The 245757-nt window shown below is 36.5% G+C and overlaps 2 protein-coding genes across 9 annotated transcripts; one reads left to right on the top strand and one right to left on the bottom strand.

Annotated features, from left to right (window-relative positions):
• Positions 1 to 68: 68 nt before the first annotated feature.
• Positions 69 to 806, bottom strand: LOC131078394 (uncharacterized). Its single transcript, XM_058016069.1, has one exon. It carries the CDS (start codon positions 804 to 806, stop codon positions 69 to 71), a length of 738 nt encoding a protein of 245 aa, XP_057872052.1.
• Positions 807 to 5733: 4927 nt separating this feature from the next.
• On the top strand, positions 5734 to 148329 carry LOC131078410 (ubiquitin-like domain-containing protein CIP73). 8 transcript variants are annotated; one of them, XR_009113781.2, is made up of 19 exons: positions 5735 to 5917; positions 20835 to 20986; positions 43360 to 43477; positions 51621 to 51728; positions 54088 to 54188; positions 54378 to 54464; positions 54553 to 54717; positions 54913 to 54982; positions 55112 to 55281; positions 90815 to 90979; positions 91073 to 91144; positions 91242 to 91365; positions 91454 to 91975; positions 112145 to 112806; positions 112979 to 113095; positions 113250 to 113484; positions 144548 to 144587; positions 144725 to 144830; positions 147839 to 147975. XR_009113781.2 is itself a non-coding variant. In XM_058016100.2 (16 exons), exons 2-16 carry the CDS (start codon positions 20858 to 20860, stop codon positions 147905 to 147907), a joined length of 2679 nt encoding a protein of 892 aa, XP_057872083.2. In that variant the 5' UTR covers positions 5734 to 5917; positions 20838 to 20857; the 3' UTR covers positions 147908 to 148329. The 8 variants fall into 8 exon arrangements, 6 of the variants coding, with proteins under 6 accessions (XP_057872083.2, XP_057872086.2, XP_057872085.2 ...); XR_009113783.2 differs by lacking the exons at positions 144548 to 144587; positions 144725 to 144830 and adding an exon at positions 118503 to 118537; XM_058016100.2 differs by lacking the exons at positions 113250 to 113484; positions 144548 to 144587; positions 144725 to 144830 and having other exon boundaries at positions 5734 to 5917; positions 20838 to 20986; positions 147839 to 148329.
• The last annotated feature ends 97428 nt before the right edge of the window (positions 148330 to 245757 follow it).

Genomic DNA, 245757 nt, shown 5'->3' with positions numbered 1-245757 from the left:
ACTAGTTTCACGCCTTGAAGGTGACTACTGCTTTGTTTCAACTTCCATATTTGCTCCATCTCCATATCTCATTTAGAGTAATATTTAAATCTACTTCCGTAGATCTTACCATTAATAGTTTCTTCTACTGCCACTTGGATTTTATTAATAAGAAGAGTGACCACCATCTCTTCCTCCATGAATATCCTTTTGTTTCTCTCTTTCCACATGTGCCAAACGACCATAGATGGGCTAGTGATCCACAGACTTCCCCATTTTGAGAACTTGCCCCCTGTCGGCCAAGCAAAGATAAAATCTTTGAACGTACTGTTGTACACCATATAATTTTGAAGCTTCAGCTGTAACCAATCCCAAAACTGCCTTGAATAAGAGCAACTGTACAATAAATGTTCTGCGGATTCTTCCTCTTTTTTGCAAAAGCAACATCTACTGGGCCCCGCTATACTTATTGATTTCAGTCTGTCACTTGTAATAATCCTTTCATGCAATGCAATCCAAAGGAAGGCACCAGCTTTAGGTAACACCCATTTGTCCCAACATAGAACGACAGGCCATTTGCAATCCTTCTGCCTCTTTCTTTGCAGTTCATATCCCAAACCAACCTTGTAGTTACCTGATTTAGCAGCATTCCAGATAAGGGAGTCATTTTCAGACAAAATATAGATTTTCCTGCTGTTGAGAATGTTAGCCACCTTCACACCGTTGTCGCTCTTCCTTTCTCCAACCCTTTTCCACATAATTGGAGAATTTGGACAACAATCCTCTTGAACATAATCTGCCACAAAAGCTCCCATAGCTGCCTCCATTTCATTAATCCAGTCTTTATCCTCAATCTCATCTACCAACGCTTTTTCTCCATTCCAAGAGTCCCTCTAGAACTTTGCTTTGTGCCCATCACCTATATTCCATGTGAGGTGATCTGTTATGATCTTCCTACTTTCCCAAATGAACTTCCATATCAGTGAACCTCCAGTCAAGTTGGCCATTGTAAATATTCTGTCTAGCTCATTCGAGTCCAAGTATTTAAAAGCCATAAACTTGCACCATCCTTTTTGGGAAAAATTATACATCTTCCAAGCAAGTTTCGCACCAAGAGCCAAGTTCTAAAAATTAATTTTCCTGAGGCCTGCCCCACCTTCCTCCTTGAGCATGCAGGCAGTTTCCCAATTGATCAATGGGATCTTGTTTTCCTCTTTCGAGCCTTCCCAAATGAACTTTTTGAGCATACCATCTAGTGTTGACGAAGCCTTGATAGACACTCTGTAACATTACATGTAGTAGATAGGAACTGCAGACAAAACATATTTTATCATCTGAATCCGCCCCGCCTGCGAAAGCCATTTGTTCTTCCATAAAGATGATTTGGCTTTGCACTTATCAACCACTTCTTCCCACATTCTGTTGTCCAGTTTTCTTGTGAACAAAGGAACCCCAAGGTATTTAATAGGAAAACTTCCTTGCCCGAATTGCAACAATCCCTCTATCTTCGTATGAGTTCTCTTGTTTGTATTGAGGAAGTATATCCTTGATTTTTGCTTATTCATGCACTGCCCCGAATCCTTTTCGTAATCTTGTAACACACTCTTGATAACATGAGCTTCTCTTTCCGTTGTTGTGCCGAAGAGAATAGTGTCGTCTGCAAATTGTGAATGGGAGATCGAATTCAATCTTTCATGAATTGAGAATCCTTTCCATAGACCTCACCCGACCTTGCTTTTTATCTGCCTACCGAGCACTTCTACCATAAGATCAAACATAAAGGGTGACAAAGGGTCTCCTTGCCGAATCCCATTAGTAGCTTGGAAGAAGCCACACACAGATCCATTAACTATGGTCGAAAAGTTTACAGATGAAATATAGTGCTCAATACATTTCAACCATCTTTTATCAAATCCAAATTTCCTAAGAACCTCAGATAGGAAGCTCCACATGACTCGATCGTAAGCCTTTGACACATCTAATTTAATGATCATACCTTGGAATTTGGAGGAATGCATTGAATGAATAGTTTCCGCTGCCATAATTATGCTGTCCATGATTTCGCGACTCGGGGTGAATCCATGTTGTTCCAGTGAAATGATCTTCATCAGAATCGGTTTACGACTGTGTCACCATGGCCTTGGAAAGAATTTTATGTAAAGAATTACATAAGGAGATGGGTCTGAAATCCACAATGGAAGAACAATCCTACTTTTTAGGGATCAAAGCAATGTTGGTACAATTTATCTCCTTAACAAACTTCCCCTGTTTTCTAAAATCTTCCAAAATTATGAGAATGTCATTCCCCATAAACCCCCAACATTTTTGAAAAAATTCCACTGTGAACCCATCTGGGCCTGGAGCTTTGTTTGGATGCAGGTCAAAGACAACCTTTTTAGCTTCCTCTAAAGTGAATGGACAACATAGCGATTTGTTGTCCTCCTCCGAGATCTCATTTAGAATAATATCCGTCATCGAATGGGGTTGAGATGGTTTGTGCCTGTTAACATCACCAAGCAGGTCCTTGAAAAAGTTCACCGCTTCCTCCTCAATGGCTTCAGGAGAAGAATGCTGCTTGCCTTCCTGATATGTGATTGAGACAATTCTGTTCTTGTTCCTGTTAGTTTTTACCGAAGCGTGGAAAAATTTGGTATTCGCGTCACCCTCTTTAATCCAAAGCTCTTTGGATTTATCGCGCCAAAAAATTTCTTCTCTAAGAAGAATCTCTGCCAATTCCTTCTTGAGAGATAATTCTTTGTGATATGCATCATTAGACATCTCGAAGGTTATAGTGACAGAATTTAATCGAGATAGTTCCTCCTCAACTCTATTTCTTTCAGCAAAAATATTTTTGAAAGAATCTTTATTCCATACTTTAATCTTATCCTTTAAGAATTTTAGTCTTTTCACAAAGCTATAACTCGGGGTTCCCCTGTAAATATTACTTTCTTTCCACCATTGCTCGAGATGTGTAATGAGCTCACCATCTCTCCACCACATACTCAAAAAATTGAAGTTGTTGCTTCCTTTAATTGGAGCCTCGCTCAATTTAAGCTCCACAGGAAAATGATCCGAGAGAGAAATTGGGAGAATGGATGCCTCTACCTGAAAGGACGACTCCAACCAGGATTCTCCAATGAGATGTTTGTCCAATCTTTTCGAGATGTGTGCGAAATTTTCCCTTCGGTTAGTCCACGTGAAGAGCTCGTTTTTGGGACAACATCCATCAAATGATTCTATACGACAAATTCACGGAAGTCTTCCATGACCTTGTTTGACATTCTCAAACCTCCCTTCTTCTCATCTAAATCAAGCAAGGCATTAAAATCGCCAACAACTACTATCCTATCATTCCTCATATCATAGATTTTGTTTGAAAGGACATACCAAACCTGAGACTTCTCTTGAGTTTTTGTAGGTCCATAAACATTTTTTAAAGGGAATTCCATATTCTCCTTCAAGCTGTAAATGGTGCATAACATCCAACGTTTGGATTTCTCTATTAGTGTCACTTTGACCAAGGAAGGATTCCATATAACGCCCAAATCGCCAGCGACTCCATTGGCTTCTTGAAATACACCCTCCCATACTTTGCAAGACTTAATAAAACTATTCACATTCTTTGTACTAAGCTTTGTTTCCTAGATGGCAATTATGTCACAACTACATCTACAAAACGCTCGTTTAACCAAGCGTCTTTTGTCAGGAGTTGATAGACCCCTGACATTCCATGTAATGATCTTCATCTCTTGCCAAGAGAGAGCCCTTCTCCCTTAGCTTTCCTCATGAAATCAAATACACTAACAATGCCCTTCTCTTTTGCGCTGTCTTCCCTCTTTTGACGGTTGCTCCTCCTGCCTCTGAATCCTTTAGCTTTACCAAGAAGGATGTTAGCCGACTGATTGATACATCTCGAGTCAACATTCTCCAAAGCATCCTCTTGAAATAATTCCTCCTCAAAGTCCTTATCCAGTTCAAATTCCGTCTCAGATAACCCTTTGCAAAAGTTGTTAATTCTGGGAGAAGACGGGTCTACATCTCCCTCCTTGGTTCCAAAGACTTCCTGTTTGGAGGACTCCCCTCCCTCAACTGGACAACTGTGAACGACTACATTCTTGTTCTCCGACTTTCATCGATGATAAAGATCCTTTCTTTTGTTGTTGCGGATGAGATCTAGTTTCTTGATTCTTTGCAACTGAATCCGAAATCGTTTTCTCCAACTTTCGCCTCCATATTTGCGCTGATCTCCTGAAAGGATTCCTAGCCTTTCTAACAAACATTCTGCATTCCTCTACTCCATGAAACTTGCTACCGCATCTGGGACAATGACAGATCTCTTTTTCAACTTCTATCTGCTACCTCCATGCACCGTTCGACGAATGTAATGTGATGTACTCCAGGATACGCCTGATTGCCGCTATCCTTAATCTAGCATACTTACACAGATTGTCCTCATCATCAATGTCTATCTCCAGCACCGTCCCAAGCATTATGCCGATCTTCTCCAGAAAGACCTCACCCTAGTATTCAATCGACAAATTATAAAGGCTTACCCATTTCGGGCATGAATAGACTGCCAGAGGAATGGGATCAAAATTCGGTGTCCAAGGTTGCAAATACACCGCATGCTTATCTGCAGACTAATTCTCCTGATTAAGGATACGATCTCTTTCCGATTGATTTTCAAAAAGCACCACAAAAAAGCCTTTCAGAGTAAATTTGATTACGATCCGTTCACCCCACTTCTCTTCTACCCATAGTCTGATATTTTTCCTTGACTAGTTAAGGTCGGTAATCCTTGCGATCACCGCTTGTTCTTCCTAGAACTGTCTATCTTCCTCCATCTCCTCCATGAGATCCACCACCATCTCATCTTCTTCTACGAAAAGCCTCCCTTTCGGATTCCCTGCAAAACCCTATGCTCCGCCATTAACATCCAACGGTTTTTGCAGAGCCGGTCTCCCCATTTTTCATATACACACATACACACACATATACATATACACACATATATTCCAAGTAATCAATTGATACGTTTTTCCCTACAAGCTTTCAAGTCTGAAAAGATGAGAAAGATTGCCTCACATCAAAAAAGTATTGAGTTATTGAAATTGTCTCTTTATTTAAAAAAACATTCTTTTTAGTACAACAAATCAATAACACATGTTCATATTCATTGACTCACTACACTTCTTAATGTTGAAAGTGCAAGTTATATAATATTAAATTATTATCATGGTTAATGAAATATCAAAATATAAATTATCGTAGAATACTTTGATCTCAATATTTAAAAAATTAATTAAATAAATAATATAATTTCTATAAAAAAATTTCTTATTTCAAATTTGAGATCTTTAGTCTTCTAGTGAAGTTTAATGGGTTTGAATGAGTCCACTAGAAATTATAATCACATAAAAGAGATGAGATTGAGATCATGCCTTAAGCGACTTTAACAATATGAATACTCCTAAATCCTTGGCTCTCAATCAAAACTGTTTTAACCTAAGGCTTATGCACCCATATTAGATAGCTAAACCCTCCAAAATAAAAAAAAAACTGAAAACCACATAATCCCTTATAAGATTATAATACGCTATTTAAAAGCAAGATAGATCTATATAATCCAACTATTTAGAATTAAAAAACATAAAAAAATAAAAATTAGCCTTGTCATGTGACTAACAGTGTGATCTACCTTGAAAGAAATAACCAAAGGGTTCCTCGAATTAGCATTTAATTCGAAGACCGAATTGGTAATCATAAAAGTAAAAAGGAGAACTCGAGACGGACTCCAAAACAAGTCTCATCCGCGTTTATATTTGGGATTGTTCGGTACAAATCCACAGGCTGCTCCTGTGAACCATCTTCTTTCTCTCTGTCTCTCACTTCCTATTTAGCTGCGGATCGATTTATACAGTTCCATCTTCTTCCGCAGGTGGGTCTCACTAAGCCTTTTGCCATATTTGATGTTCAATTTCGAAGATCATTTTTTAATTTATAGACGAAAAGGTTAATGATTTTTCTCAGGAAATACTGTTTAAAATTTCGACAGGGTTATTTCATCCTTAGAAGGGTTTTTTGGTAAGGTTTTAAAGCTCGTCTTTAATTAATCATCAATTTCCTTAGTAATTATGAATCAAAGGAAACTACTTTTCTCTTTTTTTCGTTTCTTCACAGGCTTACATTTAATAGGTTGCATAGCCCATTCGTGGCAAGTCAGGGTTGTGGCGAAGCCCCATTACCTATTTTTGAGTTAGATGTGTCGTAGTGTTTTCTCATATTCAAGTACACTCAAGCAGCATTGCATACATGGAAACGACAGTCATCTACAATCACCATAGTTTATATCTAATTGAATTTCATTTATATGGGTCAGTTAAAAATCTTCTGCCTACTTTTTCTGAACTTTACTGGTTACCAATTACTGTTGATTTTGAGAGGAAAACATTACAAGCTCAATGAATTTTCATTGTGAAGGACGAAAAATAAGGATAATGATATAAAGTCTTTTGGTCACCGAGTTCACGAGCCTCTGGTTGTTCCACAGTGGGGGCCTCTATTATTTCATTAGTGCCTATGCTGAGTACGTTTAGGAGTATCTAGCAAAGTGGTTCGATGCGGGCTAAGTTTTCCCTTACACTACATATTTTTAAAAGAATTCATCTGAAATGATTGGTAAATGTTTTGGTAGAATATAATAGGATAACCTCAACAAACTTAGGATGCTCCTAGCAATAAACCTCTTAAGTGCCATTATATGATTTTAGCTCTACTTCTCCAGCACCCAGCGAAAATATCCCTTAAACAGTTATGGATCAGAAGTATCACATTTCATTGACGGCGAGGGTATTTACTTGAATTGTAACATTCTCCATGGGACTCCACTTAGATTTTATGTAGTATCTACCCTACTAAAACAGTACTTGTGTTCAATGAATGTATAAGAAGGTGATGAATTTCGTTCTGGCATTTTTGCCTGACCTTTGTTTTGATGCATATTGAATAAGCTGTGATGGTTATATCTGTTGGATTATGGTCGATTACAGATTGCACGCTTATGACTCCTACTCTCAGAGTCATACTCTGAGCAGGCTGTTTGAGACAAGTAACTCTTGATTTAGTTGTCTTTGTAAAGAGAATTGTGGTTGTACGGAGGTTTGTAGTTGCAGTAGAGGTATCCTCTTGTGATTTTGAATGTATTGTTATGTTGAGGAAAATTCAGAGTTTTCTGTATAAACAATAGTTTCTCCATTCCTACTCTCATCCCAATTTAGTGCCAATTTTTTTATTAAGAAGTGGTTTAATTTGGAGTAGAGTGTGTTTCTTTACAATTTGGTGCATCTGTTTTATTAAGACATAATTATCATCCCGAAGCCCTGCTATAGTTAGTTGTTCACTAATAGGTAATTCTATATTGCATTCGTAATTACTTCGAATATGTGTAGAACCTAAAAACCAAACAAAGGTCATCAACTAGGGCTATCTAAGAGGATCAGAGTATCCAAGAAAGAGTCAGAAAGTTTCATCAAAATCCATTATGATGATAGCAAGTAAGGCAGGGGTTCCATGAGGGCGGTTTAAGCTCTATTTTTAAGGAAGAGGTGGTCCCATGAATAATAAAAATTTGTGCTACGGGATGAATAATACAAATTTTAGCAATCAGATTAGCAGTAATTAACAGAAAATAAGAATGCAAAGTAAAGTAAGCACATAACACGATGATACCCTGGGAAAACCTCCCTCTTGGAGGAAAAACCCATCAACTAAGATCTCAGATCTGATTGTATTAGGAGCAGAAAATAACCAGTTACAAGTTCACCCAGCTAGGGCAGAATAGGAGCAGACTTATCTGAGACTTAAATTTTGATCTGAACTTAATGGATTTCCAGAATGATAAAGAGCAGACCCCTAGTTTATGTTCACAGTCTGCAGGAGCAGATTTAGGCAAATATCTTCTACTCAAACATGTTTGCCCAGCATGAGGAGAGATTCGATAGGCTTGAGGGTGATTCACTTGCCTAGAAACCCAATAGGTCACATGAAATCAGGTTCGCCATGCATGATAATGACTTTGCTGTCCTCTAGGAAGAATTCGCTGTCTTCTAGGGTGATTTCGTTGACTTCTGAAGTGCAGATCGGAATTCGCATATAGCAGAAGATGATTGCATGAATGCATATCTTTGTGACCTCAAGTCACTCCCCTTTTATATGCCTTCAAACACTTGAAGATCTAGGTCGGCCTTGGAGAGATTGGCGCCAAGTTACATAATTTAAATTACATAGGTCTTGCCCCAAGTTACAAGTTACACATTCAATAGGTCCTGACCTATTGAATTACAAGTTATATTAACCGATATGCCCAATTAGGGACACACGTTACATGAAGTCCTTTACATGTTACAATTATAGGAATTTACTTTACCCGTTCAAATAGGGCCCAATACAAAGGCGAATTGCTAAGGCTGAAGGCCCATTAGTAATTCAGCTGACTAGGTCGGCCCACCCAAGGGATCCGACCTAGCTATACATCAACCAAGCTTAGGGATGTTATCTGCCACTTGTCAAACATCTAAGTTAAATTTCTATCAAAAAATAGTTTTGAAGGAATGAATTATTTTTACTTGTTTTTATTATGGACATACAAAGATATCGTATTCATCAGACCACCAGCTTCCTTAAATTTTGGAGCTTAAAATTTCATGCTGAACTACACTAAAAAATTCATGGGACCACCAGCTTCAAACTTTTCTTAAAAAATCTCAGCAACTCCAGTTCTATTTTTTAGGAAGCCCCCCTCCATGAGAGCCCAACCTAAGCTCAGAAAATGCCATTTTTATTAGAGCACTAACATTTAAAGTGCTACTTGTTGGTGGCAATATGAAACCTATGTTTTACATTACTTTGTGCTAGTTGCTGATTAAAATCAAGATCAGGCATACCATTGTTCTTAAATGTGTTTTGCAGAATTGCTTAAACTTGTAACTTTTTGGATATGTATATAATGATTATGACTATCTACAACAAACATGAAACTTGATGGTTTTTTTTTGTTAATCTAGACTTTACGATGGAGCAGTCACACACTTGTTGTATAGCTAGGTATCGTGCCAACAAATTTGAAGATAATGGGAGTGTTTTTACTTTTTCATACCTATTGCTTTGAAATTAAGTTTGAATTGTTTGCAATCACATACTTCTGATTGGATAGATGGCATACCAACAAGTATGAAGCCTATCGTAATGTTTTCATGTCTATTTCTTCAACATTTTTTGTATTTATGTTTTTGAGAGATTTTTGTAGCCCTCATAACCAAAATTTGCAGTTTTTATTTCAAGTAGTGTCATAAAAAAATTGTGTCAATATTCATCTGTTTGAAATAGAGAGTACTCAATCTAATGCATGTTACAACACAAATAATCACTTGTTATCTTGAAACATTGATTCTATTACAACATAAGACCTATTTTGTCTTCTGCACTTATTCTGAAATCTTGAATTGCCTACTTATATTTATCAAATCAAGAATCTAAAACATTCTCTTATATTCATATGATTATTACGTAAATGTGTCTCTAGTGCAACAATGTATTGGCAATAGATTACAAAACACAAGTAATGGATTTTTGCCTTGCAAGCACAAGGAATGTGTAATTTCTTTACATTTGCCATAAAGTAGTAGACACTTTTAACGATTTCTGCTGTAAGATATATGATATTATAAAAAAGCTAATTTATTTGTTTGGTTGCACTAGTACAATTTTTTTGGTGGGGTCAGGTTCTTTTGGTACATACATACAGGAATTTGTTTACAAATATACACGTTTGCAGCTTGAAAACATGACTTAAGTTCAAAAGACCACATAATATGCATATAATAAACAAAACTAACATAACGATTAAAATTGCTACATTGATGCCAATTCATCAAACTCGAGCGGTACGTGAAAAATAAATTGAATGAATGATTCAATAATCGGATGATTATATTGAACGATATACACACGTATATATAGAGGTTACAAGGCGATGTTCTATAATTAGAACATAACGTTAAAGTAAAAGATTAAAGAGCTAAAAGCTAAATTAAGCTTAAAAGCTAATTAACTAAAAAGAAAAAGCTAAATGCTAAATAAAGCTTAAAAGCTAATTAATTAAAAAGAAAAAGCTAAATGCTAAATAAAGCTTAAAAGCTAATTAACTAAAAAGCTAAATGACCATTAAACAAGGAACTAAATATAGGTGACTAAAATATAATTAAATATTCTAATACCTTCCCTTAATGGTCATGCTATCTATCACACCAAGCTGCCCTCTAAATTTGAGAAACTTTGCCGGAGAAACTTTGCCGGGCTCAAGGACTTGGTGAGGATATCTGCAGTTTGATCTTCTGTAGGAATGTACTGCAGTATCACTGATCCATCTTCAACATGCTGGTGGATGAAATGACAATGAAGCTCCACATGCTTTGTCCACTCATGGAAGACTAGATTTTTGGCTAATTTTAGAACCCCTTGATTATCACAAAACAAGGGAGTAGGTCCTGGTTGAGACATTTGCATGTCTGCAAGCATCCTACGTAGCCAAATTGCCTCACATGCTGCCTTAACAGTTCCCCGATACTCTGCTTCGGTCGAGGAAAGAGCTATTGCCTGTTGCTTCTTGCTGGTCCATGTGACTGCACCTGTACCCAAGCTGAAAACATACCCAGAAGTTGACCTTTCTGTCATCAACACAACCTGCCCAATCTGAGTCTGTAAAACCAACCAGCCTAGGATCTTTGCTTTTGCTGTACAGAATGGCAAAATCAGGAGTGCCCTTCACATATCTAAGCACACGCTTCGCTGCAATCCAATGTTCAACTTTTGGGGCTGACATAAAGCGAGAAATATAGCTCACAGCATAACTGATGTCAGGTCTAGTGGCGGTGAGATAGATGAGGCTGCCCACTAGTTGCCTGAATGAAGACTCACCCACTACAGGTGAATCTGATTTGGCTGATAATTTGAGCCCTATCTCCATAGGTGTAGATGCAAGTTTACAATCTTGCATTCGAACCTTATCTAGTAGGCTCTTGGCATACTTTGACTGAGAAATGAATATGTGGCTATCAGTTTGCCAAACCTCTACACCGAGACAATAATGGAGAAGTCCCAAATCTGTCATATCAAAATGCTGACACAAATTCTGTTTGACCTGCATGATCAGATGTGCTGCATTGCCAGTAATGATGAGATCATCAACATAGACTACTATAAATAGAATATCATCACTAGTATGTTTGACATACAAATTGGGATCTGAAGGAATCCTCTGAAAGCCTTGATCAATCAAGTACTTATCAATTTTGATGTACCATGCACGAGGAGCCTGTTTGAGGCCATAGAGTGCTTTGACTAGTCTACATACCTGGTGTTCCTTACCGGCAAACGTGAAACCTGGAGGCTGCGTCATGTAGACTTCTTCTTGCAAATCACCATTGAGAAAGGCACTCTTGACGTCCATTTGATGGACTTTCCATCCAAATTGAGTTGAGAGAGCGAGGACAAGCCTAATGGTACTCATCTTGGCTGTGGGAGCAAATGTCTCTTCATAGTCGATGCCCTCCTTCTGTGAAAACCCTTTTGCCACCAATCGAGCCTCATACTTATCAAGACTTCCATCAGCTTTATACTTGACTTTAAACACCCATGTGCAGCCAATGGGCTTCTTTCTTGGAGGAAGATCAGACAATACCCAAGTGTTGTTTTTCAGAAGACTATGTTGCTCTGCTGCCATAGCCTTTTCCCATTCAGGTACACCTTTAGCCTCTGTATATGTTTGAGGCTCATAAATACTGTGAATGTTGGCCATAAGAGCAAAATTAATTGTGTTGTTGGCTCTTACCTCTAACGGATCTACCCTCAATGAGCTCATCATCATGAAGATCACCAATGGTCTTGGCCCACCACTTAGGCTGGAGAGTAGAAGTACCAACATCTGCTACAGGATGAAGAGTGCCTGGAATATCTAGAGCAAGCTCCTCTTGATGTGGATCGAGAAGATCTTGAGGAAAGTCAGGGGGTGCAATGTCATGCCTAGGAGACCCCACAACTTCAGAGTCAACTAAATCCCTCCCATCAAGTGGAGCTAAGGGAAGACGAACACCCATACTTACAGCCTTTGGAGGGTGATCCTCAGTGCTCAAATCAGGAGAGGAAGGCTGAAAAGGCCCTCTTTCTTCATCAAATACTACATCTCGACTGAATATGAGGTGATTAGTGTCTATATCAACCAGCCGATATGCCTTGTGGTTGTCACTGTAGCCGATGAACATCAATTTCTGACTCTTTGGATCCAGTTTGGTGCGCGTGGCATCTGGAATCCAAACATAAGCTGTAGAGCCAAAAACTTTCAAATGACTGATTTTGGGCTTCCTGCCAGACCAAGCTTCCTCTAGAGTCATCTTCTTAACGACCTTTGTGGGAGACCGGTTCAGAAGGTAGACTGCAGTGAAGACCGCTTCCGCCCAAAAGTGTTTTGGAACATTTCTATGCTCCAACATAAACTAAGCCATCTCAGTGACTGTACGGTTCCTGCGCTCAACAACACCGTTTTGCTGTGGGGTGTAAGGTGTGGTAAGTTGATGCTTAATGCCATGTGATGCACAAAAGTTGGTGAACTCTGTAGAACAACATTCCCCTCCATTGTTGGACCGAAGAGTGACTATCTGACAGCTAGACTCTTTTTCCACTAAGGCCTTAAACGTTTGAAACATGGTGAACACCTCTGCTTTCTGCTTAAGAAAATAAACCCACATGCGTCTGCTGAAATCATCAACAAATAATAGAAAATACCTGCATCCAGTGACTAATGGAGTGTTCATGGGACCACAAATGTTTGCATGAACGAGTTGCAAGACCTTGGATGCTCTCCAAGCGTCTCCATCTGAAAACGGAGTCCTTCGCTGTTTTCCAGCTTGACACGCTCCGCAAACTCCATGATTCTGAGTTTGAATCTCAGATAATCCTATGACTAGATCCTCTCGAATCAACTGAGAGAGATAGTGGACATTGAGATGCCCATATTGTTGATGCCAAAGAGTGCTGATGGAAGTACTCCTAGCTGCCATGGCGAGCTCCTGAGAACCAGTAGAATCAACAAGTCTATAAAGACCATGATCCTCAATACCAACTGCAATTGTAGTTCGAGTCTCCCTGTCAACAATGCGGCACTTGTGTAACCCGAAGACGACATCCAGCTGTGGTGAATGCTGCATAATCTGACTGACTGACAGTAGATTGAGCTTCATACCAGTTACAAAGTATACATTGAGGAATATTAAATCCCTCCCACCAGATGAAATCTGAACGTTGCCCTTGCCGACAACAGTATACTCTTTACCTCCACCAAAGATCACTGAATTAGTGAAAGGCATGTACTCTGTAAACCAATCCCGACGATGTGTGAAATGTCGAGAGGCTCCAGAGTCAATGTACCAGGCTGATGATTGAACATCATCAGAGGAGGTTTGGGCCATGAACGCATAGAAGGCAGATACCTTCTGATCAGGATGCGTGGCAGAATTGGCTTTTTGCTTGGACCCTCCCTGTTTGGAGTGCTGGGATGCTATCAATTTCCGACAATCTTTCACCAAATGGCCATATATATGACAGTAGGAACATTGTAAGCTCTTCTTTTTGGAAGACTGGTGAGGTTGACCTTGACCTTGTCCTTTCTGCTGGAAGGACGAAGCTTTACCCTTGTACTTATGCGACGCTGAGGCCGTGAAAGCCTGTTTAGTGGATGAACTAGCGCTGCTTCCAAATTGCTGCTTCCATTGATCTTGTTGTAGCAGCTTGTTGCAAAGATCAGGAAACTTCAAATCAACACTAGTAGAGGAGATATTGAGCGTATCAATGAAATGCTTGGAGGATCTGGGAAGGCTTTTCAGCATGATCACTACCATATCCTCTTCCACCATGGTTTGGCCTATAGTTTCTAACTGATCACGGATGTCCTTGATCTTCGTAAGATGTGCCTGGATAGATGACTTCTCATCCATCATGATAGAAAACAACATATTCTTTAGAAAGAAAGTTCGGCTCTTGTCGGACGTTTCATGAAGATCCTTCAAAAGATCCCAGATCTCTTTTGCTGTTTTACTTGAAGGCACTTGTGGGAGTTGATCATCTGTGACGGAGAGTTTGATAAGCATGACAACCTCTCGATTCTTCACATCATGTTTGTCTTGATCATCACCTACTGTTTTAGGACGAGATTCCTTGCCCAAAACAAGTTGATCAAGGCAACGATACTCAAAGATGGTAAGCATACGCTGTTTCCAGGTGTTGTAGTTGCGGCCGTTGAACTTCTGACTGTGTTCCAACATGATGTTGGTTAATGATGCCATTGCGGAAATCGAGGTTGATCGAGGTCAACTAAGTGAAAGCAAGAGACAGAAGAATCTGATTTAAAAAAAAAATCAGAATAGAAACAGTTGCTGAAAAAACTGAAACCCTATAGGAGAATTCTGGCATGAATTCCAAGGCACAAATTTCGAGGTTTGGAAGAAACCCAAAAATTAAAATTTTCTGCACACTTAAAACAGCATAATGGTGCCAAAAAAAAAAGCAAAAATCCCAATGTCCACAGAAATAGCAGAAATTGTGAACTGTTTTTAAATTCCAGGGCAAATTTGTTGGCACAAAAAACGAGGCACCCAAAAAAATCTGAGACCAACTTAGAAAAGCTCTCGAAAAACCCATCAAGAATTTGAAAACAGAATGCAGATTTGACGGCTGAAAAATTGAGGCACGGAAAACGATGCACCCAGAAAAATCTGACGACGACCCAGTTGAGCTCTCGAAAAACCCACCAAGAATCTGCAACCAAAATAAAATTTCGACTTGAACAGAAGGGTCAAAACCCTAGTCGAAAATTGCAGAAACCCTAGGAAAATTTTCAACCTGCAAAAAAAAAACTGCCCAGAAAGAGAAAAAAATCTGCTTTTAAAAAAAAACAGTTTTAAAAAAAAATCTCTTCAATAAAAACTTCAAAAAATTTTAATAACAAATTTTTTCCGAAATTTTTAATTTCCATGCCCTGATACCATGAAAAATAAATTGAATGAATGATTCAATAATCGGATGATTACATTGAACGATATACACACGTATATATAGAGGTTACAAGACGATGTTCTATAATTAGAACATAACGTTAAAGTAAAAGATTAAAGAGCTAAAAGCTAAATTAAGCCTAAAAGCTAATTAACTAAAAAGAAAAAGCTAAATGCTAAATAAAGCTTAAAAGCTAATTAATTAAAAAGAAAAAGCTAAATGCTAAATAAAGCTTAAAAGCTAATTAACTAAAAAGCTAAATGACCATTAAACAAGGAACTAAATATAGGTGACTAAAATATAATTAAATATTCTCGAGTACGATATTCATTTTTCAATATTAAAGTAATAAAATTAGCAATATGTGGGTCTTCATAAAGAGCATCATCATCATTGACATTAGATTATGTAGGTAGATTAGAAGAACACAAGGAGTGCCATTGGCTCTTGCATTCAAATTATGTTGGATATTTGGTTCCTTAAAAAAGAAGATTGTTGGGCAATATAAGCATTCAAGTCAGCTTGTTTTGGCTCTACATCCCAGAATTTTTTTACCCCTTGTAGTCATTGTGCTTGTGCAAAAGAAGGCACAAGTTGGAATGCATGTAAACTAATTCTTTGACCTTTTTTGATGCCAATTGGTTGTGCTTTGCTGAGTGGATTGAAGGAGTATGTACTCCAATTTCACTCAAATGGAGATGGTTTGACAACGCAATGATCCAGATTCTGAGAGTTGGAGTTGTTAAATATTAAATGGAACTTCAAACTTGAAAAATATATTTCAAAAATGAAAAGAAATTCAAATTTTGAGAGAGTTTCAGATAAAAAAAGAAAAACATATAATAAATCTTTGATTGCAAGGGGTTGTAGGGAGTGGAATGTTTGGCCATGGAGGTACCAACAGTTTCGAGCATCTTTCTTATACTTGTCACAAAGAGTGGAAATACTTTGACTAGTGGAATGTACAAAATCAACAAACTCGTTGGAACTACATTCTCTAAATCAAGAGAAGGGAAGAATCTAGCAAACACTAGGTTGCACCTTTTGTTGAGTTCCACATCTTTGTACAAAGAAATGATTTTGGTATTGTAGTATTGTGGACTCAATGCAAAGGCAAGAAGATGGAATGGGGTGGTCATTTTTCCATCACTCAACAAGAATTATAGCACCTTTTGAAGAAAGTTTCATCAGGGTCTTCTTGTTCTCATTTATGAATGATGGTTTTCAGCTTTTAAATGTTGAGTTGATGCAATTGTATTCCCCTCCCAACTATAGCTTATCCATGTTAGAATTAGGGATCATATTCAAGATGTCAAACTAAAAAGATATTCCACACGATATCACCGATTGTCGTTTAGGATCATTTGCTCAATATTCTTTGTCCTTGCAGTGTTGGATTGCCTTAATACAAACCAAAATTGGGAGATGACTATGCTAGAAAGTGCCTCTCTCACCTTCACAAATTGTCCTAAGATAATTGTTTTGGATTGCCTCAATATAGACCAAAGTTAGTAGATGATTGTGCAAGAAAGTGCCTCTCGCACCTTTATAAATTGTCTCGAGACAATTGTGTTGGAGGCAAATTGATTCTTAGGAGCCTATTGAAAAAAAAAAAATTTAAACAAAGAAGAAAACATACTTAAATTTAAAAAAATAAATTACTAAAGTGAAATATAAAATTGTATTGTTTCATTTACTTGTAGCACAAATTTGAGTGATTGAATATAGTCTATGACATGTGGTGGTTAGTGATGAATGTTTGGATCTATTTGGCCTTGGAGTACACTTATATGATCCAACAATCAATTTTGTTGCCCATATAGCATAAAGTTGACTGAGTGAACAACACAAAATGTTGAAAAGATTTGTGAATAATGTGCCTCAACCAACAAACTAGTTGCTTTGCCATCTTTTATGCTGTTAGCTATGACTTGGATGTTATTAGGTCCCACTTTCTCAATGGCCCATGTGAGGATGCTAGCAATGAATTGTCCATCCTTCACTTGTTCCTCACAAACCACAACTTTCAAACAAATTACCCTTTTAGAGGACAATGCAGTCACATTGATGGAGGGTCATTTTTTGGCATTCTCCCAATTGTTGAAAATGATGAAGATCTCTTTTTCTTTTCACAGATTGCTAATGAGCCTCAATGAATTTTCTGTAAGCTTCACCTCCTTTGTCAATTAGGTGTTGCACACCATCACAAAACCCAGGCCCTTGCCCCTATTTGAGTTTTGCTAATTTTCTGCACCATGTCTTGCCAGTGTGGCCACCTAACAATGTTGAAAGGCAAACTATTTGCATGGATGCATTTGAATGTGTTGACTAACCTCTTTGGATTCATTTTGAAGTGCCTTTTCCAATGGCCCTTTTTTTTTCTTAGTTGTGGTAGACTATTCTACATGTATGACCACAAATGGGTGGGTCTCTACACCACACCTATGTCTCTTTTTGCAAATTCTTGATGGGCTTAAATAATTTTCTACAAGTTTCATCTGATGTGTTAGTAAGGTGTTGCACAGCTTCTCTAAACCCAAGCCCTTGTACATATCTTTTTGGAGTCTCATTAATATTTATCACCTTTTCTTGTCAATATGTTGATCAAGCAATGGATAAGCTATTTGCATAAATGCATCTGGCAATGTGTTGACCAATGATTTCTTTGGATTCATTGAAATGCCTTTTTGAATGGCCCCTTCATTTTACAGGTGTGGCCAAAAATAGGTGGTACTCTACCACAACTTTAGGAACACTAGGAGATGGAGAACATGGGGCCTCCTTGATTGAGATCCTCTCGTTGCCAAAGGATGGCTTGTTTTAAGGTCAACTACTGCTCTTGCTTGCTCCTACTCTAATACATTCCAACAATGTAGATGTTGGCATAGGTGCAGCCTTCTTGCTTGGGAAACGTTTGATGCTCATTCTAGGCATACCAGACATATAGTCTTTCACTTGATTGTACAAGCTTGTATATTGAACACCACACACATTCCGAATCCAAGCATATATGCCACCACTTGGATTCAGTTGTAACAAGTCAACATATTTCTACAACGGTGAATTTGGGTCTGTTTTGAAGCGAGGTTGGTCTATGAAGCTAGAATTGACTGCCATTGTAATAATTATGGAAAAAGTTTGGAAAACAATACATTTCAAACAAATGAAAACACAAAAAAATTGTATATCCTAACTCATTTAAATGCAGAAGAATAGAAAACGAAACAAAAATGATACTTTGTAGAAGAAAAAAACCAAAATGACTTGTTCTCCAGTCCTAGAATCTTACTTCATGATTGCTTGGGAAATGAGTTGTGTAGGAATAGCAATCAAACATCTTCGGAATTTTCATGATCAATTTTCAGCTTTTTATGTGCAATGAATGTGCAATGGCAAGCAAGAATGAAAATGAGGAAAAGTATTTGGTTTGTGTGTTTTGCGTTCATGTCTATAAAATGAGGAAAATGTTTTTTTTTGTTGAAAGTTGTTTTGGGGGCAAATGTTATGTTTAGGGCTGTTTTTTTATGTTGACATGTCAATGTGGGAGGTCAAAAAGGAAAAATAAAAGAATAGTAAAAAAAATTGATTTGGTCCACATTTTTGCCTCGGAATGCTCTGCTGAACTTGGATGTGCTTGGGAGGAACCTGTCATAAACTACAGAGGACTAGTACCAGAATCTGGACTTGTATGAAGAGGACCCAGGTCCGTGCATGAATCTAAGTGAATTTGTAACATGGTAGAAAATCAATTTTCCATATAAAGTCCAAAATTCAATAGGTCACTATATCTATTTAGGGAATATCACCAATATTTCTTTTCACGTCCTTTTTACTGTATAGTCATTTAACTTGTTTAAATTTTATAGCAGTAATGCTTCAACATCGCACATGTGTCTCTAATGATTTCACCTTCCAATTAAACTTGTAAGCTTATAAAACTAGTGAAGTCAGTATAGTCTTTATAGACATCAATGCACATTAGAAAATCATAATAAGGTGATTTATTCAGAAGCTTTCGTTTCTTGGCCATTTGACAGTGGTACAGTCATAAGTTGGAGTTCTCTCCTCATGCTGATCCAGGTTGCAAATCATGTGGGGATGCTCCATGTGATCTTGCAGAAGTGTAAATGCAATATATAACAAATAGTTAAGTACCATCTCCAGGCTATTTATAAAAAGTATGACTGGTCTTTTGGTTGGAAAGTAAAGTTTGCCCGCTATCACCAATACTTACATTACCTTTTGAGGTCTTACAAATTACACTGGCTAATTCTCATTTTGATGCATCTGTATAAGGTGTAATATGAAATAATCTCGTCTTTTGTTAAATCAGTCATAATGAGCCTTATTTAATGAACAAATTCTGATTTTAATTGTTGATAATTTTCAAATCTTCATTTTCTTACAGAATATGATCCTATTTAATAATCTTAGGTTTCTGATCCTGACATTGGTATAGGCAAAGCTTGTAATAATCTAATCTAAATGCATTTAGAAAACAACACAGAAATACTACAGCGATAAATATTGTTGTATTTTTAATATTTTTTCAAACGCATTCATACAATTTGAATCTACCCATCAATAGAACTAGCAAAGCTCTGCATACCAGTCTGATACATATGCCTGATTCTTGTTATGCTCCTTGAGTGTTTCCGTCCCCATAATGATCTGATATATGCTCCTTGAGAATCTTTACAAAGTTCTGCAGTCTGCAATGTTGATGTTCTGATAATCCTGTCGATATTTTCCACGTTCCTCCTTAAGTACTTTACCTTGAACTGCCCAGACGGTATCCATCCCCAAGGAACTAACTGAATGTTGTGCAGATTTCCACAGCAAGATTTTAGAACTGCTGAAAGCAACATTGCTTTACTCTCAGAGAAATGAAGTTTTGGGTTTTCAATTTCAAAAAGATGGGTTCTCTCAGCACTTGCTATAGTCTCCATATCATGTGATACTAAATCAGTGGCAATCACTCCTAAACTAGTGGTAGTTAACAGATAAATAATGCCCTTCATTGGCTGTTCCAAACAGTTAACTAACCACACATCCCCGTCCACTACAATCCTAACTAACTGACCACACATCCTCCTCATTCCACTTTTAGCTAACTGAAAGTAACTACAGTTCCAACTATGCTATTCCTAACCTGACAGGCCAATTGTTAAACTGCTGCAGTTAAAAAAGGAACATTACTCAGATGCCTTATACAGCTATTCAGACCTACCTGACTGCTGACAGAACATTCCTTTCGTATCAAGCTATTAATATCTATCCATGTGTACATTGACAAAAAATCTATGGAAAAATGTTGGAAGGTCTCCTTTAATAGTGACTTCAGTCTCAAACGCCTGATAAATGCTGAGTACAACTTCTCTATAGGATTGTGTGTGCAATGTTTTAAGAGCCTGCAGTGCAAAGAAGTCTTATATATTTTCTAATACTTGATGAACTGTAATTTCCAAATGCATTTTAAGCTTGAGTGGGGTAAAGACGGTTTTTTTCTCAAGGATATCTTTTGTCATTCAGTATGATTTGTGGTTATATTTTTTTCTTTCAGGCATTTTCAATGCTACCCATCATTTTTTGTCAATGCTTTTAAATGTTTTGTAGTCAATCGAGCCACTTTGAACTGATAGTTATTGGTATGGTACTAACCCAGATTTCTTGATTGTATCCTCATTTTATAGGAGAATTTTGAGTTTGTAGAACATTTTGGATTTCCTCTGATATTTTGCTGCGATGTTCAGTAGACAGGAGGCAACACAAAAGGATGGCTGACTGCAAGGGTAATGAAATCACTATTTCAGAAAGAGATCAGGGCGAATGTTCTGATCCAACTGTTGAGATAAAGATTAAAACATTGGATTCTCAGACATATACAATTCGAGTCAACAAATTTGTAAATATTCTATTTCCTATTAATCATCCTTTATATTTTCTGTCAGACTGAAATATTGGTATGATCACAGCAATTTAAAAGTTGCAAAATCTCTGAAGATTTGTTGTATTATCATAGAATGCTTGTGTTTTTTCCAGTCAATTTCCTTTTGAATAAGGGATTGAGATAGATAAATACTATCCTAAATGTTGTTCTATTTGGAGTTTTTACAACAGTAAAGATTGTTTTAAGGATCTGCAGTAATCAAGCATTTGTATTCAACTTTAAAGGGTCTAGGCCCAGTAAATTTCTGTAAACAACCTTAAGTTAAAGTAAATATTGAGAGATAAATCTGTAGGCAATGAAATGTCCTTTTTTTTATTGGGTAAATGAGGGTAGAAGGGAACCTTGGCTGTTGGAGCACCAATAGGGGCCCACTTTGGCAGGGCATCGAATGCTCACTTTACACTCTCTGGATTAAGAGTTTGAAGCTTGCTTATAAGTAGGTAAGCAAAAGTTATTCCAAGCGAAAGGGGAAATGTATGTGGCTCGTTGGTTCCATGCCAAAGAAGGGGCACAGAATTCATCCAATAATCTTAGGAGCCTAAAGAATAGAAAACTAGTAGGAAAGGAATTGATTGAAGACTATATATTAGATTCTAGAAGGATAAAACTACTTGTAGGAGAAAAAAGATAATGGCTCTTCCAACTTGCTAGATTGTTCTTAATGCTTTCAATAGTATTTTGTTACAAATTATTCTGTGTCTTGGATTTGAAGAGATGAGGATTTCTAATTAGTTTTATGTAATTTAGAGGTCTTCTCAGGGCCCAATGTCCTTGTGAAGAAATCTTGTACACTTGTGTGATCATTAAAAACTGAAAATTTATGTTTCACTTTTGACAATCTGCCTAGAGGCAGTCTCTAGTTCCTTAAAAATATCTTTAATGAATCTACCTTCTTGAGTAGAAAGGACTAATGACAAGTGGACTGCCATTATTGAATACTTTTAATCCCATCAATTTCAGTTTCTTGTTATTCTCTTTTAATGTTCAGCAAAAAGCTTCAACCATAATAATATACAAGGATGATGACAATGGGGTCATGATTAAAATTTTGTATAGTTTAAATAAACCATAAAAGGACTGAATTAACCAAAACAAATAACCTAAGAGTTTGCACGCATTCATACAACTGTTTTGAGAGTCCAATTACATTAAGGCTTTCTCATGGAAAGTACACCTAACTCTATCCAATATGTTTGAGAGGGACAAATTTAAAAGTTCAGCTCTCTCTAATCCACAGCATATGTTACAACCTGCACTAGATGCACTCACTCGCTTCCTCATTTAGAACTATATCTGCCCTTCTATTGCTGAGATTCCTTATTTTGACCAATTTTCTTAAAGCGCTGAAAATATCTTACTGGATGCTTGCGTGAGGAGAATAATCTTTTTTGACAAGATATGCTCATTTATATAATATTATAAAATTATGTGTTTAAATTTACATTTATATATTATATAGAATATGTAAATATATTATAATATTATATATATATATATATCTTTAATATTATATTGAAGAGTCCAAGCAATATACAAATATATTTATTATCTTTTGATAAGCTAGATGACTTTGGGGGTTGTACGGTGTACACCACATGTATTAAAATATGGTAAAAATTTACAAAATGATAGCTCCAAAGGAGGGCCAGATTGCACCTCTTATCTTTATCTTACTATCATATACAAATTGCTGCAAAGCAGCTACATCGGCTAACCATTATCATTTTTACATTCAGCTTAGAAAACATATTGAATCGAAGATTCAATTTTCACTTTGTTACCCTCGTGAGTATCTCAACTAGGCTCTGAGCTCTCTATGAATGCAAAGGACTAGACACTGTGATCCAGGTTGGCAACATTGGTGATGGCTTTTAGGAAGTCCACATTGTCTCCTACTGCCTTGCTGAGGAAAGGAACCCACAATCCTATCGACCAGGAAGACACCATTGGCTAGATACCAACATTCCTTGGGATGCTAGGTCTCAACATTTTTCATTGTCATTCCGAAACCTCGTTTAAACCCCCACACAACTTGGAATGAATTAAGGCTTTCGCTAACATTGCTACAAATTGTGAAGAGACTACCATATTTACCTTAAACCTTGTCATGTCCAACATAAAGACATGCTCCAAAACCATTTTATTGCTTCCAACACAATTGGTGACTTAATTTTGAAAATCTTATTGAGACAAGTTCTATAATGATGCCATTAAAGGCCATTTGCCTCACCCTTGACTGCAAACACATTGTTGGCTTCATCTCACCAGCCAAAAAGTACAATGAACAATGACTAGAGGCAGCCCCATAAAAATCTTCCAATGCATTAATTGCAATGATTTCATTGCACTTTGCCAAGCATACTTAATGAATCATCTGCTATGAAATGTACTACACAATCCTTTGACCTTAAAAAAGATTATTAATCCTTTTGCCAAACTAATGATTGCTGCCAATTGGTTGCTAGTGCCACTACGCATTCGCGACACTTGCTATGTTAGCAGCTTTATTTGCCAGCTCATTGGACTCCTTATTGACTTCCTTGTATACGTGCCCCACCTTGAACTCATCAAAATCTTTCAGTAGTCCAAGTTAATCTATCAAGATGTTGTTGAGCTTCTAATTGCAATTCTTCCTCGCTCTCAACGCATTGATTGTGATATGAGAATCACCTTCCACATTTTGCTTTTAATTCCAATACTTAGACCTTCATTAAGCCCATCCCAAATAGCTTTCAGTTTCACTCTTTGTTGGTGCCAACTAGTAGTGGGATGATCAAATTAGTAATCACCACCTTGTCATGGTTTTTGAAAGTACACCCAGCCCTAGATAGCCTTGGGTCACCCCACAAAGCCCCATCAAAGATCATTTTGATCCATCCCAACTCTTGTCGAGACCAGGATGCCTTCAATCTTGCCAAGGTAGTGGGCTTAACCCCACCACCTCGACGAATAGCCTTGGGTCACCCCACAAAGCCCCATCAAAGATCATTTTGATCCATCCCAACTCTTGTCGAGACCAGGATGCCTTCAATCTTGCCAAGGTAGTGGGCTTAACCCCACCACCTCGACGAACAAGGTGGATAATATATAAATCTATATATTATATTTATAGTTTGTGTAAAATTTAAGTATATTATAATATATAATAAACATAGCATAATATATAATATAGGATAATTTATGAAGAAATAATATAAAATACTATATTATATCAAACACATGTGATTTTAATATTAATAAGAAATAATGGGATGGAGTTGCTCTCAAACAAACTCCCAACAGAGTCCAACGATTTCAATATCCCTAATTTCATAGCCCCTAATCTGTTGTGGAGGCCTTTAATGGTGACAAAATCTATAAGCTATCAAATCGAAATTGGAATCGGAATTGAGTATGTGCGTATGGTCCACCTGTACTGAAAAAATTTGGGGTATTGAGTACGTTTGGGTATGTTTGTACAAAAATCGTAAAGATATATATATATAAATTTATATTCAAAATTAATATATTTAATTTTTATATGCATTAAAAATTAAATATATTGATTATGCTAAAAATTAAATATATACATTATAAAAATTATATTAGTTTTAATTTATGATTTTATTATATAATGTTTTTTGATAGGTAAATCTTATATTTTTATTAATTTCCTCAAAAACAGCTACATCGATTCACACTATCTGTAACTTAACACCCACAGAGTCAAAATTATACAAAATTTAACCACCATATCCTACTCCATTTATCCAACACCTACATACCATGAGCAATTACAAAGTCTTATGCAAATTATCAACTATTAATAGTCTAAAATATCCACTATGCAAGGAAAACTAAACTATCTATGTAAGTTTAATTTATTGGCTTCTTACGGGTTAGCTAGTAGTCCTCCTTGAATTCGCTTTTCTTCTTTGACTTACTTGGCTCATTTGGCCCCAACACGTTCGCCATCTGTTTCCTGTTTCACAGGTAGGCCTTGATGTAGTCCTAACCCACCTGTGCCTTCTCCCCCCATGCTTCTTGGTCCATGTCCGCTCCCCAAGTCATAAAGGGTCTCACGGGCGGCACAAACTCTGCTGAGTGTATCCATTCTCCGTTTATGGCTACAAATCCTACCCATGGCCTCACCATTGTTTTGAAGGACTCCATTTTAAACTTCCATTCCTCCTTTACGCTTTCCCTCATGACCCACATTATGTTGTCCTTCGTTCCTAATTCAAGCCCCCATGCAAAAAACATCTAAACCAGATTTGTATTTGTTTTGTACCTAAATTCGAATTCCATAAATTCTCCTCCCACCAGGGTGTCCACCATCTAGAAGAACTTCGGGTCGTCTATCTTGAAGACATTACGCATTCTATCTTTTGAAATCGTCCTAATAAACACCAAACGCTATTTTGTTGTGACAAGGGAGAAATTTGCTTCCATTATCACCATTGTGCCACCAAGCTTCCACTGCTACCTCCTTCTAGTCGCACACAAAATTAAAATATCCTTACCATCGACTCTATTTAACCCCTATGCAACGCTTTTTGAGAATTAAACATCCTTACCATACTCATGAAAACCTTTCAAATCGAAAGCTGTGGTATGTGTGCCACCACCTTTCCTTGCCATTAATACCCACACATACCAATCCTGCTTGAAGTGCTTGAATCCCACCACGCAGCATGTGAAAGGGAGATTTGGTGATGTACTCCTTGTCCTTCCATTATCATCACTGTTTGATGTGACATTCTCTCATAAATTCTTGCCAATTTTATGAGGATAACAATTGTTCGCCACCTCACGTGGCTCTTTCACCTCATCAAGTGACATCACCTTCCAACGGGCTTACTAACCCTTGCTCTTCCCGTGAGTCATCCCACCATCTCACCTCCTGCTCATTGAGCTCACACCCCCAATTGGATAAATAATCTGCCTCCTTGTTTCCCTCTCTGAACATGCAAAATTTTAAAATCTCGAAACTTACTAAGTTTTTGCACTATTATAGAAATGATTTTATTTATTTTCCAACACTGTGCTTTTCTTAGCTATGGCATCGGTTGCAATTTTCGAGTCTCCTTCCAGATGGAGTCTAGATACTGAAAATCTATTTGCCAGAGAAACAACAAGGAGCGTTGCTTGAGCCTCCGCTTCATTATTGGTGCGATCATTCAATATTTGTGCACCCCTTTCTAGCACTTCACGTTTTACATTTCTCGCAATGTATTCAACTTTTGATGCACTTGGATTACCTTTGGACACACCGTTGAAATTTATTTTGATCCATCCCACATCCGGCTTCGTCCAAATTTCACTACCCTTGTCACACTGAGGAGGATTAACCCTAACCAGCCCATTAACCCTAATATTCGGTCTTGTTCTTTCACTCAACAAAGTGTTTGTTATTCTCATTCGTGTACGAATCCCTGGATTGCTCCTCCCCCTCCTTTGCTTGAAACAAACTAAGGTTCCTGTCATAGTTTTCGTTTGAAACAAACTAAGGTTCTTATTCATAATGCAAATTGAAATGTTTAGGTTTTAATTTTTTCAAGGGTTTTTTAGAGGTTGAAAAGTCGGCAAAACTAAACAAACCTTCCATTTTTATCTCGATTCTATGTTGACTCCAATTTTGAGATGTTTCATACCTAGAATTGGCCTTATTTTTTGGCAATTTGGTAACTCAAGACAAAATGAATTAACTCCATGAAATTGTCAATGTCCCGGTGGCCTTGAATCTATTAGAATAATATTAGCATATTTGCTTATTAATGGTCAATAATGTAATCTTAGTTTAGTTTAGTTAGTTTCTAATTTTGGTCTTCAGTTAATGATTGTTGCATTAAGAAACATCGTCCTTGTAATCTCTTTAAATAGAGCTTTCATAACTAATGTTAATCATCCAATTACCATATTATGGTATCAAAGCAGGAATACAATTTTTTTGTGAATTTTTTTTTCGAAGTTTTTTGTGAAGATTTTTTCGAGCTTGTTGAAGGAGTTTTTCGAAGATTTTTTTTTCGTGGTGTTCGTGGCCTACACGAGGGTTTTGTGTTCGTGTTTTCTCTTTGGTTTCGCGTTTTTGCTTGTGTTATTTTTGTTAGAGTGAAAGGTATTATTAGTTTACTTAATTAATTAAATCATATTGATTTAATAATTAAGTCACCTTTTCTCTATTTCACTTAAGCTAAATTTAGGAAGCTAAACTTAGGAATATTAATAATTAATTCATTATTAAAAATTAATTGCTTTTTAGGGTTTATGTTTTTAGGTTTTGATCTCCTTTTATAAGGATTGATCCCTTTGTAATTCTTACCAATCTGATTATTATTATTGCATTCTTTTACTCTAGGTTTTCAAAGCAATCTTTGTGTTTTGTGAATCTTCCATTGTTGTGACAGGGTCTTTACATACAGGTGTTCACTGGGTTTTGTGAGGTTTTGTGAGGCTTTCCTTGTTCTTCAGATAGGGAGATTCTACCTATAGCAGGTTTTATGTGCAATTTGGGTTGATTTGGACCTCACCATTGAATCCGACATGTGTCAAATAGTCAAGATTGACTTTTTGTTTGTCAATTTTTGATTCACGAGGCCAGATCTATGAGGGTTTGAAGATTAAGCTTTTTTTTTCTGATCTAGGGGGCACCTGATTTTCGGAGCAATTTGGGCACAAAAGGACCTTCCAGTTGCCTTTAGGAGGCCGATTCCACGAATTTTGATACATAATTCGACTACTTTGGGCATTGTTGACCTCTGAGGCAGATTTTTTTTGCTTGTACGACTGTATCGCTTGCACGCACTTCGAAATTTTTATTTTGGTATTTTTTATTCTGCCCTTTTTGGTTTTTAAAAATTTTTTTCCTTGGAAAATTATTAAAAAAAAGCATTGTAAAAAAATATATCAAAAACTTTATTTCTAATTTTTTTTTTAATTTTTTTTTTTTAACCATAAAGGGGGGGTCGGTGGGCCCTTGTAGGATCGTACGGACTACAAGGACTGCAGCCGTGGACCCGGTTGACGGAATTCCCGTCCCCACCTCTCGCCGCTGGGTTTCCTTTTTGCGGCCCCTTTAGTCTTTTCCAGTGCCGCCCCCATCAAACCTCTCTGACACCTGTTGTTTACCGGCCACTTGCGCCTTTTTTCGGTGCCGCCCGTTTTTTTTCAGCCCATTTTTGGCGTCCGCCGTCGCCTTTTTTTCCAGTCGGGTTTTTCTTCTTGATATTTCGGCATGGGAATTTTTTTTTCTGGCATGATCTTTTCAGGGGAGATTTTTTTTTTTCAGCCAGATGGGAAAATTCCTGGAATATTTTGCTGATGTCAGAAGTACACACAACTTGCATGGCCCTTGTGACCCTCTTTGTGTCTTAAAAGAGGGGTTTTTTTCTTTTGGCCATAACTTGGGCATATGATATCGTTTTTTGGCAAACGAGATTTCGTCGGAAAGCTGGTTTCATCTACTTTCCAGATATGTGGGTTTCATCACTTGTTTTTGCTGTTGGTACATTCTACAGTTGTTTGAATTTGAAGTCAGAGATGTTGTTTTCAGTCCCGAGCTCATAACCTTTCGCCAATTTCTCCGTTTTTCACGATTCCAGCGACGCTGAGACGGTGTTTCAGAGCTCTTCACAACCATGCATGCACTTTTCCTAGATTTTACTTCAGGTACATTTTATTTAGTTTTTTGTGTTTTCACACTCTGGTGAATTACTTGGACATATGACATCATGGAAACTTCTCGTTTGCGTGGGATGACTTGTTTTTGGTTGTTCTTCATGTATTTCCAGCCTTATGTCTTTTTTTGACATTCTGAGCTTTCATTGTAAGCACTTATGATTTTGTAAACGCACTGAGATAAAGTGCCTTTGTATTGCATTGTATTATGGGATCTTGCACATCAGTTTTGTGTTTTATTGTACTCACACTATGATGTAAAGTGCCATGGGGGTTGATGTTTGTCTTTGTTTGCCTTCATACCTTTCTCATGCGTGTGTGCCTTGGTTTGCACACCCTTTGTATTTGCTTGTACTTTCATGTCTGCACGGTCAGATGTTCTTGGTTCTTCTTCATGCACTACATTATGGCTTTCATATTCAGTGTACCTGTCATACCTCTCCCTTGTCAGTATTATGGGGGGGTTTCTACTGTTGGTGCTAATGCTTCCTTGGTTTCGCGTTGGAGTGAGCTATGTATTCAGTATTTGTTCCTATGTACTAGGCAGATGCAGCGGCTGGTTACCCATGCATTTCGGTGAGATGGAATACTTACCATATGGACACTCTTGCATTCCTATTTCTGGAGGCGACCTTCCTTTTTTTCATTTGATCAATTCTTTAGACTATTGGTACTTGTGCCATCTGTATCTTCGGGTTCCAGATGTTTTGCCTGTGTTTGCCATCTAATTTAGATTCGAGTAGTGTCATTGAGGGCACTCATGTAGATTCATGTCTTCTTGATCCTGATCATTTTTTGTTTTAGAGGAGGTTTCTATTATAGCATCTTAGCAGTTAGTCTACGACAAAGTTTGCAGCTTCTTCATGCTTCAGTGATTCTTCATGCTCTTCTTTTGTTCCTATCTTTTGGAACATTCTTGTTTGGAGGCTTCTTAGTCCTTCACTTGAGCTTTCATCTCTTCTTGGAGAGGAGTTTTGTTCCCACAAGGTTTTCTCCTTTTTCTCCACTTTACAAAGATTTCATTGTACTTGGGTACCTCATCAAGCCTTGTTGTCGGGACCCATTTTAGTTTTCTAGCAGCTAGTCCTTAGTTTTTTTAGCTTATCCCTAACTTCATCCTAAGGGGGGGTGTTAGAGTAAAAGGTATTAGTTTACTTAATTGATTAAATCATATTGATTTAATAATTAAGTCACCTTTTCTCTATTTCACTTAAGCTAAATTTAGGAAGCTAAACTTAGGAATATTAATAATTAATTCGTTATTAATTATTAATTGCTTTTTAGGGTTTATGTTTTTTAAGTTTTGATCTCCTTTTATAAGGATTGATCCCTTTGTAATCCTTACCAATCTGATTATTATTATTGCATTCTTTTGCTCTAAGTTTTCAAAGCAATCTTTGTGTTTTGTGAATCTTCCATCGTTGTGACAGGTTATTTGCATACAAGTGTTCACTGGGTTTTGTGAGGTTGTATTTCACAACTTTAACAATTTTCTCGCACACCCTATTTTTTCTTTTGCGACCTGCATCAGATTTCATTTGCGATTCAAAGTTCTTTTTCACACGAAATCCTTGCCGTTTTTTGCGTCTACTCTTGATGCCTTTTTTCTGTTCAAGTGCATGCGATGAGGGTTCTTTGTTTAAGCCATGCGACGTATTTTCTCCGCGACACTTCAAGTTTTGTTCTCTATGCTTGCGCCTTTCCCTTGCCGTATGTTTTTTTGCTTGTGATTTCCACAATCGTGGTTTGCAAGTTTGTGATAGCTCTATGTATACTCACAACGGGTGTTGCTTGCACAAAATCTTTTGTTCAGAATTATTTCGTCTCGTGTTCTACAACCCGTGTTCTACTCGCTCTCAGAATTTTCTCTATGTATGCTGGCTAGGGTTTTCAAATCCGTGGTTTTTTTTTTTTGCATTTAGTTCTTTTTCTGCGATCTGGGTCTTGGACTTGGGGTTTCAAAAATTTCTAGTCCACTTTTTGCAATATGGGTACTTGTGGTGTTTTTTTTTTCTAGACTCAACTACCTCAAATTTCGTTGTTGCGGCTATTTCTGCTTTGATTTTTTAATTAGATTCCTTTGCCTTGTTTTTTGAGCCTTCAAAAGGTTGACCTAGTTTGACCTTGATATTTGTGATTGTGTTTTGACCAACAGTATGTTGGAAAGTAGTCAGAAGTTCAATAACTGCAACTACAACACCTGGAAACAACAGATGCTCACCATCTTCTAGTACTGGTGCCTGGACGAAGTCGTGCTAGGTACTACATCTCTCCCTATCACCATCGGTAAAGATCAAGACAAGTATGATGAGCGCAACAATGAAGTTGTCATGCTCCTCAAATTGTCTGTCACTGTTGATTAGCTGCCACAAGTCCCTTCCAAGAAGACAACTGCAGAGATCTTGACCCACTTGAAGGATGTCTACGAAATTTCAGACAAGAGCAGAGTGTTCTTTCTCAAGAACATGCTCTTTTCAATCATGATGGATGAGAAGATGTCTCTCTAGGAGCAATTGACAGAAATCAAAGATAGTCGTGACTAGTTGGAGGCTATCGGTTGAAAAATGAAGGAAGAAGATATGGTGATGATCACTTTGAAAAGTCTACCTCGGTCCTATGAGCATTTCATTGAGACGCTCAATATCACATCCACCAATGTTGATCTCAAGTTTCTTGACCTCTGCAACAAGCTTCTATAGCATGATAGATGGAAGCAGCGGTTTGGGACCAACACCAATACTTCCTCTTCTGAATCAACTTTCATAGCAAAAGCCTCTGATAAGGAGGAGGGAAAAGGCAAGTCCTTTTAGCAGATTGGTCAAACTAAGCCTCTGGAGAATCCTAAGAAGAACATTTAGTGTAACTATTGTCTTAAGTATGGCCACATGAAGAAAGATTGCAAGAAACAATTGGCATTTGAGCAATCTAGACAAGGAGGGTCTCAGCAGAAGGCCCATGCTACTACGCATTTTGAACAGGAGTCTTCCTTCTATGTGTTCATGGCCAAACGACCATTTGATCATGTGAAATCATTTGCCTAGTTATTGACTTTGGTGCCTCTTAGCATTTCACATATCACTGGGTTTGGTTTACAGAGTACATGTCTTTCACTGATTTAGTAATCTTTGGAGGAGGCGAAGAGTATACTGTTGTCAGAAGGGCAACGTGCATATTTAAAAAAAAAAAAATGCCTGGTAAACTTTTTAACGTGACCGGCAATGCTGGCATGACACGCCCTCTGGCTCCACGTGAAATGCTCTTGAACCGGAGCTATGAATCGGTGAGGCCACAACCGGGGGACCTCATCCCCACACTTCACTTGTTCAAACCCACAAGCACAACGGCCCAACGAAGACACAAGGCCTACGAGCACAATGGCCCAGCAAGGGTTTGAACCTTGGTGGCCGCTTCACCAACAAAGTGTTTTAACCGCGACACTACATGTCCGAAGACATAACGTGCATATTCAATCTAGAGGGAGAAATTTAATATTTCTTAGTGTATACTTTGTACTTGGCATGAATCTAAATTTACTGTTAGTTAGTTAGATTATGTGACAGTCTCCTACGTTGGATTTTTTTATTGAGTTCTCAGAAATGCAATATTGTTGACAAGGAGACTCGCACTACAGTTGCTATGGGTCTTGAGAATCATGGTCTTTATAGACTTGTTGACATTGGTGATTCACAGGAGCACACCATGGCAGCCAAAAGTACTTCCATCAGCAACTTTTGGCATCAGTGGTATGGGCACCTGAATGTGCACTATCTCTCTCAACTTGTTCGAGAGGGTCTTGTTGTTGGTTTACTTGAGTTTCAGACTTAGAATCATGGAGTTTGCGGAGCTTAGCAGCATTGAACTCTGTTTTCAAATGGTGTTCTAGGAGAGCCTTCAAGGTATTGCATTTGGTTCATGCAAATGTGTATGGACTGATCAACACTCCCTCAGTCATTGGATCCAGGTATTTTCTATTATTTGTCGATGATTTTAGTAGAAGAATATGGGTGTACTTTCTTGAAAACAAATCAGAGGTGTTTAGCATGTTTAAAAAATTTAAGGCCTTAGTAGAAAATGAGTCCTACTGCCAAATAGTCATTGTTAGGTCAGACAATGGGGGGGGATTTTGATTTTCTGATTTCTCCAACTTCTGTGCAACTCATGGTATTAAGCGTGAGCTTAGCACACTTTACACCCCTCAGTAGAATGTTGTTGTTGAGCGGCGAAACCACACAATCATTGAAATGGCCCGATCAATGTTGGAGCATGGGGATGCTCCAAAGAAATTTCTGGCTGAAGCAGTTTACACTGTAGTCTACCTCCTGAACCAGTCTCCTACATAGGCCGTTAAGAAGATGACTCCAGAAGAGGCATGGTTTGGACGAAAACCTAAAATCAACCACTTGAAAGTCTTTGGCTCCACTGCTTATGTTTGGATTCTAGATGCCAATCGCACAAAATATGATTCCAAGAGCCAAAAACTCATGTTCACGAGTTACAATGGTAACCACAAAGCTTATCGGTTGATTGATGTCGACACTGATTGTCTCATATTCAGTCGTGATGTTGTTTTTGATGAAGAATGAGGGCCCTTTCAGCTCTCTTCCCCTGTTTTAAGCCCCGAGGACCAGCCTTTGAAGGCTAAGGATTTGGGTGTTCGTCTTCCCTTAGGTCCACCAGATGGGAGGGATTCTGATGACTCTGACTCTGAAGCTGTGGAGTCCCCTAGGCATGATATTGCACCACCTGACTTTCCTCAGGAGAATTTGGTTCAGCATCCAGATGAATTTGTTCTAGGTACCCTAGGTGATGTTGATCCCCCTAAATTGGATGTTGGTACTTCTACTCTCCAGCCTAAGTTGTGGGCCAAGACCATTGGTGATCTTCATGATGATGAGCTTATTGAGGGTAGATCAACTAGAAGGAAGTGCAAGCAGAAGAATACAGTTAACTTTGCGCTCATGGCTAACTTTCACATTGTCTATGAGCCTCAGACATATTCAGAGGCTAAAGGAATACATGAGTTGGAATAGGCTATGGAAGCTGAGCACCATAGTCTCGTGAAGAACAACACGGGTCTTGTCTGATCTTCCACTTGGGCAGAAACCCATTGGCTGCAAATGGGTGTATAAAATCAAGTATAAGGCTGATGGAACCCTTGATAATTATAAAGCTCGTTTGGTAGCCAAAGGGTTTTCTCAAAAAGAGGGCATTGACTATGAGGAAACATTTGCTTCCACAGCCAAAATGAGCACCATTCAGCTTGTCCTCGCTATTTCAGCCCATTTTGGATGGAAAGTCCATCAAATGGACATCAAGAGTGCATTGCTCAATGGTGATTTAGAGGAAGAGGCATACATGACACAACCTCTTGGTTTCAAGGTTGTCGGTAAAGAACACTACGTATGCCAATTGGTGAAAGCACTCTATGGTCTCAAACAGGCTCCTCGGGCATGGTACATGAAAATTGATAAGTACCTAGTTTATCATGGTTTTTTAGAGGCGTCCTTCTGATTCTAATTTGTATGTCAAACAATTTGGTGATGATCTTTTTCTTGTTGCCTATGTTGATCACTTGATCAATAGTGGGAGCTCAGCACATTTGATTGAAGAAATCAAACATAATTTGTCACTCCTTTGACATGATAGATTTGGGACCTCTGCATTATTGTCTTGGTGTAGATGTTTGGCAGATGGATGGTCACATTTTTGTTTCTTAGTTGAAGTATGCCAAGAGTCTATTGGATAAGTTCCAGATGAATGATTGCAAACTTGCATATACACCTATGGAGAAAGGGTTGAAACTATCAACCAAATCAAATTCACTTGTGGTGAATGAATCAACGTTCATGCAACTAGTGGGCAGCCTCATCTATCTCACTACAACTAGACGACCTCAGTTATGCTGTTAGCTACATCTCTTGCTTCATGAGAGCTCCTAAAGTTGAACATTGGGTTGTAGCGAAGCGTGTGCTGAGATATGTTTGGCATTCTATACAGCGGAATCAAAGATCCCAGGCTCATTGGTTTTACATACCCGGATTGGGCAGGTTTTGTTGATGACAAGAAGTCGACCTCTGGGTATGTTTTCAGTTTGGGCACATGCATGGACCAGCAAGAAGTAGTAGGCAGTAGCTCTTTCCTCGACCAAAGCAAAATGTCAGGGAATTGTAAAGGCAGCTTGTGAGGTAGTTTAGCTTCAAAGGATGCTTTCTGACATGCAAATGTCTCAAGTAGGTCCTTCACCCTTGTATTGTGACAATCAAGGCGTGCTGAAACTTACCAAAATCTAGTTTTCCATGAACGGACCAAGCATTTTGAGCTTCATTGTCTTTTCATCCACAAGCCTGTAGAAAATGGATCAATTCTATTGCAGTATGTATGTTCTAATTGAGTATCAGACTGCAAACATCCTCATTAAGTCTCTAAGCCCCAACAAGTTCGTCAAATTTAGGAGGCAACTTGGTGTAGTTGATCTATTGACCATTAAGGGAGGGTATTAGAATAATATTAGCATATTTGCTTATTAATGGTAACTAATGTAATCTTTGTTTAGTTTAGATAGTTTCTACGTTGTCTTCAGTTAATGATTCTTTCCTTAAGAAACATCGTCCTTAAAATCTCTTTAAGTAAAGCTTTCATATCTAATGTTAATCATCCAATTACCATAATAGAATCTTGCTAGGTGTTCTTGGTTTTTTGTAGCTCCTTTGTTTGGTAATTTTGCAAATTTTCAACCCTTAGGTGCTTACTTGGATGTTGTGATTGTTCCCATTGTTTCCATTGGAAATGGGACAGCTTCTTCTTCCCTTCCATTAAGTATTTGGTGGAAGGGTAGTTGCTTAGTCAAGGACAAGCCTAGGGCCGACAAACATTCCAAGGCAACCTTGACTGTGTCTTCTTGTGCCAAAAGAGTTTTCTCTGCCCCTTTCTTCAACCACGTTGATATATATGTATGTATGTTTGTATATCAGTGGCTCCAACTCTTACTCCATGGCATTTTCAGGTCCCACAGGGCTTTTGGGACGACAAGGTTGTTCCTTGGGGAGGATATTCATGTCAGACCCGTGACCACACTTATACCCAAACATGTCCTATTTGGTAGACAACAATGTGCAAAATAAAAGAACCCGGTAGCATAGCTCAGATCAGATCAAAAGTACAAATCTTAAACCAAAACTAAAACCATGTATAAAGCATTAAGGGTAACAAAACAAAGAACATAGCTCCTATAGAGCAGAATCCATGAAAGTTGCATTAACAATGTCATTAGTATTGTCATCAATCACCCAACAAAGCATGGATTATTGATTGAATGATCAATCAAATTCACTTTCAGGCAGTATGGTTTAAGCCTCATTATCCTAAAAGTTGTCAATTAGCTTGCTCTCCAAGCCCCAAGGTATGCGTCACCATTAGTAACCTAATCCAAGGCAATAGATAAAATATAATCTGAGTCAATATTATCAACCTCCTTTGCAAAACTAACAAGTCATGTTCATACCAGTGACAGAAGAAATATTATCACAGACAACCTTCTATCTAGTATCGGGAAAAATCAAACTTGGTGCAATTTTAGAGGGATAATTAAAGCGCTCAACTAATCGTTGTAAGTTTTAATGGAGCCTCAAGCAAGAAAGTTATTGAATTCTTCTTTAGGAACTTTTAGTATTAAAGATATTTGCGAGGCAGCCTTGAAATATCTCATTGTTTCTTGCCTTCTCTAACAACCTCAAGAACTTAGTAGAAATAACCAACCACAACTTCCTATAAAACAAATTTAACTTCTTAAAATAAGAAATACAGCCAAATGAAAAAAAAATCAAATCAGGAGATACACTGCTTGTTTGTGCACAAGGCAAACCTATCGAAAAAAATGTTCGACACAACTTTGGCAAACTTGCAATTAAAAAACATGAAAACAAGTCTCATCCACATTATATAGCTTACAAGGATCCCGCAAAAATTGGAAAGAGGAAAGGGAGTATCCCTATGTTCCACCAAGTTTCTGGTATAGGGGGAAGGGAGGACGTGTTTTGGGGATGATAGGGGATGGCAAAGGGGATGACTATATATATATATACACACACAGAAATTTCAGATATTCATATGATAGCATTGATAAAGGTGCAAATGTAATCATATTGACATATACATTATAGAATCAAAATTAAAACACAACAATAGAGTTCACATGAGAGTTGAACAAATTAATAATTTATTAGTAATAATTAATTGCCTCCATAATGTTGATGTATAGCTTCGGTCGGATCCTATAGGGCCGACTTAGCCATCAAATATGTGAATGGCCTATCGGCCTTACACATTTATTATAGTTCAATTCCTTCATTACCGTCCTTCATAATGAAACGACTTGTTAATAAAACATAACTAATAATGATCCGTCACCTTGGAAGTCGTGATCCTTGTCATGAAACGTGTTATTGGAAAAGGCATGTTGATTAATATTATAGCCGACTTATGGATAAGTCGTGTTGCTTGATCAAGACGTGTTTGGGTATATAGATCGGTTCACTCCATCCACCTTGGCAATTGATTTAATCATCAATCAGATCATATTCTTCTTTGGCAGCATAGTGATATCCTTCAGCAGTTCGTGTTGTTCTTCAGCAATACGACTTCATTCTTCAGTTGTATGTGCTCTCATCTTCAAGACAACACAATTGATATAGAAGTCAGATTGTGTTGAACTGTTCATCTTACAGCAGTCTAGGGTGGATATATATAGCTTCAAGTGTGAAGCAAAATCATTGTAAAGTCTCTTGACACAATTAAGATAATAAAGGCATATTCATTGCTGGGGTTTTCACCTTCAAGAGGAAGGTTTTCCCAGGATAATATCTGTGCATTTGTGTGAATTATTGTTTTACCTAATCTGATCCGAAAATTTAACACATAATTCATTTCAATGTGCATATGATATAAAATTGAAAAATATTAATACTGCATACGTTGAAATGCCCAAAGGCTACAAGTTTGCACTACAAACGTCAAAATGTAAAAAACCATAGCAATGGCTGCCTCTAGTTGGCATCTGCCAACATTACTTCAAAATCAGAGTCAGTCACTACCACTATGAGTATTTGGGGCTGGCTCATCTAATGGAACTTCAACCAATCCCTTTTTTCTATCCTCCTCATCAATTTGGGTGGTGTCTTTTGGATCAACATCCCATTGTAAAGTTGGAGTCTGTTGATAATCTAGAGACTGACGATCATGGAGTCACAAAGCATTGTGCATGGCCACCAAGTTCTCTGCATGTCTAGAGCTCAGCTTATTCCTCTTGATAAAGTGAATAAAGCTGTATTTGCAACTTGATTTGTCTGATCACTAGAAGTACTAGTAGTCTTCCTTTTCGCTCTTGTGGAAACATGAATATCGCTGCTAGTGCTACCACTAGGACTACCAAACATAGGGGGCATATGCTTAGTTGATTGTGTTGATTGTATTTGCATTGGCAGCCCCATAGACTTTGATTTTGCCTCCATGTGCAATCTATAACACTCTGCCCTTTCATTGTCTTTTATCTCATTACAAACCTTGACCCCCTTGGCCTGTAAAAACCCAATAGATGAGAATACACTCTTGTGTAGCTCCCATTTAATTTTTCTCTACAAAAGTGACACAGCCGTAATATACTAACCCCCCCAAATATGTCTTTTTCTCTTTGTCTAGGGCTGTCACCATTTGAAGAAGAGGTTTTTTAGGATTAAAGGGACCTTTTCATTGTGTTTTAAAGCTTCAGAAGGGCAATCAAATGGATTTTTTGAGGCTGCCCCCCTTCAACCGATTGGCTTTCATTTTGTTCTTCCCTTTCAACATGCCCACTACTTTCACTACTGATGCTCATGTTGTTTTGCTTTAGTTTTTGCAAATTGCAAATTAAAAACCACAAAAAATAATGCTTTTCTTCATTTAAAATTAGAAAAAATTGGAAAAGAAAAGGGCAAATGGAAGAATAACACACGTCTTTCACTTCTCTTGTTGGTTGCTGCCTCAATCCTCTCCTTTTTTGCTAATCAATGCTGGTTTTTGTTTTCCAACAGCACCTTCAAACCCTCTTTGTTATTTTAACTTGCTACTTGGCAGCAATTTTTTTTGACATGTTATAATGAAGTCCAATGCCTAAGATAGAGAGTTTTAAGTTTACATTTTAGGGTTAGAGGGGCGTTTAATAATTTAAAAAAAAAAACAAAAAACTTTTGAGTGTTTTTTGCTTTTAAAAAATCATTGCCATTATAGTCGAGGGACATCTAAATGTCCCCTTCGCATCTTGGGGACGTCTGAGCATCCCCATAGCATTTTTGAGATGTCTATGCTCATCGGGGGCATTTTGCTTGCAATTTTTTTTGGGGATGGCTTGGAAATGTCTCCAAGCTGACCCTTGACCTCGCGACATTCTTGGAGCAAGGATAGGGGCTAAAACTCCTGGGACATGTCCTTGTGTACCTCTGGAGTATACCACAAGAAGTTTGTGGGGGAACAATAACCATATAGAACAGAGTTTTGGGCTTAATAGTAGAAGATTGGATAGAAGGGGAGCTCATTTGGATCTCATTTTTGATTAAAAGAATCAAGTACCTCACATGGTAGATAAAGCTTGTGATATAGAGTACATTAGAAGTTTCAAGAAAGGGAGGCTCCTCATCACACTTCATGTTGTCCCAAATTTTAGTATTATAGAAGAGTTCTATAGGTTGAGCAAACCTATGAAGGGACATGGAAACCAAAGTATAAGTTCTTCTGTAAGAGTCACTCTCTCTTCAATTCCTTTCAAGATAAGTTACCGATTCGGGTACGGATTTGACAATTTTTTTTTCTTGGGTACGGTACAGGTACGTCCGTACACACACACATATATATTATATATATGTTCAAACATCAAAATTATATATATGTTTTGATGCATTTCATGCATCATAAGGGGTGAAATTAGGGTTTAGATGTTAAAAAAATATTAAAAAAGGTGTTTTTAATTGTTTTTGTGTTTTTATGACCCGTGGGCCCTGTTTTTGGGAACCCACGGGCCTTGGTTCTCCCGGGTCTGTGGCAGGACCCACAGAGAACCCAGCCACTTGGGCAGGACCCGGGTGGAACCTAGGGAGAACTTGGGGAGAACCAGGACTGGGCAAGAACCAGGACCCGGACCCAGCCCATTTTGCCAAGAACCGGTATCTTAGCTTTCAAGAAAATGGTGGTCCCAGACTAAAGGCATCATCAAAAGATTGAAAACCTTTAGAGGAGTGTAATGTCCCCTACTTGGAAGCAGTCATGTTTTCAACAATTATCATACATTGCTGAATGAATTATTAAGTTATTATGCTTTTTACAATTAATTCCACATTTTATAATTCATAGTCGTCTATATTATGATCTAACCTTGTTACTACCTAACCCTAAGGGAGAAAGGTGCAATTATGTTACCAGGGTGCTGAGAAACCAAATCACAACAGGCTCCCTCAAGGTTTACAAATGCAGGCCCTTACCCCATCTCGGGACTACTCCCTCAAGGTTTATAGGACACTGATCCTTACCCCATCTCGGGACCACCTAATTGATTGGAATTAGACCGCCTTTCCCTTTCCACAAATCATTCTCATCCTCCATAGGCATTAGCAGAAGACAAAGGATTGCGATATATATTTATATATGAACATCATTAGGCTTCATATATTAAGCGTACATATTCGGCACATCCCCATGCATACCACCAAGAACAAAGACGTTACTGCCTGTAACTCAATAACAGATCTGATCTGATCTGATCGGTGGTGATGTCACTGGATGCTTTGATTCCTTTCCTTTATATCTCTCAATGTGAGGGAGAGGTCACACCTCTTCATAATGTATGCCCTTTGGCAAGAGACACACCCTTTCACCATTAGCACCCTTTGAAAGAGTGCAACTCTTAATTATTTCTGCCCTTTGAAAGGGACACAACGTTTCACAATCAGATCTGCACTTCTTATTTAAATTAGATGCGCACTTCTGATTCCCAGATTATCCCCCTTTAAATGAGATTCTCTTCTCCCTTATATATCTCATGTTTGAGGGAGTCACAACTTTTCATTCCATGTCTTTTGACCATTCATTAACTTAATCAAATTTTAATTATATTTAATTATATTCTTTTATATTTTAATTTTAACTTTATTTTTATTCTTTTGAATTTTAATTTTATCATTATTATTTACCATTAAGTTCTATTTCAAAGTGGGGACATTACAAGGAGCACCATTTATCATAGCATCCTCTAATCAAAGCTAGATTCTCATTGTTGTAATATAAATTTCATCTATTAGATTTAAACCTTTGGTAAATGCTAGCCCTCCGAAGAAAGCCTCATGCCTAGTCAAGAGTTGTCTAATTGACTCCCAAGCTTCCCAGATACTTCCAAAGACTAAAGATTTATGTTGACTGAAAAAGACCCAAAGAACAAATCAAGATGGTGGAGCCCTTTCTTATTGCTCTTCTTATGGGAAACTCATTGAAGTAATTGTATTTCTCACCAACATTTTCTAGGGCTCACCACCCACACAATTTCATAAGAATCAATTTAACAACCAAAAGAGTACCATGTAGCTTCATGTTATAAGCTCCATGCTACAAAATCTGCAAGGAGGATAAAACCATTTCCTAGCAACATGTCCTTTCTTATTGCCTCTCCAATCAAACCACACAAAATATTTGTCTGACTTATGCAAATTTTTAATATGATAATTACAAAACAACCAAACAAAAGCAGAATAGATGTTATAAGAAGAAGTCATTTTTGAAACACTTGAGTAGGTGTCCTTACAATATAGAGACCTTTTTAGCAATCATAGGAAACACTGGCTTCCACATCATTGAGGAAGAAAGAGTAAAAGAAAACCCGAACACTTGACCATTTTATCAGGACTACCCCAGTCCCATCCAATCTCACCAAACCAATCAGGGGGAGTCTCAGCTCAGCTCAAGACCAGTGACTTGCGATAAGAAATCTTTGATCTTGAGGAAGTGTAGCGCACTCCAAGCCTATAAGAAAGGCAGGAAGGGTTCTCCTTATCAAGGTCAGGAAAATAAAGGTGTCATTAGCAAATCGAAGATCTGACAAATTCCTTTGATAATGGGGGCCAATAGAAGAGTATCTTTACAAGTAATGTAGGGTATCTGCTGAAAGCACCAACAAGGAGTGGGCCAAAGGATAACCTTTTTGAATGGATTGTTGAAGACCAACAGGATTATATGTAACATTAACTTAGGTTAAAGCATCTCTGAACAATACCCCCACTATTTTACAAAACTTATATTGAAGTCCAAGTGTCCTCAAAATCAACACAATGAAAGGCCAGCCAATTTTATTATGGGTCTTTTCAAAATTTAGCAGAACCATACAAATATTCTGTCTTGAATCTTGGGCCTATGTCATCCTTTGTCAACTGGAAATCACTTTATTCAAGATAAGCCACAAATCCACTTCAAGTACTGGAAACAATCTAGTGCAGAATATCTTGGAGTCCAACAGCAAAAGCTTGGCTATAATTTTATAAGACACATTCAGCTGAGGCTTATCACCATCCTTGGCGATAAGCTTGATTATCCCCTTATTGAGGTTCTTGCCAAGTTTCCATCATTCAAGGCTTTCTTAAATACAGCAAAATGATCTCTGGAAATCCACTCTTTGACTCTCCTAAGATCATATTTTTCTGAAGTAGGGCATCCGTGGAACATCCTTGGGGGTGCCCTACCAAAAGGAAAAAATGAGAATGTCTCTTACTTTTTGGGGCATCTAGTTATGCCCTGCGAATGTGAGGATGTCCCTTGACTGGATGTATTGTCCTGTCTTGTTTCCTTTGCTATCGGTAAATTGTATTTCACTGAACCCAGCCTTTGTATTCTTCAGGACGAGGATTTATGGCTTGCTTAAAGTTGCTTAATTCCACTTTGCAAGTTTGGTCTGTTGCTTCAACTCCATTTTTCTGCCTAAGATTTCTTTGGCTAAAGCATCCCTTATAATCAATTTGTAAGTTTCATACCCTTTGGCTCTGTCAAAATTGGCCTTCTTGCCTGAATGATTTATTGTTCTGTCTTTGAATATGTTTGGCCACTGTTAGCTTCCTTACTTTCATTAGCATCATTATTACAAAAGCCAACAGTATCATATTACATTGACTTGCTTTTTTTAACCTAAATGATTTCACATTCCTTCATTCTATTAATTCTTACATTTATCACAGACAGCTGGATTTCATTGCATCCTGCACAACTTTCTTCTGCCTTATTTTTGATCATTTCCTAGTTCATTAGACTTTGTATGAAGTAACCTTCTATATATTGCTTGACACCCTAATTCCACCCTAATTCCTGGCCACTCCTAAGATAACAAGTGAGAATATAAAACTCTACAGCTTTGTTTTTGTGTGACTTGTTTCTATAATGTAAGGCCCAATGATATTTTTTTATAGTCTTGAATAATAACTTCACTGCTGTGTTCATGGGTTAGGAACATAACTTTATTTTCAGCTATTTAAGATGTGTAGATTGACACAAAAGAAACATCTGTGTTTACTGGTAAACATTTTCAATGCATATAGTATATTGAGGGGCAATATACTTCAGGCTTTATATCTATCTTTGCGATGACCTTTTTTAGCTTCCAAAATATCATGCAGTTGCCTGTACCTGCACTAAAGGAGCAGATTGCAACCGTTACTGGAGTTCTTTCAGAACAGCAGCGACTCATTTGTCGGGGAAAGGTTTTGAAGGATGACCAGCTTTTATCAGCTTATCGTATCCTTATCGTACTTTCATTTTCTATTCAACTTCCCTCACTTAATTGTTTCTATTTTTTAATAATAATGATTATTCTAAACTATACAAATGGTTTAACCTATATTGAATATGTGCTTTGCTATTGATTCTGAATATATCAGTTCTTTAGTCTGTATTGAAGTGTCTGAATTATTGAAGGGGTATACTGCTTTGTCAGCTGAAAGCTTGATCTTTTGCTATATTTATAGTTAGATTTATGTGAAAGGACTAGGGGCATTTTGTGTTTTACTACTGTTGGGATCGGGATACAGCAATGCTGAATGTATTTTCTGAGCTTTGACACTTATCTTCTTTGGATGGATGAATAGGGGCTATCATTGGGTTCCCTCCGTAAGAAGAAATCACATGCTTAAAAAATTTAACAGCTTATTAACAATCAAAAGCTCGTCCTGTTCTATGAAGATATCCTAATGGTTTCTGTCACCCATGGCTATGTTTAAGGTGTCTCTCTTCAAGGCCCAACCCTTACCTCTCTATATATGTATGCGAGAAGGGGCTTTTATTTGCTTTTGAAGTGATTTTTCATAAGAAAAGTGTCATGATTTTATTGGTTTGGTTCCAAATGTTACTGGGTCCACAAGGGCAAAGAAATAGCTAGATCGTTAATGCCTGAAGCACAAAATTAATGAAGTTGGAGTCTATCTTCTAAGCTTAGAGATTCGCCCATCCAAGAGGCCAACTTTGATGGAAATGGTAATCTCATTCGCATTAAAATACTTTGTTGCATCTGGCTAAGAATGGGAGAATGCCAAAATATCTGAGGTGCAAATACCCTTTTTCAGTTTCACGATTCCTTCCTTTTTTTGATAATATAGTGAGGGATTTATAGGGGCCCTCTCCTCAGAATCATCAATAAAAACAAATACATGACAGATGGTCAAACTGATCAACAGACAAAATAGCCACACAACTAAAGGTGCAAAAGCCTACGAGACAAGCAAAACACTAGACAGCTCCAAAAACAAACGTAAGAGAAACAAATAGCTGTAGGATTCTATGGAAGAGAGGTGAGGACACTTGCTTTAAAGACACCCCTACACCCAACTGCCACCAGGTCACCTTTCTTGCTATTCGCATCTAAGACCATCTCTTGGGTAGTACCACTTACTCCATTTAGGTTCTGCCCTCTCCATCAACATCTGGCACTAGAAATCATAAATCATATAAGTTGCTGGTTCTGGTTCTGATCCTGGTTTGGTTCATGGATTTGGATTGTGCCAAGAAGATGGCACTCAAGAGCATACCAAAATATTGATTACCTGCCCTTAAAGAAGAGCTGCCACCTCAAGCAACAGATTGAAATAAAGGAAGAAGCATGTAGGAGATGGGAAACTAATTTCCCTTTCAAGAGTCCTATTGCCACAGGACGGGAAAAAATATCGTACAGATCACCTGAGGTGGACAAGAATCAAAAATAAAATTTTCAATTGCTGTCCATGGCTGAAAAAATTGCTATAAAGAACCAAAAAAATGCTCGGTTGATGCCCATGCTGGCTAAGAATCCAGCACTGAGTTCTGCCTACGATAGTAATGAGTAAACCAAATGCCAACAAAATTTTTACACAAAACAAGGACCTCATCAAGATATGCTTCCAGCTAGGGCAGTGCATCTCACTCATCCGTTGAATCACCACTGGAGAAAATCCGCTTCCACCGCAAAATGCTTACAACCCAGCAAAGAAGCTAAAGCTATCTCAGCCACAACTGCTTCCCATTCAAATTCATTGTTAGATCTACTACTGATAAAAACTGAGGCACCTTTCAGCAAAAGGCCTTCCTCATCTCTATGATTAGTTCCAGCTTCAGTCTACCAAATATTTCCCCCAAAGGCACTGTTGAAATTGAGCCTGTGAAAACCTATCCAATAATCCTCATTTCAAACAGACTGCTTAACAATTACCCCATTAATATGGGAGATTACTGCTAATTGTTGTTGTTTACCTTTACTGATATTAAGGGAAAATACTTTTGACTTATCTGTGTTAATTTTATGGTCTGAGGCCACTTCTTACTCATCCAAAGTTTGTTTGATAGAACATCTGCTTTGACAAAATGAATTGTTTCATCAAAAAATTGTAGAGCTGCTGGATGCCCCCCTCCCTTGCTTGGATACATTCCCTCATGTATTGAATACTAGATATGATTATGATATTCCTAGGTACCATATCAAGACATATTGATATGCAAATCTATATTTGGGCTGCATCTGATATGTCTAGATATGGCACTGCACAGTTTGGTGCCATATTCAGTTTAGGGTTTATGAAAAAGCATTCTAAAACGTAAAAAAATTGTTCAGACACACACACACACCACTCCCAACATGAACGCATTACTATTATAACAGAATAAATATTATAAACTAATATGAAGAAATATATTTAGAGAGATAAGATGTTCAGTCCATGCTAAATTCATATATGCTTCTGGATTCAGCTGTGTAGAACTTCGTTGCATCAACGTTTCGAATCACACTCTGTGATTCGTCATCTTTTCTCCTACAGCTCTATCATCTTGGTGATGAATCATGGAGTGTGATTCGAAACGTTGATGCAAAAAAGTTCTACACAGCTGAATCCAGAGGCATATATGAAGAAATTTAATGTTCTATACCCTTAGATGTTAACAATTCACTATGTATTTTTTATTATTTTTGTAATTGCTGTAAGTGTAAATAGCTGCATCAGTTTTAGGGAATCTTGAAATTTTTCCATGTCCACATCTGACAGTGTATCTGTTTCCATGCAATGCTGACAGCGTATTTGATTTTGAGCAGTGATGGCTGTTAAAACTTTACAGTTATGATAAAGAGGTGAGGGAAGAAAGTGTTTCTTTGCTTTATTCCTCGTCTTATTTAGGCCATTTCTTATATGTGTGGTTATGGCATTACATGCTGCCATTTTCAATTTAGGATTTATGAATTTAAAAAAAAGAAAATGCAAATAAAAAAGCTTTAAAAAATTGTACACACCTACACTCATATCCCACACATCACTAATTTAAAATAATTTCATGAACTTTAATAAAAATATACATAAATTATGTTATTTATCCTTTAGATGTATTACAATTAAATATATGCATATTTTTATAATTGATGTATCTAGCCATATTGGTATTAAATTTGCCATATGCATATTTGATACTGTATCCGTTTCCATGCAATCCTGACAATTGTTGATGATTTACCCTGAAATGACTCATGTCTGACAAATTTATTTTAAGCAGTTGTGGCTGCTAAAGCTCTACCATATTGATAAGATGTGAGGGAAGAGGGGGTTCCCCTGCCTTATTCCTCGTCTTAAATAGTCAGCTGTGCTGCCATTGATGATGACTAAGATATCAGGGGAGGGGATATCAGTGTACTCCCAATCTCTAAAGTTTTTGTTGAAACCAAAATTTTCAAGGATTTTGGAGAATGAAGTTTTATACAACCTGAAAATTATATCTTCTACGTTCCTTGTTTTGACTGAGATATGAAAAATAAATTGAATGAATGATTCAATAATCGGATGATTACATTGAATGATATACATGTATATATAGAGGTTACAAGAGGATGTTCTAATCTATAATTAGAACATAACGTTAAAGTAAAAGATTAAAGAGCTAAACGCCAATTAAGCGTGAAAGCTAAATTAAGCTTAAAAGCTAAATAAAGCTTAAAAGCTAATTAACTAAAAAGCTAAATGCTAAATAAAGCTTAAAAGCTAATTACATAATAAAAAGCTAACTTAACAAGCTAAATAAGATGACCACTAAAAATAGAAGATGACCACTAAAAATAGAAGATGACCATTATAGAAGATATTAATATTATTTTAACACCCTCCCTAATGGTCATCGTACTCAATACCCTACAGAAAACACTGCAGGTGTTATGATCACAGATGCAAAGAACACTCTGTTGCTACGGAGACCCTCCCAGGATCTGCAGAATTTAAATGACCAAGAGTACGAAAAGCCATCCAAGCGAATGTAGCCTTCACACGCGAATTAGAGATCTGGCACACACGAATTACTGAAGCCTGAAACAATGATTTTGAGGAAAAAATCAGCAAACCCTTTTGCAGAAGAGTACCAACTCCAAAACTGACTGCAAGATACCACGGTTGCAGATGTACACCCTAGCAGGTGCGACCCAAACTGACTGCGACAAAGCTTGATTTCTGAGGAGAAAAATCGAGCAAAACCAGAGAATTTCGCGAATCACAAATCCCACGCGAACTTTGCATATTACAGATGATTTTTGAGGAAAAAATCGTAAAAACCAGCAAACAATTTTTGAAGAAAAAATCATGAAAACCTAGAAATCCCACACAAGCTTTGCGGATGACAGATAATACTGCGAACAGTTTTTGAGGAAAAAAATGTGAAAACCAAGAAATCTGAGGTTACAAATCATCTTTTTTGTGGAAAAAAAGGGTAAAACCCAGATAAATAAAATCTTACGCGAATATTGCGGATTACAGATGAGATAATTTTTAAGGGAAAATTATAAATCCTGCGAACAATTTTTGAGGAAAAAATCTTGAAACCCCTCCCATGATTTTTTGTGGAAAAATTCAGAAAATTGACAGACAATTTTTCAGGAAAAAATCGTGAAAACCTTGGGACCTGTAAGATATTAATATTATTTTAACAAGATAGTTGATTCATGGACCATTAAAGCTATCTCTTTCCAAATTTTTATAGCTGGAGAAGGCGACCAGGAATTTTGTGATCAGGTTGCATACCATGTTGCATAAGCACCTTTAAAGGTCTGGAATCTCCAAATGTTTGAGGGGTCCCTGTGTTTGGGATGTGATAAGCATCACAAAGGCCCTGGATTTCCATGATAATTTTATTGCTGTTACTACATCTTTTTCAACTTTACCTTGCAGGCTTGGAAGAATATAGGAGAAAAATTATATGGGCCAAGTTCCTTATCCTTTTGATTTGGAACAGAGATTTCTTCACTTTCTTCTGAGAAAGTTGAAGCCGTTAGCCTTTTGTTGTAATGATTCTTGGGATGTATGTCTGCTGAAACTTTAAATTCCTATTATTACAAATGACAAAGTCGGCTGAAGAAAATCTGTTGCTTCTGTTCAAATTTCAACTGAAGTAGTCATTTGGAAGTGCAACCCATCTTGTGAGAATGTCGAAGAAATCCAATTTGCATGCTTCTTGACTTGTTGAACCTTGTTGGAAAAGCTAGTATTATAGTTTGCTTCCTCTATCTATCCAAGTTTCTTTAGGCATTTGTCTCCAAGAGGCATTGAGTTTTTGCATGCATCTCTTCCATCTTTCATAGGATATTCTTCTGTTCATCCAACAGTTGGTGCATGATGGTGAGAACATACGATTACCACAAGCCATTAACCCCCTCTTGTTCTATTAATCTTTTCTTCTAAAGAAATGTTTCTGAATGCCAGTTTGTTCCGTTCTTGAAGCAACTATCAATGAAGACAGCTTGTTTTCAAGCTTGAGCATTCTTTATCATGCTACCTTTGATCAATTTGACCACCAGTTATTTATATGCATGTAGGTGTACCAATTCTTCAGCAACTTTATCACAAACTTGAACAGACCTGTCTAAGGAGCTGTGTCAGTCTTGGTGGTGTTTTTGATTGATGAATGATCTGAGACTGTTGCTTTAACAATAGCAGATACATTGGTAAGTCCTTTTCTAGTCATCCATTTCCAGAATGCAGTCAATCCTTTTTGTTATCGCTGCAAGCCTCCTTTGTCTATTGCACCATGTGAACCTCCTGCTCATAGGCTTAACATTGCAAAGAGAGCACTTTGAAACAAATTTGGAGGGGACCTGTGTGATTGGTTGGCTGATTAGGCCTCCTGATTTGTGGTCTGGACTTTGGATTGGATTGAATTCCCCACCTGGGACTCTTGATCCTCTAAGTGGCCATGAAAGCTTTGATATGGTCCCAGCATCCTCTTCTTTAGGATGGGTGAATTATGAGCATGCACATTTTTAAACAGATCTTTGATCTTTTCTTTGAAGATTTTAATTGAACAGTTTAACCAATTTTTGTGTGCAAGCATCGGGACACAAATGATAGAGCTAGGACTGTAAAGAGTAATTAATCCTCCAGACTGAGCCCCTGCTTCTTGAATGTACAGTATCAATTTTTCCACTGTTTTTAGCTGTTCTTGAACCTCTTCCACAAGAGTAGGTTTTTCATCCAAAACCAAGTCAGGTCTTTTGAGTTGCAAGTGTCCTTTCCTGAAATGCTACTTCCTAGGGGGCATTAAGGCTCCAACATTTCATGAAAGGCATTTTGTTTTCTTGTTGGAGGGGCTTCTACCCTTCTATTCCTTGGCAAATTTTGTAACTGTAGATCTCTTAGTGTGATTGACTCTGGCCCCTGGGGCTTCTGTTTCCAGTCTTTCTACTTCCGTAGATCAATGTGTTTTCTTCATTGCCTGGTTACTGTCGGTTTTGTTCTTATTTTATGGTTGAGTTTATTGAGACTGCCTTTCTGATATTTTTTAGAGATTGTAGGGGTTCCCGTAGTGTGATTGATTCTTGTGCTTCTTGAAGTTCTTTTCACAGTCTTTTTGCTTCCATGGATCACTATACTTTCTTTAGAACCTTGTCAACATCAGTTGGTTTATTTTTTATTTTATGATATTATTCAATATAACTCCTATCTGTTCTAGTGTTTCCCCTCCTGTTTCTGTTGATTGCAGCCTAGTTTCCTTTTCCTATGTTATTTCAGTCTCCCACCTATCCCATTCCTATTTCTTCTTTCCTGGGTCCTCACTTCTATGGTTGGTTGTTTTTGCAGTAGGTGTTCTGTTCCTGCATCCTTTGCTTCTCCCTCAATATATTATTGATCTGATTGTGATCATTGAGGTCAAAATTTTGTCTCCCTCAATGATCATGAGTCTGTCGTGGTACCTCGATTTCATTACTTTATTTTGTAGATCTGGTTGCACTTCTGGTTTAGTAATTTTAGGTTTAATATAACTGGTCCTTATATGGAGTAGCCGCTGTGGATTTCTAATGATGTGTCCTGCAAGTGACAGCAAAGTGGTAGACACTGTAGTTCTGAAACATTCATTTTTATACACATATTTGTGTGGGATGAATGGGAATTGTCTCTAATGATGATTCCGAGTAAGAAGAACTCCCCTATGGTGTTTCCAATCTTTTTTGTATATCCTTCTTGCATGTCTGAGTCAGCAAGCAAGACATTGTAAGCCACCCGAGTCTTTACTACCAACTTTGCGTTTGCATCAAATTGGGGAGTCATGATAAGTGATTGAAGTTGAGAGTTTTTTAAGAAATGATGGGCCTCTTTCAGAATCTTTTCTTTTCTGTGCTATGATCGAGGACTGCCAAGAAGAAATTACAGGCTAAGGGCCCTATCTTTTCGATTGATCCCCACTTCCTTTCAATATACTGTTTAAAGATGTCAATCCCGGACCTTATGTCTGTGAAATTCGCTAAGACATATTTTTCTGATAGTTGATGTATTTCTGAAATTAGAAATTCCTTCTTATAAGATAAATGCTTTTTTATTCCACAAGTCCGATTGTGGATGGAGCCTGATTATTTGTTGGTATGTTCTTTCTTTGTGTGAGTTGATGTTTTTTGGATTACTGTTGTCCTATGCATCTGTCTAATCTTTGTGCTTATCCCTCTTCAATGTGGGTCTCATGTTTCCTAGTCTTCAGCCTTGGCTATGCACTGCATTTTAATCTTGATTTTTTAGGTAAGTTCCTCTTTTTATATCTGGTGAAATATAGTAAACATTTTATTCTCTCGGTAGATCTGGAGGAGGACAGTAAGTATTTTAAGTTTTTAAGCAATACCATTCCCATTAGCTTGACTTGGATCTCTTGTTGATTATACCTGGATTATATATCTCATGTTAATACCCTGTATTATTTTGTTAGGTTCTTATTAAAATTTAATATGAAAATTTGACATTCTATGCCATCAAAATATGGTTTTGTGAGTTCCTTTATTATATTGATAACTACTGTGATAACATTGATATTGCTGTATATTTGCATCTGTTGTCTGTACTTCCTACGTCATTACTTGTTACATAATTATTATAATAGTAGATCCAATTTTCCTTATCATAACTAGATGTTGAGGATGGGCATACGCTCCATTTGGTGGTTCGGCAACCCCTTCAGCAACCTCCTTTGTCTACGATAGGAACTGGTGGAAGTGATGGCTATGCTGAACAGCAAGGTATTCCTATGTTGCCCTTGCTCAAAGAGCTTCTTTTGATTGGTTTTCATCTTATGTTTTTATTTTTTAAGCCTTTTGAGCTAAAATGGGCTTAATGGTTTTTGTTGAACTTAGTATTTTGAAGGATAGTGAGGTCTTCAGTGCTGTAAATATGATTTGTAAGGGTAGTGGTGATTTTCTAAGGTCTTGGCCTAGCTAGCATGTGGACATGGAAAGGAGATTTCCTTTGGTCACGAGAAAACATGTAATTTATCTCTGTATAATTGAAGTTGAGGCTATTGTATATTTGATTGTCATAGTTCTGATTTGCCCATTTCAATGCTAGATGTCTGCTGAATGTTTTGTTGATCACAGTGTTATATGTTTGTGTGGGTATGAATGGAAAAATTCAATATCATGTGAGAATTGTGTAATGGTTTGATTTTAGAAGCTAGGAATCAGATGTTTTTTTTAGGGATACACTGGGATGTATCCCTGGAGGTTCTCTGGCTGCATTCGTACTCATCATGTTATGGGGACACAGGAATGCCTGGGAAACATATTGAAAAAGCCATTCAGCTGTCCAGCAGCAGCGCCAGTCATAGTAAAAACAATTTCAGTCAAATGTTCTGAATGGATATGTGATCAATTTAGGGATACTATACAGTGTACCAGAATTCAATTTCTCTATAAAAGAATAGAACAATTAAATGCTGACTGCCCTTGTTAAAGGTATGCCAATACACCACTACCTGGCTTAAACTGTTCTCACTGTCATTGGCATTGGAATACTAATATTGGCTTTGAATATGATGTCATTGTGGCCGGAATTTGACACCAAAAGGTTCTTCAATGTGGGGGAAAATGTTCCATAAACCCAGTTATAAATTTAGAATGTTTTCCTCTGTATTATATACCAGATTTTTTTCAGTTCATTCATATACTGCTGCAATTTGTGTTGTTAAAGTGGATTGTATGGATCCGAGCAACATCTGCTGCAGTGATATGCATGATCAGTGATGGAGTACTGCAGGGATTTTAATGCAAATGATATTTAATTACCTAATTAAAGTAAATGGTTGTCGGTTGTCTAAGCATTAAAAAATAAAAACCTTTCAAACAAAATCTAAAAATGCTTTAGAGAGAGAAGTAAAGGTGTGGTTATGGACTTAATAAAATGCCCAATTGAGAATTGTGCCGAGTTATGGAATATATTGTTTTTCAGATTTTTTAACATTTTGTCAATATGTGCATGGTTCAAGTGGATCCGTGTGGATGAGAATTGACCTCTGCTGCAGTGCTTTGCCTCACCAGTAATGGATTAATACAGGGATTTCAATGTCAATGATATTGTAATACTGAATTACAGTAATACCATTGTTGTCAGCTGACTAAGCATTAAAAGCCTCTCTAAATCTGAAAGTGATTTTGAGAGTGAGAGAGGCATGGTTACCAACTTGATAAAATGCTCAATCAAGAAATGTGCCCTGAATTATGGAATATATTGTTTTCAGATTTTTCTATATTTATTATTTTGTCATTTTATAATTTACAGTTGTAGCCTTTCATCTTTTGTTCTATATGCACTTTGACAAAGAAAACTCAAATCAAAACAATGAAATTTGGTTAATTTTATATGTGGATTCTTGTGAATTTTCAATTCAGCTCTATTTTATGTAACAATATAATATGGTTAGAATCGTTAGATAATGAATGTGGTAAATGCTTTGTTGTATGGATAACTGAAATTTTCTATTTCTTATAAAATTTTCCTATTTTTTTAATTGCCATCTACTAAAAAAGGCCATCAGTCACCTGTCATCCCTTAAACGCATCCCTGTGTTTTTTGTTGTCTTTGCATTTCTTAACCCTCTATTCAATAAAATTTAACTTTTAAATGCCTTTGAGGCTATACTGTTTTTGTTTTTCTTTTATCTGGTGTGCGTGTATTATTGCCAGATGCTGTAAGTTATACTACGTCTGATATGTGCTGAAGGTTCCAAACTGTGTATATATTCAAACTTTTAAGCTGCATCAGTGAAAATTAGCTGATCCCAAAGGCTAACAATGACATTAGCTGATTGATACAAACCTTTCAAACAAGTTCAAGGGCAAGATGTAGAAGATGAAAATTTGTGGCTAGCTACTGGTGATTAACACCTAGTCTCCACATTTCTGGTAGCGTAATATGTTAAGGCAGTCTGGGCTACTACATTTTGGATGGCTAATGATGTCCATGCAATCTTGCTTGTATTGGTCTTCTTGTATTAAATGATGATTGTAGTTAAATCTTCTCGAATAAAGTAATTTCTAACAGAGAACATGTTCTAAATAGAGAATTCTGAATCTATCATTATACGTGGTTTGGTTTTATATTTAGGGTCCACTCGGAATAGAAGTGGACAAGTTTCCCACAGTGTGGTGCTTGGGACCTTTAATATTACAGATCAAGCTGATGGGGCTATTCCAGATGTCAATCGTGTAAGTTCATCGTGGATCTAGGAAACTAAAATGTGTGTTCTAAGATACTGAGTGAGTGTACACTACTGTGGGGACTCATCATATCAGTCATTTGAGTTACCTGCATTTTATGCAAGTCTTCTTGAGAAAAATGGTTTGAGCTTTAGTGACAAAGATTTGATGGTATTGTATTTGATTTTTATTTTACAGTTTGTTTCTGCTGTGTTAAATTCTATCGGGATTGGTAATGTATTGCCCATAAGTCCTGGCGTAGGCAATGGGTCAAATGTGATACTTGTGAGTGCCACTATTCAATCCTCTCAGTGTTGTTTTTGGATTGGAAAAGGTTTTCTCTCTTATATTAATGCATTAATCTATTTGGCAGCAAGGAACTGGTTTTGAATCACAGCAAAGAACAACAAATGCTACTGGCAGAGTAGATGTAAATCCAACACAATCTGATCATGCATCAGATATTCAGTCGGATCCTATTCATGGTTCATTTCGTTTGTCACCAACTTCGTTACTAAGGCCTCTTAATCAAGCTACGGTGGGGTTTGATATGGTTGTTGAAAATTATTATTATATTAAGAGGATTTGGAATTTGTTTTGTTAATAAATCTTCATTTTGAGGAGTTTAATTGTATATCTGTTATGCCCTCTTCCCTTGGTTTTTCTGGTTATCTGTTTAATCAATCTATGTATTGAGTGCAATTTTAATGTCTGTATATGGCTGGTTTTACAGGTTATCTCTGATTCGTTGACAACGTTGTCCTTGTATTTGAACCGAATGAGACATGAATTTTCATTGATCAGTGAGTCCATCTGTTGTTTTTGTTAGGAGTTGTCTAATTTTTAGAATATCATAATGTAAATATCGGATCAAAAGTAAGGTTTTTAATGTGGGGAGATCAGATAGATTATAATGTTTTCTACATTTTCAGGTCCTGAGAATCAATCCCAAGCTACTTCTCAAAGTAGTGAAGCAGAGGCTTTACGAAGTGCATCTGTTTCACCTTTAATCCCTGGAGGGTTGCCAACACCAGCAGCCTTGGGAGCAGTTATCAGGCACACACAACAATTTTTGAATGACCAGGCTGGATCTTCACTTTCAGTAAGTACCTCAACATTGTTGTTCTATATCATAAAACATCAATTAACATCCTATAGTGGTTTACAACTTTAATTGTCCTGGGTGGCCCTAGAGAACAGTGGACGAATCCTAACTGCAACATTTTTCACACTTGTACCTTATTTTCTCGTTTAATGTGAAATGAGCACTTATTGTATGAGGTGCAAGGCTATGTGGCCATACAACATTATTGAAGCAATCTCATTGATGAACAGACATGTGCAATCTTTTATGCAGGATTTAGACTGTTCGTTTGATGGCATATTACTTTTTATTAATATTAGTAACCTTATGCTGGGAGCATCTTTATATTGTAGAAGAACTTGATTTTAGTATAAATTAAAAACAATTTTAAATTTGAGAAATTTAATTCTAAAATACCAGTCATTGAAAGGTAAAAGAGGACAAAGAAAGATAACTATATTAATGTCCATGAATGATCAAGAATTGGGCAAGGGTTTGTATTGCACATCAGGTACAAGTGCAAACAACTAGGGCAAAAGGTAGGGATAAAAGGCCCTAAACTTGACAAATACAATGAAGCAAGAAAAGCAGGAAAAATAAAGAAATAGACACAAGATTTCTTGCTTTTTTCCTAGCATAGTACACTATGTAACTAGCCACATTCTGAAATTTTAAAATTTGAATGTGGTGGCTTAGGGCCAGGCTTTTTGTGGTATGTCACATTCCATGGATGTTCCCTCCAACAATAACCCTATAATAGCATACACTTCCTCCAATGTAGTGGCCACCTCTATAGTATGACCATTTGCTATCATCAGAATGTGTCCGTCCAGATCTTCATATGGATTGCTGACAAGTTCGTGCCCAACAGTACATGACGCATCTCTATGATCTTGTTGTACTTAAGTATCACCAATTTGATCCTACAATCATCTAATATTTTGCCTGTAGCTTGAGCAGGCAGGATTTGGCTTTATCTAACAGAATTGTAGAAGAGTACTCACTGTTAGATGAACCTGCTCAGAGTGCTTCTACCTGTTCTATTTTATCTTGCTTATCTATATTTAAAATATACATTTTGCATACACTTTATTATTGAAAATAGAAATTCTAAATATTTTGCTATTTTACTTAATGCAACAATATTTTCCAACACGCAACACTCTCACTTAGCCAAATGTTCTTCAGTTAAACTGCCACACTTTGAATACTTACTTCCAAAACTCAGACTTATGGCTAGCAAAACTCTTAATTTATATAATCATATATATGTTCTTATATAGGTAGTCTATCTGGTTGGGTGGCATCCAAGGCATAAATATTGTAAATATAGAAGTTAAGATAATAGTAGTTTATCTTAATAATGGGAATTCTAATTTTCTTGAAGAATTTTGGAGGTTAACCTCTTTCGAGTGGCTTTTTATTAGCAAGAGAGTGATTGAAGGAGATGGTTTTTGTGATGTCCCCAAACTGAACCTCATCAAATATTGTTGATTTTAAGAAACCTCCTTGTATTATCTTTATAAATGATAAAGCCATTACAAGACATGGCCGACTAAAAACAATAAGACAAAAGTCTTATTTATAATGTGGACAAAGATGATTAGAAATGCAGTTAAATAAAAGAAATCAAATATAATTGTCATACACCTATTACAAATACAGGGAAAGCAATGATTAAAGAAAAGAAATAGTAATTAATGAATGACATATCACTCCTAATACAACGATTCTCTCTAAGACATTGTGCAAGTGATTACATAAGAAACAATAAGTAATCACAAGGAGTCTAGAAGCGATTCCTTGAAGCAACGATAAGACAGCAAATTAGACTGGACATTTACGAGGAACAGATATATTTCAAGACGACGATTCCTTACTAATAGGGAAATAATTCCAGGAGTGATAGTATGTAAGGCAGCATTCAATTGGTGGGGGAAAAACAACGATTAAGGGAGACGTAAAGCAGCTAATTACAAAATGAGGAAATAGTTAATTAGTGGTCAGAATATAATTTAATTGCTGAGAATATTATTCTATATTTATCGGGCGCAACAGATGGTTCAAACTGTTAATTGTTATGGTAAAAGCATAAGCACTTGAAGAATTCCACAGCACTCATAAGATCCAACATCCGCTCATGACTTGGTAATAGTAATCACCAACGAGACTATAGAGTGTTGTTAATAGTTGGGATATCGGAGGTTAAACATGCCACGATACAGTAACAAATGCTGATATAAGATATTGATTTTGAAAGGTCTGAATTACATCTTGTGTCACGGGAGTTGGTTGGGTCATCACATACACATCTCATGAATAAAGACAGCGGTTTCAAATAGTTAATGTTGAACGTGCTTATGATAAACAAACTAAATGCTATGGAAAATTAGGAAGAGACACATCCCTTCGATAGCCAAGCAATGCAACCATTCCATCGTGCTAGTTATATAAAGAGGCAGGATTAATAATCACGGTGGAGGAATAGGAGAAGGGAGAGATAATAAGAGAGAGATTTAGAACATAGAATAATCAAGAGATGTCGCCCTTCAAAGATATATATATAGAGTGAACAATACATCCATTCCAGGAATATTACAAGCGGGGAGGATTACTATTCATCGTTATGGATCAGAATAAATAGATAGTAATAGACGTATGAACAGAGACTATCGTTTTTATATATAAATGGGGACCATCGGTAGTAGATGTATATATATTAATTTTATTTACTTCATCGTTACTTTACTAAAGGAAAAGGCAGCGACATCATGGTCTAGATTGACCAATGTAGAAATACGTGAAGATAAGGGACAGCGATGGGAATTTTGAAGCGTGTTTTCATGAACGAGCAACATCAGCTTAGAAAAGAATGCGAGATTGTAAAAGATGATAAGAGAACAAACAGCCACTATTACGCTAAGTAATTGGTAAAATTAGATTGTATTTACAAATCAGAAAGATCATTAAATAGAATACAACAGATCGACGTTTCTAAAAGAAACAATCGATGAAGAATGAAAAAATAGAAAGTTCTAATATATACAAAATTACATCATATTGACCATTAAATAAATAAAGAATTTTTTTCTAATACCCTCCCTTAATAGTCAATCTGTCAATAACACCAAGATGCCCCCTGAATTTAGCAAACTTATCTGGACTGAGAGACTTGGTGAGCATATCTCCAGTCTGATCTGCAGTTGGAACATACTGCAATTGAACGGAGCTGTCTTCAACAAGCTTTCAGATGAAGTGACAACGAGTTTCCACATGCTTGGTTCTTTCATGGAAGACGGGATTCTTGGCAAGTTTGAGCACTCCCTGATTATCACAGAATAAGGGAGTCGGACCTGCTTGAGATATCTGCATATCCGCAAGCATCCGGTGAAGCCAAACTGCCTCACATGTTGCCTTAACTGCTCCCCGATACTCTGCTTTTGTTGAGGAGAGAGCCACTGCTTGCTGCTTTTTACTAGTCCAAGTGACTGCACCAAATCCCAAACTAAACACATATCCAAATGTGATTTCTTGTCATCAACCGAACCTGCCCAATTTGAATCTGTGAACCCATTGAGTCTAGGATCGTGACTCCTAGTGTAAAGAAGTCCATAATCAGGGGTTCCCTTCACATAACACAACACACGCTTCGCTGCTACCCAATGATCAGCCTTGGGGGCTGTCATGAAGCGTGAAATGTAGCTCACTGCAAAATTGAGATAAGGTCTAGTGGAAGTGAGATAGATGAGACTACCCACTAGTTGCCTGAATTGTGTTTCATCTACAGGATCAGACTTGGTTGACAACTTCAATCTTGTCTCCATAGGTGTGGAAGTAGGTTTGCAATTCAAAACTTGTCAAGCAAGTTCTCGGCATACTTAGACTAAGAAATAAAAATGCTACCATCAGTCTGCCAAACCTCAACACCTAAACAATAATGGAGAAGCCCTAAATCTGTCATATCAAAATCCTTGCATAGGTCCTGTTTGATTTTTTCTATCAAATGTGCTGAACTGCCAATAATGATCAAGTCATCCACATAGACAATAAGAAAGAGAACATCATCACCAGAGTGTTTGATATACAGATTACTGTCAGAAGGGCAATGCTGAAAACCATGAGCAACCAAGTACTGATCAATCTTGATATACCATGCTCGAGGAGCTTGTTTGAGTCCATAGAGTGCTTTAACGAGTCTACATACTTGATGTTCTTTGCCAACAACCTTGAAACCAGGAGGCTGCTTCATGTAGACTTCTTCCTGCAGCTCACCATTGGGGAAGGCACTCTTAACATCCATCTGATGGACTTTTCATCCAAACTGAGCTGCAATAGCAAGAAGATGATGAATTGTACTCATCTTGGCAGTAGGAGCAAAAGTCTCCTCATAGTCAATGCCCTCCTGTTGTGTGAATCCTCGAGCAACTAATCTGGCCTTGTATTTATCCAAGGTACCATCTACATGATACTTGACCTCATATACCCATTTGCAGCTAATGGGCTTCTTCCCTGGAGGAAGATCAGAGAGAACCCAGGTGTTGTTCTTCAGAAGGCTCTGGCATTTTGCGTCCATTGCCTGTTCTCACTCTGGAATCCCTTTTGCCTCTGTATAAGCCCGAGGCTCATAAATACTATGAATGTTGCCCATGAGAGCAAAGTTAACTATATTTTTCTGCTTGTCCTTATTTTTGGAAGATCTACCCTCAATGAGCTCATTAGGACAAAGATCACTGATGGTCTTAGCCCACCATTTAGGCCAGAGAGTAGAGGTGCCAACATCAAATGCAAGAGGAATAATTGGAATTGGAGGTGGAACAAGTATAGGTGGAAGATTAGCATCATCCGAAGGAAATTCAGGTAGTGCATCAACAAATTTAGAATCTGTATCATCCCTCCCATTAGGTGAATCAAATGGAAGACGAACACCTAAATCAGAAGCCTTTGAAGGCTGATCCACAAAATGCTGCTCGGACGAGGAAAGCTGAAATGGTCCTCGTTCTTCATCGAAGACAACATAACGACTGAAGATAAGACGATCAGTGTCTACATCAATCAGTCGATAAGCCTTATGGTTGTCATTGTACCTTGTAAACATAAGCTTTTGACTCTTGGAATCCAACTTGGAGCGCTTGGCATCTGGAATCCATACATATGCGAGAGAGCCAAAAACTTTCAAATGATTGATCCTGCGTTTGCGACTAGTCAAGTGCTTCCTCAAGAGTCTTCCCCTTAATAACATCAGTGGGAGACCTATTAAGGAGATAGACTGCATTAAACACTGCTTCCGCCTAATACTTCCTACGAACATTTCTGTGTTCCAACATAGACCTAGCCATTTCTATAATGGTGCGGCTACGACGTTCTACAATGCCGTTTTGCTGAGGGGTGTATGGTGTGGTTAATTGACGTTTTATGCCATGTGTATCATAGGAAGTGGAGAAAGCAGTAGAACAAAATCCTCCCCCATTATCATAACTAAGAGTAATAATAGAACAACAAGACTCTTATTCTACTAATAAGGTCTTAAAATTTTGAAATACAAGAAATACCTCTGATTTCTATCTAAGTACACCCACATTTTACGATTGAAATCATCAACAAAAGGCAAGAAATACTTGCACCCAGTAACAGAAGGAGTATTCATTGGACCACATACATCATCATTGACCAACTGTAGTACCTTAGATGCCCTCCATGAGTCACCATCCTTGAACGGTGTCCTGTGTTACTTCCCAACCTGACAAGCTTCACAAACTCGCTGATTTTGAGTTTGTATTTCGGGGTAGGCCATGTACTAAATCTTCCCGAACAAGTTGAGCAAGATAGTGAATGTTTAGGTGACCATATCGTTGATGCCATAGACTGGTGATAGAGGAGGATTTTGCTGGAAGGCATGCTCAAGAGAATCACCTGTATCCACAAGTCGGTAAAGACCATAATCCTCAATGTTGACAACTACAGTAGTGCGTGTCGCACGATCAATAATCAAACACTTATGTGCACTAAAGATGACATCAAGCTGAGGAGAATGCGGCATAATGATTCACAGAGAGAAGGTTCAGTTCCATGCCAGGAACACAGCATACATTGAGGAAAACGAGATTCCTCCCACCAGATTGTATATGAACGTTGCCCTTGCCGACAATAGTATACTCTTCACCTCCTCCAGATATGATTGAATTAGTATAGGGAGAGAATTCTGTAATCCAATCACGCCTGTGAGTGAAATGTCGAGAAGCACCAGAATCTATATACCAGGCAGAAGATTTCACGTGGTCTACAGGTCTTTTAGCCATGAAGGTGTAAAAGGCAGACTCTTTCTGCTCTGTGTGCTCAGCGACATTGGCTTTAGGCTGAGACCCCCCCCTGCTTCCGCTATTCAGATTCTATCCGATTGCGACAATCCTTGATCATATGGCCATATTTATGACAATAGTTGCACTAAACCTTCTTCTTCGAACCATCCTGAGACCGATTAGAGCCCTTCTGTTGAGATGACTGAGCTTTGCCTTTATCCTTGTGAAAGGATTTCTTTGCAAATGCTTGTTCTGAGGAGGATGAAGTGGCACCGCAACCAAACTATTGTTTCCAATGATCCTGTTGCAAAAGTTTGGTGCGTAACTTAGGAAATTTCAGATCAACATTCGTAGAGGTAATGTTGAGAGTCTCCATGAAGTGCTCGTAGGATTTTGGTAGACTCTTCAGGGTTATTACTACCATATCCTCTTCCTCCATTTTCCGACCAATAGCTTTGAGCTGATCTAAAATGTCCTTAATCATTGTGAGATGCTCCTGTAAGGACATGCGTTCATCCATCATGATGGAGAATAACTGGCTCTTCAGGAAGAACGCTCGGCTTTTGTTGAATGTCTCATGCAACTCCTTTAGATGATTCCAAATTTTTGATGCCGATTTGCCAGAAGGAATCTAAGGTAACTGGTCGTTTGTGACAAAGAGCTTAAGAACCATGACAACTTCTCGATTGCGATCATCAAACTTGTCCTGATCCTGCTCCGGCTGTGGAAGGACGAGATTCTTTTCCCAAAACCAAATCATCAAGGCAACGATATTCGAAAATAGTCAGCATGCGCTGCTTCTAGGTGTTATAATTTTTGCCATTAAATCGCTGATTGCCTTCCAACATTAAGCTGGTTAATGACGCCATCTTGCACATTTCCCAAAGCATGGAAAACAAGAAAATTTGATAAGCCGTAAATCTGAAACAGAGGTAGAAGCAAATAAAGACTTCAAAAAATTTGAAGTACAATTGGCACGGATTTTGAGAAAAAAATTCCGGCTGACCCGGAAAAATCCAATGAAGATCCAGTAGAGTCAAAACAAAATAAATTTTTGACTTGAACTGAAGGGTCAAAACCCTAGCCAATGTTGCAAAAACCCTAGGTCGTTGAAAAAATTGCATAATTTTTTTGAGAAAATAATTTGCAGAGACGAAATTTTTTTTCCGTTGCCTATAAAAAATTACACCAAAAAGAATTTGCACTTGCTATGGAACTAGTGGTTTGGGTTTCAGGTTCATCCTCATGGTTGCCCCTTTCAGTCTCAAGTGTATAGTCAGATTTAGTACCTTCACTATGCACCTCAACCTCATCCTCACTCATGCCATGAGAACTCATTGTGAACCTACATTAAACAATATGAATTTAAAAATTATAAGTTTGTAATGAAATGATAATTGAATGTTTTATTAAACAAAGTAGAGGAAAACTCCTTATATAGAAAATTACAGGAGGATGTTTCCATAATGGAAACGATTGAAAACAAGAAAGGAAACATTATAAAAAGAAACTAAACGACTAAGATGACCATTATAGAAATATGTCACTATTACTTTAATAGCCTCCCTTAATGTTCCATTATAGAAATATGTCACTATTACTTTATTAGCCTCCCTTAATGTTCATTCTACTAACTACCTTCCAGAAAACTTGACATTATCTGCAGGTCATTTGGCCATATGAATGCATAAAAGGCTGCCCCCTTATGCTTTGAATGCTCTGCAACATGAGCCTTCTTGTAAGACCCTCCCTGGTTGGATTGTTGATTAGCTAATTGCTTTTTGAATTTTTTTTTCATATTACCAAGTTTACCAAAATTTGTTTACCTTTGAGTGCGTTCCAACATGATGTTGGGTAATGAAGCTGTAGATACCCATTTCTCCATTTCCTTAGCATCAGGAGCCATTCCTCCTATATGTGGAAACATGGAAACCAAGATCATCTTCTGAAATAGCTTTGATTTTTTATTCATAAAAAATTGGCAAAAAAATTGAAACCTACGATTTTGTCCAAAAATCGTCAAAAAAGTTGCTGTAAGACAGCACCACGATTTTGTGGAAATATTGTCAAACTTTTGTTGCGACACTGAAATCACACACGATTTTGTGAAGAAATCGGTAAAAACCTCCGTTTTGTGGAAAAAATAGTAAAATTTCACGAACTTAGAAATCTGGAGAGAAAAAACCCATGATTATTGTATGAAAAAATCACAAAAAAAACGAAAAACCCACGATCTTGAAAATCTAGTTGCTCAGATAACTTCAGAAATCATACTACAGCTAAAGAAGACCACGGTTTTTAGGAAAAATCATGAAAAAAATTGCCATGATATTTTTTGAAACAAAATAGAAAGCCCACCATGATCTTTTTTGGGAAAGAAAAGTAGAAAACCCACCATTATTAATTTTTTTGGAAAAAAGTAAAAAACACGCCATGATTTTTTTGTAAAAAAATTAGAAAAGTCACCATGATTTTTTTTTTCTGGGAAAAAAATCATGGTCTTTTCAAAGAAATCATTTAATGATATCAAGCTTCCACAATCCATACCAAATTAATGCAGCTATTTTTGGATTCAATTGCGTAAAGAATTTTTTTTTGCATCAACGTTTTGGATCACACTTCGTGGTTCGTCATGAGGATGAAAAAAGAGAGCTCAAGGATATGAAAATGTAAGATGCAGATCCAAGATTAGCTTGAATAGGAGAGAGGAGGAGAGAAAAGGGGGGAGGAATACTCCTTATATAGAAAATTACAAGAGGATCTTTCCATAACGGAAACAATCGAAAACAAAAACAAGAAAGGAAACATTCTAAAAGGAAACTAAACTACTAAGATGAGCATTATATAAAATTACAATATTACTATAATATATAATTCTAAAAGTTTAGACTTTTAGCCTAATTTCAACTCTTCAATCACACACAAAAACTCTTTCACTCACTCTCTTGCTCATCTTCAACCTAGCTGTTCCATTAGGGTTTGGCCCTAGGCTTTGGGATTGTTGAGGGACACTTGGTCGTCCTCCATTGCGTTTTCGGTAGATTTGGCGGTTCAGCGGAGGGACGTTTCCTTCTCGTCCCCCTGTCTTGGAGACGTCCTCATCCCTGAAAGGATGGGAATTTTGGGGGACGTGTCCTTGTGGATCATTGCAAATCAAGTGAAATTGGGACATAAAATAGCTATTGAAAATAAATATTGTTTGAGCGAGAATATTATTTTGAAATAAGTTTAAAGAATAATCTTAGAATATAAATTAGGAATATATATGAGAAATCTTATTGCAACTACTTGTAAATAAATATATGGCATTTCCTTTAATAATATTTTATTAGCATATAATACCAAATTCCTTGAGCAGTCTATTTTGAATTCATTAGAAATGCGTTGCAAATAGGAAGGATGGCCAACCTTCCGAGTTTAGGAGAGCTGAAATACTGGCTATTTTTCATCAAGAATGCTACCCCGAGATGGATGGATTGGAAGTCTTACTATGGTTGTTGGCCAAGAGGCTGAATGGACTAGAAATCCATTTCATGTTCTTGGGCTTGCTTGAAGAGGGTAGTCTTCATGCATTTTATTGTGCATGCCACACTGAGATGGATGGATTGGAGGTCCTGCCATGCTCTTGGATCGAGAGGTTGAATGGTCTAGAAATCCTTTTTGTGCTCTTGGGCTTGGTTGAGGAGGACAACCAGCTTCCAAGGTGGATTGAGGGATGGAGCAGATCGAAATCATTCCATGCTTTCGCAATATAGAGATGACCATCTTTGAGATTGCAGTTCGCAAGCATTTCTAACTAATTCCTAATATGGTTGATTGTAGGAATATGGCTTGGTTTAAATATTAATAATATTTTGGTATTTTGATTTAAATATTATGATGCTTTTGTGGATTTAAATGTTATCATGGATTCTTGATATTTAATTTGAATACTTTGTGGATTTAGATGTTATCATGAATTCTTAATACTTTATGATTTTCAATGTCAATTTCAATTAATTTATATTGTTTGTAGGACCTAAACCATGATTATCTTATATAGTGCATTACAAATGGTGATATTATTATAAGGTTATATTTGTCGATGAATTGGATTCTTCAACTTAAGTTGGAATTGTTGTTTTAGGGCAAAAACGAGAATACCCCAAGAAGGGACATTACATCGTTGTGGACCACCAATCATCATTTTTTGTTTCACACTTCTTCCTTTGGTGTGCTTGCCTCTGACCATATTGATTGTAAAGCCTCTTGGACCTCAAGCATCCTCTCTAACAAATGAAATATTTAGCATATCTAGTGCCCACGGGCTTGAGGAATTCCTTCCTTGAAAATGCTTTGTTCAAAGCAAGTGAAGTGTGAGGGTTGCAAATGAACATCTAGATATCTCTAGCCTTGGACACCACTGCGTTTACCTAATCTCATTCTAATGTCCTTCAAGGTGTTGTTCAATTCATGAAGACCAATTGGGGTCCAAAAAATTTGCTTATAACAACCCTCCACCATCAAGTGGCTAACTTACACATGTTGATGGGTGTTTATGAGCACACGAACACAAAACAAAGTTTCAAACTGTCACTCCATCCTTTATTGATAAAAATCCCATGTATGCTAAGATTGTAGGAAGATCATATAGTGATTCCAAGGTTCCAGCCGCATACTTGCGACTTTATGATGGATATAGGCTCGTTTGGTTTGATGTTGCTAGTAATCCAAGGGGACTTACGTACAGTGAAGAAGACTTGAACAAATTTGAAACTTCAAGGAGACTTTGCGAATGATTTGGCAATTGATATCTCTTTTTTGGGACTTTACTCGATGAATACTGCAGAAAGTAAATAGGAGAGGGTTTAGGAAGGCTATAATCTAATCTAGGAATTCAAGAGACAACAAAGACTTAGGCGAGACCGACCACACTTTGCTTCGTCACTTTCAATTAACTACACAAAGGTGGTACAATCTTCAAAGGTTTTGCTTGTAAGATTTTGAATCATCTATGAACACCATCAGAGAACAATGCTCATTTGATAATCCAAGTTAAAACACACATGTAAAAGCTCAACCCAACCTTACACTACAGATAGAAATCATCTATTAGCAAAAGGTATGAGCACGTGATCTCACCATAAAGCGATGCAATCTATTTCATTCATCTGATTACTTGAAGCAAATCTAATCTAAGTGAGGAAGATGAAACCATGCAAGTTTTAAAATAACACAAGTGAACACCAAAGGCCAATGTATCACTATTATTATGTTAGAAACATATAGCAACAGTCTCATACAATTCTCCCTCCCTTTACAAATGAAGCGGTGAACCCCTTTTATAGGCCACCAAAAGGAAATGGATGGCCTAGATTACATTCAAATCAATGGCTAAGATTCACCATGCAAAACCCTAATCAGGGTTTGACCAAAGATTCCCAAAAATATGACGTCAAGTAGTGGGGATAGCCATTAATGAAGAATCTCACCCACTACATATTAATTGCCCTTTGTTTTAAAAAGGACGTCCATGATGCATTAAATGCCCATTACATTTCAAATCGCCCACCATGCATTAATGACCCATTGACTCCTCAACATGGCAACAGTCATGCATTGAATGAACCGCCACTTTGTCAAAAACGTCCACCAACAATTGATGACCCACCAAGCCGTCATGCATTCAATAGATTCTTGTCCAAATTTGGACGACCATTATCTCTTTCATTGATGGCGAATGTGACGAATCTATTCACAATGGCTTCCAACTCTCATGTGGATACACTTGGTTTAGTCTCCAGTTTGAATTCCAGCATTGAAGTGTCCTCTTCACACTTGGAGAAAAGCTTCTCCCATCTTGATGCTGCTTCTTGAGTCCTGTGCATTGTGTTGGAGAACAAGGAAACATTTTCCAAATGTTCCTTTGAGAAGGATTCCACAAAGAAGAATTCATGTGGCTTGTCCTTCAGTTGGTCCACTGTCAGCTCTTCATCAGTCAACCTTCTTGCAAACAATGCCTCTACTGTATTGAGTATTTCTTCTTGAACCCCCTTTGACAGATTCCCTCAATAATGCCAATTCCTTACTAAACCTCTCAAAGAAGTCCTTCCCAGTGCAAACTGTATAAAACCATTGAGGGAAGTCATATAACTCATTTTCCTTGATGACCTTACCATCAATCAATGTTTGCTTGGGAATCCCGTTTAGTGCTTTCAAGCGTAGAATTGTTGTCCTGATAGATATGCGCATCTTCCCTTGAATTGTCCACTGTCTCTAGCTTGTTCAGGATAACTAGGATTTTTCAGTAGAAATGAGCCAAGTCTTCAATAAATTTACCAGCTGAAGTGAAGATGTTCTCTACCCATTCCTTAGAGCACTGAGCCCTTCTTATTTCTTCAATCCCATCAGTGGATTCCTTTGGAAGAGAAGAGGGAGGAACAAAGGACCGATCTTCCGCTCTAAATGGACGCCTCAAGCGACGCACATATTCACACAAGGCTTTGTTCTCGCTCTTCAACTTCCTATTTTTCTCTTCTGCTCTTTTCATCTGCTCTTTCAGTGCTAAGTAAGGCTCATCAAAATCTTCCACTACTTGTGCCTTGGAGGCACGCCCTAAGTCGACTGCTATAATCTCATATTCATCAGGAGTAATCTTATTCCTATCTTTGTCAACTCTGGGCACAACTAGGTGTAATGTCCTAGATTGACTCATCCCTTGTAACCTTGGAGAATCTCCTTGCTGCCTTCTTCTTTGCTGGCCTATCTATCCTGTTCTTCAAGTTCTTCAAGTTTGAGCATAGGATCCATCTCTTCCTCCGGTTATTTCCTCATTCTTTCCTTCAGCCAATTTGGAGCAGCTGCTTGCTGATCTTGTACTTCCAGCTGTATCTATTCTTGTGAAACTTCATCAAAAGTTCCTAAGTCAGCAATGTTAGTTTCCATAAAACAACCGTGGCCCTGCTATTCTAGAATCAGATGAAGTTCCTGCTTTTGGCCCCTGAGCTGAACAGGCCTATGGGAGGTGCTAACACTAAGAATATCTTGTGCTTGCGAAATATCATGATCATCCTCTTGCGGCTGATTTACTGCAACTTTCTCTGTGAACATTTCAACTTTGTGCACGCTAGAAGAGCTAGCAGGTGACTGTACTTCTATCCTTGGCCTCTTCTGCTGCGACTCTTCCTACTGAACTCCCTCTTCTTTGCTTGTGAATTTCTATGAATGCTTTTCTCCTTCCTACGTTCTACTCTTTCCTATGGAATTTCCTCTAACCTAGCCTGGGCTCCTGATGACCCCTCATAGACTAGTATGTAGGAATTATTAGTCTCCCCAATCGCTTTAGGTGTAAGGTTGGCCAAGAGTTTGTCATCAGTTGCTTGAATCACCCTTCTTTCTGTGTTGTAATGCTTTGCACATTCCATAATCAGCTCCGGGCACTGGATAGCAAGAGGGAAGTTGGCGGCTGCTACAATCCCACTTTTGACTATCTTTGTGGCAATGGTTGATGGAGGACGTCCAGTTGTTCCATATACTCTTTTCCTGAATTCTCCCAGCCTGAAGGTTCCCAGGTTGGTGTCGTTGACTTCTCTCCACTTTGAAATGATCTTTGACTCCGAGAGAAATCCTCTTTGTTCATTCTTGATTTGTGCCCGCCGGGAGGTATTTGCTACCTTGTTGGATTCTGCCATTCCTGCAAAATAAAATAATTAATATTAACTTCGTCACAAAAGAATCTATAAATCCATTGGGAAAGGAATTCCAGGCTGATTATTCTAGACTTGGAATAAATAAAAACCTCCAAAGATGAGAACTTCTAGAAAATAATAAAAACTTCTTGCTGACTTTCTTCACTTTTCTCTAGCTTCCAATTTCTCCAAAAATCGTTGTGAAGAATGAATTCCAAATTGTTTTTATAATTGAAGTCACCCAGTAAGTTGCTAAGTTGGTGAGGGGATAAAATTAGCAGTTGCCTTACACAACTTGCAATGCAAGTGGACCCCTCCATCATCTTGAGTTCAAAAAATGGAAACTTCTATTATTTTTCAAGTTGTGTCATAAATACGAAATATTCTCTTTGCATGTTGCCAACTCATTTCTTACGAAAGTCCTATCCTAGGTGCACAAAAGATATTTTTAAAGATTTTCCTGCTTTGGAAGAATTTTAACAATATTTTGCATTTCTGAAGGATTATTGAACGCCTAGAAATTTTGTAGAGAGAAAATTCTCTCTAGAGAGATTTTTGTCCTGGAGGAGATTTTTTGATCTTGTATACGTTGTCTTGAAGGAAGATTTTTTTGACAATAACCATTTTTTCCATGTCCAAGGAATTTTACCTTGTTCAGAGTCTTGGAGAGAGAAATCTTTCACACTTAGCCAAATTTCTTGTCTTTGAAATATCACACCTAGGCGGCAATTTAGTCCTTCCTAAGGAAGGAATTGTTTGTTGAGGATGAAAAATCCTCCTTGCCCTTGTTCTGGCACCCTCCTCTTGTCCTTGGGTGCAGATTTGTCGTGGAGGAGGAATTTGTGAAAATTGGAAATTCCTCCCTTGATGGATTTTGGCACTCTCCCTCTGTTCTGGAGCGAATTTCTGGTGTAGTGGAGGAATTTCCTTCAGGAGGAAAATTCCTCAGCATGATTTTGGCACCCAATTTTGTCTCGGAGCACTTTTCATAAGAGGTGGAGGAATTTGAAAATTGCTCTTGTGTTTTGTGCCCATCCCCTGTCTTGGAGCGCATTTTGCCTATAGTGGAGAAATTTCCTTGGAGAGGAAAATTCTTCCACTTGATTTTGGCACCCATTCTCATCTTCGAGTGTATTTTAGCTAGGATAAAGGAATTTCGACAAGTTTGGAAATTCCTCCTAGACAATGATTTTGCACCCTCCACTTGACTTGGAGCGCATTTGGAAGGTGATGGAGGATTTTGACAGTGGGAGGAAATTCCTCCTTGACATAATTCTAGCACTCAACCTCCTATCTAGAGCACATTTGACTAGAGGTGAAGGAATTTTGGGGATTTTGGAAAATCCTCTATGCCTTCTGAAGTGTGCTTGCCTCCTAGTCCTTAGTGCCATTTTGGGATAGAGGAAGATTTCTCAGTGAAGGAGAATTCTTTCATGCCTTAGAATAGATTTTCATGCTTTTGGCATTTTAGGAAAGAATTGCAGACTAGGCAAAATTTCTGATCATCTGCTTGCTTTTTTGACTTTTTCGGATTTAGAACTTTGACTTTCAAGAATGCTCTGCCGTTAGTATCCTGCCAATTGCCAAAGATAGACCTGCCAAAAACAGACTTACTAAAAATAGTAAGTTCTTCCAAACATCAAATTAGGGCAAACCGAGGCATAGAGACACTTTCTAAAAATAGACTTACTAAAACTAGACATTGCCCAAAATAGTAAGTTTGTTTAAATGCAAAATTAGGCCAATCCGGGATGCAGTAAAACTTACTAAAAGTAGTAAGTTCTTAAAATTCGCTCAAATTTCACTGGTAGCTTTCTTGAAGGGTTCTTAGTTCATTGCTTCGTTCAGATTTCTCAAAGCCCTAAGCTACAAACCTCAATTCTAAGTCTGAAGGGTAAAAACCCTAAAATAGACAAAACAAGCTCCAGACTTGATAAAAATTTGTCAAAACATTAGGGGACTTGAGGAGATTGAAAAAACTGTTGTCAAACAACCCAAAAACTACAACCAAAAGTCCAAGTGGACCAAAAATGTAGGGGTCCCCATTTGGAATGGGGTGATGTGTGACTAGGTCACAACAGCGCACAAGCTGAATTGGTCACTATTGGTGGTGTTTTTATGCAATATGCAACATAGAGTAAAATACTAAGTACTCTATCCTCTCTTGAACAAAATCCTTCCAAATGCTAAGCTGTGCGTAATCAAATGGGATGACTCCAAGGTTTTCGAATGTCAGGTCTTGATGTGCTCTTGGATAGAGTCAGTTGTATATGATGTGATATTGCTGGGCACTATTAGGCTCAGCAGCATCCTTACTGACACACTCAGCAAGGTCATTCAAAGCCATCATTACACTGATCTTCCATGATGTGAAGTTGGCAGCACCTTCCAACTTATCTTCAGCTTTAAGGTAGGACTTCATGCTGATTGAAATAGCGAGATAAGTTGAGAGTGAATATGCCTGTTAAATCTGATCAGAAGTATTACGAACCAAGCTCTGATACCATGTTAATTTTGTTAAAATTTTAGTGATCAGAATTAACAAAACTCAGAAATAGACAAATGTAGACACGTACGAACACAAGGTTACCTTGGGAAAACCTCCCTCTTGGAGGAAAAAAGCCAGCAACAAAGATCCAGATCAAAATAACTATAATCAGCAGTGTTACATGTACAATTCAGCTCGCTTAGAGCATCGAAAATAAACTTATCTGATCTGGAACTTTTAGGCGATCAATATAGGGGCAGACTTATTCAATATCCAGGCTCAGCACATATGTAATCCACAATACAATGACCCAACCAGAGCTGAAGTATATGCTGATCAAATAATGACAAGTAACAATTCGGCAATCTACAATGATGTTCGCTGAAGTGCAAGGTATATTCGCCAGTGATTGCTGATGTTAAGTTGCGGATAACAAGTTCGTTATGTTCACCAATCAATGTTACAAATTCGTTGATGGCAGATCGCATATATGCAGAGATCATTCGCTGATTGTGATTATGTTGTAAGGCATCAATATGCCTTTGTTATATACAAGACACAAGTCTTCTTAACTCCCAAGTTGGCCTTGTATCTTGCCGCCAAAAACAATACTTATGAATATTCAAATACATGTGTTTTGCCGCCCAAATTGGGCCTACCCCATTTACAAGTTACATGAGTTTGGGCCCAGCGCAATTACATAATTGATCGCTCTAATTATCACAATATATTTTAAATTTTAATTGCCAAAGGCAACATTAAAATTTAATCAGGTTAGAATCCGATTCTAGCTATAGTTTTCAACACATCATGGCTACTCCCATGTATGGAAATGCAAATGAACACAAGTGCTCATCATGGAGTCACTCAACGTGATGGCGTTCACCATGGCTACTCCCAGATGGTGAATAAGCACAAGTGCTAAGTCACGGAGTCTCTCACATGATCCACCATGGCTACTCCCAAAGGGTGGATCCACCATACCTACTCGCAGAGGGTGGAACGAGGGCTTTCACCTCAAACTTCTCTCACAGAGAAGAATGCATTAACAAGGGCTTGCACCTCAAACTTCTCTCACACAGAAGAATGCATTAACATACATCTCACAAAGTCACTGATGCTGACACTCCCTCTCAGCAAGGGCTTCCTTCTCCACAACTCCAAGCTTGTCTCGAAAATGCACAAACTTCACTTTGGCAAGAGGCTTGGTAAGAATGGCAGCTGTCTGCTCCTCAGTACAAATGTATCTCAATTGAATAACATTCCTCTGTACCATATCTCTGATGTAGTGGTACTGGATCTCAGCATGCTTTGTTCTGTCATGGAACACTGGATTAACTGATAGCTTCACACAGCTTTGGTTATCACAATGAATAGTAGTAAGCTCCAACGATTGTCCAAACAATCCTGCAAGGAGCTTCCGAAGCCACACTGCTTCGCGAGTTGGCAAATATGCTGCGATGTATTTTGTCTCTGCAGTGCTCAGTGCCATTGAAGATTGCTTCCTACTACACCAAGAAGTCATAGCAGAGCCCAAACTGAAGCAACAACCAGAGGTGCTCTTTCGATCGGTAACACTCCCTGCCCAATCAGAATCAGAATAGCCTTCTAAATTCAGGTCCACACTGAAAGAATATTTCAAGCTATATCCAACTATGTCACGCAAGTATCTCAAGATATGCTTGGCTGCAACTAGATGTATCTGTCTTGGTTCACACATGAACTGACTAAGTGCACTCACTGCATAGCAAATATCCGGTCTAGTGTTAACTAGTTACATCAAGGATCCACTCAACTGCCTGTACATAGTAGGATCCACACGATCTGAACTAGTTGCAACTTCCCTCAATTTCTTCAAGTTAGTTTCCATCGGTGTGGACATAGACTTACAATCTAACATTCCAAATCTCTTCAAGATGTCAATGGTGTATTTTCCTTAACTTAGGATAATCTCATTAGGCCTCTGCCATACTTCCAAACCTAGAAAGAAATGCATGAGTCCTAAGTGCTTCATCTCAAATTCTGAAGTCAACTCCTTGCATCCAAGGATAAGATGATCTTCCCCGGTAACAAATAGGTCATCAACATATAGTACCAAGATCAACATTTCACCATTGAATACCTTGAAGTAGAGATTCGGATCAGCATCATTCTTGCAGAAACCCAAACCCACTAAGTATCTGTCAATTCTTTTATACCAAGCACGAGGAGCTTGCTTAAGACCATATAGGGCTTTCTTCGATTTGCATACATGAGACTTTCCCATGAATCACAAAACCCTCAAGTTTCTCAACGTAGACCTCTTCCTTAATCACACCATTGAGAAAAGCTGTCTTCACATCCATCTGATGTAACTTCCATGCCTTAGCTGTTGCAATGGCAATGATGGTCCTGATGGAAGTATAGCGAGCAACAGGAGCAAAAGTTTCTTTATAGTCTATTCCCTCTTTCTGAGAGAAACCACGAGCCACAAATCTAGCCTTGTATTTCTCAATGCTTCCATCAGCTGCATGCTTAATCTTGTACAGCCACTCGAAAGATACAACAGACTTCCCCTCAGGTCTAGGAGCAATATCCCACACATTTTTCTTGATAATGGTTTGATATTCTTCATCCATTGCATCTTTCCATACTTTCTGTTTTGAGGCTTCCTCAACACGGGAAGGTTCAGTCTCAATAAGATTACACATCAATGCAACATAGCTAGAGAATCTCTGTGGTCTTTTACTTTCTCTAAATGTGTCTCTAGGAGCTGCAAACTGTTCTACCTCCGACATAGCGTTTCTTGCCCAAAGAGGTCTCTTTCAACTCACAATAATATCTCTAGGCCCATCAATAGGATCCAAAGGTTCAATTGGATCATCATCTGCTACAGGTTCAGTAGACTCCCTCTGAATCTCAGGAGTATGATCAATGTCCATGTCTTGAGGAGTCTCATGATTTTCATCATCTATCTCCATGCAAGACCCCTTTGATTTTCTGAATGCAACATCTTCGTCAAACGTGACATCTCTGCTCACTTCTATTTGCTTCTGACCAGGAATGTAAATTCGGTAGGCTTTGGAAGTTTCACTATAGCCCACAAATATTCCTCTCTTGCCAGAAGGTTCCAATTTGGTCCTCTTGTCCTTGGGAATATGGACATACACTGGACAGCCAAAGATTCTCAGGTGGCTTACATCATGCTTAATCCTTGAAAAGGCTTTTTCGGGAGTCATATTCTGCAATATCTGGTGAGGACATCTGTTCTGAACATACTCTGCTGTTCTAGAAGCTTCTTCCCAGAGAAATGTTTGAAGGTCTTGGTTATGAATCATGGCTTTTGCAGTTTCAACAATGGATCTCTTCTTTCTTTTTGCAACCCCATTTTGTTGAGGGTTGTAAGGAACACAAAACTCCCTCTTGATCCCTGCCTCAATACAAAAATCACGAAAGCTACCCGAGGTGTACTCACCTCGATAATTAGACCTTAAAACCTTAATTCCCTTTCCAGAAATTTTCTACTAGAGCCTTAAACTCTTTAAATCTACCTAGGACTTCATCAGACTCTTTAGACCTTAAGAAATAAATTCAAGTCTTCCTAGAGTAGTCATCTATGAAAGTTACATAATACAAAAATCCACTTAGGGATGGAATTGACATTGGACCACATAAAAATCTAAATGTACAAGATCTTGAGTTTCTTTAGACCTACTTTCACTCCTATCAAATGGACTCGTAATGTTTTTACCCATAGCACAACCTTTACAAGTACCATCATGTACACGATTAAGTTTAGGAATACCTTTGACCATCTTCTCCAGTGAAGGAAGAGTCCTGAAATGTAGATGCCCAAGTCTTCTATGCCATAGTTCGTTGGAACTGGAAGAGTCATGAAGAAGAGCTTGAACAGTAAGAGTGGAGAGCTTATACAAACTCTTATGTCAATTCCCGATCACACGAGCAGTCTTGATGCTGGAGTTATTTGGCCATGCAAGAACTCTCCCCTTTGAAAATGCAATTTGATAGCCCTTATCCTCCAAGGCTTAAATGGACACAAGATTTCTCTTGATTCTCGACATGAATAAAACATCACTTAGATGAAGAGAGACTCCAGATTCTAGGTTGAGTGATGTAGCACCAAACCCTCTTACTGAATAGCGTGCATCGTCTCCAACAATCACTTGGAGATTTGACTCCTCTGTCAAATTTGAAAGATGCTCCCGATAGTCGGTGATGTGTCTAGAGGATCCACTGTCAATTAGTTAGGTATCACTATTTGTAGGAACATTGCTTGATAAAGCTAATATGAAGAGGAATCCATTAGAGTTATCTTCAGCTTCCTTTTGAGTTGAGACTTCATTAATGTTCGCCCCTTGTTGCTTAGGCCTTGTTAAACAATCCCTTGCATAGTGACCAAACTTGTCACACCTAAAGCATTGAATGCAAGAGAGATCTTTCTTCTTCTTCTTTGAATTAGGTGCGGAATTTGATCTTTGATCTCTATTCCTTTTGAAGTTACCCTTCTTCCAATTTCTTCCTTTCTTGGTAGATTGGGTGGCAAGAACATGAGTGTCTTCATTTTGAGGAACTTTGACAATTCCCCTAGCTGCCAATCTTAATTCTTCTTGAATGCAATCCGCACGAAGACGATCGAATTTACGCAGTTTGAATTTCCCGCTTATACTTTGAATAAATGGCTCCCATAAATGAAGAAGACCATTCAATGCCAACATAACAAGGTCTTTATCAATCACTTGGTCTCCAATAGCGCTTAGTTGATCCCTTAGTTCTGAAATCTTCATGTTGTTAATCTCATATAGACCTTCCAAGGTCTTGAACATGTCTCTCGCAGATGTCATCTTGGAGACGAGAGGCACTAAGTAATCCCTCAGGGAGTCGATTAGTATCTTCTTCGCTTTTATGGCATTCTTTTTGTATTGAAGCTTCTCCTCATGATCTTCAGGCTTGGTTAAATCCTTTTCCTCCACAAACTGAAGATCATTTTCTTCAAGTACAATAAGCACTCTAAACTTCCATGAGGTGAAGTTTGATGCGCCTTCAAGCCTATCATCGACTTTAAGACCATTCACCATTTTCGAGGCTTTAAAATTTCCTCTTGAGAGTGAGAGGGGGGAGAAAACTTCTCAGTTGTAGGAAATCTGATCACAATCTTTATTTACCATGGCTTTGATACCATGTTTAATTTGGTGATAAGATTAGATAGACAAAAATTCACACAAAGATGCACAGATTTACCCTGGGAAAACCTTCCTCCAGAAGGCGAAAAACCCAGCAATTAATCTCTAGAATTGTATTGGCAAAATGTCTTTACAAATGCTTCACACTTGAAGCTATAATAAGGAGATTCACTCTAGAATCAATACAACATAGGTTTTGATTCGCTTTTTATGGAGATCGCAGTAAACAATCTGCTGAAGATTAACTTCAATATGCTGAAGGAACTTTCGAACTGCTGAAGATAATCTTGATATAGGTATACACAATATGAATCGCTGAAGGAGAAGTGCAAATCTGCTAATGCTTATGGAGAGAACATGATCTGCTTGATGGTTGATTCGAATTGCTGAAGGTGATGGAGAGAATGACACTATATACGAAACACGTCTTGCCAACCAACACGACTTATCTCAAAAGTCAGCTTCTTCATTAATAAACACGTCCTTTTGTTGTGGATTACTTTCATCATAATAAACACGTCTTTATTAGAACTGATTCGATCCCAAGAGACATTGCTTAATCAACAGTTAATTATCATTTGTTAACAAAATCGATTCAATGTAAAGTCAGCAAGGCATATAAATCGATCAGGTTAAATGTGTAAGGCCGATAGGCCAATTACACGTTTGCATTTGCTATGTCGGCCCTGAAGGAGTCCGACCATAGCTATCATCATCAACACATTGCTCTTTATGAGCCAGTTTATGAAGTGTCTGGTCAATATTTGATTAGTTTTGATTAAACTTCTTATAGAAGTTCATAGTACTAAAACTTTTCTAAAATCTGAAAGGTTGGATGGAATCAGCCACTAAGGACGATGACTTTATTTGGATCTATATACATGCTCAATGAGCAATGCTTAATACTTGACTGGAGTTTGCCTAGAAGAGGACTATATCATGTTGGTATTGAGCTATTGTTTATGAAGAAGATCTAACACTATTTGCGCATCGTTTTTATCCAAGTATTTCTATGCATCAAGATGGGGCTTGGAAACATCACTGCTGAAACCATCAATGTGGTGGTCACATTGCTGAGGCTAAAGGTCACGACCAACTATATGTAGAGCTGGCACCTTGTCTTAAAAGGTTGTTTATTGGACATCATGATGCTGCATCCTTATCTGTTGATATCTAGAAGTGAAGTTGAGATTTTGTCGAGAGACCGATTATATCATTAATGCCTCTCATTCTGCTCTTTTTTTTTTCACTACAAGTGCAAAAGATACTCAAAGAGAACTGCTGAGCTGAAAGTTATTTGGTTTGGTGTTCTATATCAACAGTCTCAATGGATTTAGTTGATAGGGTGGTCAATTGGTGAATTGAGGTTTTGGCACAAACTCAATTGAATGTTGGAATAACCTTAAAGGACAAGGCTCTCCAGGATCCTCAAAAACATCAAAGTAGATGTCAATGTGAGATTGCAGGAATACTAGAAAGTAAATGACATAACAGAAGAAGTAAGATACTGTACAGGTCGCATGAAATCCATCGAAGATAGCCTTATGTTCATATATATGCAATGCTCAAGTATTGATATTGCAACAATGGAATGGAGTGACAATACAACCAATTGTGTTTTGAAAAGGTTCAATGCAAAATTTCATAGAACATTAGCAATTGACAATGGTCAATTATTAAGTGCCTCTAATTCTATAACCATACCAACTACTATGGGCATGGTTGCACTGTAGTTGGTGTTCATCCACTAAATTTTGTGATATGAAGTTCTTTTGACTGGCATGATCATGTATCATCTTCACTAATTTGTCTGTGATTTGGAAGTTGACAGTAATTAAAGCTTTCTGAATGCTGTTAGAATAATTGAAAAAAATAAATAAGGAAAGATTGTATGTAATTATTGTGCTCTATTGTTTCTTTATCATGCTTGTGAAAGAGAGAAATTATATTAATGTCCACATATGAACAAAAGTAGCTCAATTGGACACAAGATTATGTCAATTTACACTATAAAGTTTTAGGAAGAAAAATTGAGAAAAGGCCCCACAAAGTGGAAGAACAAAAATGAAACAAAGAAATACAAACAAATAGGGGGCCACCAGTGCAAGTGGTTGAGAAACTAGTACAAATAAACTGGAGATAGGCAAGTATCATTGTCTGGGCCATAATGGTGAAGTCATGAGTGTTGTGAATTGATCACTGTGAAGGGATCAATACAAAATCTTATAATTCTCATTGGGGAGCGTCCAATGTTGTGAGGGTCTAGAAAAAGTTATTAATATAATATTATATTTATAATTTTTCCCTTAAAAATTTATTCTATGTTTTAAATTTTTTTTTCCTAAAAAATTGTGTCTGGGTTTTGATCGATATTTTTCCTCAAAAATCATGTTTCATCTGTAATTTGCGAAGTTACTTGTTCGTGTGGATTTTGTTATTCTTGGGTTTATAATTTTCATAATTTTTTCCTCAAAAAATCATGATGGCTGTTCCTATTCTAGGGTTTTTTACTGTTTTTCCACAAAAAAACAATGATTTGTAACTTCAGTTTTCAAGGTTTGATGATTTTTTCCACAAAAATCGTGGTTTCTTGCAGTTTGTTTTGGGTCGCACCTGGAGTTGCTAGGGTGAACATCTACAATTTTTTTTTGCAGTTTTTTGACAAAATCATGTTTGTTGCTCTTTGCAGGGTTTCTTGATTTTTCCTCAAAATCGCGGTTTCAGGTTTTTGTCGGTTTCAGTTTTGTTGCCCAACATCAGGTTGGGCAGCTTTTGGTACTCTTGGTCATTAACATTCTGCTGATCTAGGGAGGGTCTTGTTGTGACCATTTCACACATCGCCCCATTAGAATGGGGACCCCCTCTTTTTGCTTTTGTTTTGCTTGTTCTTCTCTCCGCTTTTAGGGTTTTGAGTGAGTGAGTGGTCTGTCTGGGCTAGGGCTAAACCTTAAGGGCTCCTTTTGACGTCATTCAAGCTAAGTCCAGTCAAATTTTGGAAAATTGTTAAGTATCCTCCTGAAGAATTGAGATTATTGAAATAAGGTAAGCCTTCCAGAGGAGTCAAATAGGTCTTAGGTTAGGTCTAATAAGGGTTTTTAGGGTAAAGTCCAATTTCGACTAAGTGTTAGCATTTTTGAAGGAGAAATTGTGTGTTCTTGCCTGGATAAGTTTTGATCAATTTTTGGAAAGTAAGATGATGCCTGAAATAGAGAATTCGCTCCTGACCCTTGCTGAGGGTCCAGGGCGAACTTTATCCTAAGCACAATTTCTTGTTTTTTGATGGACTTGCTAATTGATTCCTGACCTTGAAAATGACCTAACTTTGCCTTGTGAAGTGATTGGAGACTTAAATTTTTAACAGTTTAGCTAGAAAGGGTAATTTCGCTCCTGACCCTTGCTGAGGGTCCAGGGCGAAAATGTTATTTAAGGCATATTTGTCACTGACTTTTCTAATTTGATTTGTGCAGGGTCTCCAGGAACGATGATTGGACGTGACTTGATGCTTTTAAAGATTTGAAGGCATGAAAAATGATGAATTTTGGAAGCTAAGGGAAAAATCGCTCCTGACCCTTGCTGAGGGCCCAGGGCGAAATTTTGATTTCCCTCATCTTGTAGTGAAAAAAGACCAAGTGTTGGACATGAATGGAAAATGAATGACTTTCTCCACCCGCTTGAAGGAGTTTTAACTTGAAATGATGAAGGATCTTGTTGGAATCATCAAAATCGCTCCTGACCCTTGCTGAGGGTCCAGGGCGAAAAAACTTATTGGAGTCATTCCTGACCTTGTTTGGTCAAATTGAGATATCAAAGGCATGGTGGAGGATGAAATGAGCGTGATAAAGTATCCAGATTTGATTGAAGATGATGGAATTGAAGGAGTTTTGCCCAAGAAGAGTAATTTCGCTCCTGACCCTCTCTGAGGGTCCAGAGCGAAATTCTTTATATGCACATTTTTGGACCTTTCTTGGACATGAATTTTTATTCATAGCGTGAAACAAGATGACATCTTCCTTGGCAAAGAAGTTTTGAGATGAAAAGTGAAGCATTTTGGTCCAGATAGCAAAAATCGCTCCTAACCCTCTTTGAAGGCCTAGAGCGAAATTTTCAAATGCACATTTTTCTTGCAAGGTCGAAGTGATTTTATGATTGGAATGGATGAAAGGAAGTGTGTTTTACCCATTGAGTATAACTTGGACAATCAATGAGGAAGCAATCAAGCCAGGTTTGAAAAATCGCTCCTGACCCTTGCTGAGGGCCCAGGGCGAAAAACCTAATGTTGGACATTTTTCTCCAAGTTTGAACGAATCTAAGCCTAGACACGAGCTTGAAATGATGTTTTGAAGTGAAAAGGGATCGTTGAAAGTGAGGATTTTGAAGGCAATTGCAAAAATCGCTCCTGACCCTCTTTGAAGGCCCAGAGCGAATTTCCAAAGTACCCTCCTTGTTGTGTGGAATTAAGACAAAATCTTGCTTGGGCAGAAGGAAGACGTAATGTGTTATGCCTTAGAGGTGATTTGGGGACTTAGAGATGAAGGAATATGCCTAATTTGCAAAAGTCGCTCCTGACCCTTGCTGAGGGTCTAGGGCGAAAATCATAAAACCAATATATTTCCTTCAAAATTGTGCTAAGGCAAGATTGTGCTAAGGTAGAAAAGCCCTTCAAAAACATGATGAATGATGATTTGCCTAGAGAAGTTGATGATGTGAAGCCAGGAAGCAAAAATCGCTCCTGACCCTCTCTCAGGGTCCAGGGCGAAAATTTTGAAAACTCCCATTTTACCTTGCAACAACAAAGCCAATTTGGGTGAGATGGATAAAGCAAGGACATTGCTAGGTGATGAATAAAATTTCAATGAAAAATGATGGAGAATTAAGCCCAATTTGCAAAAATCGCTCCTGACCCTTGCTGAGGGTCCAGGGCGAAAGACACCAAAATTGCACTTTTTCTCCCAAGTTGGATAGAGCAAAGTCTGGAGGTCAGTGAGAAAACCTATTTGAAATGTCTTGAAGAGATTTTGAATGTTGAAAAATGCTAATTTTGAGCAAAAATGGAAAATTGCTCTTGACCCTTGCTGAGGGTCCAGGGCGAAATTTCCTCTAAAGACATCATTTCCTCCAAAATTGTTGATGAATTAACTCCATAGTGCAAGGAAATGGACTTTGAGAGTGGCCTAGAGGGTTCGAGGATCAAATTTAGGTGGATTTTAGCTAAAAAATGAAAAATCGTTCCTGACCCTTGGAGAGGGTCCAGGGCGAAATCTACATTTCCACCTATTTTCCTCATGCAAAATGTCAAAATTTTGGAGGACAACACCTTAACCGGATATCAATTTACCTTCCAGGAGATTTTGGAGTCAAGATGCAAAGTATTCAAGGCTAAAAACAAAAAATCGCTCCTGACCCTCTCTCAGGGTCCAGGGCGAAATCATCATGAAATTTCATTAAGCCTTGTTTTAAAAATTGATATTCTCCAATTTGCATTTGATCGCCAAAATTGCTAATTTTGAGGCATTTGGAAATTAAATTCACATTAAATTAAAAGCATTTTGGCATTTAATAATTAATTTTAGGCCTTGAGAAAATTGAAATTTTACTTTGGAGGCCTTTAAAATTAATTTTTTTTTATTAAATTAAAATTGATTGGTGAGCGCTCAAGGCATTATTTTGTTTTTATTTGCCAAGTCGGCCCCCCTTTTTTGAGATTTTATATTTTTTTACCTCCTTTTTGCCAAGTCGGCCTAGAGGAAGCAAGGGGTAAGCGCTCTATATAATAGGGATGCTTTGATCAAGTTTAATCATTCATTCAATCATCCTTTTAAGTGCGAAATTGGAGAGCTGATTGGAGGTGCGAAATAGAGCTTATTTGGAGCGAATTTCTTCTAAGTGTTGAAGGCTAACTAAGGTGGAATCTATTCTTTTGAAGGCTAAAGGAGGCGCAATTCATCCAAGAGAGGGCTTTGATCTACACTTTGCCTAGCGAAATCCATTTTTCTTGCATCATTTTTCAAAAGTCTTAGAGTTTAGTACTCAAGAGGAGGTATGGCGAGATCATCTTAACATCCCTTGTTCAAGATTTGATTTTTAGACTTTTTTTTAGAAAAGTCTAAGTATTGCATAGTTAATTAGGAAATGATAACTCTAGATTTATCATGAAGTTTCCTAATTAAAATCTTAAATCTTCCTTTTAAGTCTAGATTCCTACACTTCAAGATATAATACTTGAGAACTAATTTTGAAATGTTGTGTAGGTGTCAAGATGGCGACTCCAAAGGCAGGAGCATCTACTAGTCGCCCGACTCTCATCAAAGAAGATCAGAAGAACGACGAATTGGAGACCAAGATCGTGTCCAAATGGAGTAATATCGGAGACACCAACTTGGGAAACTTCAATGTGAAGAAGTTTCGAGAGGTCCCCTACATTGGCAAGCCATCACCTGTTGCGAAGAGGATAATTGAAAGTGGCATCATCAAGGCGGCAGGTTTGCCTCCAGCAGTCAAGTGTCATGAGCTGATGATCGAGTGTGCTCGCCACTATGACTCACAATCAAGGTCGATCGTATCCAAGGAAGGGAACACCTTAGCTTACCTTTCAAAGGAGGCTATAAGTGAAGCTCTTCATCTTCCAGAACATAAAGATATGATTTACAAAAGCCTAGAAGGAGCTAGATCAATGTATGAAGATGATCCCGACACTTGCTTGAATCTCATCAATAAGAATTGGTTGCTCAAAAGTCGTCCTTGCCTGAACAAGATTCCCAACACACCGCATAGGATTGACTTCCAGGAGGAGTACAGAGATTTGATAACTTTGCTCAATCGAGTTACAGGGGCTCCTCAAGTCTTCTACTTCGAAAAGTGGATGTTCTTCTTCATTCAAGTGATAGTCCAAGGAAAAGGAATGCTTCATTGGGCTAGAATTATTAGCAATAGTCTGGATGTGCAGTTGAGAAGACTAAGGCCTACCAAATCATTCCATATGAGCTCATATGTCATATACGCCTTGATCAGGAGTTTCGAGTACGCAGGGCTACCTCACAGAGGAGTGATTCGAAGAGGACCCGGAGAGGTGAGAGTTTGTGACTCTTATGTTCATTTGCATCATCCGCCTAGAAGTGACTACAAGTTAGTCAATGATACCTTCACGATGAACATCACTAGGATATTGCAAGGTGGGATTCATAATCGACTATCTTTGGATGCACAAGAACTTGTGAAGAAGTATGGTGCATGGTTCATCTAGTTTCAAAAGTTTACATACATCAGAGTTCATGGGTGCCCTTCACCTCCCTATATGTTGCCGAGGTATCCGACAGATAGGATAGTGCTACTTGAGGTGACCAGACAGTTGGCAGCTTATGCGAAGGCATCCAGACACAAGCATGGAAATGGAGTTCCCGTGCCCATCATATTGGGGAATTCAGTTGAGGTATGTCCTAATACTCAAGCCTCGGAAGATGCAGAGAAGGAATTAGCTTTATATTCATTCACATTCTTTGCCTCGAGGGAGAATTTTGACCCTCACGGTTATATGGAGGAGACAGTTGGTAAGAAGTACAAACACGAATTTCAGCTAGAGGACTTTTGGATGAATCTCTCAAGTGATTTAGAGGTTAAAAGAAAGATGCATTCCAGGCTACCCTTAGATCTCATCAGGAAATGCAAAGTTTATAGAGTAGCTGATCAAGCATAGGATAGTGGTAGACATCTCCAGTCATCTTATGACAAAGAAGACAAAGCAGTGAAGATAGATTGGAATGAACTTGAGGTTTTGGATTTGAGAGCCTTGATGGCTCCTGTTTTATCATGTACTCGCAGATGGGTGGATGTACAACATCAGAAATTGAGAGAGCAGAACGTACCAATGACTTTCACTTTGGAGGCAAGACCTGAGGAAGGAGAAACAAGCGTGAGTGAGAACACTTCTTATCCTAGAGGTGCAAAGAGGAAAGAAAGACCCGAGAAAAGGGAATCTTCCAAGAAGAAGCAAGAGGCTAATCGAGATCACCCATCAAGCACATCTTCTCGCCATGAAAAGAAGGCAAGCCAAGGAGAAGGTCAAGGGAAGATGGTACCTGAAGTTGATGAGTCTATGGAGTCCATGGTACATAATGATAAGCCTGAAAAGGGACAGACACCTCAGCATTCATCAAGTCAATCTCCCCAAGTTGATGAGCTACAGGGAGATCAGAAGAATGATGATGAAGCGACATCTCCTCTCTGAGAAGATGAACCACTGCCTAAAGAAATACAAGTTAGAGAAACAAGATCCGCCATCCTGGATTGGTTAAAAGAGAGACTGACAAGGGTGATTGTGATTGAAGAGGAAGAAGATGTAATTGATTTAGAAAGCCTTATAGGGAATTCTCAGGAGGTAATGGAAAAGAAGAAGGCCACCAAGATGTCCAAGGAAATAAGAGATGAGATTGGATCCAGGAAATTGCAAATAGCTACACCAGTAGTGGACAAGTATGAGGGTGAGATTCTTGCAGATGAGTATGATTTAGAAACATTTGAGCTTGGTCCACTCACTACTGAGCAAGCAATGGAAGAAGCAACTGATTCATTTGAAGCACTTTAAGACAAACTTAAGGAAGAAATGGAAAAGAATAGGAAGCTTGAGAGAGAGGTCGGTGCTTGGAGAGGCTATTTTAGTCATCTCAATCAGCCCTTGAGACGTCAGGATCCAGCAGTATCTCCTTTGCAGGCACTTCCTCTCGAATTAGTTGGCGAAGCAGAAAGGGTCAAAAGCTTGGTTCAGCTTATGAGCTCTTGGATTGATAAATCCCACACGGTAGCTGTTGAATTTGCAACAAGAATGATGAAGACAATCCATCAAGCTATCCAAGTCCTTGAGATTATCCACAATCTAATGATAACTGTAGCCGCTTTCGCTCACACTAGAGATGTTATCATTCCGGTCCTGCAAGTAATCAGGCAAACACTAAGGAGGATCTTGGCACAAGAAAAGATAATGGATGGAGGAACTCACAACCTACTACAGTGGTCAACTCTACCCCAGATGAAAGAGGTTCTTTTCGAAGACATCAACACCAAATGCAGTCAAATTGAATGTGTCATCCATCCAATTCAGGATAAGGTGTTTGAGGTGTTGTGTACCATTCTTGGCAGGCGGATCGAGATTGAGACAGATGTGGACCTCCAAGAGTTGGAAGAGAGAGTCAAGGTCATCTTTTGCAAAGATGAGAATGTCATCACAGATGAGCAACGAGACCTGATGTTCACTACCATGCTCCTGATTGAGAAGATCAAAGAACTGGAACCTGGATGGGAAACGGCTCTTCTCACGGCTTTTGATCAAGTCATTCACTTGGAGGAACAAATGAAGAATCTTCCTGAGATTCCTATTGCTGAGATTGAAGGAATTGTGTCCAGATTCGTTGGATATGCTAAGGAGCATAGGAAAGGGAACAAAGTTCTAGAAGAAAGGTTGTTATAGGATGATGTGGCATCTTAATTATCATTGGTCTATGTTTCCTCGACTTTTGTGCCAATTAAGTATTTGGCTATGCATTTAATAATGTTCATCTAAAAGGGGAACTTTTTGTAACAAACCCTAATTAGGGTTTAGGTGTCAAAATCTCAGCCATTGATCTTCTTTCGATCTGGGCCGTTCGTTGTAATTGATGATGCTATATATACCCTCACTCATTTTCATTTCGTCATTAGATGATTAGATACTAGAGAGAGAGATTAGAAGAGCTTAGAGAGAAAGTTATTGTGTAGCAAGATTGAGTAGTGAAGAAAGAATTTTGAACAATTGTTGTCCATTTGGCTTTGAGATCAATAAAATATTGAAGTTATGGTGTTTTATTGCAATACTTGTGGCTATCTTCATGGTTGTTTATCTTCTTGAATCATTCTCAGTCGAAGTAGTATTTAAGTTTGAAGGACTAAGTGTTGTGCTTGATCTTTGGTGAGATTCATATCCAAACCACTAGCTTCTTACTGATTGTAAGGACACATTGTGTGGTCAACTGGAGATATTGAGATTGCTTGAACATTCAATCATTATTGAAATATTGATATGTATCTTTATGGTAGTATCTATAATTCTTGATGATTTGAAAACCACTAATCACCTTAGAAGATCGCATCAATTCCAGTAGAGTTGTAATTCTTTGGCAATACTGAAATTGGTAGAATCTTACCAAGTCTAGCCTACATCGAGTCATTCTTAGGATTAGATTAAAGTTCATCTCTTGAAACCCCTATATTTTGATCTTTTTTGAGAATTTGTTAGTGTTAGGAAAATCCTGTTCCTGCAGTCGAGTGAGAGCAACATGGACCAGCTTTCTCAGAAAGTGCGTAAGACCCCTTGAAGAAACAGCATTTACAACGACCATTGGTGCTTATCCACACGTAGAGATCCTACAGCGAAGAACCTTGAAGTCACCCTGATTGATCCTTTTTGCGATATCTTCAGCATTCAGAGGCTTTATTCAAGAGAGGATAAGGTACCATTTGAGTATTTTATTTTGTGTTTGATAGTGTACAAAATACACGTCAACAGGTCTCAGCAACAACAAAGTGTTCTGAAGAGAAGGGGCAGCCTTCTTTGTGTTTGTGATTAAAAACCCTGCAATGTCTTCTATAGGGTAGTTAGTACGATGACCATTAAGGGATGGTATTAATATAATATTATATTATTTCTATAATGGTCATCTTAAGTTATTTTTAGAGTCTTTATCTTTAGCTTCTTTTTTAGCTTCAGTTAATTGATAGTTTCTTTTTAGAAACATTGTCTTGTAATCTCTATTTAAGGAGCCTTCGTCTCCTTTGTTTAATATCGAATTATTTGAGCAAAAGTAACCCCTCCCTAACAGGATCACATCTATAATCCAGGCTGAAGTAATCATTGTGAGAACTAATAAGCAAAAATGTGCAATTATTGCTAGTTATATTGGGTGGAGGCTTGTCTTTTCCAAACTTAGTTGCGTTTGTTGTTAGATGTAGCAAGTTCTAACAAAAAATCGTTTGAGAACATCAAATGTTGATTTGAAGGAACAATTTTTGAGGGATGTTTGAAGGAATAATTTTTAAGGGTTATTTGAAGGAACAATTTTATGTATAAGTCAGATTGTTTGGACCGTAGTTGTAAAACTCAGACTCGGCAAGGCCAAATTTAAAAAAAAACTCGGGACTCGCAAAAACTTAGGGAAAAACTCCGCATCTTTATCGAACATTTGAAAATATATATTCTTCAAAAACATACATTTACACCAAATTTATAGAACATACACTGATTTCCATGATATATAAATCAAAGGTTGATTTTCATCGATGGTTTAAAGTGTGTGATTTGTCTAAAAAAGAGCATAATATTATTTCTTTTACCTATTATAATGTTTTTTGTTGGATTTTTTTTGTAATCCAGCAAGGTGTAGTCAGTCACACATGAAATGTCGAAAGAACTTGTTTACTTAAATAGGTACATTACATAATCAGTCAAATCTCTTTTAGATCCTAGGACGTTTTTAACCCTAGTTGTTTCTATTTTGATTGCATGTAATTTTGAATCACATTGACCTATTTTGTTTGTTTGTGGACATTAATAACTTCTCTTTCCTTTTGATGAATATTGGGAAATATTTATTAAAGACTTTTCATCAAGTTAATGTGTGCAAAATCAAATATAGATTGCAATTAATTTATTCTTATGGTTATTAAACACCTAATACGGAGGTCTTAGTGTCATTAAACAAATATATTCTGGGATGCAAACTGGGGAGAACTGTCAAATAACTTAATGTTATTGTGGTTGCTTTGATTAATATACGCTTCAATTTTGTTGGAACAAATCCATTAATTTGGATGCCTTTTGTAAAGCATTTGAGGGCGCTATATATCTTAGTTGAGTGGGGAAAATAACATGTTAATAGCCTTTAATGGTGATTCAAAGGTCATGGCCTCTGTAACTCTAGTACAGCAAAGGATAAGGATGGCCTCCCAAGCCTGTTCCTTTTATTAAGCAACTTCTTTCAAACAAAGCCATTGTCTAGAGGCAAGATGAGAGATGTTTTTAATGTTTGTTGGAGGTTAATGAATATAGATTCCAAATATAGTGGTTTTCTTTAAGCCAATAAATCTTCCAGAATAGAATGCCAATAAATCTACCAGAATAGACTGCCAGATAACTTTTCTAAATGCAGACTAGAGTGGTTTCTTGTAAACCAAGATTGAATCATAAGGGATTTCTGAATGACTTATATTGGTCCAATGCCCTTGACTTGCGAGGGTAAAATATGTCTTTAGTTGGAGATGGCTTTCTTAATACAAAGTGCACTTGAGTTACCGATATGGCTGGCATTTGAATATTCTACTTGTCTAGTTGTGAATCTCATATTTTCCTTTCACCTGTAATTATCATATCATAAAGAAATTTCATTATGTGCTAGCAATATCTAGTAAAAAAGCAATTGAGTCTTTCAAGCAAAGCCATTGTCTAGAGGCAAGATGAGAGATGTTCTAATGAATATAGATTCCAAATCTAGTGGTTTCCTCTAAGCCAAGATAGAATGCCAATAAATCTACCAGACTAGAATGCCAGAAACCTTTTCTAAATGCAGAATAGAGTGGTTTCCTGTAAACCAAGATAGAATCACATTAGGAGGAAATCTCTTTATGTGCTAGCAATGTCTAGTAATAAAGCAAATATGAGTCGTTGAAATGCAAATAGAAGTCTTATATAAATTAAATGCCTTGCATTGTATCAGATCATCAATGGTTCACGAGTGAAACTTAAGTCATGAACTAAATAATATAAAGCTTTTTTGGTTTATTCATTCAATTATTTCCTCTGTATATGATTGACTACATATAAAAGGTAGTTTTCCAATTAATTATAAAGACGATTATCCTAATTGTTGCTATAGAGTAATTGGTTGGGAAGGCAAAAAGAGAGGAGTTGAATTTATTTGGTTGTTGAGAGAATTTGATTAACAGTGGAGAAATGGATATCATAATTAGATACTAGTTTTAAAGGTTAGTAGTCCTCTAATTATTGTTATCTAGAGTGATTGGCTGGCCAAGCAGAAAGAGGTGAATTAAGTTAGCTTATTGAGAGAATTTGAGTAAGAATATATAATGGATATGATCATTAGAGGCCGTATTTTAATGCTAGAACTGCATTTAGATTGTTGATGTGAATCAAGGCATGTAGATGCGAGATAATACAATTACTGACATGTAAAGTCAGTGCAAATCATGAGTGATAACTCATCAATTGCTCAACGTTTCCTAGGAAATTGTATTGGATTGTTACCTACAGTTTAAAACTAGATTGTTACAAATACTTTACTGTAAAATTGGCCTAATGTGAGGCAAGTGCAAATTTTTATCAAGTTCAAATATATAACAAAAGAGAAATAGTGAAGAAATGTATATTTGAAATGCCTTTACTTTTTGTAATGGGCAAGGAAACTTGGGAGGCCAAATGCCTTTAATGGTTTACTTGAAAATTCACCTTATTAAATTTCTCAAGAACAAATTCTCTATGAAAGCTGGGGTTAAGAGTTTTTGAATGAAAGGATACTGTTCTATGTATAAATACAATTATGTAATTAGATATTTGCTCAAAAGCATTTGGAAGTATAAATTATTAAAGTGGTTAGTTGTTTTAGGTTGGTAGGTGTGGAACTAGAATCTATTCTTGTATTTTTTAGTTCATTTCAATTGTAACTGTCAACCATGCTCTGTCATGAAAATATTTTATGGGAGATGACTATGAGAAATCCTTATTTTCTAGCAGGAATTAGAATTTTTGGGTGGAAGAATGAGTAGTGCTTCAAAAATAAAAAACTTATATGGTGCTTATTACTTATGCTTAAAATTTGATATGGTGGACAACTAAATATAAGATTTATATGCTAATGTATCTTTTTATCTTTTGAATTGTAACAGCAACTTGCCAGGCAGCTGGAAGGAGAATCAAGTGTAATTGATCCAATGGTACGTGACGAGATCCAGTCTTCTGCTATGCGAAATGGAATTATCATGCAGAACTTGGGTGCATTGTTGCTAGAGCTTGGTCGTACCACCATGACATTGCGTATGGGACAGTCTCCTGTATGTTTGATTTCTTTTGCTTAATTTATTCTGATCGTGCTTGAGTACACAATGTTATGAATGCATTGTTTATTTCATAATTTGTATTTGCAGGCTGAATCCGTAGTGAATGCTGGTCCAGCAGTCTTTGTTTCCACAACTGGCCCTAACCCTCTGATGGTTCAGGTTATAGTTATTTTGTCTTGCAATCAGATTGCTATAGTTTATGATATTTTTATTTGAATAATTGTGTTTTGTTTTCTTTTGACTTTATGGTCTGCAGGCCCTTCCTTTTCAGCCTGGCTCCAGTTTTGGTAGCATTCCAATTGGAGCTACTCATCCAGGGACAGCGGGGCTGGCCACTACAGGAGATTCATTAAGAAACATTGAAATGCATATACACACAGGTATCTTCAATGGTATATAAGTGACATAATTACTAAGTGATTGTATTAAGATCTTCTAACTCATATTACTTAGCGACATGGTCATCAGTGGCTCCTGGTGCAGGTCTTGAGCAAAGAGAACGTGGTAGTGTGCAACAAGTGGAAGGGCAGGGAAATCAAATTGCAAGTCCTCAGGGAGGAGTCTTGGGTAGAGAAGGTGTTTCATCTTTTAACTCAGAAAGTGGTGCTGTAAGGGTTGTTCCAGTTAGAATTGCTGCTGTACCTGCAGCTATTACTGGTGAGGCTCGAAGTGAGTCCTCCAGTAGTTCACATGGTTTCTTTTATCCACTACTTGCAAGATTTCAGCAGCTAAATCCTTTACAATTAAGTCAAGTGAGAAATCCCCCCCCAACTCTTTCTCCTGGAAACCTTACAAGTGGCACTGATGCTGCCCAACAACATTCCCTGCTATCCATTCCTTTATCTGCTATTAGAACTCAAGTGCAGGTGCAAACTTCACCACCAACGGATAGAAACCAGGAAGACGTGGAACATGCAAATTCTTCAGTCCATGCAACTTTGGTGGGTGAGACTCAACCTTCAGTGCATGGGGTGCTGCAGAGCCAAGCTGGTGCGTAATGTCAAAGTATTTACATTCAACATTCATAATCTAAAATCAACTGGGCAATAGTACACCAAACATCTGAGGTTTTCTTCAAGGTCACAGAAAAAAGTCTGGAATTCCTGATTTTTAGTTTTAAATATTTTTGTGTTATGAAGACAAAATATATGGCTAATTATCCCCGAAGTACAGAATTATTTTTTATTGAGATGTTTTCTTTTAACTTATAGTTGAATCTTCTGTATTTATTTTTGTGTACATAATTATTTATGAATAGAATTTACAAATTTTTAGTAAGCTACACATACACAAACTCTTAAACCAAGCTATGCATACAAAAATTAAATAGTATGGAACGGAATTAAGCTACACTGTACATTATAGTGACCAAAAGTTCATGATGCGGTGTATCAAAAAATTATGTTGTCAGGAGTTAGTGGTTGCATTGTCCTTTGTTGGGAATAGAACTCTCAAAATACTTCTGATGAATGGAGTACAAGATGGAAAAAATTGTGAGAATCTTTTTGTTGGTATAAATGTGAGAAATTGGTTTGTGTATTTTCATTATAAGTTTTTGGGTAATTATGCTTTATTTTAGATGTCCAAAGATTTAGAAAACATTTTGTTTCATTGACATTTTTTCATCCTATATATTTCTTGACCAAAACGTTTTTCCTCTAAAGGTAAGGAAAAGATCATAAGTGGCAAACTGAAGTCTTCATTAATACGTCTTAGAGGAATGGAACAGGAATGCTTAATATAATTGATCAAACAAGTGAAATTTAAATAAGTACTATTTATGTTACTATCTAGGGGAGAGACTTAGCTGCCATTAGTTCTAACTTTGTACCCCTGAAAACTCTTATATGTTAAGTCATATGACCCTGAAATTTTTACATCACCTTGGCAAGTGAATTGGTTAAAAATATTGTTTGGAGTTCAGTTCACCAAAGACAGTGCCACATCAGCAATTTTATTTTGGACTGTTATAAAATGTTAAAAAACTGGTTAGTCCAAAACTCGTGCATTAAGTCATACCTATGTGTCTTCACATATTTGGTTTTTTCTAATGTGACTTGTGTGAAGAGGTACTTTTTGTCTGTATACTCAGTATAAAACTTACATCTATTAATCATTAACTTCAAGTAACAGGTAGAAAGGAAAAAAAGTAGTGATCCTTTGATTCGCAACACACTCACAGTCATTGTACCTTGCTGAGCTATAGGTCATTTAGCTAGGTCCTTGTTATATATGATCTCCTTTTATACAAGTGGGATAACAGACAACCTGCATTGTATTGATCGTAATGTGATGTCCCCTCTTTCGTAGTTGATCACCCAGGTGTTGAGATTTGCCAATTATCTATCTCTGTAGGCAAATCCAGTGGATAGGAGATGTTACCCCAAGCAAGGAAGGACTTACACGCTACAGTTTGGCAGTTGGTTATCTGCATCCTTGAGCAAATAATGTTATTTATGGCTAAGTCACCTTTTTGCTAGAAATAGAAAGCTATCCATGGCTAAAATGGTTAATTTATATTATGGTGGCTATTTATAGAAATAATTAAAGCCATAATAAAGTAACTTTATAATCTTATGTTATAAAGTTAAAAATAAAATATCGTTGAGAGACCCCATGTCACACCTCCATAGGTGTTATAAGGTATTAATGATGAATTTGACCCTCAAGCTGATCGAACCACATAAGGGAGATATAAGTTGCAAAATAATTTCATTAAAATAAAGAAGAAAGCCCGAAAAGTTCGATTAGGGTTGGGAAGCAATAAAGTAACGTGAGGGGGTCTCATTTGGGCATTCATTGATTCATTTTTACATCAGCAATTGCAGAATTGAGCTCTGAGGATGAATTTCAGCAGCCTTTCAGACTTCTGGGAACGAAAACGCCCTAGAGATTTGTGAGTTGGTCGGAAGCCCAGTTCACAGTTGTGGGAAATTTATACAGGATTTCCATTGTGCTTAACTGGAGTGTTTTACAGGCAGATTTATAGGTTAATATCCAGGAAATAAGCATGCAAGCAGATTAGCAAAATTCAATAAAAGCAATTGTTGCTAGGAGAACAATTTTACCAAAAATCAGTGAAATTGCTTGAAGAAATAATAGGAAAATTGTTTGCAGCAGAAATAAGGTGAATCATGGCAGATTTGGAGATTCCCCAATCCAGCCGTACTTTCTCCTAAGCCAGCCGTACCTTTCCTAAGCCAGCCGTACCATTCAGCTGACACCAGATTGCACTTCATGACCGTACCAGCTAAGAGAGGGATTGGATTTCATGCAAGCTTAATTGTCAGTATCTTCCAGCAGTTATTTGGTGATCTCCATAGGCAATAGGAGTTGATTTTGATTCAGATTGTTGTTTTTGTTAGTAAATTGAATAATCCTGCCTAAGAGCCAAGCGTGGGACTCAACAATTCCCAGTATTTGTTTTGGTAATTATTGTAGAAGCAAATAAAGCCATTTGGAGCAATCTTCGATTGTTGGGAGCTCATAGATTGTGTTATCTCGAAATTCATCAATAAAATTCCTTCCTGGTTGAGTGCTGGACTCCTAGTATGCAAATAGTGGCTGTGGTGATTTATTTCCTTAATTTTGAATTTTATTATCTTACTGTTCCAAAAATCAGAATTCTGAATTTATTTACGACTCATTAATATTTCTGCATTTTGAGTTCAAAAGTATTGTTTCATTGTCAAACATTCATGATAAACCCTTTTGCAATAATTGGAAACAAAACCCAAGCAAAAACTGCAGAAAAACTATCCTAAAATTTTCAACCAGCAGCGTCAAAATAAAAACAAATTCAGTATATAGACTGGTTGGGGATCTTTTAGTGGTATTAAAGCAATGATCTTGCCAGTTTGAGGGTCCTCTGATTATTTATTTGCATCTGGGAAGGATTGGGCCTTATAGATACTATACACACAGAAGAGCACAAGGACACTTGGATTTTGATATGGGTGACATACCTGAGGGTAATAGGAGTCCTTGCCATGAGGAGAGACAAAACCGTCCTGATCTCGATGAGTTATTGAGAACTCTGGCTAATTCATAGCCAAGGATTGTGTAGGCATTAGACAGGTTTCAGGATACTTTGGATAGATTGGATTTGAATCGCCACAGGGATAGGCGTGGTAGACATGACAGGCTTGTTTCGGTTGCGAACAGTTGTGGGAGTAATAGAGCCCCTCCATCGATCAATAGTGCTTTTGTTTCTCCTAGGTGTGATAGGACTCATACACGGACAACTGACAGGCTGATGCAACCTCATTTCACTCCTATAGATGAGCTGCCACCAATAGACCCACAGGAGGGCGTTGAGTTCTTGGATATGGTTATGGCAGCTAGTGAGGAGTGGACACGTCTACTAGAGCACGTTAGAGATGCCTTCCGTTTACATCAGTACTGCATGCAATCATTGGAAACAAAACCCAAACAAAAACAGAAGAAAACTATCCTAAAATTTTCAACCAGCAGCGTCAAAATAAAAACAAATTCAGTATATAGACTAGTTGGGGATCTTTCAATGGTATTAAAGCAATGATCTTGCCAGTTTGAGGGTCCTCTGATTATTTATTTGCATCTGGGAAGGACTGGGCCTTACAGATACTATACACGCAGAAGAGCACAAGGACACTTGGATTTTGATGTGGGTGACAAACTTGAGGGTAATAGGAGTCCTTGGCATGAGGAGAGACAAAACCATCTTGATCTTGATGAGTTACTGAGAACTCTGGTTAATTCACAGCCGAGGATTGTGTAGGCATTAGACAAGTTTCAGGATACTTTGGACAGATTGGACTTGAATCGCCACAGGGATAGGCGTGGCAAACATGACAGGCTTGTTTCAGTTGCAAACAGTAGTGGGAGTAATAGAGCCCCTCCATTGATCAATAGTGCTTTTGGTTCTCCTAGGTGTGATAGGACTCATACATGGATAACTGATAGGCTGATGCAGCCTCATTTCACTCCTATAGATGAGCTGCCACCAGTAGACCCACAGGAGGGCGTTGAGTTCTTGGATATGGTTATGGCAGCTAGTGAGGAGTGGACACGTCTCCCAGAGCACGTTAGAGATGCCTTCCATTTACATTAGTATTGTATGCAGTGTAGAGAGAGTATGAGGATCCGTAATGATGGATGGCCTAGACAACAACAAAATAGTGATCTCAAACGAGCTACTAGTAAGCTCACTTTATCTTCTTTCAATGGCAGTGGGAAGATCAGTGCACGAGCTTGGGTGCACAAACTTGACATCTACCTTTCACTTAAACCGATGTTTGAGGATGAGGCTATTTAGTTTGCAATGTTACATTTAGAGGGCATGGCTTATGATTGGTGGCACCATGGTTTGGTCACCCAAAACCATGGACTCATACATTCTTACACTGAGTTTATTGAGTGGTTGATTGCTAGATTTGATTGTAAGAATGTTGAGCTGTATTACAGAGATCTTGCATTGTTGCGACATACTGGAAATGTTGAAACTTACATTAATGAGTTTCAACGTATTGCTGTTATGGTTCCTGAGATGCCGGATAGATGTGTGGTGATGCTATTTATTGAGGGTTTACATGACGGGTTATGGCGATTGGTCAAGTCTCTTAAGCCTAGGACCCTACATTAGACTACCCCGGACCTTGAGACTACACCACCACCTTCTTTTCAGTTGCATAAGAAGTTTTCCAAAGGCTCTAAACCTTTTCAAAGGTCTTCTACACAACACAAGAGTGCACCACCTCCTCCTAGGATGGATCGGGAGACACGTAATGAGTTGAGGAGAAAGAAGCTATGCTTCTCGTGTAAGGAGCCTTGGGAGCCTGAACATAGATGTCTTGGGAAAGGCAAGGTGCATCTCATTGAGGTCTATTCAGATGTGGATGATGAGCACATGTAGGATATAGTATTTGAGGGTAGCAATGGTGAGGCTGAGTAGGAGATTCCACAGGTAGAGCTTGGGGAGGATGAGATTTTGGGTACATACAAAGTCACTATTAGTACTCTTTCTGGAGTCCCTAGGATCTAACCCTTCAAGTTGGTATTTGAGTTGCTTTATATTTCAGGAGTGGTCCCTATGCATTCTCTAGCATTGTGCCTGTCTATGCCTGCAAGGTGGTATTTGAGGCGGTTAATGCTTGCATGAAGTATTTTTTCACACTTTATGCGAATAATTGTCCTAGGATCTGGTCCCTCATAGGCGTACCTCCAAGCCCTATCTCTAGCACCTTTAGGATGGGTGCCTATATATCCAGATGGGCATGGTTCTTGTGGCCAATCAAAACTTGCCATAATTAATGCTTAGTTAACCTACACATACAAAGTGAAAAAAAAAAGTTAACATTTTAGTTAAACAATTTAGTAAACTATCTAAATTAGTTGAAAAAAATTTAGACATTATTCAAAGTTTAAAAAGAAAAAAAAAACTATTAGGGTTTGATTTTTTTTGGAAAACTAGATATTCTTAAAAAAAATAGTGAAAAAATCAACAAAACTTGTCAAAACTAGTGTTAAATCTTGTTCAAATAACTTAAAAAGATTTTAGACTACTTAGGAATGATTTCTAACTCATCTAGATTCAACCTGAGAATCTGATTTTTTTTGAAAAACCACCTCAAATCCCCTTCAAATCCACTTGGAATTCGCAAGAATCGCTCGAAATCACCTTGCAAGAGTGTTGGAGTCACTCTTCTCCCTTCTCCGCAAAAAACCCAAGGTAAAATGATGAATAAAATCCTGTTTTTGATGTTTTTCGGTTTTCTGCTGTAGAAGCAAATAAAGCCATTTGAAGTCATCTTCGATTGTTGGGAGCTCATAGATTGTGTTATCTTGAAATTCATCAATAAAATTCCTTCCTGGTTGAGCATTGGATTCCTGGTATGCAAATAATGGATGTGGTGAATTATTTCCTTAATTCTGAAATTTATTATCTTGCTGTTCCAAAAATCAGAATTCTGAATTTATTTATCAGTCATTAATATTTCTGCATTTCGAGTTGAAAAGTATTGTTTCATTGTCAAACATTCATGATAAACCTTTATGCAATCATTGCAAACAAAACACAAGCAAAAACCTCAGAAAAACTCTCCTAAAACTTTCAACTAGCAACATCAAAATCAGAAAAAATTTAGTATAGACTGGCCGGGGATCTTTCACATAAGTATATGCATCATAAAAACTAACTGTGTAGCTATTATGGTATAAACAGGGCAAAAGTATTGTAACTACTGTATCTAGTGATCATAGTTAATCACATTTGGTGAATTGTTGTATAGGTACCTGTTGTGACCTTTTCATGCATCGCCCCATTGCAAACGGGGACCCCCTCTTTCTCGCTTTTTGCTTCGTGTTAGTTTAGGGTTTTGGCAGACAAGCGACAATTCTAAGCTTTTCAGTGTCCGAGTCTCAAGTTTTGATATGATCATGCTTAAGTGCTATTGGGGTTTTCGAATTTTGAATACGATCAAGTGTGTGTAAAATGTTAAAAGTCTAGGTGATCCTAATTTTGTCAAGTCTAGATTTTTTTTAGCGTAGTTGAGTTTTAATGATTTTAAGTTTGTGATATTTCATGCCTAAGCGTCAAGAGGTCCTTTAGGGGTTATTTTCTTGCTCCTAGGAGGTGATTCTAGTCAAAATTGCACTTTATCTTGATGAAATCCCCATTTTCTCGCTCAAATTTTGATAAATTTGGCTAAGTCCCGATGCTTAATGATAAGATTTGACATGTCCAACTATTTTTGAGTGTTGAAATCATCAAATTCTTGATGGAAATCCATTAAATTGAAGTCTAAGGGTCAAAAATCTTGATGAGGGGCGTTTTTCCCCTAGTTTTTAAGCAAATTTGTGATGGACCTTGATTTTCGTCCACTCAAAATCTTGATGGAGAGCATTTTTCCTCAACTGTCTTGACATTTGTCCCGATGGACCACGTTTTTCCATCGAGCAGCCCAAATTTTGTTTAAGTGTTGGAAATTATCCTTATGACTCATGTTTTTTCCTGTGGAATGAAGTATGAACTTTAATGTGGATGAAATTGCCTATCTAGATGAAGGTTGATTTTCCCCATGTCAATTGATGACCAAATTTGATGAAATTAAGTACGGATAATTATCTTGATGTGTGGCGAATTTCCCAAAAGTGTGCTTATGATGATTTTGATCTGGATAATCATCTAGATGGGGATTGATTTTCCCCAAAAGGTGCATGTTGGACTTAATGAGCAAAATGAATAGATTTTTGATATGGATTTTTATCCAGATGGGGATCGATTTTCGCCAAGAGGCAATTAAGATGATTTGTGATGTTTTTTTGTGTGGATTTTTGTCTAGACATGGGGCAATTTTCCCTCAATTGGCTCAAATTTGATGAAAGAATTAAATTTTATGCAAATGTGGTTGAATTTAATAGTTTTTGCTTTCTAAACAATTATTTAAGGATCAACAACAATTATTTAATGATTTGCAATGATCATTGTAATAACCCACCATATTTAACCCAACAAAATTTGACCATTCTTTTTTTTTGTTAAATTTAATCATTTGTGTTTGATTCAATCGCATACTCTAGGCATCCATCCATTCGGATTAGGCATTCATCTATCCGGGATGAGCATCTAACCATACGGGTTAGGCACTTGTCCATACGGGACATAAGATTTCATCTATCCAATACGGGATAGGCATCTACCCATACGGGGTAGGCATCTATCCAAATCGGGATAGGCATCTACCCATGCGGGGTAGGCATCTATCCAATCGGGGTAGGAGGTGCTCTGGCCAGAGACTTAGACTCATCGGGACCATTCGGGTCCTGAGCCACTCACTAAGTACTACACTCTTCTAACAGAAGTGCACTGAGGTCGCCGTCCTTGGGAGTAATTAATAACATAATACAAGCTTGAATTCGGCCTTGGAATTTGGCTTAAAGCCTCGGAAAGTCAAGCGAATCCATACAGGATTCTTTCCGAGTATGCATTGAATTAGTTTTTCCAAATTAATTATCTTATCTTTCAAAATAGGATTCTTACTCAACCTTTCTTTACCAAGCCTAGACCCCACCCACGAACGCCTGAGTACGAGGGACAACTCCGTCCCAAGACTGCCTACATACCCGCTTCGGCACGGGATCAAGGCGTAAAGTATGTAGTTCTATTTTCTATTCTATGGTTTGATGTAAACTGATTAGTGGGTACGCAACCCTTTCTAGGGTCAATGTCCCAGACAGTTTCTCTGCGGTTGCTACCCACGATGGTAGCGCTTAAGCAAAGGCTCAAGATGGCCTATTTCTTGTGGCCTAAAACAACTAGATCCTAATTCTTATCATGAGCGTCACCCTTGACCAATTGCCAATCGACAATAATTCTTCGAGATTAAATCAGTTTTATAAAAGCATTTCACTCATCATCCCTATAGGGGTTTACTATAGTTTAACTCAGCGAATGAAAGATCGTGTAGAATTATCTTATTAAATTATCGATCCAAGGGGGATTACCCGCCCCTTGGATTTTAACTTCCAAGTGTCCCTTATTACTCCCCGGCGATTTATAGGGACGATGCCACAGACGTCATTGATGTAGCTTTATTAGGCATTAAGTGCAGTAGTTCAACATGACGGCATTACCCGTAAGCGTGACCCAGAGGCACCGTATATACCGAACGCTACTAGGTTTTGGTTTTCCAACTTCCTTTATTTAATTTTGTAACTTATGATAACATCATGCTTGAAAAATAATTATGAATTTAGACATTGCAAGGCTCAATTAATTGAGATAACTACTTGATGAATTACATGGAATAAAAGCCATAACTAACATTGTTTATTATTCAAAACTTGAAATATAACTTTGCATAATAATAACGATTGGGAAACTTGCATAATAATAACGATTAGGAACTTGCATAATAATATTTAAACGTATAATTTGCATGAAGAAGGGATCACCAATAATTGAAATCAATGTACAGACATTTGCATGAAGCGAAGGTAGGGTAAGTTGCATGCGAGAATATCGCTTATAAAACCATTAATCCCAACATAGAATTTAGCTTCAAGTCATTTAATTGTTAAGTGGATCTTAAGAGGATCTAAGTATCATTTAATATAAATTTGTTAAAACTAGTTATAAATCTAAAATTTACCTAAGTTTAAAAATTTTATTAACTAAAATTTATATTTATATAAAAAAAAAGGAATTTAAATAACTAACATTTTAAAACATATCTCAAAAAAAGAATTAACTTGGCCCTTCGATTTAGTTGAATTGGCATTAACAAGGGTAAAGGGGAGTGGGACCCCACGGGTTCCCTCCACTACCCTGCGGCCATTGCCGCAGTAGTGACCGCAGGCTAGTGGGGGGTACCGTTACGGTACCACTCCCTGCGGAGTATTAACTCCGTCCTTCACCTGCGAGCCGGTACGCACAGACACTTTATCGTGCAATACAAACATCAATCACTTCGCATAAATTTTATTAATACATAATGCATAAAAATATATATATATATATATATATATATATATATATATATATATATATATATATTATAGTTCATTTCAGGATATTGAATTGTATATATATAAAAAAAGAATACACAAACAGGTATGAATACATAAGAAGATATTAATGTAAGAGGGAATATCATATTAATCCCAGGGACGAAATATAATAGAGAAATAAAAATAACCAGAGAAGTAATTTGCTCCAGCGATGCACAGATTATTACAGAGGGATTATATTCTATTCCTCAACCAAAGTCCAGAGAGGGGGATAGAGAGTTGTTTACAGGAGATTATTTATTCTCAGATTTCACAGGGAGATAGTTTGTTCGACTGATATTCACAGAGGTTCAGCTAATATTCACAGAGAAATTTTATTCGACTCATTTAACTAATATTCACAGAGAAATTTTATTTATTCATTCACAAAGAGGGGGATTTATTTATTTTTACATTCAATATCATCTATAAGAGAAAACAGAAAAGCAAAAATCTGATTTTCTACCTTTTAAAATAGATAAGATATGCAAGAGAGATCTGCATTTGCATAAAAAAAGAGAAGAAACTATATCACTGCATTTCTTCAAGAAACAAAAATAGATTTATTTATTTCTTCCTATCTAGAAATTGAGAGATGATTTCTTCAGAATACTATATTCAACCAAAGAATCTAAAAACTATACAAATTCCTCATATGATAAAAGGAGAGAACCTGGTTTTACTGAAGCTCGAAGTTGAATCCTCTAGCTATTCTTTGATCCTTCCTTGCAACTTTGAGAGAAACCCTTCAACAACAACTCAAAAATTCCTGCAACCAAAATGAGACTAACAAAGAGAATCCTACTTCTAAACTTGGGAAATTTTTCTTCAAAACATAATCAACTCCCCTCTTTGAAACTTGCATATAATTTTATAAGAGAATTCCCTCCTTTCCACTATCTGAAAATTTAATTAAAAAAAAGAGATTCTTTCCCCAATTTTGGACTTCATGCAAATTGATTAGACTTAGTGGGAGGAGTTACATGCAAGGTGGTGGAGAATCCTCTAGAAGCTTCTTATTCTTCCTACAACATGTGCCATAATTGGATGTGGAAAATAAATAAATAAAAATAATGTATATTTTCCATGTGTGTGTATTATTATTTTATCCTTTTATAATATTCATTCAATCATTTAAATAGCTTATCCAAAAATATAATAGAGTTTGTATTTTAAATCCAAAAGTGATAAAGGAGGGTTGTGACAATCATTTAATGATTAAAATATTTTCCTTAAGGCAAATCGATTTTCCCAGGCAAGTTTAAAGGCAAAGTTTTATCCCACATTGCTTGTGTGGTGAATTGACAAGGTAAAAACAAGTTTAAAAGAGCCCAACCAGCAATATAATATTATTATATTTGCTGATGTGATTGATTGAAGGCATTTTAGTGGCTGGTTGAAGAGTTCTCAGCTAGGTGATTTTGCCTAAGTGTCCATTGGACAACGTTTTGGAGAGTTAGAGTTGCAGATTGTAAGGCGATTTTGCCCAATTTCACCTTGGCACCCCATTGAAGGAAGTGGTTGCAGCGATTTTGGTGGCTGATTAGGTCACACTTGGCGATTTTTGGAGATGGCGCCATGATTGGGAGGCTACAATTTTGTTAGCAAGGCAGATTGCCCTTCATTTTGGGTGGTTTTTGTGATTGTCTTGAGCTCCATTGTTGCTGGGAGGCTGCCATATCATTTAGACCTGAGTTTAATGCCATTGCTGGAAGTTATGTTGACCCCATGATTGGCTGAAGTGCGCATTTCCAGATTTAACTTTTCACTTCTATCCATCACACACTTGGGCGATTTCATTGGGAGGCCATTTTGGAGTGGTTTGAAAGCATTTTCTAAGGTACACCATTGCTGGTGTAGGTTTGAAACACTTGTTGCAGGTTGTCTTTAGACTGATTTTCATTTCCAGCTGTCTACATACTTGGGCGAAGTCACTTGTGCACCAAATTTAGTGAGGTCAAGGGGTATGTGGTGAAGGTTCCATTGCTGGTGTAAGTTTAAAACACCATTTCCAGACTTGTCTTCAGACATTCATTTTTACTAGCCACTTGTCTTTGCCCATATTTGGCCATTTTTCACCTTGGGAAGGTAAGATTCGTCAAATGTGAACATTTTACATGGCTGCAACCCCTTGAAATGACCGATTTATAAAAGTTGCAGGTTGTCTTCAGACTTTGGGCAGCCATTGTTGACCTTGGAAGGGTGTCTTCAGACATTTAAGATTGAAAATCAGACCTTTCCACACCTTTTTCCAAGCATTTCCAGATTTGTGGTATACTTCCGGACGCTAATTTTGACATTTTTCTAAGTGTATCACATTTGTCTTCAGACTTTGTTTTGAAAACAGACCTTATATACGTCTGAAACTAAGGGTTTTATGAGGGTTTTAGACCTTACCTACTCTTGTCACATTTTCATTCTATTTTCAGATTTCATAAAGAACAATGCTAGAATTTCTGTTTTACATCCTTAAATTCGTCTAAATCATAAGAAATCAGAACTTAAAAAATTTTGAAAATGGTATTATTCGAATAATTTTCCATGATATTGACTTCGAGTTTCATATAGGTACCATGTCTAAATCCGGAATCGGTGCGAGGAAGGATTAGTTGGAGATTGTTCAAGAGTAATTCTATCTGGATTTCTAGTTGTCCTCCTGATGGAAGGGAATCACTGATATGAACATGGAATTCCTGAATATGGAGCGGATGCGGTAGAGAATGTTTGGAGTAAAGAATCAGCTTCCTTCTCCCCTTTCCGCCAATAACATGAAGAGTGGCATATATCATGCCGCTGGGTTTCCTCAATCCATACAATGCAACGAGCTCGTTTTGGAGTGTGCAAGGCATTATGATCCAATTTTTAGGATGATCCGATCTCCTAAAGGGGTAACTCTTGCCTACCTCGCTGAAGATGCAATTGCGGAACTATTTGGAATTTCCCAGAGTGCAGATATGAAAGAAAGAACAAAGGATGAGTATGAAGCTAAATACAAAATTAACGCCGATGCGTGTAAGACAATTGTGAACAAGGAATGGATGATTGAACCAAGGCCTCATCATTCCAAGGCACCTAAAAGACTTGTGTACAGATTTCAAGGATGAATACAATGACTTGATATTCCTGCTCAAACGAGTAATGGGGATGCTGCAAGGTGCTTTGTTCGAAGGATGGATGTTTTATTTTATCGAAGATTGTATAAGAGGAACATGGGTCAATTGGGCCAAGATTATAGGTGACAATTTGGATTTTCAGTTGAGGAATGTGGAAAAGACTAAATCATTCGAGACGACTTCCTACCTTGTATACCTACTTGCAAGATTTGTTACATACAAGGGATTGATATGCAAAGGCGAAGTCGGGAATGGACCAAGACAATTCAGAAGTTATGAATGTTATCCACAACTTCATATGCATAAAATTGAAGACTACAGGAGGGTGGACGATGCTTTCACCATGTATATTACAAGGATGTTGCAGGTTGGGATCCACAATAGGTTGTCCAAGGCGGCAATGGAGCCAATAGAGAAATATGGATTGTGGTACATACAGTTTCCCACCTTCACATACCTATGGATTCGGGGATTCAAATCCGCACCTTACAAACTTCTTAGGTATCCTACAGACAGAATGATCCTACTTGAGGTGGTGAGACAACTTCTAGAATTTGATTTCATCTAGAAGGAGAAGCACAAAACATAGATAACTTTCCCTATTGCAATAGGAAAGACTTTAGAGGTATGCCACACTGCCGCTACAGTTGGTTCGGTGATTGATGAGATTGCATTTTATCGCCTTGGAACTTACAAGAGAAGAGATAGATTTGTTCCGCATAAGAGTGTTGAAAGAATCAAGGGAGAAAGATTCATACATAAGGGTGACATTGAGGACTATTGGGCTAATCTCATGGATGAACAAGCAGTAAGGAAGAGGATGTGGTCCAAAATGTCAGTTGATTTCATGAGGATATGTGAACTTTTCTTCATTCCAGATCAAATAGTTGATGATAGTGATCATACTCATCTGCAATATGAAAATGAAGTAAAGAAACCTATCCTTTTGCCTAGTTGGTCGCAGCCAGAGGTGGTGGATTTGAATGTGCTTATGAGAGAAGTTATTGATTTCTCCAAGGAATGGGTAGACAAGTATATGAACAAGTTGATAGATATGGGTGTTACCTTCACCTATGAGAAAATGAGACAAGAGGAGTCCTCTCTTGAAGATGATCAAATAACAATCGGTGATGCAAGGATACATGCAGATGAGGAGAGTCATGCTCCTACACTAAGGAAGGGTATGCCTGGAGAATCCTAGGAGAATCCAAAATGAAGGGGAAGGAGACAGTTAGTCAGTCATCGAAGAAGGAACATAAACCTAGCACTGCTTATCTCCCCTTAGTTCCTCATTAGTGAAGGAGATAGTTGTGCCAGAGAGGAGCAAAGAGTTTGAACAATGCTCCAATACGGTGATTTTGCTGGAAAATATTCAAGAGTTACATGCTATAGCAACATCGACACCATGGCATGAAGATGAAGAATAGCTAGGATCTCCCACTGTCTAGTTGGAGGATAGTTTGGGCAATAATGTTTATGATTTGACGAAGGACGAGGAGGAAGATGATGATGTTATCTCAGCATTGAGAGGACTTGATCAGGAGATGTGTCTTGATGATGGGATGGAGATTTCCACCATTCTCGATTGGTTTATTGGGGAGCATGAAAAAAAGGAAGAAGATGGTAGGGACATAGCCCATTGATGACATTGATGACTATTTTGCCAGGAATGATAAGGAGAAAGAACCAAAGAAAGCTAAGATATTTTCAAATATATCTAGAGATGAAACTGGTGTGCGAATTGCACAAGTGGCTATCTCGATGGGTGATGTGACTAAGGATGTGGCTACTCCCATGGATTATCAGATTACTTTGATCACCCTTGGATGGATTGCAAAGATGCAGGAGTTCCAGGAACTTGATGATACAGTCTGAGCAATCAATGCGAGGTTGGATAGGGAGATTGAGAAGAAAAATATGTATCAGGAAGAGAACATGAAACTTGAGGAATATATTATAGGGATGAGGCGTGAGGATCCCACCTTTGTCTCACCTATCGCGGTTGATCGTGGATTTCACTTTGATCATAAGGCAGTGAGGAATAGACATGTAGAGTTTGGTAAGGGGATTGAAGATGTGACAAAGCAAGCGGATGATTTCCTAACTCCGTTTATCTAGGCATTTGGCAGGACATCATTGCTCGCATTCAAGATGCAATATTGGGAAGGAGTTTGGGATGATTTCCAGCCAATATAGGAGAAGATTATTCCCTGCTTCAGTGTGTTGAAGAGAATTCCGATGCCCACGTTGATCCACGAGGGAGTTGTGCATGAGAGAGATATCTATGATTTGCAGGGTTGGTATTGTTCATTGGCCATGCGGAAATCTACTTATGAGTATGCACAAAGAGATTGTGCAGAGAGGGAAGGATCAATTTAGGAAATTCAATCTAAAATCCTTACATCCATTGAAGAATGGTTAGGCGTAGATGTTAGTGCTTTTAGCAGTCTACACTTAGAAGAGTTGAGAGAAAAGATGAAGCTCATGTACTTCAACTAGTTGGATTCTTTGAAGAAGAATCAAATTGATGATTTGGTTTCCTTGCTGATTTATGTCCATAGTTCGCAGAAGCTTATGCTAGATTGGGAGAGTGTTTTGGATGCTTGTTTGGATGTGCTGGATGTGATTGATGCTCACTAGGAGGCTTTGTCTAGCATTACCATGGAGGAGCTAGATTGATTTTTGACCAAGTTCTTGGAATATGCTGCTAGAGGGGAATGCAGGCCGAAATCTTCTAGAAGATTTCCTGTTTGATGACTAGGCATCATTCCATTGAATCACATGTTGGTGATTCCTTTTTTGATGTAAACCCTAATTAGGGCAACTTTAGGGCCGTGTTGGCATGATCGTGGTCCTTGATTCTAAATGATTCTTGGTTATTCATTTCTTTTGAGGCTCCATATATACCCCATTTTTCTCATTTGTAAGGGAGAGATTTTTGAGAATTGTCGTCTACATGCTGCAGATTTGAATACAATCATCGAAGTTTGGTGATTTTGTTTAAGTGTTGTATGCATTTGTGGTTCTCATTCTCTCCAACTTAGATTAGAATTTGTTTTCAAGCATTTTAGATTGAAAGAAAGAGTTGTTGAATGCATTTGTGTGGAATCCATTTAATCCATACCACTAACTTCTTGTTGATTGTAAGTTTTGTGTGGTCAATTGGAATTTAAAATTGAACTTAACTTCAATTGTTGCATGTCCATTGGTATGCATTGCCTTGATGGTATCAATGTTTGATAGAAATCATTACTATGAAATCTACCTTAGATGATTGCACTAAGTTGGTGTCAAATTGTTCTTTGATAGTGAGACCTTGCCTTGTAGGATTACATTGAATCATTTGTTATTTCTTGCATTCTAGGTTTTAGAATAGAATTCCTAAACCCTATTCCTTTTGTCCTTTTAAAAAAATAAATCTTTGTTAGAATAGATCAAAATCAAAGTGCAAAATCTTAAGTCATCTGCATAACCTATTCCAATTCTAGATCCATGAAAACATCTCTAGGTTTGAACAATTACGTAAGTGCCCAAGTGAAAACAGCATATCACATCAAGCCATTGAGTTACCCACATGTCAATAACTGACCGTAGAAACCTTGGAATCTTCTTAATTGATTAGATATTTAGCATCTGAGGTGATTTTGTTCAAGAGAGGGTAAAATACTTTGGTATTTTATTCTGTGTTTTTATGTGCATAAAATGCACATCAACAGTACCTATACAAATTAGTTCAGTGGTGCATAGAGGTTTGTTATGTTTGATTAGTATAATACTAAGCAGCTGATTTTGCTAGGTGCAGGCCTTGGATTTGGGTCTGGTTTGAACTCAGTTTGGGATTGGGGTTGATCTGGTCGGGACTTGGACAGGGGTCGTGTTTTTGACTGTGGATTTGTCCCACTTGAACCTGGGGAACCCAAATGAATTTTGGAGAATCTGTTAGAAGCCAAAATGATGTCTTTTTAATGTTTTTTTTTTCACTATCTGTTTGCCCATGACCGAATGTTCACTCACTGCCATTAATTTGCTGTTGCTTGGTAGGGCATCCTCAGCTGAGCATGTCAGTCATACAAAGGAGATCGCCTTCTGTTTATCATTCATTGTCCACTGTTTGTTCAATATTCCTAGTTTTATTTGCCACATAGTCTTGGTGATAAGTAATTTTCTTTATGCCTGGTTGTTTTGTAATACTAATGTGTTTTCAGATTCTTGGTTTAATTTTAATTTTTTTCTCGGGTTTCATTTTGTTTACTTCTTCCCTTATGCCTTAGATAACATTTTGGCTTGGATCTCTGGTTTTATTGCAATGATTTTAGAACTGCTTCAGGTCCATTTCTTTCTTGGTGTTGGTTTCCCATTTCTGGATCCAGTGTACTCTAAACCTGATTTAGTGGAATATGAGAATAATAAAAGGCTATTAATTGATCTTTCTTTTGATCTTCCTGTTCATAATAGAAGTGTATCTGATATCATGGAAATGGGGACAAGGCAACAACAAAGTTCAATGTTAATAAGTTAGTTTCAACCATAAAAACAAAACAAAGAACTAAAAACCATTCCAAACATATCAAAAGAGATTTCAAAAAGCATGAAAGAAGTTTAACAAAATAAAAGAAAGGAGAAGAGCCTCCCTAAGATGCTTCCATGATGCCTTTTGATGCTTCTCCCTTGTTTCTCCCCTCTCCAAGTCCCAAATGAGTGTAGCTCTCAACTTTTAGCACTAGCCATGGATGCCATATGGAGATTCAAGATGGTTGAATATGATAAGCAAATGCTATGCAAGTGTAGATAGTGATGCTATGAAAAAGCTCTATGCTAATACCAGTATAACAACAATACTCTAATGCTTCCTTCTTTGCTTGAGGAGAAGGGTTCTATTTATAGAAGAAATGGGGAAATGAAGGGTTAAGATTGAGCAAACTTAACAAGGGTTAGGATTGAAAGATATTCAATCCATGTGACACTTTCAACCCAATCCCATGTTGACAAGTGTCACCATGAGGAGGCTTGAGAGGAGAGATAAGGAGCATTAAATGTTTGAGGGGACATGATGGTTACCCTAGTCAAAGAAATAAATGCTTTGGAAGAGACCCATGAGTCAAAAGGATGGTTAAGTTAGAGGAAAGTCTCTAACCAAAGGTAAAAGGTGAGTTAACCATAAATGGTTATGTAAGAGCCTTTAATGGTTTGGAAGACTTTAGAGGTTAACCATTTGAAGACTTAAAGCCTTAAATGCCTTTCAAAGACTTTGAGGGCTTTGAGAAGTGACTCCAAGTTGCTTAGGAATGTGACAATATTTAGGGGATGGGTTAGGCTAATTAGGAAGGGGTTAAAAGAATCTAGAAGGGGGTTAGGATTGCAAGTGAGTTTTGTAGGAGAATGCAAGTGGGAGGAATTTTGGGATTTTCAATTAAAATAAAATCATTTATTTCAATTAAATGGTGTAATTTGCATTTGGGTAAATATTCAAATAAATATTAATTTATTTAAATGAGAAAAAGGAAGATAAAGCATTAAATGCTTGAAGACTTTAAGGGAAACCATTAAAGGTTTGAGAAGACTCTAGAAGGAAGCCATTAAATTTGAAGACTTTAAGGGAAACCATTAAAGTCTTAAGAAGACTTTAAGGGAAACCATTAAAGGCTTAAGAAGACTATAGAAGGGAGCTATTGAGTTTGAAGACTTTAAGGAAAACCATTAAAGGCTTGAGAAGACTCTAGAAAGAAGCCATTAAGTTTGAATACTTTAAGGGAAACCATTAAAGGTTTCAAGTGGGTGAGGATAAATAAGATTTTTAAATAAATAATTTATTTAAAATAGTTGTGCAACTTGCATTTGTAGGAAAATACAAGTGGGTGGAGGATAAAGGTGATTTAAATAAATGATTTATTTAAAATAGTTGTGCAACTTGCATTTGTAGGAAAATACAAGTGGGTGGAGGATAAAGGTGATTTAAATAAATAATTTATTTATTTAAATGTGAGAGATGGGATTTTGGGGGAATTTAAATAAATACTAATTTATTTAAATGTGAGAGAAGATTTAATTAAATAAATATGATTTATTTATTTAATTAATGGTCTGAATTTGGTTAAATGAATTAAATCAAATAAATTGAATAATTTATTTAATTAATAGGAGAAGAGGGTTAAGATGAATTAATTAAATATATTAATTTAATTAATTATTGATCGATGGTTAAATAATCAAATAAATACTAAATATTCATTTAATTAAGTGGACAAATTTATGTAACTACAGTATCATTTAGTAAACTGTTAAATGTTAAGGTTTAAATTAAAAGGATTCTATTATTAAATTGTGAAGGGTTTATTTTCTATGGATAAGTGTGTAATATGTACACATTCAATTTGTGTCCGAATGAGCCCAAAAGAAACCCAACCCCACATTTTTTTTTCTGAATCTGCAAACCCAAACCTGAACCAGCTAAGTAGGTATAATCGTTTTTGTTTGTTATGTCTTCGTCATGGGTTGTATGGGCTATTGAGTCTCACTACATTTATTCACTATTGTAATTATTCTATCGATAGTATTATGTTTATCATCTAACATTTTCCAGATATGTCTTTATTTTTCTACCACCTTCACTTTTATCTTTCAATTGTTGACACCTCATTAAAAGACTAAAATCCTAAAGCTACAAATTTCAATATGTTGTTGCCGTGCAATTTGAGTAACATTTTATCTTTTTTTTAATTGTAGTATCTTTTATACATAATTATTATATATTGATTTTTCTAATTTATTTATTTACAATTAAAAAATTGGTAATGATATTCTTAGAAATTCATTGAGTCTGTTTGTACTAAATCATTCATCCCATTAGGGATTTAGGCATGACAGTGTTAATGGTTGTACAGAGTGCATATTTAGTAGGACTAGCAAGTAAAGGTGTGGTTATATTCCTTGGCAGATGAACATTAGAAATTCTCCCACAACTTCTGACAACCTTCCTCCTAGTTGAGCGTATTTAATCTTCTATTGGATGCTGTACTGTCTGTGCAACAAGAGGTTCGAGTTAATCATGTTCTTTACTGTCATATGTTGTGTATAACTATAGTTGATGAAGAAAATAAAAGGTACAATAATTGATATGCTTATAGAGTATTCTTTACGTTGCATGAAGCATTTATTTCATTCTTATGCACAAATTGGTAGCTTCACTGATTTTTTCTAGAAATCTTGGTAATCCTCTAAGTTGGTCATATCTAGTATTTATAGGATTCTTTACTGTCTGTATTAGCAGTATGAATGATTTTGATTTTGATATAGCAATATTGTTTGAGGCCTTCAAATTATGACATCAATGTAAGTTTAATGACTGTTTACTTGCATCTCTTCAATCCTTAAAGGAAAACACTGTCCAAGATAGTTACAAATGTTCTTGATTTGTTTTTCTGCCTGCCTTCTCTTTATATGAAGAAACAGATTTTTAGCTGCAGAGATTCCGACTTTTACACTCTATATGAAGTGTGATCTTGTTGTCCTGATGGTGCAGGTTTAATAACAGAGCAAGGTCTGTCCCAACAGAGACCATCAAGTGTACATGTTTATAGCATACACCTTGGTCCTCATAACATGCAAGGAGATTATGAGCAGAGCAATGGTGGTATATCTGATAGTGAAGGTAGCACTTTGGCACAACTGCCTCCTGGAGTTGGTCAGATATTTTCTGGTATGATGTCTGAAGGACAAGCAGGCAGTGGAACGGGTAATAGTGTCGACTTAATGTCTCATATCCATCATAACTCCACAACTACCAATATTTCAAGGCCAGCTGCAGACCAGACTCGAGCACCTATTGCAATATCTGATGTGGTTTTGCAGGCTTTGCAAAATCCATTTCCAAGCAGTCAGCTACAAATGAGTGAACAGATAGGAGAGAGAAGTCAAAATCGGTCAGAGTTGTACTCAGGTTTACATGGGGACAATGCCACAGTAGATTATCTGGGACTACTGCAACGTTTGATGCCTAATTTACCACATGTAGTTGGGAGGGAATCTGAAGCATCAGCTTCTCATCATGAGGTTGAGGGACATCCTAAGGCCTCAAGTTCTGAGGGTCCATCATCAAGTTATAGTGGGGAGGCACAACCTGGAACATCAACTGATATGCAATGTTCATCTGCTAGGAATGGAGCAGAAATTCCAAGGAACCAGGTTTAGTTTTCACCTAATCACTCTTTGTACTTGTTGCAAAGTATCATAATGTCCATGAAACGTGTTCTGTTAAAAGTTTGTACTAGTAGATGTGCTTTTAGCTGTTTGTATTCCTGTCAATGATATTAAATGCTACTTGTACTGCTGTTGCATGTTCGGATTTGTCATACAGAATGATACAGATAATAGCACTGGTAATGAAAACCTCCAATCTGATACTGAAAGGCAGCATTCAGATCGATCTCATGATGCTTACTCTGGAGGTTCTCCTGCTTCCAAGCGTCGTAAGGTGTTTCTCTACATTCAATTTTGAGATTGACAATGTGATTTTATCTTTCAAAATCTATTTGCTTTGAGCGGTGGAGTTTCCACTTATCAGAACTGTAGTTGTGTTATGCTTACTTTATTGTTAATGAATTCTGCATACGTTTTGTTTTGACCAGACACAGTAACTTTTGTTGACTTAACAATGGGTCAGTTGAAGGGAATATACTTAGCTGTTTTTGGATCAAATTGGTCTAGCGATAACCAAGGAATTTGTTTGCCATAGCATACTTGAGGGCATATTTATAATGATGGGTGAGATTGCTTTAAGTGCTCTTTGGTGCAAATGGTTGATAACCTGATGGAGTTGAGACTTCGGTGCTTTCCATCAGGTGTCACTGACAGCTATTTTTTGTAAGTTAAATTCTTTCTTTGATTCTTGTGATCTTTCTTGCATCAAATGTACAAGACCTTTTATTTTACGGCTCTTTTATTTTCAGATTTCATAAGATAGTCAGATCTCAATCTAATAACTCTGCTTTTGTCTTTTACATATTATAGTTTACTGTGATTTAAGATCCTGTTGTAAATTGATCATGATATTTTTGTTACTACTGAAATCATGTGAACAGAGGTCTGTTGAAATGCCAAACAGTATTTCGATAACTTCCATTTTGTAACGCCCCGCCAGGAAACCACGAAGGGATTAAACTAAACACTAGAAAAGTGTGTAAATAATTTTTTTAAAAAACTTTAATAAACAGAATGATGCATTAAGATAACATTACTTATAATTTGCGCAACGAAAGACTTAACTTAAACTCCTAAAGGGTTTCCCAACATGGTTTACATAATTAAACTAAACATTTCTTAATGTTAATTAATCCACTTAAGATGATTTAATGATAAAGACTCAATTTACACTATACAATGATTGTTTCATACAATTGCATGTGATAACATTAACATGTCTATATTTCATTCATGATTATTCTTTCCATTACATTACAACAGTGATTCGAATAAAAGATACATGATATTTACTGTGATTTAATCTAATAACTCTGCTTTTGTCTTTTACATGTTATAGTTTACTGTGATTTAACATCCTGTTGTAAATTGATCATGATATTTTTGTTACTACTGAAATCATCTGAACAGAGGTTTGTTGAAATGCCAAACAGTATTTCGATAACTTCCATTTTGTAACGCCCCGTCAGGAAACCACGAAGGGATTAAACTAAACACTAGAAAAGCGTGTAAATAATTTTTTTTAAAAACTTTAATAAACAGAATGATGCATTAAGATAACATTACTTATAATTTGCACAACGGAAGACTTAACTTAAACTCCTAAAGAGTTTCCCAACAAGGTTTACATAATTAAACTAAACATTTCTTAACGTTAATTAATCCACTTAAGATGATTTAATGATAAAGACTCAATTTACACTATACAATGATTGTTTCATACAATTGCATGTGATAACATTAACATGTCTATATTTCATTCATGATTATTCTTTCCATTACATTACAACAGTGATTTGAATAAAAGATACACATTTAACCATCTAACACTCATCAATACATCTCCTTTACATTTCAAGGTTTAATTAATATTACATTGCACATATTCACTAAGTTTCATAAGAACACACAATGTTTACATTAAAAATTACATCTCGCCATGAAGGCATACATAACCAAAAGATACATTTGACCACATGAGGTCCAAGAGATACAAGAATGATTCAAGAAGAACAAAAGAGGATCCATTGGTACAATGAGATGAGCAAATCCCATAAAAGACAACTAGAGCACCTGAAAAGCTAATCCTTTGCAAGAAAGGAACGAACAAAATTCCGATGGAAAGTGGCACTACCACCCAACCATGTGGCCCCAAAAAGGAACCACCCCTCCGTGCTAGGAGATAGAAATAAGGCCCTCAAGCAAACCACTATAAAGCATCACATGGTCTAACATGCACATCGGATACTTACATAAGGTAAAAACATATCGATATGACTCCCACAAGAGTGCTCCAAATAAAAATCATCACAAGACTACACACTAGTGAACATAAGGGAAGAGTGTCACCGCATAGCTGGTATGGGTTATCCTGGCAACCCTCCATAGGCCTCGACCCCCATCCTAGGTTATCCCAATAGCCTCTCCCAAACCCCCGACCCCCATCCATGACTCATGCGGACCCAACAAACCTTTCGTGAAGACAAGGTAGTTGGTTTGCCATTCTAGGCCTTCCCATTGCATCTTGAGCCTACTAGCACTCAACCATGAACAAGGCACAATTAATTTTGTTTAATGTTATTATGTTATCACTTAATTAACCAACTTTTGAGGGGTTATCCTGGCAACCACTTTGGGTCCCGGCCCCCACTTAGAAGACACTCTCCCATATGACACTACACAACCTCCAAAGAACTCCAAGGCAACACAAAGGCCAAGTAACAACATGCAGAGTTCAAGCACAACTGAACGAACAATAAAGTTACATGATTCCTCTACCAAGGTGTAACCAAATTGGAGGTATTACAACACAATTCGGTCACTCCTATGACGTGACCACATGAAGGGACAAGCAAGAAAAACCACCATAAATAACTTGCACAAATAACTTGCATTCAACCATATTCCAACACAAACACAAGGATAATTTCCCTATCATAAAAACACCAGAATACTCTAATGGAGTAAAAGAATATCCCATCAAGTTCACTTGCCTTAAAAATAACAATTCAAGATACGATCACACAGAGGGAACAACAAGGGAATAAAAGTCAACATTCAACCAATTGTCTTGTGAATGAAGAAAACAACTTGAATTCGAAACATACTCAAATACATATGATAATTTTCCTTTTTCACAAAAATTGGACCAATAAGTCACCAAACCCAAACATGACTAAAAACGGTACATTGCAATTAAAATTTCTAATTAAGTCCAAACAAATACATCAACCATATAATTGAAAACAAAATCATAATATAATGCAGATATGGATCTTTTTCAATTAAAACCAATTGAACTAAATTTTAGCCCATGTTTACTATAAAACTCCATTTACAAAGTATCCAATCAATATTCATATTTAAATCAACTTCTCTAATTTCAATATATATATATATACATATATATTTGTCTATCTTTATATAAAATTTGAGAAACGTTTCCATCATAAAATTTCCCTAATCATTATCTTTTTTTCTAATCATTTAAAATTACCAAAATTGAATACATTAAGGTTACCTCCATGTGTATATATATATATATATATATATTTTTTTTTTTTTCAAATACCAATTTGACTGGCAAACTGGCTGGGATTGGGTCTTTTTGCCCACTGCCAGCAATGTTATATATTTTTTTTAAACAGGTGAATATATCTATTTTGTTTTTTGTGGCAAAGGAGGGGGTTTATGTGGGATACTGCCGCCCTACGTAGTGGGTCTGCAGCCCACTATGTGGTCTGTAGCCCCACTATGTGGCCTGCAGCCCACGTATGTGGGTGTGTGGGGTTGAGCCTACGTCTCCCCCACACACTCAAGTTTATATTTTTTTTTAAAACAAACAAAAATCAAGTTTTAATTGATAAAATAAATTTCAACAGCAAGCAAACTCTGCCCAGGTAAGATTTTTGCCCAAAAACAGGGTAAATTCCTTTGCCCAAAAACAAGTTAAACAAATTAATCGATTTTTTTTCCACTCATCCATTTTCTCAGACAATCTATTGTTCCTAAGATTGGGAAAATTTTGAAAACCCTCCCTTGCCCAAATTCACAAATTGAAAGAAAATAAGCTGAATGAATTTTCTTGAAACTTAAATTGCTACATTTAAAACCCAGCTGAAAGGAATTTTTCACAAACAACAATCTTTCAACCAGACAAGGAAGAAAACATTCACACAATCTCAGAAAATAAAAAATGAACAACACAAAAGATTCAAGAATCCAACCTTCAAAAGCTTTCCTGGGAGGAGTTTGAGGAAGAGCAAACTGATTCCTTCCAAAAGCCAGAATTCTTCAACAGAGAATGAAAAACAAATTTTTGAATCGAAGAATCTCTCTCTTCATTCTCGTGAAAGACCCAGCATAAATAGAATTATTTTACCAAATATCTATTCTAGGTTAAAATTCTCTTCCTCCAATCATAATATTTTTCCTAAAAGCAATTTTGAAAATCTTTTCTCCCAATATGAGTATTTTCCAATTTAAATAAATCTAAATTCCTCCCATTTAAAAAGTCAATGAAAAAAGATATTTTATTTTCAAAAAGTTTATTTTTCTTTTTCTAAAATGCATGACACATATTTAATTCCACCATATGGTATTAAACAAATATTCTAATTTGCTAGCTTGATAGAATTGATTTATCAATTTATAATAAAAAATGGTCTTATTTTATTTTTATCCCTTATATAAATATGCAAAATAATACACATTAACTATTAATTCCCTTAAGGTATAATAATTAATTTCACATAAAATACACTAAAGGATAATATAACAATCACAAAACGCATAACGGGCAAACTCAAATAAACCAAATAAGAACATGACCCGCATACTAACATAGGAAGGCTGACAGACGGCTGACAACGCTCACTATTGAGCATGGCTAGGGGTAATATTTAGGGCCTTAAGACTATCTCCTCCACTTCCATCGGGTCAGTTAGGTACGCTCAAACCTGTGAAGCCAGGTGGAGTCGGTACATTGTACCTGCACGGTACTTGCACTTGCAATTCCTGCATCACCGAACCACATATATATATATATATATATATATATATATATATATATATATTCAAACACGGTAGACACACTGGTGAAGAAGAATTGTGACGTTCCGTGTCTCACTGAAGTGAGTGACGGAAAATCATCTCCTCGCACCCCATATAGATTTCATACACATACATGAAGACATATTCACAGTGCAACTCATAAAGTAAATGTGTTAGTCCATGGCCAGTAACACGTAATTTAAAATTAATATTTCATCATCTACAATGATATACTGCATAAGAAAAATTAACATCTAATCATCTATAAGGAGATAATGCATAATCCACATTCACTTAGCCACACATCAAAACATAATCCATCATCGCATAATATCTGAATAAAAACATCACTACATAGTGTATCCACCATCCACAAAACCACTGAAAAAGTCAACCAAGGTTAAACTAGGTTAAAAAGAGTCTGATCAGGGGAGGGGTATTACACATTTGCACTAGCCTAGTAAAAGAGATGTTGGTTATTTGAAATATCCATGAATTGACAAAGCCCTTTGTTAATTAGTAATTACTTTTGTAGTTAGTAGCAGTTTAAATTTACTAATGCTGCTTCTCTTATACTTTATTATTATAAATATCTGTTTTCAAACAACAGTTGGATATTTTGGGTGCAGGGATTGAAATAGTTGGATATCACTGAAAGTTTTTGGTAAGCCTTATAAGAGTCAATTATTTTATATGCTGAAATACAACCAAAATATACAACGCAAGATGTATGGTGGGCTGATAAATTATATTCAGTAATCTTGATGTAGGGTGCATCGTACAATTTTTTTTAATGAGGGCTTCAATTTGATGGTGTGGTTAAGTGTTTTTGTTTACAAACATTAACCACTCAGCTGGTTGCTATACAAACTAAATATGAATAAATTCAAATATAGAACAGGATATTCTTTGTTGATTTCTCTGAAAGTCAATACACCAAATATTTGCTCGAAATATGAAAGCACGTCCCTGTCCTCTACACTATTGTTAAACTAAAATTACAACACAAAATCTACCACTATCTAGACTTATCAACTTTCAGTTAACCTCTCTTGTAAGCTGTGCTCGTGAATACACTTACTGCTTGGTTTACCATATTTTACCAGCTGTTCTCATAGTTATTGTTTGTTACTGAAGGGAAGAGTAATCAATGGTGAATGTGGAATCATTCACCTTCGAGCTGTTACAAAATTGTGGGCATTGAGCTGAAATCCAAGTTATATAGTCATAGATGATGAGATGACCCACATGTCTAGTTTGATGCATTAATATGTGTAAAAGGATTAACATGAGACTTTTTACAGTCCTATCTTGTTCAGGTGCTTGACATAGTGTTGCATCAAGAGAAAACAAATTTAATTTAAACATGATGTTGTGGGAAATAAGCGACAACTCATATATTTGGTTGTAGCATTTTTTTCTTGTTGTAAAAGTCTCTGATTTGAAATTAAAAGGCACTCTATTTTGAGAGTATATGGTAAAGCTATGATCTTTACAAGATTTTGTGTACAAGAGACCCTGAAATTGGTTTCCACAACCCCTGTATTTTGAATATACTATAGAGCTTGTGTTGAAAAAATATATGGTTTGAAAACCAGGCACTCAATGTTGTGTCTATATGAGAATTTTTTTTTAATCTCTACAAAATGCCATCGGCACATGATGTCATGGCTAAGATAATACAAACCAAGTAGAAAACAATCACCCCATTGTATTAGTATTAAAAAAATACACTTTTAAACAAATGGCACTTAGTTTTGAATTCATATTAGAAGGTCATGGATTTGCCAAAGACTTTTCAGTCTGTTTGTTTGGGATGTTGTATTGCCGATGTTTTGGATCTCATTGTTGGAGTCATCATCAAAGTAAAGAGCTTCCAATTCAATGCTTATTAACAAATGAATTTTTTATTTTAGCTCGATAGGTATATTTGTAGTGGGAATAAAAAGAATTAAAAAAGTAAAAGAGTAGTCAGCAAAAAGTTGTTGGCAAGAGAGATAAAAAGGTTTGGAACTAAAAACACATGAAACCTGAAATGTCATCAATTAAACACCACACAGGCAACTCCAAAAGGAATTAGCAACACTATTTATTTGTGAACAAACCACTCTAAAGTGCAAAGACAATAATTTACATCCTTTCTGAGATGTTATGGGTCAGAGACATTGAAATCAGATTCTGCTTGGCATTGAGTCCTAGAGGACAATCCATGAAGAGTATGGTGATACTATTTGATTTATTTAAAAAAAATAAAAATTATGCAATTGCAAACAAACAATGCTCAATTTCAAGTCCATATGAGATAGTTATGATGACCTCCACAAGTTGTGAGTCTGTAACAAGATCTTGCTAGCATGAGGCTTTTAGATGATCTCCGAGATGTTCAGCTGTCAGTTAATCTCCAGGATGTTCATCACAAGAAGGTTTCAAATATAGTTAATTTCTCCAAACATAGTGTGATGCCCATGTGACCACTGAATGGTTTCAAGCAGAGTAGCCAGAAACTCCCATGTCCCTCCTTGGGTGCACGTATCCCCATATCGGAAGTGGCTATGTATCCCATACAGCCTGGATACACGTCGGATACTGTATCCACCCATGCCCAGAAAACCTTGATTTCCAATCGTGCCAAATACTCTGTGATTTGATTTTTTCAAAATTTGATGTAAATCTTCTTAAATTTAATTTAAAATACTTTCATTCATGCAATTTTTTTATATAAAAAGCGGCATAAATAAAACCTACACCAAATGACAAAGACAATCGAAATGTTTTTCTATTTCAGCAACCCATTTCTTTTGGTTATCTTCGAATGCAACTGTACTATTTGCATATTGTAAATTTTTAAATCAACTTATAATTATTTATGTAGCAAAGAAATGAAAATATCCTAAGTTACCGGGTTCGCTGGCTGGGCAGACGGATACCTGTCCGGTTCGCATGGGGTTCGTGGTACTGGTCCGGTTCGCACACCGGTCCGTAGATCTGCTATGTCATCCGCAAAAAACAATGGCAGTCATCTGTCACTGCAACTAAACGACAACTATTTGTAGCCCGAGAAATAGAAGTTCCGGCAGAATATAGGCAGCGTGGGAAATTTTTAATTGCTTAAATCAATTTTCACCCCACGGAAACAATCATTCATCCGTTTATATAGGTTGGCTATCATATTTTAAATGTACGAATGTACCATGGTCATTGAATTAAATTAAATTATATTATATAATATAAAAATAATGTTGCATATTAATATATATAATATTATTAATTTATTATATAATATTAATATAATATATTATATTATATAATAAATTTTTTTTTTTTTTTGGTAAAAGGCCGAGGCCAAGAATTTATTAATCATTTTGAATTATACACTACACTCATGCGGGCGCCGGTAGGAAAGAGTGGAGGCGAGAAAACCTCTGGCCTTGCCCGGGACCATAGTCCAACAAAACATTTATACTAGTTTTAGATTTAATACATCTTCACCCCGGGCTAGGGTGATCAGGTGGGGTGTATTTTATTTTCCTCCCCTTACAAGCCCAAAAGTATAATTTTTAATAATTAGTTAATCATTCCTTCAGCTTCTGTCGGTTTGGCTTAGAGGTTGTTCTTTGATTGTTTATACTCTCTCCTTAATTATCCCAGATAACCTGTTTGACCTGCATTGTTATATCTCAAACACTTGACAGATCTGTTAGTGTTATCCAATCATTTATATCATATGAAAATTCATCTGTAAAGTTAGACTCTGCCTATCATGCAATTTCCTGTGAAAACGAATCTTTTCAGATCATACAATAAAGAATTTTAACAAAAACAGAATAGAGATTCTGATTGCGATTAGGCTGGAGCAAGATTGACCATTGTCCTAACCAACCAAATAATCTTTAGGCTACCAACTCTTGTTTATGCTCTTGGATTTTGTCCTTCGTAAAGGATCAGACCCAGGCTACAAAAATCAAGAGTAGGTGCAGGATATTCAGGCATACCGACCCTCCCAGCCTAGTAAATTTATTAGTAGCATCATAAGCCAAATTTCATAATGTAAAACTGTTGATTTATTCTTCAAGCAGTTATTGTAGCCCTGTATAGCTCTTATTTTGATATCCCATTGTTCTGATTATACCAAGATAAGAGACTATCCAGGCTACAATAAATGAAGTTAAGTCATGTCTTACAATCCGGAGTTCTTACCGGCCACTTCCGGACTGGGCTTTTTGAATATAAGGATGTAGGAAAACAATTCAAAATCTTACCATGTTTGCAGTGTCCCAATTTACCTGGTTGACGAAGCCTTAATGCTACCAACGTTGCATTTGCCTCTTCTAAGTTCTTAGCCTTCAATCCTGAACCTAATGTTCCAACTACCATTTCCAAGGGCCATTACAGCCGTGGAAATCTCAAAAGGAGTGTTAGCCGATCAAAAAAGGAAAGTAAGCAGATACTAAAAATGTCATTCGTAAACCCTTGCTCATCTTACCATGCCATTTAGGACAGCTCATAAGCAGTATGTAAACCATCCTTATGTTACTATATGTATATGTCTATATACATGAAGATATAGGTATGCGTTCGATCAAAAAATTCAACCACATAGTCTAGTAAAGTCGAAAGAGTGTATTAAGAGCATAGCCTATTCTAATTTTAAGTCTTAACTTAGGACTATATTTGCATACCTATTCACATATTAAGTCGTCTTGTAGATATATTAGAGAGTGCTTGCCTAAATACAGCCTTAACCCATATTAACAGGAACCACTGGTTCCGCGTATACAGTGATATTTTTTGCTGCCAGATAATCCTCAAACCAATCCTCCTTTGTTGGAGGCTTCACATGCATTAACCAGCATAGAAAATCCATGCTTCGCCTGATCTCTTCCTGTCGAGATCTGAAATTGTCTTCCTCCCCTAGCTTTAAGATGGGGAACCTCGGTGGTGGTCTGTTATTTCTTATGAGAATGTCATAATGTCTAGGCCGAGGGATTGTGAGATTGTCATCTATATTGAAAAGAACCCTGTCTAGTTCTCCTAGAATGGATGGAATAAAGATGTTTCTGCATAAATTCCTTATATTATCTCTGTTGTTGTCGAAATGCATGGCTACTGCGAGGAACATTGCAGCAATGTCACTGTTTGCCCTGGTTCTATCGTCATTCTGAAGGAAATCCTTTCCTAGCACCTTCTTTACTGCATAAATGACAACTTCATGCGGAAGTATGATAATCTCATTTAGGCGTTTTTTGGAAATTTCCCCACAAAAGGCCATTTGTCTCTTGTCACTCTTGAGTCTGATGATTGTATCCATTTTTCCAGTTTGAGTTTGAGAGATATGAGGTCTATGTTTTAATATAAACACGAGCCAGACTAAATATCAGGTTATAATCATTATTCGAAATGGCAACATGTGCTTTCGTGCCATTTCAGTTATTGATAGTCCAAGTTAACTTTTTGTTAATTGTGAAGATCTAGATCGTATCTAAAAATCTCTTGATGTCGTATTCCCCTTTAATGACTAGCAGATGTTCCGTAGATTGAGATCATGCTTAATTTATCATTAATTGATTCATTTGAGACGACATGCTTCGGAGGTCATATCTGTCCTATCCTTCACATGTTTCAAAAATAATTTTGGATATCAATATCATCGAAACTAATGCATAATCTTCATTCTTAATTATGCTATTAAGTCTGTATAGAGGATCGAGCCTCTTGGAGAGCATCCGTGTCAATCTCCATAAATTCGGCCAGTCTGGATCAATGCTTTTATATTGCTCAGCTGTAATAAATTCTACTAGAGAGTGAGCTAGGTTATAAAGGTATAAGACCGAATATATATAAATGCATTTATATGAATATACGAATATATAACAGTATATGTATACCCAAATGTTTATGAAAATATATATCTATCTGTATATATATTTGTATGTATATAGGTATATACAAATATATATATATCTAGATATATATGATTAAATATATATCAAGATATACAAGTAAACAAAGATATATATATATATATATATATATATATATATACACATGTATATATTTGGAATATATAAGTACATATGAATATATATCCATATATAAACATTATGTATATATATTTATACAATTGTATATATATATAAGTGCATATGTAAATATATATCAATACTTGTCCAATCTATATAAGAATATATTCAAATATATATGCATTTATATATATATATATCCGTGGGTATCTCTGTATGTGTATAGTTTGACTGAGTCTGAGCAAATATGTAGAACATTTTGTCTATGCCTTATCTATAAGCGTATAGATATATAAAATTTATTTATCCAACTTGTTCCTTTACAGTAGAGTCTGATATATTAATCGTTGTCTTAGTTATCCCATCTGCCCCTAAATTGGCTAGAGCATCAGCAGCCAAGTTTGCCTCTCTGTATGTGTGGTTGATAGTGAAATCTGTGAAATAATTGAGTAATTCCAATGCTTTATCAAGCATACCTTTGAGTTTCCAATTCGACATTCCTTTAGTCCTAATTGCATTGATTATTAATGCTGAGTCACCTTCAATTTCTAATTTACTTATCCTTAGTTCTCTGCACATCTTTAATCCTTCTATGAGGCTTAGGAATTCAGCGGTATTGATGGTGGTTTGTCCTAAATGAATGGATTTAGATCCGATACTCTTCCCTTTATCTGAATGTATTATACATCTTGCCCCTGCAGTACCAGGGTTTCCTCTGGATGCTCCATCAAAATTTAATTTGAACCATCCGTGCTTTGGAGGTTGCCACTTGCATGATTTCCTTATTTCTTCTTTGTTTGTTCCCGTTTTCCCAGTAAAAGGAGGGATTTTTATTCCACTCCATTGTTTTCTAATAAAGTTGTCCCATTTTGTGAATGACTTTCCATGTAATGGAGTGTTCATATTCCTATTATTGGAGGTTTCGGTTATAGCCACTTCTATTTTAATTATGAGTTTTTCTACTTGCATTTCCTTTTCTTGAAATATTCTTCTATTTCTTTCTTTCCAGATCTCCCATATTACTATGGATGGGCTGCAGATCCATAAATTATGAAATAGACTTTTTTTCTTGATAATTGGCCAGTATGAACACCATTCTATCAAGGAGGAGCTAATAGCTCCTGACCATCCTAGCTGTGCCATTAACCGGTACCAACATTTCTGGGTATATTTGCATGTCATGAAAATATGATCACTTGTTTCCTCATCTTCCTTACATAATAGACAGATTGATGGTCCTTCATATCCCCTACGTCTGAATTGATCGGCAGTAAGTACTTTCCTTTGAATTGCTGCCCAGGCAAAGAAGCCTGCCTTTGGAAGACACATTTTATTCCAGCACAGTTCGACTGGGATGTGATCTTTGCTGACTTTTGCCTCATTGTATATGCTCCTGAAGCCATCTCTGCAGTTATAGTGCCCGTCTTTAGATTTTGCCCATACTAAAATATCATCCCCTTCTCTAAATGAAATCAGTCGGTGATTAAGTATCTTTTGCATTTCTTGGAATTTGATTTCAGGCATAAATGGATGCATGTTTTTCCATTTCCATTCGAGTGCCGATTTTGGTTCAGGAATTATGTAATCCTTTACATGATTCCCCCAAAGGTTCTTTATTTGATGCTTGATGTTGGATGTATCCATCAATACATCTATTGGAGGTTGATCCCCCCAGGAGTCTTCCCAAAACAATGCCGATTTGCCATTGTGGATGTCCCAAGCCAGATGATTTGTTATGATGGGGCGACAATCTTTCATAAAATTCCAGATTCTTGAACCCTTCTGCAAGTGTTTTTCCCTGAATATTGCCTCCGTATGGCTGTTTGCCAGATACTTATTTCTTAGGATTCTAGCCCATTTGGCATCGGATGAGACATATGTCCTTCAGATTAATTTTGCCACTAAGGCCTTGTTCTGCCATATTAGGTTCCTTATACCCGTGCCCCCATCGCATTTGTCTCTGCAAATTTTATCCCAGGATATCAGTTTTATTTTGTTTTTGTCTTCTATTCCCTGCCAATAAAATTTTCTAATAATCTGGGATATGTTTTTATGTACTCCTAATGATATAGGAATGCAAGATAGAAGGTAAATGGGTAATGCCGATAAGACTGATTTTATCAATGTTATTCTGCCTGCCCCTGTCAACCAAAGGCCTCTCCAAGACGAGAGTCTTTTCTTGATGCGCTCAATGAGGTGGTCCCAAAGCTTGCTGGATCTTGTTCCTTTATCTATTGGTATTCCTAAATATGTGCATGGTAATTGTCCAATTCTATACCCAAGCCAGCTAGCTATTCTCTTTTCCTCTTGTGTGGACATATTAAAGCAAAAAATTTCTGATTTGTGGTTATTTACTAATTCTCCCGACGCTTTCCCATATGTGATTAGGATTCTTTTGATTTCCTTAGCCTCTTTAAGTTTGCCCTTTCCCAATATCATTGTATCATCTGCAAATTGTTGATGTGTACAGGGTTCTACCCCTGTTGTTATCTGAATACCTTGCAGCCTACCTCCTAATCTTGAGGCATTAAAGGCTCTTACTAAGGCTTCAGACATTATAATAAATAAGAAGGGTGAGAGCGGATCCCCTTGTCTCAAGCCCCTTGTTGCTTCAAAATATCCTTCCGGTTTTCCGTTTATCAAGACCGAGTAACTGAGACTTGAAATACATCTATATACCCAATTAATCCATTGTCTATTAAAGCCGAAGGCTTTCATACAGCTACATATGAAATACCAGTCTACTTTATCATATGCTTTCTTGATATCAAGTTTTATTAGCATATTTGGTTGTCTTTGATTTTGTATGGAATGAATAGCCTCTTGTACAATAATTATCCCATCCAAGATTGATCTGTTAGGAACAAATCCTGTCTGTTCTTCAGAAATGATAACTGGTAGGAGTATTTTTTTAATCTATTAGCCATGATTTTAGTTAATAATTTATATGTCATGTTGCATAAGGATATGGGTCTAAATTCTTCCCATTTTGAGGGATTTTCTTTTTTAGGTATAAGTGCTAAGAATGTGCTGTTTATTTCCTTCGGAAAATTCCTGCATTTCTAGCGGCTTCTAAGGCATCTGACACTTCATCACCTATAATATGCCAGCATTTCTGATAGAATCCAGCAGGGTATCCATCTGGTCCAGGGGCCTTGTCCCCTGAAAATTGAAATAGAGCCTGTTTTACTTCTTCCTTGGTGATTTTAGCATTAAGCATCTTATTATCCTCTTCTGATAGTATTTTAGGAATGTTTTTAATCAAATCCCGATTGTGTGGGAGATCCGAGTATTCCCAATTATTCAACAAGTTTCTAAAGTATTGGGTTGCATCCTTCGCAATCATCTTTTGATCTATGATAATTTGGTTTTCCTCATTGGTAATTTGCGAGATTCTATTCTTGGCTCTCCTCACCTTTACACTATTATGAAAAAACTTAGTATTTTTATCTCCATCACTCAACCAAACTTCTCTGGATTTTTGTTTCCAGAAAATTTCTTCCTTGGCTAGAGTGTCCTCATACTCACCCAGGAGCCTTTTCTCTATTTCGTATAAGACTTGATCCATCCCATGTTGAATTACTTCTGTGTTTACATTCTCCAGTTCTTTTTCGATTCGTAATTTTTCCTCGAAGATGTTCTTAAATCTTTCCTTGTTCCAATCTAGTAATTTATGTTTAATTTCTTTTAATTTTGAAGTTAAACAGAACATTTTGGAACCCTGAAAATTACTTTCTGTCCACCATTTTTGTATGTTAGGAAAAAAATCCTCATGCTTAAACCACATGAGTTCGAACTTGAATGGTCTCCCACAGGTTTTCAGTTCTCCCATCAGTTCTAGCATTACTGGAAAGTGATCGGATCCTGACCATGGCAGAATAGAGGCTTTCATCTCGGTTTGGAAAGAAGATAGGTCCCCTTTGAAGAAGAACCTGTCCAATATTTCGGAGATGTTAGAGAAACCCGATCTCTTGTTATTCCATGTGTGTGAATCCTTGTCAGTTTTTATTTCTAAAAGGTAATTATTATTTATCCATTCCATAAAATCTTTTTGAGGTTGCCTTATGATTTTTGATCCTCCACGTTTCTCTGATTGGTGGAGAATGGTGTTGAAATCTCCACCTATGATGTAGTGTGGAGCTGTTTGATTTGTTAAGAATTGATCAATTTCTAGCCATACTCACTTTTTCTTCTCCGTAGTTATCGGGCCATAGATATTTATGATGATAAATTCTGTATCTCTATCAAGTGCTTTAATTTTGCCCGCCATCCAGTGTTGCATCTTGATATATCCTGTATAATTTATTGTGTATTTCTTCCATAATAATGCCAATCCACCTGATGCCCCAATGGATTCTGTTGCCTCTATCTGCCATTGGTAGAGGTTCTTATAGAATTTGGACATATCTTCCTTGTTTAATTTAGTTTCTTGCAACATGACTACATCCATATCAGATCTTTTTAAGCTATGCTTAATCAAGCGTTGCTTACTAGGGGCGCCTAGGCCCCTTACATTCCATGCCAATATTTTTATACCAGCCTGGGGGTTGGCGGGCTCTTTCCTGGGCAAAATAGGGTTGTTATTTTGGTCTGCCCCTCCGCCTGCCCATCCAATTTCATTTTGTCTAAAAAAGACTTTCGACCTCTCTTATTGTTGCTGGGTTTGCCACAATCTGGGTTCTCTTTGTTTCCTTCTATCAGCATTATACCCATGTTGGGTGTGTCCTCGAGATTAACATTTGATTCCCAGTTTCTTTCCTCCTCCTGCATGTTAATTAATTCCTTGATTATGAAGTTTCTTTCTTCTAATTCATTCATCCCTTTGACCACAGAAGAGGGGTTATCCATGTTTTGAGTCTCAGGAACCACTTCTTCTTGTTCGTTCATATTAACCATTTCCTGAGGCATATCTGAAATGTGATCATAATCTTCCGAGGGGATGTTATTTTCTGCTATCTTGGCTTCCTGAATCATTTCGTCTACTATTTCTTCTGCAAATTTTCCCATTAGATTGTCAATGACATCTCCCAATTCTTTTTGGATTTTGCCCTTTTCCGGTGTTGCAGGGGTCTCTTTGGTATTGGCAAATTTAGCTGTATTATTTCTAATCTGGGTATTAGGTGGTGACCTCTGTTTATCCCCAATCTGTGAATCCGTAATGATAAAGCTGCCAATGTCATTGTTGAATTGGATGTTAACCTTGTTAGTTGGTTTCATCAGATTCCCAGTATTTGTATTCTGGGTTTTTCTAACATTAGGGTTTAAACCGCATATCTCCTCCACAATCTCACCATTAAACCATTTGGGAATTAAGTTATAATTCCCATCCATCGTGTTGATGGATATATTTCTTAAATAATCAGTGCTTCTTTCTACATCTATTAGTATTTTAATGTCGGATTTGTCCGACCAGTTTTTTTCTAGGGCAACGAATTTACCTATACTGTTGCCAATGTCAATAAGAATCTTGACATGCATCAGTTCCACAGGTAGGCTGTGAATGATTATCCATCTAGACTCTGTGCTAAATTCGTGTCTATTTGGGTCAAATTTAGGTTTCCAATCAAGAAATTTAAAATTCATTCCTTTGTAAAACACCTGTTCACCCTCTAGCAATCTAGATTTTAACGATTCCTTAACGCATTCAATGAAGATGAATTTATTGGTTAAGGATATTATACTTACTTGGCCGTGGAACGTTTCTCTCCACCAGTTCGCTATTTCTGATGAGGATTTCCCACTGCCTTCCCATTTTGCAAATAATCCGTGCTTAACGCAGTAATTTCTTAACTCCGTAGCGGCATTTGGGGCCGAGATTTGGATGGGCTCTGACCTAGGGTTTTTTGAATTTGTGGATATCTGTTTTCTAACAGGGATTTTCGGCTCCTTCCATGTTTTTTGCATTACATGAGTGTTTTTAATATCGGTATGATGTGTGGGTTCTCCGAATCTGGATGTTTTTATTAAACCCTCTGCCTGGAGTCTTCGAGGTTCAGGTTGAGACCATTTCAGTTCTGCCTTTGAACCTAATGGCACCTTGTTTGCTTTGGTAGCGAAGGAGGGAATTTGTGCGGTAATGGGGACTGCCCAAATATGGGCTATGTCCAATGTGGCCCTAGCCTTGCTTTTTTCCGCATTAATGGTTCTCCTGCTTCGAACCACTTGCCATGGTTGATCCTGCAGAGGGGGAGCCCTTCCATATGTCGACGGAACCCCACTATCATGCTCTTTGCTGTCTCTGTTTCGAAAATTCGCACTATCGAGGATTCGCAGAGCCATCTTTTTTCTATGTTGTATTATATAATAAATTAATAATATATTATATTTTTAATTATATATATATAATTGTATATTCATATTATAATATATGATAATATAATATAATATAATATAATATATATTATAATATATTATATTTTTAATTATATATATATATAATTGTATATTCATATTATAATATATATTTTTCATTATATATATATATATATATATATATATAATTTTTACATTGTTTTTGTACTCACGAACCCAAACAAACCCAAACCCCTTTTCAAAATTTTGCCGTACCGGTGTACCGGTTCTTCAAACCCAAACTGATGCCCGAACCCGAACCGGCAACTTAGAAAACATCCTTTAATAACTTAGAAAATTGTGTTAAATATACGTGTATGTGTTTTCTATGAATGTCATATTCAGTCGTATCCATATTGGGGGTCTTAAAAAATGGTTGTATCTGTATCCGATACCGTATCTGTATTTATATCCATATCTGTGCCCATGCAACTTTGGTTTCAACTTTCAAGTGTTCAGGATTGAGCAACTTTTCGGAGAGATGCACCTGCATAAACAACTCTGAAAAGTTTGATTGTCAGTATGATCTGCATTTTGTGATTCTGAGAAAGACCCAGAAGATGGCCAATTAATTCAAACTTTGAGATCTATTAATCTTCATTTGGCCTTTTTCCTTTCCATTGAACCAAGTGCTCCATATAAGCATACCCATTAGGTTCTTTACTGATATGCCTATCCCTGAGTTTTTCTACGTCCACACTGTTGGTTTCTGAAATTCACCTTCTCCATTTTTATACATGTTTTAATTATCTGCAATGTCACCACTTGCACAATATGATTACAACTCAGGCATGTTGAAGAGGGGTGAAATGCTCCACACTTCTGGTAAATCCATCAATAGCATTTGTTTCATAATTTTCTCAAAGATCTTGCAAGGGCCCAACTGAATCTTACTCCAATTTGTCTCTAAATCTATCAACGAAGTCTCCCATAGCAAATGACTTTTCTCTCCTAGCTTCATCTTCCTTAATCTATATTTCTCATTATTGCAACTGCTTGTTCACCTCTAATGCAATTCATGCATCTTTCTGCGAAGATTGTTTGCTACTTAACTCCTTTTCTGTTTGAACACTTAAAAGGTGAGGCACTTCTTTTGGTGGTCTTCTACATACTATCCAAAATGGTGTCCTTCCTATTGTAAAGTTTACAAAGTTGCTACAGGAAAAACTCGTGTGAGTTAATGTGAAATCCAATTTTGCTGGATTATTTCCAGGAAAAATTGTGAGCAAATTTCCAAAACTCTTATTCATTACGTCTATTTGCCCACTTGTTTGCACATGATATACATAACTGTGTTGTGATTTTTTTCCCAATTCCTTACAAAGGGTTCTATTAAAGTGACTTAAAAATTATCCTTGTCTGGTATTATGCTTGTTGAAAGACTGTATTTTCCTTAATTTTGATGAAGTGACATTAATTAAATTAATCAATCAAGTTCATTAATTAAATTAATTAATTAAGTTGTCCAAAAATAAATGTTATTTCAAAAGGATAGCTTAATATTAATTAATTTAATTAAAAATAATATTTAATTGTGACTTAATTTAATAATGTTCAACTGAGCCTCAAGCATTAAATGTAGGCTTATTTTCTAGAAGGCTGATGGGAGTCTTTATAAGGAAGGGTTTGTGGATGAATTGAACATGTTCAGATTGTTATTGAAATTGATATGTGACTCATTTCCTTTCCTGGGAGGATCGAACTTTCTGAGGACACAAACCCTTGGAGGTTGAGGGTTTGGATGAAAACTCAACTCTTCTCTGTGGAGTGATTGCAGGTCAGTGATAACTACAAAGCAAATTTGTAATTCTTCTTTAAAAGACAAATTTCGATAATAAAGATGTTTGATATTATATTATCTCAGACAAATTTGAAAGTATATCTATGTGTACATGATAATCTAATGGGGTCGATTATATATACCCCCTTAATTTTTTCAATTTTCAAACACAACATTCAGCACCCATTAGCATTAGCAAATATTCATCTCAACCACTTATGCAGTGGGAGGAAAACATAAACAATGAAAACATTACATGATGGCGGTTTGACCAACCACTTCCACTGATTTTTAGTGGGAAGTTACAAAATATGGAAAGATTGACAACCCCAAACTTGGCGGTATAACCAGTCACTTCCACTTATCCAGTGGGAATTACAAATTATTTCAAAACTTAACAATCAAACTTGGCGGTATAACCAGCCACTTTCACTTTTCAGTGGGGGATGTTGTTTGTAATTAGGGCTGGCGGATTCCTCGTGCTTGGTATGAAAGAATTGATAAATACTTGCTAAGTCTAGGTTTTTGTAAAAATGATGCTGACTCTAACATATACTTTAAGGTAGCCAATAATGAAATGCTAATTCTAGTTCTATATGTGGATGACTTATTCCTTATTGGTAAAGATGAACTTATTATTAGATGCAAGAAAGAATTAGCTTCAAAATTTGAAGTGAAAGACTTAGGTCTAATGCATTATTTTCTAGGTCTAGAAGTATGGCAAAGATCTAACGAAATTTTTCTAAGTCAAGGAAAATATACTATTGACATTTTGAAAAGATTTAGAATGATGGATTGTAAACCCATGTCTACTCCTATGGAATCTAACTTTAAGAAGTTAAGTGTTTGTGCAACTAACTCTGATTTTGTAGATCCATCAGAGTACCGGTAGTTGATTGGATCACTGATGTATCTAGTTAACACTAGACCAGACATATGTTTTGCTGTGAATGCTCTCAGCCAATTTATGAGCATGCCCAAACATGTTCATCTTGTTGCGGCCAAGCACATCCTAAGATACTTGTGAGGCACAGTTGGTTTTGGGCAGAAGTATCTACTTAACACTTCAATAACCTTGGAAGGTTATTCAGATGCAGACTGGGTTGGAAGCGTCAAAGACAGGAAAAACACCTCCGGTATTTGTTTTAGCTTGGGATCCGCAGTGGTCTCTTGGGCTTGCAGAAAACAATCCTCAGTGGCATTGAGTACTGCTGAAGCTGAGTATATTGCAGCAAGTGTAGCTTCCAGAGAAGCAGTGTGGCTTTGTAAGCTTCTTGTTGGGCTGTTTGGTTAGCCTTGGGATCCTGCAGTTATTCACTGTGATAACCAGAGTTGTATTAAAATGTCTATCAATCCAGTGTTTCATGACAGGTCAAAACATGTGGAAACCCACTATCATTTCATTCGGGATATGGTGCAAAGAGGTGCTATTCAGTTGAAATATGTCAGCACTGATGAGCAGGTTGCAGATATTCTTACTAAGCCTCTATCCAAAGTGAAGTTTGTGTACTTTAGGGACAGACTTGGTATTGTGGAAAATGAAACCCTAATTGAGAGGGAGTCTCAATCTCAGTGATACATTGTATTGTATCAAACCACCCTCTGCGGGCAATGTAAGGTGGTATTGTAAACTTCTCAGGGAGAAGTGTAATTATTAACCATCCTCTGCGGGCAATGTAAGATGGTATTGTAAATCTTCTCAGGGAGAAGTGTAATTGTTAAACCATCCTCTGCGGGCAATGTAAGCTGGTATTGGTGTAATTGTTGACCATCCTCTGCGAGCAATGTAAGATGGTAGAAAAGATCCTCTCCACCCTTTGCGGGCAATGTAAGGTGGATCCAGTCTATGCTTGTGTGCGAGCTGGAAGATTAAGATTATGTAGTTCCATACTTTGCTTGTGTGCAAGATGGACGATTATGGTTATGATTCTCTTCCCTAATTAAGAGGGAGTGTTGTTTGTAATTAGGGCTGGCGGATTCCAATTGCCTTGGGCAACATTGGAATCAGCCTAAGGGGGCCAACCCCTTCTCCAACATATAGGGCCAGGCCCTATACCTCTCGGCTTCTCCTAAAAAGTCTCCACGCTACACTCAAATCCAACACGCCACCATGATAGGGCCAACCCTATCCATTTCGCATAAAAGAAATTAAATGAATTAAAAGGTTTAATTTGCAAGGCAAGCCGACATGGTTAGAAGTATTGCTCCTCCTATAAATAAGCATATACTTCACATAATAATTTAACCATTCAGTTTTAAGCAGATGTGAAATATATCTTGAGGAAGCGAAATACACATACAAGGCAGCAGATCATAGCAAACTTCATTAAAGGCAGTAGATCATCAGTAGGAGACAACGAACTTCATCAAAGGCAGCAGATCATCATTAAAAGATAGTGAACTCCATTAAAGGCTAAAGCAAACCCTATAGAAGGACTGCGAAATAGTTGAAAGGTGCAGTTAACCCTTGTTATGCACAGCAAGTCAGATTAGAAGGACTGCAAATCATGATCTCTGTCAGTAAGCTAATCGTGTAGACTTCTATGTCATCTTCCTTGTGACTGCAACCTCTATACTCCAGATAAGTGTTTAATTATTATTTGAATCCAAAACCATAATCAGATCTGAGGATCTTTTCTGGTTGGGTTTTTCCTCCTAGGAGGTTTTCCCAGGGTAACTGTGTCTTGTCTTTATGCATTCATTTTCTTTACTATGCTTAAATCTGGAAAACAATAAATCTAATTAATCTAGTTAGAAACAAATTCTGATTTTCTGAGTTTTATTTAATCTGAAAGTACTAAAAACAATAGGGGATACAAGTAAACTGAAAAGACTTGAAAATCACAAACTTGACGGTATAACCAGCCACTTCCACTTGTTCATTGGGATGAAGTTAGGTTCCATAATGAGAACAAAATGTTGTTTAGTACTACTAAACAAGTTATTAAATAAGCTAACTTTGAGGAGAAATGATAACTGAAATCAGAAGATCAAAGACCATGTTACCAGCCTTCAAGTATGAAAGATGAATTCTGATTTTTCAGAAAAACCAGCAGCTGTAGAATCACCAAAATGCTCACAACTCCCTCGTGACACCTCCAAATGAGCTCAAGTAGAATGCAAATGAAATCTGAGAGGTGGGCGATCAAGATAGGATAGGAAACTCGCCACCAAACAGAGTTATAGCAAGGGCATGCATCCCAATGCTGAAAATGGGGCTAGGGCAAACAACAAGTTCAATTTGAAACAATAAATCAGTTTCTCCACCAAAATCCACCAAAGTATGAGCAAATAGGCGCCCAGAGCATACGAGAAATTTGAGCCCATACCCACAAAAATCAGATAGTAACTCCAACGAAGATGAGTAGAAATGTACTTCAGCTGTAGGGTTTGTTTTGCACCAGAAAGAACACACCAATCTTCTCTAAAAACCACTGGAAATCTTTGTATGGAATTCCTCAAACAGCTAGGAGTCGTCGTTCAAACTCGAAACTGTGATAAAGCTAGGAGGGCGTGCAACCCTGAAGCCAAGATTCTACAAACAATTTGGCAGCACTTTGTTATCTCAATATTCAGCATAATGAAATGAAGGAGAGAAGGGTCTTATTTATAGACTTGAGATCAGAATTTTGAATTCACTTTTCCCTCCAAAGTGGATGCCTCTTTAGGGAAATAAAATATTACTTATATCTTTTGCTTCTCTTTTTTTCAATTTCAAAAGTTGGACGCCAAATATGAATTTCCATTCATATTAAAATATTTCCCTATTTCTGAAGTCTAGCTTGGACACCCAAAAACACCTTTTTGACTTTAGGAAAAATATATTAAATATCGCCCAAGTAAAGTCATATGAAAATAATATTAAATAAATAACCTATGTTATTTATTCACCAAAAATAGATTCCAAGAATCTTGGAGAGATCATTGTTGAACAGGATTGCTGAAAATAGAACCCAAGCGTTACTCTGCTGCCCAGCTATATTGCTAAAAATAGCATTTACTAAAAGTAGCACTTACTAAAAATAGCATTGCAAAAAATAGTAAGTGACTCCAATCTCCATTTGAGCATATATTTTGAGCAGCCATCGTGACTTACTAAAAATAGTAGTCCGGAAATCTTCTCTGATGATCTTGCATGTCATACCATCCTGAAGCTTATCAAAAACCCAGAAAGAATCTGGAAAGCAAACAAACGTCACAATTTACTAAAAATAGTAAATTCAGAAATCTTCTCTGATTGGAATGCATGTTATACCATCCTGAAGCTCATGAAAAACCCATAAAGAATCTAGATAGCAAATTGCAAAACTCCTGCAAACACCCCTCCAAAAACCATCCTGAAGATAGAAACCCTAATTTAGTCCCTGATTAGCCTACGGGTTTCCAAAATAGGCTAAGACTTCATGCATCAGTCTAGAACTGAGAAGGGGACATTACAGTCGAATTCATGAATACTTAGTATTGAGCATGATGGCATGTGGGTTTTGTTAAAGTTTGAACCTTGTTTGCTGAGTGTGGATACATCCCTGCTATTGGCGTGGACTTTTGGATAATAATGTTGCACTTTCTCTCTACCTGGCCGTGAGACTCTGGCATAGTATGTTATTCTGACATAGTATGTTGGAGAGGTCCATTGTTGGGTAATACAATCTCGAATACTTTCTGTGCTGGCTGTACACAACTGTTATTCATTTCTTAGTGCTGCATTGTATGCATCTCTTGAGTAAATTTGCCAATGAAGCATGCTACTGCTGTCAACAAAGGACAAATTATTTACATTACTCAATAAATTGTTTCAATACTGTGTTGATTGCTGTTAACTGAGGGAATGCAATTTATTCCTTACTGTTGTGTAAGTTCTGTGCTTTCTATCTGGGTTTATTTTTCAAGTTGCATACAAATCTGGACATTATTCATTAAGGATATTTAAAAGACCATGCAATCTTACAACTTTTTAAAGAACATATCTGTTATATGTGTAGCATCACTAGTCTTGAATTATGGCATCTTTCACTGTTTATCAACCACTACTTATATAGAATCATTATCTCTGTGTTCTTGATAATCCAATGAAAAACATTTATGGTCAAGTCCTTAAAAGGGCTTTTAGGATTTGGTAATGGCTGGTTCAATGTTGTGTTCTGACTAGTGCCTTCATTCTAATTGACAGACTTTGCACGTTTACATAGCTTGCCATCTGACTAAAATATCGTTCTTCCACCAGTGCTTGAGTTTTGTTAGGCTCAAGTGACCATGCATCCAATACTATGCAACTTGCTGACCAAATTCACTTATCAGTCTTCTGGGGATGCACTATTGTTGCTTTCTTCAATAGAGATGCCTCTTGGGTGAAGAAATTCTAAATTGGGTTTATTCTACATGCCAAAGGTTCTAGACAAGTTTTCCAAGCTTTTGCAAAATCTTCATCTTCTCAGTACAATTGCTTCGTGTTGTTCAATCTAGTCACTTCTAGGGACATGGGTGTTAATAATGCAATACTTCTACTCCAGGCATCTTATACTTTATTCTACTGGTCCATTTTATGCTTGATAATTTAAAGATAACTCAGTGAGTGTTTGACTCACTTCATATGCCTTTAATCCCACTTTGCGTGGCCGTTTATAATTTTCATTTCTTGAAGATCAGTAAACAAATCAAATTCCTCTGGCAACAACTAACGTCTGTACTTATTTAGTGCTTAAAGCACATATTGAATATCTTTGTTTTGCTTCTACATCTACTAACAAAACTAAAAGTATGAAGTGGCCTTCTTACTTCACCAACTGTTAGAATAAAGCTAAAGCATACAAGTTGTCACTTGGACTTTGCCACAGTAATTCTAATCTTCACAAAGTGTGGGTTGCACAAAAGATGAACCTTGGAAAACACTTTGTGTTCAACCAACTAGAAGATCTCAAAGACATCCTCAACTTCGGTCAACAGATAATCATATGCTACATTGCAGTAACTTTTGGCTTTTGACATTGCTGCAGAATACTCTGGCCACTAGAAAAAATCACAGATAATCATTTCTTTATCAGCCCGTTTTCCCCTAAGGTTGTCTTATTTGGAAAGCAATGCTGTGATCAACAGAAAGTTGCATTACATCCCTATAATATGTTCCTCCTTAATGTTTTTGTTGACATTTTATCAGCCCATTTTAACTCAGGTCGTTGGATTTGGTTTGCATTGCTGAGATCAGCAGTAAGTTATAGGCATTGTGTCCGTGTAATATGTGTGCCTCCTTGGTAGGCTGAGTAATTGAATTTGACACCCGTGGCAACCTCAAGCTCCACCAAGATCACATTTGCCATTACTAACATGCAGCATAGGTGTCAGATCAATTGTATTCTCATTAGTTGGTTGGCAAGTCATGCTCTACAATCTAGAAGGCACTTAATCACTTTATTCTTTGTTTTGGGCTCAATCTGACTGTTGGTGCACTTTTCTTCACTTTCTTGGTCCTTTAATGCTAGTTTAAAGAAGCTTCCTTCCTCCTCTAAGGCTTACATGAAGAAGCTTGCTTCCTCCATGCCAGTTGGGCAAAGAAGTTAGAGCTCGTGTCAAGCAATATGCATTGCCCATTGAGGTTTATATTGGTCACAAAAAAAGGACACCCATTTACTTGTTTATGGTGGTCGGCATTGATAATTAGTGATCATCTTTTTCAACTTCAGTTACATGCATATGCATCCCCACGCTTGTAACCCTATAGCTGTTCCCTTAGGTGTTTTGAGGATGGCAAGACATCCTCTAGCTGTATACCCTCCCAACAAAGAAAAATTCAAAATTGTCTACGAAAGGTTTTCCTGTTATTGGGGATTGCAAGCAATGGTTAGGGGATGTCTGGTTGTGAAGGTTGCTAGGGATGTCTGAAACATCCCTCAACTGTCTCGAGGACTGCCAGGCGCACTCTACAGAAACCATAGTATGGGTTTAAAAGGGGTGTGGGGGTCCCACAAGCACTCCCATACCCATTACTAACCCCTAATAATTAATAAACAAAACTTAGACTTATTGTGTTATACTTATTGAATGAGTCCTAAAGACTATGGCTGCCCTTCCCTACTAAAACAAGTGAAAATTTGCCAATACAAGGTATCAAGGTATCAAGATCATTAAACAATATATTTAAAGAGTCTTTTTTGTCAATACAAAGAAGACACTAATTGTTTCAATAACAACCGTTGCATGAAGGTATTGCAAATTTTTGAGATTTTTTTTACAAAAGTCATGGGTGTGGTTTGCTGCTAGGGTTTGCAAAACTTTTCCTAAAAAATTCAGTGGTTTTCTTTCAAAAGCAACCAGTTTCTTTGTTTTCCGTGATTTCGTATTACGGGATGGATGGCTTCATTGACCAACATCATGTTGGAAGGCATTTAGAGGTTTATTGGCAAAAATTACAACACTTGGAAACAAATGATGCTCACCAACTTTGAATATAGGTTCCTTGATTATATTGTCTTTGGGATTGACACCCAACCAATAATTGTAGGTAAAGACAAGGACAAGCTCAATGAGTGTGATTGTGAAGCCATTATGCTCATTAAATGATTAGTTCTAGAAATACCTTTAGATAAATCTTCTACAAAGATTTGGAAACACCAGCGAGATCTGCATGAGATTTCAGATAAAAGCAGGGCCTTCTTTTTTAAACTTACGTTGTTCTCAATCATGATGGACGAGAAGATGTCCTTGCAAGAACATTTAATGAAAATCAAGGACATTTGCTATCAATTGGTGCCTATTGGTCGCAATATGGAAGAAGACATGGTGGCTATAACACTGAAAAGCTTAACACGGTCATATGAGCATTTCATAGAACACTCAACATCATGTCTACAAGACATCTGGAAGTAGTTTGGTAGCAATAGTGATTCACCTAGTGTAGCACATGCCTTTGTAGTCAAAGACAAGGACGTAGGCGAGTGGAGTCAAAAGAAAGGTCAAGGACAGATTGAAGATACTTCAAAGAATCTAAAGATTATTACATGTCATTAATGTGGCAAACTTTTTAACATGAAGCAGCATTGCAAAAAGAGGTTGGCTGATTAGAAATCCAACCAAAGGCTCCTATTGCAAAGCATTCTTAGCAAGAGTCAATCTTCTATGCTTTGGTCAAATGACAAGCAGATCATTCCGAGTCTTCTATGTGGTGCATTGATTTTGGAGCATCTAGAAATTTTACGCATAGGAAGGATTGGTTCACTTATCATATGGCTTGGTGGATTTGGTGATCTTCGATTGTGGTGAGGAGTATAGAGTTGTTAGTCTGATAACCATTGAAGGGAAAACTCTTATTTTCCTCAATGCATACTATGTGTCAGGCATGGAGGTCAATTCACTCTCTGTGCGCCATTGCTCCAAGATGGACATCGTTTTCAGCATACACAAGTGCCATATTGTTGACAAGAAGTCCAAGAAACCATTACACTTGGTATAAAAGATCTTGTTTTGTATTAGCTTATTGACATTAGAGAGGTTCAGGAGCATGCATTGGTTGCAAAGTTATTCCATTTTTGTGCAATGGTCGAGTTTTGTGCATTGATGGATGAATTGATTTGCTAAACTAACTTTTTTTTGATGAGTGAAGCAATAGATAGTGCTTACGGGTGCTTCATATCATAGTTGAAAAACTTGGACCCAATAATTAGTCAGCAGGCCCAAAAAGTTTAAAAACTTGGGACTTGGCAAAAACTTGGGGAAAATCTTAGCAATAATTCGACAAATTTATCAAACATTTGAAAAGACAATTTAAAAAAAAAATTCTTCATAAACACATTTCATAGAATTTGTAGAACATATTATCGATTTCTATTATGTATAAATATAAATTAGAGTAATATGTATTATAGACCAAAAAATGAGTTCAACCTCTAAATGAGTTACAATGCCACTTCCACTAGCCACGTCATATGTAGAAGTTGCCTCATCTAAAGTGATTTTTGCAAAGTTGTGCAATAATGTCTAAGCACACTCCATAGTTATATTTCAATTCCTCATCACCCCTTAATTGCAATCAAGTTTCTTATGTGAGAAGAGATCCCAATAACTAGTGGGGGTTTGAGAGAGACTCCAATGGGTTTGAGGGGCAGCCCAAATCAAGGCTTTTGAATCCCAACAAACCTTCATGGTACACACCATTTTCACAATTTTATCACTTACTGGTGAACTTAGGTATTTTTTAATTTATTCTTTTGTTTTTTCTTTGGATCACCCTTGGGTTTCCTTGGGTTCTCATGCCCTAAATCACTAGTTGCATAGCCTAAATCACCGCCAATCATTGCCAATTGTGTGCCTTAAATGCAAAATCATAAAAGGTTTTTAGCGTTAGGTGAAAAACAAATTAATACCCTCATTTAGGTGATTTTTTTCATAAAAGATTGCGAGTTTTCAGTGAGTTTTTGACAATTATAACCAAAAATTGCCATGAGTTTTGCAAAAAATTGTCAGCGAGCCTTTAGGTGAGTAACTCGCTAGGGTTTTTAAACTATGCTTAATATATTTGTTGCTTGGTTTCTTTTGCATGGAATGCAAGTGTAAATGGTGAACAGTTGGTTCCCAAACTGGTGCGTTGGTCTTAATTATCATAACTATTCCATAAAGACTATTTCTGCCAGAGGAAAAAATATGACCATGATTCATGCCAAGCTGTCTATGGACAGTGCAGATGTTACTAGAGCCATTAAAATATGATTATTGATTTATACTTAAATTATTATTGTTATTCTACTTATTTTTTATTGATAAGATAATAATTTTACTAAAACTGGAAGCCATGATTACAAAAATCTTAAGGCAATTGGAATTTGGAACAGACAAAACTGCAATGACAACAATCAAGAACTGCATGAGACAGATGGGCCAAGATAACTAAAGAAGATTATTTCCATCTCCATCCACATTGATAACCGTCTGACCTGTATTGTTTCTATGATAGACATTTGTTGTACACATCCATGTGTGAACCTGCCTAGGGATGTTGTGGGTATCAACGAGAATGATTTTCATTTGCTCGATTGCTGGTTTTCTAATTTATTATGGTAGGATGTATTTCATAACCCTTAGATGATGTCTTATAATGATGATGGAGTGCTATATTGGTTGTGCCCCATTGTCCCCTAATAAAATAAACTTTGAGGAGGTTAGGTTCTCATACAAATATTATTGTGACCTCCATCTTGGTATTATTGAGTTTGGCAACATATTCATCTTTCTTTTAGAGAATGTACTTGACACATTGGATGGGTTTCTTATTTCTTCTTTCTGACTGAATTTGAAGTTGTGTTTCATCTATTCAATTGAACTATAGATTTGTGTCTGGTTTCACAGGAGACCAATACAAGGAGCATTAAATGACGATGTTCATTGTGTAATTAGTGTCATAAATTTCTTACCTTTTACTGTGGAGATTTAGCAGGTTGGATCAGTTTCTTCAGCACTAGTTGGTTGTTTCACACAATGTCTGTAATAGTGGCCTGAGCTCATGAAAAAGTTGTGCACTCCCCTACATGGCTTATGATTGAGGATTGCAATCTTTGACAATTGAGATGAATTTAATGCAAGCCCATAGAATATGAATGTGTAGCTTAGTATGTTATCAACTAGCTCAACTGTCATGACATTATCTCATCCTAGGGTAGAGCAAAGATGCAATTAACACCAATATCTACTCACACAGAAAGCATATCCAACAGACAGACACAGAACTGTCAAGGAAATTACAAAAAATGGCAGTTTTCTGTTACTTTGATGGCAGAATGCTCAGGAAATTTTCAAGTGTGGATAAGGTCAATAGAAGTTTGCTTTGAGGAAGTCGATAAAATATTAGAATAGAAATGATACTTTTAGAACGAAGAGTAACTTTGGTGGCAAAGATGGTGGAAACAACTTTCCAAGCATTGAGAAGCTATGTTACTGGTTTACTGGCCTCCAGGCTTGGATCCCAGTCTGATTTGTTCTGGACATGTGTATGGAGTTTGGCTACTGGATGCAGGCAGGGAATGTGTTTTGTAGTCCGGATTTGTCCAGGTGTGTCGACAGATGTACATCAGGCAAATCCAGGCTGCAAAACACAATCAAAGTGAACCTGTGGTTTGTTCAATGAGTTTTTTTTAATGGCTGTCTATGATGTGATGGTTGTGCTGCAAAATCAGACGTCCTTGTCATTCTATCCCGTGTCCGAGTTTGCTCCACTGCTTTTGATCAGCTTCCCTCTCAAATCATGAACGATAATGTTGAACAAGCTGAATGGCATTGGATCACATTACCGAGAAATTATTTCTCTGAAGGGTTTCAAGGCTACTGTAGTTGTGTAAGTTTCCAATTAATCCGCTGGGAGGGTGTCCTTACAAGGTTGATAGATGTGTGGAAATAAATTTGTTAAATGATTTTTTCAATTTTCAATATTTTTGCCTTTGGTCTTTTGTGGATTTTTTATTATTTAGATCCTTTATTTGACCGTTTATTCAAGTAATTCAATTAGTTTTAGCTTTACTTGATCAATGATATTAGAAGACTTTTGTGATGAAAGTCCATTATGGTTTAAAAATTTAAATATAGACTTCAGGAGGATCTAACAGGAATTTGCATCCCACAAAGGATATACATTCATACATACATGGATGAACCCAACTTAATTTTGTTTTTTTAGCTGTATCTGTGATCCATACTCCGTACCCAAACCCAAACTGTAACTTAGTGGATAAGGTCAATAGGAATTGCTTAAGGAAGTTGATAAAAATAGAAATGATGTTTGTAAAAGGAAAGAGTGGAAGAATTTGCTTCTAGAATGATTCTGTAGAAAGTAAAATCGAGGGGAATATTTTTTGCTCCAAAAGTAGCTAGGAGCATTTACAAATAAGAAAATAAGCTAGAAACATTCATCGACCAAAAAGTTCCTAACAGCAAAACAATACTAGAGAATACAAAGTTCAAAGACTTATTTCTGGAAATGTTCCTATGGAATACCAGACTTGCCAATTCACGTTTGACCATAATCATAATTTAGAAATGTAGTAAGGAATGTAGATCATCAGAGATCGGTAGAAACATGGTCTAAAAATTAGAAGGTTTTAAACAAATTATTAAAAAATAATGTAATTTTTCTATGATGATCAGATCTTAGGCTTAGTCGTTTAGTTTCCTTTTAGGATGTTTTCTTTCGTGTTTCTATTCTGAATCTTTTTTGTTATGGAAAGATCGGCTTGTATTCTCTATTTAAGGAGCCTTTGTCTCCTTTATAAATGTCGAATATCAATTATCATTTCATGGTATCAGAGCTAAGGTCATTTTTGGCAAGTGGCTTTTACTCGGAATTTATTTCCATAAATTTTTTGAAAGAGCCAGATCATATTGTTTATACTTGTAAATTTCAAAGAATTTTCAGAAGTTTTTTTTGTTGAAGGGTTTTTTCAGCCCTGGAAATCGTATTTTTCTTTTTGCAAGGTCAGGTTTCTGAAGAACATCATGCCGAGGTTCTGAAATTTTTGTGGTTTGTTTTGGTTTGTTCCGTTCTTGACAGGAATTGTTTTCCTCGCTCGTGGGTTGAAGGCATTTTTGAGGTTTTTTTTTTCTCCCGCTTGTGCTACCTCTGTCTTTTTGCACATTTGGTGGCGAATTGAAGGTTTTTTTTTAGCGCCAGCCCTTTCCTTTTCACATGTCTGAAGATGTTTTTCTGTGATGGTGCTTTTTTAATCAGTTGCAATGGGTTTACAAGTTGCTGGACGCGAAGGTATTGCTGCAATTTTTCTATCCGCATCTGGGTTTTCATGGTGGCGACTGCTACTGTGTTTCCTTCCGCAAAGGTTTGTGTCTGGGTTTGAGGCCATGCAACTTGTGACGGATTGTGTCGGATCGTGCTAGCTTCTATATGGATTTTTTATCGATTTCTTGATCTCATTGGAGTTTGCAGAATATTTTGGGTTCCTTGTGCAATGAGCGAGTGCCTAGGGTTTTGGCGCGTTTTCTAGATTTTTCCTTTTGTTGTCTAGGGTTTTTATGACATGACCCTCTTTAGTTTTGCACAATTTTCTAGTAAAAATCGTGGGTTTCTTGCAATCTTCGCGACATGGGGTTTCTTTTTCAGACCTGGGTATTTTTTTTGCAGAATTTTTTTTTATTTTTTGACAAAATCGTGAGTTCTGTTTTGGATTGATTTTTGCAATAAAATTAGGATTTTTAAGTTCTAGGTTTATTGCCTTGAAATTTGTGCCAATTGAAGGTTTGATTGGAAAATCAAGATCTCTTTTACCACGTGACACATTTTTTACCATGTGATGAAGGGCTTTGGCCACAGTACAAGGATTTATGTGTTTTCTAGTGTTTTGCACGCTTTATTGAAAAATCGTGGGTTCTTTCTGCAATGAAGGGTTTCTGATTTTTTCCACAAAAAATAATGAAGGTAGTTGCTGTTTTTAGGGTTTTTACTGTTTTTCCACAAAAACAAAGGTTTTTACCATTTTTTTCACAATGACAAAGGTGTGAGATGTCAGCATTGCATCAAGGGTTTGCCATTTTTTTCCACAAAATCATGGTTTCTTGTAGTTTGTTCTGGGTAGCACCTTGGGTTTTTGTTTTGAACGGTGTTCTGCTGCTAAAGTTTTTTGATGAGTTTTTGGACAAAACTGTGTTCTTTTAGAACTGTGAAGTTTTTTCGAGAAGCTGATCTCGGTGTTAGGGAGGGATGGCATTGTTACCCAACATCAGGTTGGAAGGGTTGTGGCCGACATGGTAAGCTAGGTCATACCTAGAAGTTCTATAGAACCAGGGAGGGTCTCAACAGGCTCATGTCTCAGAGCGTTCTCAAGAGAAGGGGGCAGCCTTCTTTGCATTCATGGCCAAATGACTTGCAGATTATGTCAAGTCTTCTGTAGGGTAGTTAGTAGAATGACCATTAAGGGAGGGTATTAAATTAATAATGTAATGTTTCTATAATGGTCATGTTAGTCTTAGTCGTTTAGTTTCCTTTTAGGATGTTTTGTTTTGTGTTTCTATTCTCGATCGTATCTTTTATAGAAAGATATCTTGTATTCTCTGTTAAAATAGCCTTTGTATCCTTTGTAAATATATCAATTATCATTTCACAAATGGTCAAATGATAACAAACATGTCTTTCAAAAGTAGGTGTTAAAGAAATGGTAAATTGATCTGTCAGCAGGAAAATTCTCCTTCGGACAAAATTGTGGTAGGAGAAATAGAATGCAAGCTACATGATGAGCCTGGATTTCATAAAGGTGTTCCTCAACCTCTGGCAATCAAGTAAAAAGAAGATAATAACCACAAACTATATCTATACGATCAGAGTAAATAACAATAGACACAGTTTTTGCATCTTTGTGTGATTTGCACTTAGTTGAACTCTCAAAACTTTCACACTTCCAAACAGAAGCACATTAGGTTATTAAGATATATACATCTGAAATATGATGTCATATAAGGAACATCAATACAAACAGCATACATAAAACCTAAACAATCAAACAACCGCTGACAATCGTGTAAAAAGAAGACAAGAACAGCTTACTATATTTAACAATCATAGGAAATAACAATAAACACTGGCTTTGCATCGTTGTATACTAGTGTGGGACTTTAACTCTCAAAACTTTGCAAGCCTCCAAACAACAGAAGCACATTACAGCGTTGGATACAAGCTTTTCAAATTAATACTGAATGGCTCCACTTCTTAGGCCAGGGACAATTTTAATTATTATATGTGATAGGTCATAGGCCAAAATCAAGGTGCAAAAGGAAAAAAGTGGTGGGTTGGGGGGAAAGGGTCTCGTGTCAAATTGGGATCTACCTTTTTCATAATATGAAAACAATGTTTACCTTTTGTAGAAGACATTAATTAATTGCCTTGCTGTGGGGGTCTTTTCTTCCATTTATTTATGCAATAGACTAGTTCTTAACTATTACAATATTTGGTAACTGATGAATAAATGTTTTGACTGCCAAATACTGATCCGTTTTTGAATAAAAGCCTTTACCTTCCATCATAAAGAACAGATTATGAGAACAATTGTGCTAGTTTCTTCATAGTTACATACAGTTGCTGAGAAACGGAGTTACTTATTTATTTGTTTTAATGAAATGTAAGCTATTTCTTGTATCTAAAAGAAGTGTTTAATAACTAAACTGGTGCTTCTCATCTGCTGGTCATGCATAGTAAGGTTGCTTGCAGCCATTGGAGTCTGAATTATGAATTATCATTTGTATTACTGGTGGTAAGTCCTTGTGTCACACGGCTCACTCCCATGTCCCACTTTTTCATTTGCCCCTCGTATGACCTCTCCCTCTTCTACCTCTATTCATTTCCTTATCTTGCTGCCATGCCCTCCTGCTCCATCGAAAAAAAACAGGAAGGAAAATTTTCAAAATTTAGCAATTTAAAACAAATAGTTTCATCTTTGCTGTCTATACCTCCATTTTATGAAATTAAAACCCTAAGATGAATATAGTTTCTACTTCCATCATTGTCTCATGTATTGTGCTCGGACTTTTTATCCATTTAAAATCTTTCTGATTTATATTGCACTGTTCAATGATTCTGGCATCTGAATTTAGAATTTGAGCATTTTAGTTTTCATATATATATAGGCATCAAATTCCCTTACCTATTGTGAAACTGGCCTTACCACTTTCTATCTTTTAGTGACTGTTGACGACTCAGTTTTGATTTCTGTAAATGATAGCGTTTTCAATGCATTTAGAAGTGGTTATAATTAGATTGGGAATATTTCAGTACTATGCTGGATTACAATCAAGCCTGGGTATTGCAGAATAAACTCACTTTGTTTCTCTTTTGTTACAGGAATATCTGGCAAATTTACTTTCCCAGTCATTGCTTCAACATTTATCTAAAATCATTCAGTTTCCATGATTCCTTACTTATGGCAAGATTAGATCCTGCATATTCAGCTGACTAGCGCTCTCAGTAGGTCTGTTGTATTTAGTTTGTACTATAGGCAATTAAGATATTGTTATTCTTGTTATATTCCCTAGTCCCAGGTGACAATTTTAGAGCTTACAGGATGTTGAGAGATCATGGTGGTGTCAGGAAATGCCTGAAATTGAGGCATTCATAATTTACTGTTTCTATCGATTCCAGTTTTCCTGAAATGTTAGGTGATTCAAGATATTCATTTGTACTATAATGAAGCTTCATGCTACATGCTAGTTCAGTTTTGGTACATGCAATGATTTGGTTGTGGGCCAGTAGTGGTACATTTTCTTTGCATTTGTATTTGAAAAAATCAGCATACAGTTAACCATCATTAGAATATTCCTTTTTAGCACATTTTACATTTTCTTCTACAAATAGTTATTAAGCTATTTTGGAACACGGTACCATAATTGGTTGAAATGTGCTTTAGATGTTATAAGTTAAATGGATGGTATGAAATGAACCCTCTCTTTTCCTGATGTTGAGATATGTAGATCTCTTGGCACCACTATGGAGCTTAACATAAACAAACAACATACCTTCTGTGGTATGTTAATTCATTTAAGGATTGCAAATTCAGGGGTTGAATGAATTGAAACCACGATTTAATTGTTGTGGAGCTACTTAAAAGTTTAATTGGGTAGTTCCACAGTTTTTAATATCCACGACCACGATTGTATCTCTATATTTGAAGACAATGCATCATTCTAGATGTGTTCCATGTGGTACACTACTTGCACTTGAAATCACTTATTTTGCTGCAAATATCTGGCATAAAAACTAAACATGTTTCAATCGGTCCGGCCAATAATCAGGGTTATTTTGCCATCGTGGTTACAATTTATATCAGCACCCTGAAGTAGTGTTGATAGCTTTAGTAGAAAAAACAATAAAAAATAATCTTTCCAGTGAAATAATAAAATCAGATAGGGGAGAGGCTAGTAGTTGTATAGAGTCCAATTGTTGTAGAGGCACTTGTGTTTATAATATTCAGTCTTACCACATATTTATACTATATGTTGTAAAAATAGTTCACATGTGAATAAAAGAATAACCAAATGTTGGTCAAGATGAACCCATACATGCACACAAGAATCTATGGATGTTATATAAAAAAACATAAATACATTCATAAATAATTTGCTTTAAATATAATACCATAACTATTAGTGTCATTAATAAAATAAGATGTTCATTTAAACAAGTATTGTTGTCAATAGTGAAAATTTATTATTTCCATGTGTACAACTATTGGGGTAGAATATATATGTGTCGGAGTATTTCATATTAATAATTTGACCTATCACATAAAAGGAGTATAATAAATACTTTGTATTTACCATGATATGTGAAGAATTGTTAAAAACATTTAGTGTCCAACTATTAGCTCGTTTTTGTTGGATATAAGCTGTCTTTTATATAGTAAGTTTTTTATTTATTTGTGTTCAACTACTTGTCCATACGTGTTACATATGAAAGTTTGAAATAACAAATATTTACTATTACTAATTGGTATTTAGTCCATTTAAGTTGCAAGTTATATATTTTAAGTAAAATTATGATATTATATTGATAACAAATGATTGTTTTTTTAATTTATAACTAGGGAATTTTTAAATTATTTAAGTCATTTTGCACTATATGGTCTATTTTGACAAGTTGCATGATGAGTCACCCTCAAACTTTAGTTGTAGTGAGATTAGTGTCCAATTTTCTTATTATAAAAAAATTGGAGGTCTCACAATATTCCATGTAATGGCTACATGTTGGCAAAGTTAGCTTGCATGACTATTGGTCCCTCTCTCCTACTAATGTAGAAAAATAAATCACGACTCAATATGTTGGGTTATAAACAACCACAATAATTTCTATGACAAGATATAATGTAGCATTAAGTAGGATGTGTTGGCTCGTGACATGACTTACATACCCATGTTTTTAATAAGATATACATGTTAATCAGGGATTTGTTTGCACACTATATATATATATATGCACAAATAGTTGGTATTAAAGTTCTAATTGCATGCTTTGTATGGTATCAAAGAGAATCAATTTATTAATTTACACATACATTTGCCGATATTTTGAGGAGTGTGAATAACTTTTGATGAGCACAAAGCTAAAAATGATCCATGGGACAATTAGTTTTGTTGTTTTCATCACCTATATTTTAATCTTTTTTCTATTCAAGGGGATGATGAACATCTTCGACTTCTCAACACACTTCTCATTAAATAAATTGTACCAAAAAAATAGTTGTCATGATATTGGTATGCTTGCCCTTGATATCCTTGAAGACATTACACTTCCTAATAGAGTGTTTTTGATTCCATTATTTCAACAGTGCAAAAAATACACCTTTTCTTTTTGTGCCTCCATAGGCATTTTTCATTGTTTTGTTTCACATTGAGAGTAGGTTTTTAATTAAGTAGTAAGAATCTTAGATCTCCACAGAATACTAGTTGTTATGTACTTTTGTTGTTGTTGTTGTTGATTAAGGCAAAAACAGGTTTTGAAGGTACTCAAAACCCTTTAACAGTATCAAAGCTCAATGAAGTCTTAACAAGAAACTAATCCAACAATGAGCACAAAAACTGAACAACCCCATTATAGAAATAAACAACATTACATCAAAGGGGCAAAGACTAGACAGAGCAAAAAAAGCCAACACAGGAGAAAACAAAGCACAAAACACAAAAAAACCAGCAGAGAACCAACACCAGAACAATAGCCCTAGTCTATCAACTTCATGGACTGTTCCATCTCTTTTTCAATTGCGATCATTGTTTTAGTGATCCTCTTGAGCTTTTGGAAGTCAGGAGGAGGTCCAACCTTTCTCTTCAAAGTACCTCTGGTCCTTTTGCTGGGTCTCGAAGAAGTATCCTGTTCAGTATTGGCATCCACATCCACCAATTCCTTCAGCTGGAACTACTATTTAAAGTTGCTAATCATATTCTTAAAACTTTCCACAGTGGAACCGATCACTCCACAACTAGTTTTAACAACAGTCTTGATGGACTCCTTGATTTTAGCATTTTTATTTTCCAGAGTTTCCATCCTGGCTTCATAACCCTTCTTGAAATTGTCAAAAGCCTCCATGGTAGTTTTAAGACATTTAATAACATAACCCATATCCTTCTCAGACTTGAGATTCATCTCATCTAGCCCCTGCACCTTCTCCACCTGCTTAACTTTATCTTTAACAATTTCTAGATTGCTACTACTAGCTCTTTGTTTAAGCTGGATGTCCTTAATCTCATGGGAGATCCATTTAAAAATCTTTAAAGTATCCACAACCCCATTTATGGCCAAAGCAAGAACATCATTGACACTCCTTATCAGACCGAAGCAAAAGCGAGGAATGATCAAGAGAGCTTGGAAAGGGTTGGCGTTTCTCAGGTGTCTGATCAAGAAGAGACTCACTAGAAGCAGAGGGAGAAGGACTCTTATCCTAACTGTGAAGATTGTCAACCAAAGCTCCAACAAGGTTAGGATCAATATGGTGAACAGGGGGTGAGCCAGATTTGAGAGGGTTCTTAGACTTAGGGCTCTTAACAACATTGGGTTTCCCTTTATTTTTATGAGTAGCCGAAGAGGGAATGAATTCCTCATCCCCAGTCTCAGTATGATACTCATCCTCCAAAGAATTAGAGTCCTCCATATCAGAATTAACCTCACGGGGAGGGGAAGTTAAAGGCGACAAAGATTTCACATGCTCAAAGATGAGAAGGATGAGACTTTCATGCAAAATAGGGTTTTTAATAGGATCCTTCTTATGATCAGCCATGTTGGTATTCAAAGATCTAGCAAGAAAAAAGGGAAAAGAAATTCTCACCTTATGTCGAAAGTAGTTTAGGAGAGCGAAATGATAGGCAAAGGCTCTGGTCTACCTCCCATCAAGAGTAACATACTCCATAATCACCTTCAGAACAACATCTCATATGAACTTGATCTTCATAGTATTGTAGCTAGTAGTCCCATTTGTCACCAATTTTTTCCTTTCCTTATCCTGCTTAGGGAAGAGTTTAACTAGATTCTCAGATAATTTCTTGTCTTTATAGAATTTGGCCCCATCAGTAGAGAGACCGGTGACCTCTGCGATTGGGTCCTCATTGATGACAATTTCTCTAACAAACAGGTTGACAAAACCCTTTTTATAGTTTTTGACAAAATCTTTAGTTACCTTCGCTTTCACCCCATGTAACTTCTTGATGTAAATAGTAAAGTTACCCTTCTCCAAAATTCGCCATATAGTTTGATTGTTCCTCAGCGCAATACAATCCCTGAGCTCCACACGCTTCAAATTGATTTTGATCCATTGCCCCATCAAAATTAATTTTGATTCATTCCAAAGGAGGAACATGCCAATAAGTCCCATCATGAGGTTTTTTAATCTGCTTAAAGACTTTGGAGATATCCACTCGAATTTGCCAAGCATTAGCAACCTTGTAATCATAGTCAGTGCAGCTTTGAGTCACCTTTTTCAAATGGGCACCATTGAGGCAATTAAAGTTTTCCTTGACAACCCTCTGAATTTTTTGAAAAACAATCTCAACAGATAAGGTAGAGTCTCTAAATATTCGGTTATTTCTCTCTTTCCATATACCCTAAACAAGGTGTGGAAGAGAATAGGACAAGAGTCTTTTGATAACTTGATTATAGCTAGGAGTTCTCCATTGACTGAACAAATCCGACATAGTAGAAGGAAAGACCCAACAAAGGTCCCAAAGTTGGAGCATTCTTTCCCGAATTTCCTGCGCAAAGGGGCAGTGTATGAAAAGATTGGGGACAGATTCAATATTAGCCTTGCAGAGGATGCAAATATTGGGAAGTTGAAATCCCCTCTTACATAAGTTATCAGTAGTCAAAATTTTGTTTTGGAGAAGAATCTAGGAAAAAATGTTGACCTTAAGGGTAAGGTTTTTTATCCAAGCCTTTGCCCAAACAGGGCTAGAAGAGCTCTGATTTAGAAACATCATAGCAAAAGCTGAGGAAATCAAGAACCTACCATACATATCAACTTTCCACACCATCACATCATCTGATTGAACCACCGAGGCCAAGTTCAAGAGAATTTGCAAGGGGAGTAGCTCCAGACTAATCTGAACCAAGTTCACCCAACAACCATTCCTCCAACAATCTTCAACCAGGTGACCAAATCTTCTAATGTATTCTTCCCTGAAGGGATTGAATGAAGAATTGAGAATAAATCAAAATATCCTCCCAGAATAGGATGCTAGATCCATTACCCAATTTCCAACCAACACCTTTAGCAACAAAGCTTCTAACCTTTATAATACTGTTCCAAAGATAGGATCCCCTAGGTAAACAATCAGAGGTGATAAATTATTTGAATGAGGTAACTTGACTTAAGTATTTACTATGTAATATAGTATTCCATTCCATTCTCTTTGAATAAATCCTCCACACCTGCTTTGCTAGTAGCACCTCATTAAAAGATCTGATATCACTCAAACCCAGGCCTCCTAATTTCTTAGGCTTACACACTTCATTCCGGGAAATCAATGAAATTCTCTTTTTATCCTCCACTCCTGACCATAAGAACCTCTTTTGGATACTATCAACGATTTCTGCAAATTTAGCAGGTATTCTAAAAAGGCTCAAGGTATAAACATGAAGGTTCTGCAAGGTTTCCTTTAACAATTGAACTTTTCCAGCCTGACTGAAGATATCACCTTTCCAACCAACAAGCTTCTTGTTGAGTCTCTCCACTAAAGAAACCCAGAAAGAATCTGGCGGTGAGGATCTCAAGGGAAACCCCAAATAATTTGAAGGGAAGTCTCCAATAGAACACCCCAATAAATTTCCCATCAAAATGGTGTCATCAACAAACTGTTGATGTAAACAAATAGTTACATCAGATGAAGGGTGGAGACCCTCTAAACTTCCACCTCTAACCATCTTTTGTAAATACCATCCAAGACTTTCCACCATGATAGTGAATAGAATAGGAGAAATGGCCCCCCCCTGTCTTATGCCCCTAGAAGATTGAAAGAAATGAGAAGGCGATCCATTAACCAAAATTGAAGTGTTGGTTGTGGAAATAAGCTGCCAAATAAGCTCCCGAACTTTTTTACCAAAACCAAAAGCCTCCCACACCTTGAAAAGAAAATTCCAATCCGTCCTATCATAAGATTTAGACAAATCTAGCTTAAGAAGGAAACCCTATCTCTTTGACTCAACAAGAGAATGAATATATTCATGCACTGTAATAAATGAATCAAGGATTTGTCTGCCTGGGACAAATTCAGTCTGTTGTGAAGAGATGATAAGAGGTAGCACAGTCAGCAACCTAGAGGTGAGCACTTTAGATATGATCTTGTAAAATGAGTTACAAAGCCTGATTGGACGAAAAACATCAAAAGAGTCAGCTCCAAGAACTTTGGGAATAAGAACAATGAAAGTTGAATTAATCTCTTTAAGGGTCCTTCTAGCACCAAAAAAATCCTTCACAACATTATAAATATCTTCAGTAACAATATTCCAAAATGTGTGAAAGAAAAACATTGGGAAACCATCAGGCCTAGGGGCCTTATTGCCTTCGAAAGAAAAAAATAACTTTTTTGATCTCTTGGCTAGAAGGGATAGCCAGTAGCATTTTGTTATGCTATTCATTGAGAATACTCAGAATATCATCAATAAGACACTGTTGAGCCTCAGGTCTAAGACTAGAATCAATAGATAAGAGTCCACTAAAATACGAGACTATCTCATAACTGATATCAACCTTCGAATCAAACTTATTACCATCTCTGAAAATATGATTGATTCTATTAGAAGCCCTGTGTTTCATGGTAGAGAGGTGGAAGAATTTGGTGTTCCTGTCACCAGCAGCAAGCCAGTTGCTCTCGATCTCTGCTTCCAAATTTCCTCCTCCTTAGAGATGATATCATGTAATTTTGACAGAATATCATTTTCTTTATCTAAGTACCCATCCATATAGCCTTTCGCCTAAATTTTATCTTGAATTTATTTCAATACCAACTGGATAACAATCTTGTTGACAAAAATGTGCCCAAAGGACTCCTTGTTCCATTTTCTAATATTCTTTAATTTTGACCCCCCCAAGCTTCTTCTCAACTCTAAACATAGCTGATCCATCAATACTTATATTCCACCACCGTTTAATATTATCATGAAGTGAAGGATAAGATAGCCACATTTTCTCAAATCTAAAGCGAAAGTTCCTTTTTCTAGTTAAAGAATCAACAACTGTAGCGCCCCTGCCTGACACATCCTTTATGAGAGAATGTGATAAACACTTTTAGATTTGTGCTTTGACAGTCTCTTTGATATTATGGATTCATTGTGATTTATGTGGATGAAGTTATGTCCCGGACTAATCTGTTGATCAGGCTTATGCACTCATTATTCATGTATGGATTATATTGCTTATGAGGTTGTGATGTTATCTTGATTATGCTAACCCTATTCCATAATTATGATGATGATTGTGATTGTATTCTAGTATCTTCGTGATGGAGACGATGTCATACCACTCATTGTGAGCATGATATGGCGTTGCAATTCTCTATCACCTGCCTGATCATTTATGATGTATATGTATTGTACATATGTTGTATTATATTTTAGTGGTGGATGTAGGATTGCAAGTACCAGACATCGACTCCACCTGGTCTTACAGGTCTGAGCATGTATTATCCCAATGGCAAGTTGTCGGAAATGGCATGTGTTTCCCTCTCATACTTTAGGCTTAAGTTGATACCCTTGTCAATTAGTGTCTTTGATTGAGTTGTTGGTCTGTGTTATGTGGTATGTATTTCAACCTTATGTATAGTTGCCTTGTGAATTTGGGATTATTTATTAATTAATAATTAATCAATTTATATAGTTTATTTAGTATTAAATTAAATTAATGGATGACATTAATATTTGATATTAATGTGTGAATTATTATTATTATTATTTTTGATCGGTAAGAGGCCGAGGCCAAGAATTTTATTAATTATTTTAAAATTTTACATTACTCCACTCGTGCGGGCGTTGATAGGAAAGAGTGGAGGCGAGAAAACCTCCGGCCTTGCCCGGGACCATAGTCCAGCTAGTCTTATCTCAATATACAATAGTATCAGATTTTTAATACATCAGCACCCCGAGCTAGGGTGATCAGGAAGGAGGGTAGGGTATTTCTGTTTTACCCCTCCCTTACAAGCCCTTGTTTACAAATTTCAATAATCAATTGTCCCTCAACTCCCGGCGGCATAGTTCTGAAGTTGTTCTTTGTTGTGTATAGTATCCCTTAATTGCCTGAGATATATCTGTTTGGCCTGAATGGTTAGTTTCTCACATACTTGGCAAATTTGTTAGTATCAAACAGTCCATAAAATATCCTCAATGAGATTTTATTAGTAAAGCTCGAAAGTAATCCATAATAAAATATCTAGTGAAACCTATCCTAGCAGATCATGAATATAGAGATTAGAAACTTTAAACTGAATTGGGTTTCCCAATTCATTTATCTTAAGCCCAAACTTGATCGTCCCATGACCCATCAGAACAAAAAATCTCCAGTTTACCAACTGTTGTTTATGCTCCTGGATGCAGTCCTTAGTGAAGGATGTGATCCAGGCTACACTAACAAGAGGAGGTGAATGAAATTTGATCATTCCTCCTCCCTTCCCTGTAGATTTATAAAAAGAAAGACGAAATCTATGAGTAATCAAGGCTGGGTAAATTCTCTGTCCAGGCCCTGAAATTTTGCATGTTAGCCACATTTGATCCAAAGTCTTCAGATATGACATACGGGTAACAAATATAGAAGAATTCAGCCAATGGCATTAGGGTTTTTCAACCGATGATTAGTATTCTAAAATAAGCCAATATTACCCATCCTAAAATAATTACCCTTAATATGAATAAATACCAGTAAATGCATGCATCCAGATGCTTGTAATCTAAAGTATATATTCAAATTGCTAGGTATCCAAAATAGAAAGCTAGTATATGTCTATATAAACATATAATCCATCATGCCTATTTAATCTTCATGACTTTTTAAGATTGGCCGTTAAAACTGACTAATATAATGTGTGAATTATTATTAGAGATTTATTATTTATTGATGTTTATTCCATGAGTTTGTATTTACTTGATTATTTTATATTATTATTATTTTATGGTCTAATGTTGAATTGAATATTTATTATATGGCTTTTGATTTGTTGAATTATTATTTATTTATTTATTAATTATTGGTTGACTATTTATGCTTATCTGTTCATTTATTTATTTATCGTTTAATTATCAGTTGAAGCATTTATGCTTGTCCGTACATTTACTTATTCATTATCTATTACGCTTATTTGTCTATTGTTTATTTATTTATCTTCTTTATTGTTTATTTATTTATTTATTTGTTTATCTTATTTATTATTTATTTATTTATTTTTGGATTATTTATTGTTTATCTAATTATTTATTGTTTTGATTATTTATTTATTTATTTGTTATTATTTATATAACTACCCCTTATTATGTTTCACCCTCTAGGGAGTTGTGATTGTGAGGATATTATTATTTAATTATTTGTTTATTTATTTATATTATTTGTGGTTTATATTTAATTGGAACATTTATTTATAATTCCTTTGATTTATTTTATTGGGCTTTAATTTATTATTATTGTTTATTATATTATTATTACATTCTCTTGTTACTAATTGAGCAATTAAATATTATGTTTATACCCGCCCTATTATTTTATTGGTTGAGTAAATAATATTATTTTATATTCTCACCTCGATTTTTGGAAGGGGGGTTGGTATAGAATATGTTTTATTGAAATATTTTGATTGTCGAATATTCTTTTGTAGTTTTGAATGAGATTTTATTTATTGGCTTGGTGAGCATTTTTGTGCGCATGTGTGCTTCTGGATATCTTTTTGCTACTTTTGGATTTTCGAATGGCTTCAAGTGAGAACTGCTTGGTTGGATTGGATTTTGGAAAACTTGTTGGTTTGGATTTTTTCTCTTCTACGATTGCATTACCACCACTCTACTTCCAGGTTGGAGATCTATTTTCATTCTTGCATTTTGATCTTTGAAAATAGTTGTTTTCTTCGTGACTGCCAAAAGATTGTTTTGAGAAATTTTGGGAGTGATTTCAGTTATTTATTATTGGTTATTGAAAATAAATTACAATGGGAATGCTTTTAAGTTATAATTGTGATTGCAATTTTGGGTATTGCTGGAAATGGTTATGGGAGATGTCTTCTTGTCTGAATTAATTTCCTATATGATTTCTATTGCATTGTTTGGAACTTGTAGAGGCTTAGTTTGCCATTGCTTATCCTATTTGAGGATCTCATAGTGTTTGGAGTCCTTATGTTATGATATGCATTTGTATGGTTATCTCTGAAACACATTTTTGTGCATATATTTGTCGGATGTGATCAAATTCTTGGATTTATGACCTTATTGGGTTTGTGTAAACCCTAGTCTTCTTTTATGATGGTCTTTTATGTGTTCTGGGTCGATTTGAAACCTTGATTGCGCCTATGCCTGAATCTGGGAAAGTTTGATTGACTCTTTCTCCCGTTTTGCAAATGTTGCAACCTAGTAACAAAAGTGCTAGAACATGCTACAAAGGTGCTACTTTGGGTGACAATAGCACCATAGTAGTAAGAAAAACACTAAAACAATATCAGACAATTTTTGACTTGGGTTTTGACTTCCCGATTGACTTTCTTTGATGGATTTGGACTCTAGAGGCTCTATACTGTCATATTTTATGTTTTGGGCATTGTGCTATTCCTTTTTGATGCATTTGAATCCTATTTGAGCTCTAGCAAGTATTTTTGCACTTTTCTGTTGAGGTATGTAATGTTGCTCTAACAAGATGTATGCATCCCTTGCTGTTGAGGATGAGTACATGAAGCTCCAGTGAGAGGTTCTGTTGTGCCTTACTGTTGAGGACTATGTGGTATCATTGGATTCATATTCTTGCCATATTTATGTATTTATATCACTCTTGAGGCTCTCTTTATCGTTGCATTATGATGCTTTTAGCTTATGGCATGATTCTTGTTATATGGCATTTGTTTGTATGTTTATAGCTATCATTTATGATTAAGTTTGTATCAGATTTGTAATGATTTTTGGATGCTTTCCTTGATGAGTTTCATGTTGTTATTGTGATGTACTTGTTATGTACTACCCTATGGTTTTGCTCCATGGTAGGCAAAGTGGGCTCTTGCATGTGTGGACTAGGGTCTTGAGCATTAGGCCTCTAGGAGGGGGTCTAGACTTGATGGAGCCACATAGAGAGTTTATGTTGTAATTGCAAGTGATAACAATAATCATAATTGATTAGTAGGTTTGGGTAACTAGGAATTCACCTAATCAAGAATAAGAATATGATGATTGTATGTACCAATTGGTCAGACCCAGGGAGATGGATTTGGGATTTTAGATTGGGAAGACCGTTGGAGCGATAACCTGTTCTCCGTTTGTGTGACTCCAAGGTGGAGATAGATGCCACATGAGGTTAGCATGTGATGACACTCTACCCCACATGTGTCCATTATCCATTTGCCTTTATTTGCTGATTATGTCTCTGGAGCTTGATTGCTTTGATTTAGCCATGTGATGTGATTTGATGTTGTATTCTTATGTTGGAGTTTTGTGTTGTCATGTTGTATCCTATGGTTGCTAGGTGTTAGCTTAGGTCTTGAGTGTGAGTTGGAATCTTATGTCATCTCCTAGCATGGGGGGTGGTTCCTATTTGGTTCCACATGGTTGGGTGGTTTGATGCCTTCTTGCATTGGGATATTTTTCTTGGATGTTAGCATGTGTGGATTAGATTCTTGGATTCCTCATTATGTGGATATTCTATGAAGACAATTTCTATGTAATTGGATTAGAAAGTAATGTATCATGATGGTTTGTATATGTAAAAGAGATTATGTATTCTTGAGACATGTGTTTTCATGCATTTGTAAATGTAATTGAAAAAGAATATGAGATAGTATTTTAGGAGTAGTCCTCATTGTACATTGATGCAGAGGGATATGGGATGTTCAATCACTTTCTTTGGTTTTTGCTCAATAAGGGTCTCCACTAGGTGTCACCCAATGGACCAATGTTCTTAACCTTCCCAAGGTTATTAGAGTCTGCCATAGATCCTTCACAAGGATCTCTCCACTCAGGACAAATCATAATTGACAAGGTGTCTTCTACCCCTTAGGTTCCAACCCTTCAAGCAAAGACAGCTAACAACCCCACACCCCAAACAACGAGATCTTTACTCACAAGGTGGAATTTGGCCTATATGAATGTTCACACATGTGTTATATGGAATTTTCATAGATTATTACCCCTCATATGGGTGTTTATTAGCCTCTTGTGTTGTTTCCCCTATTAGACCTAGGGAATAGGGCTACAAGCAATTAGCCCTCCAATCGGATTTTTACTGATTTGTCTCACTATCTACCTAAGCAAAACCCTAAATAAATTAAATATTTGGATACCCTTTTGGGCCTTCTACAAGATTCCAAACTTCTGCATCTGGGTTTTGAGTACGGATGGTCAACCTTACTGACCCTATTTTGCCTCTTCTAGCTGGTATTGGGGTTTAATCTCTCAAAAGCTTCACCAGTCAATAAGGAATGCAAGAATGTCACTTGCTAGGGGTCTGCACCTACCCAAGGGTCCTTCACATGCCTAGTTTGACCATCCACCAATCTGCTGTTCATGTTTTCTATCTCCTTTTTCTACTGCTCAGGCTTGCCACATGATCGATGTCAAGCCTAGGGCCTCATCTTAGGATATTCAAATGATACCTCCTATATTCACAACCATCAGGAACAATTAATATACATGCAAAATCAACATACTCCCAAGTTCCAGATCGATCCCATTGAGAGATGTTGATTTGTGCCCCTATTAGCATTCAAACCTTTGGTTTAAGGGTTTTACCAGACTAGTGGGATTGAAAATTCTCTTTCTTTCAAGCCCGAATGTTTCAAGGCCTCAAATAAACTCTAGATGAGTGGTAAACCTCTTCTACAATTTTTAAAATTCTCAATTCATGCCTACCAATCGTTAGGAATCATGCAAGAACTGGAATTCAAGGAAAATGTAGAAAAAAACTCAATAACCGCTTTGTTTGAAGACAAAGATTTCATTCAAAATTTACTTCTCCAACTTCTCTAACTAGAAGGCATCGCTCCTCCAGGCTTATATCATGCCAAGGAACTCCTCCAACTTCCTCAATGCATACAAGCAACCAACCAACCGTTGGAGTAACCACATTTGAAAATGTTGCAAAAAAAATTGCTTGACAACAATTGCAACTTTTGCAACTTTTGACAACTTTTTACAAATTGATCTTGCCTTCACACCAAAGGTCAATAATGAACATACTACATAGTGTAGACCCCTAAACAAAAAAAAAACCTATAGAATTCCCATACAAAACCTTTGAACAAGTTGACACACTTTGGAGCCTTAGGGCTTATTACATTGCCTAGGCCTAATCAATAGGCCTTCAAACACACACACACATATTCTATTCCCAATACAACCATGAATCAAAATGATGTGGACACATTTCTTGGTGCTCTTACACCATACATTCATTGATGTATTGGGTATTCGTTATGTAATGCTAGATTATGAGTTCTATGTGGATAAGAAGGAGTTAGTATGTATGCATTTGTATTGTATTAAAATTGTAAGATGGGATTGTATGTATAACCTTATGGAAATTAAGTTGGAAGAATAGTAGTTGTTGTTAGAGATCTTTCTTAAGAAATGAGAGTTATATAGATGAAATGGATTATGTTACTTAGGTAAATGAGCCAGTTATCTTAGAGATATGTAATGAAACTTGAAAGAATAATCTAGTCTTATAGAAGAGAATGGTTATATAAACTATGGTGCTTTTATGATGAATGAAAGAATGGATATTAGGAGTATTTGATTTGGTAGTTTCTAAAAGAATCTAAAGAGTATGATAAGTACTGAAGTTATACAAATGTGTTAAGGATTTATTATAGTTGTATGGAAAGTAAATGGATAGATGGATAATAGAATATGATGTTATAAGATGGATATATGATGTGTTAGGATTTTGTCAAGTAAGGACGTTGAGATACCCTAGGGAATGGATTTGCATTGTATGCGTTTATATAGCGATTGTGTTAATGATTAAATAATCATTCTTCTTGCGTAATATGATTCTATGGATATGTTCATGTTGATTTATGCATTCATGTAAATTGTTAATGGTGCATAGATGAATACTGGTAGTAATGTTGCATCAATGGAATGCTAGAGATAACATAGAAGTGATAGTTACCTTAAAGAAAAAAAAAGTTATCTCCTTTTGTTAGTAGATTTTGATTTATTTCTTTTGGGTATTTTGGTGGGGCATTACATCTGGTATCAGAGCCTGTGTTGCAAACACTGGGATCTCTGGTTAATGTTGTTTCTCCTAGTCTTGTGTGGTGTGCTATAATGTTCTCTTTGAATTGAGTTGATTCTTTGAGATTTGTGTTGGAAAATGTCATTGGAACCTTGGCCTTATATGCCTATTCTTTGTGTTTTCTCCCTAATCCTTTCTAGAAATCATACTTGTGTATTCATTTCTTATGAATGCCTCCTAGATGTGTGTGATGTCTATATGATTTTGTGCAGTCTTGCTTGCTTTGTAATTTCTAGTGCTTACATGAATATTAGAGGTTGTTTTCCCTATATAAATGATTATGCTATAGAATGAGAGAAAATTGTGTGTGTTCTCTTAACTAATTAGCTTGTTACATTGATTTTCTTATGAATAGTAAGATGAAGTGTTTGTATTATGCATATAAGAAATATTTAGTGAAGATCGTGATGTGAAATTGAATAACTTGCATGGGATGTACCTATATATAAGAAAATAGTAGCTTAATGATGCCCTTCTCTTTCATTTATTCTCCTATGTAAAATGTAAGGAAGTTAACTGGTGAAGTATGGGTCCCAAATAGAACTACTGAGTGTTTATATATGTGTGTGATTATGCATTTAAGAAAAGATTGTTTGAGTAAATCATATCTTTCGATAAGGACTTGATATTTCTAGCTGCATTTGTAATGTTAGGAAACATATGGGAGGTTGAATTTGCATACTTAGAAAATGACGTAAATAGCTATATGGTACAAAAAATATAGCATATTTAGGAAATTCAAACTGTCCTTACATAATTCTTGTGTGCATATATTTATTGTTTGACAATTCTTTTCTCCCTCTTCTCCCTCCATTCGAGTATATGATTCAAGGTGCTTAAGAAGTTTATTTTTGAATATTCATAGATGAGTATGATTTTGTACACCTTAAAAAGAAAAGTTTGGATGGAATAAAATTTTCTTTGAAGACTGAGATCTATGCATTTCATTTAAAAGAAGAGTTATTTATATAGAATATCTCTTGCATGAATAATGTTGAAAGTTTAATGAAATAGTAGGCTAAAGGACCATGTTATAGTATACATGTTGAATGAAGTAAAATTGGTGCATTGCATGTATAGTGTAGGAAAATTTGGAAATCATATCATTATGTCTTGGTTTGGTAAGATAAAAGTCTTATATTGTGAAGGAGTTGTGTGGTTTTGATGAAATGTATTGCTTGATTGAATGGATAGATTAAGGAAAGATGCTACGTCCTTACCCTGTTCGAATTTTAGGGAAGCGCTTGCTCAGTGAAATCCAATAGGATGAATTGATAATGGATTGTATGACATTGCAATATGTCCCTTAATGACAATTTTCTTTGAATTACTCAGAATATTTAGTGTACAAAAGAATATAGTTAAGGGCTGATGGGAGATGAGTTGAATAGAATAATGTATGTATGAATGTATTTGAATTTATGCGAAATTAAATATAAATGAAATAAGTGGTTGCAAGTAAGACTATGATCTTTAGTTTTATGTAATATAGGTAAATTATTTGGTTAATGGTGTGTTAAGAAAATGATCATAGGAGATAGGAGTAGGAGTAATCAAAGTTTGATATTAAATTTCATTTGGAGATTAAGTAATGAGATCCATTTCTTATGAGTAATTTACTTGTGTGAATATATGATTGATTAAATTGTTCAATGACATCATTGTTATCATCTATATGCTTTTTATTGTGCAATAAGAGGAAATGGTGAATATTGTAGTACATCATTGAGTGACATCTTCAATATTAATCATGACATTAGTATATTCCTTGTGTGTGTATGAAACACTTTATTTCCTCCTTGCATATGTCTCCTTTCATGAAGAATATTTTCTTAGACTTTCGTAAAGACTATATTGCATTAAAATGATAAAATGAATATAGATATTACTAATAAACATATGGTTTTAAAAGTCTAGCATGCACTCTCTAACACATTCAAGGTGTTGTACCCTTGGGCATTGTGCAGCAGTTACTCCCTTTGATGTGACTGGAATTGGTCACCTCATGATGTAGATTTGGATAAGTTGGCTATTTTGTGATTTGTGCTGGCACCATTGAAGTTAATTTGATTTTGGGATTTTGTAATTCTTTTTTCATCTATTTTTGATGTGGTGGCAATTGTCACACTTTGCTTCTTGACTGATTTCATCGGCAATTTTTGTGATCTAATGTTGGTTTTGACGACCCTTTCTTTTTGGACTTTCTCTTATGCTATTGTTGTTGTTGTTGTTGTCTTTTGTGATTGTTCTTGCATGTTGAGTATTGTGGGCCCTCATTTTGTGCGAAGTATTGTCTCTATCATGTTCATTTCAAACCTCTGATAGAGTGTGTGCAAGGGAGGACACAACAAAGAAGTACACTAGACATAGTGAACAATTAGATAATGTTAGTATCAGATAAGTAAATAAATATGAGACATAAATGCATTTGGGTTCGAGAAGTTTGTAATATATGAAATAGTTAAATGCAAAAGAACTGTTATGAGGGCTTTTTTATATATATCTTGCATAATTAATGGATTAGAGTGGCTTTGAAAAATATGATTGGATGAAATATGCGTTGAATGTTTGTATCAGAGTAGCGTAGCGGAAGTGTGGTAGAAATTGAAAACTTTGAATACTGTAAATCTTGTTTCATAGGATATAGATTTTAGATAATTGTGAGATTCTTTTTTATCTTATTCTGTCTTGAAGGAAGTTTATTCAAATTTCCTCATATAGGTGTATGACATGTGGCTTCTTTAATAATATAAGGATGTGTCTGTGTAAATTATTATGTAAAATGTATATTTGTCTTCTTAATTGCATGCAACTAGATGTTAAAGGAGTGTTTCAATGCTTTAAATGGTGTGAGTTATTCCGATTTTGGCTTATAGATGCTAACTCGGTGACAGGAATTATAGTTTTGGTCTTGCAAAATGTGGTTAAATAAAGTTCACTTGAAGATATTATAATGATTTAACATGCTTATTGTAACTAGTAAGAGTTTTGTTACTTGTTTTATCTCTTATGTAATGTATTCACTTGAACAATTGAAGCATAGTAAGGAAACTTTTGTTGTTATTTTACTCTGAGCTAGGAAATGTTTTGAGATAAGGTGTTCTAATGATTGATGAATCCTCTAGTGAGGAGATCATGTATATTATTTGTAAATGTTCTATAGGAAAGATATGATTTGGTTGTGTTCAAAAGAAGTTTTAGATTAACATGTACATTTTCATCTTAAGCTTGCAACTTCCAAGAGTAAGTTGAGTTTTAGGGGGGGAGGATGTAGTGCCTCTCCCTGACTCATCCTTTATGAGAGAATGTGATAAACAATTAGATTTGTGCTCTGATAGTCTCTTTGATATTAGTGGATCCATTATGATTTATGTCGACGAAGTTATGTCCTGGACTAATATGTTGATCAGGCTTATGCAGTACTCATTATTCATGTATGGATTATATTGCTTATGAGGTTGTGATATTATCTTGATTATGCTAACCCTAGTCCATAATTATGACGATGATTGAGTTGATGATGTTGGACATTGCTGCTACTAGGATATGTTGCTGTCATTGATGCCAACATATTCCTGCTTCGGTGATTGCAGATTGGTCTATTAGGATTGTGGTTTGGTGTATGGAGTATTTATAGTATCATTATATTCTTCTGTATTGGTTTTGGTGATATGGGAAGCTTAATTGATCATATCATATCATCCGATTTTGCAGTTTATTTTTCTGATCAGTGCTTTGCAGAGTTTAGTATTTCCTTCGGTATATTCCGGTGTGATGAGATCTTGAGCTGAGTCTTTGGGAGACTGTTTGGGATGGTCTTGTGTATCTTCATTTCAGATGATTCATGATTTGGTGCTCCGCAAGTTATCTTTCTTTGTGATAGTTGTTGCTGTATGAGTGCTCTTGAGTTTCAGACATTGACAGCTGAAGATTTGATAAGTGGTGTTGGTGCAACTATTTTTTATGATTCTAACATGCTTGCTGGTGTTTCCTAATTGTGTCCTATTTGTTTTGATGATCCATATTAATTGTTGTGTGAACTCTTGGTGATTTTTTTGAATTGGTGATGTTGTTCGTGTTATGCGGTTTTCTTGGTGGTGGAGTGTGTTGCAGTTGTTCTTGGCATGATTTCCGATGGTGTTGCATGTTTGGAGATTTGAATTAGGTCCATGTTATGTCATGCATATCATTATATTGGTCCGGTGGGCGATCTTTGTATCGTGTGATATAATTTTGTAATTGTGTGTTGAGGGTTTAACCGACCTTGTTGTCAAGGTTGATGAATTGTATAAATAAGTGGTATTGTCATGTAATTTTGGTATTGAGGTTGTGTTTTCATTATCAGAGAGTGGTGTATATGTGAAAAAGTGATTCATCCTTTGACATTATGATTGAGCAGAGATTGGTGTTGCAGAGCAAACACTTGTGCTTAATCGGAACTATCATCAAGCACTTGGAGATGCTATTATTGTAGTTCATTCCTTCTGGATTGTAGTCTGAATCTTATTGTAAGTCAGTGAGACTTCCCTAAGGATTGTAGCCTTTTGGGTTATTATCTTTGAGTAGTGAGATCTAGGCAGTGTGCCTAAATGCATGTGCATTCCCCATTATAATATTTACACATACTACTGTAGAGTATCATCTTATTGTGGGTAGGTTACGACCTTGGTTTTTACTTTAACCGGGTTTTCCATGTCAAAATCTTGGTGTTGTGTGTTGTTCTATCAATTTTCTTATCTTTTTTATTGCTGCAATTTATTAGATTTATATTTGTGATTAAGTTTGTTGATCCGGTGAAAACTGATTCACCCCCCCTCTCAATTTTCCTTCATTGTCATTGCCAACAATTGGTATCAGAGCTAGATCCTCTGGAAGAAGCTTAATTGCTTGAGAAGATTTGGAATGGCAATTGGAACAAGAGGTGTTATCTTTAAGGAGAGTTTGAGATTTCATAGAAGTAACTATTCTATATGGAAGAATCGGATGGAAGTGCCCTTGAGATGTCTTGGAGAAGATTACTAGAAGATTACAAATAATTCCTATTCCGCTCCTCCGAATGAACCGATTACTATTGATGAGATCAAGGAAGCTGGACATAATATTAGAGTAAAGGAAGTATTGCTGAGTGCCCTGATTGATTCAGAGATGCCAAATGTAATGGGATTTCATACTGCACATGAGATCTTGGAGAAGATTGAAACCCTGTATGAAGGAGATAAACAAGTGAAACTTGATAAGTTGGAGAGTTTGAAAGGAAAATATGAGATGTTGAAGATGGGAGAAGATGAGAATATAAACACCTTTATGGCTAAGGTGAATGATCTTATCCCAGGTATCAGATGTGCCGGTGGAACCCTTGAAGAAGAGGAAATTGTCGCTAAGGCGCTGAGATAATTAACTCCTTATAAACATAAGGTAGCTACTATTAATGAGATCCAAAGTGTGACTACAGTAACAAGAGATATGTTGGTTGGAAAGATTGCTGCATTTGAGTTGAGCAAATTTGGTGAATCACATGGAAATTCTGAGACAACATCCAGAGCATTTGTATCCGGAAAGCATAATTATGATCTTGAAGAATGTAGAATATCAAGATATGAAAGAGAAAGGAGAGAGATGGAAGAGCAAGAAAGAGAACCAGATGAGCTTGAAGCATTGTTTTCTTAGAGATTCCCTAAACGAGTTGGTAAGTATGATGGAAAATTTCCCTTGAAATGTTTCTCTTGCAATTAGGTAGGACATTTTGCTTCGAGGTGCCTAGAGAGAATGGCTAAGTATGATAGGCATGATAAATTTGAGAAGCATGAGAAGTATGATAAGCCTTACAAGTCTAACCGGAAGTATAAGCATTAGAGGATCTGCTATTATGTTGTTGATGAGGGTGTTATAGATGAAGAATCAAAAGGAGATGAAGTTGTGTTTCTTGCCATTAAAGAAGATGGATTGGTACCTTTTGATTCCACTAGTTGCACTATTGATGAGAAAGCTTTGGTTGTTATAGTTGAAAAACAAGATGAATGGGTGATTGACAATGATTGTTCACATCATATGACCGGTGATAAAATAAAATTTGTGAGTATGGAAAGGTATGATGGTGGAATATTGAGATTTGGAGATGACAAAGCTTGTGTGATCCGTGGTAGAGATTCTATTTCCTTTGATGGTAAGCATAATACTGATGATGTTCTGTATGTTGAATGTTTGAAGCATAATATTTTAAGTGTTGGATAGATGGTTGAAAAAGGTTATGATTTATAATTCAAGAATGGTAAATGCAAGATCCTAAATGCCTCCGGTATATATATTGCATCTGGAACTAAGACTGAATGCATTATTTTTCATTTGAATGCTGGTGAGAAAAGTTGTTTGATTACTCAAATTGATGAAAGTTGGTTGTGGCATAGGAGAATGTGTCATGTTAATTTTGATTCAATGATTAAGATTAGTTCTACTCAAGCTGTTAGAGATCTACGTGAGATTGTTAAGCCTTTTGATCTGGTATGTAAGGAATACCAATTGGGTAAGCAAACAAGAATTTATTTCAAGAGAAAATGGTACACATCTGATGGATTGCTATATCTTGTGCATACTGACCTATGTGGACCTAAAAATGTTAGAAATGTGCAGGGATACAGATTTTTTATGTTGCTAATTGATGATTATTCCAAGATGATGTGGGTTGTCTTTTTGAAGCAAAAATCTGAAGCATTAAACAAATTCAAGATATTCAAAGCAAAGGTTGAGTCCGAGTTAGGATTGAAGGTGAAATGTCTGAGATCTGATAGAGGAGGTGAATTTTGTTCTGGTGAGTTTGATTCATCCCATGAGAAGAATGAGATTAGAAGACAATTATCTGCTCCTAGAACCCCTCAGCAGAATGGAGTTGTTGAAAGGAAGATCTAAACTATTTTGGATGCTGCAAGGACTATGTTGATTGAAGGGAATGTTCCAAAGATCTATTGGAGACAAGCTATTAGCACTTTTATTTACACATTCAACCAAGTTCATATTAAAGGTGATACTGGTAGGACTCCTTATGAGCTATGGTTTGGTCATGTTCCTACTGTGAGATATTTTAGAAATATTTGGTAGCAAATGTTATATCAAGAGAGATGTCGACATAGGAAAGTTTGATGCAAGAAGTGATGAAGGAATTTTCTTGGGAAATTCAACAAAGAGTAAAACCTATTGGTGCCACAATAAGAGATTGAGAAAGATAGTGGAAAGTGCAAATGTGAAAGTGGATGAGAACCTTGGAAAAGAAACCAGAGCTTGCAGATATGATGATGGTCAACACATTGTTCTTAATCCTATTCAAACTGAAGAATTGAAGCAGAATGATCCGGTAGAGACAATTAATCTGGATGTTGTTGCTGCCGGTGGAGAGGTGCAGGAACCTGAAAAATCAAAATAATTAGAAGACTTTGAGGTATGTAAGATTGAATCATTTTAAAGATTAGATTATCGGTGATAAAAATAAAGGTGTGATAACTAGAAGAAGGCTAGCTGCTGAAGAGGTATGTTTGATTTCTAAAGTTGAACCTAAAGATGTTGTTGAGGCTTGTAAAGATGAAAATTGCATGAGAACTATGAAAGAAGAATTAGATTAGATTGAAAAGAATAACACATGAGAGGTTGTGCCTATACCTAAAGATAAGAATGTGATTGGTACTAAATGGGTATTCAGGAATAAATTGAATGAAGTTGGTGAAGTTTTCAGAAATAAAGCAAGAGTGGTATGCAAAGGATATTCACAAAAAGAAGGGATTGATTATGAGGAGACTTTTTCTCTGGTAGCCAGACTTGAAGCTGTTAGACTGTTGCTTGGATATGTTGCCTATAAAGATTTCAAAATGTATCAGATAGATGTCAAGTCAGCTTTTTTGAATGGCAATCTTGAGGAAAAAGTCTATATTGAGCAATCTGATGGATTTTCACTATCTGATGATGGAGACATGGTATGTAAACTAAAGAAATCTCTTTATGGATTGAAACAAGCCCCTAGAGTCTGATATGCTAGATTGGATAAGTACTTGTTGAAATTGGGATTTAATAAAAGGACTGCTGATAATAATATGTATTTTAAGATTGAGAATGATAACATTTTGATTGTTGAAGTCTTTATTGATGATATTATCTTTGGAGGAGATGATGACTTGAGCATGAATTTTGCCGGTGATATGCAAATTTTTTTTGAGATGTCTATGATAGGAGAGAAGAAATTTTTCTTAGGTTTGCAGATTTGACAGACTGAAAAAGGTATTTTTATATCTTAAACTAAATATGTGAAGGAATTGTTGAAGAAGTTTGGGTTAGATGACTCCAAACCGGTTGGAACTCCTATGGTGTCTGGCTACAAATTGTCTAAGAATGATGAATCTTTGAAAGCTAATCAGAGTTTGTACAGATCTATGGTTGGTGGATTGCTATATCTTACTCATACTAGGTCAAACATTATGCATGCTGTGTGCATGACTCCTAGATATCAAGCTGATCCAAAAGAGAGTCATGTCACTGGTGTAAAGAGGATATTCAGATACTTGAAGAGAACTATGGATTATGGTTTGTGGTATCTAGAGAATGATGATTTCATGTTATGTGTTTACACTGATGCTGATTGGGCTGGTGATGTTGATGACTGAAAGAGTACCTTCGATGGTGATTTATTTTTAGGTAAGAAATTGGTTTCATGGGCTAGTAAGAAACAAGATTTAGTGTCCTTATCTACTGCTGAAGCTGAGTACATTGCTGCTGCTAGTAGCTACACTCAGGTGGTTTGGATGAAGCAAATGTTGAAGGATATCAAAGTTATCTATGGTGAGCCTACTGTCATATATTGGGATAATTCCAGTGCTATTAACATGTCAAAGAATCTAGTGCAACATTAAAAAACAAAACTTGTGTCAATCAAATATCATTACTTGAGAGAAAAAGTCAGTTAAGAGGAAGTAAAGCTGGAATATGTGTCTACAAAGGAACAGATTGTTGATATTTTCACTAAGACTTTGTCTGCAGATACATTTGTCTATTTGATAGATAAGTTAGGGGTATTCACCTCTCCTGATAAGAACTAGATGCATTGAATTGCATCAATCTGGTGGACTTCATAGTCTTATTCCTTTTATCTGGATTGATGAGTTGGTGCTGCTCCTCTGGTAGAGTAGTCTGGTTATGTGTTTTAAGGGGGAGAGTTTGGTTTTTTGTTTTGAGATCTTTGGTATTGTTGTCAAAGGGGGAGAGAAGCATGTGAAAAGCTATTTTATCTGCTTGATCTTAGGGGGAGTTTGTTGGAGTTATTTTTTTTCTTTGCATTGACTATTTTTCACATTCATATGTTTCCATCAATGCCAAAGGGGGAGATTGTTGGACATTGCTGCTGCTAGGATATGTTGTTGTCATTGATGTTAACATATTCTTGCTCTAGTGATTGCAAATTGGTTTATTGGGATTGTAGTTTGGTGTATGAATTATTTGTTGGAATCCAAGAACACTGAGAGGGGGGGGGGGGTGAATAAGTGTTCTACTAGTAAGTGAAATTTTGAACTTATTCCTAATCAATCGATTAACAAAATATAAAATTAAAGTGCATAAACAAATCAACACATAAAGAAGCAATACCATAACACCAATATTTTTACGTGGAAAACCCTGCAAAGGGAAAAACCACGGTGGTGCTGATACCCACAATATCTATATACTTGATCAAGGTATATAAATATTACATAAAGGGGATTGCACATACAATCAAGCTTACCGCCTAGAGCTCCCTGCTCAAACATAAGTCTCAGTGACTTACACAAAATTACACAATGATTTCATACATAAATGAACTTAGATAGTGCATTTGACCATGCTGGATAGGTTTTGGTTTAAGCTCTGACAACCTCCTCTGAACCGGTTATTCTGATACTCTATTGTGCTCTATCATTTAGGATTGCGCAAGTGTAACTGCACACAAATGCAATCACTCACATACCAATTCACATACCATTAATCTATGACCGATTCACATCTTAAATCGTATAACCACTTACATGAAATCCATCGCTAAACAATCTCCCTTAAATACCCTTATAACTTGTTCAATATGTCGGCCTCATAATAAAAATAAACTTGTCGGCCTCCGGATCACGAAGTATGTTATGCATTATCCTGATGATCATATCTAATGTCAGCCCACACGCTACCTTAAATTCCTTCAAAGACATTACCGGGTCCCAAAATACCTTAACCGGGTCCCAAATATACGTTACCAGTACCAAGACTAACTGATTAACAAGAGTAAAATAAAGTGTATATACCGGTTGGCCCAATCAAGACAAAAAGATAAGACAATGATTTCGGATGAGAAATACCATCACTTGAAGATGAGTTGCCATCAATGACAACCCAAAATGCAATTTACCTCCAAAGGTGACTACCAGATGAGTGTCAATTGCCAACAATCTCCCCCTTTGGCATTGATGGCAACACTCATGTGAAAAATGATATTACCTCTGAGTTCTCCCCCTGACCTGTACATCCATGTAGCTATATACATCTGTACACTATCGCTGTGATATACATTCATTTTTCACTGTACTCCTCCCCTTTTGATATCAATGACAAAGCGGGTGTCCACCAAAAATGATGTACACACACACACACACACATATGCATACCAATTCCTATACATCTTTCAAAACGTCAGCATACAAAGTCTTCAAAAATGAAAAATAAGTATCCCATCCCTGCTTAAGAGAATCAAGAATGGAGGTGAATCCATTCAAGAGACTGGCATAATATTCTATAGCCTGAGATTCAGTGGGATCCTCCTACTGCATATTAGATATACAATCTATTTTATGACATAGCATGTTATCTACCTAGGGACCAATGAAATTCTGGAGCTCTGTTGCTCGCCTTATTATGCTGTCCCTTTCCTTTTCTAACCTCAAAATTTGATCCATAATTGCCAAAACTGGACCTTCTAAAGAACTTGTTAAATTTTCTCCCGGGTTATAAGAATTTGAAATCTAGAGCAAGGGATCTTTACAATCCAAAATTTGCTTGTCTATAGAAGTTGTGAGCTTTGAAAAATCTAGACAAGTCTTATATACCTTTCCTCCTTCAGCTAATGTTGCATCAATGGACTGTAAACAAGTTTGAAGTTTATCTTTCTCATATGCAATCATCTACACAAATCTCTACTTTTGGGCCTCATTAAATTTATCCTTAACCTCAATTACAGATATCTTAACCAAAGAATTGTATTGTCTAGGAATATATTTAATTATCTCCTGTAATTTACTAGATGAGCATGCGCTCTCCTTTGCCTAGAATTTCGGTACAAGCTAGTTCAAAACTTCAAAATTATTCTAAATCAACTCTTTGTCTTTAGACTCCTCCTGTGTCAATTCTTGAGTTGCTTGTGCCTAAAGTGCTGTAGTGGCCAAAACTTTCTCTACCGGAGACATCAAATGATAAGGCTCGTCAAAACTAATAGTAAATTCCCGTAATTTCCCTTTGGCTAAAGATGATGTGTCAATTTCCAAGGGAAGACTGACTCTATCTTTTTGCCTGAGTCTACCAATATCTTATCCTTAAAAGTCTGTACCTCCTGTGCATTGGTGGCTTCGCCACTTGGTGCCTCACTCTGTTTAGGTGCCTCACTAGAAACTTTATCATCTGGATCTTTATCCTCAACTTCAAAATTGGACTCATTAGCCGGTTGATTAGTAAATGGTGGAGTGATAATTAGTGGATTGGTATCCACATTCTTCTCAACAGTCCCTTCAACATTACACTGCACAGATCATAATGTGCATCCTCCTTCACCATCTGATATGCAATGAGAATGGTGGTTCCAGAGACAGATTTTAGCCGGTTTGACTGATAGACTTTTTAGCCAATCACCATCATTGCAAATTTTAGATCAATATCCCTAATGTCATCAACTCTCATCGATCTGCCATCATAGGTGGCACCAGTAAGTTTGCAGAGATCTATGTTAGAAAATTTTGACCTATGCCCTAGCAAACCTCTGACCTTATGAAGGCATGTGATATTCTTGATGACTTCCTGAGTAATTTTGTATGACTGATCCAACCAGAGGAACTCACCATGAATGCGACTAAGAATATACCTGACCCATTCATCTTTGTCAAATGATGAAAAATACATGAATTGGGTAAAACCCTTCTTCTACAAATGTGCATATTCTGGTTTCAGTTGATTATCAGTGATCAGGTGCTCACTAAATACACATGACATTTCATAACTTTCAATCTCCTCAATGTCGCAGTGGATGTATGCCCTAATGTCGTCAGTATGAAAACACCATGACAAACACTTGAAAACGCTCCCAACGAATCATCCAAAAGAGATTTGAAAGGATGCTTCTTAAATTCCGGATGAGGGCGATCCTTAATTTCCACTACCAAAGGAGTATCAACATTTGACGACGATGACATGATAAATATCTAGGTTTTCTGCAAATGATAAATACCTTGATAACTTGTCGAATGATGAAATGCTCTTCAGATGCAGAAGCTCGTACAAATTGCCTTTGGACTCTTGAATGCCTTTGAAATCACTCTTCAGACTGCTTGATTGTTGTGTGAAGAAATGACTTAACTTTTTCCCTTGTATTTTAGTTAACCCTAATTTTCCACTATCATAAATGCTATCGGAGAATCTTATCGGATCACATAATCTGCATATAGGTTTCGATAAACACTTGAATTCGCTTGAGTAACCATCCACAATCATAATTACCTAACTACAAACCTAATCCAGGGTGTCTGCATGATCTTAAATGATTTGCCTACCCCTAAGGCAGAGTGCCTTAATTACCAGTTGAAGTTCTTGCTTCCGGTGCAAGACCTGTTGGCTCTACCGATTGATCTGTCGATGGAGTATCTGATTTCCTAACCTGTCTTCTCTCATGTCTCTTTCTGATATCTTCAACCTTTGCCTTTACTTTCTCATCTTCATTTCCATCAGCTACCGGTGGATTCTTACTCTTGCGACACTTAGCAATATGTCAAATCTTATTGCATGCATAATGAACAATATTGTTCTTTTGAATTGTTTTGTTATACCCTTGATTTCCTTGATTTCCTTTTGATCTCTATTGGTTATCCATATGTCCAAATCTACTACATGCATGACATTTGACATTTCCAAGACCAGTGAATGATGTATTGTTCTGATTATCCTTATTTCTGTACTGGCTTGCTATATGACCATATTTATTGCAAACAAAGCATGTACCATTGAATTTGTGAGCATTAGACTGTCTTATCAGTGATTTATGGTTATGGTTGTTGACATAATTCTTCTTCTGACTAGATGATTGATCTTGTTGCGCAGTATGAGAGCTCTGTCCTACTTCATATCCAAGACCTCTCTTGTCATTAACATCTCTCTGACTCTTTAGCAATTCATCAAGTCTTGCAGAGCTGTCTTTGAACTTGTCTTTGTACTCATTTGCAGTGGCTAAATATTCTCTCATGATTATGATCTATCTCTCAAGTTCCTTTTCATTATTCCGGGACTGAATAAACTCAAGTTTCAACATGTCATTCTCATGTATCAGTCTATTGAATTCATAAGATTTGTCCTTCAATGCATGAGCTAGGTTTTCTTCATTATTCTTCATGTCTTCAATCTCCTTGCACATTCTTCAATGTAGTATTCTCCCGAGTGAGTTTATGACATTGATCTTTCAAAGCAGCTTCTTCATCACTACTCTGATTTTGCAGTTGATCACAGAGTTCCTTCCTCTTAGCTTGAACAACTGATAGATTTCCTTGTAATGAAATGATGTGTTCTCTGGCTTGCCTCAGTTCATTCTTCAATTTATTGTTTTCCACCTCCTCATTATCAAGATCCTCAAGAGAAACTTGAAGCTGTTGCTACAAACTGGTTTCTATTGATTCCAAGTTCCGGATCATCCTCAAGTTGTTAGACTTCTTCTGAGGAAATAGGTTCTAATACCAATTGTTGGAATCCAAGAACATTGAGAGGGGGGGGTGAATCAATGTTCTACCGGTAAGTGAATTTCTAAACCTATTGTTGATCAACTGGTTAACAAAATATAAAATTAAAGTGCATAAACAAATCAACACATAAAACAACATTACCATAGCACCAATATTTTTACATGGAAAACCGTACAAAGGGAAAAACCACGGTGGGGCTGATACCCACAATATCTATATACTTGATCAAGGTATACAAATATTACATAAAGGGGATTGCACATGCAATCAGGCTTACTGCCTAGAGCTCACTGCTCAAACAGAAGTCTCACTGACTTACACAATAATACACAATCATTTCATACATAAATGAACTTATATAGTGCATCTGACCATGCTGGATAAGTTTCATTTTAAGCTATGAGAACCTCCTCTGAACCGTTTATTCCGATACTTTGTTCTTCTCTATTGGTTAGGATTGTGCACGTGTAACTGCGCACAAATGCAATCACTCGCACACCAATTCGCATACCATAAATCTCTGATTGATTCACATCTCAAATCGTATAACCACTTACATGAAATCCATTGCTAAACAATCTCCCTTAAATACCCTTATAACTTGTTCAATATGTTGGCCTCATAATGAAAATAAACTTGTCGACTTCTGGATCACGAAATATGTTATGCAGTATCCTGATGATCATATCTGATGTCGGCTCACACACTATCTTAAATTCCTTCAAAGATATTACCAGGTCCCAAAATACCTTAATCGGGTCCTATACTTAACCGGGTTCCAAATATACATTACCGGTACCAAAACTAACCAGTTAACAAGAGTAAAGCAAAGTGTGTATACCGGTTGGCCCAATCAAGATAAAAAGATAAGACAATGATTCCGGATGACAAATACCAACACCTGAAGATGAGTTGCCATCAATGACAATCCAAAATGCAATTTACCTCAGAAGGTGACAACCGGATGAGTGCCAGTTGCCAATAGTCTTTATAGTATCATTATATTCTTTGGTATTAGTTTTGGTGGTCTGGGAAGCTTAATTGATCATATCATATGATCCAGTTTTGCAGTTTGTTTTTGTGGTCTGTTCTTTGCAGAGTTTAGTATTTCCTTTGGTATATTCCAGTGTGATCAGATCTTGAGCTGAGTCTTTGGGAAACTGTTTGGGATGGTCTTGTGTATCTTCATTTTATATGGTTCATGATTTGGTACTCCATAAGTCATCTTTCGTCGTGACAGTTGTTTCTGTTTGAGTGTTCTTGAGTTTCAGACGTTGACAGATGAAGATTTGATAAGTCGTGTTGGTGCAGCTATTTCTGATGATTCTAACATTCTTGTTGGTGTTTCCTAATTGTGTCCTATTTATTTTGATGATCCACATTGATCGTTGTGGGAGCTCTTGGTGATTTTGCTGAACCGATGATGTTCTTCGTGTTATGTGGTTTTCTTGGTGGTATAGTGTGTTGCGGTTGATCTTGGCATGCTTTTTGGTGGTGTTGCATGTTTGGAGATTTGAATTAGGTCCATGTTATGTCATGTATATCATCATGTTGGTCCGGTGGTCGATCTTTGTATCGTGTGATGTAATTTTGTAATTGTAAATTGAGGGTTTAGCCAACCTTGTTGTCAAGGTTGATGAATTGTATAAATAAGTGGTATTGTCATGTAATTTTGGTATCGAGGTTGTGTCTGCATTATCAGAGAGTGGTTTATGTGCAAACAAGTGATTCATCCTTCGACATTATGATTGAGAAGAGATTGGTGTTGCAGAGAAGACAATTGTGCTTAACTAGAACTATCATCAAACATTTGGAGATGCTATTATTGTAGTTCATTCCTTCCGGATTGTAGTTTGTATCTTATTGTAAGTCAGTGAGACTTCCTTGAGGGTTGTAGCCTTCCAAGTCATTATCTTTGAGCAGTGAACTCTAGGCAGTGTGCCTGAATGCATGTGCATTTCCCATTGTAATATTTACACATACTACTGCAGAGTATCATCTTATTGTGGGTGGGTTCCCACTGTGTTTTTTCCCTTAACCAGGTTTTCCACATCAAAATCTTGGTGTTGTGTGTTGTGCTATCAATTTGCTTACCTTTGTTATTGATACAATTTATCAGATTTGTATTTGTGATTAAGTTTGTTGATCCGGTGAAAACTGATTCACCCCCCCTCTCATTTTTCCTTCATTGTTGTTGCCAACAGATGATTGTGACTATCTTCTAGTATCTTCATGATAGGGACGATATCATATCACTCATTGTGAACATGATATGGCGTTGCGATTCTCTATCACTTGCCTGATCATTCATGATGTATATGTATCATACATATGTTGTATTGTGTTTTAGTGGTGGATGCAGGATTCCAGGTACCAAATGTAGTACCCCTCCTTGATCAACCTCTTTTGTATATTTTGATTTACTTCAGTGACTGTTCAATGGAACATCATTGTTTATTGATTCAGATTATATGCGATGTTATTTCATGCTTTATTTGGATGTATGGTGTATGATTTTATGCAGTATCTGAGTGCTTATGTTTAATGTTATTTTATGGATCATTATCATGGATTGATACTTTTACCTTATATTGCGATGCATTATTTATATGTTGCGTGTTTGCAAGTGTATTGGGATGTGAGAGGATGATTTTCCTTCACTCATGTCAGTGAGATAGGGAACATCACGATTCTCCTTCATCGGTGTGTGTGCCATGTCTGTTTATATATTAATATTTGTCTATATGCACGTATGGATTCTTTTGGTGCAAGACATTGCAGGTACTAGTACCGGCTAGGTATGGGGTATCGACTCCACTTGGTTTCACAGGTCTGAGCATGCCTTATATGTCCGATGGGAGTGGAGGAGATAGTTGTTGTACCCTATCTTGACCCACAGTTACACTTGTGTGAGTGTTGTCAGTCGGTTGTCTTTTCCCGTCTGGTTGTTATGCGAGTCATAGTGCTTTGGTTTGGTCATTTGTGAGTCATCATTTGATCATCCTTTGTTTTGTGTGCTTCCATTCATTTAACTGATTATTTAATTGAATGGATGATGCTATTTTATGTTGGCGTAATTAGTTGATTATTATGCTCTGAGATTATTGATTTAATTAATTGATGAATTGCTAGATTAAATGGTTAAATGGCTTATTTTATTGTGTAAAGTGGCATTAATATATTTTGTGGAAGGAAATAAATAATTGCCTAGCCATTTAAATGATATATGCTTATGTTGAAAGAAAGTATTTTGGGAAAAATTAAAAATAAAATAAAAAGATTTTCTTTTTACCTTTCCATTTTAATTTTTTTATTTTAATTGTTGGAAAATAATTGTTTTTGGAAAAAGGTAAATCTGATTGTTTTTACTTTTTAAATATTTAAATCTGGTTGGTTGGGAAAATTTTAACCTAGAAAGTTTAGGTTAAAAGAGAATTTTCATGTTATTCCTAAGATTCACAGAAGAAGGAAAAAGGGAATTTTTCGAGAGAAATTCTGGAAAACTTCCTCGAGGAACTAGAAATTCGACCTGGTTTGCAAGACTGGAAATTCTTCATCTCTTTGCTTGCTATTGCTTCAAGGTTGGAGGTTCTCTTCTTGTTTTGAAATTTGATTTTTGAATAATTCAGTTTCTTTCCGTGTGTTTAAAAATGCAAATCTGCCTGTAGATTCTTGTGGAATGATTGGAATGGAAGAAAGAGTGTCTATTATTGTTGGTTTTGTAAAATTTATATCTTATGGTTGCATTTAGGAAAGAAATGGTTCATTTCTCTATCTGCTGTGTTTTGTTCTTGAAAATCAATTTCTTGTCTTACCTCTTCTATTTGGAAAGAATGAACTAGATTTAGCTTGTTGTGTGCTTTCTAGTATCTTATTGCCCAAGATTTGGGGTTCTTGTGGGGTTTTATTTCACCATTTGCCTTATTGGTAAATATCCTTTTGAAATTTGGATTTGGCACTATGTATGTGTGTGCTCATGAAATGAAACGGAGATGAATCATGTTCATGTTAAAACAGTTTTAAAATGCTTTGGAAGCATGTTTTTATTTGTTCCATAGACCTTACCTTACCCCATGGTGGGCTAGTCCCACCACGTGGGTTGATAGTGTCTACTGCCCACAGGTAGATGTGCTACCGGTCGGTAGTACTACTACATGGTAGTAGTACTACCGATCGGTAGGACTGTTACCATTTGGTAGCAGTATTACCAGTCAGTAGGACTGCTACTGGTTGGTAGTAGCACTATCAGTCGGTAGGACTGCTACTGGTTGGTAGCAGTGCTACCAGACGGTAGTGCCTGCTACCGGTCGGCAGCAGCGCTATCGGTCGGAAGGCCCGTTACCAGTGGTAGTGGTATTACCGACAGGTAGTGTCTGTTGCTCCGGCAACAACACTACTCCGGTTTGGCTTTTGCCACCGCTTGACCATGTGCCTTACCGGTGCAAACCGGTATGTGTTATAAATTTAATTAAATTTTATATTGTGAATACTTTGTGAAGTGGTTTTAGTGTTAAATGAAAATGGTGATTTTCCATGTGATTTTTATTATGTATTTTAATAAATTTATCAATGGAAGTCAAGGCATGAATTAGAGATTCAAATTGGTAGATTTGGATATATTATGGAAGTGAATTAAATGCCTGTTCGGAATTCATGTTATAACTGGTTGAATGTTTAATGCAGACTTCCTTCTTGATGGAATATTGATTTGGAAATTGATTAGATGTGAATGCTGGAAAAGAGTGTTTTATTTAATTTTCAATCAATGATATTGCAAGTGTTTATGATGCTGATTTCCTCAAAGATTGTTTGAGTGCGGACTTAGTGAATTAGCTGTCCTTGCAAAAGTATAATGTGTTATTTCTAGTCTATGTTTTTTCATCTTGTGGTGGCGTATTTGGTACGTGTGACTAAGTAATATATGTTGGCTTCATTGTTGTAACCATGTAGTGTCTTTTCCTTATGGTTAGCCAAGAGTCAGGATGTCCTTGTTTGACCATTTGGTTTCTGAAAGTGGTGTAATGGCTATCTGCTTCGCCATAGGGTCCTTGAGGAGTGACCTTGTCTATTTAGTGTCCTTTGAGAGAGTGGCTTTCAAGCAGGTCACCCCTGCGAAAGTTAGATAATAAGTGATAATCTAATTAATTGATTAGGTGGGTAGTTCATAACATTAATAAGATATTGTACCTCGCGCATAGGTGAGTGCTTGTATTGAGGCTCATAATGTAGTGAGAAGGCCTGGAATGGTAAACTGACCACCTTGTCTTCACGAAAGGCTGGAAGGGTCCGCATGAGTCTTAGTTGGAGCTGGAGGTTCAAGAGAGGTTACCAGGACAGAGAGTCGGGACCTATGAGAGCCTACTGAGGTAACCATCAATCTATGCGATGACACTCTCTCTTTAGGTTCACTTGGGTGTGTGATGACGGTTCACTTGTGTTTTGTGATATTGAGTCATTTGTGTATTTGTGATGTTGTCACCTGGATTATTGTGGAGTCTCTTGTGCTGTCATGGAGTCATGTTGCTTTATCGACCATGTCATGCTTTTGATTGCTTGTGGGTCCTTAGCTATCTCCTAGCACGGTGGGGTGATTCCATTTTGGGAATTACATGGTCGGGTGGTAGTGCCACTTCCCATCAGATGTTCTTGTTTGTAACTTCATGCGAGGATTGGCTTCGCAGGTGTTTTCTGTGGATCATGGCTCATTTTGCATCTCATGTTGAAGATTATTGTTATTTGGAGACCCTTGTGGTCATTGTATCATTGATCTTTTGCAACCTTGTAGTTGGTTAAGTTGTATCCTTATATGTATATTGAGAAGCTATGTATTGGAAGAGAAATGCAATCCTATGTTTGGGATGTTTTTATTAGTTCCTTTATGATATGTGTAAATGCTTAATGAAGTGGAATTTTATTGTATCCTTTCAATATTTCAATGGTGTATCTATTATTTCTTATGGCATCTTGTGATCATTGAGTTAATGATGAATTATGTGGATTATTGGTAATTGTGGAATCTATCTTATGAAGTGAATTCTTCGTTGGTAACCCTTAATGAATTCTGATGCAAGTCTTCCACTTGTGTTATCATGCATGTTGTGTAAATGCACTTATGATGTTTATACTTGAAAAAAAAAATTGTTTCACCCTTGTTTGTGGGTTTTCCTTCGGGGTTCCTGGTGGGGGATTGCAGAAGACATCGACTCCACTTGGTCTCACAGGTCTGAGCATGCTTATCCTAATGGAAAGTTGTCAGAGACTGCATGTGATTCCCTCTCATACTTTAGGATTAAGTTGGTGATAGGGAGCTTGGTAGGTAAGCACTCACAAGGCTAGTTGCTCAAAAAGATCAATTTATTGACTAAGGACTTGTAGTGTCTGTTGTATATGACTATCCAATATGTCCTATTATTTTAATGCCAAGTCCTCCATGGTTGACTTGCCTAACAAACTCCCTTTTTGGTGATGACTCTTGCCCATGCACAAAACTACTCAAAATACTTAACCCTTCCAACTACACTTGCTCTTGCTTGGCTCTTGGGGCCTTCAACCTTTAGTTTCAACATGTACTAGGGGTCTTCCACATGGAAATAAAGGGGTAGTAAGGTATTATTCACCTTTGAATGCTCATAATCTTGTTTTAGGTCTATAACTCTCAACTTGCTCAAACTCATTAATAAGGCTCAACTACCCCCAAATGAGTCTGCACACTGTCTATGGGTCCCAAGTACACTTGTTGGATTGTTTGAAATGTTTTCATTATGTTTCATAAGCCTCCAAGTTCCATTTTCCTATCGGTTTCATGCATTCTACAAAAACTGTCATTTTGTTGTGTGTTATGCAGTAGGGCTACTAGCCCGTGGAGGCCTAATTGGCCTTATTTTGCTCCCACCGGTCAACGATGGTCCTTTCCACCACAAATATTGTTTAGAATGATGTTTTAGGAGTGTATGCTCAAGGATTTTAGAGGTTTAGCACACTATTAGTGTAGATTTAAGACTGTCCACTTTTTATGGCATAATTGGAGGGTTTTGTAGGGTTTGGAGCAAGCAATGTTTGAAAGTATCTCTCACTCCACTCTTCAAGCCTCCTCCATGGTAAAGGACCTCTTCCACATCTCAAGGAGCCTTCCCTTGCTTTTCCCCTGCAAGGAAAATGTCAAACACTTGGCAGACAAGAAGGAAAAGAGTGCAATGCCTCTATCACTGTCTTTTTACTGCCTTTTGATAGTCAACTGCTGTCATCACTTTAAACCTGCACAAGGAGGTATTTGTATAGAGAGAATACTTGAAGAGGTCTAAGAAGAATTAAAGGAACTCCTATTACATTTCCCTTTTCATTACAAGGCATGGATGATTCTTTTGGAAGCATCCCAATGAGCATTTTGCAAATACCTTATACAAAACAGTGTACTCGCTGTTTGTTACAAAATAGGAATGTTTGATACAAAGAATTTAATCCAAAAAGCCAAGGTGATGCTCAATACTCTTTACCTCACTCCCAGAGCTCTGCCTCATTGATTTGTCCATTCCAAATTACTTTTGGATGACAATCTTGAGTTTTAATCATGAACTATCCTAGTTGCTCCAACTTGCCTAGTTCACACTCAAATGCATCTTCAAACCATTCTTCTGGCACAAAAAGAGAGAAATGTGCATTATATACACATGGATCAACTTGGAAGAATCCATTGGAGGGATCCCAAACCTGGATCAACCAAGTTGACACATTTTACAACCCCAAACCCCTAGCAGGGCAACAGATACACAATTTACAAATATTTTTGAATAAGCACCTTGCAAATGAAAAATCAATGAAGCAATTACACGAGAAGCCTTATTAAATCAAAATATCAACTTCCAAGAAGGTACAATATTGATTTGTACAGCTACAGTACAGACTGCCCTTCAAAAAGAACAAAACACAGTCAAAAAAGCCAAAAAAACTTGTTTTCTATTAAGTTACTCTTGCAAATACAATCACCAACCCTTTCCAAGTCAAAGGGAGGCCTTATATAGTTTCTCTAGTTGGTTTACATGCCCTTTTATGGACAAGAGGCTTCAATAATTACATTTTTCAAGAAAATGACAATTTTGACAACTTTCTTAAGCCAAATGACAACTTTTCTTGCTCACAAAGGGATTTTTGACAACCTAGCCTTATCAACTTGCCTAAACAACTTATAAATTCTTAGAAACACTAAAAAAACATGTTTCAATGCTCTTGAAGCCATTAGGAGACCTTTTTGGCAATTTTTCACATTTTTGCCAAAAATTGTCAACTCAAGGCCTAAAAGGCAAAACTTGATCCCTAGAGCCCAAAATGAGATCAAAACCACTAAAAATGATCCAAAAAAACCTAAAACAACAAAAACAACCTAACACAAGACTTTACAAACATAAAAACATTAAATACCCAAAAATGGGAGTTTTCACCCAACTAGGTGCTCCTGCACCATACTCCCCCAAAAACAAAGAAGTCATGTGACTCCTTGAGGCAGCAAAGAAGAAGAAATCCCAAATTTCTGAAAGTTAGCTTTAGGTATCCAAGTGGCCTCTGAGATAGGCTGATCCTTCCGCTTGATGAGATGCTCCATGCAGGTGTGATTCTTGTCTTTTTGAGAATTCTGGAGTCTAGAACCTGTTCAGCTTGGGGAAAAGAAAGAGAAGGGAGAGATAGATCAGAAAGAGATTGAGAAACATATAAAACTCTTTGAATCTCCTCAGGTGGCTTCCATTTGAAAGCAATCAGAGCTGCAACATTAAAAATGGGGGACAAAGAAACATTAGTAGGCAAATCAACTTTATAAGCATTAGACCCATACTTAGCCAAGATCTTGCAAGGGCCTATCCTCCTCATCTGAAGCTTGCTTGGAACTCCCTTTTGTAGCTTGGCCTTATTCAAATGAACCATTACATAATCACCTATGGCAAACTGAACATCTCTCTTTGTAGCATCCACTCTTGCCTTGACTTTTTGAGAGGTGTCTTGGAGAGCTTGTCTTACTTGTTCATGAACTTCCTTCATGGAGTGAGCCATGTCATCTATTGTCCCACTCTTATGCTGCAAGTTAGTGATATCCCTCAACTCCATTATATCCCTTGGATGCATACCATAAACAACTTCAAATGGACTTTTACCTATAGACCGGTTAACACTATCATTGTAGGCATATTCTGCTTGATGAATGAGGTGATCCCAACTCTACCCATAGTCATTTGTCAAGCACCTAAGCATGTTTCCAAGAGACATGTTCACAACTTCAGTTTGGCCATCAGTTTGTGGATGATAAGCTGAACCAAAAGAGAGATTAGTACCCAATCTCTTCCACAATGATTTCCATAAATGACCAAGAAACTTAACATCCCTATCTGAAATAATGCTAGTAGGCAAACCATGAATTCTAACAACTTCTTTGAAAAACAAATAGACAATATGACTTGCATCATGTGTTGTTTTGCAAGGAATGAAGTGAGCCATCTTGCTGAATCTATCAACTACTACAAATATGCTATCAAATCCTGCTTGAGTTCTAGGTAATCCTACTACAAAATCCATGCTAATGCAATCCCAAGGCCTATGTGGAATGGGAAGAGGCTGATATAAACCAGCATTAGAGGAGTTACCTTTTGCTTTCTGGCATACCAAGCACTACTCAACATACCTCCTGATGTCTCTCTGCATCTTAGGCCAATAATAGAACCTTTGAACCAGCTCTAAGGTCTTATTGAGACCGAAATGACCACTTAAGCACCCATTGTGCTTCTCTTGAATGAGGTTCTTTCTCATAGAACCCTTTGGAACACACAACTTTCCACCCCTAAATAACAAACCATCCTGCAAAGTGAAATCAGCATATGCACCATGGAAGTTGTTCTCAAAATCTTTACAAACTTTATAAGCTTCAGCAAAATCATTATCAGTAGGATACATGTCCCTGAAACTATCAATACCAATACTCTGAACTTGAATCTCATGAATAGTTAACAATCTTCTACTCAAAGCATCCGCTACTTTATTCAACTAACCCTTCTTATGCTTAAGAGTAAAAGTGTAAGCTTGTAAGTATTCTACCCATTTAACATGCCTATGATTCAGTTTATCCTGTGAGTTCAAGAAACTGAGTGCCTGATTATCTGTGTATACAACAAACTCTTTAGGAAGAAGATAGTGTCTCCATTTCCTAAGTGCTTGTACTAATGCATAAAGTTCTAAATCATAGGATGAGTACTTTTTCTTTGCATCATTCAATTTCTCACTAAAGAATGCAACTGGTCTATTTTCTTGACTTAAAATAGCTCCTACTGCAATATTACTAGCATCACATTCAATAGTAAAAAGCTTATCAAAACTAGGTAAAATGAGCACTGGTTGAGTAGCTACTTTAGTTTTTAGTAATTCAAACCCCTTATTTGCTGCATTTGTCCATTGAAACTTTACCTTTACACCCCCTTTGATGGTGTCCAACATTGGAGCACAAATCTCACTGAATCCCCTCTTGAATTTCCCATAAAACTAAGCCAAATCATGGAAGCTTCTGACATCACTGGTTGTCTTAGGAGTTGGCCAACTGGTTATTGTAGCAAATTTTGAGTGATCCATTTTTAGATTGCCTCCTGATACAACAAAACCAAGATAGACCAACTCTTGCTTCATAAAGTCACATTTCTCAAGATTAATGATTAGCTGTGCATCAGATAACTGTTTCAAAACATTAGCTAAATGATGTAAGTGCTCTTCCTTAGTCTTGCTGAAAATAAGAATATCATCTAAATACACTACAACAAATTTGCCAATGAAATCATGTAAAAATTCATTCATGAGCCTCATGAATATGCTGGGAGCATTAGAGAGTCCAAAAGGCATGACTAGCCATTCATAGAGACCCTCATTTGTTTTGAAAGCTGTCTTCCACTCATCCCCCTCTTTGATCCTTATCTGATGGTAACCACTCTTCAAATATATCTTACTAAAATACTGTGCACCCCCCAAAAAATCCATCAAATCCTCTATCCTGGGTATGGGAAATCTGTATCTGATGGTGATTTTGTTTATGGCTCTAAAATCTGTACAAAGCCTCCATGTTCCACCCTTCTTAGGTGCCAACATTGTAGGTACTGCACAAGGACTAATGCTTTTCCTAATCAGCCCTTGGTCTAAGAGTTCTTGTATTTGTCTTGCTACCTCTTTGTTTTGGTCAGGGGTCATCTTGTAGGCTGCCTTACTGGGCAAAGAGGCTCTAGGAATGAAGTCAATTTGATGGCTAATGGCTCTAGGAGGTGGTAAGGCTGCAGGTGTACCATCACTGATTATTTGTTTGAAGTCATCAAAGATTTTTTGCACTTCATATGGTATCTCAACTTTCTTTTCTACCTTTTCTTCCTTAGGCTTCACTATGAGTGCAAATCCTACTCCTTCACCTTCTTCTAGTGTTTTTATGAACTCTTTCTCATTCACTAACAAGATGTTAGGCACCTTATTGCTTCTCTCTCCTTCTTCAGTGAGGGATTGAATTTGATAGCTTACTCCATCTTTCTAAAAAGAATAGGAGTTTCTTTCCCCATCATGCTGTGCTTTTCGGTCAAACTGCCATGGTCTACCCAACAGCAGGTGGCAAGCATCCATAGGAAGGATGTCACATAGGATCCTATATACATATCCCCCAATGTGGAAATCTATCCAAGCTTGCTCATTTACCAACACATGTTGTCCCTTATTCAACCAAGTGAATTTATATGGCTCCTTGTGTTGTATCCTAGGTAGTTTCAATTTGCTTATTGCTTCTTCTGATATGATGTTATCTGTGGATCCTGAATCTATGATCACCTTACACACCTTTCCCATGATTTTACACTTAATCCTGAATAATGCTCTTCTCTATGAGGCCTCTATATTATGTGGCTTCTTCATTAACACTCTCTTGATCATCAAACTCTCACCATCTTCTGAAGCTAGGCGATTCAATGCTGAAGTTCTGGTACTACATCCATCTTCATGAACATAATTTACCGTCTTTTCACCTCCATAGGATGAACTAGGCTTCTCTGGGCATCTATAGGCAGGGTGGCCTAACTTTTGGCAGTTGTAGCATTTCATGGTTGAGAAGTAGGACCCTCTCCTCAGTCCATTAGATCTACCCCTACTCAGGTTGCTTGATCCCCTACCCCTATAGTTGGGTTTGCTCTGAGAATCTCCACTTTGCTCAATAAGCTTAGATTCTCCCTGGGACCATTGATCTATGTTTCTTCCCCCAAAACTACCTCTATGGCCTCTACCATCTCTTCCCCTACCTCTTCCTCTATTGTTTTGTTCTTGCTTTCTCCTACCTTTCTCTTCCACCTTAAGTGCCAATTTATAGCACTTGTGTACGGTTTGTGGGCATAACAAGCTTATCTCTTCCTAGATGTTCCATCTTAACCCATTCAAATACCTTGCCACTTTTATATTCTCATCCTCCACTACTTTGGATCTCATGCACAGTTTCTGAAACTCTTCAGTGTAGCTACTGACATCTAGGTCTTTTTGTCTCAAGATTTGTCTTTTCTTGTGAAGTTATATCTCATAGTCTTCAGGAAGGCAAGTCTCTTTGATTTTGGCTACCATTGCCTTCCAGGTGGCTAGTGGTTGCTTGCCTAATTTCACCCTTTCCTATTGGATGAACTTCCACCATGTTAAGGCAGCCCCTCTCAGCCTTGATTTTGCCACCTTGACCTTTTGTGCTTCAGTCACTCCATCAGACTCAAAATGGTTTTCTAACCCTTCAATCCATTCTATTAGAGCATCTGGATCCATCTTCCCATTGAAAAGAGCCACTCCTTCTAAGGTCTTACCACTCATAGCTCTCAAGAATGGTTCTTGCTCAATGACAGGATCGGGTATGGGAACTTCATCCTCTATTGCCATCATTCTACCCTGACCTCCAACCTTATCCTGGACTTCTTTAGTTTTGACTTCTACTTCAACTAGTTTCATTGCTAGTTGATCTAATCTTTCTCTCAGTGCCCTATTTTCCTCTTCTTGGTCCTCAACCTTCTTAGCCAATTCTGCATTGGTCACCATGTTTGCCTAATGTGTCTTTCCCTCGAATGTTTTGTTTTCTTTGATACCACTATGATAAGGAGCTTGGTAGGTAAGCACTCACAAGGCTAGTTGCTCAAAAAGATCAATTTATTGACTAAGGAATTGCAGTGTCTATTGTATATGACTATCCAATCTATCCTATTGTTGTAATGCCAAGTCCTCCATGGTTGACTTGCCTAACAAACTCCCTTTTTGGTGATGAATCTTGCCCATGCACAAAACTACTCAAAATACTTAACCCTTCCAACTACACTTGCTCTTGCTTGGCTCTTGGGGCATTCAACCTTCAGTTTCAACATGTACTAGGGGTCTTCCACATGTAAATGCAGGGGTAGTAAGGTATTATTCACCTTTGAATGCTCATAATCTCATTTTAGGTCTATAACCCTCAACTTGCTCAAATTCATTAATAAGGCTCAACTACCCCCAAATGAGGCTGCACACTATCTATGGGTCCCAAGTACACTTGTTGGACTGTTTGAAATGTTTTCATTATGTTTCATAAGCCTCCAAGTTCCATTTTCCCATCGGGTTCATGCATTCTACAAAAACTGTCATTTTGTTGTGTGTTATGCAGTAGGGCTACTAGCTCGTGGAGGCCTAATTGGCCTTATTTTGCTCCCACCGGTCAACGATGGTCCTTTCCACCACAAAGATTGTTTGGAATGATGTTTTAAGAGTGTATTCTCAAGGATTTTTGAGGTTTATCCCACTGTTAGTGTAGATTTAAGGCTGTCCACTTTTTATGGCATAATTGGAGGGTTTTGTAGGGTTTGGAGCAAGCAATGTTTGAAAGTCTCTCTCACTCCACTCTTCAAGCCTCCTCCATGGTAAAGGACCTCTGCCACATCTCAAGGAACCTTCCCCTGCTTTTCCCCTGCAAGGAAAATGTCAAACACTTGGCAGACAAGAAGGAAAACAGTGCAATGCCTCTGTCACTGTCTTTTTACTGCCTTTTGACAGTCAACTGCTATCATCACTTTAAACTTGCACAAGGAAGTATTTGTATAGAGAGAATACCTCAAGAGGTCTAAGAAGCATTAAAGTAACTCCTATTACATTGCCCTTTCCATTACAAGGCATGGGTGATGCTTTTGGAAGCACCCCAATGAGCATTTTGCAAATACCTTATACAAAACTGTGTACTCACTGTTTGTTACAAAATGGGAATGTTTGATACAAAAAATTTAATCCAACAAGCCAAGGTGATGCTCAAAACTCTTGACCTCACTCCCAGACCTCTGCCTCATTGATTTGTCCATTCCAAATTACTTTTGGATGACAATCTTGAGTTTTAATCATGAACTAGCCTAGTTGCTCTAACTTGCCTAGTTCACACTCAAATGCATCTTCAAACCATTCTTCTGGCACAAAAAGAGAGAAATGTACATTATATACAAATGGATCAACTTGGAAGAATCCATTGGAGGGATCCCAGACCTGGATCAACCAAGTTGACACGTTTTACAACTCCAAACCCCTGGCAGGGCAACAGATACATAGTTTACAAATATTTTTGAATAAGCACATTGAAAATGAAAAATCAATGAAATAATTACATGAGAAGCCTTATTACATCAACATCTCAACTTCCAAGAAGGTACAGTACGGATTTGTACAACTACAATACGGACTGCCCTTCAAAAGGAACAAAAAACAGTCATAAAAGCCAAAAAAACTTGTTTTCTATTAAGTTACTCTTGAAAATACAATCACCAACCATTTCCAAGGCAAAGGGAGGCCTTATATAATTTCTCCAGTTGGTTTCCATGCCTTTGTATGGACAAGAGGCTTCAATAATTACATTTTTCAAGAAAATGACAATTTTGACAACTTTCTTAAACCAAATGACAACTTTTCTTGCTCACAAAGGAATTTTTGACAATCTAGCCTTATCAAATTGCCTAAACAACTTAGACATGCTTAGAAACACAAAACGAACATGTTTCAATTCTCTTGAAGCCATTAGGAGACCTTTTTGGCAATTTTTCACATTTTTGCCAAAAAAGTCAACTCAAGGCCTAAAAGGCAAAACTTGATCCCTAGAGCCCAAAATGAGATCAAAACCACTAAAAATGATCCAAAACAACCTAAAACAACAAAAAAACCTAACACAAGAATTTACAAACATAAAAACATGAAATACCCAAAAATGGGAGTTTTCACCCAACTAGGTGCTCCTGCACCAATTGGTACCCTTGTCAATCAATGTCTTGGCTTGAGTTGTTGTGTAATAACCCATCATAATTAACTCAACAAAATTGACCATTCTTTTTTTTTCCGTTTAATTTAATCATTATGTTTGATTCAATCGCATACTCTAGGCATCCATCCATTTGGATTAGGCATTCATCCATCTGGGATGAGCATCTAACCATACGAGTTAGGCATTGGTCCATACGGGACATAAGATTTCATCTATCCAATATGAGATAGGCATCTACCCATACAGGGTAGGCATAAGATTTCATCTATCCAATACGGGATAGGCATCTATCCAATCGGGATAGGAGGTGCTTTGGCCAGAGACTTAGACTCATCGGGACCATTCGGGTCCTGAGCCACTCACTAAGTACTACACTCTTTTAACAGAAGTGCATCGAGGTCGCCATCCTTAAGAGTAATTAAATAACATAATACAAGCTTGAATTCCGCCTTGAAATTTGGCTTAAAGCCTCGGGAAGACAAGCGAATCCATATGGGATTCCTTCCGAGTATGCATTGAATTACTTTTTCCAATTTTAATTATCTTATCTTTCAAAATAGGATTCTTACTCAATCTTTCTATACCAAGCCTAGACCCCACCCACGAACGTCTGAGTACGAGGGACAACTCCATCCCAAGACTTCCTACATACCTGCTTCGGCACGGGATCAAGGCGTAAAGTATGTAGTTCTATTTTCTACTCTATGGTTTGATGTAAACTGATTAGTGGGTATGCAACCCTTTCTAGGGTCAATGTCCCAAACAGTTTCTCTGTGGTTGCTACCCACGATGGTAGCGCTTAAGCAAAGGCTCAAGATGGCCTATTGCTTGTGGCCTAAAACAACTAGATCCTAATTCTTATCATGAGCGTCACCCTTGACCAATTGCCAATCGACAATAATTCTTCGAGATTAAACCAGTTTTATAAAAGCATTTCACTCATCATCATCCCTATAGGGGTTTACTATAGTTTAACTTAGCGGATGAAAGATCGTTTTAGAGTTATCTTATTAAATTATCAATCCAAGGGGGATTACTCGCCCCTTGGATTTTAACTTTCAAGTGCCCCTTATTACTCCCCGACGATTTATAGGGACGATGCCACAGACGTCGTTGATGTAGCTTTATTAGGCGTTAAGTGCAGTAGTTCAACACGACGACATTACCTATAAGCGTGACCCAGAGGCACTGTATATATCGAACGCTACTTGGTTTTGGTTTTCCAACTTCCTTTATTTAATTTTCTAAAATATCATGCTTGAAAAATAATTATGAATTTAGACATTTGCAAAGCTCAATTACTTGAAATAACTACTTGATGAATTACATGGAATAAAAACCATAACTAACATTATTTATTATTCAAAACTTGAAATATAACTTTGCATAATAATAATGATTAGGAAACTTTCATAATAATATTTAAACGTGAAACTTGCATGGAGATGGAAATGCCAATAAATGTAATTAATCTATAAGTAATTTGCATGTTATAAGAGTAGTGCAACTTGCATGAAAAAGTCAATAAATGTAAATAAATCTATAAATAATTTGCATGTTATAAGAATAGTGCAACTTGCATGAAAAAAATCAATAAATGTAAATAAATCTATAAGTAATTTGCATGTTATAAGAGTAGTGCAACTTGCATGAAAAAGTCAATAAATGTAAATAAATCTATAAATAATTTGCATGTTATAAGAATAGTGCAACTTGCGTGCATGATTAAGCAATGCATGATTCCTATGGTCATAGATTCCAAAATAGTGATTAATTTAGCCATTAGATTCAAATCATGATAATGTGCAATAATTGCTTTTCAATGAGTCCAAATACCAACTAAGTAACGCAACGAATTCCAAGTAGTTTTCCAATTATAAAATTTAATACAATTTTAACTTACAATTTGAAAATTGCAAAAAGGTAATTTAATTATTATTATAAATTTTCCTAAGGCAATTATACAATTTAATTTACAATTGGAAAAGGAAATCTAAAAAAATAATATATACTTTTCGGAAATTACCTAAGTTTATATATATATATATATATATATATATATATATATATATATATATATATATATATATATGATTTCCAGTTTTAATTTATTTAAACAAAAGAGTAGAGTTTAACCAGCATACAAAATGAAAGCAATATGGAATTATATATAAGAGTAATTAACACAGAGAGTTTATTCAGAGGGATTTATTCCTTAGTTTCAGCTATTATCTAGAGAGAAGTGGATTTCGAGACACAAAAATAATAATGGAACCAAATGATAAACAACACAGAGCATTATTCTCAGTGAATCTATCCCTCCACTTCAGCTAATTTTTACAGAGAAAATAGATATAACCAGATAAAGGAAATCAATGAGAATATCATAGAGGATTATTCACAGCGAAAACTATTCCTTTCATTTCAACTAATTTTCACAGAGAAATTTATTTTAAGAACGATATTCAGATTTCCAGACACAAAAATACTAATGGAACCAAATGATAAATAACATAGAGGATTATTCTCAGCGAATCTATCCCTCTACTTCAGCTAATTTTTACAGAGAAAATAGATATAACCAGATAAAGGAAATCAATGAGAATATGATAGAGGATTATTCACAGCGAAAACTATTCCTTTCATTTCAACTAATTTTCACAGAGAAATTTATTTTAAGAACGATATTAAGATTTCCAAACACAAAAATAATAATGGAACCAAATGATAAATAACACAGAGGATTATTCTCAGCGAATCTATCCCTCCACTTAAACTAATTTTTACAGAGAAAATAGATATAACCAGATAAAGGAAATCAATGAGAATATCACAGAGGATTATTCATAGCGAAAACTATTCCTTTCATTTCAACTAATTTTCATAGAGAAATTTATTTTAAGAACGAGATTCAAATTTCCAGAGAAATGAATTAGAGATAAAGATTAAGATTCAATCACACAGGGAAGGGTTTTATTTCAGAAAAAGAGATTTAAAAGAATAAAGGAAATATGATTTTTTTTTTTTTTTTTTGCATAAATCTAAAATCTTGGAAAAACAAAAGACAAGATTATGAGCATATTACTTAAGGAAAATAAAATAAATAATAGAACTATCTTTTACTTGCTTTATGTGGAAGAAACTTATCAATAATTATTCCTACATAGAAGAAGAGACTTACACTCTAATAAACTTTTGAAAGAAGATCTAGAAGCTATTTTTTTTGATAATATGAACTTCTCATATGACAAAAGAGAGAGAACCTGGTTTGCTGAAGCTTGATGTTGAATCCTCTAGCTATCCTTGATCCTTCCTTGCAACTAGAGAGAGATCTTCCAACCACAACTTAAAAAAAATCCTGCAATAGAATGAGACTACCAAAGAAAAACTTGGGAAAATTTCCTTCAAAAACATAATCAACTCCCTTCTTTGAAACTTGCATATAATTTTATAAGAAAATTCCCTCCATTCCACTATCTTGAAAATTGAATTAAAAAAAGAGATTCTTTCCCAATTTTGGACTTCATGCAAATTGATTAGACTTAGTGGGAGGAGTTACATGCAAGGTGGTGGAGAATCCTCTAGAAGCTTCTTATTCTTCCTACAACATGTGCCATAATTGGATGTGAAAAATAAATAAATAAAAAATAATGTATATTTTCCATGTGTGTGTGTGTGTGTGTATTATTATTTTATCCTTTTATAATATTCATTCAATCATTTAAATAGCTTATCCAAAAATATAATAGAGTTGTATTTTAAATCCAAAAGTGATAAAGGAGGGTTGTGACATGTTGGTCTGTGTTATGTGGTATGTAGTTCAACCTTATGTCGGGTTGCCTTGTGAATTTGCGACTATTTATTAACTAATAATTAATCGGTTTATAAAGTTTATTTAGTATTAAATTAAATTAATGGATGACATTAATATTTGATATTAATGTGTGAATTATTATTATTAGAGATTTATTATTTATTGAGTTTTATTTCAGGAATTTGTATTTACTCGATGATTTTATATTATTATTATTTTATGGTCTAATGTTTAATTGAATATTTATTATATGAGCTTTTGATTTATTGAATTAATATTTATTTATTTATTAATTATTGGTTGAGTATTTATGCCTATCTGTACATTTATTTATTTATTGTTTAATTACTGGTTGAAGCATTTATGCTTGTTCGTACGTTTACTTATTTATTATCTATTTTGCTTATTTGTCTATTATTTATTTATTTATTTTTGGGTTATTTATTGTTTATCTAATTATTTATTATTTTGATTATTTATTTATTTATTTGTTATTATTTATGTACCTACCCCTTATTATGTTTGGCCCTCTTGGGAGTTGTGATTGTGAGGATATTATTATTTAATTGTTTGTTTGTTTATTTATATTATTTGTGGTTTATATTTAATTGGAACATTTATTTATAATGCCTTTGATTTATTTTATTGGGCTTTAATTTATTATTATCATTTATTCTATTACATTCTCTTGTTTTTTTTTTGATCGATAAAAGGTCGAGGCCAAAGAATTTTATTAATTTAAAAATAGATAGATTTACATTTACACCTCCATTCGGTGTGGGCACCGGTAGGAAATAATGGAGGGAAGAAAACCTCCGGTCTAGCCCAGATCCCTCAAGGATCAGAAAAAAATTAAGAATGCGATACAAAATGGAGATACAAGATCAGAAAGGGAACTTATCCAAAATAATGAAGATTGTATGTAGAAATCCTCTGTGTAAAGTTGAGCAGCCAATTGCCCATCTCTTGGGGTGATGCTGCCATTTGTGGGCAACAGTTCTTTCTATTCCTGAAAAATAGGGTTAAGCTTGCTCTGCTCCTTATGTTGCACAAAAACTTGAGAAAATATTTCACCAGAATGTTAGGAAAAGGAAAACCGAACAGGTCAACTTATACAATATATCATACCTGCCTGGATGGTCACCCTGTTAGGATACACAACTCAAAATATTAGTCTCAAAAAATCTCCAGAAACATAATGCGAGAGTGGTTACCCATCGAAGAGCATAAACTCAATAAATATTAACGAGACAAATTCCATAAATATTTCTGAAAAGAGATCGCGGGGAGCTACCATCTTAAAGAATATGGTTCGAGAGCCTTCCAGACCCTAATTGAGTGTCATGGAAAAGCTTTAAGTGAGATAAAATTTTATCAGGTCGACCCTTAATCTAATAATATGATGCTGGAGATTACTGGGAAGAAAGAAGAAATTGACATATGCATCTAAGATTGATTTAACTTAAAACTGAGAGAACAGGCAGGAAAATAGGAAACTATATATGAATATGAATATATAGATGTGAGTCTAAACAAAATCCTAATATATAATGTGAATGATGATAAATATATACAGAAATATAAATACAATATATATATATATATATATATATATATATATATATATATATATATATATATATATATATATATATATATATATATATATATATATATATATATATATATATATATATATATATATATATATATATTGCGACCATGGGGGGCCTAGAAAGCCTGAAGGTGGCTGGGGCCGATCATACATAGGGAAGAGGATGACGCACAACATATACATAGCTTAACAAAATTACGAAGCTAAGTTAAAGCAGCCTAGAGACATTAAATCCGGAAAGCTTCTTAGAAACAAAACAAGAGACAAAACATCAAGAATATAAGGGACCAAAAAGGTAAAATAGAGATGAGGATAGCTAGGTAAGTGTTAGTCCTAAAAGAAGGCAATATCTACATAAATAATAATACCTATATATCCATGATCACATATATCCGGGAGTGAGATATGCCAGCACGTTTATATACCTATGCTCATTAATGTAAGGTATTGCCTCCTTCTAGTCTTAAAGCTTATCCTAGCAGAGCGACAAGACTAAAAAGCTAAATTTAGGAGTTTAAAGGAAGATAAGTGATGCCACCCGTTGAGCATCAAATTTGAATGATTATCTGTGGAGTTACATTATAAAAGCCCCCTATTGTTAAAAGAAATCACCATTTCATTAATACCATGGTAGCCCTCAAGTCATCAAGCGGGTGTAATAGCATCCTATTAAGATATCCGGGTTCAGATAATATCGATGAGACCCAATGATGTCTCATCGATATAGAAGGGCCATTGAAGAAAGGAAGCACTGATGAACTTCAGAAAAGACTCATCGAAGACAGTAATTCCATCGACAAAAGATATCGAGGAAAGCGGAGATGGTTTTCATCGACGGGGAAAGGTCTTTGAGGAGATAATACCATCAGTGCAACATAAAAAGGAATCACCAAAAGGAATGATCTCATTGAAAGAATAATGTCGATCAGACAAAAGGAAGCTACATCGATAAAAGATATCAATGTGGAAATAGGTTTCGAGGAAGCTAAAGGGCATGCCTCCGATACGCATGGTTTCACCGATGCGACTTTATCGGTGGAAGATGATAAGGGAGGATAAAGAAAGGCTTCAGTGAGACAATAGATCCATTCACCAACAGGGCATGATGATTTCGATGGAAGAAGTGTTTCAGTGGAAAAATAAAGGAGGTCACCGAAGCCCAAGGTTTCTTTGACATTAAAACCCAATGTATATCAGATAGCTATCGGTGAGGGAACAACCAAGCATCCTATTAAGATATCTGGGTTCAAATAATATCGATAAGACCCAATGATGTCTCATCGATATAGAAGGGCCATCGAAGAAAGGAAGCGCCGATGAACTTCAGAAAAGACTCATTGAAGACAGTAATTCCATCGATAAAAGATATCAAGGAAAGCGAAGATGGTTTTCATCGACAGGAAAAGGTCTTCGAGGAGATAATACCATCGGTGCAACATAAGTCACCGAAAGGAATGTTCTCATTGAAAGAATAATGTCGATCAGACAAAAGGAAGCTACATCAATAAAATATATCGATGAGGAAATAGGTTTTGAGGAAGCTAAAAGGCATGCCTTCGATACACATGGTTTCACTGATGCGACTTTATCAGTGGAAGATGATAAGGTAGGATAAGGAAAGGCTTCAGTGAGACAATAGATCCATTCACTGACAGGGCATGATGATTTCGATGGAAGAAGTGTTTCGGTGGAAAAATAAAGGAGGTCACCGAAGCCCGAGGTTTCTTTGACATAAAAACCCAATGGATATCAGATAGGTAACGGTGAGGAAACAACCATAGTGACTGAATACAGTAATTCCATCAACAAAAGATATCGAGGAAAGCGAAGATGGTTTTCATCGACAGGAAAAGGTCTTCGAGGAGATAATACCATTGGTGCAACATAACTCACCGAAAGGAATGTTCTCATCGAAAGAATAATGTCGATCAGACAAAAGGAAGCTACATCGATAAAAGATATCGATGAGGAAATAGGTTTCGAGGAAGCTAAAAGGCATGCCATCGATACACATGGTTTCACCGATGCGACTTTATCGGTGGAAGATGATAAGGGAGGATAAAGAAAGGCTTCACTGAGACAATAGATCCATTCACCAACTGGGCATGATGATTTCGATGGAAGAAGTGTTTTGGTAGAAAAATAAAGGAGGTCACCGAAGCCCGAGGTTTCTTCAACATAAAAACCCAATGGATATCAGATAGGTATCGGTGAGGAAACAACCAAGCATCCTATTAAGATATCCGGGTTCAAATAATATCGATGAGACCCAATGATGTCTCATCGATATAGAAGGGCCATTGAAGAAAGGAAGCACTGATGAACTTCAGAAAAGACTCATCGAAGATAGTAATTCCATCGACAAAAGATATTGAGGAAAGCGGAGATGGTTTTCATCGACGAGAAAAGGTCTTCGAGGAGATAATACCATCGGTGCAACATAACTCACCGAAAGGAATGTTCTCATCGAAAGAATAATATCGATCAGACAAAAGGAAGCTACATCGATAAAAGATATCGATGAGGAAATAGGTTTTGAGGAAGCTAAAAGGCATGCCTCTGGTACGCATGGTTTCACCGATGCGACTTTATCAGTGGAAGATGATAAGGGAGGATAAAGAAAGGCTTCGGTGAGACAATAGATCCATTCACCGACAAGGCATGATGATTTTGATGGAAGAAGTGTTTCGATGGAAAAATAAAGGAGGTCACCGAAGCCCGAGGTTTCTTCGACATAAAAACCCAATGGATATCAGATAGGTATCGGTGAGGAAACAACCATAGTGACCGAATACAGTAATTCCATCGACAAAAGATATCAAGGAAAGCGGAGATGGTTTTCATCGAAAAGAAAAGGTCTTCGAGGAGATAATACCATCGGTGCAACATAACTCACCAAAAGGAATGTTCTCATTGAAAGAATAATGTCGATCAGACAAAAGGAAGCTACATCAATAAAAGATATCGATGAGGAAATAGGTTTTGAGGAAGCTAAAAGGAATGCCACCGATATGCATGGTTTCATTGATGTGACTTTATCGGTGGAAGATGATAAGGGAGGATAAAGAAAGGCTTCGGTGAGACAATAGATCCATTCACCGACAGGGCATGATGATTTCGATGGAAGAAGTGTTTCGGTGGAAAAATAAAGGAGGTCATTGAAGCTCGAGGTTTCTTCGACATAAAAACCCAATGGATATCAGATAGGTATCGGTGAGGAAACAACCATAGTGATCAAAGACAGTAATTCTGTCGACAAAAGATATCGAGGAAAGCGGAGATGGTTTTCATCAACGGGAAAAGGTCTTCGAGGAGATAATACCATTGGTGCAACATAACTCACCGAAAGGAATGTTCTCATCGAAAGAATAATGTCGATCAGACAAAAGGAAGCTACATCAATAAAAAATATCGATGAGGAAATAGGTTTCGAGGAAGCTAAAAGGCATGCCTCCGATACACATGGTTTCACCGATGCAACTTTATCGGTGGAAGATGATAAGGGAGGATAAAGAAAGGCTTCGGTGAGACAATATATCCATTCACCGATAGGGAATGATGATTTTGATGGAAGAAGTGTTTCGGTGGAAAAATAAAGGAGGTCACCGAAGCCTGAGGTTTATTTGACATAAAAACCCAATGGATATTAGATAGGTATCGGTGAGGAAACAACCATAGTGAATGAATACAGTAATTCCATCGACAAAAGATATCAAGGAAAGCGGAGATGGTTTTCATCGATTGGAAAAGGTCTTCGAGGAGATAATACCATCGATGCAACATAACTCACCGAAAGGAATGTTCTCATCAAAAGAATAATGTTGATCAGACAAAAGGAAGCTACATCAATAAAAGATATTGATGAGGAAATAGGTTTAGAGGAAGCTAAAAGGCATGCCTCCGATACGCATTGTTTCACCGATGCGACTGTATCAGTGGAAGATGATAAGGGAGGATAAAGAAAGGCTTTGGTTATAGATCCATTCATCGACAAGGTATGATGATTTTGATGGAAGAAGTGTTTCGGTGGAAAAATAAAGGAGGTCACCGAAGCCCGAGGTTTCTTCGACATAAAAACCCAATGGATATTAGATAGGTATCGGTGAGGAAACAACCATAGTGAGGATCAATCCGACCATGGATTGAGCCTAACTACTTGAGTTAAAGTCTGGGAGAACAGATATATGGGCATATTTAAACTGAAGGTTTGTTTGAGTATCTATACGGAAATACAAGGAACAGGAAGAGGAATAAATAAGGGGGTTAAAACAAAGTCTGGGCAAGAGAAACATAAGGGGATGAAAGGAGAAACATGCTAACAACCACTTAGGACATGAAAACAAAAGAGGGGGTTGCCTTAAGGTGGCACCGATAGGAGATTGATGCCATCGGCTCCCAAGTTGGCCAACTCATCCGCTCTTTTATTGCCCTCCCTATAAATATGATTGACTATGAACCTATAAAAATCTCTGCATAAGTCAAGAGCTTTTGACAGCAAAGTATTTAGTCTCCAATTAGGCATACTACCTTTCCTTAGAGCATTGACAATTATAGCCGAACCTCCTTCAATTTCCAAGTTCTTAGCTCCTAGTTTCCTACATAAATGTAGACCCTCCACCAGGGCCATAAGTGTTGCCCAATTGTTGGTGTTGATGCCACCCAGAGAGGCAAGGGTTGCTAGTTCCTTGCCTTCCCAATTATGAACAACACAACCTATCCCTGCTTGCCCTGGGTTGCCACGGTATGCTCCATCAAAGTTTAGCTTCACCCAACCTTCACCTAGGGGCTGCCATCTGCAACATCCCTTGATCGAAGACTTGCAATAGGACCATCTCCTACAAAGGGAGGAAAGGATAAGCCTTCCCAACGTTTTATCATTTTTTCATCCCAATAAGTGACAGAGGCATTCTTCAATGTGCCTGATGACAGTTGGTTGTTCATGAGCTCAATGATAGCTGACTCTATCCTGTTAATGATTCTGGGAACCTCTAGTTTTTCATTCTTAAAGAGATGTCTATTCTCTCCTTCCATAGTTCCCACATAATGGAAGAAGGAAGAGCTATCCATAAACCTTCAAAGAGACAACCATGCCTGAGGAGAGGCCATGCCTTGAGCATTCCAAAGATGGTGTGGGGGAAGGTTGCAGACCATTCAAGTTTGTTGGTGAGCCAGATCCAACATTTGTGAGCAAAGGGGCAGTTAAGGAGGATATGATTGGTGTCTTCCTCATCTGCCTCACAAAGAGGACATCTACTAGGGCCCTCATACCCCATTCTTCTGAATTTGTTTGCAGTTAGGAGCTTTTTCTAAACCGCAAGCCAGGAGAAGATACCTACCTTAGGCAGACAATATTTATCCCAGCAAAGTTTCAAGGGAAGCTCAGCCATAGGTCTTAAAAACGATTTGGAGATGAGAGAGTACCCATCCTTGGAGTTGTATTGTCCTCTTAGGGAGCCATCCTAGACGAGCTTGTCCTCATTCTAACCTAAGGCAATGTTCCTTGATTTAAGAATTGCCATAAGTTTTTGTTTATCCCTTACCGGGATATCCTCATATTTCTTCTCGATCCACTGCCAACCAGCCCCATCCTCTAAGGGGGAGATATAGTTGTTTAACAGGGGACCTCTATGATTTTCAAGAAGGATACGAGTAGCACCAAGTCATGGATATTATCAATAGCCTTATATCCACCCCATGAATCTGACCAAAAAAGAGCTTTATCCCCGGACCCCAGGTTCCAAGTAAGTCTGTCAGAGATAATCCTCCTACAGTTGAACATAAAATTCCATAGGCAGAACCCTTTGGGAGGGTTGGTTTCTCTGAAGATTTGGATAGGATTCCCTCCATTAAGGTATTTGTGGTGCAGTAAGCAAGCCCATTTGAGGTGGGGGGTTATGAACATCCTCCAGACCAACTTGGCACCCAAGGCTTTGCCCTGATCACGAAGGTTTTTAATGCCAACTCCTTCTTCTTCTTTAGGTTTGCATATCTTGTCCCAGGATATGAGTGATATTTTATGATTATCACTAGCACCTTGCCAAAAGAAAGTCCTGAGATGCTTGTTGAGCTCTACAAGTTTAGAAGAAGATAAATGTTGACAGGAGAGCTGGTAAATGGGCATAGCTGACAAGACCGATCTAACCAAGGTTTCTCTACTTGTAGATTAGAGCCATTTTCCTTTCCAAGTGTTAATACTAGACTTGATTTTATCCACCAAGTTGTCCCATAATTTTGAGGGTCTTCTACCCTTGTCAAGGGGAATGCCTAGGTATTTGCAAGGAAGAGTTCCTTCACTAATCTCCAAGATATTTCTGATCACTTTTCCTAAGGAGGGGTCTATGTTGAACATGAAAATTGCAGACTTGGCCAGATTCACCTCTTGACCTGAGGCTAGCATATAGGAATTAAGGATGCCTTTGAAGGCGCTCGCTTCCCTTACACTTCCCTGCCCAAACATCATCGTGTCGTTGACAAATTGCTGGTGGGTAAAGGGAGGGAGGCCACTGGTGATGGGGATTCCTTGGATCCCACCTTCCTCTTTGGCCTTAGAGATGGATCTACCTAGGGCTTCAACCATGATGATGAAGAGGAAGGGGGACATAGGACCTTCTTGCCTGAGCCCTCTTGAGCTGCTGAAGAAACCTTTTGGGGAACCATTAACCAAGACCGAGAATTTGGGGGTGGATATACATTCAAATATTAGGTTGATCCAGGATTTGGAAAATCCAAAGGCCTCCAAGAATTTGCATAGGAAGCGCCAATTGACTTTGTCGTAAGCTTTGCTTATGTCTAATTTGACTAGCATACTTGGGGCCCTGTTGAGTTGGACTGAATGAATGGCCTCTTGGGCTATAATAACCCCATCATAGATTGATCTATCTGCTATGAAGCCACTTTGTTATTCACTAATGATAATGGGGAGAAGATTCTGGAGTCTAGCTGCTAGGGTTTTGGTTAAGAGTTTGTACAGAGTGTTGCAAAGGGCTATTGGTCTGAAGTCATTAAAGCTTTCAAGATTCTCTTTTTTGGGGATGAGAGCTAAGAAGGTATTGTTGATTTCTTTGAGAATCTTACTAGAGTTCCTAATACCTTCTAAGGCATCCGTGATCTTTGTCCCCATAAAACCCCAACATTTTTGGAAAAAGCTAGTGGGGAAGCCATCTGGGCTCGGGGCCTTGTCAGGATTCATCTTCATAAGGACAGATTTAACCTCCTCCTTAGAGAATTTATTTGACAGGATTTTGTTGTGGTCATCGTTAATGAATTTTGGAAGATTCTTGATAATATTGAGTTGGCCCCTAAGGTTGGAGCCTTCAATATTGTTTAAGATTTTATCCAAAACCTTACTGCCTTAGAGGCAACATCATCCGGTTGAGATAGGATGGAATCCTGGCAATTCTTAATTTTAAAAGTTCGATTGACCCATCACCTCTGCTTAGTACTATTGTAGAAAAACTTAGTATTTTGGTCCCCATCACTCAACCAAGTCTCCCTCGATTTTTGTTTCCAAAAGATCTCTTCATTTGAGAGTGTCTTTTCATATTCAGAGAGTAGATCCTTTTCTTTGAGGAAGAGATGTTCATCCATCCCCTTCTCAAGAACCTCAATGTTAACATTATTAAGATCATTTTTTATTAGGAGTTTTTTATCGAAAATATTTCCAAAATTAGTCCTGTTCCATTCTAAGAGCTTCCTTTTGATAAGCTTTAACTTGCTTGCGATAATAAACATCTTCGAACCAGAGAAAACAGAGCTTCTCCACCAGTTCTCAATTAAGTTTAAAAAGTTATCATCTTTGAACCACATGCTCTCAAATTTGAAGGGACATTTTTTAGGGGAGTGGTCAGATAATAAGATTAGTTGGAGTGGGAAATGGTCAGATCCTGCTAAAGGGAGGGGTTCTGCATTCAGGGTAAAGTTAAGCTCCAAGAGCCCTCCATGGATAAAGAACCTATCTAGTTTCTCAGCAATGTTACAGAAACCAAGCCTTCTGTTGTTCCAGGTGAAGGCATTATCTGTCGTCTGGATTTCCAACAGGGAGTTCCTATTGATCCAATGATTGAAATCTACAGTCGCTGGAGGAAGTTTGTTGCTACCTCCTCTTTTGTCTGCTACCTTAGTGATAGCATTGAAATCTCCCCCAATGATGCATACATCATTTGGTAAACTTCTGAGGAAAGGCTCTAGTTCCGCCCACACCCTAGCCTTATCCCTATTTTGGATAGGACCGTAAACGTTAATCAATTTGAATCTTAGGTTATTTTTATAACTTACTACTTCTCCTCCCATCCAATTTTTCTTAATCTCTAAAGGTGTAAACGAGAGGAATCTAGAGTCCCAAATGACGGCTAAGCCCCCTGAGGTCCCTATAGCAGGGGAGTGCTTTAGCTGTCTAATGCCTAGTTTTTTCTCAAAAAGGGCTATCTTGGAGGAGTTCATTTTGGTTTCTTGGATTAACATTATATCTAGTTTAGAATTAGAGATGCAACACTTTAAGATGCGCTGTTTGTTAGGGGCATTCAGACCCCTAACATTCCATGTTATGATTTTCATGGCTCTGTGGGGAGGAACTTCCCCTCCCCTGCATTAAAAAGATTAGATATTTGAGACTGGCCCCTTGCTTCTCCATCCTTTGATCTTAGTTTAGCAAGGGATCTCCTGCCTCTTTTCTTATTGATTTTAGCATAGTCAGGAGAATCTTTACTTCTCTCAGAGCTGAGAGTGCCTAGAGTGTTTGGGTTATCATTTTCTAAGTTGTCTAATGCTATAAAAAGTTCATCTGTTTCTAAGTCAACTCTGGCAATATCCATTAGATTTTTGACATAGAGATCCCTTTGTCTTTCTAGTTCCTCATCATCAAAAATTTCATCAACCAATTGATCCATAAGGTTGTTTACTACTTCTTCCCCTACAAATTTAGCAATGATGTTAACTTCCCTAGCAACTTGATCACTCTGAGATTCTGCAATTGAATCTGAAACAACCATCAAAGATGGAGGATGGACCTCTGACACCTCAAAGGTCTCCAATCTTGAGACTTGAGAGATTGGTTGACCCTACATGGGTGCAATTCCTGGATTCAGGGGAGGCCTATCCCTCTCTGATTGCTCAGAGGAGGAGGTGAGTTCCATTAAAGGGGAAGACCTCAAAGGACTTAGCCTCTCTGGTGGGATGAGAGAGCTAGATGATGGAAAATTAGTCAGTCCGAGCTGCTCTTTTTGAGGGAGCACCTCACTGATTTTACCTTCTTTTAGGTCTCGATCCCAAAGTAATGAGTCAACTATAGATGGATTAATAGTTGGCAATGGAGGAAGAGGTGGGCGAGATATCTTAACAGGGGAGCTGTGAGGACATCAGTCTATGGTGAGATGATTAGAGTTGATATTAAACTTATAGCCTTCAAAGGTAAAACCCCCCCCTTCCACAAATCTAAATGGGGTGCCATTAGATTTGAGGATTGATTCGGAGAAAGGTTTCTCAGAGGGGATCTTCCTCGGTGTAGACTCTTCGAAAGAATCATTATAAAAGGGCAGTTCTAGGGTTACGCATAAATTGTCACATTTCACTATTATGAGCTCTAAAGATTTAATGTTAATATTCATATTAACAATCAAAAGTTGGTTAAAGAAGCTTAGGGCTGATTTTTTAACTTCTACAAATTTGCCTATTTTGTTACCTATTATTCTTAAGAACTCATTATTTCACAATTCTACAGGGAATTTATCAAGTGTTATTGCTTTGTTAACCATGCAGGAATTAAATTGAGATGGAAGAAAGAGGGGTTGCCATTCCCGACAATCAAACCCTAGACCTTTGAATGTTAATATGTCCCCGTGTAGCAAAGAATTTCTCAAACTCTGATTACCACATTCAATAGCTAAAAAATTATCAGGAAGGATATCAATTTTTACCTGGTTATTGAGAGAAGCTGACACCCAATTAGCAATTTGATCAGACGGGATCCCCCAGCCTTTCCACTGAGCAAAGATCATTCGGTCATTGCAATGCATTTGATACCTGATCTTAGTATGGGTGTCAATTTCAATGACCAGCCCATTAGGATTAGCTGGAGGATTTGAAGGTGAATTCGGCTTAGGATGCTTAGCCTCCTTTAAGTTGTGATTATTCATGAAAGAGTGACGGCCCGGGGATACCATTTTCTTTGATAATTTACCCAAGGACCTTCAAGGAGGAAAAATATGGCGAGCAGAGGAAATCTTTGACTAGTTAGGTTTTACAAAACCCTCCTCCCAACAATGATTGGGATTCTGCTTGAGGTAGTTGCCCTAATGCTCTATTATTTCTATGGCTCACCAAATGCCAATCTTGATCCCAGCCCTTGCAAAGAGGAGGGGGAGCCCTAACCGTATCAGCCATAAAATATTTAGTTTTTGCAAAGAAGGCTTCTTGATCACGGGTCCATGATATAACCTTGCCAGGTTCCTCAGTCCCAGAGATATTAGCCAAAATAGTGAACCGATTTACAAAGCCTCTGTAAATTCCTTGTTGCGAGTAAGAATGCTCGAAAAAGGGTGTCGATGCAATGCATCGATTTTTTGTTCACAGAGACATTTTTTCGCTATTTTTACATATAAGAGCGTTAATATTATTACATTCTCTTGTTACTAATTGAGCAATTAAGTTTTATATTTATACCTACCTTATAATTTTATTGGTTGAGATTTGAGGGTAAGTAAATAATATTCTTTTATATTCTTACCTCGATTTTTGGAAGGGGGGTTGGTATTTTTATTGGAATATTTTGATTGGCAGATATTCTTTTGTAGTTTTGAATGAGATTTTATTTATTGCCTTGGTGAGTATTTTTGTGTGTGTGCTTCTGTATATCTTTTTGCGACTTTTGGATTTTCGAATGGCTTGGAGTGAGAATTATTTGGTTGGATTGGATATTGGAAAGCTTGCTGGTTTGGATTTTTGCTCTTCTACGATTGCATTACCATCACTCTACTTCCAGGTTGGAGATCTTTTTCCATTCTTGTATTTTAATCTTTGAAAAGGGTTGTTTTCTTTGTGACTACCAAAAGATTATTTTGAGAAATTTTTTAGAGTAATTTAAGTTATTTATTATTGGTTATTAAAAAGATATTACAGTGAGAATGCTTTTAAGTTATAATTGTGATTGCATTTTTGGGTATTGCTGGAAATGGTTATGGGAGATGTCTTCTTGTCTGAATTAATTTCTTGTATGATGTATATTGTGTTGTTTGGACCTTGTTGAGGCTTTATTTTCCCTTGTTTATCCTATTTTAGGATCTCATAATGTTTGGAGTCCTTATGTTATGATCTGCATTTGTATGGTTATCTCTGCGACACATTTTTGTGCATATATTCATCGGATGTGATCAAATTCTTGGATTTATGACCTCATTGGGCTTGTGTAAACCCTAGTCTGATTTTATGATGGTCTTTTATGTGTTATGGGTCAGTTTCGGACCTTTATTGTGCCTCTGCCCGAATCTGGGCAAGTTTGATTGACTCTTTCTCTTGTTTTATAAATGTTGCAACCAAGTAACAAAATCTTTAGAACAGGCTAAAAAGGTGCTACTTTGGGTGACAATAGTGCCAGAGTAGTAACAAAAGCACTAAAATAATATCAGACAATTTATGGGTTGGGTTTTGACTTCTCGGTTGACTTTCTTTGATGGATTTGGACTCCAGAGGCTCTGTACTATCATATTTGATGTTTTGGGAATTATGCTATTCCTTTTTTATGCATTTGAATCCAATTTAGGCTCTAGCATGTATTTTTTCACTTGTTTGTTGAGGTATGGAATGTTGCTCCAACAAGATGTATGCATCTCTTGCTGTTGAGGATGAGTATATGCAGCTCCAATGAGAGGTTATGTTGTGCCTAGATGTTGAGGACTATGTGGTATCATTGGATTCATATTCTTGCCCTATTTATGTGTTTATATCACTCTTGAGGCTCTCTTTATTGCTGCATTATGATTATTTGAGCTTATGGCATGAATCTTGTTATATGACATTTGTTTGTATGTTTATAGCTATCCTTTATGATTAAGTTTGTATCAGATTTGTAATGACTTTTGGATGCTTTCCTTGATGAGTTTCATGTTGTTATTGTGATGTACTTGTTATGTACCACCATATGGTTTTGGTCCATGGTAGGGAGAGTGGGCTCTTTCATGTGTGGACCAGGGTCTTGAGCATTAGGCCTCTAGGAGGGGGTCTAGACTTGATGGAACCACATGAAAAGTTTATGTTGTAATTTCAAGTGATAACAATAATAATAATTGATTAGAGGGTTTGGGTAACTAGGAATTCACCTAATCAGGAATAAGAATATGATGATTGTATGCCCCAATTGGACAGACCCAAGGAGATGGATTTGGGATCTTAGATTGGGAAGACCATTGGAGTGGTAACATGTTCTCCCTTGTGTGACTCCAAGGTGGAGACAAATGCCACATGAGGTTAGCATGTGATGACACTCTACCCCGCATGTGTCCATTATCCATTTGCCTTGATTTTCTGATTATGCCTATGGAGGTTGATTGCTTTGATTTAGCCATGTGATGTGATTTGATGTTGTATTCATATGTTGGATTTTTGTGTTGTCATGTTGTATCCTATGGTTGCTAGGTGTTAGCTTAGGTCTTGAGTGTGAGTTGGAACCTTATGTCATCTCCTAGCATGGGGGGTGGTTCCTATTTGGTTCCACATGGTCGGGTGGTTTGATGCCTTCTTGTATTGGGATATTCTTCTAGGATGTTAGCATGTGCGGATTGGATTCTTGGATTCCTCATTATGTGGATATTCTATGAAGCTGATTTCTATGTAATTGGATTAGAAAGAAATATCATGATGGTTTTTATATGTAAAAGAGATTATGTATTCTTGAGACATGTGTTTTTGTGTATTTGTAAATGTAATTGAAAAGGAATATGAGATAGTAGTTTAGGAGTAGTCGTCATTGTACATTCATTGATGTATTGGGTATTCGTTATGTAATATTAGATTATGAGTTCTATGTGGATAAGAAAGAGTTAGTATGTATGCATTTGTATTGTATTGAAATTATAAGATGGGATTGTATGTATAATGTTATGGAAATTAAGTTGGAAGAATAGTAGTTGCTGTTATAGATCTTTCTCAAAAGAAATGGAAGTTATCTAGATGAAATGGATTATGTTACTTAGGTAAATGAGCTAGTTATTTGAGAGATATGTAATGAAACTTGAAATAATAATCTAGTCCTATAGAAGAGAATGGCTATATAAAATATGATTCTTTTATGATGAATGAAAGAATGGATATTAGGAGTTTTTGATTTGGTAGTTTCTAAGAGAATCTAAAGAGTACGCTAAGTGACTAAGTTATTCAAATGTGTTAAGGATTTATTATAGTTGTATGTAAAGTAAATGGATAGATGGATAATAGAATATGATGTTCTAAGATGGATATATGATGTGTTAGGATTTTGTCAAGTAATGGCGTTGAGATACCCTAGGGAATGGATTTGAATTGTATGAGTTTATATAGAGATTGTGTTAATGATTAAATGGTCATTCCGCTTGAGTAATATGATTCTATGGATACGTTCATGTTGATTTATGCATTCATGTAAATTGTTAATGGTGCATATATGAGTACTGGTAGTAATGTTGCATTAATGGAATGTTAGAGATAACATAGAAGTGATAGTTACCTTAAAGAATTTTTTTTTTTATCTCCTTTTGTTAGTATATTTTGGTTTATTTCTCTTGGGTATTTTGGTGGGCATTACAACAAAAAAACTGATAGGAAAGTGATCAGAGCCAATTCTTGAAAGAGCAGACAAAGAGAACAAGTAATTACAAACCCATTCATTAGAGACAAGAGTACGATCAAGTTTGACCTGAATAAGGTCATTACCAACTCTTTGGTTTGTCCAGGTGAAGGAGGCACCTTTGAGATTCATATCAATCAGACCATTATTATTTATAAACTCCATAAGATCCAGTTTACTATCCATCTGTACTTGGGATCAACAAAATTTTTTAGAATAATTAATCGGGGTATTGAAATGACCCATGACTATCCAGACATCATTCAGAAATTTGGCTCTAAATTCCACTAGGGACTTCCAAAATCTTCTTCTTGCAAACTTACTATTTGGGACATAGATATTTGAGAGGATCCAACTGAAATTACCTCTAACATGATGAAATTTATTAGCAACATGATTAGAATCTTCCCAAACCAAAGAACCACTAATAAAATTAAGATTCCAAAATGAGGCAATTCCTCCAGAGGCACCATTAGAACTATTATCATTAACCCCACAAGAGGTGAAGAATTTCAATTTTTCAACTCTATCTTTAGGCATTTTAGATTCTTGGACTAAGACTATCTGGTTTGTGATCTCTAACAAGGTTACACAAAATTTCTTGTTTATGAGAGCTATCTAGCCCCCTCATGTTCCATGATATTATCTTCATTGCTTTGAACGGGTAAGATTCTTACAAATATCAGGGATAGTGCATTGTATCCCATCTGCAATATCTTGACTGCTATCCTGCTCCCTGTGCCATCTTGAGGACTTTCTTCCAACACTCCTTCTCATCCCGACATAAGCTCTAGCCCTGTTTCTAGTAGACATCCCAGGAGCTATATTTTTCTTAGTACTCTTCTTCTTTCTGGTGACTTTAGTATACCCGCTATCTTCATCAAGATTAGTTTCGTCAACACTCACGGTCTCTTTTCTTGAATCATAGTTTTTCTTTATTTGTTGTCCATATATGCCCTTTTCCAATATTAAGTTTTGGCATTTCTCTTCACATGCGGGTAGGGATCCATTTCCCAAGCACTCCTAATCAACATTAGGGAATGTGGACTTCACACAACTAGCAGAGACAAATGAGTCAGTCTGACTGTTTACAACTTTCTCTAGAGATAGAAGAGGGGATTCAAAGATTACTTCTTTCTCCAAAGATGGATTGGGGGGTTCATAGATATTATTAATAGGAATCTATGAAATATTATCCTTTTTTCCAACAACACAAGGGATTCTCTCATCATGATGCGTTGGCCCTCTATCATTATCTTCACCTTTTTCATTCTCCTTCTATTTTGATTCTTTTTCTTTGCGCTCACCATCTTTCTCTGGCATCTTTTGGAAGACTTCGCCCTCAGGGGTAGATTGTTGGCCTTCCTTTGAACCCACATTGGCATCATTTTCATTAGGACTATTTCCTTTTGGAAAATCCTTTTTAGTCTTCCAAAATTTCTTTGTCTTTCCATTAGATTTGTTAGCATTAAGTGGGTAGTGGTTTGCCCAATGGCCTGACTTTTTGTAGTTAAAACAAACAAAAGGGAGCATTTCAAACTGAACCGGTTGAACCCATTTCCCTAACTTAGAAATAATCTCAATCAAAGAAGGGAGATCAATATATTGAACAACACTTACATAGATCCTAGCAAAGACCAACCTCTTCCTAGCACCAGCCATTTGGTCTATGGATAATAATTCCTTGAAAGAACTAGCTATTCCTTTCAAAAAATACCCTCACTCCAGAATCTTATCATTAGATTGTACCTTTTTTGTTGATGATCACAAATAGAGTTGAATTTCTCAAGATAATATCTCTTTTTTCACCCTAGCACTTTATCCCACATACCCTTACCAAAATTTTCCAAAACAAAAGCTTACAAGTGCACCTACCACATACAACATAATCACATGGGTGATTTGGAAAATAAATGTCAAATTTTATGACATTGTCCATCTATGCAAAGTAATATTTCAATGACAAAACTCTTGAAGTCTCTAAACCAAGTAAATTTGTCTCTTCAAATATGTTGAATGTCATTTCCAACACAGTCTTTTTGTTTGAAATTTTCTCTATTTGCTTGCCCCTTCCATCGAATGTAAGATTTTAATCTATAGCTATAGCACCCTAGTTAACATTTTCAATTATATTATTTTGTTGGAATCTTTAGTATTGTCCTTTAGTGCTAGATAAAATAGGGCTGGCCTTTTCTTATGTAGTTATTGTTCCTTAAAGCAAGGTAAAAACATAGGTAGTAGTAAATGATTTCAAGCATATAATTAATGCCTTATAAGGAAAATGAAATTCTTATTGGATTGGTTCATGGTGATGTTACCTTTACTATGTTGCCAAAAGGCACTTGTTTTAATGGCGAAGTCCATGTTGTAGGCACTTAGATGGTGTTGAGATCAAATATTCTACGATACAAAACAAAAAAAACTTTACTAAATCCATTGGAATTGTTTTTTGAGGTGAAAGAAAACTTGTCAACAGACCTTTATTTGCAAAAATCAATTGAGTGAAAATGTTAGCTAATGAAGGACTTTCCATGCCCAAGTACCACCATAATAGAAACAATTATTAACAAAATTGAGGTTCATGATCAAAACATGTCTCTACGTTGCATTTTATTGTCAATATATGCAACTTCATCCAAAGTTGAAGCGAGATGAAGTCAATAATTTTTATGTAGTAATTAGTCATTTATGCTAGATAAGTCATCCATTATAGTTATATTCAATCAAATAAATTTGAAAATTCCAACAAAATTGGACTTTAAAGAAAAGAAGTGATATGACAACTTTAGCATAGGAGAATAAGAGACACATGCAAGAAAAAACTAAGTCCATATTCAACTTTCCTTAACACAAAGAGTGTATTTGATGGTTATTATACTTTGCATTCAACTTATTTAATGTCTTCTTTTTATGGTTTTCCAATATTTTTATGGTGGTAATTTTTTGGAGTGTAAACATGCACAACAGTATATGCTAGAACATAATATTATGAGGGATCAAACCCTTATAATATATAATGTTCTTATCATAATGCTTGAAAAATATTTCACATTTCTTATGAGTAATTAATAAATTTAAGAAGTATTGAAAGTTCTTTATTTATTAATTGTAAACAAGATTGTTATTGAAAAGGTAGGGTAACTACCCTTTTGGGTATTTTACCAATCTTTATCTCTATATTTAAGGGAGGATTCCTCACCATTTTGGGTGTGGTGAAATATTATTGAATTTGGAGCAAATTTTTCCAAAGGCATGTGAAAGTTTGAAGAGAAGTCTCCCCAGGTGTGTTGATGCTATATTTATGGGTTTTTTTAACTAGTAATGGCTTCCCCCACGTAAATTCATGTGTTGTGTAAATTCGTTGTTGTTTCTAATATTTCTATAATTTGCATTCTTAAAATTATTTAACTTAATTATTTCATTGTCATAGTTTAAATATTTTACTTGTTCAAACATGGTATCAAAACCAATTTAAAGTGTTATCATTTTTTTAAGAATAATTTAATATTTGATCATTGCGCAAAAAAAGAGATGAACCAGAATTTAACATTTGATGATCATTATAGGAAAAGATATAAAGGACACTTTAACATTTGATAATCATTGTAGGGAAATATATAATGATTACTATTAAAATGTAATCAAATATTTATCTAGCTTACATTTTAAAATTCTTTTTATTTATTTATTTTAGTTCTTTGTATGTGACTTCAATAAAAAATATTTAAAATATAAAATAAACATATAACCAAAATAATTTAGATCCAAACTATTTCATAAGGTTATTAAAACTATAGAAGTTAATAGTTTGGAAATAATAAATAACATACATAGAATACAATTTACTCACTATAAAATTAAATATCATTTTCATCTCTTTTACTCTAGATTTTCACAATTAAGTCATATTATTTTTAATCTTTTTTTTGCTTGATAATTTTTTTTTTCACCAAGGGAGAGGTGCCAATACGTGTGCACCCTAACTTCGGAGGTCCATGTGGCTTGTCACATGGACCCTAAAACTAATTTTTTTTGCCACCCACCTCGACACAACCTAAAAAGATTGTTTTTTTCCCTGTCAGACGCATCTTCCATGTGTTCTGACTTGATTCATCCTACATGTAAAAGACCCCCCCAAATTGTGCGCCGATCAAAACGTCAGAGGCCCCACCTCAACAAGTTGTCCTTAAAGTATCCCATAGCTGACATGGTGGTCCTATGGCATCCAATCACATGACCACCTTATTCACCAACTTGTCTATGTTTGTTACCCGCTGCCACCCTACATTCGTTCTCCCACTCTCATTAACTTCATGTTGCTTCTCCTTACTGCCACTGCATAGCTTGGATTTCTTGATCACAAAGGCATTGAATGCACCTGTTTTGACGCCCTTCCTTGCCATATTTCCTTTAGTTTTCTCTTGCTTCTTCTTGAGTCTTCGAGACATTACATACCAGAACGTGCTCACCCACATAGTGGAACATGCTCGCCTTGGCTATGACTCTGCTCTCTTCATTGATGTTGGCTACCACTCTCCCTACATTTCCAACGAAGGGAATGGCACAACTCTTTGGTGTTTGTTTCCCCATGCTTGGAAGTTTAGAGGTAACCAAGCACACACACTTTCCTCTAAACATTTTTTGATGGGTTTTGGATTGTAAATCCTGCAAGTGTGTGGTTACTTCCTCCACTTCCCTCCTTGTAGGTAGTTGCAGAAGGGTTTGTACGCAGTTGTGGTGCTCATAGGGGTGGATTTTGGCTCATCATCTTTGACCTAGGTGAAGATTAATCCTCACTAAGGCCTTCCATTGACCATTTAGTGGTATTGTTTTGTGGTTTATGGGGTTTATTTGGTCTTTGGTTTCTTGTTTTCAAATATGTGTTTCTTCGTTGTACATTATGTGGTTTGTTGTTGTATTCGACTGTAGTGACGATTAATCCTCACTATGGCCTTCCATTACCAGCTATTCAATTTAGAGGGTTTTAGTTGTAGCCTCAAATGCAAATTTTTTCGATGGTAATCTATAATGTGCTCTATATTTGTGGGTTCTTTGTCTGTAAAAGATAAAGTTGCATAATGTTTAACGTTTTCTTGTTTTCTCTGTTATGTTTCGATATTGGTCAAACTTTTTTTGAGGGTTTGTGTTTTTGAATACTAAAATATGTGTTCATGAACAAAAATATCTCCAAAAGGGAAATGTAGTCTTCGGTTCAAGCTTCTCTAATAATTCACAAATGTATTAAATTGGGAATATATGTATAAATGTATAAATTTGGTATTATCCTTTGACTCTCTAGAGGGGATTCATTTCAATATATTTTTTAAAAAATGACATCTTTTAGATTTTTTGTATCTATTTGGCATATTTTTGAAATGGTCGAATACAACAACCAACCACAAATTTTAATTTGGGAAATTTATGTTCAAATAAATTTGAATTTTATGTACAGTTTAATTTCTTGTTAAACATTACAACTTATTACAACAAATTAAACTGTTATGGTAGTTTGCCATCGTGTATGACAAAATGCTATAACAATTTACTTTGTCTATTATAGCAAATTGCTATATAAATATGAAAAATACTAACGGTAGACTATTATATTAACCCAAATTATAATAGTTAACCAAAAATGGTGAAATGTTATATGAAGCCAATTATATAAGTAAACTATTACAATAAAATGTTAAATGAAAATGACTATATGAGCTATAAGTTATAATGGCTAACTATTATGGTTAATTGTTATGAAAACTCATGAACTAAAAAATATAACAATAAATCATAATTAGAAGAAATAGGACAACTTAGGAACTAAAAAATTTGTTTGTTTGTAATGACAACACATTCTATATTTCAATCTATGAGATTCTACTCATATTTAGCTTACCAAAAGACAACGTTAGTATTGAACATTAGCTGACACACATTGTTAATATAGTGGATAAAATGAAAACCTTTAATAAGTAGAGAAGTGATGTGGAATTAACAGAAAATGACATATATGAACTCACACATTGGTTTTTGCCAGTTGAAATATGGTGTACATTTAACCTAGATGATTGTATTCATATTCAACATTACATAAAAAACTATGAGAATTGAACATCAATGGTCAAATATAGCATTATATTACATAATATTGAAGCCTTAGATATCTAGATGATTGATGTTCAATTAATAGAAATAACACAACACATGACATCAACTGAAAAATGTTAATATTGCCTTCATAAACTATTAATACTGCAAGTGTAATGCCCCACCAGGAACCCTAAAGGAAAACAACACAACTAGGCAACTAAAGGGTGAAATAATTTTTTTTTAAAGATTAAGTGCATTAATTATAACCATTGTACGACTAATAACACAACAAAAGACTAACACATGATTTCCTAAGGGTTACCAATGAAGGCTAATCGTAGATTATTTTAACACCATGGTTAATCCAATTGTCCATTTAATTAGATAAAGTAAATGCTTAAGTTCAAAACTACACATACATCTAAATTCCATAATGAAGAAATTAAAGTATTCCAATGCATTCAATTTCCATAAAACGTTTAAACAATATCAAAGCAACTGAATTAACATACATTCCACTGACATACTATTACAATATCCATAAATACATGGCTTCCAAAAATGCCACAAATACAAAGATACAATAAGAAGGTTACATAAAAGTCTGATACAATGACCACAAGGTCTCAACTGAACAGTGATCTCGAATATGAGCTGGTACATGAACCACGGACCAAGAAACACCAGCGAATCCTTTCCTCGCTTGAAGATACAATCCAGAACATCTAATGGGAAGTGGCACTACCACCCGACCATGTGATCCCGAAATGGAACCACCACCATGCTAGGAGATAGTAGAAAACCCTCAAGCAAGCAAAGTAAGACAAGTACGAAAGGACTACAAGACTTCGCAAACATCCATGTAACTCAACTCACAAAACACTAGTGACTCTAAGGAGAGAGTGTCATCGCATAGCTTGATGGTTACCATGGTACAACCTCCATAGGTCCCGAACCCCATCTTGGGTTTCTCTTGGTAACCTCTCCCGAGCCTCCGATTCCAACTAAGTCTCATGCGGACCCTACCAATCCTTTCGTGAAGACAAGGTGGTAAGCTTGCCATTCCAAGCCTTCTCGTAACATTATGAGCCCTGTACAAGCACTACACCTATGCACGAGGTACATTATCTTAATTAATATTTATTCTACCCACCCCCTAATCAATTATTAGGTTATCACTTTTTAATTGACTTTCGACGGGTTATCTTGTCATCCACTTCGGGCACGACCCCTGCTCGAAAGCCACTCTCTCTCATAGGACACTAACAGGAAAGGTCTCTCTATGAGAACTCTATGGTGAGACAAACAACCATAACTAATCCTGACAAAGCACAGGTGAAGGCTACACAATCACTAACCCAAAATTGACCATTTGGACGAAAACACACAATGACTCATATCAATAAGGTTATACAACAACACCTGACCAAGGAGATATAGCAACATATGACATAATGACAACTCAACCAAAATTACAATGAAATTAAGTTTGATTGCAAACACCAATTACACAAGATCCTAATACAGACAATCTTTTCTTAAAACAGCCAAAAGCATAAATAACTTGCAATTAAAGATTTTCCAGAAAATAAGAAAATACAACTATATTAATACAAAAAAATCGATTTTGTCATTTGTCCAATAAAGTTAAATAAAATCAGATAAAAATTAACCCCCTAATTATATTTTCATGATTAATTTACAAATATATCCAATTAGCTTATACCAATAATCTAACTTAAATTTCAAATTAAATATATATACAATAATATAATTAATTTACATAAATATATATACTCATCGAATATAATATCATATAATTATATCACATTAAAAATATATAATAAAATGAAGATATATATATATATATATATATATATATATATATATATATATATATATATAATATTATTTTATTTTAATTAATTTATTTTTTAATTTTTATTTTTTTATTAATTTTTTTATTATTAATTTTTTTTTTAATTAATTTTTTTAAATTATTATTATTATTATTATTTTTTAATTAATTAATTTTTTTTTAAAATTCCAATAACCTAAAAAAAACATTAAATTTTATTTCCAATAAAATTTATTTCTAGAGAATCTAATTAATACAGTTTTTCTCCAAAATACTAAAATAAAACAATTTCTCCATAACTTTTAATAACCTAATAAATTTAATTAAAATTAAATTCATTACCATAGTAACTAAATAATTACACAGATATGTACAAATATTGACAGAACAACCATAGCAAAATATCGAAACAAAATCAAACAAGAGGGAATGATTTCTCTGGTAAACCCCATTCCTCCCAAATCTTGCAATTTTCCATGCACAACAAAAATCTTGGCAAAATTTGCCATAATAACTTTTCCAAATCTTCTCAAAATTTTAATCTAAAAACACCCAGAAAATAACTTTTCCAAATCTTCTCAAAATTTTAATCTAAAAACACCCAGAAAATAACTTATTTCCATAAACCAAAAATTAACTTCAGGAATGGACTTTAGCCAAGAACAAGAAATAATCAGACATAATTTTAGATTTGACAAACATCTTAACACACACATCATTCAGAAAGATAAAAGAAATAAAACTATTTAAAAAAAAATAATAATCAAAAGAAGCCACCCAACCTGGTATAGCTTTCCTGGAAGAAATTTTGTAGAAGAGAACCAATCCTTCAACAAGCTTCCAAATAAATTTCTTCACCTAAATTCCTGACCTGTTTCCTGTCTATCTCTAAAATAAAGACCTATTTCCCTTTTTAAACTAAAATTCTAGGTTGAATATCTTTTTCCCCAAAAACCTAAATTTAGTGTAAAAACAATTTTATTTTATTTTCTAATTTTCTAATCAAGGATAAGGTAACATGCAATAATTAAAAAACATTTTTCTTTCTTTTCTTTTCTCATGCAAATTAATAATTTTCTAAATAAAAAAATTAAAGCAATACTTTAATTCTAATTAATTCTTTTATTCGTTTATTTATTTATTCTTTTATTTATTTAAAATTCTAGGAAACAATTAATCTAATTTATTTTTTCACTAAAATTTAAATAAAATATATTTATAATATCATGCAGCTTGCAACTTAATTTAATAACTTCTTTTTAATTAACTAAATTTATAATCTCAATGCATAAAATACATAATTCCCAAGAATACCAACTATGAGATAAATTCGTAAATTTAATTAATTAATTAAAACCACTAAACACACAACTGAACAAACCTCAAACAAATACTCATAAAAGATCAAACGACAAAATGCGAAGGTCGAACAAACTGACAGGACGACCAACTGACGACACTCACACGAGTGTAACTGAATAAAATAGGGTCAACTACTATCTCCTCCACTTCCATCGGAAAATATAAGGCACACTCAGACCCGTGAAGCCAGGTGGAGACGATACCCCGTACCTACCCAGTACTTGTACCTGCAATATCCTGCATCACCGAACCACACATGCATATATATACAATATAGAAAACACGACATACACACCGATGAAGGAGAATCGCGACGTTCTCTGTCTCACCGAAATGAGTGAAGGAAAATCATCCCCTTGCATCCAATACACTCGCAGACACACAACATATAATTCCACATTGCATAGATAAAGTAAAGTGTCAGTATATAGCAATAATCCATAAAATGCCATAAATCACAAGTATTGAAATATTGCAAATAAATTACTCATCTCATATCTAGATAAAGCATGAAATAATGTCATAAAAATTGGAATAACACATCATGGTAATGTATCCACTAAAAATAAACAATAATAAAATATGAGTCTAATGAGTTCAAATGAGTAGGGGTACTACAACAAGCATAAACATATAATTGCCAATTAGTATATCAGTTTACAAAGCCTTACACTTAATATTGCAAGCATAAACATATAACTACCATATAGTCCAACATATGGGGATTTTAGTGATAAGAGGTATTTAATACCGTCCCTTATTTCTTTTAGCCTATCTACCATTTATCCTGGGAGTACATCCTTGTTTTCATGCATAAAAGCATCGAACTCATCCATAATGTACTTTTTGGCCACTCCATTTTTTAATAGCTTCCAAGCCTTTGACATTTTTATTATTTTCCCTTCGACATTGAGATCAAAATATCCCACCATTAGACCCAATTCAGTGACAGTTTCTGAAGTCTCCAAGGCCATCTTGATGCTCTCAACATTTTCCTATCTAACCATACGGTTGAAAATGCCATATGCATACAGAGAATATCCCAGAATTTGAACTATGGGATCAAATAGAATCTCATAGTGTTGGCCATCATGGACATGCCCATTTGACCAAAAATCCGGTCCCAGAATCTTGATCATTGTTTTCTCCTTCTCCTCTGCTTTCTGAAATAGTATTTCCACCTGTTCTTCAAGGGTCTCATTAGTTACCCCTCGCAATGCACATATGCACTTCACCCCAAATACTTCTACCATTTTTGTGGTGTGGGCTTCTTCACAGTTGCCCCTACTTTATCTTATGTTTTTTTTCTCTACTTGTTTCTTTTGAATTTATTGACATGCCATCACTCCCCTGCCTTTTTCGCATATTTACCTAAAGATGATGTGGATTGATAACATTCTGATTCATTGTCCACACAAATCTCAAATTGTATTAAGTCAGGATTTGTTTTCAAATCTTCGTGTTGGATTTTCAGTCTTTCATTTGTTGTTTCTAATCTTATCCTTTTGGGGACTTCAACTTTATCCTTCCATCATGCCTTATTCTTCTCATTTTCCTAGGTGTCATATATTCTTATTTTCCCCAATGTACTTGTGCATGTTTACATTTTGATCTCAACTTATTTTTTTGTTTGATTTTGAGGTTCATGGGATCTGCTCTTGGAATTGTGTTTTGGAATTGCAAATGGTCACAGGTGAATATGTAATTAGATTATCTATGGTATCAAAATTGGAAATCATCATTTATGATTCTCTGGACACTGGTCATTATCTTCAATTACATTTGGAAATGTCATCATCGCCGATTGACTGTAAACTGTCGATTCTGTTGTAATGGCAAATTGAAAATGTTATCATGTGTGGAATATATATGTGTCTATGTGTGTATATATATACACATATATATACAAACACACACACACACATATATATATGTGTGTGTGTGTATAGACACACACACATACCTATACCACACACATGTGCATATATATACGTGTGTGTGTACATGTATAAATTCCAATCCATATTCAATTTCCAATTCCATTTGTAATTAGAATTCCAATTGTAATTGGAATTCCAATTGTAATTCATATTCTAATTCATGTTATTTATAAAGATGGCCATGTGTTTGGATGCCACATTACCACTTTGTTAGCTAGGGGATTATTAGGGGTAAGTTGTTGAGGTGGGGCCTTTGACGTTTTAGTCAACGCACAACTTGGGGTTTTTTTTACACGTAGGACGAATTGGGTCGAAACACATGGCGGATGCATCCAACAAGGCAAAAAAATCATGTTTTTAGGTTGACCAGTTAGGTGTCCCAGTGGACGGCCAAAAAAATCAAGTTTAGAGGTATCTTGCTCTCATAATTACCTATGAATCGCCTTGTAGCCATATATACAAACATGACTTCACACTTCCTTGCAGTGGCAAATATTGTTTGTTTGTCAACAGTCTTACTTGAAAGGTGACATTAACTATACATGTACATATACATGCACATATATTTGTATTTGTATATGTGTGTGTATATAGCATTGATATACATATATATGTGTACTTGTGAACATATATACATGTACTTATTATCATAGTATGAGTCGGGAGCCTTTATGTGCACACCCTATCTTGAAAGGTCCACAAGAACACACAAATTTAGAGAACCTTACTGCTTTACATCCTCATTGTTTATTTAATTTCACATACATACACATTTATATGTGCAATTTTTCTTTCTATTCTGTCATGCTCCTTATGTTCCTTTGCTAAAAGACAAGTTGCCTTATTCTCCTTACTTTGTTCTTTCTTTTGGATTTTGATATCCTCAATCTCTTTCTTCCTCTGCTCTTGTGCCATTGAAAGGTTCATGTAGTCATCTGATGTTAATAGCTGAGATTGGTGGCTCAACCAGATACCATTATCAACCCCCTTCCGACGTTTTTGGTTGACAGTATGCACGAGGAGTTTTAAGAATCCGTTGATTAATGGGTTTGATTGAGAAGGTTATGTGTCATTATCTTGGGAGTCTATGTTGGCCTCCACACCATTGGCATCTACTTCTATTTCTTGTGTACATTCTGCATCAAATGCACAATCAACATAGTAATGCACCAACTGAGATGGTAGGGTTGGTGGTGGTGATGGGAAACTAAAAGTCCCTTGTTTGTTCTTGCCCTCAATGTCAATACCTAGATTCATGGCCCCTTCTACTACCCAAGAAGGTGGTATTGGCTCAGAGGGAAGACTAAGATCGTCCCCACTATTGTCAACCTAACTTTCAACCATTTGTTGAGGTGGTTCATTGGTGTCTGTTTGTACATTTGATCCAGTTTGAGAGTTGCGAGAAATGTTTTCTACAACCTCTTCTGTTGAAATAGCAACGCCTGATAGGATAAGTATGTTTTGCATTGCAAAAGCTTCCTCACCATCATTAATTTTGAACATGTTGTTGGGATACATGTCCTCAATGAGTGCATGGGGATTGAGGGGCCATAACCCAGTCCTCTTGATACCTGCATTGTATGAGACCGTCAGTGCTTTTGACAATGATTTGTTGCCTTGTTTAGCAAGTTTTGCGCTCTTGATTTCCACATTGGGGAATCTTGCCAGCCATGAAGCTCATTCATATTTGAAGTATATTTTTAAATGAGAAAAGATGTTGGCATCGAGGGGCTGAAGTATATGAGATATGTGAGCCGGTAATGTTAGTAGATCAATGCCTATCATTCTTGCCTCGTGGATGGTTATGAGTGGAACGTGACTGCCATGACCATCAAAGATGTGCAAGTTCTTGTTGGTGGTTGAGGTCCACCTCTTGGAATAAAGCGTGCAAAATGGTGCAGCTAATTGAGGAAGAGATCCTTTGCCATCCAAGCATGTGGCTGAGTTGCCATGCAAGTGTTTGGTTCACACTGAGATGTAATTTTGTAACTGCCTCTTCCCCTTAAAAAAGTAGAAGCCTGGAGTTTTTTGGCTAGTAGAATTAACACAACATAGAATGGTGATCCATTCTTGACTCTTAGGAATGATGTAGGAGACACTCTTCCTTCCTCTTCTAGCCAACACCCTCATGGCCCCATTTCTTCCCACTTGGACACCTATTTCATCACAATTCCATATGTGAGTAGGACCATATGGATTTGTAGAACATGCTTTTGACAGTGTCTCATAGAAAGTAGAGACAACAACATGTCTAAGGTTTAGTGCCATATCTTTGTCTAGCCCTTCAATAGTCTGCAAAGTGTGTTCCAGATGTCAGCCCTTAAAACCTGACCACCAAGACTTCCTAGGAAGCCCATTCTTGAAAGGGTTGGGTCTAGTTTCGCAAATTTGAGTGACCTCTATGTTCAAATTGATAATCTCCAGTCCATGTCCAACCAATGCCATCTCCTTGCACCATTCAAAAATTTGATCCTCTTCATGACTGGTGAGGATTGTTGGAGGACCTTTCTTGGAGGTGGTTTTGGGACCACCTAACCATTTCAATAGTGTGGTTATTGGGATGCCCCATTTTTTGATGTTGCCCTGATAGTCATGTCATTATCCTTGACATCTTTTAGTGCCCCTTTCATGTCATTTGTAGACCACCGCTTCTATGGCAAGTAACTATTGGTGGCCTCTGAGATGGAATATCCTCCCCTTGAGATGGAATAGCCTCCCCTACCAGTGCTATAGGTTGTGGATTTGTCACTATTGGGTCTACATTTTTAGTGTTTAGGGGGAATTTGACTCCTCTTTTATGGCTAGGCAACCTTTTTGATGCTCTTTTCTTTAGAATAGGATTCATCCTTCTATCTCCCTTCTTCATCTGTAGACAATAAGTAGAAACAATATGGTAGAGTATGGGTAACTATGAAATGGCACAATTAATGATTATGAGTACCTGCTATAAATTATAAACCATGTAAAATAGAAAGGGATGAAAGAGGCAGATAAACCACGAGGATGCAAAATGGTAAGGGTTTTAAATACTATAAAGGAAACAATAGAACATATATAAAAATGGAATGAATATGTAAACCTGAAAACATTAAGGGGATAGATAATTGAAAATAAACTGAACATGAAGGAAACAAAAATACTGAAATTTTGTTGAAAGAGTAAGAAAATAATCCACGACTCAGCTAGAAAATGGAGACTACAAAATGTTGAGGGCATGAAATAGAAACAGACGAAGGATGTCAATAAACAATGAGGATGTAAAACAATAAGGGTTTGTAAATTTGGAAAGGAAATGAACAGGAAGGAAACAAGAGAACGTCAAAGGGACATATTGGAATGAACATCAAAACATGAAAACGGTAAGGGTTTAGAGAATTGAAAAATAAATTGAACATGAAGGAAATAATAAAGCTGACATTTCACTGAAAGAGTGAGTAAGAAAATAAGCCATGACTATGTAAGAAAATGGAGATTGTAAAATGTTAAGGGAATGAAACAGAAAGGGATGAAGGATGTCAATAAATATGAGGTTGTAAAAATGTAAGGGTTTGTAAAACTGAAAAGGAAATGAAGAGGAAGGAAACAATAAAACATCAAATGAACATATTTGAATGAACATCAAAACATGAAATGATGGAAACAGTAAGGACAAATTGAGAACATAAAATATAATGAACATACATAGGATTTAATAAAATGAAATAGTGAATGTTAAATGCACTAAATAAACCATGACCAATTAAGAAAATGAAGGCATTAATTTGTTAAGCTGAAGGGAAGAAAATGAAATAGTAATGTGAGATTTTGCCAAGATCAAGGGCACAATGAAAAGTATAAAAATAGAGACAAAAGAATGACAAGAACAAACTGTATTCTCATCAATATGAAAATGATCAATTGGATTTGCATACAATGAATATAGGCCTACTTATATAGGCAAGGCCATATGGATGTACGAGCACACAATCATGACATGTGGCTCAATGAGAAACAAGGGTAGGTAAGAAATACTAGGGGTAGGTAGGAGAAATAATATAATATTCCACAAGAGGTGGATGACCCATCGAATGTGGAGTGTAACAACAAAACAAGACCACAAAAGGTGGAATTTCTCCTACAAGCTCTATCCCTATGTGCACACTTCCCTAAGTGTCTAAAATCCAAACTACGAAGAGATGCATTATCCTAAGTTAACTTAAGTAAAGTGTAATAATATCCATAATGAATATTTATTTACACCAACACCCCACCTTAAGTACAACTTAGGGGAAGGAAGACTCAAGTCAACAATGCAAGATGGGTCCCAGCTTCTAGGCCATGATAGGTACCCATGTACAATATGAAAATGCAAGGAAAACCATGCAATGCAATCTCTCACAAATGGAGAAAAGGAGAAAACCCAGTGGGAAAAAACTCCCCCCCAAAAGAGAGATGAAAGAACAAAAGATTCTCAAAGAAGAAGGATAAAACCTCAAAGAGGAAAAAGTCCCCTCCATAAGAGAGGAAAGAGAAGTCAGCTGACCCCCCCTAATGACACATCCCGCACCCCCCAGAGAGCTCGCAACTGCTGGAACTTACTCTTGGTGAAAGGTTTGGTGAATATGTCTGCAACCTGCTCCGCTATAGGACAATATTGCAAATCAATGACCTGCTCCTGAATAAGCTCTCGGATATAGTGCATATGAATCTCGATGTGTTTGGTCTGCTGGTGCTGGACCGGGTTCTTTGAGATTGCAATAGCACTCTGATTGTCACAATGTAGAACTATCGACCGTGGAGTGGTGAATCCAAACTCTGTGAGAATTTGCTGAAGCCAAATGGTCTCAGTCGCTGCATTAATAGCGCCTCGATACTCAGCCTCAGTTGAAGAAAGAGCAATAGCGTGCTACTTCTTGCTCTGCCAACAAATGGGGCTTGAACCAGGGTGAAAACTATAACCGGAAGTAGACTTATGATCATCAAGATCGCCAGCCCAATCAAAGTCTGTGTAACCAACCAGACGAAGTCCTATGCCTATTGCATAGTGAATCCCATAGTGATGTGTATCGTGGATGTAATGAAGGATGCGTTTGGTGACTTTCCAATGAAGCTCATGTGGTTCTTGCATGAAGTGGGAAACCATGCCAACTGCAAATGAAATATCAGGGTGTGTATGGGTCAAGTAGATGAGACTACCCACAAGCTGAAGATACAAAGTGGCATCAACTGGTGGAGAAGAACACCGAGCCTCAAGCTTGACTCCTGAAAGAAAGGGAGTTGGTGTAGGCTTACAATCAGCCATATGAAAGCGTGCAAGTAGATCAAGAGCATACTTGGGCTGCGATAGTGTAATCCCGAAAGGTGACTGTGAAATCTCTATCCCGAGAAAGTAGTGCAAAAGACCCAAGTCAGTCATAGCAAATCTGTCATGCAAAGCCGATTTGACCTTGCTAATGATGGATGTGGTACTCCCTGTAATGATCAAGTCATCAACATAGAGCACAAGTATCAAGTGAGAGTCATCCTGTCGCAAAATGTAGACATTAAGATCGGAATGACACCTGGTAAACCCTGCGGAGAGAAGAAAGGAATCCATCTTGGCGTACCAAGCCTTGGGGGCCTACTTAAGGCCATAGAGAGATTTCCTTAGTCTGCAAACTAAGAAAGTATCCTAGATGAAACCCTATGGCTGCTCCATATAAATCTCCTCATCAAGATCACCATGAAGAAAAGTACTCTTCACATCCATCTGATGTATAACCCAACCATGAGCTGCAACAATAGCAAGTGTCAAGCGAATGGAGTTCATCTTGGCTACGGGTGCAAAGGTCTCAGTATAGTCAACACCTGCAACCTAGGAGAAACCTTTCGCAACAAGTCAAGCCTTGTACTTATCCATACTACCATCCACTACAAACTTGGTTCGATAGATCCACTTACATTGAACCATCTTTCTCCCCTTAGGGAGATGGACAAAATCCCATGTGTTGTTCCTCATCAAGGAACTATGCTCTTCCTCCATAGCTTGGTCCCACTCAGGAACCCCTGATGCTTCCTGAAATGTCTGTGGATTGGAAGCGGTAGCAATGAATGCATGTGGAAGATCCTAATGTTGTGATCGAGTTCTCCGTGTATCTGAAGGATCCCTAATAAGAGAACCCGCAGACTCAAGTGTCTGTCAAGACCAATGAGGTCTAGGTGGAGGTGGAGAATGAGGCTCCTCAACTACAAGTGGACCCTATGCAGGTGTAACCCTGTGAGTTAGAGTTGAAGGAGTCTCATCATCTGAATCACTAGCATCACTATCCATAATGGAGTAAGGTGGAGGAGGTAGAGAGGCTAAGCTAGGAGAGCTTTCCTCAAAGTGAACACTCCTCTCAATGAACACCTCATGTGTCTCAAGATCCATCAATCTATATGCCTTAACATCCTCGGGATATCCAACAAATATGCAAGGTCAACTCAGTGGTTCCAATGCCTTGCATTTCTGCGGAGGTATGCGAGCCCATGCTGGATACCCAAAGACTCTGAAATGTCTCACAATCAGTTTCCTACCAGCCCAAGCCTCAAAAGGAGTAATACCTTGCAAAGCTTTGTGAGGAACCCGATTCTGGATGTGTGTGGCACAACTGATAGCCTCTGCCCAAAAAGCGAGATCAAGAGAACGTGCATGAATCATGCAACTAGCCATTTCTTTGAGAGTTCTATTCTTGCATTCTGCAACTCCGTTCTGCTGTGGAGTGCATGCGACATAATGTTGAAGATCAATCCCCTCAAATGTACAAAAATCCTCAAGTCTCTTGTTCAGATATTCCCTTCCATTATCTGTGAGAAGAATCTTCACCACTTTCCTGGATTGCTTCTCCACACAAGTCTTGAAGTCCTGAAATCTGTCAAATACTTCACTCTTATGAATAAGAAAGTAGACCCAAGTGAAGTGGGAGTAGTCATCAATGAAGGTGAGGACATAGCGGGCCTTACTAAATGAAGGTGCTGGAAATGGACTTGCTACATCGCTGTGAACAAGTTGAAGAACTTCCAAAGCTCTCCAAGCTTTCCCTTTATCAAAATTTTCCTCGGGATGCTTGCCCATGGAACAACCTGAACATACACCCTCTGAAAAATTGATTTGAGGTAGACCTGTGACCATGTCTTTAGTGCTGAGCTGCTAAAGATAGCGGTAGTTGAGGTGACCAAACTGCTGATGCCATAGCTTACTTTCTGAATTTGAATGAGTAAGCAAGGACCTAGAAGGTGAACTTGGCACAAAGTGGGAGAATAAATAAAGCCTTGAGTTGTCATTGACTTGTCCCACTGCTACCAAGGCATCACTATCAAGTTCCTTTACCACAACTGAATCTGGTGTAAACTCAACCTTTTTCCCATTCCCATAGTGAGTGATTTGGTAGATAGAGAGAAGGTTGGTAGACAAGTTAGGAACATAGAGAACATTCTCAAATGTTCCATCAGCCATGTCAACTGAACCTTTCCCTTCAACCTCTACTTGTGTATCATCACCTATGTAAATGTGAGGTACCTTAAATGGCTCCAATGAAGAAAACTGCTCCTTTGTAGAACCCATGTGATATGAGGCACCTGAGTCAAGTATCCACTACTGTGAAGAACTTGTTGTAGCCACAAATGCTTGCCCTTTTCCCTTAGACTATGAGGAAGAGGAAGGAGATGAATCCTTCTTTGTGTAGGGGGATGGCAAGTTGATGTTGTTTTTCTTAAGAAGATTAGTTAACTCATCAACTTGCTTTGTGTGACATCGATGCTCATCATGACCATACTTCTTGCAATATGCACAAAATGGCTTATCCTTCTTAGGTGGTGTCCCCTTCTTGGAAGAGGATGAAAAATTGCCTTGTGATGGAGAGGATGATTGTCCTTTTTCCTATTGTGGCTGTGACTTAGATTGCTTCTTCTTCTTGTTGGAATCTTTGCCTTGACTTCCTTGATTCCCTTGATTAGTCACAAAAGCCTTGGACTTTGAAGACTTGATAAACCCCATGTTCAACAACTTAGATTGTTCCAATATCAACATTTCTGTGAAAGCATCAAATGAAGGCATAACATAGGAACTCCCCACTATCAAACGATGAGTTTGGAAGCTAGACACAAATGCTACATATTCTGGTGCAAGCTTGTCCAACAAGTTGAATATCAACTGAGCATCCTTTTTGTCAATTCCACAATCCTTAATCTTTTCTCTTAGCTCATTTGCTTTGGTGACATAATCTTGGATTGTATCAAAACTCTTGGGATCCAAGTTGGTGAGCTCATTGTCAATCTTATAACCTCTGATTTCATCAACTTGACCATACAATTTCTGAAACATATCCCAAGCATCTTTGATTGTAGTACACTTTTCAATATGAAAGATGAGGTCATTTGATACATACTTGCGCAAAGTTCCAAGAGCCATGCAATTCTTACTGAGCCATTCTAATTGAGCATTAGGATCAGCCTTAGGATCAGGTGCTGCTGCTATTGTTCCATCTATGTAATGCGTGAGACCTTTTTCCATTAATTTGCTCCATACTTTAATTTTCCATGATGCATAATTATGTGGAGTTAAAGGTGGGAATTTATGAGTACTCATTGCAACAAAAATGAAAGAGCACAAGGAAAGAGAGGCACAATCACACAAGACACCCCCCCCAAATTCACTCAATCAAAGAACCCCCCCCCCAAAAGTGATGATTTGGCACTTTATACTTAGTGCATGTACAATGGGCCACTTGCAAAAAATGGCAAAGTGGACTTCTGATTTCAATTTTACAACTGCCTCAATAAGGCCAAAAAGAGACTCAAACTAATAATGCAAGAGATCTAAAATAAGATCCAAGCAATTTACAAGTACAGCTGATCATAGATTATGAAAGTAGATGAAAAAAAATGCACTTTCAAAAAAAAATGACACCTGAAAAGGAGGTCGTATGAGCTCAAACAAGGCCTTTGAAGTTGCAGAATTGAGGATTGGACCGGTACAGCTGAGAGAATCTGAAAATTCTGAAAACCTTGTGTACAAAAACCATAAAATAACCACACCACTGCGAAGAGCACAAAAAATTAGCCCAAATCAAAAAAAATTGCACCCAAAAAGGAGCAAAATTGAGCAAGTTATGGGCCTCCAAAGTTGACCCAAAAATCCAAACTACTCAACAGAGAGGGGTCTAAAAATTTCCAAAGAAAATACTGACTAGGCACCGATTGGGCACTGACTGGGTGTTGTTGACTGGGCGTTGACTGTGCACTGCTGACTGGGCAGAAGGTACGGATCCCAAAAATAATTTCAAAAAAAAATTTCAAACTGAAAAATAATTTTCAGAATTTTTTTTTTTTTGAAAAAAATCCGAAAATTCCATACCGTACCGCCCGAATTGGGCAAAAAATTTCCTCCACACCCAAAAATCAATTTTTGCCAAAATAGGTCGAATTTATAATCGATTTTTATGGAAATGGCCTCCCGGACGCAATGGTGAGGTCGAAAACGCTCCAAGATGCCTCCAAAAACCAATCAATGAAGCCCCAATGGCTCTGATACCATGTGAGATTTTGCCAAGATCAAGGGCACAATGAAAAGTATAAAAATAGAGACAAAAGAATGACAAGAACAAACTGTATTCTCATCAATATGAAAATGATCAACTGGATTCGCATACAATGAATATAGGCCTGCTTATATAGGCAAGGCCATATGGATGTACGAGCACACAATAATGACATGTGGCTCAATGAGAAACAAGGGTAGGTAAGAAATACTAGGGGTAGGTAGGAGAAATAATATAATATTCCACAAGAGGTGGATGACCCATCGAATGTGGAGTGTAACAACAAAACAAGACCACAAAAGGTAGAATTTCTCCTACAAGCTCTATCCCTATGTGCACACTTCCCTAAGTGTCTAAAATCCAAACTACGAAGAGATGCATTATCCTAAGTTAACTTAAGTAAAGTGTAATAATATCCATAATGAATATTTATTTATACCAACAAGTAAGTATTGGGTGAAGGGAACTAAATAAATTATTAGAATGTAAAACAATAACTTGGGTAAGCATAAATTGTACATGAAATAAAATTGAAGGAAACAATGGAACATGAAATAAATGTATAGGAAAGAAAATCAAAAGTTGAAAATAGTTAGGGTTTAGAAAAATTAATATAACATTTCACATGAACATTTCCTTGGAACAACAAGGGTTTAAGGCACTAAATAAACCATGGGTAAGTAAGAAAAATGAATACTGTAATTAGTTAAGTGAAATAGTAAGTAATGGATGAAGGGAACTAAATAAAGAAAAATAAAATGAAGCAAAAAATCAACCATGACGATGTAAAACAGTAAGGGTTTAAGGGGTAAGAAAATGTTTAACAATAAGAGTAGTTATAAATTGGAAGAAGATAAATACTTGGATACTTGTTGTGTTTTCTTTGAATTATTCGATGCCTTCTGTGTCTTCCTACTCCTCTTTGATGCCTTTTGTGTCTTCTTTGTGACTCAAATGATATAATTTCATTGCTCTTTGTATGATTTAATCGTAATACTTGTTTGTGTGGCCTCTTTAATGTCTGTACTCTTGCCATTTCTAATTTTGAATCTTGATTGCATTTACAGTGCCCATTTGATATCGCCATTTATGTCTGAGTTGGTTGGTATTTAATGGAAAATGGTGGTCGTCTACAATTTTTATTGTGGATGCAAGTGGGAGAGGTGGTTAAGTGACCAATATATGTGCATTGAGGTGACTAGTTGATGTGTTGTAGAGTTGAATAGATGGGAAAGAGGGCCCAAAAATGTGTGGACTTGGACATCTAATTGTAGGCATACATGGTCTTAGTTGTAGGGTGTAGTTACTTATGGTGGCCCTATTTTGTGTCAATGGTCTTTTATGTGGCCATCTATTTTTGGGACTTTGGTTTATAAGTAGGGTGGCATGCATCAGATGAGCATAAATCATATCCTTACATTTTGTTCATGCGGGCACACATAAGTTTTGTATGGGGCCCACTGATGTGCACGTTAGAATCTGTCATTTTTACGAATAACTGGTTAATGAAATAGTTGTACTTGTTTGACTTATTTGTTTGGTACTTAATGTTTTCATCTAATGTATATATTTCAATCAAAGATTAATTGGAATGCGGCCAAATTAATGTTGATTCATAACCGCGTTTATATAAATTGATTATTGGTCAAAAAGGGGACACAAACTGGGAGATCAGGTGCGCCTTAGTGGGACCCTAACCACCCACGTACTATAACATGTTTAGGATCCCGCACACATATTGGCTCCTCTCTCCTATTAGTTTAAACCTTTTTTTTTAAAAATTAATTTTTTCACTATGAAGTTAAAAAACCTTCCTTTTACGTAGAGAGATTTTGTTCTCTTATTAAAAAGGTTAAAAAGTACATATATAATATTAAATTGTTATCTTTTATTTTTTAATTTATTTTGATATTCATATATATATATATAATTAAAAATAAGGTGGTAATAGATTTTTTTATCAAAACTCATCACCAGGTTATTGTTTTTACAAATTCTTCAAATGGGCTCACATGACTTCACAATTGATAAAACTCACATGCTATCTGTAACTAATTACTCCGTATGGAAGTTCCCAATAAAGGCATAATTCATGGTCATTACTTTGTATGGAAGATCCCAATAAACACAAATTTCATGGTCAGGAAGTTATGGAAAATTGTGGATGGTAAGGAAAAACAACCTACAGATAGAAATATTAACTTTGATCTTATAAGTTCTTTTAATAATAGATGACAAGAAGCATTGTCATTTTTATTAAGAAGTGTATGAGATGAATTTAAGCTTGGAAATTGTTAAAATCTATGCATGAAGGATATAGGCTTTCAAAAATAATTAAATTAATTTTAGAATTATTTACAACTCCCATGAAAGAGGATGAAAAAGTAATAAACTATTGCCAAGATAAAAAATATTAAATCTCAATTGGACGGATGCAAATGTGATCTAATCATTTTTTTTTATATTTTATAATACAAATAAACATCTAAGAGAGATTTATAAATTTTATTTCTATTTTGAACTCTAAGTATCAAAATGAAGATGACCTTCCTGATTTATTAACACTCAAAAGCTCAGAAGCTCAAGTAATGTCACACTTTGATTCTAAAGAGAAAGCCTCAGAAGCTCTTTTATGTCAACAAAAAAATAATAACAAATCCTATATACACACAATAATAAAAAAATCAAGATAATATCTCCAAATCATTTCCCCATTCTAAAAGAAATCACATAATTAGCGAAACCAACCAATTAAAGTGTTTTTCGTGTGCAACAACTAATGATGAATGAATTCTTGACAGTGGAGCATCTAGACATATGACATACATGTATGATGTTTTATTTGATGTGGAACCTTGTAATGAAAATATATATTTAGTAGATAATTCAATGATTAAAGCAAGCTGAAGGAATGGATCAATTTAGAATTTTTAATGATATCATTGGACATGCATTATTTGTTCCAAATTTAAGAAAAAAATTCTTATCATGTTCTCAACTTACCCAAGATAATTTTAAAATTTCTCTAAAGATAAATAGTACATTAAAGATCAAACTAAAACCATTGTTGTAGGAGGTATTAAAAAAGATGGGCTTTTAAAAAATTACTTATCTACACAAATAAAAAATGAAACATAATTATGGTATGAAATATTAGGACATCTTAATATTAGGAGCTTAAATGAAATGTCTTGTCATAATCTTGTAATTGGATTGCCAAGGATTGAAAACAAATTAGAAGGTTGTAAAGGTTGCCTCTTAGGTAAACAACATATACAACCCTTTAATGAGAATCATAATCAAATCCAATAAAAAGCCTTAGGATTACTTCTAGTGATCCAATGGGGTCATTTCAAGTTCCTTCTCTTAAAGGGTCCCTTTATGCTTTTAAATTTATTGATGATTGTTCTAGAATGATTTGGGGATACTACCTTAAAAATAAAGATGAAGTTCTCTCTAAATTCAAGGAATTCAAAAATCTAGTTGAAAATCAATCTAATGACAAAATAATTTTTTAGAATGGGTAATGGAATGGAATACATTAGCCAAGACTGTGACAAATTTTGTATAATATGTGGGATACAAAGATAACAAACATGTCCTTATTCTCCCCAACAAAATGGGGTAGCTGAAAGGAAAAACTGAAACATCTTAGAAATGGTTAGATTTATGATGCACTCTTCTAATACACCAAAATTTCTTTGGGTTGAAGCTATGAATGCAACCAAATATATTTTAAATAGAGTTCCTACAAAATATTTACATCTTTCAACTCCCTTAAAAAAATGATCAAATCAAAAACCTTATATCTCTCATCTTATAATAATGTTTGGGAGTCTTATATATGTTCATATGCTTAAAAAAAAGAGACAAAAACTTGACTCCACATCTACTCAATGTATATTTGTTCGGTATGGGATAAATACAAAAGGAGTTAGACTTTATGATCCCTCAAAGAGATATTTTTCTAAGTTCAGATATTCACATCTTATAATCCCCCTTGCCTAACTCTATCAATAATATTGTTGAAACATCAAATTATGAAGAAAATAATCAATTAACCTTTAATGATTATCTCGATACATCTTCTAAAAGACCTAAGTGGTTTTAATACTTAATTCAAGATTTAAATCTAGAACCTTCTCTTCCTAAGATGACTAGAAGTCAACACACATATTTTGCCTTAATGACATTGTACAAAATTGAACCCCAAATTTTTGAAGAAGCAAATAAAAAAAAAAAATTGGAAAAATGCCATGCAAATAGAATATGATGCTCCCATTAAAAATAAAACATGGGAACTTGTTCCACTACCCCATAATCATAATATTGTTAATTGTCATACTTGAAGCTTGCCTTCCTTGTGAAAAGTTTGACTCCACTCTTTATCGACAATTAATTGGGAGCGTAATTTATCTAACCATCTCTCACCTTGATATTTAGTATGAAGTTGGTGTTGCATCTTGATTTTTGCAAGAACCTTATGTTCAACATTGGAAAATGGCAAAATGTATTTTAAGATATATCATTAACTTTGGTCTTTACTATTCTCATACAAAAATGCACATATATATGGATATTATGATTTTGATTTTGCAAGGGATTCCATAGATCGATAATCCACTTCTGGATGTGTTTAAAGTTGGAACAGGTGAAATCACATGAAGTTTCAAAAAATAATCAATTGTAGAACTATCTACAAAAGTTGAATATTGAAGTGCCTCTGAAGTAGCTAAAGAAGCTGTCTTATTAAACCAACTTCTAAGAGAAATTAAAATAGAATCAAGTCCTAGCACCACACTCCTATGTGATAATCAAATTTGTAATGCACTTGCTAAGAATCCTAGTTATCATCAAAGATCTAAATATATTGAGATTCAAGCTCACTTCATACATGAGAAAGTATTAAATGGATATATTTCTCTTCTTTATTGTCAAACTAAAGATCAAGTTGCAAACATTTTTACAAAACCATTATTGCAGTGAAAAATTCTCCAAATTCATATTAATGCTTGGCCTCAAGGAGTTGCCATTGAGGGGGAGTGTATATGGCAATGCCACCTCCTAATGTATGGATTCTATATATAATATGCATAAGTCCTACAGGTAGCTAGTAAAATCTTAAGTTTGTAAATCTTCCACTTGTATTAAGTCCTAAGGGCACATTGTATTAAGACCTATGGGCACATTGTATTAAAAACCTACGAGCACATTGTACTAAGACTTACAAGCACTATGAACCCGTGGAGAGGCCGATTTGAGGAGGCCCAAGACTCCAACAAAAAGATTATAAGACTTTTAAGATAATATCTATTAAGAACACCAGGATTATAAATTATGACAAAATGATCTTCATGTAGTTTGAAATGCATGATTTTCATTTTTGGCATATATTTGTGTCCCTATTTATCCTTGTCAAAAAGACATGCATCATGAGGGTACTTCATGTTTTTCTTTTTAAATAAATTGACAAGATTTGTTCCCTACTAATATTAAGGGGGGGTGTTGGAACATAATATTATTAGGGGTCAAACCCTTATAATATATAACGCCCTTATCATAATGCTTGAAAAGTATTTCACATTTATCACAAATAATTAATAATTTAAAAAAATATTAAAAGTTCTTTATTTATTAATTGCAAACAAGATTATTATTGAAAAGGTACAATAACTATCCTTTCGAGTATTTTACCAACCTTTCTCCCTATATTTAAGGGAGGATTCCTCACCATTTTGGGTGTGGTGAAATATTATTGAATCTGGAGTAAATTGTTCTAAGGCCTTTGGAAATTTGAAGAGAAGTCTCCTTGGATTGTGTTCTTATAATATAGATGCTATATTTGTGGAGATATTTTACCAGTAATTGATAATGTCATTTTTGTGTGGATTGAAGTCCTATACATTTGAGGAGTTGGTGGGATTATCAAGATGATTTAATTGACCTATTTCAATACTTCTTGGAAGAACTTGAGATAGTTTAAAGAGGAAAAATGGTTAAATAATTAAATATTATGTTATCAAAAAATTAATATAATGATCAACTTAGTCATAATTATTTAAAAGGTTGTTGTAAGTATCCAAATAAAATATTTCTAAGCTTGAGGTGTTGAAAAGAGGTCATAAGAAAAGAGTATAGTATTTTAATTGAAAAAAATGCATTTTTTCTTTAAAAAAATTGTGTAAAGTGTCTTATATATTAATGAAAAAACAAAAAATACTTCTTTTTGAAATGTGTTTTTTTTTTAAAGTAATGAAAAAGAAAAATAGTACTTTTATAAAAAACATTGAAAACAAATATTTTTTTAAAAAAGTAGCATTTTTTTTTTCTTAAAATAGATTTGAAAAAATTATAAAATGATTTTTTTTTTAAAAAAAAGGCATCAAATTTTTTTAGGAGGAGCTTAGTTTCTAAATAATGAATGCACATTCATCTTTTTTGTTTTGAAGGACAAAAACTTTTTAAATTTTTTTTTTAAATTGCTGAAAGTGGGTGGTTCCTTTTTTATTGATATTAAAAAAGTACATTATGAGAAGTATCAAAAGAAGCTAATCTGCACTATAATCTAACACTCTTTTGATTTATCTTTTAGAAAATAGATTTGGGTTCCTTTGGATGAAGTTGATCAACTTTGATAAATCATTCTTCTCCACACCCTTTTTGAAAATAGACCAGGTTGACCGCATTATTTCTTCCTTTTTTTCTTTTTCCAAATCAAATGTTCCAGCCAGTAATATTCCAATAATCTATCCCTCCTCATTTTCATATAGTGCATTATTCTATTCTACCACTAATTGTCCAATTTGTTGATCCCATTCTCCGGATTCCAGTGTTTGAATGATCAGAGAGAAGAAACGCTTATAGATCAAACCATTGTGAACATATCCCTATCCACCAAATCTACCTCCCACCACCAAACGAATGGCCTACATAAAGAGGCATCGATGTTGTTCTTCCTTAGTTTCCTCTACATAGGAGCAGTCGGCACCAAAAATAAACACCATCTTAGTTATTGTTTTGCAACACTTGGTCCCCAAATCTTGCTCATAGCCTTATGCTATTATTAAATCCCTACAACATAATCATCCCCTAGGAACCGATTGCTTTAAAATATGGATCCGCTCCTTTATATAATCTTCTTATCCCACCATGAAGCTCAAAGTTTCTAGGATATTATCAGGTTTTCTTAATTTGAAATGACCTAATATCCCATCATATCACAAGACAAAGATCCTTCAAATTATATATGCCCTTTGAATATCTGTATTTGTCACTTAGATCTCTTCATGCTCTTCTTGTCATTCATTTGTTCATTTCTACTTTGTCGATGTTTCCTTACATCTCATTTATTCTAAACAATCTACTTTAAACATTTTCTCTAGGGTTGTAGTTGATCTGATTCTTATGGTCTTTCATGGTTTATCATTCATTGACTAGTAACCTAAGAGCACCCCTAATCCTATGCATTGAGGATTTATAGAGTAGAACCTTTTCATTTATGTGATTCTTCATAAAAGGTCCCGCCTTTTATCAATTTAGCTGCGTCCTTTGAATTCAACTCAATCTTTTGCTATCTGATGAAATTTTTATGTTGTCATGATTCCTAGGCATATTGTATTCTTATCTATCTATCCTCTGACTAATGTCTATGCTTTATTTGTCCAATTATATTTTCCTTGTTATTTATTTCTTGATATTATTGATATGATGATATTTTTTATGTACCTCAGCAGCCTTAAGTATTGTCATTGCTTATTTATTATTCTGGGCTCATTGATTTTTCATCACGTATTATGTCACTCCTCTCATCTTGTTTAATTTGTTGGACAATCCATTGCAAACTTTCCTTGGTCCAAAACATGTTCTCTTTTGTGGATCCTCATGAGGGCCAATACCATCTTTATATCCTAATAATATGATTTGATTGTTAATTAAGTTATTAGCTCGATTCTGAAAGAGGCAAACCTGATTGATAGTGTTGTAATTTGGATACTAGTCCACACCCCTTGTTGGAATAATAAACTACGTCAATTATATCTTGTTCCACACCTCTATTGGCCACCATATTCACTTCTCCATTGACTTCCCTAAAATACATAGGTAATGGACAAATTGCCTAACTTCCCCAAGCTCTGCCATAATTTGTCTATCCAAATATTCAGCTTCCAATTCTATGTTTTCTTCTTACATACCACATATGTTGATTTGTGAATCTCCTTCTATATCAACAACTAGAATACCCTTCTCTACGCATAACCAAATCCCTCTTGTCATTATTTCCATTTTAGCTTCATTGTTGGTGGCTTTAATAATATTCTTGAATAGAGCCCGTATCATTTCCCCTTTGTCATTCCTAATAATACATCCAACACCTGTCAGCCCTTGATTTTCCTTTGCAACTTTGTCAAAATTGAGCTTCTACCTTTCCTTTCTCAGAACTACCCACTTATCTACATTTTTGTTCTTTAGTTTATTGGTGATGTTCCCCTTCTTTTAAATTTCTCCGCTATCTTGAATCTCCTTACTTGAGCTCATAAACTTTTCTTTCTTTTGACCATTTCCCTTGGCATTGACAAATGCAACTTCACATATTGCTTCCTCTATCTTATTGGTTCATTCCTTAACATCTATTTTTGATCTTTGAATATCCTACAATTCCTTTCTTTCCATAGGTGCTAAACAACTAAAGATGGGGATGTTATCCAAATATCTTTCCTTCCACAATGTGATATGACCGACCAACTCTAAAAACCTATACAAGCCTTTGTGCCTCGATGCAATCTATCCTAATGAGTCTTGCAACCAATCCCAACAAGTTGAAGCATAGTGACATCGAAGCAACATGAGATCAATTGATTCTTTTTTTTCATAGAATAACACTTATTTGCATGGTGTAATCATATTCCCAAATGCACCAAACAATCACCTATCAATATGCGTTTGTGTAGTGTTGTCCATAGAAGCTCTTTCTTTGGGTAAGGTGTATTTATGCCAACATATGCTTGCCATCCACCTTGCAAAATCCTTGTATGCATTTTGGATCTCATATCCCATCTTAACTGTATACTCTCCTGACTTCACTCCATGCCAAATTATTTCATTATTGTGCTCTGTTAGCATTATCCTTCTTTTCTAAAGAGCCTTGTTTAGTGTTTCTCCCACTCTTGGGAAAATGGAATGAGAGATAAGTCCACCCAACCATATTCTTCTCCAACACAATGATCATACCTTATTGTATAATTTGCAACTTTTATTCCATATATATTAGTCGCCTGCTCAATTTCTTTGCCACAATTTGTAATATTTGTCAAAAGAAAATTACCATTCCACAAATTGTAGCAAAATTTTGCCTTTTTGCCATTTCCTATCTTCCAAGACAAATGATTAGTGACGATTCTTATGCTTTCCCACTAAAGTTTCTAAAGTGTTGACCAACCACTAGAATTAGCTATTGTGAGAACTTTGCTTGGGTCATTGATAATTAAATATTTTTTCTGTAATATGTGGCACCATAGCTTCTCTATATTCATATACATTTTGTTAATTATAAAAGAACAGAGAAAACATAAAACAATGAAATTAAAACAAACACCAAACAACACATAACATAATAGTTTATGTGGTTCACCATAACTGGATACATCCATTGGAAAGTAGGGAGAATCATATATTAACCAATATCTAATTACATACAGTACATAGAATACATACATACATTTATACATTCATCTTCAAGTATGAAATGAATAGTCTAGGGAAGTCGAATGGGCATGTGATCATTGGGCTTCACATTCCTAACAATCTCTCCTGTGAAGTCCAATTGGTACAACCATGCATTGTGCAATCCCTGCATTTCCAGTTTTAATTTCACATTACAACCAAACCGCAAGACTTTAACTTCACAAACTCTTGTTCACGTACACTATGGATTAACCTTTTTCAAATCAAATCGGACCCCTCAAAATATAATAGCCAAACATGTTCGCTAAGAACGTTATCGGGCATAATACATTCACTTTTCACTATTCCCCCCCTTAATAGAATATCTTAAGGATCACCATTATCAGAGTCTAATATCCAACCATAAGACTCTTTATTCCAGATTTCAAATATCGCCTCTTCAAAAAATTCCCTTAAATCTTCTTGCCAATAACCAAGCATTTGGGTCCACTATCCTCCTTTTTGGCAGTCTGTTAAATCAACTTCATAATTAATAATAGTAGTAGGAAAAATTCTTGCCTTCATAGCCATTGCTAAGTCTGGGTAACCAATAGCTTTCCCAGTACCACTAGTGCCATCATTTATTCCGAGCTTATTCTCATTCTCCTCCAAATTTGATAGGGAAAATGATTCTTTCGGGTTCCTGGAAACACCATTGTCAATTTTTCCATCCATTCCCAAAAAACTCAAAATTTCTAGCTTCTCTGCTAAAGTCCTGTTCTCCCCACATGATGGATAGAAAACATCCTTAACTATTTCACTAGTGTTAGCTAATCCCAGGTTTTTTATGAGAAGCTTTCGAATTCCGTGACCCCTCAACAAATACATGGGAATGTTAAAAAACAAAAAAATCCATTCGATGAACATCCTAACCTTGGCAACCTTGCCCCGCATTTTGTAGTGAATCATTCCTCTCGAACTTCTCCCTTTTGATAAAACCTTGCACATATTTCTCCACCACTAAACACTCAATATTAAATGACACCTCTTCATTTACACACAAAAGCTTCTTCAGCTTCTCACAAGAAGCACGAGGCCTCAAGCTCACAAGAACATCATGTTGGTAGTCTTCTTTAAATTTCTTGACAAAATGATTGAAAAGAACCTCGTCAAAAGCTTCATCACCTCTGTCAGTATCATCAGAAACACCTCTATTCTTAGTCACTGCCTCCACTAGTTTAACCACTTTGGCTTCAACCCCAATCTCAGAGGTCGTTGCAGTTTTGGGATCCTCCATGGAGCTTCCCATGGAGGATTGATCCTTGGATCTCTTTGAACACACCTTCGATCCTCCTCTGTTCTCACCATGCAAAAACAACTTGTCATCAAATTTGTTAATATTAAGAAGAAAATTTGCCCGCTCTATTTTCTTGAGCAATTCGTGGTCCAAAGATCCCATCTTTATTTTTACATCTTCCAATGATCGACTATGGAAAAAGGAACTCATCTGCTAAAGATTTCATTGGCCATGCAGAGGAAGGTGATTCTATCGGCCTTGAGAATGTGGAAAATGTGGTGATCCTGCAAACAACAGAGGCCACATTCTCCTTGCGAAGGAGGAAGCAACAACTTCTCCATTGTTCGCCTTGCCACCATGCCGACATTTCCTCCCTCCGCAATACCAATTGTTTGTTATAAACAAGCACAGAAAAGATAATGAAATGAAACCAAAATAGACATAAGCACATAACAATGCATAGTAGTTCCCCTCGACGTCCATTCTACTAAAGAAGTTTGTCACCAAATTTTCTTCCAACTGTTCAAATTCAAAATCCTTGTGGCGCCTCACACTCCTGGCATCCCAAGTAGAAACACCAACATGCTCTTTTTTAGAGTTATCATCTTGTGTGGCCTTGATGGTATGATGAAGAATAAGTATCCGATCAACTACTAAGAGGGGGGGGGGGGGTGAATCAATAGATAGAAAAACTGATATAAACTTCACCAATCAAAAATCAATCTCTCAAAGTAAACTTAGAATAATAACTCTGTCAAGATAAAAACTCATAAGATAAACCGGTTGACTGTTACAACAAATTAACAGTAAACAACTTCTTCATTTCCTAATGCTTCCGGTTATCATGACTTATCAAAAATAGTTAAGTAGTTAAGTAAATCAACCATGAAAACATAACCACAAACACATTCACCACTTGACACAAATATTTTTGATTTGGAAACCAAAATAGGTAAAAACCACGGTGAGATGAGACTCACAAGATAACTATCTGAACTCTTCTGAAGTTTGCCCTGTTAGGATCCTAGCTCGTTAAAGCTTTACAAAAAGTCTCGTTAAGAATTGATCCCGTTAGGAATCACCTGGTTAAGGGATTAACTACAAATTCCTTGTCAGAAGAAATACCCTGTAAGGAGTAACCTCGGTAGAGGATTTGAAAATCCAATCTAATGGACCACCTTGTTAGAAGATTTGAATAGCACCAAGCTTGTTAGAGCTTACCCGGTTAGGGGATTTCAATTCTGCTATAATTGTTAGAAAACAACATGAGTTTTCTGATCTTTCTGAATAGTACTACACTTGCTTGATCAGATCCATTTCATGCTCCTATCTGCCTTTACTCAAACTGCAGATACATCATCCAGTTTGGCAACCACACACTCAACTGAACTGTGTCTATCTCTTTGCCAACTCTATAAAATTAAACAACTTCATCGACCTTAAATACAAATCAAATAGGTCGGTAACACAACTAAAACCTAATTCTCCTCGAGATTACAAGCAAATTGGTTCAAGTATGACCGTTGGATTACATAGCAATCTCTGTACATCAATCAAGAAAACCTTGATCACCGCTTCATCGAACTTAGTAACTCATCAAGCACTTTGCATTAGATACAATACATTTTCTCATTTCCTAGACAAAAAAACCATTACAACAACTCACCAAAATCTCTTGGAATTATCTTCATACAATAATCATGCGTGTCATAATCATTACCGCCCATCATCAGATCATAAACCAATATAACCAATTCACCAAACTTAATCGGTTAGGGTTTATCAAAAATAACAGGAAGGGTTTACCGGTTACATCAATAGATAAGGTTCAAACTGGTTACCGGTTCACTCCACAAATTCTTCCTACCGGTTACAGTAACAATATTACAACAATATCAATAATATCATTACCGGTTTAATTGACATCAATGAAACATAACATATCATTAATGCAATCTTCATGCAAATGCCAACAATCTCCCCCTTTGGCATTGTTGGCAATACAAATATCAATACCATTGATTGTTGTGTGATTGTGAATAGGAATCCTGGTTTACATTGCCAAGTATTCACCATGATCTCCATGTCTTCAACTTGTCGCTGGTTCTCCTTCCCATAATCACATAATTCTTCTCCCCCTTTGACAACAATGCCAAATTAAAGTAAAACATGTAATGTCAAATTTCACTATGCACCATCAACATTCTGCAACTTGATGCTCCCCATGTGGAATAAATCCACTTCTACACCAATCCTTCTGTAAAATTCCGCAAGTAGCTTTGGGACTGATGTAATCTACATCATATTTAACTAACTTCATGAAGAGGGATAACCCCTAACTGACTTCTAAGATACTCAAAAGTAGTCTTAGGTAGAGGTTTAGTAAAAATATCTACAAGCTGCTCCTTGGTAGAAACATGCTCTAAGATAACATCTTTACATTGTACTTTTCCCTCAAGAATGATACTTCAATTCAATATGCTTGGTTCGTGTGTGAAAAATAGGGTTCTTGAAAATATTTATGGCACTTGTATTATCACATAAAATCTTTATAGGTTCTGAAATCTTCATCTTAAAACCTTCCAGAATGTGCCTCATCCATATAGCCTGTGTGCAATTCATGTAAGCTACAACATACTCAGCTTCAGCAGTAGATTGTGAAGTACAACTCTGCTTTTTACTACTCCATGAAATAAGTCTCCCTCCAAGAAAAAATGCTCCATCGGTTGTGCTTTTCCGGTCATCAAGATTTCTTGCCCAATTTGCATCTATGTACACCTTCAAGTCAGAATTTCCTCCATATGAATACCATAACCCATAATCAATAGTACCTTTCAAGTATCTAAAAATTCTTTTGGTTGCTATCAGATGTGTTTCCTTAGGATTCTTCTGGAATCTAGCAACTATGCCAACTGCATGAGCTATGTCCAGTCTGCTGTGAACAACATAGTGCAATTTTCCAATCATTGACCTGTATTCCTTCTCATAAATAGATTTGGACTCATCTTCCTTAGACAACTTACAACCTATAACCATAGGTGTCCCAACTGGTTTACAGTCACTCATG

This window comes from Cryptomeria japonica, chromosome 3 (assembly GCF_030272615.1).
Source record: "Cryptomeria japonica chromosome 3, Sugi_1.0, whole genome shotgun sequence".
Lineage (NCBI taxonomy): Eukaryota > Viridiplantae > Streptophyta > Pinopsida > Cupressales > Cupressaceae > Cryptomeria > Cryptomeria japonica.
The sequence above is the reverse complement of the archived record's forward strand: the minus strand, read 5'-3'. Positions and strand labels throughout refer to the sequence as shown.

What these genes read in the sequence shown, in the direction of transcription:
- LOC131078394 (XM_058016069.1), bottom strand. Translation starts at nt 806, where the DNA reads ATGGAGGCAGCTATGGGAGCTTTTGTGGCAGATTATGTTCAAGAGGAT.
- LOC131078410 (XM_058016100.2), top strand. Translation starts at nt 20,858, where the DNA reads ATGGCTGACTGCAAGGGTAATGAAATCACTATTTCAGAAAGAGATCAG. An exon ending in GGTGCTGCAGAGCCAAGCTG is followed by an intron (nt 91,976 to 112,144) that starts GTGCGTAATGTC and finishes CTGATGGTGCAG; the next exon opens with GTTTAATAACAGAGCAAGGT. An exon ending in CTGCTTCCAAGCGTCGTAAG is followed by an intron (nt 113,096 to 147,838) that starts GTGTTTCTCTAC and finishes CTTTTGTTACAG; the next exon opens with GAATATCTGGCAAATTTACT.